Genomic DNA, 279032 nt, shown 5'->3' on the forward strand with positions numbered 1-279032 from the left:
CACGGGATGGTGCCTGGCTGCCTCTGTAGCATTGTCGCTGTCCTTTTGTTCCTTGAGGCCTCAGCTGTTAGGAGAAAGCAGAGCCTGGGAGGGGGCTTAAGGGGTGGCCACATTGTTCAGAGCCCCAAAACGCCTCCTCAAACTTTTCCAACGTCAGATATGTCCAAGCATGGATAGCGTAGATGGTTGGACGGGTTGACATCTTATAAAACTGGCAATCCCACAAGTAAGCCTACTTCAAGTATTGTCAGGCCAGGTTTGCAGAGTTAAGAAAGCTGGCCGAAATGTAACTTCTCTGTCTTCTTTCCTTTCCAGTACAAACCACTTCCTCATCTTTTCTTGAATACTGAGCACAACAACACAGGCTTCTTAGTGGAGGTATGTACCAGTGTCCAGATGTTTCAACACGGCTTCAAATGTGAACAGACCGTTGACACATCTTCACACGTGGTCTGAGACTAAAAGAGGGGAGCGCTTGTTCACTACAGTCGTATTCAGTGCAGTAGCCTCTACACTGCCACAGAAAGAATCTGAGTCATTCGGGGTTTATGATCAGTCCTTTCGTTGATTAATTCGTTGAGTCCTATGCGACAAGTGGTCAGAGATCTGCAACCATTGGTTCGGCCATTTAACAAGACAAATAAGCAACAATCTTTTGATAAAACTGCACATTTTTACTCCATCCACTGGCACTACAATTATTAAGGAGTTGTTTTTAAATTAAATTAGCTAAATTCTAACCGAGAAAAGGACCTTTCTTCCCACCCTTTACTTCCATTAAATCCCCTTGGGCTATGTCCTTATTTTCAGTTTATTAAAAAAAATAAAATATAATTAGTTAATACAGCTTCATGGGACTCAAAACAACTGACTAGCTAATAAGGATTAACCTTCTGCTGAAACGGACTCAAAAACTGAAAGTAGCTATACATAATGATTGTGAAAATTTCTGAAGCGTCGAGTTTCCAGAAAAACGCTGCAGTATTATAATATCTGCTGCAGACGTGATCGGCGCACACATCACAGAAACCACAGTCTGTATCAACTTCGGCAAAAGTCATGGGAAAGCCTCAGGTGTGATCTACCCGACTCGTCTACGCTTGCACTGCATCCCACTGACGGCGCGGCTCGACACAAAGCTTTCACAAGCGAACCCAGGCCCGGGGTGATGATCAGCGGTTGCCGTAGCACCCGAACCTCTACGTTTCAAATTTGACACTTCAAACTCTCGAGGCTCCTCTGTCTAAAAAAAAAAAAAAAGAGATATACCTTTCCAATATTATTCATGACACATCAACTGACCTTGGGGTGAAACCCGATAAAGATCTTTTTTTTTTCTTTTTAAATGTTTCCCACACGAACTCCACTTTAAAAAAAAAAAAAAAGAGACCATAACAGAGGAAAGGAGCTACTTCCGACCTTTTGGCAAAGTGTAACTGGATGCTCAGTGGATTTATTTAACAAATTTCCCTATTCAACAACTTTTAGCACACAACTTAGAGGGCTCTGTTTTCAAAGACACACATGGAAGATTTTTAAAACTGGCTCTGTGTCTGTAATATTGTGTAAAGTCGGAGAGAAGGGTGAAAATAGAGAAGGCAGGGATCCTTTAATTTGGAGCCCATCTGCCACATGTGCTGCCCCTCAGAGTGCCCCAGTAACTCTGATGTTGGAGGGAACTGCTCTGCCTTCTGGGTCTCTGGCCAAGAAAACCCACTCAGAACCATAGAAACATGGCTGTGTTCAACCAATGCTACAGCCGCAGGAGATTAACCAGGCGCTTCCTATATACACTTCAAACAGAAATAATATTTAAAATAAGCCTCCTTGGGGTTTTTTTTATTAGAATATTGTGCAATAGGCAAGCACACACACATTTATAGTGATCATTAAAATGGAAAAAAACAAAACAAACTGCATTTACATTCCACTGTAAACCTAAATTAGAACGACAGCGGTTACCTTGATGGTCTCAGGCGGTACTCCAGGGTCAGGAGCCTTTTCCAGGTAGGTGGTCAGGTCCTGATCTACATGCTCAAAGACCAGAGTGAGTTTGGTTTCTCGGTCAGTCCGAGAGACTGTGCACACATCAAACAACCTAGGATAGGAGAACAGATGGACCAGATCAATACAACTGATTGAACGGGGGTGCACTAGGCTAAGCTCACTGCTGCTACACAAGGTAAGAGTACATCTACACAACATCAAATATTGCCCACAGGCTCTTATTACTATATAGACTATAATTAATCACCTTCTATAACAGACTGTAATTTAAGATTTCAGATTCTTATGCCCCATCAGTGAAGTAGGTAGGGTACTGCATTTGTTTTAGAGTATGAACACAACAATATATTATTAATATTGTAATATAGTATTTTAAATAAGAAGTTTATGATACCAGACAACGGTGTAACTAAAGATATTATCAGCAGTGTTGGGGAGTAACGGAATACATTAACTCCTCTCTCTGTCTCTCGCTAGCAAAGTTGACCCAGACAACAAAGTAAAGCTAGTTTTTGGCTACGAGCCCGACACTGACCCGACGTATTAACTTTACTACGGTTTGGAGCCGCAGACCTGTTTTATATACGCGGGAAACAGTTTTCTATACAAGATGGCTGCAAAAAGTGCAGCTTTACCTAATGTCCACCCTACTGTTAGTCATTTTATATTAAGATTTAAAATCTAGTTGGTATTGGTATGGCAAGTATCCTTCAGTAATGGTAATAAATCACACAGCAATAGTACATTCATGTAGTTGTAAAAAGCATGATAATATATTATGTAATCCAAAGTATTCAGAATACGTTACTCTCATTGAGTAACGTAACGGAATACGTTACAAAATGCTTTCTGGGGCATGTATTCTGTAATCTGTAGTGGAATACATTTTAAAAGTAACCTTCCCAACACCTATTATCAGTAACTGATCAGGGTCATTATGATAGCTAAATGTCAGTGTGTTTCCTGCTATGACAAGTGCTAATGCAAAAGCACAACCACTTTTCTTAAATAGATAAAAAGATAATAATTAAAATGTATTAACAACCTAGCTTTGAATAAAAATGTTCCTCATATTAAAACCAAGAAATGAATCTGTATCTACCACCATCGCCAAGTTTTAAAGAACGGGACTGCTCATGTTTTCCACTGTGTTTCATGACCTTTTCTTTTAACAACACTCAGTTGTTTTACTTTTGAAATTAAAAGGTTTTTTCCATTCTCGCTCGATGCAGAAATTGGCCTGATCAACACTTCCAGGTGTTCTTTGTCATATTTATTTCACTCAATAATGTGCCAGATGTTTTAAGTGGGTGACAGGTCTGGGCTGCATGGAAGCCAGTTTAGCACCTGGTCTCTTTCAGTGAGCCACGCTGTTGTAATATGCGTAGAATGTGGTTTGTCATCATCTTGCTGAAATCAGTAGGGGTGTAACAATACTTCAAAACCACAGGTTGGTTCATACCTTGTCATTTTTGTGCCTTAAGACACAGGATCGTCCTGTTTTTGTCTTTTGAGATGGTTTAAAACACCCCTATGAAAAAAAATCCTCCAATAAAACCATCATAAAAGCTGGGATATGAACTCATAAATCTGGACCCCCGATTTATCCTATGGGACGATAACAACATCTCCAGCTACGGCCACTGCTTTTTTGCAAGCCTTTTAAAACTTTAAGACTATTGAGCCTTAAACACGAGCGCCTTGGTTTCCCAAGGCGACCAACTAAGGCCAAGCATCCAAATTATGTCAGTAGACCTGCCAAGGAAGGCTTTGATGAAAAGCTGGAAAGGAAAAAAAAAAAATCTATCCAGTGTGTCCTCTTCAAAGAGCACGGGACTACAAGCAGCATTCCTCAACCAGCACTATGACAACTCCTGACACGCTATGGGATGTCTAGTGGAGCCTGCCTGCAAAGGCAGCATCTTTCATCGTGACAACATAGAAGACGAAAAGCGCCTTGATGGATCTCCACCGAGCACATGTTGCATTGTCATTAAGGGGGTTAATATATGCAAGAGAGCAAAAACTAAACCATTATTTTCTTTCTCTTCTTCAGTCTACGATATAGTTTTTTTAGCAAAAAAAAAAAGTTTAAATTAACAGGTTAAAGTTACATTTTAAGTGTTGCTCGTTTAAAAGATATTTTGAGTTATCCTAATATTCAGAGTTTATTTTAACTTTGAGTTGTCCTAATGGACAAGTATAAAATTATTACAAGCCCTAATTAAACTCAAAGTTTGGAAGTTTGCATTAGTTATGAAGACGGAAACTAAAAAGTAAACATTTTCCTCAAAAACTAATTTAGTCCTGTGGAGGAAAAAGTTTTGACTTAAGCTGCCAAAAAACTGGAGATAAAAAAATAATGAAATAAGAAAAGCTCACTGGCTTCATTCATGATCGTTGCTGTACTCGTTATATTCATGAGGTACCGTATTAATCCAGTGTGAAAACATCTTACACTTTAATGCAGGCACTCATTTAACTTACCTACAGTTGTAAAAGCACAGAAAAGAAATAACTAAATCTCCCTGGAAACTTGTTTACTCCTCAGAGAGGCATCATTTGTCCTTGCCAACAACCTGGTAATCAATGGGTTTGGTCATGCTGGAGTCAGAGGAGTGAGTGAGAGGCGATTCATTCAAGGTATTAGTACTGTGCATGATGTCAGAGAATAGAAGGCGCCCTCCTTCTGAAGCACTGGGGTTAAACGCCCCTCACAGCTCGATTGTTGGCCTACAATGGAGGCTTTTAGCAGACACTGAACATATGGAATGAATAATGGGCCTCATTACAAACATCCAGGGGTTGCCTGGAGTCACACAGAAGGCCCACAATGCACTTTTCCTGGCCCTGTGCTGCTTGGCTATGCTAGTTGGCTAAACTCAAGGGTAGAGGAGTTTCTCCGATGCTTTAAAGAGCTGCTGGTTTACGTGCTTTAACAAACAAATGTTGCTGCATAATATGGAAAGCGTCTAGTGAAGCAAAGTGTATCCATCCATAAATATAACTGACCAAAGATCGTTTTAATACTTGCTTACATGTCCGTCTTCCAGTAAGGACAAACCCGCACTGTGGACCCATTAAGCGAAAGCCACAACCATTATCCTCCATTATTCATTGATACGTTGGGGAATTATTGTTAGAGTCACAAGGGCACAAGCCATGCCTCTAAAACATCCATTTAGAGCTTCCCCTTCAATCCCAAAGCACTCGATATTCAGACTAAAACAAGCACAAGGTCAGACCTTGGCTTGTGCCAGCATGTGACGCAGTATCAGAGTCCTGCTCTCTCAGTGAAAAGTCATTACAAAAAACAAAAGAAAATGGCATCTGTGTGCAAAACAGTCAGAAGGAAAACTAGAAAAATATAGCTTCTTTTGTTTTTAAATATGCAGTATTGCCAACTGGCATTGATCGTGCCAAGTGTCATACTGGAGGCCATTTGGATAGGATAGAACAGTACTGATGGGCACATGAGTTTAACTACAGAGACAGTTATGGAAACGCCAGCACATGATCTCACTAAATCAACATGGGAACAGCTTTAATGTGCGTTCACATTGATCCTACAAGTCTTAGAAACTGTACTGGGGGGATGGACACCATTCTTCTGAAAGACCTGGTGTTGTGATGATGATTATGAAGACCAGGCAAAAATCTCCAAAAGGTGTTTAGTTGGGCAAAAAGCCCAAACCCTTGGTGATCCCTGGAACCCTGCAGACAAGGGTCATCCTGGAAGGGATCACTGCCATGCTACAGAAATCACACCGAGAGAAAGTTGGTCTTTAAGGTTGATTTGTGGTCAAATTTCACTCCAAGAAGCCATGTCTCACTTATCAAATACAAACCAGTGGCTGTGGATATATCGATTTAACGAAGGATTTATACTCTGCTGTTTAAGTAATCAGTAATAGACCGTTTGTGCTTAGTCACCTAAGGAAGAGTGGCTCATCGTTTTTTCCTGGCATATCACATTGCATGCATAATTCATTAAATGTGCAATGTAGACCACAATTTCCAACCATATTAACTACTGTTCATCTAGATTTAAATGCAGGCTTGCCAACTGAGGAGTCTTTCTGATGTATTTGCAATCAGTAGCCCTACAATGAAATTGTTCAAAGTCGCTTAGATCTTTTTATCTTCTTGATGCAGAATCATAATCAGCATTACCACGCATGCCAGAACATGATTTGATTGTTAACTGTAAAATTCAAAACATTTGCTCTTAAACTTTTTATTTATTTCATGCTTTTATTTTGTTTGTCACATTTCTGTAGGCTCTCTAGATCAAATGTATCTCGCTGGTTGGAAAATCATGTATACCCATTTAAAAAAAACAAAAACTGAGTACATACCACATAGCACAGACCATTTTAAAGACTTCGTCCAATGAAAATCGTTACATGCACACGTGTTAACATGTGATTATGGTGTTGTTGACTACTCCCCTTTCGTCATGAGTGCATAAGCAGTCAACGGCATGGCTGCGCAGGCTTGCCAGTTTCAAACACGTGGATTCAGATTGCCAGGGTTTCACATACCTAACAGAGTCATCTTAAATAGGAAAATTAAGCGTTTCTGTTTAGCTTCTGTTGTAACAGTTAAAGAAAAAAAAAAGGTAACTGCTGGTTAAGCAAAACAATTGACTGAGAAATGTTACAACAATCCTCACCTAGTAGGCAACGTAATGTCACGTGGAAACTTAAAGGTTTCACTGAATGCAATGTCTTGTATCAAGTAATCCTGGGATGAGAAATATTTTGAGTGTTCTTAAGAGTATGGATTTCTAAGCAGGTAATTTCAGTTTTGTTTTGTCTTTTTGAAGATATCAGTATTTTTATAAATATTCCAAAATGTGAAAGGAGGTCCGAATGTTGAACGGCTACATTGTATGTCCGATGGAACCTCACATGTCTTCACCATTCCTAATATCAAAGGGATCTTGACCAAGCACCCCTAAACACATAAGCATGCAGGTCTCGCTTCATTCTGCAAGTCAGCGATAATAGAGGCTAGGGTAGTGGAAAACCACCGCTTCCGAAGGATGCTGCTGCATCTTATCTATAGATGAAGATTTGCACACATGAAATATGCATGAGGTGACAAATGTGACTGGTGCCAACCAATCAAGATAAACCGGGGCGGGCTTTTGAACTAAACAGGAAGTTGAGAATGCACAGGTGTGCGCCTAAAACCTGCTGATAGTGACAGCCTCCAGTGTGTTGTTGTGGAGCCTGTGTTGCCTGCAGGAAACTAAAAGGGCCACCAGCTTCAGACAAGTCTGCAAGCAGGCTTTGCCACCAAAGGTCATATGAGCCATCACAGCTGCCACAAGAGACCATCAAAAAGGAAGTAATGTATACTTAGTCTCATATGCATATTTCTTTCACCTCCACCACCACGATCCCCCCACCCCTCCCCTCCATCCTGTCTCTTAAACATAAAGCAGGTTGGTTCCCCACCTCCGCTCACCCCTCACTTACCTGACAACATTGGGGTGCTCAAAGGCTTCAAGCTGCCTCAGCACCGCCACCTCGCGGATGGTGGAGAGCGGCATGCCTTCTTCCTCCGTCTGGACACGAACTCTTTTTAGGGCAACAAAGCGTCCCCCGTTCTTCAAATCTCTCGCCTTGTACACTTTCCCGTAGGCGCCTTCTCCAATCTCGGCCACAGGCTCATACTGAGTACCAACACTTTCTTTGTCCATTTTTGCAGAATTTCCCCCCCCCCCCCACCCCCTTCTTCTTCTTCTTCTTCTCTTGTTGAAAATATTGCGGGGAATCCCGGGCGAGGATGACGAGCCAGACTCTCTTACAAAGGCATTTTCAGAGAAAAAAGTTGGCACATGCAATGCCTAGATGACAGGGAGACACAGATGGGGGAAGACACCATCTTTGTCAGATTTGGTCAAAGAGTGCTCCAGGTAGGCAATAAAAAGACTGTCATGATGTTTTATTCCGACTATCAAAATGAAAAAAAAAAAGAAAAGAACCGCTGCGTCCCAAGTTCCACTCCTCCTCCTATTACGCACTGCAGCTCATGTCCTCCTACCTCTAACATAAAACTAATGTGAAAAATAATTAAAATTAATCCCAGTTAACCCCTTTCAAGGCTTGCTTTGCATCCAATAATTTGTCTCGTGCAATCAATAATTCACCCCGCATGCGGTGTTGCTCATGTAATCTTCGCACGAGCTGTCTCGGGTTTTTTTTTTAAAATTATTTGTTATCACAACATGCAAAAATGACCATATATTTCACCCGCTTCTTCGTTTTACGCCAGCAACAAGATCAAACTAGCAGCCCTCCCTGTGCTGATTTGTCAAAGTTTCTCTTTGAGGACACCCAAACTTGCGAGCACGTGGCTGCATTGTCTAAACTTCCTACAGCAACAATCCATTTAAAACCCCTTAAATGTCGCTTTCCGAGCCCGAAACGGTTCGAAATGTGTGAAACGACACCGCATCCGAGTTTCAAGTGTGTTTTCATTAGCCTGGGTGGCTTTCCCGAATTTTTTTCCAATTTATTTTGTGCGTGGACGCAAAGTGTGCCAAATAATGGCTTACATTCTAATAAATCGGGGAATTGATCATGTCACCGTTTAAAACCTCATTGGGTTGCAAAGCAAGCATTGTCAGGCTCATAAAGACACTTTGTTTTGCACAAATATCTGCATAAATATGCCCACTTTCAGCGTTTACCTTGTTTTATGTTGTCAATACAACGTCGCAACGTCGGCATGCCCGGTATAACGCTGAGGACGCTTTCGTGTGTCGGATAAAAACTGCTCCGTCAAATGCATCCCTGTCCACTTTCCTCCATGCCGGGGCCACACAGGTAGTTGACGGTGCAGGCTCTAACCCCCCATCCCCTCAGACTACACCAGCCCAGGCAGACACCAAAATCGAGCGGAGGAGGAGGTGGCGGCGGTGGTGGGCCGTACGCAAACTTGCGCGCACACACTCTCACTTCAAGTTTGTGTGTGGAGGGGAGGGGGTGTATGATTGGGAAGGGGGGGGGGGTCATAGGACAAAGGCAAACGCGTGATATAGCCCTCCAGAACCACGCTCTTCTTTGGATTTTCTCCTTTCTTTCTTTCTTCGTTTTTTTTCTTCTTCCATATATCCGCGGATAGGCCTATGCAACTGCAGCCTCGCTCGCCTTGTGTGAGCTCCGTCTCTGCCTGGCTTTCCCACGCCGGCTGAATGTGGCCTGACCCCCTTCAGAGAGGTTTGACACGGAGCGGGGACATTTCCGCATTCCTCCCCGACTACAAAGGCACACCGCCTCCTTTTGCTCTCCCTCGGCCTCCTCGGTGCTTTACCATTCATAGTCCTCTCCGCGGGTTTTGTCTCCTGTGTCAAAACCGGGAGCACGCAGAGATCGGGGAGGGGAGAGAGGAGGTTTGTTAGATGGACGGCCACACTATCTCCCTCAAAACTATTGAGGAGCTCCTGCGGCAACAATGCACCAGCAAGAATGCAATGTGACAAGCTCGCCCTAGATGAGCCGGAGGGGTCAGGTTCAAGGCCCGGTGGCTTGATCTGTGGCAGGGGGAACCCCCCTCTGCTCCGGTGGTCGTTTGCAAGGCATAACTAATGAACCTGTTTGTTTATTTATTTTAGAAGTTGGACATTTCTACAGAGTATCAGCTTCATCTTCACATCAGGATGAACCTCTGATTTATTTCACCTAAAAGGAGACGTTAAGAAAAATCTACAAATCCGTTTTTATGCATTAAAAGAATTATTATTAAGTTTTTTCTGATCTTAAAATTGTACCAGCATCTTCAGAAAGATTTGTAAGTCAATCAGCAAATTGTAGAATTTATCATTAGTTACTGCTTTATTTGAGATTCATGTTAGTCCCCGTTTTTTCTGACATCTGAATATTTTCTTAAAAAAATAAATAAAAATACATTTGTACAGATAAATGTATATATTTATCTTTTATAATTAAATATTAGTAGAGCTAAGTTTATTTTCATCTTCAAAACTTATTTATAGTGAATACATATAAATCAATAATATTAAGAAAATTTAAAGAAACCACTAAAAACAAATTTTAAAAACAAGAAGTAGTTTCAAGCTTTAAAAGCTATAAATTTGACAATTATTATGGTAAATTTCCTCTTTTTTTAACTCTCGTGCTTAAATATTTAAATTAGTTTCAAATTCCAACAATTTCATGTAAATGATCAAATTTTTACTTTTTTGTATGAAAGAGTCAAAAATGTATTGTTTTGCTTTTTTCCTTCTACTTCTGGACAAAGTTTAGATGTGACAGCACTTGATGTCAGATTGTCCCAATGAATAGCCAATTACAGGCTTGTAAGTAAGCCCCCCCATGATCATGCTTTCATTGGAACCCATGTTTTCAGAGAGTCATAGATGATCACAAGAAGGTCATTATCCCGGTGCTATGATTTTCATGCAAACTTGTCTTCCATGCTGTTTGCAGAGTTCCCCGATTCCCTGTGAAAAGGTAAAACTTTGGGGGGGATAATGACATGGAAGTATCTATGTCAATCTCCCTCCGCCCAGCCTTGTACGCAACCCCACATTTAAATAATTTGCATCACAAAAAACGCACAGTGCCGACAGAGTGTCCCAGACCAATTACTGTAAATGGGGACGTTTACATTTTTTCATCATCATTGTTCGTGTGAAATCAGCTCTGAGAGCCATCGCCCAGATTGAATACATTAGCAAACATACTTCTGATCTGGCTGGAAAACAAACCAACTAGATATGTTGAGTGCAGTATAGAGATGAGAGAGTGACACAAACCTCAAACGTTCACACACACAAACACACTTTCTGAAACTGTAACCGTGTAACTCCACGACTTCTACAAATTACTCAATAGCTAATTCATAAAGTTCCCAAGCTTGTTTTGTTTTTGTTTTTTTCTCATGCAGGAACTGTCAATGACAGGATGGTCCAATTAAGAACATCCTCCTTTGGGACTAGCACGATCAGAATTTGATCTGATTTGATGTTTAATGCATGTATGAATACACGTACTTTTTCATAAAAATAAGAAATTGGAAAAAAGATTGGCCAAGGATTTCATTTATGCTAACTTTCGCCACACTCAGTTTAGCTGCTCTTATATAGAGACATCTTTAAACACTCTAATTTTCTGAATTTATTATTAAGACTTTATTATGAAAAAATTAAATTTCCCCTCCTTTTTCAAAATAAAACCAGTGGCAGTGTACAGGATTCTGACACACGCTTGCTAATCTTAATTTACAGAAAACAATGTGGATGATACTCATTTTTAAAAATTTCTCCAATTTCTCATTTTTAATAGTTTTTTTAAATAAAGGCGTTCATGCTGTGTTAATCAGAATAACCACAGTTTCCTTCAGAAAAACTAGAAAACTCAAAAAGGATTATTTTTCATTATAAGTAAATGTTCTGCATTCAAAATTCTACTTTAATTTAAAGTTTAGTAGTTGCGACACTAAATTGCACTCAAATATTTGTAGTTGTGTAGTAAAATGATATTCTGTAACAAAAGAAAAAAAATACCTATAAGGGTCTTATTCTGTGTGAAAATATTAGGCATTTAACAATATTTGGCTGTTGCTATTTTCTATGATGAGCCTACATTCGGCATCATAGGGTTGCAGATTTTTTTGAACTTCCCTATTTTATGAAATATTAGATAATTTAGGGAAGTTAACTAGGAAGTTTTGGGGGATGTTGCTAACACTCACAAGAAAACCAGACAAAAGGCAGCATGCATTTGCTGTAAAGGATTTTTTTTAAGACAAAATGCCTGAAACCACCAGTTTCATCTCTGAGAATGTGTAACTATTAAGAAGCTGAGTTTATGCTGAAGCAAAGCCAAACACCCGAGCTTGCTTTTCATCTCAATTTTCCTGAGAATTTACATTTGGCATTCGTATCGTGGAGGAATGTTTCTTAACAGAGCCACTCCTTTCATGTTCTTGAAAACAAGAACAACAACAAAAAAGTTTGGGGATTTAGCAAGTAAAATTCCTTATTACCGTACCATTGTGCGACCCTATTTATTGACAGGTTCGCACAATTGTTACGAAAGGTTGTCGGGACATTTTCTCAGGTATGAACAGCTGGCAGCTTTGTCTGTCTGTGATAACACAGTGTGAGAGGTTTGGGGCAGGACTGCTGAATCAGGAAAAGGTGAAACCAAATAAGGAATCAAGTATCAGGCAGGCTCTGTTAAACTTTCTAATAACTCCTGGTAAATTATCTATAAAGGTATACGGCTTTTTCCCCTCTTAAACTCATTAAAGGGTTCAACTAAAATGAAAAAGAATAAAAAAGGAAATGTACAGGACATTAAAAAAAGCTTAAAGGATTAAGTCAGCAAAACACTCCAGTGGGTCCCCCTGTAGGTTAATCACTGCAAGCAGTTGCTTTTAGATTACTTTTATAAAAAAGATTAAAAAATATATACGTATTTAAAATCTGTATTAGTTACATTTGGATTAAGAGGAAAAAAAGAGAAAACGTCAAAAGAGAAGACAAATCATTTATTAACTGTCATGAAGAAGAAGAAACCCAGAACACGGCCTTAATTGAAACCAGTTCACACTGCAATTTGAAGTCGATTTGAAGTAGTCATACCAAACTGCTGCTTTAAGCGCCCCAACAAGGCCATTTCTATCTTTCACTCTGACTCTAAAACGTAAAAGAGAATGCAGTATGTTTGTGTGCGTGCGTGTGTGTGTGTGTGTATGTGTGTGTGTGTCCGCACGGCAGCTGCTGATCAGCCTAGCCAAGAGAGAATTACGGCCCTCCCGTGGGGGAAGAGAGAGGGGCCAACAAGGGACAGGTGACTCCTAGTCTCTCCCAGATCTCCTTACACCCACCCACCCATCCACACACACACACACACACACACACACACACACACACACACACACACACACACACACACACACAGAGGGAGAGATTGATTGTGGGCTGGTCTACCACATCCCACTATAACAGAGGGGGATGTCCATATCACAAGGCAGGGGGTACAGTAAAATTAAGCCTTTAGGCAAACAGCTGTCTCACCTGGGGAGAAAGCTGATATGATGTGTGATATCGGATGCCTTTCTAAGCCCTCAGTCCCATTGTTGGGATTTACAAGCATCACTTAGTCTGCAGTTTTGAACCAGCCGTCAGCAGCTTGATATTTAAGTGACATTTTGAGCGTGAAGACAGAGGCTGGCGTGATGCGAGCAGACAATCCGACTCTGTTCTGCGTCTCTGACTTGATTTCCTTTCTCTCGTCCAACCAGTGTTAAGTCCAGAGTGTTTGGTAGAACTAAAGCTCCTTCTCTCTTCTTCCCCTGTCCTCCTCTTCTCCCCGCCACCGGCCCCCAGACACAAGCCTCTTTCTGTTGGGGCATCCCCATGGCAACCAAGCCACTAACTTGAGGAGACGACATAAAAACCTGCTCTTTTAGGGGACACAGGGACACCTGCTACCTCCGCCGTTGGGGAGGGCCTGGGCCTGGACGCAGAGCCACGTGCAGACACAATCACATACAAATTCATGTGGTCACAAACGCGCACACATTTCCGCACAAACATAAACAGAGGGTCAGTGTGACATTCAAATGAGGCCTCAAGCTAGCATCTGCTCCCCTTTGGACGCTAATCTATCTTCCAATAACATTTCAGGTTGTTTTGGTGGCTTTTATATATTATGGTAAAAGGAAAAAAAGAAAGAGTTCAATGGAAACAAAAGGCTGATTGTTAGTTTTAGTCTACAAATTTTTTTAATGTCTCAATCTTTGTAAGCTTCTATCTTTTTAGACAACAGTAGTTTCTCTAGCAAACAAAAAAAAAGGTTCTAAGGGACTGGCATGCACCTGCTCTGCTTACCGTCTAGGTTTTCTATACAATATCCATCAAAATACTGAATTTCTATGTAACAGTTCACCTCATCAACCCCAGCAAACATTTCAGCATTGAATAACTCTCACCCGAAAGTCCAGTCTTGAAAAATACACTTCGTTAGGCACAACTCCCCAACTGCTCATTAATGCAAAAATTTAAACAGCCAAACATATGCCAGCAACCCAAATGTTTAGGCATGTAGTCATGGTCAAGTCGACCTGCTGAAGATCAAAGTGAGGATCACAATAAGGAAGAAAGCTGATTTAAGTGATCTTGAACATACCAGAGAGCGGTAGCTATCTGAGTGAAAATGCTTTGTTAATGCCAGAGGTCAGTAGAGAATGGCCATACTGTTTCAAGCTGATAGGGCAACAGTAACTCGTTACAATCAAAGTATGCAGAAGAACATCTCTGTAGGTGCTGATCCTTGAAGAAGATGGGCTACAGCAGCAGAAGACCACACTCCTGCCAACTCAAAACAAGAAACTGAGGCTACAATTCCCATGGGCTACCCCAAAATTTGATAATTGTGGATTGGAAAAACATTACTTGGTCTGTCCCCAAAGTTTTATTCTGTTTATCTGGATGTAGCGTTTTCAGTGGGAGAAACGTTTCGTCACTCATCCAAGTGACTTCTTCAGTCTCAGCTGACTGCAGGTTTTCCCAATCTTATAAATAGTACATTTGCATAATGAGTGAAACTAGTTTATAAGATTAGGGAAACGTGCAGTCAGCTGAGACTGAAGAAGTCACTTGGATGAGTGACAAAACGTTTCTCCCACTGAAAACGCTACATCCAGATGAACAGAATCAAGCTTTAGGGATTTATTTACCTGGATGATTGAGCATGCATCAAGATATTACTTGGTCTGATGAGTCTCGATATCTGCTGCAGCATTCAGATGGTAGGGTCAGAATTTAATGTAAACAACATGAAAGCATGGCTCTAGTTCACTGCACTCAAACTGTTTCCACAATCATCAGATCTCAGTCCAATAGAGCACCTTTGGGATGTGGTGGAAGAGCAGATTCACATTATGGACATGCAGATGATAAATTTGGAGCAGCTGTACGATGCTATCATACCAATATAGAACAAAATCTCCAAGGAATGTTTTCAGCACCTTGTTGAATTCGTGCCATGAAGAATTAAGGTAGCACTGAAGCCAAAAAGAGATTCAAACTGGCACTAGCAAGTTGGCTGATGAATGTGGCTCCAAAATGAAAGCATCCCAGACTTTCTTCCTTGTCTGCCCAGCAAAAGGAAGTTTATATCAGGCCATATTATATTTTCATCAGTTAGAACAAATTTAAACAAAACTAATCTGTTATTAAATATACACACATGTCATAAACCTGCAAATTTGTACTATTTTGCACTATCTATCTATTGATCTCGTACTTGCAATTATAGTAGTATATTAACGTGAAGGTTGTGTGCCTGACTGATAAACGTTTCAAAACATGTGTATTATGATTATGTGTAATTATGAGCACTAAATGGCACTTAATTGTACAGGATTCAATGTCAGTATCAGTTTTCTGTGATGCACTTTTCCCATTCTGCAACTAGCTTCAGCTGGGGACGTAATGTAAAATTGAAAAAGTTTCTGAGAGTTAGTTACTGGGGATTTATGCTTCATTATGAAATATATGCCGTCATTTATGCTGTAACTGAACAAACCCCTCTGAACCCTACGCCATGATGCAACCTTTGGGAATAGTCTGACATCCACCTCCCTAGAAATGCAACTAGACATTATGTCAACACAGCCTGCAGCTATTATTATTAGAAGTCATAGTATACACTAGTCAGGAGCCTCGCTGAGTAATCTGGGTCCAAACTATAGCTGTGTCTAAAGTCAAACGAACACTGCAGCATCATTGAGAGTTAAAAACTGTCTAAATTAAGTTTAACATCCTGGCATCCATGAAAACTTAAAATTATGATGTACAGCTCTGCTACCACTTCCAACATAAATGAAGACAGAAAACTAAACAGCAGTGACGTTTCTTGGGTTACTGAAGTTGGACTAGCTGGTATATATAATTATGTGCTATGTGATCGCTAGCGACACAGCTATGTTAGCATAACATAAGTGAAGCTGGAGGATGCATGCTAACTTTTTTCGATTCAAGAAAAGTTAACGTAAGGGTTCCCGATGGTTAAGGACAAATGCAATAGCATGGCAGGATGCTGTAAACAGACCAAACTTCAGCCAGGAGAACAACTGAGATAATCCATCCACAATACGAGGTTAGTCATTAATATACTGCAACAACATGGGAATAGAGCAGCTGCGAGAGAATTCAACACTAATCAATCAATGGTACGGAAGTGGAGGAAGCAAGAAGAATGAGTTGAGTAAAATTTGACTTATCTGACTGTTTTGTTTCACATAATGCGCCTTATAATCTGGTCCACCTTATGTATGAAAACAGACCCGTTCATCGACAGTGCGCCTTATATGTGTGCCTTAAGGTACGAAAAATACGGTACATAGACTAAGTTATAGGATCTAGATCGGGCCTATTTAAACTTGTAATTTTCATATCGTTAAAAAAATCTCATTAAATTGCACTTCAATAGATCCAAAATGCTGCTACTAGAAGAAGACATTATATTTTTCCTATGTTAGCTTCTCCCGAAGTCCGGATTTGCCAAGAATTGATTTTGAAATCTGGGACTAGCACAACTTACAGACTTTTGGTGTCCTATTATCCCACCAGAGTTCCAACATCAACAGTATCCCAACTGTTCCTAGATTTTCTAAAAGTACAACGGGACGCAGAACCTTCAGTTATCAGACTCCTCTCTATTAAATGTGCATAAACAGCCTTTTTCTGGAAACCCCCCACCTTTTTAACATGACTTTCTTATCCTTCGGGGCAAATCACAAGTGTCAGTTTCGTGGCAACCAGATGCACTTTGAGAAGAAGACAATATAGGCCTAAATACCACTTTCCAACATTATAATACATCAAATCATTCTGTTGTCATTCTGCTCATGGCCAATGGGTGAAATCTCATCAAACAGACAGCAATTTAAAGCTCCAGCAGACCCATCAAAGGACCCAATTAACAAGTGTCAGTTTGGGGTCACCCTCCAAGCCGAGGCTTCCTGCGTCCTCCTGTTGCCGGTGGAATATTCTGGAGAGACTGCTGAGTGAACCTCTGGTGCCTGGCTGCTGTTATTTAAGAGTATTAATGATTAACTGAGAGTGCTATTGTCCCCTCAGGCCCAGCTGTCCCTCCTCTGCCGTTGATCCACTCCGATGCCTCCGGGCCACTAAACTGGCTCCATTCATGTGCTAAAGTGACAGCTGCTCTTCACATTCCACAAAAAATTAACCGCAGAGACCGGAAAACAAGCCGGGAAAAGATAAATAAAATTTGACAGGTTTCTTTTGTCTTTTAAAAGGACGGCTGGTGATTAAAGGGTGGATCAGAGGGATTATTTCAAGTCTGCGCCTTTTTACAGTTAAGTAAGCGGAAGACAGAAGGACAGATAAATTTAGCTGTGTTGGCCCTTAGTCATTCAGGGGATGTGAAGCAAATGAACTCAGCAATTTTACTGTTAAACTGAAAGACGCCAAACAATGTCCGAACACGTGGCCGATTAGAGGTGAAATCAGTTAAAGAAAATGTATGATTGGGGTTATACGCGATGAGCAAAAGTCTGCTGTGTGTGGGAGTTTATCATCCATATCAAAGCCTTTATTGCCATGCCGTCTCCTTTTATTGTGCTGGGCTGTATTCAAGAAATTTTCGGTTGGCGTGTTTTTACCTGGGAAAGACCTGCGGACTGACTCTTCTGATGAAATAGCTGGAGCCAAGAAAGAAGAGTTTATAACTGCTATTTAATGTGCAATTTAAAGTGGCATTTGGAGAAAATGTACAGGATATGAATCTTGGCTTTACTCCTGTGGGAAAATGAGAGATAATCCTAATTAACCTGCATAAAGAAACAACAGAATAAAGAAAAAAGAAAATAAAATGAAAATTATCTGCACGCAATCGCACCATGCATTCTGTTGAATGTCTAAATCCTTTTCTGCCTTCTTACTCTGGAATCACTCACTGCAAAAGCAAAAGTATAGTAATCACTATCAGTAATTCAAACCTGTATCATCCTTACAGCTATATTGTTTTACAGCATCGGACTTTAAAGAAATCTTTAAGCTTCATCTTACCGCGTACGGCACTTTAACAAGGTCTTTCAAAAGCACCGCTGGTGTTTCATTAGCATTTGCAGCTCTTTCAGTGTATTGTGAAGAACTGTTATTCTGTCACATGGAAACGGTTATCTCGCCTTATCTGTAATCAGCTGAGTGGTCACAGATACTGTTTGTGCCTGCTGTGCGAGCACAGGTTACTGAGGGTCATGTGCCCTTTACTGCTGTGCTTCTTGAACACAGGTGGGATCTAATTACTGGTAACGTGGTGGATTCTTTCCAGATCACCTTCAATTAAAGGGTCTTGCCAAACCCCTTTCTCTCTTTTTTCTTTTTCCACACACATAAACACATATTTTACATCCCAGCTTTTGATTTCTAGTGTGCATCCAAAGATGGATGCAACCGCAGTACCATCTTGCAAAGCAAATTAACAGCCTTGGAGCTCGTACCTGCAGGGTAAGCCTTATAATAATGAGTTTTGGTTAAGCCTGAGAGTGGTTACTTTTGAGACTGTAGTGAACAAAGTAATTCCCCTCATACCATATGTGGGTGATGGTTGAGCATAGTTCCTCTTTGCTTTTGCACTTTTGCAGTGCATCAACACAAATTTTTGAGTTTTTCCTCCAGTAGCATTGCAACCATTCTAGGTTTTTAAAAGCTGACACACCACAAGCGACTTCAGCCGCCCCACTGCCTTGTCAAAAACTCATTGGCTGATGTTCGAATAGGCGTGTACTGGTTACTGGCTCAGTGTATGTGTGGCTCATTTTGAGCCTGCAGTTTTAGTTTTTTGATTTACAATAGTGGTAGTGCAGGGAGTCCTCCTAAAAAAAGATACAAATAAGTAGCAGATGTTCATAACTCTGGAGTTTACTTTGCCAGAATTTGATAACAGGAAAAGGTTAACACAGTGAGAAATACCCCTTTTTGCATTGTGAAATACCTCTTTTTGCTTTCTGTTAGAGTGAGAGATCCTCATACGTGTCCGTTAAAGCTACTGCCAGCAGGTGGTTACGTTAGCACAGACTTGGTAAATTCTGTTCAAAGGTGAACCGAAGCAGAGAAGCCCAGACTTCCCTCCAAGGCACCAAGGTATTCCCAGGCCAGCCAAGAGATATAATCGCTCCAGAGTGTCCTGGGTCTGATCCTGGAGTTCTTCCCAGTGGGACATACCCGGAATACCTCACCGAGGAGGTGCCCAGGAGGCATCCTTGTCAAAGCCCCGAACCACCTCAACTGGCTCTTTTCGATGTGGAGGACTAGCGGCTCTACTCTGAGCCCCTTCTGTATGGCCACTCCTCACCCGATCTCTAAGAGAGAGGCCATTCACTCTTTGGAGAAAGCTTATTTCTGCTGCTTGTATCCACAATAGAAGCTGCTATTATTTCCACATATGGAAAACGACTGGTGCTAATTTCTACTCTTATTGAGTACACAACATGATTTCTAAAAGCCAAACCCAGTCACACACATGTATTCATGCAAGTGCTTTTTTCGATGCCTGTACATACACGGATCCATCAAGAGCAACTCAGTGTCGTGTTCAAGGATACTTCATCATGCATAGTGGAGAAACTGGAAATCAAACCTCCGACCTTCTGACTGGTGGATGACCCAGTCTACCTTCGGTCATGGAGAACATTTTCTGCCTGATACCTCCAGGGAGAAAACCCCGGCTCCTCGGTTTCTCAACAGGAGTGACATAGCAGCTCTGGTGGGCGGCGGCGGATCTGGCCACCAGTGTTGGTCAAGTTACTTGCAAAAAGTAATCAGTAACTAACTACTGATTGCTTCCCCCAAAAAAGTAATCCTGTTACTTTACTGATTACTTATTTTCAAAAGTAATTAGTTACTTAGTTACTTTTTAAAAACAGGATTTACAACCTGAATAGGTAATAAAGCAATAGATCTTTCAGCCCAATTCTACTTTTTATGCATACTCCATCATACAAAATGTAATCAAATGAAAAAGTCTCTTTTTAAAACTTGTTTTATTAGTTTTAATCTTTTAACTTTATGCATCAAGCAAAAATTAAATTATATGCAACATTCTCTGACTGGAAGAAATTTGTTTAATATTTAAACCTATTTTCTGCACATTCCAGCACATAAAATAAAATAGTTTTTTTGTGTTTACACTCAGTCTTTCAAACAAGTGCAAGTGAAACACAGCAGAAAATAAATAAAATCAAAGACTCAGACTGTTGTTCTATTTTCACCTGTATTGCAGGAGTAGGGCAGGCAGAGGTTTGCCCTGGTGAAGGTGTGTCGCAGCAGGCAGTGGAAAAATCCACGAGTTTCTCTGTGAATTTCCCATTTCGAGGCAGCGCACTCGGTGCTTGCTCGGAATTTTAGGGGGTTTTTTTCACTGTAAAAAGAAGTTTTCTTCCCACACACTGCACAACGGACACTAATGTTTTTGTCACTTTTTACGGAATCAAACTCAAAGTAAGGTCAGTACTTCCATGCTTTAAACGCTGCATGCTGATACTCTCTCCCGCACTCGATATATTATCCACTGTTGATCTGCAGACAGCTGTTGCCACAAACGTCGCACTCGCTTACGTCATTGTCATGAGACACTCTCACAAGAAAATCACGGTTTTAGTAACGCAGTAATGCAGCGTGCTTACAGTAATCTAATTACCTTTTTTGCAATAGTAATCCCTTACTTTACTCGTTACTTGAAAAAAGTAATCGGATTACAGTAATGCGTTACTGCCCATCTCTGCTGGTGGCAGCAACTTAGTGGCTCAGGCGGCCGACCATGGGCAGCATTGCAGCTCCAGTGGCCTGCCATGGGTCCGGTGGTGGCGACATAGCGACACTGGAGGGCAGCTGCCGATCCAGCAGTGGCAACAAAGCAGTTCAGGTGGCGTGACCTCCTCACGTCAGGTTTTGTGGCAGGTTTTGATGACGTGCTGACCTCCAGCTTGGGCTGAGCAGGTCCCTCAGGCGACATGGTGACCTCCGGCTTAGGCAGAGGAGGTCTGTCAGGTGACGTGGCAACCTCCAGCTTGGGCTGAACGGGTCCCTCTGCCGCACAGACCTCCGACTTGGGCTGAGCAGGTCCTGGCGGTGGCGTAGTGACTGCTGGCGGTGGAGATGACGATGGTGCAGCAGCTGCAGGCAGGTGAGGTGATGGTGGGGTAGCAGCTGCAGACGGATGAGCAGAAGATGCCACAGGTGTTTGTGATGATGTTGGAGCGGCAGCTTCAGTCGGTTGAACAGATGATGGTGGTGTAGCAGCTGCAGGCAAGTGAGATGATGGTGGGGCTGAATGGGCCCCTCGGACCGTCCAGCAGGAGTAGACGCAGGACCAGAAGGTGCAGAATCCTCTGGCTGAAGCAACGCTAACTGCCACTGCACAGGGCACACAGCCGGCTTGGGATGCTGCAGCTAGGGCTGTGCAGTGCAGATAGTCTGTTCTAGTAATGGCAGTGATATGCAGCCCTCAGTTGTCTGAATGAGCTTCTCAGAACATCCAGCAGAGGATGAGAGTTGCTAATCCGGTGACTGAGCTACTGACTGAGCTACAGGCTCTGCTACTCTGGACTCAGAGGGGCACAAGGAGAACAGTCACCAAACACGGACTCAGAATTAGCTGTCAGTTCATGTTCATTTTCTGGCAACACAGAGGTTTTAAGCTTTTAAGTAAAAAGAGGCTCCAGTGTGGGCCTCTTTTTATTATTAACAGACTGGGCACTGTCCTTGGGTTTAGATGAAGCTGTCTCTCTTTCTTGTATCTCTGCAAAAACATTTTCTCCAACAACAGAGTCTGTTTTACTCACTGTGGCTCCTTGCGCGGTTGGCCCAGAGTCAGCTGATTCTTCAAAAGCCACAATAGTGGGTTGATTGGTGGTGTGACGAAGGCACGGGCGCCATCTCCTCCATGAAGGTGGGACCACATTAGGGGAAAAGGTCAACTCCGGTACTTTGGCATGTAAATCCCTTGTGGAAGGATTAATAAAAATAACAGAGTCCGGTTTACTCACTGCAGTGATGAGGGCCGTGGGTCCGTCACCAGCTGACTGGGCTGAAGCCGCAGGAGTGGGTGGAGGTGTAGTGGGATAATGATGGTGAGGGCGCCGTCTCTCCCGTAAGGGAGGATGGAGCGATTTGGCAGCAAACATTGACTGGAATGCCAGCCGGAGATGCTGGAAAACCCATGCGGCAAGGGCTCCCAGGAGCACGGCAGAATCCTCCTTCCTCGGGCCGCCAACAACTCAAACAGGAGCTTGCCCTCAGATCCATTACAATACGTGTTATTTTTTTAAAACCCATAAAGTTCAGGGGAAAAGATGTGGAGGACAGAAACTCATCAAAGAACACGACCTGTACGTGTCTCTTGGTTGGGTCCGCAGCCCGGATTATGCTCTGTCAGTAATCCCATAGCTGTGAGAGCAGTTCCTCCTCCGTGGCGACTCCTGAGTCCGCTGGGCCCATTGTGGCTGGCTTGTTCTGCCACGTTGAGCTGGCAGACTGTGGGAATGTGGGGAAAATATGACCCAAAACGCAGTGCGATGAATGCATTGGGTTTATTTACGGTGAAGTACATAGTACACAACAATAAATCCCCTGCATTTCCAACTCCAGTGTCGTGTCTTCTTCCCAGTGCTCGTGCTCCGTGTCTCCGCTCCTGTGATACTTGTGCTCATTGCACTCTTGTTCCCGCACTCCTGCTGGAAAATCCACAGAGGTAGCCGTTAACTAGCGACAGACTAACACTCATTGATTTTGCTGAAAACGCTGACGGGTAGTCACGTAACAATCCAGCGTCGAGGAGCGCTCAGCCACACTGCTATGTTGCTCCCAGATGATCCTGATCATCTGCAGGTGTGTGAGTTCCTCCTCCAGCCTCCCAACGGGACACACCAGGAAAACCAGGACACCACACACACGCACACACACAGTACAAAGGGAACCCAGGGACACAAACACAACACATAATCACGGTGCACACCAGCAACATATAAACAAGTCCAAAACTGCTCATGGACCCTGGGTCTGACACCAATTTAGAATCACTAATGAACCCAACCCCACTAACTGCATGTCTTTGGACTGTAGGAGGAACCCAGAGAACCCAGACCGAACCCATGGGGAGAACATGCAAATGCCACAAAGAAAGATGGCGGCTTCAAAACCAGGACTAGCTTGCTGTGAGGCAACAATGCTAACATTGCTAAGGAGTATGTGGCAGAAAAGACAGCTACACATTTACTGCCACCAGCTAGTTTATATTTTTGGCCACTGCTTCCAATGGTAACTCCAAAGTCTAAAACTGTGCCATCAGGAAATGAAAAGCACACTGCAAGATACTGTCGTGGTCTGGGTGGTTTTCCACAGCATCAGCTCCTCCCCACTGGGTGGAGTCTTTGTTGTTCCTCACCTGATGGCAATCGTACCAGCAGTATTTATGACCAGCGCACTCAACTGGTCTTCGCCAGATTATCTGCCAACTTTAGTCAGTTCTCGGCCTCACGTCCGTTCCTTGGTGACTAATCGTGTGTATTAACCGTATCTGTTTTTCTCATCAGCCTCTGAAACCCACCTAGCAAGCTCTCCTGGATACCAGTTTGCTGCCGCCGGTAATCCCTCTCCGTTTTGGAGCTGCCATTCTCTCCTGCCTGCCTCCCTGCATTGCATGCAGCACCCACCTGGACCTCTCCTGCCTCCCCCCTCCACGCAACCCCCACCTGCAAGCTTGTAAGACAGCTCAGTGTACTATCCTTAGATTCACTCGCAACCCTCTGTGGAATTCCCCTGACTGCTCTGTCCTCTGTTTCAGTGCCCTGGCCCGCCACAGTTTCCCCTGCCCAGTACCTGCACCCAGTTATCCCTGCCATCTAGTTATCATCACAGTATTTTTCTCTCGCCTCAGACATCTAGTTTATGTTCATTGATTCTAGTCTGCACTTTCTGTTAGCCTCTGAGCATTGTAAAATAAAATCTCTTTTCGTTACACCTCACCCCTGGCCTCCGGTTTTGAATCTGCACTTGAGTCCATCCCATGTCCACGGGCCACTGCGCCTGACAGATACTACATACCAAACCACCATCACTGGTCATATAGGCTTAATATACACCCTTTTTCTCCTGGATTGTTGTAAGCATTGTGTAGTTTTCTCTTATTCTGCACTAAGCAAAGCAGACAAGCACAGACCTGAGCAAAGGGAGTACTGACTTTCAGTTTGGGATCATGCTCTGTCTTAACAGCCAACAGTTTACTGCTGGAGAGAACATAGAAGTGGCTGTGTTCATTCAACTCTGTATGCATGCACGTGCACCCACCCACCCACACACACACACACATACACTCTAGTTTGGTTTGTGGCACGTGTGATGTAAACACTGATTTTTTTTCTCACAGAGGTGCATGTGTTGAACCAAATGCTGCTGAAGAATTAATTAAGCAGTGAGGAATGACTGCAGTGGAATAACTTGTGCACTTTAATTTCTCTAGCTTAGAAAGCATACACTTTGCACCACGCAGACGTTTTACTTAATCACGTCTGAACACTAATGAAATCTAGTCTGTGTATCTATTTTTCTTTTCCTCCCAGTATGACACATGTCTCAGATGAAAAAAAAAAGAACTTATATTCTAAACAGCAATCTTTGAATTCTAATCTCTCTAAGGGGCTCTAGACCGGAGAACAGGAAACAAGATAATATGTCTGTGTGTGTACAGGTGTCAACTATGTAAACATAACTGTTGAGGAAAGTTTTTATCAGAGCTACACCTGCCTTTGACAGACACTTTGCCGCATGCGCTACAGTGAATGGGCTTTTAAGAAGGGCATATAAAAGAGGTATGTGCTCAATCACATCCACAGCATGTCTTTTGAATTACTCAAGCGAGGGAAAACAACAGCAGCATTATATAGGAAAAAAGAGAACTGCATAAAAATGCCACCCCTTTTCCTATAGATTTACACTGAGCTCTATGCTCTGGGTGTGTTTCAGGCATACAAAGCTGAGTGTTTAACTGGAAGCTGAAGAGGATCTGGGTTGCAGGCAGCAAGATTTGACATCAGCTTATTTCCTGTCATTGACTGTGGTCACATGGTGAGTGCGTGGGTGCTGGATACTGGAATGCGTTAAAGGGGTGAGGCTCTTGCCACAGTGACAGACACACACACACACACACACACACACACACACACACACACACACACACACACACACACACACACACACACAGGAACACTTGGTATACAAGCTGCACCAAAGGAAGACATACAATTGAGTGGCTTGTTGAAGGATATCTGGTCGTCATGCAGATAGAGGTCGGATGTGTGGAAAGCAGAAGAAGCCTGAATGCACACACACAGACACACACACACTGTTGAAAGCTTCTCACACTGTTTTGACTGCTTTAGGGTGGAGGATGATGATGTATTCTTCAGGAGTCGCACTTACTTTATCAGAGCACTCTGGGCCTGATAAAAGTGCCACACTAGATCTAGAGTGATTAAAGGGTTCAGCATGAAAAAAAAAGCCACTCACATGTCAACTTAAAGTGAAACATGCGTCTGAATCCGCCCACACACACACGGGTGTGCACTCACACTCACTCACGCACGTGTGTGTCCAACATTCAGTGTTTTCCCACCGTTATAAATCTATGAGTGAATGAAACTTCGTCATCCAATCGCAACGCTCAATGCTGTGCAGCCGTCCCCCGCCCCCTCCCCCCCGTTTGGTTCCGCTTAACCCCGCGCTTTCTTTCTTGTTTTCTTTCAGCTACAGACTTACATTTCTACATGTGAAACTGACAAGTATTTACATTTTTTTTATCCAAGGTGTGACATGCGCTGATCGACGGACTCAGACTGTGCACGGCTGCTCTATAAACTGCTGGCTCTTCCTGTGACCTCGTCTGTGTTATGAGATAAATAAGGCATATTTGAGACCTCACATCTGTACACTTCCACATCCTTTCTTTTGAAACCAAAGCAGCCTCTGGCATTACATCAGAGCTTTATTTTTTATTTATTTATTTTTATTTCCTACAAGGAAGTGAGAAATCAGTATGGATGGTAGCCTATAGTATATCAAATGGGCCTATGACAACCCAGTGTGGCTTCACTGTAACGACTGCTCCAGACACACACACACACACACACACACACACACACACACACACACATGCATACATGCACATGAGTGCCAGTAGTGCAGCCTTGATGTGGGCTAGTGTGCTGTGTCTGCTCTGAGTGTCTGCAGCTGGAAACCAAGGCTGCTAGGAGAGAGGAGGAATGAAGGAGAAGAGAGGAGAAGTGTAATAAAAAATGGTGAAGGAGGTAGGGAGAACAAAAATATATAGACGTTTGGCTGAATTTTTAAATTAATGAGGAATGAAGAGAACTAAAAAAAAAAAAAAAGAAAGCAATCAGAGTTTGGTGAAGAGTTGGAGGCTGCAGGAGGCAAGGAGCCCAGAGGGGTAGACTCATGTTGAAATGTGGCAGACATGGGCTGGGAGGCTGAAAATGGAAAATGTGACATGTCGTAGCACAACCAAAGGGCCCCCATTTTAGGCTGTGTGGGTGTGTCACTCAGCTGCTGAGTCTTGGTTTTGGTAAGGTGGTCCAAAAAGGCCATATCAGACCCTGATGCACTATATGCAAATTATATACTGGTGCAAGCCTTGTTAGGTCAGAGTGGATCACCTTTTTACCAAATGTCGAAGGCAGTAAAGCAGGAGCACTTCTTATTCTGTCATAAGTGACATTTGCGTATGCTGGCTAGTTTGACATGATCTTGATCCCTTTTAATCCTGTAGCTGTCATGGTCCTGGGCCATGTTGGCCCAGTATTCTTGGTTCCTTGTATTTTCGCTCCTTATTTAGGCCATGTTTTCTGAGGTGTCCTGTTGTGGTGTTCCCTAAGTGTTTTCCCTTTGTGACTCTTACCCCCTTTGTGCCCCTCTGTGTATTTATGAGCTCTCGTCTCTCTTTGTGTTTAGTCCATGTTTCCCCCAGCCTGTTATGTCTGTGTTCTCCCCGTGCTCTCTCTCCTCCTGTCTGAACCTCTGTGTACTTCCTGTTTTACTTTGACAGTCTCTCGTCAGTATGCGTCATGTTGTGTTCACTCCTGCCCTGTCTCGTTATGTTTATCAGTGTCACCTGTGTTCCCCACCTGTGTGTAATCTCCCTGTGTTCTCTGAGTGTATTTAAGTTGTGTCTTCTGTCATGGTAGTTGCTGGTTCGTCTGTGTTGTTTCCCCTCGGTCTCCCTGCGTCTTCCCGTATGTATTTCCCCGGACCTCCCTGCATCCTCGTTTCTGGTTTGTGTTATTAGTTCTACCCAGTTTAGGTTTTCCTGTTTCATGGTACCCACACCATTGCTGTTTGTATTTTCGGTTGTCAAATAAACACTCATCTGCACCAGAGCTGCCGCATTTTGGGTCCTATTTCAACTCCACACGGCTTGCCCCGCAAACCGTGACAGTAGCTCTCCGGTCAAGGAAGGATGGCTCTACTTTTCTATAGCATCACTCACCAGGCCTGTCAAGTCAAAAGGTCAGGGTGTAAACCAAAAACCCATCCTAACCTAGCCATTAGGCAACCTCTGTTTAGTTTCTCAATATCCTTTGGTCTTGTGACAATCTGTTGTTCTGTTTTGAATGCAAATACCCCCCATTTTGCACGTAGTGCTCTTGCTATTAGTCACAGCTGGAATAATCAGGAGCTGTCAAAATATTATGACCTATTAGGAACTTACAATGTAGCTGCAAAATGTCACAGATTTGAACAAACAGTTGTGAGCTTTAATGCTCCCTTTTTCTTGTCGCCTTCTCCTCAACCAGTCAGGGCAGATGGCTGCTACTTCCTGAGCCTGGTTAGCCTGAGATTACTTCCTGTTAGAAGGGAGCTTTTTCTTCCCAAGTGCTTGCTAATAGGTCCCCCCCCAATACTGTAGGGTCTTTAACTTAATTAACTGAATTGAATTAAGGTATTTATTTATCTTTTTTTTTTTTTTTTTTGGTGGGGGAAGGGTGGGGGTGTCAGGTAAGAATCTCAAAATTAAAGAAAATACAAAATTTTAAGTCCTTTAAAAAAACATGAATCAGGGTGGGCCATTTATATGGATACACTTTAATAACATGGGAATGGTTGGTGATATTAAAGTCCTGTTTGTGGCACATTAATATATGTGAGGGGGCAAACTCCTCAAGATGGGTGGTGACCATGGGGGCCATTTAGAAGTCGGCCATCTTGGATACAACTTTTGTTTTTTCAATAGGAAGAGGAGTGGATCGAAATCGTGTTGATATCTGGTGAATGCAGTAACCGGGTCATTGCAGCAGATTTCAATGCAAGACACTCTACGAGACTACCCATCTCCCATGCTACAGTCAGCAAACTGCTTGCTAAGTTTCGTGAAACTTGTTCAGTCTTGGATTTGCCAAAATGTGGACGCAAGAAAACTGTCACTAATGAAGAAACATCAGTGGCTGTCCTAGCTTCATTCAGCAAGAGCCCACAGCGTAGCACTTGCCGCATGTCACTGGAGAGTGGCATTAGTCGAACATCCCTGAGGATGACCCAGATCGGCGCACAGAATTTGCAGAATGGGCAAAACAAAAATTGGAACAGGATCCTCAGTTCACGCAGAAGATTTTGTTCAGTGATGAGGCAAACTTTTATGTGAATGGTGAAGTTAACAAACAAAACCTGACACTAGCTCACATTGGATGGATGGTGTGGTATATGGGGTACAACGATAGTGGGTCCATTCTTCATCAATGGAAACCTCAAGGCCACTGGATATTTGAAATTGCTACATGATGATGTGTTTCCCTCTTTATGCACTGAAGCTGGCACGTTCCCTGAGTTTTTCCAGCAAGATGGTGCACCACCACATTATGGGTGCCAGGTCCGAGCATTCCTAGATGAACAGTTTCCTGGAAAGTGGATTGGTCGTCGTGGGCCAGTTGAATGGCCTCCAAGGTCTCCCGATCTGACCCCCTTAGACTTTTATCTGTGGGGTCATCTGAAGGCAATTGTCTATGGTGTGAAGATACGAGATGTGCAGCACCTGAAACTACAGATACTGGATGCCTGTGCTGGCATTTCTCCTGCACTGTTGCTATCAGTGTGTGAAGAGTGGGAGAAGAGGGTTGCATTGACAATCCAACACAATGGGCAGCACACACATTTTATAAGTGGTCAGAAACTTGTAAATAACTCATGAAAGAATAAAGTTATGTTGAAACCAAGCACACCATTGTTTTTCTTGTGACATTACCAATAAGTTTGATGTGTCACATGGCCCTCTTCCTATTGAAAAAACAAAAGTTGTATCCAAGATGGCCGACTTCTAAATGGCCACCATGGTCACCACCCATCTTGAGGAGTTTGCCCCCTCACATATATTAATGTGCCACAAACAGGACTTTAATATCACCAACCATTCCCATGTTATTAAAGTGTATCCATATAAATGGCCCACCCTGTACATGTGCTATAATAATAATAATAATGGATTGCATTTATATAGCGCTTTACAATACCACTATTCATTCACTCTCACACACTGGTGGAGGCAGCTACAGTTGTAGCCACAGCTGCCCTGGGGCAGACTGACAGAGGCGAGGCTGCCATATCATGCCATCAGTCCCTCTGGCCATCACCAGTAGGCGGTAGGTGAAGTGTCTTGCCCAAGGACACAACGACCAAGACTGTCCGAGCCGGGGCTCGAACCAGCAACCTTCCGATTACAAAACAAACACCCAACTCTTGAGCCATGATCGCTACATATCCTTAAATGCAGTATAAGCTCTCTTGTGGAGCACTTTGTGACATCTGTCTGTGAAATGTGCTATACAAATAAACTTTTACTTACTTACTTTACAAGACAAATTAGAACCTTTATTTTGAAGGGTTGTGCAGCTTATTGTTGCAGACACTGTAAGACTTTGTCCTGTAGACGATGCGCTGACCCCATCTACAGGTGAAATGGAAAACTTGCAGGCTCTCTGTAATAAAGTGCAGTAAAAAGGACAATTGCAGCAATGTTTTGTGTCTTTTAGGTGTTATCAGCACCTTTCAGCAACCACAACTATTTTAAATGAATTATTTTATTAGGATTTCTTCACTGGGACCATTTGAAACTGTCTTTGAGGGGTGCCAGATTTGCTGAAGAATGTGCTCCGATAAACAAAAGCTTAATTGACTTTTTTTCTTTGTTATTATTATTATTATTATTATTATTATTATTATTATTATTAATAAAGCCACTTTTAACCATTAATCATTCTTTTCAGTTTTCTCAGTAAATAGGGATCCCATGATTAAGTGCTTGACAGCAGAAAAAAAAGAGACTTTCTTTAATGGTGCCATCACCAAACTAGGCACTCATTTATGCGGCGTACAATGGCTTAATTCATTCACTGTGCAGTTCATTCCCAATCCAACCCTTTATGAGGGTGGTAATCTACAAAGTAAAACTCTTCTGCACAAGTCACTGTGGGAAAAGCATGTTAGTGTTTAACATGTGACTATTTTTAACCTTTTTTAACATCTTCTCAGACTATGCGGGATCGCTGGACTGACAGGAAAAAAAGGTGCTTTTTAAGAGCTTTATCTCATTATCTCTACAAATGACCTAAATTAAAGTGACACAGTCTCCTCGTAGTAAGAGCAATGTAAAAAAAACTCCCATTTGCCATTAATGCCATAAGATGAAACCTTCAGCTTTTCTCCAAGGAATCGTTTTCCCCCCACAGCGTCCTCAGGGTTCACAGACAATATGAAAATGTGTATCTCTCTCTGATTTTGAGGAGAGTCTTTAGATGTCCTAAAGGCATATACATTCCTCGGTCTTACCCCAGTATCACTCGCTTTGTCTTCTTCTTCTTCTGTTATTTCTAGAATTACAAAATCATTCCACACAGAGTGGCGTTTGCTGACTGTTATGTCAGCCGAAAGCGCATTAAGCCAACAAAACTGCTGTTAGCAGGTAAAGGCTTTATTTCACAGCCCGGGGGTCTGAAGCAGCAGACAGCTGGTCTAATGTAAAGACACAGTTTCCATTCTGCTCTTTCACAGTTTTATGTCTCATCTTCCCTTTGATATAGTGCAAATCCTCAACCTGAGGGCAGCTCAGTGTGTGTGTGTATGTGAGAACACACTGTGTTGTCTCTCAGCCATGTGGACCTCTTCGTACTCTTGGGTTCACATGGGAGGGGCCTAGAGCTGCATGCAGGAAAGCCAGCTCCTCTTATTTCCCTGGCAAATGTCACCACAACCAGTCACATTTCTCTCCTCCTCCACCACCACCACCTCTTCTCTTCCACACCTCTCCTCTTCCTCCATCCCTCAGTCCTTGCACTGCCTGTCAGAATTCCCACATATCCCCAGAGGATAAGATGCCATGGAGGCCACAGGAAGAACTGTGCTGTGTGCCTGCTCTGCCTTCTGCCTTCTGTTCATCCTAACAGGTGAGTGCGGGTTTGTGTTGAGTTGTCACGACAGGACGTTGTGCTCGAGCTGTCAGTGTTGTGTTGGTGTAGTGATGGCTGCTGCTGTGGTTACTGTGTTTGCTTGGTTGGTATGGTAGAAACTGAAGGGCGAGCTGAGGAAGTTTTCATGGTGTACAGTAACAAAAATGTTCACTCACATCGTTGATGTAGTTTGTTTGAGAAACACATTTTCAACATATGTAAACCTTAAAATATGGATCTTTATAGGCACAAGAACTCCATTTAACAACACCCAGAGTGGGGTTTGTGTTTTTCTTTTTAAAAAAAAAAGCAAAACTTGGCATTAATATCTTGTAATAATTTGGGAAACTGGTTGACAAGCTTTTTAAACTGAACAAAATTGAGCTCCTGACGGTGTGTTTAAAATCTCAGAGCTGTAAAGTTTTCCACGTAGTCCGTCCTGGTTCCTTTTGCATGTCCTTTCCATACTCGTTGCTGCATGACTCTACAGAATTAGCTTTTCTGTTCTGTTGTTGGCCGTGAGTAGACATAAAAACAGGGTCATTTGGAAAGAAGAAATGACCTAGGCCACAGCAGTGTGACTATGAGATAACAAACGTGTAATAGTGCGTGTCGTGTGACCTGATAAAGCCAACAGCAAAATCCCCCAAGTTTGGCTTCCCGTCTACTTTGATGTTTGTATCAACAGCCATCCTTGAGAAGCCCCGTTCGTCTTATCTGAAAAAGGACAGAAGATGGTGGCGTTTGGATAAGTGCGGTGAGGTGACTCTATTTAGTATCCAAACAACTTGGATGTGTGTGAGGGTGATAAGAGGCAGGTGCTTTTGGGTCTCCACACGAAAGTGTATGTGTGTACGTGGGGGGTAAGGCCACCAAATGAAGCTTCCCTCTCACCTCAGAGTGTTTGTAATCATTGTGTCTGTAATCACCACCACAATATCCATGTTGTTTGGGGACAACAGTGAGGGAGCGGGCTCGGCACACTCCTCCTCGTTCTGCCTTTTCAACGGATCTCGGCTGGTGTAAACACAGACACACTCCTGCTACTGACACACAGACACACTCACACACACACACACACACACACACACCGAAACTGGCCTGCGGTCTTATAAGAATGGGACGTGTCACCGTGGTGTTTGTGCTGCATGCATTATTTAGGACATAACAGCAGACAGTAGATCTATTGTGATGTTCAACATGAGCAAAACATGACAGCTCAGAGGAACAGCAAGGGACATGAGGGAAAATATGGTTTTACAGGAAAAACAAAAGTTTCTCGAGTTTTCGCCCCATTTTTCCTATCGTGATTGCGCAGTATGATGTGTAACACAAACATAATTAAGTCTTGATGAATTCAAAGTTTACATTTTTTGATCTACAGCCTATAAAAACTGTTATTCACGACCGATCTTCAAGACATTTCTTCTGTGCCGAAAAAAGAGAAGATGCACAAACAGAAGCGAGACAAAGACACTCGAGCACAGAAAGAGGAAGTTGAAAGAGATAACTATGAACAAAAACTGTGAAGTTTTCGTGAGTTTGTTTCACAGCAGCACTGCCTACTCACATGCTGCTGCTTAACTCAGCCTGGCATCCAAATGGACTCAATCATTTCACCTCATGTAAAATGTCAAGTGAACACAGGTCGCAGCACAGATGTAATTCAGTGCATTTTGGAAAGATGTGGTCATTTAAAAATGTAAATTAATGACATCATTCATTCATCAGGCTGAGTAAAACCACTCGACCTTCTGGCTGAAGTGGCAGCATGCGCTGGAAAACACTGATAGCTCTATCGGCTGTTTGTGTTTTTCAAGGTTGTCTGTAACAAACTGCCCCGGCAACCTGCCGCAGCTTTAACAGACCACAAGATGCAATAGATCAGCAGTTGTAGTTACTTCACACAGCTCAAGTGTTTGTTTCGCAACGAGTTGCTATAAAAGAGACAGAGCCTGATCCTTGTCTGGCAACAATGTCACTCCGTAGGGAGTTAGGTCAATATTAACACACAGCAGTTTCAGGACCTGGAAACTTTGAAGACTAGGATGCAGGACTGACTTTATCTTTAAAGTGAAATCTCCTCGATATATTGCATCTATAGCATTACATAATTACAAAAAACAACTTTTTCTTTCAATTTTCTCCAGTTTTTACATTTGAATCCTCCAACAACCCACAAAATGACAATTCTGAAATAAAGCAGTGTCAAATGATAATATCAGATTGTTACCAAGTGCCAGTAATCACTAATGCATGTCATATTTTTCAATTTTGAATGAAAGTATTTTTATCAATGTTAGTGCTCTATCACATGACATGCACAACAGGGTGATAGTGTCAACTTTAAAGTGGGGTACACAGAAAAGCCTATTGTATCATCAGACAGTGCATCTTTTGTAGCATCTCATATATCAGTGTCATATATTGATAACCACAGGCAAAAATATGATTTCTTGTCAAACAAAACAGACGATTGTTGCCCGATTTTGCGGTCTCTCTGAGCTCAGTTTGGTTCAGTTTGATCTTTGTCAGTTCCTAATTCAGCTGACATGTTTCCATGGGGAAAAAAACCCTTTATCAATCCCATCTCCAATTCTTTGACTCCACTACTGTAGCTTTTATTTATTCACAGTTTAAAAACATTTGTTTATTCCATATTTTCCATTTTTTTCTGACTCCTCATGAAGAGAAAGTTTAAACAGGGGGTAGGTGTTGCTGGTTTGCTCACAGCCAGAGATACGTGCCTGATATGTCCATATTAAGGTTATCTACTCTGAGGGACATCATACAGACCAAAAAGGGGGAAAAAATGTCAGAAGCTGATTGTTTCAAGCGGTCTGAGTCCTGAGGTTGTGGCTTCAAAGGGTTTACTCTGCACATGGGTTGACTTCATTATTGGAAACTTTGGCCATGCACCAATGTAAGAGTTTAGTACAGAAAACAAGGAAAAATAAAATCAGTCCAGTTTACAGTGTGAGTGTAGGAAACGCATGGGAAGTCTAAATAAGTTAGCAACTAGCTAGCTATCATAGTGAAGTGTGTAGCAACTAAAACTCCAGAAATAAGCTGTGGAAAAAGTACAAATCTTGCCTCTATAGATGGTGAAATTTATTACTTTGTGAACAGTTTGTTGCTCAACCTCCAAGTACCCCATAAGCCTCCATCCATCCATTCGCTTCCACTTATCCTTTTCAGGGTTGTGGGGGGCACTGGAGCCTATCCCAGCTGTCATAGGGCGAGAGGCGGGGTACACCGCAGGGCTAACCATTCGCACTCACTCCCGCATTCACACTTATGGGCAATTTGGATGAATCAATTAACCTATCCCCACAAACTGCATGTCTTTGGACGGTGGGAGGAAGCCGGAGTACCCGGAGGGAACCCATGCAAACACAAGGGGACATGCAAACTCCACACAGAAAGACCCCGGCCTGATAGTGGAATTGAACTCAGGACCTTCTTGCTGTGCGGCAACAGTGCTAAACACCGTGCCACCGTGCTGCCCACCCCATAAGCCTATTGTAGTTTTAATTGTAGACATTAGCTTGCTGGAGTCATCGTGTATACAAAGAGTTTCTCTGTATGAAACATGATGTGTCACATGGACAATCTAACATGTTACCTTTCACTGGTTGTGCAGTAATTGAGTTTTCCTTCATTCCTTCTCCCACCACCTGCATCAACTCAGAGGTCAGCTCCGAACTGATTCACATTGATCCGTCGGTGAGGCATGTCACTGAAGGGGACTCTGTGTTCCTGTCTGTGAAAACCAACTTTTCACCGGACAAAGCAGAATTTCAGGGAACTTGGTGTCACACCGGGATGAGCAGCACCAAGCCCAGGATTTTGGTGACATTCACCAAAAAAAATACAATCTTAAGCATGAAGCACCGTGACCACCTCGTCTTCAACAACTCCACCTTTTCTTTGGAAATCAAGAACTTAAACAGAAAAGATGAAGGAGATTATCACTTGAGCATCAACATAAAGCATGATAACAAACCAGGAGACATTGAAGAGGAGAAAACCATTCGTGTAACCGTAGATGGTGAGTTGCATGTTTCTCAGACCTTATCTTTCCCATAATTTAATTTTATTAATTAGCCATTGCTCAGATATTAATTGTTTCTTGCCTTCCACCCCTGACTAGTTCCCGTGTCCAAACCAGCCATTGAGAAGAGCCCTTCCTATGCAGTCATTGAGGACAAAGCAAACGTCACCTTGACTTGTTCTGTTGAGAATGGAACAAGAGTTATGTTTAAGTGGTTCAGGGATAATGTTGCATTGGGTCCCAGTGACAGATACCACTACTCCCAAGATAACTCCACACTGTTAATCAGCCCTGTGAGAAAAGAGGACAAGGGAAGTTATCACTGTGTGGCCAGCAACCCGGTCACCCGGGGCCAACACAGCAGGGCTGCGGAACTCAACGTCTACTGTGAGTAGCTGTAGCTTATTCTTCGGTTTCTGAACCCTGTAATGACTGTGTTCACGTCTGAGAGCTGCTTTATAAAGGTTTTTATTTTATAAAAACAATTAAAAATCTAAAATGTCACATATGTGTTCCTGTACTCATCCTAAACCTTGTTGTTTTCTCTTCTCCAGAATAGCTGGAAATGTTGGGTCATGTGTAAATTTTAGTGAGATCAGCCTACTTACTATCAGCTTAAAAAAAAACAAAAAAAAAAACATGTGCCTGTTATGGGATGGTATTTGCATGGGAGCAGACTTATCTTACAGAGCTCCTCTGTTCTACTATAAACGGCGTAGATGCACTGATAGACTTTATTGGATGTGCCAGTATGAGGCTGAACTGAGAACGTACTGCATGCGTAATTTTTCCTGGGTATTCGTTTTAATGCATTTAAATATTTACAAAACAGACGACTTTGTATTGAAGCGTGACAAAAGAAAGGCGTCGTAGGCTTTGTCTACAGCTTCCTGCACATTTTTACCTCCACCTCTTTAGTCTTGTGTGTTGTTCTCATCTTGGCGGTGACATCATTTTTGTTTGCATAGGCAGATCGTGTTTGTGTTTCAACCTGCAGGAAGCACTCTTGGTTTCTTTCAGTTTTACTGTATTGAGTTTCTAGTAAAGCCGGTCTCCTTCTAATGTTTGCTTTCACTGGAAAATGCAATAAAAAACCAGCTGATAGTGAACTGGGCTGTTTGCTACTAATAGCTAATTGCTACTACAGTAATTCTCGTTTAACAGATAATTTTCTTATTTAACAGTTAGGTTTTATCTAAAATGTATATTAATATGTTTGTGAATAATATGCTTGACTGTGTTGGAAAAAGACAATTCTTATTTTAAGTTAGAGTAGTGCGCTTTCTCGACAGCCCACGTTCGGTGCTGTGCTAGTCCACCCCCGCCTCACCTAGGTCTCAGTGTTCTCCACTGGCACTGTCAACACACCCACCCGTATTTATCCCACTACTCCGTGTACAGACCTGTGACCCTGTATTTAGAAACTCACTTTTCTTACCCTGCTTTCCTCTGCTACCCAATCATGCCTTAGAGCTGGATGGTTCATGAAAATTACCCACAAAGCAACATCTCACCAGCAAACTGTCATGTTTTTCTCACTCTCCACCGGCCCACACAGATGGCCCTTACAACCTTGAGGTGAACTCTGTCCAGGGCCTGCGCACAGGGGAGGTGTTCACCATCAACCCTGGGGAGCTGGTCTTCTTTGAATGCCAGGCTGACTCCAACCCACCTAACAACTATGTGTGGATCTCCAAGACCCGCAATGCAACTCAGATTGTCACAGAGGGCCCTCGGCTAGAGGTGCGCTCCTACAGACTGGCCCAGGCTGAAGAGTACCTTTGCCGTGCCTTCAACAACGTGACGCAAAAGCAGGACGAAGCCCAGTTTACTCTGGTGGTGGCCAGCTTGGGAACAGGTGGGTAGAGGGTGGAACATGGCAAAAGGGAGGAGAGCGTGGGTAGGTTTTGGGAATCCTCTAAGATAAACACTCTGCAAACAGTGTGTCACGCCAAACGCAGAAGAGCTGGGTGAGCGTTTCGAGATAATCCTTGCCAATGATAAGCACTGACCACCTTTTGGGAACAGTTAGGGAGAGAAAATACTATAACTGGAGCATTACACTGCGTAAAAGCTGACAAGTCAGACCAGGTTGTGGCTATAATGAAATATACAGTACATTATTATAAAACTAAGGTTATATCTGTGTTGCTAGGCTCCAGTACCTGCAGCATGTATTTAAGTTCAGTGGCTGGGAAAGTAAACACTGGATAACAGCTGTTATGTTTGTTGACAAGGTTTTATAGCATATGGAGTTTCTGTGTGCTGAATGCAACATTAATATGTTGCCTGGGTGATACTGAGAAAAGGACATTTATGATTACTGCTGATACTGGCTCATTTAACACGTTGTTTAAGGAGACAACAGATGCCCTTTTTTTATTGACATCGAAATCTTTTAAATCTTTTCTGATGATTACAGTTTTAAATTCAAGCATTTTACAGACATGTTAGCCACTGTGGAAGGCTATACTATCTACTGTCTGTAAAAGAGGATGATTTATTTATGTATTTATTTTGGCACCTGACCTGATCATATTTAGATAAATTGTGGATAAGAGAGTGTAGTTCCATATTTTCAGCTAATGCTTGCTAGCTTGGTTAGTTAGCATTGTACCTTGGTTTGGTTAGATACCTGCTAATTAATGGTAACACATAAATAAAATTGGTTTCATTTCTCAAGAAAAATAAAAAACAAAACAGACCACAGCTTAAACACATTGCAACAAACAATAGTTTCCAGGAAACTGTTATAAATGTCAAGTTCAGTAACTTCATTTAGCTAAAGTGCTACCTAAAAGACAGCTAGCTAGATACCGTTAGCCTTTATCTTAACTCACTGGCTACTAAAAAAACCATCATACATAAAATTTAACACATTTTAAACTGAAAAGTAAATTTCACTAAAGCCTTTGTTTGCTTGTTTTTGTAGCCGACTTCAATATCCCTGAGATATCTCACTGCAAGACACAAAAGCACGATTTCAATAACACATCTCAGATTTCTATGTGATAAACAGATGCTGCTTCAGTAAATGAAAGAAAATGTTACAAAAAACTTTCTTTTAGCTCATTGGCCAGAATTTCCTGTATTCATAAAATATACATAGTAAATAGTGAAAAAAATAACATGAAAATTGCAATTTAATTGTTTATCTGTTAGTTAATTACTTTGTTGAAGTATAAAGGGCCACTGCACAGGAATCTTAAATTTGGGAAAACTATGAAAATAAAGTTTACGTTTTCCAAAGCTGTCCAGTGGGCCAGGTTGGGGGCTGTTTTTTGCCCCCCGGCACCAAGACCAACTTGTTAACTCTGTCATTCCTACAAAACTGGATTACTTTCAAATGTGTGTTCATGTATCATTCATGTGACTGTTGTTCATTAACAGGGAAAGAGAAGCACACCCAAGAGGGTAACTCTGTATCACCGCTGGCAGTCATTACTGTCTGCTCTTTTTTTGTCATTGGCCTTATGCTGCTGTTCTTCCTCAGGAGAACCTGTCATCCAAAGAGAGGTTAGATACTGTTTTCTTCTGTTGCTTTGGGAAGCACTTTTTTTACAGAACCATATTTGTTTTTAATCCCTGTGAGTTCAATTTTTCTTTCCCCCTGGTTTCCAAGCTCTTGAATGTGGAATTTAATAAACCTTTTCCACAGCAGTCATTTTGACTTGAAATGTAATTAGAAATGGTATTAATTAATGTCATTAGTAACACGTGTGTTTGCCTACTTTTTCATGTGGAAAAAACAAAAACAAACAAAAAAAAGAAAATGTTACTGGGAAAATGTAAATGACTTGCAAATGTTAGATTAAAGGAAACAAGGGCAAAGTAACTTCTTTATTTGAGGAAGTGAAGGTCACATTTGTTATGCTGTCGCTTGCATGCGTGACTTTATATTTTTCTCTCTTTCTCATTCCCGTTCCCCTCTCTTTTATCACCAGTGCTTATGAGCATTTACAACAAGTAAGAACCTTTATTATGAAATTATTTCAAAAATCTACCATTGTGTCTTTTCCCCACATAAGCTTCAATTAACATTTTTATTTTTTCTGAGCAGACCGTTTTCAGAGCAGAAACGACCACATCGTTCAGGTAAACGTCTTTTTTGTTCACAGATTATTCATTTTTCCCTCTTACTGTCAAAAACATTAATTATTAGTGATCCCCGCATAATAACTCTCATATTTATTTATACACATGCATTATATCATATTTAACAAGGAACTGGATTGGAAATAGTAGATGAACAGGGCATTTACTGGACAAATCAGCTTCAAAAAAGCAAGTTTGAAAGCTAAACAACTTAACTGACCTTAACTCAAACAAGATAAGGAGAATTTAACTCAGATTAGAGCAGTTTTATTTTTTTAGATTTATGACATCATATAATTTACCATGCCATTATAAAGTCTGACAGGCTTTAGACATTAACAGCTGTACTGTAGCAAATGTTTTGCTCTGATTTATCAAAATGTGTATCAACAGGTCACGAGGATGCAACCGAGGACTTTGGCATCTACGAGTTCGTCTCCATACCTGGGAAGACGGAATCTACACAGGTATTTTCACAACCAACGAAGCAGCAACACTAATTTTGTCCAAAATCCTTTGTTTTTATAATGCTTTTAATTTGCACGTACGACTAATCCACCAGGCATCGTGCAGATCTTTGGCTCGTCTCGAATCGATTCAAGATATGCATACTACTATCTACGATGTGATCAGACACGTTCCTGAAACTCCGAGTCACAGTTTGCTGAAGTAAAGTCTGGCTGGAGAGCGGAGATGGAACTTTAAATGGTTTAACTTGAAGACTTCATGTTGTAGCTTTATTCTCTTAAGTCTCTGTTATCAAAGCCTGAAGCACTGGTTTTGGTGGCCTGGTTTTTTGCACAAGGGATGAAGGAGACTTGTGGGATTACACAACCTGATAGTGCACTGCTGTTGACGAGAGTTTTGGACGGATGTTAAGTGTATTTTGCTGACATTGGTGTGAAATGAAAATGTATGTTCAGCTCATTTTTATTTTTTCTGTGAAAGCATAACTGAAGTTAAAAACCTTTTGTTTTCTGTTTTAAGGTGAAGATTATATAAAACTAAGCAAATTAGAAGTATTCAGTTTTACCTTATTTTGAAGATTTTCTGATGCATCCAAGGTGCCGAAATTGCCACATTCCTTGATTTATTATTTAAAATGTAGATGAAAAAAAACCCATGAATATTATCATTTTAATTTAGCGTTCCCTGCTGACAGAGTATATTTTGTGAGAAGTGTTATAATTAATGCAGTACGAAATATATATTCAGGTTAACTGTAAATATTGTACATGGATTATCCAGCAGATTCTTTATACATATTATTCTATTCCTATGTTTCACTCTAATCTATTTATTCCTATTAAAACTTTCAGCCCTGCTTCCCCAAATGTAGCATTTTCTCTCTTCTCATAATGGACACAATGAAATGCTCAATGAAAAGACAATGATAAGGAATTCGTAATTCATTATTGTACAGTTTGCATTCACATGTTTGTTTTGTACTTTATTAAAAATATAACTGTTTACTACTCTGGTCAATTGGAGTATGCGCTGTTTGCTGACATCAAACAAGGACAATGTACTCTAATCTGCGAATTCTGCAATTATGTCCGTATTTTTGCTTTAGTTTGCCTTTTTTTTTGTAAAAAGGCAAAAGCAGTAATGGCTTGAAATGAACATTTGTTCTTTCACACTTCCTGGAAAAAAAGAATAGCTGAAGCCAGCAAAGCTGTCAGTTGTTCTGTTGCTTCACAGTCCGTCTTTGTCTGATGTCTTGGCTGTAATCTCTCTCCCCGCAAGAGTTGTGCTTGCAGTCCCAACACTGCTGCAGAGCGCTAGCTTCTTTCAGCCTCGCTGTATTGGTATGCTGTGTACCTGATAGAGATAGGCAGCGACAGACGGATGGTTCAGCATGTGGCGTAGTGCCCTCCACCTGCTCCCGCTGACACCTTGTCACGAGTAGATAGAAACGAGTGTGCGCTTGCTCCTGTTTGTGTGCGCGCGCATACATATATGTGTTGTGGACAGAAGAAGAAATACAGAAATACAAATAAAGGGGCAAGCGTGGAGAGAAAGTCAGAAGTAGAGTGATTCATTTAGAAAGCGGAGGCCAAATTTTTATATGCAGCTCATTAGAAATGCTCCAAGTTTGCCAACCTTGGAGAGTGAATCACGTAAAGGAACTATTATGCAGCTTATTATCACCACACTGTTGTATACTCATTATGTGGTACCATGCTGAGTGCATCTTTTCAGTGTGTGAAATGCTATAGCACAAAATGCTGGCTACTATAGTAAATTATTATCAAACTGTAGTTGTTTCTTTTTTATCCCATGAACATTAAGTCTAGAACTCCTGCTGAATTCTAAGGTGTGACATATCACGACGCTCTCCTGCATAACAACAAGTTGTTTATTAAATCTTGGTCTAATTTTAGCTGTTGAACTGACCAGCCGAGTGTGCTGTGTCTTTGTGGTGGCATCTCCGGGTAGGGGTTGCCATCTGTTCCGTCTCAGTGTATACTTAAAGGGAGGCTCCACACTGTGGATGACTGCCTGACAAACAACAGTGGAGTAAATTCACCTAAGGAGAGCGACCTCACCTTCATTTGACTGGGAAATAGCCTGAGGCATCATTAACCAGGAACTAGAGCTCACAGTGCCTGCTGTGTGCAGCACGCTGCCTCCTTTTAACCAAGCACAGCCCGACATAAAACCTAAGGGGGCAATTACAAAGCAAGCTGAATAGGTCTGTGTGTGCTGTTTTGGGAATGATTTGGAACAGTTTACAATGCAGAGCCTGGCATAACTGCTTGCTTGGCAGAGATGGACCTGCGTGGCACTGAATCTGTGGTGACAGCGGGCAAATTCTTGGTCATGAAAGGAAATTTGCTGCACTAAGGAAAGCCTGCTTTATTGTGTTAACCTGTATGTATATAATGTGTATAATACAGATATACAGACAGTGGCTGTAGAATTAAAAGGAAATTCTACTTTATTCTTAGGAATAAAACAAACCCTGGAGCTGTTCGGAAACCGGCCCATGTGTTGTACTGATAATAACTTCAACATTATCACACACCTTATATTTTATTCATTAATTGTTTTAATTGAATCATTAGCATAGAAACATGTGTATAGGTTAATATGTAAGGCGTGCACATTAGTGTGTAAAAGTCTTGATCCACCCAGTCCTTTTGAGCAATAGTTCTTCAGGCTTTCTGGGGGTCTTTCAAAGGATTTCTTTCGACATTGGCTGCTTTTTCACTCATTTGCCGTGTCGTCCTTCAACCATTTGTTTGCTTGTTAGGCCACTTAACACTGACCTATGATTAATTTATGATTCAGACATATTAAACTCAATAGATGAACCAGTGTTGTGTCTGCACATAGCACACAGCTTAGCTTAGAACAAGTAATTTTATCTTTAGGCACTTTGTTACTAGCAGACTAGGCTAAAAACATCATTTGCTCCCATTTCTTTTATTGAGTCCATTCAAAATGTCAAAGACAACACAGCTGACAGACATAAAGTAGTATTTTTGCACCAACAAGGTGATTCCCAAAGAGCTGTCAGATGAAAATTCGGCACATCTTGATGATCTGCAATGAGAAAACTGAACAAGTGGAGGAAGTGGAAGGCCTAAAAATTGTTTACAGCAGATGAACATTTGAAAATCATGTCAATAAAATAATTAAAAATAAAATCAGCAAAGACCTGACACAGGACCTGACAGTTGCTCTCTGGCTCTCAGAGATGGTCTCAGTGGAAGGGTGATCGTCAAGAAGCCATTCTTGAGGAAGTGCAACAAAGAGAAATGACTGAGGAATGCCAAATTACACAAGACCTGGACTGGAAATCAGTGGCAACAGGTTTTTATGGAGTGATGAATCCAAATCTGATCTTTATTCATATTGTTGTCAATATGTATGCAGGAGGTACCACAGTGAGTGTCCACAGCCATCTGTAACAAAAACAAGCAAGCAGGAGAGGGTCTGTCATGGTTTGAAGCATTATTTAAGGCCGTGGTGCTGTGGATCTTTGTCAAAATTGATGGAATTATGAACACAGAAAAGTACAGCCATTGATCTGCCGTGCAACATGGTGGAATGAAACACATTGGTGAAGATTTCATGTTTCAGCATGGCAAGTACCCCAAACACCCTGCTAGTGCAGTAAAAGCAAACCTGGAGAGAGAAACACACAGTGAAACACTATCAGTCACAAAAAGAGTTTTGAATGTCATTCAGACAGAGGACTATTCCTGATGACTACTTAAAGAAATGACAAGAAAGATTGCTTAAGAGAGTTCACAGTGTGTTGAAGAACAAATGTTTTAATACCAAATATTGACTTTGAGGCTTGTTTGAATTATATAAACCCTATTTTTGTCTTACATACTGGATTTCTATGTATGTTTGCACACGCCTCAATAAACTGCTGCACCTGTTTCCCAGTTTTCCAGCAAAATATAAATAAATGTGGTGTGACTCAAGATTTCTGCAAAGTATTGAATAAATCCATATACAGAGATTCAGCCTAAAGCCATGTAACAGAAAAATAAGCATATGTGTTGCCATGAACATTAATGATGGCTCAGTTTTATTCCAGTGTCCCATGGCAGCCTCATTTCAGTTTTAGGAAAAACAATACAGCCACTGTGGGTTTTTTGTTTTTTTTAATTTGTTATCATTTGCACCCATATTTTCGTTATTTTTGGCACAAGGAGGCTAGATGACTGCTAATATCTCTGTTAGTTTACTACCATCCAGTGGCGTATGGCAGCAGTACATTACTGTAGAGTCAATCTTTGATGCCTTGTTTATATTTGATCATATTTTATTTTTTAATTTCATTTTCTCTGTTTATAACAACACGTACTTCGGATTTCATCCAGATGTTTTCATTTTTTATACATGTGAAAAGCCTGACAACAAGAGCACAAGCTCTGGCTCTTAAAAAATACATTTCCCAGAAGTCTTTGCAACGTTCTGGTTCCTGCCCTGCCAGTCACGTGAGACTCAACTATGGCTTCCTTCTCGTAGTGATGGAGGTGCACTGTTGACAACAAGACACAGTTGGAGCTTTACTCATTTTTTTTAGCCGCTGATACGACTTGGACTTACGATGCAGAAGATCAAGTCTCTTATGGCCCGTCAGGTGAGCACAGCAGGTGTACAGAAACTACGCTGCCGGCTGTTTGTCTCTGACGGGAGCCGGTAGTTAGCACGACAGCCTGCTAAGCTAACTGGCTAATTTGACAGCTCATCGTTTGGTTCATTAAGTGAAACGTTCAGCCAGACTAAGAGCTGTTTCAGTTGTTTCCCTCAGGCAAATAAGGCATGCACATAGCAATTTACCTCACGCCCCGGTAGTTGAGAGTTTAACACAATAAGAATAACAACACAATAATGGGAACTGGGCGGATAGAAGGAAGTTCTCAGTCTGCACATGCAGTGGTGTTTGGCAATTGGTCAAAACTGAACACAACAGAGCATATCGCTTTCAGAAATCTGCCCCTCAGTTCCACTTTTTGCTGTATGCAGTAGTGTGCTGATGAAGTTCTGTGACAAGTTACAGATTAAAAATAAAAACACAAAGAGTTATGTTAAAGCTACCTGTTGTTTGTAGTTTTACTTTGGATTTTATTTTGGCAGGGCCTGAAAAGCCCCCAGGAGAGCATGGCAGACCTCAGTCCTGTGGAGAACCTGAGAATCCCGAGCAAGGTAAACTTCGACGACTTAGACTGCAGCTGTCTGTTTTGATGTGCTGTTTGATGCATGGACAGTGTTCATCATAAAATCAAAGTTTCTCCATCTACCACTTTGTGAGTAGATGTTTATCTTAATAGTTTTGCTGACAGCTTTTTAAAAGCTGCCATATTTTATTGTTTTCGAGTCACAGTGAACGCCATCAGGGAGGGATTGTTTTAGCACTGTTGTTGGACACAGCTGCAAGTTGTAACACAGACCCTGAGTGATGTCTTTGTCATTACCCAGAGTCAGCACTCATGTTAGTAGTAATGGCACCACAAGGCTGTCGGTATTACTAGAGATTTAATTTGTTAATCAATGTGTTGATGATTCATTAGCTATACACTGGATTTCATTTTTTGTGCTTTATCTAAACAGCAGTTGTTATATTATAGTTATGCACTACTGAAGGCTCCTATTTATATCAGTTAAACAGACTTTATGTCAGTGCTCCTCACCTTACTCAATTTGTGATGCAGACACTGTTATAAGAGTATTTGAACATTTCTGGCATGACAGCGTTTCAAATTGCACTCAGTCATGCTTGGTCACAGGAAGCGTTTGTCACTATCCCCTTTGCACAAATTCAATTCGTCAAGTGTCGACGAAGCAAAAGGCAGAGCGGCTCTATTTCACATTTAGTTACTTACATTCATTCTTAGCATCACTGTGGCTTTTCACTGTAGTGATGACCTTCAATAAATGACTCTGAGTACAGTTTTGTTGCTGTATTTGTTCACAGCGCTGGGAGATATGAGCCAGGTCGACTGAGCAAGACGTTTAACCTTTCTGGGTTTTGAACACTTAGCGTTTACATTTTCTTTTTGTATGGTATGCTGTGCTGATGTAGCGTGTGCTTATTTTCTGCTCAGGCTAATGCTGATGTGATAGATGAGACTAAAAAGAGAGTGCATTTTTGTCAGTTCACCAGTGGCGGTTAGGAAAGATTAAGCCGACTGAATTTTAAAATCTGCTTCCAGATTTTAAGTGTCTGATAAGCTCATACTTAGTGTGTGTGTGTGTGTGTGTGTGTAATATATATATGGGCTTATGCGTCTAATTGATTGAAAGCAGACTGTGTCTTCAATAAAGATTTCAGGGTTTGTTTTTTTTTCTATGGGCACCTCTGTCTCCTGGCCTTGGTGTCAGGTGACATGGTCAAACTGGATATGCGGTAATCATATACTGAGTGTATCACAGGCTACATAACTTTCTGCACCGACTCCATTGTTCCAGCTCAGACTGTTCATTGTTACCCAAATAACAAGCCGTGGGTGACTAAGGACATCAAAGCCCTCCTCAACAACAAGAAGAGGGCTTTCAGAGGGGGCAACAAAGAGGAGGTGAGGAAGATCCAGGTGTTACTAAAGGACAAGATCAGAGAGGCTAAGGACAATTACAGGAGGAAGCTGGAGTGGAAACTCCAGCAGAACAGCATGAGAGAGGTGTGGAGGGGCATGAAGACCATCACTGGATTCAGGCCAACCAACAGCAGGGGAGCTGAGGGAGGTGAGAATAGAGCCGACGAGTTGAATCTGTTTTTCAATAGATTCGACACCACAGTGTCTGCTCCCACCCCCACAACCTCACCTGCAGTCAGCCTGGAATCCAGAGCCACACCACTGTGCCAGCCTCTCTCTTCACATGTTGCCTCCTGTGAGATTCCTGACACCCCTCCCCCACCCATCACCTTCACTCAATACCAGGTTGAGATGCAAATGAGGAGACTTCACTCAGGCAAGTCTGCTGGACCAGACGGAGTGAGTCCCCTCGTCCTCAAGGCCTGTGCCCCCCAGCTGTGTGGAGTCTTTCATAAACTGTTTATGCTGAGTCTGAGTCTGCAGAGGGTCCCGGTGATGTGGAAGACATCATGCCTCGTCCCTGTACCAAAGACGCCTCGTCCCAGTGGCCCCCAGGATTACAGGCCCGTGGCACTGACCTCCCACATCATGAAGACCCTGGAAAGGCTCATCCTGGACCAGCTGCGACCCATAGTAAGACCACATCTGGATCCCCTTCAGTTCGCTTATCAGCCTCGTCTCGGAACAGAGGACGCCATCATCTACCTGCTCAATCGTGTCTACACCCATCTGGACCAGCCGGCGAGCACTGTGAGGGTCATGTTTTTTGACTTTTCCAGTGCTTTCAACACCATCAGGCCGACCCTCCTGGGTGATAAGTTAGCAGCGATGCAGGTGGATGCTTCTCTGGTGTCCTGGATTGTTGATTACCTGACAGGAAGACCACAATATGTACGTCTCCCACAGTGTGTGTCTGACAAGGTGATTAGCAACACAGGGGCACCACAGGGGACTGTCCTCTCCCCCTTCCTCTTCACCCTCTACACCACAGACTTCAGCCACTGCACAGAGACCTGCCATCTTCAGAAGTTTTCTGATGACTCTGCGGTGGTTGGATGCATCAGCAGGGATGATGAGACAGAGTACCGGGCTGTGGTCGACTCCTTTGTCACGTGGTGTGAGCAGAATCATCTGCAGCTCAACGTGGCAAAGACCAAGGAACTGATCGTGGACTTCAGGAAGACCAGGAAACACTTGACCCCTGTTTCAATCCAGGGGGTCAGTGTTGACATTGTGGAGGACTATAAATACCTTGGAGTACACATTGACAATAAACTGGACTGGGCTAAAAACACCACAGCACTTTACAGGAAGGGCCAGAGTCGTCTCTATTTTTTGAGGCGACTGAGGTCCTTCAACATCTGCCAGAAAATGCTGAGGATTTTCTATGAGTCTGTTGTGGCCAGTGCGATCCTCTATGCTGTTGCATGCTGGGGGAGCAGGCTGAGGGTCGCAGATGCCAACAGACTTAATAAACTGATCCGTAAGGCCAGCAATGTTGTGGGGATGGAGCTGGACTCCCTCAAGGTGGTGTCGGAGAGGCAGATGCTGTCCAAGATAGAATAGAATAGAATTAGAATAAGAATAGAATTCAACTTTATTGTCATTGCACAGGTACAGGGCAACGAAATGCAGTTTGCATCCATCCAGAAGTGCTTTAGTGATATAGATATATTACAATATATATTAGCAATAATATAGATATGTGAGTATATTACAGAAATGGGTCTATTATGGTGTGTTATAATGTACACGGTATGAAGTATGTTGTGAATATTCTATAACTATAAGTATGTACAGGCTGTAGTGAGTACAAGCTATGTACAGGATATGAACAGGATATAAATATGAAAAACTATACAGAATATGAAATGAAATAAATAACTTTACAGAATCTGGGATATACAGCTATACAGAAATGGGAACTATGCAAGTTGTAAACAGTTGTAGGATTAAAGATTATCGAATGTACAGAATGATTATTTACACAGAGCTATACAGTAGTGCAGTTAAGATAAGTGAGGGTGTAGATAGTTTCTACAGAGGCTATATAAAGTGCTGGTGGTTGTGAGTGGTGGTTCAGTCCATGTTATTATTGTGTTTGAGGGTACAGTTGTCCATTGTGGGTGTGTGTATGTTCAGTCCATGAGTTTAACGTGGGTCAGATGTCAGGAGGCAGAGTTCAGGAGTCTGACAGCTGTGGGGAAGAAGCTGTTCCGGTACCTGGTGGTCTTAGTCCGGAGGCTCCTGTAGCGCCTCCCAGAGGGCAGGAGGGTGAAGAGTCCATGTGATGGGTGACTGGGGTCTTTGATGATTTTCCCAGCCCTTTTCAGACACCGCTTCCTGTAGATGTCTTTTATGGCAGGAAGTGGTGCTCCGGCGATGCGCTGGGCAGTTTTCACGACCCTCTGCAACGCCTTCCGGTCCGAGGCAGAGCAGTTCCCGTACCAGACTGTTATACAGTTGGTCAGGATGCTCTCGATGGTGCAGCGATAGAAGTTCACCAGGATGTCTGAGGACAGGTGGTTCTTCCTCAGAGTCCTCAAGAAGAAGAGGCGCTGGTGAGCCTTCTTGACCAGCTTGGAGCAGTTGGTCGTCCAGGTGAGATCCTCGGAGATGTGGACTCCCAGGAACTTGAAGCTGCTCACACGCTCCACAGCCGTCCCCTTAATGTGGATGGGTGGATGTGGGTCAGCATTCCTCCTGTAGTCCACGATGAGCTCCTTGGTCTTCTCGGTGTTAAGCAGCAGGTTGTTTCTGTCGCACCACTCAGCCAGACGATCCACCTCCTCCCTGTAGGCGGCCTCATCGTTGTCACTGATGAGGCCAATCACCGTGGTGTCATCTGCAAACTTAATGATGGTGTTGGAACCATCAGCAGGTCTGCAGTCGTGGGTGAAGAGGGAGTAGAGGAAAGGGCTCATCACACAGCCTTGTGGTACACCGGTGTTCATTGTGATGGTAGATGAGCAGCGGTTATCCAGCCGGACATGTTGGGGGCGGTTGGTCAGGAAGTCCAGTAACCATTTGCAGATGAGGGAACTGATACCCAGGTCTGTCAGTTTCCTGATGAGTTGTGAGGGGTGGATTGTATTGAATGCTGAACTGAAGTCTATAAACAGCATTCTGGCGTAGGTGTTGTTGTTGTCCAGGTGTGAGAGGACAGAGTGCAGTGCGATGGAGACTGCATCCTCTGTGCTCCTGTTCCGGCGGTATGCGAATTGGTGGGGGTCCAGGGTGGGGGGGAGACAGGATTTGAAGTGTGCTAGGACCAGTCGCTCTAAGCACTTAGTGATGATGGGGGTGAGTGCTACTGGGCGGTAATCATTGAGGCAAGATGGGTTGGAGTTTTTGGGTATCGGGACGATGGAGGTGGATTTGAAGCAGGCCGGTACCACAGCGTGGGCCAAGGACAGATTGAATATGTCTGTGAGCACTCCTGCAAGCTCCCCAGAACACGCTCTGAGAACACGCCCGGGGATGCCATCAGGGCCTGCAGCCTTGTGGACATTGATCCTGCTCAGCACCGCTCCTACATCGGTGGGGGAGAGAGTCATAGGTTGGTGGTCTGGCGTCATGTCTGCTTTGGTTGTGGTTGTGGGGTTCCCTCGCTCAAAACGAGCATAAAAGTTGTTGAGCTCGTTGAGGAAGGAGACATCAGAGGATGCGGGGGAGGGTTTGGTGGTCCTGTAGTCTGTGATGGTCTGGAGTCCTTGCCACATGCGTCGGGGGTTGGAGTTGGAGAAGTGTTCTTCTACCTTCTTTTTGTAATGGTGTTTGGTAAAGATAAAGACAATGTTGGATAACACCTCCCACCCACTCCATGACATGTTGGTCAGTCACAGGAGCTCGTTCAGTGAGAGACTGAGATTACCGAAAAGCACCACTGAACGACACAGGAAATCATTCCTGCCTGTGGCCATCTCCCTGTACAACGCATCCACTTAACACACTGTTTGCTGCTACAACTACACATGTTTCTTTTCCAAATATTTATTTATAAGTGACTTATGTATGTATGTATGTATATATATGTATATATTGTACTATTCTTAGTTAGTGTATTGTCTGTCTTGTCTTAATGTTGGTTTAAAATGGAGCACTGTAACAAAAAATAATTTCCCCCAGGGATCAATAAAGTATTCTGATTCTGATTCTGATCAAACACTTGTTTTGTTTTTTCCTTGCTTGTAACATTCTCGTTTGTCAGTGCTGGACTGAGGATTCTGTGCAAGACCTATCACACCTGCTTTATTTGCCTTGTGTGTTATGAAGCAGTAAGGATAATAAGACCGAAGTAATGGCTTCTGTGCATGTGTTCATGTGGATGTGTGAACTGTAAGCAGACAGTATGCCGCTGTCCATCACCTATTAAGTTGCTCTTGTGTGTGCACTGCAAATACCTGCCTGTTGTGTATTGAACATACACACAGGGCATCATTGTTTGTTGGCTTTATACTTTGGCTTCATTTACTTTGCTTTCATTAATGTGCTGGACCTCTCAGCTTACAGGAAAATAAGATGGGGCCACGACACAAGCCAGGCTTCATGTAAAAGTAGTCCTCCTCCATTACAGGAGAAATAGTCCTCTGCAGGAGTGAGACCGAGGTGCTATTATATGATCATTTTGAGAAATACTGAGATCATGATTATTTAACGCGTCATAACCCAATTAAAATTAAACTTCCTCCATTAACATGATACTGACACCCACTGATTGGAACCATTGCTGTGTTTCATTTTTTATTATTATTGTTAGTATTTTCTGTACCCATGAGTCACATCGTTTATCATCCTTCACATGCTGACAGCAACATCTGGCTAACTGCACGGGGCAGGCCTGATGTGTGCGATGATTAAGTAAATGCTGCTATTCAGTTACTGTTTGGACACAGTTTGAGGGTTTGAAAGCAAGGTCAAGATAAATGTGCAGTAGTCGGTCTGTGGCTGATCTCTCTTTTGTAGTATTTAAATGGAAGGACAGCCATTCAACACATTCATCAATAATGAAAGTGCCTGTTTGTTTCAGTCTGACAGTGGTGGGTTAACACAGTCTGAAACAGGGTCATGACCTCATTAAATGGGCTAAAAAGTATTTAGAGGCAAGTTTGTTTGTTAGATTTTTTAAATTTATCAGTTTGACTTTTCTTTTAGTGATTAATAGAGGTTATTAAACTTTAGATGGATGGCCCTCATGTGAGATGCTTGGGGATCAGTGTTATTTTACAGGGGTAGTGGAAATGGGTGTTTTAAGTTATTTGAATGTTTTGCTATATTGTTGCAATGAAAAATTACAAGATTTGCAAAACCCTTTAAAGATGTCAGAAGCTTTTCTTTTGATTGGTAAGCCATAAAAGGGAAGAAATAAATCAGCTACGTCGGGGGCGGTATTTTCACTTTCTTTTTGTTTTTTTGCAGGGACGCAGGTGTCAGGCTGATTATGTGCACATACGGAGGTCAGACTCTTGGCAATAGCATCAGTTTACCCTCAGGGAAAGCTAGTCTCAAAGAACATCTTATCCCTTGTTCTCCTGGTGCTGTGTACCTAACACCTTCTACAAACATGTAAATCTGGGTCACAGCGAGACATGCGCTTAAAGTTAACAAGTTACAGTCTGTTCGAGATGCCAGTATGATGCCACCTCAGTGTGATGAGTAACAATTGAAAGCTATGACTCAACAGTAGAGCCACAGCATTTGAATAACAGAGATCTTGAGTGATGTCTTTGTTATTGCTCAAGGTCTGTGTTATTTTATCTGCCATGGTAGGAAGATTTTTACCAAAGCCTTTGTAGCAGAGATCGGTAACTTGCTTTTGGCTTCATTGGGCAAACAATAGTAATCATAACCTATTAGCATATTTTAGTTCAAGACGTCCTCATGTTGGTTTTGTTTTCTTCACTGATACGCTAGATGAGATGAAAGAAGTGATCCTTGAAAGGTGTTTGAAAAGCAGGTAGTTTGTTCAGAAGATTCTCGCTGTATTTCTCGGGACAGTTAATTTCTACAGTAGATGGTGTCACCTAAATTACTGAATGATCAGAGCTACCTGTTGTTGCTTACGTGACTTGAAGTTGTGCAAGATGGATTGTTTTGTTTTGATCTTGCTGATCTCATGAGAGTCCAGCTGCCTCGCAAGGTAATGTGTTTTCAGGCTTTATTAGATCTAGCCTTTTAGGAGTGACTTTACAATTACAGATCTTTCCAGACCCCATCAAAAAAACCAGACAGAAAAGATAAAAGATGGCGGTAGCTACTGTGATGTCATCCACTGGTTTTTGAAGTCCTGTTTGCTCATCCACTAGCATCCAGTGGAATATGCTCCTTTTAAAAACATAGTTGACCAAGATTTACACTCCACAGTGTCTTTTTTCCCTCCCTGATCCTGGTTCTGCTGGAGGTTTCTTCCTGTTAAAAGAGATTTTTTCCTTCCCACTGTCGCCAAGGTTTTGCTCATAGGGGGACGGATGTCTGAGGGTTTTACTTATTGTAGGATCTTTATTGTAGAATATAAAGCGCCTTGAGGTGACTGTTGTAAATATGTGCTATATAAATAAATTTCAATTGAATAGAATTAATTTTTTATTCAGTGTGACTTAATATGAGGCACTCAGCCCATAATTACATTAGGAAAGTTTTTACAGAGGTAAAGTGAAAAAGCAGTTTTCCCATAAACTTCTACAGGATCTTTTTGCAACCACAGCTATCGCCCTCTGGTGGCTTTCAGATAGAATGCAGGTTTACTTAGTTTATTTTTCTGGCCCAGAAGCTATATTAGTGTTGTTTTTGGATGCAGTGAATTAAGTCACATGGACTCCTGTGTGAAGCAGGTTTTAGCATACCATGGATACCAGAGCTTGTCTGCTGAATAAAATGGGAAAAAACTGCAGTAGGAGGGCTTTTTAATTTCAGATGCATACTGAACAAGATACTTTTGGCTGCTCCCTTATTCACACACACACACACACACACACACACACACACACACACACACACACACACTCACGAGAATTAAATGGCTCTAAGCCCTCAAGCTATTTTTCTTTAACAACTTTGATGTTTTTTATTCTTTTTTTTTAATCTCAGTGTTCCTAAGCTGCTTTGTGGCTTGTCAGTAAAAACAAGCCAACCTTCCACCCCTGTCCAATCCTTTCTGTTCAAAGCTGTTGTCTCTCTGTGAGTCACTGTTAAGAGGTTTCTTTGAAGGGGCTGTCAGGTTTTTTTTAATCTCTATTAAGTGATTGCAATGATAACAAAGCCTAGAATAAAATTTGGTTTGGTTGTTTGGTTGCATTTATTTATTTCCCTGTTTTTTTCCAGAGAAATGAATAAATGCTGGTTATTAAAAAAGTTTGAAAGTCTCTGAGCCTTAATCACGCTCCTCGAATGTTGCTTTTTTTGTGATTAAGAAAAATCAAAGATTTGCTTGATGTGCGGATTTAGCTGTTTACTTTGTTTGCATCGTGTTGAAATTAATATTAGCAAAAGCTTTTTAACTAATTCACCATTTTCTCACCAATTTATGAATAATTTCCTAATCTCAAAGCACCTGATAATGAAAACAATCCTAATTACTCACAGTGTGTTATAGGTTTGGTCATACTGTGAAACATGTAGGCAGGTAATTTCAGTGTGATTTTGTGATACATTGAAGACAAAATTCAGTTATTTAAACCTATAAAGCTTGAATTATTTTATAATGGCCAGAAATTTTCATTTTTTAAAGCTTTATTGTTTAATGAACATTGTGATAAATGAAAAGAAAATCATATGTTTAATATTTGCAACATCTGATATGTTTGTGTAATTTATTGCTAAAACCTGCAGGTTTTTTCAGGGAAAAAATAAACCGCACCAGTGATGTTAAGGTCTCAAATCCTCATGTATCAAATATTAGACACTCGGTGTTGTAGGATGAGGTTTGCTTTTGAGAGACCAGCAATTTGTTTCCCCAGAAGCCTCGGTCGTGTTCGAGGTAAACAGCATTTCATTCATACAGTAACCATGTCCAACCAGCAGGGGTCACCCTCAACTTACCCACCGCTCATCTTTGCCAGATTTAAAGCTCTCTCCAGGCACACAAAGGAGCACACGTTCTCTCCTAAAATTATGGGATTATTGATTGGATAACTACTTCTATTTGCTAGTATTTATTTCCTGAAGACAAGGCTTTGGGATAAATCTGTGAGGAGGGCGTGTTTGATAATCTCTCATTAGTTCACGCAGGATATCTTGAGGGAGAACAGCTTATTTTTATAGTTTCATTTTATGGCTTCAGGACCCAGTCGGGTTATGTAGATAAGATATTTTGTAATTATTTTTTCAAAAGCCAGGTCATGCACTCATACAGTGAAGACACTGCATGGCATGAAAACAGAGTGCTTCTCGTGCTTTCGGCTGAAAGAGAGTGTTGAATGAAAGGTAGAATAATCACGTACTTCCATGCAGAAATTCAGCTGTCAGCGTTGCCTGGATTGTGCGATCGTGGCTGCGAAAGACAACATTGTTCTTAATGGCAGACGAATACACAGGCGCACAGTTAGTCTTGCGTGCATATACAGCACTGATTACAACGAGGGCGTTTTGATTCGTTCACGTAACGAATGATTCTATGGTGGAGATAATTGGCCCTTCTCTCAGTCTCTACTGTCTTCCATCCCATGTGTCTCTCAGGATTTTCACAAACCTCCTTTTGTTTATTCAATCTTTTTTGTTTTTATCAGCGCTGCTGTGTTTGTTGAGCAGTTATTTCTTTATTTTGTTGCCACAAGCATGATTTTCCACATTCAACCAGCGCTCCAGTCGAACATATCCCCCTTTGATTCTCGGATAAAGCTTGTAAAACGACCCGCACTTAGGATGCAAATAGATTTCTAATTTCCGCAACGAGATGAAGATTTCATTAATTTGTGGAAGTGGCTGGGCTGGGGGCCGGGGTGGGGGTTGAAGGGCTGTTTGTTTGTCTCTCATCCATCAAAGTGAAATTTGATCAAAGCCCCACAGCGGCTCACGGTTCGGGTTTCTCGTGTGGGCCGCGGGGGCGTTTGTTTTGCTTTGTGCCTGCACGGCGGCAGGCGAAGGGAATTATTTAACTCACGGCAGACCTTCAGTGAGTCATTCACTTAAAGATGTTTCAAGTTTTGCGCGTCACTGCAGGTGGGAGACTGAGGCAAAGAGAGGGAAGGAGAAAGACACTGACACAAGGTGAACTGCCTTCGAGTGGCTTCACGGGAGCCACTTCATTGTCTTCTGTTTAGCCCACTCCTCTGCCTTTTTTTTGTCTTCTTTCTGCCAGAACTTCTCCTAACAGTGAGTCATCCTCCTCATCCCTCCTCCCCTTTTCACTTTCTCTCATTTGAGCTGATTTCCCACCCACCTTTTTGATGGCGGAGCGTGATCTCCTAACTCTAGCCCTCCTTTTCAGTCTCACGCACTCACCCACACATCCCCCTTCTCTCCCCCAGGGGTAGGGTGGGGGGCTCCGGCTCGCTCCTTCACCTGATTTAAACACGGCACACTCGCCTCGAAATGGGCGCACTTGAGATTTGCACACTTGCACGGACACACGCATTAAACACATTTCAATGCTCGGTTTGAATCTTCACAGTTGCCTCGTGTGAGTGTATGAAGGGTTTCTCTGTGTGTGTAATTGAATTAGACGCAGCTATATTTTGCTGAAAATTACGCACAGCAGCATCGCCTCATATAAATGTCACTCAGCGAGACACGCTGTCATCCAGAGAAACATATTTAGTTATTTGGGTGGCACACTTCATCGCCTAGCTTCATGCTTCTTGCTGATAGGAGCTGGGAACATATTTGGGGTTAGGCAGGTGTGTAACAAGGTTTTCTTGATCAGTGTCTGCTATCTCGAGAAGGTGTACGTTTAACGAAGTATGCATATAAGGGTGTATATTGAATTTTATATTGCATTTGTCCCATACTTCCGTATCCATCCTCGTTATCCCCGAGCTGCTGGTCTATTTTTAGTGCCATTATGCTTTAATGTATCGATCCCACACAAACAAGAAGTTCGACTTAACATAAATGAAGGGCTTCCTCTCAGAATGTACTCACATTACAGAAGATGTGAGTCCTGTGCAATATCACTTAAATGTCAGATGAACCAAAATTGTATCATCTTACAGTAATTGCATTACACTGAGCAGTATGGTATTTGCTCTTTTCTAAAATGAAAATAAACCGTTTAGATTTACTACGTTAAAGCAGGAACTCTGGGCGATAAAAATAGGTTGACCTTTTATCTGTGAGACTGCTTTGTAGTGTTCCCCACAAACAGATTTTACTTTTATTCATCCATCTGAGAGAACCCCATCCTCAATGCCCTCATTTTAATTTGCGAAGATGACTCACTGCTAACCTGCTAGCCCTGGGCCTCGCTGTCTGACGTTTCCACACCAGCAGGCGAGGGTCAGATGAGCTCCACCGATGGCATCTGGTGATGGTGTAAATGGAGCAGGTGGAAACGTTGCTCAGATTTTGTTTTGCACATTTGCAGAACAAGGGCTGTCTTTGCTAATTGCACTTCAAGGTGATATAATTCAGACTCCATCCAGTCCACATTACTGGAAAGGACGTTGATTATTGCTCATAAAGTATAAATAATATTTACATATCAATTAAAAAATGGTGGAAATGCCTGGCTTCTCAAATAGAGAATTTCAGAAGAAGTTTGAGAGCCACCACCAACAGCCTGCTTCCTACAGGGAGTGCAGAATTATTAGGCAAGTTGTATTTTTGAGGAATAATGTTATTATTGAACAACAACCATGTTCTCAATGAACCCAAAAAACTCATTAATATCAAAGCTGAATGTTTTTGGAAGTAGTTTTTAGTTTGTTTTTAGTTTTAGCTATTTTAGGGGGATATCTGTGTGTGCAGGTGACTATTACTGTGCATAATTATTAGGCAACTTAACAAAAAAACAAATATATACCCATTTCAATTATTTATTTTTACCAGTGAGACCAATATAACATCTCCACATTCACAAATATACATTTCTGACATTCAAAAACAAAACAAAAACAAATCAGCGACCAATATAGCCACCTTTCTTTGCAAGGACACTCAAAAGCCTGCCATCCATGGATTCTGGGAGGCTGTGGATGCGTGCAGCAGCAACCACAGCCTCCCAGACACTGTTCAGAGAGGTGTACCGTTTTCCCTCCTTGTAAATCTCACATTTGATGATGGACCACAGGTTCTCGATGGGGTTCAGATCAGGTGAACAAGGAGGCCATGTCATTAGTTTTTCTTCTTTTATACCCTTTCTTGCCAGCCACGCTGTGGAGTACTTGGACGCGTGTGATGGAGCATTGTCCTGCATGAAAATCATGTTTTTCTTGAAGGATGCAGACTTCTTCCTGTACCACTGCTTGAAGAAGGAGTCTTCCAGAAACTGGCAGTAGGACTGGGAGTTGAGCTTGACTCCATCCTCAACCCGAAAAGGCCCCACAAGCTCATCTTTGATGATACCAGCCCAAATCAGTACTCCACCTCCACCTTGCTGGTGTCTGAGTCAGACTGGAGCTCTCTGCCCTTTACCAATCCAGCCACGGGCCCATCCATCTGGCCCATCAAGACTCACTCTCATTTCATCAGTCCATAAAACCTTAGAAAAACCAGTCTTGAGATATTTCTTGGCCCAGTCTTGACGTTTCAGCTTGTGTGTCTTGTTCAGTGGTGGTCGTCTTTCAGCCTTTCTTACCTTGGCCATGTCTCTGAGTATTGCACACCTTGTGCTTTTGGGCACTCCAGTGATGTTGCAGCTCTGAAATATGGCCAAACTGGTGGCAAGTGGCATCTTGGCAGCTGCACGCTTGACTTTTCTCAGTTCATGGGCAGTTATTTTGCGCCTTAGTTTTTCCACATGCTTCTTGTGACCCTGTTGACTATTTTGAATGAAACGCTTGATTGTTCGATGATCACGCTTCAGAAGCTTTGCAATTTTGAGACTGCTGCATCCCTCTGCAAGATATCTCACTATTTTTGACTTTTCTGAGCCTGTCAAGTCCTTCTTTTGACCCATTTTGCCAAAGGAAAGGACGTTGCCTAATAATTATGCACACCTGATATAGGGTGTTGATGTCATTAGACCACACCCCTTCTCATTACAGAGATGCACATCACCTAATATGCTTAATTGGTAGTAGGCTTTCGAGCCTATACAGCTTGGAGTAAGACAACATGCATGAAGAGGATGATGTGGACAAAATACTCATTTGCCTAATAATTCTGCACTCCCTGTATGTCCACCTTTATTTGAGTTAACAGTCTTTCTCAGGTCGGGGGGGGAAGTAAATAGTTCCTACAAAGATTTTCTGCCATTCCTCTGAGCCAATTTTCTTTGTTTCATTTCCTGGAGGTTTTTGTTATTGTTCTTGCTCAGTTCTATTTAAAGTATCCCAAGGATCAGTTAGCTCTAACTCTGACTTATATTTCTGTGTTAAATCTACACTTATAAGTGCATCGCAAACCCAAACCCTTCTGAAACACAACACCTAACCTGACGTGCACCTCCCCAGAAGTCTTACACATTGCAGACGACACAGGTATAAATGGTGGCAACAGCATTATTCTTGTTCCAGCTTGTTGACCTATGACTGTATCCCCATCTACACCTCAAAGTTCAATAATTAAGTTTGCTGATGACACCTCCATTTAATTTCTAAAGGGTTGATCTGACTGAGTGGTTTAGGGACACATGATCTAGTCTTTAACACCTCCAATGCAACAGAAATGGTCATTGAATTCAGGAGGTCTAAGGTCAAGAAACAACATCTCCCACTCCACATACATTGTTGAAATAGTGGCGATTGCGTAGAAGTAACCGGGAGTCACCCTCTCTGTGCACTAACACCTCCCAGTTGAGATGAGTGGGCACAATAAGGGCTCTTCTTCCTCAGAAACAGGCCAAACTTTCACAGAAACCGTTGATGAACTTACACAGGAGTACAGAGGAACCATCAACACTGCTGCAGAAAGGAAGGATCTGCATCGAGGGGCGAAGGTGTCTGAGCGCTTTGTTTCTATAGAGCTCTGCACTCACACTACGCCACCAGGATGACGAACAAAGCAGACGGTATCATAAGCAAGGATAATAAACATCCCGGGCATTCTTTGTTTGAACCGCTGCCATCCAGCAAACGGTTCACAGCAATAAAAACAAGAACTAACAGACGGTTTTTGGAGCGATGGCTTCCACCTATCTAATTTCTGGAAATAGGCTTCAGTACTAGACACACATGCAAACACACACTATAGCACTGAGGACATTTTCATTGGCTAACAACACTTTAAACGGACTAGACTGTGTTTAAACCTGCTGTTTTTCTCCTCTGTTGCTGAGTTTACCACTAACTTTATTTTTATCTAAACTTCCTTACATATTTTTATTTATGTATTGTTTTTTAAGTTAAGACGAATCCAAAGGGAATTCTGTAAATCATGTGTAGTAATGACAATAAAGATCATCCATTCACTGAAAATCAAGCTTCACCATTCACAGTCCAAATTTATCTTGGACTGTTCTGATAAAAGAATGCGCTCTCACTGTTCGTCAGGCTTCTTTTCATGCAGCACTCATCCTGCAATTTTGTACGGAAGAGCGAGCAAGGTTTTGGACACCGTCCATAGAGGTTGACAAACTCCCTGAGCTGTCACGGAAACTCTGTTGATAAGGCTTGTAACAAGACCGAGGCACTTGTTTGTCTGCATTTGAAAGTAGCTCACTGTCTGTGGCGTTAATTTAGGATGAGCACGTCTCTGTGCTTCTAATTAGTGATATTATTGCTTGCCATATAAGTCATGATTTCCACTGATATCTGGTTGCTCATTTTGGAACTATGTTCCTGCATGCATGCTAATTGTAAATCACAGGTATATTCCATTTTAATTTAATTTAATTTAATATATTAAAAAAAACCTTTCATATATTCTGTGTTTTAAGATGTAAAGTGAAATATTATATAAAAAAACAAAACCTTAATTTGATGATTTTAGCTTCTATCTCATGAAATTCTCAATTCTTATGGTCAGTCAAAATAGAGTCCCACTTCTATATAGTATGCTCATTGTCACTCATATTCGTTGGGGCTCCTTTACCATGAATTACTGTGTGAGTGCAGTGTAGCATGGCGGTGATCAGCTCGCGGCACCGCTGAGGTATCACTAAAGACCAGGTTTCTTTGATAGCGGCCTTCAGCTTGTCTGTATTTATTGGGCTGGGTGTTTCTCATCTTCGTCTTGACGGCGCCCCGTAAATTCTGTGTAGGGTTCAGGCCAGGTGAGATGGCTGATCAATTGAGCACAGAAATTACACGGTGAGCAAATTATTTGGTGGGAGTTTCTGCAGGAACAGGAAATTAGCCTTTATGCTTCATCCAGACTCTTAGATCTTGATTTACAAATAAAATCAATTTGCTGTCATGTTTGGGACAGTTGTAGCCCTTTTCCTGGTGGTGGTTTGATGCACCAGCCACAGTCAACGTTTCAAAGCTCTCCTACTTTCTTGATTCAATGGTTGTTGTTTTATTTGTTTGTTCGTTTGTTTTTTTTATATAACAATTGCTACAAGGCTGCTGACATCTAAGATGCTTGTGCACCTTTTCCTATCACACAGAGAAGGGTGATAGGAGCCAACTTTCCATTAATATGCTTGCAACCAGCCAGCCTTTTCAGCAGTTACCTTCAGCGGGGATTGTCATCTGGACAATTGTCCAGTCAGCAGTGTTTACCATGAGTGTGGTTGTGTTGGGGAACCAGACTGGGAGCAGCGTGGCATTTATACTGGTCGAATAGTCACTTAAAGTCTAAATGAAATATTTTAATACTGGAGTTCTGTTTTTCATGAGCTATAAGCTAAAATCAGAACTTTAGGTGCTGTAAATGTAGAATTGATGAAAATGACTTTTTTAAAATTAAAATTATGGAAGAAATTAATTTAAATATTTTAGATACACTAGTACTTGTCAGATTTATTTCTGATAGCTGATAGCTTTTGAATCATTTGACTTGCATGCCCACTTCTGTTCTGTGGAGTGAAATATGAAGCCAGATCCAGAATAGGCTAATAAAAAAAATAAAAAAAAATGTTTTTCCTGTTTAGTCTGATTAAATGCTGCTTGGACCTTTTTGATCAAAGTCCCTTGAAAGGCTTGCAGTTGGTTCAGATGTTTCCTATGATTACTGCAGTTTTTATCCTAAACACATGCTTTTTTGTGTTAAATAAGCTCAGCGTTTATTATTATTTTCTGCTTATTTTTTGCTTGAAACATAAAAAAGTGTCATCCTCCAAAAAATGGGTATTACACTTATTATTCTCATTATAGACTTCAGTGGAACCCGAATTCGGTTTAATTTAAATGTTTGTGATTTGATATTCTGATGTAACTGCTGGATAGATTGCCTTAAAATTTCATACGGATATTAATGAATACTCAAATGAAACGGTAAACTTTTTTAAATTTGTGGTAACTTTTCATCCCAGCACTTTGGTACTGACATCTGCCTGCATCTCAGCTCATTAAGGCAGTCAATAGTGGGCTTTGAAACCCTTCATCTAAAAGACTCAACGCAGCAATTTGCCTCAGCGGATGCACCGCATGTTAATCAATAAGGCTCTGATGTTTCTCAGAAGGGAATCTCTGCTCTCTTCTTTTAGTCATTTGTGTCTTTTTGTCTTTCCTCTCATCGCTGCCTCCCTCCCATGACAGCCAACCAATGAAACAAGCTGCAATCTTTTCCTAAAGTCTATGATTAACATTTTTCTCTTTTCATCCCCCCCGCCCCTTGTCAACGCCCTTCCTTTACCTCTCCTTGTCCCTTGTTCTCTGCCTCATTTAAGTTTAAGGACAAATCCTTCACCCTTTAGCTTTGTCCTTAAACTCCTCTGGAACTCTTGCTCCTCTAATCCTATCTCTCCCTCTTTTACTGATCTTTCCCCCGGCAGCCTGCTGATATATCCTGTTTGTTCTCTTTTTCCTTTTTTTTCTTCCTGTGACTATATCTTGTTTATTGTTTTGTGGGTTTTAATGTAATAGCGTGTACCTTTTCTTTCTAGTACTTTATACCAAGGACATCTTCTAACTCTGTCTCTCTTTGTTTGTCGCTTTCTCTCCCCGCCTGTCTCGCCGTGTTGCAGGAGGAGCTGCGGGAGCTGAGGGAGCAGCCCATCGACCCCCAGGCGGAGCAGGAAATCATCGACAGCATCGAGGAGGTCTACTTCTCAAATGACTCCTTCGACATGGTGCAGCATGAACTGGAGGTCAGATACTCTGTATGATTTCCAGCTCTTGTGCTATTGACTGAATGAGCTCCACTCACCGGTTAAGCGATAACAAGCGAGACTCGCTTGCAAGTTCCCACGCCCCCTTTCATGAAATCATTTCATTAAATCCACCACGTTTCAGTAAGTTTGATAACAGAAGCATTGCATTTCTAATGTGAAGAAGTATTGTTTATTGTGCTCTGAACCCCGTCTGGCTGGCAAAAATAAAGCTTTTTCACCTGAGCTGCTGTTTCTTACATTTCTGCTGAGCCGCATGCATACAATTGACGTCTGGATTGATGGATTGCATCTGCTCAACAGAAGAAGGGTGTGAAATCTCATTAGATTTATCTTGGTATTTCTACACCATCTGAAATGAGACTCTCAGTCAAGGGGAAAGTAATTACCTATCATCCTTTGGGCCATGGATTTGTAATATCTTCTTTCAGTAGCAGAGTTTGTTTGCTGTTTACCTTCACTAATCAGAGTTATGATCTGGGGAAGTATATTTTAGTAGATTATTTTTGTTTGTTTTTCTTTTCTTTGAATGAAGTAAAAGCTACACCTACCTTCAGCTTAGGCTCTTTGAAATACCTCCTGAGGTAGCTTTAAAAATTAAGATGCTCGACAGTGAGGATTAGCTCTTGCAAGATGAATGAAATCCCCGCTTTGGCCCTTAGCACCTGAAATTTGATAGTGTCATAGTTCTGCTTTGAATATATTTTTCTGTCTGGCACACTGAGCGAGGACTCGTACTGTGTTAAAAGCCAGACGTGGTGGGAAGCAGCATGCGCTGGTATCCAAGTAAGCACAAGCAAAAAGACTGGATGCTATCAGCAGTCTAAAGAGGAGGTTTTGTAAGCAAACACTAAGGTTGCATGTTTGAATTTCTGTGTGTGTGTGATTATAGAAACTCCCGCCCGAGTTGAACCTGCAGGAGTTGGAGGAATACAGAGACAAACTTAAAAGGCAACAGGCAGCAGTAAGTATCTCTTTCCCTCTCTCTGTCTTTCATACAAACTCAAACCCGAAGGCACACAAACACAGTATGGTGTCAGACCATGTCAGTGTACGTTATGATCATTTCTGCCTCGTGCTTGTGAACATTTCTAATCTACAGATTGTTCTCTGTAACTTTTTCAAATCATCTTTTGTTTTTCATTTTATTGTTTTATTTGACATGGAAACCCCTAACTGTTTTTGTAGTTCTGCTGAAGGTGTAGCACGTGATTTTTTAAAAAAGAAAAAAAGTCCTTCCTGGAGCCATTTGTAAGTTAGTTGTCCAACTAATTGTTTTGCGCGCGCGCGCCTGTGTGTGTGTTAGGGCCTGTGTTAGTTGTGTAGTAATCAAAGTGAAAGTTAGAAACAGCAGAAGGTCTCGTGCTTTTATTTCTCACACTGTGCGGCTCTGCTCTCTGTCATTCTCTGGAGCCATAGCTGCTCGCTCATCCAGTGAATATAGCAGGTAGAAAGAGGGCACTGTTTCTGTGCCAGGAGAGCACATTGTGAAGCAGTAGGGTACTGTAGATTGTCTTTATTTTCCAGGCCTTTTTTGAAAAAAGAAAGCAAAAATGGCTAAAGATAAAAAGTAGCTAGGTAACGGCAGTGAAGTGAACTCAAGCACGATGATCACTGTTCAGTTGAGGAATGTCAGACAAACAAATTGCCATGGTGTTTGAGTCTGCGTAAAAAATCGAATTGAATTTATATACAGATATAAAAACTTGAAACTAAATAGTTAACCAATACCCGAATGCCCAAATGGTCATAAATAGATAGTGACTGATTGTAATGAATTTGGGAATCTCCCTTTCAGTCTGTTTTTTAGTTGGGTTTTACCGTCTTTTGTCTTCAGTGCTGCCTTAATTATTAAAGGCACAGATTAAATATGATGCTGGAGACAGTCCTCAGAGATGTCGGTGCATATTAACCTGATAGCATCAGACAGTTGCTGCAGAATTGTTGGCTGCACATCCATGATGTCTTCCACCACATCCCAAAAATGCTCTGTTGGATTGCGATCTAGTGACTGTGGAGATCATTTGAGTACTGTGAACTCACCGTTATGTTCTAGAAACCAGTTTGAAGTGATGTGAGTTTTGTGACATGGTGTGTTATCCTGCTGCAAGCAGCCATCAGAAGATGGGCGCACTGTGGTTGTAAAAGGATGCACATGGCCAGCAACCATACTCAGGCAGGCTGTGGCATTTAAACAACGCTTAGTGCGATTGGTACCGAGGGGCCGAAAGTGTGCCAAGAAATGATCCCTCACACCATTACACCACCAGTAGCCTGAGCTGTTAACACAAGCAGGATGGATCCACGTTTTCATGTTGTTTACACCAAATTCTGACCCTATGATCGAGACTCCTCAAACCAAGCAACATTTTTTTCAGTCTGTGTGAATTTTAGCTTCAGTTTCCGGCTCTTATCTGACAGGAGTGGTACCCGGTGTCGTCCTTTGCTGCTGTAGCCCACCATCTTTAAGCTTGGATGTTGTTGTTACCATGCGCTGACTTAAGTGTTGGAGAAAGTAGTTCACGATGCATTTTCTGCTAGTTTCTTTCTTTAAAAGTGTCAGTATGACACCTACACTACATAAAAAGCATGACAATAAAAGTTTGTTGGATGTCAAAAACCTCAGTTGACCCTGTCTCAAGGTCCAATTTATTAAGTTTTTACTGGAAAATAGAAGCAATAAAATTCGTTAAAGCCGACCTTGCTGGTTCACACTGTCGAAACGCATTTTAAAATAATGATGTACTTGAAAAGAGAGTTTTCATTTATATAAAAGTGTTGAGTTTCTTCATTTGCCCCATTAAGTCATGGCAGGTTTTCCCGCACTGCTGTAATTTGCAGTTTGAGACCCATAGTCAGCACTGTGACGCTGAGAGTTTGTGCAGCTCTAGAGGAACGTAAACAGCCCAGAACACTTTTTACTTTTGTTTTTTGATGAGATGTTTTAAACTGCAAAGAAGGAATGAAACAAAAACACAAAAAAAACCCAACAAATGCTCGATGCTGACGACGCTCAGTAAAAACTGAGTGAAGGTCAATCATTTTGTGCCATGACGTCAGTGCCTGCGTTTTCATCCTCAGCAAACTCATTTCCATAGCGGCTGCTCTGTTGAGGTTATTCAGGTACTCGCAGTTTCAGACGGGAGAGATGGCCTGTCAACAAATTCTATTTATAGCATCATGTGGCAGAGCAAGAAGCACTTTTTCCCTCTGCTTCTTCCATCCCCACAGTCCAGTGCAGATATTACCCTCCTACCTTCCACCCTGACAGGCTTCTGTACTTTTGCCCACTGCTTTGTCTCCATTGCTCCTTCAACTCTACTGCTATCCTTTTTTTTCACATCGATTTCCTCTATGACTCTTATCCCTCTTTTTCATGCATGCTGCGCTTCCCTCTTCTGACAGTAGCCCACAGAGCTGCCTGTTTAGTTAAGAGGATGCTTTAGACTTTCTGCCCCGTGGCATGGTGAGACCTGTACGTTTCTACAGTCTGAGTACACAAAAGCACCCTCACACATCCTCTCTCAGTCTCTCACGCTTTCTGTCTCTCGCACTTTCGCTCTCTCTCCCTGCCTCCCTGGCTCGCTGGCTGTCAGCCTGCAAGCACGTCGTGGGAATGGCCACAGTAATTGGTCCAGTGTACTGTCAGGCAGAAAATCCCCAGCTAAGTTTCTCAGCAAGCTCATCAAATGCAAATGTAAAATCCTGTGCCTACGAAAAGCCTTGACCTGTTTATCTGACTCAGTGGCCTGAGTATATTCAACATATCATTTAACCTTGTTTATTTTTAACTAGTTTAAAATCTCAGTTATGACTTTATTTAAGAGACAAGATAAAAGTATAAGAAAAACAGTTTACAGTTATCAGGATTTGCAAAATGCAATGAATCTATGTGAAAATGAATCGCTCAAAAGCTACTTAGAGTCAGTTTTTCTATTAAGGATATAAGACTGAGACGGTGGGTTATAGAGGTGTACAACATCTACTTTTAACAGAGTCTTAAAGAAAGGTTTTGTGCAGAAAAGTCTTAATTTCTCAGACAGACAAGCACCTCATCCTAAATGTGAGGCATGGGGGAGGAAGCATCGTGGTTTGGAGCTGCTTTGGCTCCTCAGAGGAAATCAAAAATGATTTCATATATTTTCAGAGGAGAATGTCAGGGCAGCAGACCTGAACCTTTAGAGAGGTTACGCTACCTGACAAAACAGAAATATAACAATGATGACAATGAAGTCATATTAATGAATGATGATTTTAACCCAACTGATATCCCCAACATACCAGGGATCTGTAAACTGTTCTGTAGAGAGGATTGACCCTGACATCGCCTCCGTCGTTGTGCCAGTCTCATTAACTTCCGATGGAGGTTGTTGCTCCTAATAGAGGTTCTATAAGTTATTAAATTCAAAAGTTCTGTTTCTAACAAATACCCTATTAATCATTTTGATAGGAAAAAAAGTAAAAGTCATTGTGGATTTAATACCTTTGCAGATATATGTATCCTTTACTATTCCTTTTAAGAATTAAGACAAATTCCTACACGGAAAATAGACAGATGGAAATCTCTTCCTACCTTACATGAATAATGATTATCTGTACTTTTTGGCTTTTTCTTTTTAATGTAATGTTAAAGCCATAAAAAGTGCACCTGTCAGTTCTAGTCTTGCTAAAGTTGTAGGAGGTTATTTGGCATTTTAAAACATGGAGCCAGTGCAATATTCGTCCATCTTGTTGGGTTAAAGAAACGAAACACTTTTTCAGTGTTAAATTAAGGTTGTTGGAGTATCGGGGTGTGTGTGTGATTGATTTCATGTTTTGATCTCGTTCAGTGTGGCGAGTTCAAAGACTTGTTTGGCAGTAAAATCGATGTTACCTTATGCAAATTAGATGCAAGCTTTGAAACATGCTGCCGGAGCACAGCTTAAAGGATTGCGTCATTTTCCACACTTTGGAAGAATTTCTGAGACAATGTACAGCAGAAGTTGCAAAGTTGTTCTGTGAAGTCATGCATATGCATGAACTTTGTGTTGTGGGTCTCTGCAGCCAATTTTGTTAAGACTATTTCTAAAGGTGGGCAGTGTGTGTGTGTGTGTGTGCACTCTCTGACTCTCCTAGTCACACGTGCACACGTCCATGCTCATGCAATCATCAGCATGTGAAATAGGGCATTGCACTTTGAAGGGGCGATAATAGTGCTTTTGAGATGTTCAGCATAAAGCTGTCCTGCGATGGCTGATACCGTGGATAGGCTCCACACCTTATTTATAACACTTGGCTGTAAGCTTAAGTGCGAGCTTGAGTTAGTGCGGAGCAGGGGGTCGAGTACAAGAGCTGAAAGTAACAGTACTGTACGGGTAACTGTGTTTGCCATTGACGCAGGAGATGTGTGAAGAACTGCTGCAGCGACTCTATTTATGTGAATGATCTGCTGCAGGGTGAAGCAAACTTTCTGTGGTTTCATGGGTGAGAACAACTGCCCCGTTCCTCTGCCACAGTGTCCAAGCTTAATTGGCATCTGTGACACGCAGCTGGCCCACAGAGGCTCGTCTCACAGCTAATTGCCTTTTCGTGCTGCGAGACTTCAGCCCATACGCAAAAATGTCAGGGTTCAGATATGTGATCTGCCGATGCTTTTTCTCATCATTTGAATGTAGCACACAAATGCTGAAAGGCCTTAATTAAAGTGGACGCTCATGCTTGCTCATACATCTAAGGCCTTCATCAAATCCTATCAAAAATTTGAAAAGTAATTCCTCCTCCAAATCAAGGCCTTGAAAGTTTGCAGTAACTTGTCAGTGTGTAATAAAGTACAAATATGCATGACCAGTGCTTAAAGAAACGGCTTAAATGTGGTACCATATAATTTTATATTGCTCTTCCCATCTATCTGAAAGTGGCTTGCTTTTTAGGAATGTAGGCAGAGTTGATATTAGCAATGCGAACGAACATTCTCCATTTTTAATGAAACATGAAAGCTTGAAATGAATTCCCCTCCTGCAGCACTTATGAATTCTGTTCCTCAGCTCAGTTTTTAAAATGTTGCCAGTCCCTGCCTTACTGCCTTATTGCTCTCCATGTGTGCATCAGGTTTTAGAGGTGTCCTGCTGTGGGAAAAAGGATGTTTCAGGTAGAGCATTAAAAGGACCGCAGATGGTTATAAAGCAGTTAGTGCTGTTTTTTGTTTTTTTTTTTTTAAAAGAAAAAGACATTTGCCTCCATTTAGTAGCCTGACTGACAGAATACATTATAAAAGGCACTGAATGTGTTTGGAACAAAATCCATCTATAAGCAAGTGTCACTACATGACAACCATTCATTATTTTGGAGTAAGAAGCCCAAGTCCCTATTGAAATCAGTCAAATTGGGAAAAGAGACACAAATTTAAGTTCAGTTGTCATCAGGACCAAAAATAAAAACAAAACACTGTTTATCTGCTCAGTGGCCTGATTATATTCAGCATATAAGAGCTTAACATACTTAGTGTCTTTAACCCACGTTTAAAAGCTTGTTTCCCCTGCAGGTTATGCTCCTGCTGCTCAGAGATGGATCACGTTAAGGCTTCATTATTGGTTGAGTCCATCTAGCCAATGCAATAAACATGTCCAGCTCATTCTACAAAGCACTGAGCAAATGCTATGTATGCAGTTACACCGACTGTATAAAAAAGACGGATGTACCCTAGTGGTTTCTAGACTGAGCCTTTTTGGTAGTTTAATGACAGCATTTGAGATCTTACCGTGTTAGTTTTTTTTTAAGCAAAAAGTGTCGATATTTAGACCGGACGGCGAGGTGCTTGGTTATCTGCTAGTATTTGCCAGTTTGTTTGGGCCTCGTCAGTTATTGGCACTTCCACCTTGCCTTCACTTTTCATACACTAGAGCAGTGGTGTCAAACATAAGCCCTGGGGCCCACAATCGGCCTTCAATCTTCAATCTGGACCATTGGATGGCTTTGAAAAACGTGAAGGGAGAGACCAGTTTTAGACTCTGAACTGTATTTTCACAACTTTTCCTGCCGATAATGAATTCCCCCATGGTCATGCACAATACACCAAAGTAATTAAATGATAAATTTCAGTAATTTTACACATTTAATACTTACAGTTTAAACATCAAGAGTCATGCTGACAAGTTTCTTTCATTTACCAAAGCAGCGTTTCTTTATGTAGAAACACTGAGCTCCAAATGTTAAAATTGCTCTTCTTTGTCTTATATGAAGTCATTTCATTGATTAAATGTCTAGTTACACATCTTTACACTGACAGAGTTTTACCAGAGATCAAAGTGGGCTGTTTGTGGCTGGCGATGGAAAATAAATTTGACATCGCTGCCCTAGAGGTTGCCGCTTTTTAGGAATACAGGCTAAGAGAAACATTTTTGCAGCCATACAGAAGAAACAATTGTAAATCTGTCATGCGTCAGTGCCGTACCATGATTGGCTCCTGGTGTGGCTTTGATTAGCTCTTTAGCATCTTTTTCTCCTGTGAATTTTTTTTCACTGTTGTTTGGTATTTTTTGGGGGCGTATTGCTTGTGTGAGAGAGCAGGCTGCTTTCCACCCCCACCCATCCAAGGTTAAATATGGTTTTATAAGACTGAGAAACCCTCGCAGTTTATTTTACTTTAGCTAGCCTTAATCAGGAAACTGACTCATATGCCTCAACTATACAGCATTTGGTATAATTATCACATGTTTGTATTTATCTGCAATACACCATATTTACTGTATTTTTAGTATACAGCTTTCTTTACAATGATTTGGTGTCTCTGTTAGCTTTTTCTAACAGAGTATGTATATGTGTGAGTTTCTGTGTAAAGTCTCTGAACCTCATATGTTTATACCAGTTGTTGTTGTTATTATTATTCTACCACTATAAATGCCGACCATGTTTATATGAGTTGATTATCATTCATTTTCGACCGCTAGATTTGGATAGTATTTACTCCAAGCACCGTTACTGCTTTGCAGCCCAGTTACTGCACAATTAACCTCCATTAGAGCAAGCTGAGATTTAATGACTCTGGCCTTGTGGCTTAGGTAGGAGGGTTTGGGTACTCATAGCTGTTTTTCATTCAACAAAAAAATAGAAAGAAGTTTAGAATTGAATCAGTGAAATGCCAATAGGTGGCGTTATAGCATTATTTTGGGATAGGTTCGTGAGTGGTTAAGGGGGTTATTCTGGGCTCACATTAATACGTTACCTCACTGTTTTCTGTGTCTCCACCATTTTCTTGCCACATTTGTTGCGCCTCTTCTGAGTACTGAATAATTTTTCCTTGGTGAACAATTTATGCATACATTTAAATCTTAATAGAGGCACACACACACACACACACACACACATGCACACACATGCTTTAACCCTGCTGAAGGAGCCGCTTCAGCTGAGCTGCGTTTCCCATCTGTTCAGGTCTCCGGTTTGCTACCACGCATACTTAACACACTTTGAAATGTCATCCCCACCCATAGCCTCATCTGCCGCGTATCAGCACATACAAAAACCTCCTCGCTACCTCGACTACTCGTGCTTATTCTCTTCTCCTGTAAAACTCCACTTGGTGCGTGCTGGCTTATGTAGTTGCACGGTAAATGGAAGAGAGGTTGCTTACTGTGAGTGGGAGAGAGATTGGTTGGGTGCTGCATAAGCGATTGTCCTTTGCTGTTATAATGAGCAGCAGTATTAAGAGATCATGTATCTGTAGTCAGGTTTTAAAAAAAATCCAAAGTTAAGTTGCTTAGTATTGAAATTACTGCTTTTTTTGTAAACGTGTTCCTGTGACACCTATGACATCTTGAGCTCGGAGAGAGCACGTGCTACAAACTGGGGGCATGGAGTTCAAAACATGTGGTGCTTAACAGCGATAGTCATGCACATACACTCCTTAATGCTTGAAAATATTTAATTGAAGGCATTTTGACAACTAAACAGGATAAATAAACTTGAGTGGACCCCACCTTGTTCATTCAGTGTGACCTTGTTTGTCTGATCCTTCAGTGTGGATGAAGCTATTCATTTTCCATTGGCCTGCTGTGTTCCTCACTTTTTCCCCTTTCTCCACTAAAAGTTGTGATGGGCGTCACACGTAGCAGAGGTGGGTCAGCCTGATCTCATGACCTCCTTTAATGCTGTGTTTTGTACCATATGGGCGCAAGCTTTTTCAGTAATTACAGTTTCACCTTAGCTGTAAATCAAAGGCATACAGAGGGGAACACAAGAAATCACAAAGGGAAATGAGGAAAGGGAGAGTTCTCTCAGAGAAACAAGAGTTACGTTATTGAGAAGGACGCTGAATGAAATGAAACGGAGAATAGGATTCAGCTGCGTAGAGCCAGAGATGCAGACATCCCTGATTGTTATTCTCAGCCCAACCTCAATAGCGAGATTGCGTGGCCTAAACAGTTTCTGTGGGGTGACATTTGGGAAGAACATCAAAAAGTCTTCGTTCATTCTTCTTTTTTTCATTTTTTAAATTCTACTTTTCACGTTTATCGTCTCTTTCTTTGTCTTCAGGTTTCCAAAAAGGTCGCCGATCTCATTCTGGAGAAACAGCCTGCTTATGTGAAGGTAAGCCTCCAGTGTAGGCTCAAAACCACGCTGAATAACGTGCTCTGTATTCCAGCTGCTGACGTTTAATTCCAAAACACATCAGTCACTGTTTAAAGTGACATCTTTTCTCAGCCTATGAGATGCGATAATTGGACGTAGTTATTTTGACGCTGTGGGGTTGTCAGTAGATGTGTTTCTGTGAATGTGTCATCTAAATACGCCAGCAACGATGATGACTGAATTTTGGTAACCATGGCAATAAGAAATCTAAATCCATTCACGGATAAAGAAAACGGAGGGGGGAGCATTCTAGTTTTAATGCAGAACGTAGTTGGGATGTGAATGAAAACTTAAGTCTATAAAACCCCTTCTTTGGTCACCTAGTGATGAAGGTCCTCCTATAAAGACGCAAACCGGAGGCGGCCTGGTTTGCGTGGGGTGGGTTCCATGTGATGGCAATCTTAGGCAATCGATGTGGGGGTTGACGTAGAACAAGACCTCCAAAGCGCACACGCTGGTCAGTCACAATGTCCTGGAGGGGACGTGTGGCAGTTTGACGATGTACTTGACCCCCGGGATCCGTCTTAGCCATCGCTGCTGGGCCACATTGAGTCTTTTGGCGATTCTGGCTGATGCTTTCCACGTCTCACAAACGTAGATCGCGGTAGGTATAACGATGGAGTTGAGCAGTTGAATCTTCGTCGCCAGAACGATCTTTCAAAGTGTGCTTACGGATCAGTGGAAAGAAGACCAAGGTCATGAGGATAGGCTATGTGACAACACAGGACCCCATTATGGTAGGATTGCAACCACTGGAGGAAGTGAATCAGTTCACCTACCTGGGAAGCATCCTGGCAAGTGAAGAAGGCAGAGCTGGCTGTCAACTAATCGAAAGGTCAGCGGTTTGATCCCCAGCTCCTCTAGGCCACACATCAAGATAGCCTTGGGCAAGATACAAAACACCCAATTGATTGTGTATTATAGATAAAAGTAAATATTAATATAAAACTTAAAAGCCAGTTGAAACCATTGTCAATACGTCTGTCTCTTAAATAGCCTCGGTTTCTAGCATGTGTCAAAATCAGTGTTTTCACTGAGGTTATCTTGTTTTCAGATGTTTGGTATGGTCAAGTATATTTATATAGCACATTTAAAACAGAGTTGACAAATGTGCTGTATATTAAAAGTATTTAGCCCAAAGAGAAAAATTGGACTAAAACTCCAGAAAAAATGAACACAGTACTCAAATATGCAGTCGCAGGGAATACCAAGCATTTATCCTGGCCAAACAGCAGATGACTGACAGCTTTACTGTGCTATCTAGTGAAACTGGACTGAGATCACTGGCATTGTGAAGCCATCTGAAGGTCGGCCTATGAATAGTAAATTGATCATTATTTTCGCAACCCTCCCTGTGACTCTGCAAAGTCACGATAACAGCAGAGTTTATTAGCAGACACTGGCAGAGGTTTCAGTGCAGCGTTTCCATTCACCCATCCCAACTCGCATTCAGTCAGCCTACAGCCCTCTGGATTTTTCAGGGAGATTCCATATTCACCACCTGAACATCATAAAGCGAAGGATGATGGGGTTCTAGTCTCAGTCAGAAAGATTCGGAGACTAATATAAGCCATCGTGCTGGTCTCTTGATTTACTCATATCTTAGAGTATCTACACTACAATAGGAACAGAGGTTTCTCTCCTGTGTTCTTGAACGTTTTTCTTAATTTTTTTTCCTCTCGTGTGATATTTCATCAAAAATGTTGCACAGAAACACACAACCTAAGGGTACAATGCCACTACTCCCCAGCGCTTGCTGTGTGCAAGACATCAAAGGGCACACAAATTGCACAGACACGTACGCTCATGCCTCAGTGCTTGAAATGAAGGGCTGATAAGCTCGTGATGTGATTCATAGCTATATAGTGACTAACATCTCTCACTGCTATTGGTGTCCTCCAGCGACACATGGCCTCCGCTTCCACTCGAATGTAATATGGCTTCTTCTTCGTGTTGACGGATACTTGGACAGCCAAGCCAATATCACTAATTCATGCGTTTGTAATTCTTTCATAGTGTTTTTTTTTTTGTTTTTTTTTTGTTAATATGCTCAGATTTTCCTGCAATGTTTTTTTTTCTTCTTTGTGTAGATATAACATTTTCTGTGAGGTCAAGGTGTTTCCAATTAAATTGCTATATTGATAAAACGGGCTGCCGGGTGGTTTGAAATAAGTGCCCGCTCTTATCTCGTCAGCTTTAAACAGTTTTGGATTGAGTGGCCAAACTGCATGACCCTTAGGCTTGTCAGGAAGGGGAGATTACTTTGCTGCAAACCTGGCTGTAATAAATCTGCAGGTAGCCCTGACCAGGTCACTCAGCACTGCTGCAAACAAATGGATTACACTGGTAGTCCGTCATTTTCCTCTGAAACCACTTATTTATCAAAATTACTGTTTTCTCTTCTTTGTTTTTGCCTTTACTTCCAATTCCCTTGAAGATTTGTAATTTACCCAAGTCTGATGGTCTTACTGTGGGCTTCTTCCACTGGCAGGACTAGAATCTGGTAAGAAATATATCTGCCAGCAGGATTAGTGTCTCTAGAAATCTGCAGGTATGGTCACATACCCTTTAGATAATCATGTGTGAATGTGGAGCTGTGTGAGCCTGCACTTATATTTCCTAACTTTGCTTCCCAGTGACCTTAATACTACAAAGTGAACCGGTCCAGGCCAAAAACAGCAGCATCATTAGGATGTATAAGCAGGATAGGTAACGCTGAGCCAGTGCGAAGTCAGTGTGCGTGCTGGTGGTGGGGGTCACAGAATAACCTCTTATGAATATATGAATAGAGAAGCTTTGGAAAAATATCCCTTGTGACTAACTACCTCCTTCTCCTTAACCTTTGCTACCGACACCCACAGAGCTGTGTTTGTGGATGCCGTTGTAGTCAGACCGTATGGTGTGACTGCATTAGAGTCATCTCACTTTTCCTGTTTATGTACAGTACATAGAAATCTACTGTATACATGTTTTTTCCCCCTTCCATTCAAACCAGCTGTGCAACCTTTTTTTATCTATTAAAACCTGCCCGGCCATTTGTCAGAGCCCACCACTGTGCAGTTAGTGCATCTCCTCTTGCACAAGCTAAGCTGATTGAGCCCTCTGTCAGGTTAAGTGTAGCTTACAGATAAGGTAGACAGCTCGGAGCTGTGGTGTAACAACAAATTGGAGCCTCGGGCTACATACTGAGCGCTCATTGTGTGGAGTGTGTGTGTGTGTGTGTGTGTCTGAAAAAGTATGTGTGTTTCTGGTTGAACCTGTATGTGTGAGCATTCAAGCTGTCTTTGTGCTTCCCCGTGTAATCCACAGGTAACAGAATGCATCAGCACCTTTGTACTAGCTCACTGTGGCATTTGTTTAACTGCAATAACTGTTGAGTGCGGTATTACTTTATCTTGATAATGATCACCAATATATGGCATAGAGGATGGTAGATACTGGAACACAGGTGATTAGGGTTCATGGGTTCATCATTGACCTGATTTTCCAACAAGTGCACATATCCTGTTATTATATAGACAGTGTATTTTAACTTGCCATTATCTTTGGGAGTAAAAAGAGAGATTTTAGCTGTGAGAGTGATGTCTGTAACTGAAACTGCACGATCCCCTTCGGTGTGAACATTCGGATGAGTCTGGCTTCAATAAATGTTGCTTACGGTTGTTCGCCTGCGCTGCTCCCAGCGCATGAATCAATTTGTTCCAGTCAGTTTTTCAGTTACACCTGAGGTAAACCTGCCGAGTCATCCAAATCCCAGCTCATTCCTACATCTTAGGGCAAGTTCTGAGGACATATTTTAAAGTATAACCGAATTACACGCAAATGCTACACTGGTACCTGCTATTTTTAACCTGCTGCTTATGAATTTATCATTAAGAAATACTCAGATACTTGGTGACTCATACATGTTTGAGAATAAAGATCAGAGAAATCAGCGTTAGTGTTATAATGAGCTTAAATTTTTTTTGCTTTACTGAAAAAAACTAAATTTTAGTTGAATTTTTTATAATGTTGGGTATTGCAGTACCTGGCACTAATGGTATTATCACAACCAAACACTGATCATGTATGGTTTAATTGGATTGGCTGAGAAACACTAGAATGCAATGGAAAAAGACAAAAAGCTCTTATTAAGACTTTCCTGGCACCTACACACCAAATTTGATACAATACATTGTAACAGCTCTGGCTTGAAGCTTCTACATTTTCAGTTATTGTTGATTTTTGTCAACGAGGTGATAATGTTACTTTATGCTGATTGTTGAGGGCTCTGTGGATGGTGGAAGTGCACTGGACTTTAAAAGTCCACTGTTGGCCTCGGCATGGATTTAATTTTCATAGAAATGTTCAAAATACACTTTTTTAGTATTTATATCCTGACACATGAATGGTGTCTTATATTCATCCAGAAAAACATCCATATCACATGGTGTACGTACCTTAAGAGAAACCTCTGACTATTACATGAGCCCTTGCAAAGTGTTATGAGGACTTGACAAGGTCTTTGTCAACACTCAAGATCATAAGGGCAGATCTGTTTGAATCGGCTTATTGTTCTCGTACCCACAGCTGAAGTGCCTCTTTGGTGTTGTTGGTTTATTTTTAATGACCGTGGAAAATTGAATTTCCCTGGACTATATTCCATTGGTAAAAGGTTGTTTTTTGCCTGACAGTGTTATGAGGATTTTTTCTTTTTGCCAACACTGGACCTTTCTTGTGGAAAAGTAATACAGCATTATAAAAGAGGATCAAACAACAAGCTTCTCCCACCTCAGGCATGACATCTGGCAGATAAAAAAAAAAAAAAAAGATAAAAGCACAAAGAAGACAAGGAAAGTCAAAAATACGACGGTAAGCTGTTTGTCCGTTGGCCCTGTATTGGCTAAGGGTGTGCTTGTTCTCAGCCGAGGTCATTCAAGTGGCATAATAACTGCACTCTTGGAGCAAAGTGCTCATTGATCCTTTTCTAAATGTCAACACCGAAGGGAAGGAAGACATTCTCTGATTTTTCTCTGTTTTGAAAGTTATTCTCCTAAACTGTGGTATACTTTGGCTCTGATAAATTTCTTACAATAAGAACATCATTTGTGTTATCTGTCTGTTTGCAACAGAATGTAGATGGAATTTGCTGTTATGTCTTTATGTGCTGGATGGGGGAAGTGATTGTTGTATAGAAAGTATCATAACTGAGCAAGTGTGGTGATGTCTTTATGTCGGTGAGCTTTCAGAACTTTTGTCCAACAATAAACCATCTTGCAATGGGACTACACCAGCCATGATGTCTCTGAGTTCTTAAAGGCTCATGTTAAGGTTCACATCGACATCTTGTTTGGTTGTAATGCTCTCATCTTGAATGCCTACCTGCTGCAGGTGTTGTCTCCATGTTTTTTCATACTGTTGAACAGACAAACAGAGTGAAAAAGGGTGAAAATAAATACCAGCTACAGTGTCACATCTGGTAATAACCCATTTCATTCTAAAGTCTTTTCTTAAAGCACTTAAAGGCATAGTATGTTGCTCTCTCTCTTCTTACCATCTCATTTCTTATTTACAGGAGCTAGAGAGAGTGACGGCGTTACAGACCAACCTGCAGCTGGCAGCAGTCATTTGCACTAATGCAAGGAGGTAATTGCGTTCTGTTACATATCATCTATTCTGAGAAACCTACTCAAACAGCTCATTCAAAGTGCATCTGCATATTAAATGCTTTCCTCATAACCATAATGGCTTTCATTCAGATATTCTCAGTTTGTTGATGTGGTCACATTTGAGAAATATTTTTGTCTTGTTGTCTTAAAATAAAGTAGCTGTTCAAAACCTGCCACCACACATGATCTGTTCTTTGTTTGTTCGAGCCGCTATGTGGTTTGTGTGGGTGGTATAAGACAAAGCTTTATGCTGCCAATTCCTGAAGGTTTCGATGGACATGTAGCATACAATGCTATGTAACAGTTTCTTTTTATAATAAAGTGTAGATGGACAAGATGTGTTGGGGAAATGGCATCAAAGGTCTTACAGGGCTGGATTGAATCATATGGTTACCCTACCCCTGTCACTCTTTTTAAATTTAAATAATAGACTCTTGTTTCATGGTTATTCCTTTTGAAAGCTCAGATACTCAATTATTTCAGTGATTTGTATAAATAGAAAAAGTCATCTTCAGGTACAAAAGTCTAGGGTCACCTCTTATTTTATTATATTTTACTTCCAGGGTGCCAGAACTTCCTGTTTTTCTTGGCTGCTTGACATTGGCTGCTTTTTCACTCATTTTCAGTCCAGTCCTTTTACCTAACTGTTTTTGGAGTCTCCCTTTTTTGTTTTTGTTTGTTTGTTCATGAAGCTATTTAGCACTGACCTGAATCACTCAAGCATAAAAACGCTTAAGCGATGAACCAGTGCTGTGTCTAGACATAACCAACGACTTAATAAAGAACCAATTATACATTGTATCTTTAAGCAATTTGTTAGTGGCTTATTTCTTGAATTTAGTCAAAAATATTGCCAAAGGTATAAAATAGTATTTTTGCACCAATAATTCCCAAGGAGCTGTTAGCTGAGAACTTGGCATGTGTCAGCACTGTGTGCTGTGCCCCCTTAATAAGTTAGAGGGAATGGGACAAGTGAAGGACAAAAGAAGAGGTGTGAGGAATAAACTTACTATCTACAGAAAATAAACAGTATATGAAAGTCAGGAAAGGCAAAGGCCTGACAATGGGACCTGAGAGATGCATCTCGCCTTTCAGTTAATCCATCTGCTGTTCACTGAAGCCTCATCAGAAATGGTCTCAGTGGAAGGACGGCTGTCAAGAGGCCATTCTTAAGAAAGGGAAACAAGGAAAAAAGGCTGATCTATGTCAAATTACACAAGACCTGGACTCAAAATCAGTGTCAACAGATGTTATGGAGTGATGAATACAAATGAGACAGTTTTGGTTCAAATTGTTGCCATTAAGTATGTAGGAGGTCACGAGAGAGGTACTATCTATAGAGGTGTCATAGTTTTGGCTGCATTTCAGCCAGCAGTGATTTGGGACCTTGTCAGATTTTATGGAATTATGAGTTATAAGCTTAGACCTCAAGATCTTTACTCAGCACTGAAAGCATAACAAAATAATGGTGCATTCATCTATTACTCTTAAAGTCTGTTACTACCTGGGCTATGGTTCTGTGTGTATATATCTTCTCTTGTGCTGCTTACCGTCTTGTTTTTGACCTCTGAATACTTGGTAACATTGACCTGAGACTTCTTCTGCGAAGGCAACTGAGTGTGGCAAAGGAGGGATTCACCGAGGCCAGCCTCGGTCTCCTGGCCAATCAGAGAAGGCGACAACTGCTAACAGGCCTGCTCAAGTCTCTGAGGACCATCAAGACCCTGGTAAAGTTAACTCACATGGTTTACTATGCAGCTTTTTTTTTTTTGAGGGGGGGGGGGGGAGACCAGGGAGCAACCACGGAGCAACCACAAGTTTCTGTGTTTCAGCAGCTGCTAACAAGCACTACATGTTAACAGTGATGTATTGACCAGTGAGCATGGAATAGACTATCAATGAATTTAAGTGACTTCGCTGTTGTAGTTGAATATATCTGTGGTTGGGTAATGAGTTGAGCTCATGTCACCTTTGAAGGGGGCAACGAGGTGCCTTAACAAACATGAAGTTTCAGGTGTATATGTGGAGAGGGTGCTTTGCGCTCGCATATTTAGGTGCTCAAATTGCATCCTACATACAAAAAGTTGAGCTCGACTTCTAATCATTCTTCAACAATTCAACAATTCTCAGTATCACACATCAGTGATCTTTAATTGGTTCTTGAGGTCATCCTGCAAGGATTCATTCTGTTGTTTTGGTTAATTCAACTTTCAACATTGTAAATTCTGACTTTTGTCTTGGTGCTGTCCTTTGAATTACTCTAGTAATGAATACATTTTTCTGTGCACTATTTTCTTTCTACTCTTTTTATTTACTAATGTGTATTGGTTGACCTGCAAAATCATTTAAGTATGATGTAGTCCTCTGATTCTGACTGACCTACATCGCTCTGAAATAACTTCATAAACACAGTGTGATGTTACTGTTAACAAATAAATGCAGTCTTCAGTAATCACTGCAACAGTTTCTCTACACATGATTTAAAATTAAGCTGGGAGTTAATCAGACATGCTCTCTTTTAATCACTTTAATCATTTGCTCACACTGTAATCAGAAAAATATGCTGCCAACATGATCACAGCAGGAAAGCGCAGAGCAAGTTTGAATAGATTATTAGTTCGTATTGTGTCCTCTTAGGTATTTGATGCTGTATTCATGTGTTTTTCTGCTTGTCATTGCTCCCCCTCACAGCAAAGAACAGATGTAAGACTCAGCGAGATGCTTGAGGTATAGTAATCCCTACGCGCGCACACACACACACACACACACACACACACACACACACACACACACACACACACACACACACACGCTCTGTGTTATTAATTGACAGTAAAAGGTCAAACATCAGTGGGGATTCAACATTGAAAGCAAAACCCACACAAACATGAGAGACAAATACAAATCTATATGTGCTGTTAAGGTCAGCAGTACAGTATATGGAATAGATTTCACTGCCACTGTGTGTAATCCTTGGTTATTTGCAGAGTACCTGCTGTTATAAGCATTTTAAGAAAATTGTAGTATTAGACTGGATCAGAATCGTAAATCTATAGTAAACCATCATCCACAGCTTTCACCTGGTGTGATTATGGACTAGTTTTTCCATTAAGCCACACTGAAAATCCTATATTTTTGTGTCATGTAACATGCATTAAACATTATAACTCCTCTGGTTCTTTAGGAGGAAGATTACCCAGGTGCAATCCAGCTGTGTCTGGAATGTCAGAAGGCCGCCAGCACCTTTAAACACTACAGCTGCATCAGGTAGAGTACGAGCAGATTGATAGAGTGATATGTTACCGTATCCAGCGGGAGTAGGCATCGACTTCATTTTTCTGTCTGGAAAATATTTTGTTATGAATATGATTTTCATGAGTTATGCTGTTGTTTTACATCTTCCATTGTCAATTCTTATTTGGGGTAGAAGAAATTTAGAGATTGACCTGATTTTAAAATATTGATTGGTTTCTCTTGAAATGTGTCTTTTTTTTCATGGCTGGAATCGAATTGCTCTGGTGTAAGACGTAGCATTAACAGGGCTTGTTATGTCCCCTTGTTTGCATTAGGTGTGATATCAGAGTAGTTTCTAAAAGTTTTAACCCTCCAAAGACATTATTAGTGCGCTGATATTTCAATCTGAACCAGAACATCTTTACTTCAGCCACAGTTTTCTTTTTAAACATTTGGTTTGGTGTTTTTGGCGAGCTTTAATTCTGAAGTCCTCAGATTGGAAAACACATATTACCAGTTACAGGCAGGAAGCGTGAAGGTTGTGCCACAGAGATAGTTAGACTGGAAAAACTTATCAGAGGTGGTGACAAATGTAAAGCAATGAGTAGCTTCTTTATTTTTACGCTCTCCTTTTATTTAAATGTAAGTGAGAGATTTGAAAAGCTTTAGGGATGATTGATGCAGAGAAAACGGGAAATATAGTGAATACTTGACGGTTTGTAGCTGGGTGTTCAGACCTTTTTATGCATTGACAGATTGATCCGGGATGCCAGAGAGATGAATAATGATCATCTCCACCCATTTCACCTGCCCACGGATCCATCTTTTTGTTTTCCTTTTTAGTCAGTTTCTTGACAGTCACGGCTAATGGCTGTCCCTCCCTGAGCCTGGTTCTGCTGGAGTTTTCTTCCTGCTAAAAGGGAGTTTTTCCTTCCCACTTTGGCTGGTTTTCTTTGTATTATTGTAGGGTATTTAAATTTGGTGCCCTATACATAAAATGGAATTGAACTGAAAAATTGTGTCTGTAAATTGTATTACGGGACACTGTGTTCCTAACAGCCTGTTGCAAAACACATAATTTCTTTAGATTGTCAAAGATAACACAGTTTGATAGATATAAAAGATTATTTTTTTGAACCATGGAGGTTCAACATGTCAGGCCAAAAAAAATCCCCCCAAAATAACTACATACAACAGAGGGACAGTATCTGAAAGACATATCGTTAAGGAACAGAAAAAAATGCAGTGAAAGATTCCCATTGCCTTTGCAAACATGCACATGCAGATTTTATTTTATATCCCACAATGTCTTAACACAGTGGAGCAGAAAACAAAGGCAGCCTCGTTGTGATGCCAGAATGACAACCTGACTGTTGGGAAATGGTGATCAATAAGGCGGCGTTATGCAGAAGGGATTGTTTTGGTGTGGAAAAATCCTCCCACTGTCCCCTCCCGCCTGCAGCTGCCGCCTATACATGTAGCTATCACCCCTGTTTCCACCGTCATTAATTTATCATCATTGCAGTTTCATTTCGAAAGTGATGCTCTTTAAATGTGCTCGACTGTGGGTGCGTGGATTAGACCTTGCACCATTTGCCACCAGTGTCAACACCCACCACAAGAAGCCTATCAGTGCAGTAACTTGTTTGTGATCATCGTAAAACTTGTTCTTGCAGTGGAAGTTTGCTTGCTCTTCACACTCGTGCTGTTTTTTAAATTCTTCCACTGTTTCTTCCTCCTCAGTGGATGCAGTTTATAACATGGGTACACTGATTACACATCTGTCATGCTGCGCAGTAACAAACTGCACTTTCTGTCCATACCCCTTAGGCGGCCCGTTGCCCGTCTGCTACACTTCCATTTAACCTTGTAGCGATGCTTTTCCATTGATTGCTGAAGGTTGTACATTTGTCATGCCCACTCTTCGTTTGACTCCATTTGTTCCTTACCCTTTAAAAGTCAATATCGTCTGCCCATGAAGGTACTTAAACGGCTGTCTTGGTCCATTTTCTTCAGGCAGCTTAAGGACCCCATGTGTCCAGCATTGTATTCACGAAATGTGAACTCCGCTGTGATCTTAGAATTACAAAGGCGGTGTCTAGTCTGAGCTTGTGTGTGTGTTTTCTTCTGTCAAAGTAAAATTATTGGACTATTACACAATTAAGGTATGTCGTGCATATAATTATAAATGCCTGCTGCCATCATGATTCTGCAGAAATAGAAAGATTGTGCTAGATGTGTTTGTTTTATTGTGCAGGAGAAGTACAGCTCAGCATGTGAACAGTTTAGAGCAGCCTGCCCAACATCAGCAAGCAAGCGTCACGAGTAATAGTGTGTCACTTGAATTTGTGTTTTCTTGCTATGCTTTAGAGATCATGATAAAGGGGTACCCCCACCCCCTACCCCCCGAGCATATTCAGAGTCAGCTCAGTTTCTTTGGTCCGATGGATGTTTTTTGGGGTTTTTTTTTGTAGTTTCCCTGCCCATTTCTGTATTTGTGGCTTGTTACTTTTTCTGGTGCTTTATAAGTTTGGAAGGAAGATGATAAAGGCGACCAACCCCGTTCCCTTACTGACAAGACTTGACACCTTAATATGTACCAATAACGATGTCTGGATTTGTCCAAGGGTGTCCATAGTAACCTGTGTAGGCGGAGATCACTCGGACTTCTGACGTACACGTAGTCATTTTGTTCTGGATGCCTGAAATATGACAGAAACCACTCAGTTTCCACTAGGTTACCCCTAGTAGGCATCCAAGGGGGAAAGAAGTAACATTTTCATTGATTTGTAGCTTGCCCTTTCCAATAATAAGCAGAAAGTATCGATCGTGTCTTAATTTCTCCAGCAAACCAGTTTTAGTGAGACATGTTGTCTCTCTTTAATATTTGGATCTAACTGGGTTTTGATGTTAGCTGCTGTACTAAATACTCAGTTTATCAGATTAATCAGAGCGTATGCATCTGTATCCAAGGTTTGCATAAGTTTTAGTCCGGAAAACAAAGTAATAAATTAACAAAAAGCAAAATAAAAAAGGAAAGTGACTCAGAAATCTGATAAAATTTACAAGCGTTACTGAATAATCCATTACATTGTATCAGCTTTTGGTGTTACCTTGGAGCCAGCAAGTCATAATAGTACCCATGCAGAACTCCAATAAAGACATTAGTTGCAAATACCTCAGGAAATATTACATAAAATCTTGTACCTGAAAAAAATAGTAAAACAAGCTAAGCACATTCTAACAGTCTGACAGGATCAATTACCCCCGCTGCTTTTCTTTCTAAACTCTTTTATCTTTAAACTGATTCCTACTTACCCTCTTCTCTTTTAGCTTTCCACAAACCTCAGCTGCTTTCTGTCTGGCATAATTCTAGCAACTGCCATCCCCTCTCCCCCATCTTTCACTCTTCCAAGGTCTTTCCCTGCTTCTTTGTTGCCTTTCTACCTGTGTTGTGCAGTGGCTATTATAACTCCAGCAAAAATGTCACTCTCACAAAATCTGAGGATCCTGCAGATCCTTGAAAGCACAACACACATCATCTGTTTTAGTGAGTCATCAAGTCAGTGTGAAGAAACTAGCCCCAAGGCTCTATGGACACCTTTCGCCAGTTATTAGTGAAAATGGGGTGAAAAAACCCTCCTAAATTCCATCAAACTATGTTTCAATGCTTGTTTTCCCTGCGGGGAACAGATTGCTAATTAGGTTTTTCCTGCTCATCTGTTATTTATGCATTCTGTCTGATCAGCGATGACTGCCAGTATATAGGGAGGAGCTGCATCTGTGCATTAAACCGTATGTACTGGACAGTGACGCATACAGAGGAGAAGGACTGAACAGCAGTAGGTGATTGGCTCTCATTGACTTCTTGTAGATCTCAACAACCAAGAGGTCGAAAATTTTGTGCCAAGTGTGCTTAAGTTAGGCTTAGAAACTCATTTAAGGCTTCAGTAATGTATGATTAAATCAGCCACTTTAGCTCACTGGATATCATGCATTCTGTGTAGATGTATTATTAAAAGTGCAGGTGAGTCCACTGCTGTAAACTAAACCAAAAGACTAAAAAATGACCTAACTGCTGTTCAGGAATTACAGCCATTTCTTTACATGTACTCCCTCATTTTTAGAGTTTTAAACTGAAATGGACAAAATAATTGAATTTTAAATACAAGGATTATTTTTAATACTTGGGTAAAAAATGTAGTCTGTGACTGCTTGAAGTCTTGAACTCATGGACATCACCAAATGCTGTGTTTCCTCACGTGGGATGCTCCGCCAGGCCATAGCTGCTTTTTTATGGGTCTCTCTGCTTTCAGGTTTGTCTTCAGTAACTGAAAAGCTGCTTTATTGGGTTGAGATCAGGTGACTATCACATTCTTTGCTTTGAGAAACTCTTAGGTTGCCTTTGCTGTTTGCTTTGGATATCCACTTGCGCTGTGAAGCACTGAGTTTTGCAGTATTTGGCTGAATATGAGCAGAGAGCATAGCCCTGTCCACTTCACAATTCATTGCTTCTTCTATCAGCAGTCACTTCATCTATAAACACCAGTGACCTGGGTCCACTGGCAGCCATACATGTTTGATAGATGATGTTTTATACTTTGGATCAGGAGCTGTTTCTCTCCTTTTCCATAATTTTCTCTTTCCATCATTCTGGTGGAAGTTCATCATGGTTTCATTTGTTCAGATAATTTTTTCCGGACTGTCCAGACTCTTTTAGATGTTTTCTGGCAAATGTTAATCTAACCTTCCTGTTCTTGTTTAACAACTGCACATTGCTACATTTATATTCATGAAGGCGCCTCTTGGTTGTAGACCTTGATAATGATGCACCTACCTCTTTGACAGTATTCCTTACTCGGATGGATGTTGTGAAAGGAAACGATTTGAGCTTGTCCTCTTTTTAAGAATACACTAGATTGTGGACTTGGCTACTCCTAATGTTTTTGCTGTCTCTCTCAAAGGTTTATTTAGTAAATGGAGGCCTCCTTCACTTGTACTAACATGTCTTTCAACCTTATATCAAGAGTTCCTGTGAACAGCTACAAAATGCAAGTTCAACACTTGGGATCAACTCCAGATCTTTTATCTGCCTAATTTGTCTTAATGTAGTGAGATAACCTGGCCAAGAAACCTGTGTGTCAGTCAGCTTTCTAGCTACTTTAAAGCCTCTGAAAATGGGGAGCTATGTATAAAAATAGCTGTAATTTTTAAACAGTTAATGCACTATCCTTTTAAAACCCTTTGAATCAAAGCTGAAAGTCTGCACTTCAGTCAGATATTGATTATTTGATTTAAATGTGGTGTGCAGAGGCAAAATCTACTAAAATTGTCTTTGTCCAAAAACTTGGACAAACTTGCAGAAGTTTGCAGCTAGCAAGGTAGACAGCCAAGGTACACACTAAAAACAGCTTCTGTGTTTGGTGATATTTGAGGTCTGCCACTAAAGAAAAAAGCAACCGAGGTTGTGCTCGCGTCAGCCTACACTGCTAATGATTCTATTTTTCTTTTATGCTTTCTCAGTACTTTTTAGCTCGCAGTTTAGCTCCTGTTACTCTGCACTGCCACATAATACACTTTAATGTTTCATAACAGGGCTGTAGGAGAGACTGCTAACCTTGAGTTCACCTCTGCACAGAATCAATCAGGGATTGGTTTGGCCTCTTACATTCTTTATTTTGTCTCTCTCACGCACACACACAGACACGTTATAACAAACGCAAACTGTGCTCCACTAGAGGCTACAGTACCTGGCTTACGGATCACACACGAGTCTTAACCGGTCTTTCACACAGGGCTGTGTACGTGTGTGTTTGTGTCCACTGGCATGGACTCTGCATGTGTCAGTCCAGCGCCCAGCGTGCTACCGCATAAAAAGGAAGAAGCAGATTAGCAAACGTGCAGCAGCTGTGCTGCTGAGCTCAACCTGGCACTACTCCCCGAATCACTCTGCCCCACCTCTCCTCCTGCAGCTAAGCAAAAACCACACCCAGCCACCACAGGGGCATTTATCATCCTGGCCTCTGCCCTTCTGGTGGATGTTCTTAGTCTTGCTCTACTTTGGGCCTTTCCTGTGTACATTCAGATTTATTAGCATTGATCAGTTCATCCCTCTGGATGAGCCTGCTTTCCAGCTGCCTTCCAACTAATTTTCTTTATCTTGGCTTTTAATCATAGAGGAATTGGCTGTGACTTCCTTTTTCATATTGTGGCCAAGAGTTTCTGATGTTATCATTGCTGTCACGCATTTGCATCCCCGACTGTATCTCATACCTGTGGTAAACAGCTTAGTCATCACTGAAAGTTAAACTGAGGCTGGCTGCTGCAAATCAGTCCTTCCTAACTTTTATTCTCATCTCTGCCTTTTTTTTTTCAGTCTAAACACCCACATTTCGCTTTGTGCACCTTATAAACGCACACGCATGTCTACACACGTAGATACATTACCGAATTTCAAAGTGTCTGACTCATTTATTCACCTGTTTTGCAAACTGCTACGTGCAGCTTCTGTCCCTTTGCGGACTCCTTCTCTTCTTCCTCACTGCCTATCCCTCACTGTAGCTAGATGCTTAATTAGCAATTTGTTAAGGACACACTCTCCCTTCGGCAACTACACACTCACAAGGCACAACATAAGAGCAGGCTGACCTGAAAAAGACCCCGAGCGAAGCGGTGACAGAGGCAGGAAAACAGTGAAACAGAGGGTGATTATGAATGGATGCAGTGGCGGGGAAGTCACAAGGGAATTGAATCGGAGTCTTGGGATCTGCAAAATAGTCATGTTTCCTGTTGATGCTTCTCAGCTTCAGAGTTGAAAGTGTTCGCCAGGATGAGTCGAAATCTGAACGCGCGCCAAGGATGCGTGGGCATTTTGTATCTCAGATAGCATGATGCTTGCACAGAAACACACACTATCAGCATTCACAGTTTATTTCACTGGCACACATATTTCCAAACTTGGTTTTCATCCATCAGTGATTTTCATGTTTTTTTAAATAAACCAATTAGTTGAACTAATTCATTCATAATTTGATCTTCAGTATTGTTTGTTATTGTTTTTCTTTACAGCTGAAATGAAGTTAAATGGTTAAAAATGGTGTGCATTTGGTTTAGAGTCATTTGTGATGGACATTTTCTAATATTTGTTGTCATTTCAAACAGATCAGAAAATGTAATTGACAGCAATTAAATGTCTTAAATAAAAAAATTATATTTTCTCATCCACCTTCTTATTTCCACAGCGAGTTGAATTCCAAACTACAAGACACTCTGGAGCAGATCGAGGTATGTGCGTCCATGCTTCGTCTCTAATTCCATTAGCAGAGAGCAGTAAAAGGACGTTTAGCAGTGTGTAATATGGAGTTCTAACCTCATCATTTTCCAGAAGCCTTGATCTGAAAGAAGCAATTTATGCTTCATTTTGACATTTTTTCATAGTTTGCCTTTCTTATTCTGGGTCTGCCAAATATTGACACATTCAGAAAAGTCGTTATTATGAGTGTGCAGGCATAGTAAATTATCTGTTTCATCTCTGGCTGTGTCGTGATATGTGTGCGTGCATATGTGTGTGTGTGTGTGTGTGTGTGTGTGTAATAAATGGTATGCAAGGCAATTTTCTCTTTACGCCTGCTGCTGCGCCTGAGTAGATTAATTACTTACAGTTTTGTCCGTAAACAAGAAGGAGACGTGCTCGTGTGCACATCCACCTGCCTGGGTGCTCGTTTGTTTACCTGTCAGCATGAGTTAGTTAAGAAGTGATGCAAAATCCTTTAAAATCATAAAGCTACTACAGTCAGAAGCACTTGGACCATCTATTGTGCATCTAAGACGGTCTTTTAAATGTATGAATATACGCGTCCCCAGCATATGTTGTATACGTAGTCATCTGGCTCTCTTAATTACTTTACTGACTAGTTACTTCCTGTCGTGCAGTTCTAGTTTTTTTGCTTTTTAAGGCATGAGAAAATGATTTGCGATGCAAGGCGATTGATCATTTAGCCTTTATCGGCGCTGTGCTCTTTGAGGTCAGCTCATTGTTACACATTACACACTCTCGTGCTAACTTTCCTTGCCTCCCCTTATCTCTTTGTCAAAGTCTTAGACACACACACACATCCACATCCAATTACCTGCCCTTGGCTGTGTGTGATAGCTTTACAACTGCACGTCCATATCTAAATCCCCGGTCTTAAGAACGATAATCCCTCTCTTTTTATTTTTTCCCCCCCCTTTCCCCTTACTTTGGCCCTTTTTCCCCTCTTTGTCATCTGCCTATTTCTGGCTCCAGGAGCAGCTTGACGTCGCTCTGTCAAAGACTTGTAAGCACTTCGATGTCTCGCACTACACCAAGGTCCAGCTGGCCTACACACTACTGGGGAAAACACAGGTCAGTGGTTTGACTGGCCTGCAAGGGTCAGCGGTAATGGCTAAACATGGATTGACAATAACCTGCTTATTTTCTTTGTTTGCTGCAACTTTTCTTTCGTTTGACTTTGTCTTTTGCTCTTATGGGGATTTTTTTGTGTGGACCTGAAAGATAACTCCATCCTTTCAGTTTCTGTCCTTGATGCTGTTGTTTTCCTTTTTGCACTCCTCTGCTACTTCGGGAGTTTGTCCAATTAGCTGCTAAAGTTGGTCCCTCATGTTTGCAACTTTTTTTTTTTACCTTTTAGATAAAAGGAAAATCCAGAAATAGTTTGGTTAGAGCCAAGAAAAACATAAGAATGGAGTTTTAGTAAAGTTTTTCTTTGTTATTAATGTTATTACACCTTTTTAATTAAATGAGTGTATTTTTAAACCAGCTTGTACATTTTGTGTTTTCTCCTTGAAATAAAGCATATTTTAGTCTCTCTGAATGAGCATGGCCACATCATAATTTTCCAAAATGATCCAATATTCAAAACAAACAGTGTTTGCCTCGGACATGTTTAGCTTATTTGAAGCTGTAAAGTCTTTATGTTAAGAACCAAAACAAAAAAATTACAGCAGTTTCTCAGGGAGACACTATAATAGACTTTAACCTTGAATGACACTGCTAATATCTTTTATTAGTAACTCCTGCCTGTTTTTTCAACTTTTGCTCCCATGTTCCCGCCTGAAATCGAGTTACACTGAGAAGATGAATCTTCTGCAAACACGATATCTTATTGTAAAGCTTTAAAATGTTAGTCAGTCTGCTGGATTTTGGTGCATTAGTGTGAAGAGGTTTCGCAAAATCCCATTATGGCACCTTGTCCACACGCCAGTGTTAGTTTTGCAAAGTTAAAGACGAAATTAGAAAGCAGAGAGCAGTGTAGCTGCTAACGTGCTGAATATCCTCACAACCTGAGAAACTTGCTTTGTTGCTTGCTTTGTTGAGAATGAATGATTCCGTACAGTCATTGTGTTAAGGATGATTTACAGGACACACTAGCAAACTAAGGAGCTGCTGTTGTTGTTGTCGTGTCTGTGTTTATCTCAGTTAGTCATTTTCTTTATCTTCATCTCAAATTTTGTTTTTGCCACATTGCAGACAAATGCGCTCTTTTAAACTGTTCCTTTTTGATACACAAATTAACTGTCTGAAGGTAGTAATCAGCCTCACAAAATGCCTAACAAACTGTAGCAAACTGTGCCAAACCATTTGCATCCCCCCCGTTACAATAGTCTCTTGGCAGTCATTACCTAGCTGTGATGGGCTGGTTTCATTCAAGCTAAATAGTCTGACAGATCGCTTTATTCCATTTATCTGTTTAATTCTTCTGTTTGGGAGAAGAAGCTGCAAAATAATGAGTCTGGACATGCAGTTTATTGATATTTATGCCTACTAAAGGGGACTCATGCTGATTTTTTACATTTTATTTTCCGCCATACATAACGCTACAATCGCCGAGGCTCACGTCAAATTTAGCTGAAGACGAGGTTTATTGTCACGAGGGCGGTTTGCCATAGTTACTTCCCTTTTTTTCCCCTCTTCTACAGTCTAGACATTGTACAGCCAGTATTTTCTTTTTTTTTCCTCATGTGTTTTTGGGTCAGATGAAGTGAAACTCCCCGAGAAAGAAGAGAAGAAATGTTTAAATGACTTTTGTGCAAGCAGGGTTTCACAGCGGATTTCGGGGGGAGCTACATTTTGTGGTCATTTCTTTTAGTAAGAAATGTAATTGCACTGCAACACCCATTACCTAGGGCTTTGCTCAATACTCTTCCCACGTCTCTTGCGACTGTTGTGTCCTCATTTCTCAAGGGTCCCACAGTGAGACGGTGGGTAGGAGCTGCAAGACAGTAAATTGGGGGTAAATGTAAACTGACTTTAGAAAAGAATAAATTATAGCAGACACAAACCGACTGCATAACTATAGTTTTTTGGGGCTTTTTTGAAAGATAAGTGCTTTTTTTGTATTTTTTAGTTATGAGTATCTTTTGGAATTACTCTTACAAGAAAATCTTTAATGAAACTGTCAGTTAAGGTAATAAATCAATGTATTTAATCACTATTTTAGGTTAAATGAGCCTACTTTGTGTGAAAATTCCGCTTTAGGTCATTTTGTTTTAAAGCCCTCGCTTTGCTGTTGTTGTTTTCTTCCCATATTTGTCACTGGGATCTTTTCACTGTGAGCTACCTGCCCACGATCAAACAGCAGGCAGACAATATTGATGTTGAGCATCAATAGAATATTCCCCACGGGAGGGGAGTATTGAATTTACAGTCACCAGGTGGGCACGAATATACCTCCAGATAAATGCTTACACTACCTCATGTTTGCTGGATCTGTATATAGAAGAAATGTCATTACCTGTAGTCGATTTCAAACAAAAGCACAGCGGAGATGGAAGAGGCTCAGTGGGGAGTTCACCGAAAAGTAAATAACAGCAGGTTATTTGTAGGCAGTGTTTAAGTAGCAAGCGAGTGTGTAATTGTGGATTATCCCCCCCCCCCCCCCCTCGAGTCATAATGCTCCTATGATAAATGATTTCAACAAAATGGCTTCAGGTGTGTCACATGAAATTAATAGTGCGACGAGTGAGCGGAGCTGGAGGCTGCTAGCTCTGCCGAAACACAACATGCGTCACCAACATGTCTGTCTGTCAATGTGTTTTTCTGCAATTTCCTTATGACTTCATTAATTACCTTTTACAGCAGCAAACTACACTTTAAAAAAAACAAAAAAACAACAACTTTGACTGGAACACTGCAGTTCCCAGAGTACGCGGCTATCCTCATTTTCCTTTGTGCCATAGTGTGAAACTAGAAATATTAAGTATACAATATGTGTTCCAAGAAGTGTGATTTGCAATTTCCCTGCTGTTTGCCTTTTCACAGAGCCACACTGGCAGACTGACAGTGACATCTTGGTGTAATAGTTTTCATAACAGTGTGTTTGGCTCTCTCTGCAGACTGCTATGGACCAGTTACACATGCACTTCACCCAGGCCATCCACAACACAGTGTTCCAAGTTGTGCTGGGATACGTGGAGCTGTGCGCCGGCAATGCCGATACCAAGTTCCAGAAGATGCAGTATAAGGACCTGTGCACGGTAAGGAGCTGGTGCTATCTGTTTGTTCAGTGTTATGAGCGGCTTCTTTGCTATATAAAGGATTAAGTCCGCTTCAGCTGGTTAGCGCGAAAGCCTTTTTCTTTTAGTCAGTATGATGAGAGCATGAAACCAGTGCGTTGTGCTGGATACACAAATACTTACTCGAATACGTTCTTATTCTCTTGCAGTGGTTTGTCAGATTTTCGTAAAGGTTGAATTAAGGAGGAGAGAAGAGCACGGAGAACATGATTGAAAGTAAAGAAGTTATTACTTCAGTGAGAAGCATAGTGTATTGTAGCCTTTCACTGTGAGATAATTAATCTTGGTCACAATACAGACTCAGTGCACTGCAGCAGCAGCAGTGCTTTTTACTTGGGGGAGGGGGTCTCCATACTGGCCCACATTCCTCAGATCTCGCTCTGTCTGTCTTGTTCTTTCCATTCAGATCGAAATAAATCACATTTCATGCCCAGCAAGCCAACTTGGCCAATTCATCATGAACATGCCGGGAGTGAGTTACACTCTCACCCAAGGGTATCAAGGAATGCTCTTAGTTATTGTAATCAAAATATTTTGGCTAGAAAATGCAAACTTTCTGAATGGAGAGATACCACTAGAAGTGGGGGGCGGGGTGCCACAACTTCATCTCACATAGCACCGTAAAGATGCTGAAATGTAACTGTGATCTGACGGAGCTCATTCATCCACAGAAGGACTACTTTATCAAAAAAAACAAAAACAAAGTTCACTCTATAAACCTGCAGTCTGTGTGCAACAGCTGACCTGTCAGGTGTGTAGAAGAGCACAGGACATTGTTGGTAATGTTTATGCTGCTGTGCCGCCTGTTTAAATGCACATTAAGAAGCTTTTATTGTATTGTTTTACTGCTGCGGTCTGATGTTGCAGGGTTTATCGTTGTTAAAGAAAAGTGCCACTCAGGACATCACACATCTGCTGCTGCTTCAGAAAACCCAGATTTCAATCAAAAACACCTGATTCGTATCATTTCCCACAGTTTTTTATCAATCGTATTCAAAGTTCACAACAATATACGAGGCCTTGGGGGACATGAGCACCTAGGTTGGCTAATTTGACCTTGACCTTCACTATTAGTACCCAAGGTCAAAATTGAAAATTTCGAGAAACCATATCGAGGTATCCATCACATAAAAAGGCATGGAGAGAGCTATGCAACACACTTTTAATGTTTTCAGTACGGTCCCCTACCACATGATAATAACGCCATAAAATCCTTATAAAACATCAAAGCTTCGGTATAGCCATTTACTTTGTGGGGGAGTTATGCTCTCTGAGCGCTCTTTTGTGTTATTATTTATCACCATATTGTTATCACCCTGAGTCACATTAGTGTTTTGACCGGCATTTCAGTATGTAGCAGATACATTAAAGGTGAATGGCGGCTTTGGAGAGCTGCTGAGTAAAGTACTGCAGAAATGTGAAAAAACAAAGAGAAAATAAACACTCCATGCTGCTCGGCTCACTGTAAAAAAGTAACTTTACTGTCTGTAAAGAGCTTTTTTAAAGCTTGTCTGGCACATTAATGTGGCACAACCCCCACTGCCCTCCTACGCTACATGTTAAGGTCACCTCTGTTACATTAAAATGTCATTTGTGAGGACTCTCTTAGCTCATATTGCCAGCTAATTCACCGCGCCTCACTGTCCTGACAACCTTGATATAGCTCGAGCGTCTCTCTCTCTCTTGAGAGAGACACAGAGTTGGTATTTTGTCAGTATTGGAGGTGACGTGACATCCTCAGAAAATATGTCCTCACGCCTGGCCTGCAACATAGAGGGTAAAGCATATGAAGGTATAGATAAAGGTTATCCCAAGCCTTATCTGAGGATACAGTTTCTCCTTATACGTCTGCTGTTGCTGTGGATTCCTCCCTGGTCCTTTGGTGTTTGAATGCACAGCTTTTACCCAGGGTATTTCCTGTATGCTTATATACACCATGGCCTGTCCTTTACCTCTTACCTTTGAGCTACATGCGCTTGCTTTCTGTTTTCATCTCTTCCACCCCTTTTTCCTGTGTGTTTCTCTCTGTTTATGCATGTTCTTCTACCCCTGCTGGTAGATGGCCTGAGAGGAGCTTATTTTCCTGTCTGTAAAGGGGTTCCAGGTCAAAGATTATTTTGGATGAATGTGTTCCTTCAGCCATTTGAAAGGCGACTGCTTGTATGTAGGAATTTTTTTTATACACAGTGAAAAAATCATTCTTCCTTCAAGACATAACTGATTTTATTCTTTTTAGTCTTCTTCCTTGCCTCCTTTTTTTCTAATCCGGACCAAGCAACTATTTATTATACCTCTCAGTCACGATACACATAAAACTGTGCACATCCTACTGTTTACTTCCGTTTGATGGAGTCTCTGTCAGCATATTGTGTCGCCTGAATGGTTCCACTCACAATACGAGCACACTATGGGTGAGTGTAGGTACACTTCAGAGAGTGTACCTACACTCACCCATTGAAGAGTTCTGAGGATGTTGTTACGGTCTTCTGTTCGATATGGCAGCTCATTCAGAAACACTCAAATGGAGAGGCATGTGAGCACCCACGTGCAGTTCCTTTGCTTCAATGACACCATATGAAGATCAAGTGTTTTGTTTTGACTCCTTACATTAGGTTATTTTATTTAGTGCACTTATATCTGCATTTGAAAATGTCAAAAGGACAATTCATTGAAGTACCTATTTGAAATATATGCCTATAGCTTATGTGGTTCATGCACAAGCTGCAGTGAGGTGCTCTTGAAGAGGTACTGAAAATCTAAAGAAAGTTTGTCCTCTCTCTCTCTCTCTCTCTATATATATATATATATATATATATATATATATATATATATATATATATATATATATATATATATATATCTGTCCAGAAGAGCGCAGTCCTGGGAACAGCTAAGATACTGCGCAGGACCCTCAAGCTCCCAGGCCTCTGGTAGAGGACCCGAGCTTGAAGGATAAACCGCCCGCAGGGGCGTGCTGGGTGTTTTTTTTTTTATATATATATATGTATATATATGTATATATATATATAAAATTTTTGCGACACTGATCACTCAGTTCTTGTTTCCAAGGTCTGTCTGACATATATGAAGAATATACTTGTTCTGGCTCAGACTACACTGAAAATGTGTTTTAGGCAAATGAGCAGTGCTCTTTGAATAAATACTTTTGATATGCTCATAAGAAACGTTTGACATGCTCATAAGAAACGAATTAAAATCCCACTTTCTGTGCTTGTCTAGGCCTGTAATAATGGGAAATTTTGTTTTTCTGTGGAAATGCAAACTTTACGGGCTCCTCCCCTGATAAATAAAATTTGAGGAAATGTTACAGCCACATCTCCCCCTGTGAACTCACCGTTTAGTTATGCGCCTTAAAAATTCAAGGCAAATGGGAGCACTCAGAAAGGTCAGTTCTGATTGTGAAAGGGTCTTATTAATTTTACATCAACATCTCATCAGTATTGGATAGCCTCACCTCCCATCAATCCCCTAGTCTATACGAATCTCTTGATTCAAATAGGTTAGTTCAGTCCAGAAGTCATAGACTGTCACACAGGAGAAGTGATGAGGGTGGACTGGGCACTTCATAACAAATATGATACATTTCTTGCTCGTAAACCATAGTGATTATAGTAATGATGTTTATCCAGCCTGTCAGAGTAAAAATAGCATCAAATGAGAATGAGCTCATGCAAATATTTGTTTTATTCTTTCCAGCATGCGCACACTCATTTCTAACATGCTGGGATGCTATTTTAAATCAATAAGTGGCCATGATTTACAAAATGTCATACAATTAGGTCCATCAATTTTTGGTTCTGCACACCACAGTGGATTTAAAATCAGCCAAGACGTGATTAAAGTTGAGACGTTCAGCTTTAATTCAAAGGGTTTGTTATTGGTAACACTGTAACTGTTTAGGAGACCCATGAAAGTTTTTTTTTCTAAAGATGTTCTCAATCCTAGATGGCCTCTGTTACAACACTCCAGTCGTTTAGGCTAATTTAGTAATTAGCCTAAACGACTGGGTATAAGAAGAGGATTCCAGAGATGGTGAGTCGTTTTAAATAGACATGGGGAGTGTACACCACTCAATACAAATACTGAAGTTAAACAATTCAGAAATAAATCTTCTGAGTGTAAAATTGCAAATTCTCATCTATGATCCGCAGTATATTGAAAGATTCAAGAAATTCTTAGAAGTGTCTGAATGTAAGGGCCACGATTCTGTAGTAAAAATTAGAACACGGGGTCAGAAACACTTCTGATTCCCATCGTCAGTGAACTGTTTAACAAATTCAAGTTAAACCAAATAACACACAAAAAAATATGTATTCTTTTCACGAGGAGATGTGATGACGACTCAGATTTGACACCTCAGCATATATTAATAAAGATGGGATTTCACAATGATTACAGTAGTTTCTGGTTTTGTCCAAGGGTAGCTGCATAGGTAGAGAACACTCTCATCCACTTCTGGTGCAAATCCAGTCATTATTTTACATAAGCAGGCCTGAAATATGAGAGAAACCGCTCAGTTCAGAAAAGAGGACCAAAGGTTGCTCATAGTAGGCTTCCGAGGGGTAAAGAGTGAGGCCACATGGAAAAAGTCTGTCACCACTTCATCAGAGATGCACCGAGGTGAAGTGGGAGCTGTCATGAGGAATAAAAATTTATTGTTGTGGATAACCATCATAACATCTGATGTATTGATGGGAACTGTAAAAGTCAGAATGTACAGTGGTATTGTGGGTAGCTTGCACCTCTTTGAAAGCACCATTAATGCTGATTGGAGTACACAGGATTTTTACACGTTGCCATCCAGGTGTTGTCTTTTTTAAAATATTGCTCAAGACAGTGTAAAACCATATTCAGCACACCTCTGTGGAAATATTTGCTTTTTCAAAACTACAGCATGTGACATCTTTTGTGATGCAAAAATAGTTTCCTTTTTTTATGAATGGTAAATGGCCTGTATTTGTATAGCGCTTTTCTAGTCCCTAAGGACCCCAAAGCGCTTTACACAACCAGTCATCCACACATTCACACACTGGTGATGGCAAGCACAGCCACCCTGGGGCGCACTGACAGAGGCGAGACTGCTGGACACTGGCGCCACCGGGCCCTCTGACCACCACCAGTAGGCAACGGGTGAAGTGTCTTGCCCAAGGACACAACGACCGAGACTGTCCAAGCCGGGGCTCGAACCGGCAACCTTCCGATTACAAGGCGAACTCCCAACTCTTGAGCCACAATCTCCCCATGAAGCATGTTGCTAGTATCAAATTCAAAATGAGCACATTGGAAAAAAAACATTTAAACGCCTTAGATTTGTTGTTTGAAATTTTATGTCTGTTGTGTCTGTACACAGACTTTTTACAGTGTCCCAGATTTTTTCTTTAAAACAGAGGTATAGTGTAATATAGCTGCATGTTATGAGCTTTGCAGTCTGTAGAAGCTGATAGTGAGTCTTGAAACTTTCTTTTTAATTATCATTGCGACATCTGTCCCACAATCTTTGAGTTTGCTTTTTTTAAAATACAACCTTTGGGATTTTTGTATTACTGACCATTCTGTTAGGCCTTGGACTGAATTTGTACCCCCAGATGTTACTTATTCTTAGCGAGCAGCGCTGCCACGATCGTGGGAGAGCTTTTTTGTTAACTATTGCTCCAGATTGCCTCATTGCAAAATCAAACTAATCTACTGCAGAACGATGTGCATCTTATTATCCCAGCTCTTAAGGGTGGAAATTGGTCTCATGTAGTTTGTTTTTATTACCCTGTCACAGAAGCTGTTTAGCTGCGTTTTTAAACTTCCCTCAGTTCTCTCAGAGGAATGTTTTTGCTTTATTTTGGATCATCATGCCAGGGTGCCCAATTTATTAGATCTTTCTCTCTTTAGTCTCCTGGATGATTTGTGTATGTATCTGAATATCTGTGGTTTGAAAAGCAACAGGAAAAGTCACCAACTGCGTAGCATGGGCTCTTAATTGTTGCTTTTGGCAAAGTTGTGATGCTGCATTTACATTACAGTTTTGCAAAGTTTTTTTTAAATTAATTCATTCTAAATGCTGGATCCTATTTCGTTAAGCCTCATTCGTGAAATCGCATTGAGGTCAGGATCTGTTTTGAAAATTAAATGTGCACAAGAAGACGGCAATCCAGGAAAAACCATCTGTTTCTAACACATCAAGTACAAAAAAAACTTCACAGAGATTATTAAGAATATAAGCTGTAATTTTAAGCTGTGCTGCAACTTTTAAGTGCAAAGACTGGATGCCAGTTATCTCTGTACTCAACTAATGTAAGATATTGCAGCTTTTACCCAACCAGACTCGTACAATAAGTCTGCAATGTGAAAGTGGGAGCCAGAATTGAAGAAAGTCTTCTCTGTGAGGTGCTTGTTTAATGATGTTTATTGAGTATTTGAGGGAGAGAGCCGGGGATTTGCGACTGTCCCTCGATCGAGGAAAACTGCATTCTCTTGTATTCTCTTGTCTTGTAAAATGTGAGGCATTTGTATTTTTTTCTGCTTGCTCCTGCTTATGCCCACTCGCACAATTAAGGGAGAAATTCACTTAGCAGCACTTTCTTTCCAAACCCTCCCTGATACTTCTTGGCATTTGAAATGTGCATAATGATGGGAAACTGTCTTGAGAAAATCAAATGCCTAAAATAGATCCCGAACAGCTTCCCAGCTCTCATCACTGAACTCGTGGAGAGGGATGTGTCCAGCGAGGTTGATGACTGCTTCCAGTGATGGTGTAGATAATGTTTTTATAACTGCAGGTGTGATGGGCAGATCACTCACACTCAAACTCACACTTTCTGTGAGTGCAGTCGCGCTTACTTCTTCTCATTAAGCCCTGCTAAAGATCTTAACCTTCGCACTCAAACACCCCTCACTCTGGTTGCTTGGCAACATGGTGCTGTGATATGGTGGTGCTGGTGGAGAACATGAAATGCTATAGGTTCATGAGCACGCCTATCTAATTGGCACTGTTAGTCTGTTTGTAGTTAAAGATATATTTATCTGTTTTCTCTTTTTTATTGACACAGGTTGAATTTAGTGGATTGCAAATTGCCAGCTTGCTTTGTGATGCAGTGAGAAGTCCCTCTGTAGCCTGTTTATAAGCTTGGGTACAAGTAATGCTTTTAAAAAGATGCGTTTGTTTTCCTTGTATTATTGTGGAGTCATTACCTTACAGTATTAAGAATCTTCAGGTGACTGTTGTTGTTATTTGAAGCTCTAAAAATCAAATAGAATTGAATAAAAATTGAATTGAATTGGGGAAGCAGCACTGGAGCTGGAGACACCAACAGATTCATTAGGAAGGCTGTTTCTGGGAGTGGCTTTGGTGGAGTTGGGGTCACTGAACACACTGTTATACATTGTGGATTACATGTCCATCTTCTTCACCGCTCACTAGACAGGCAGCATTGACTGACTGAATCTGCTGCACTGTCATACGGACAAAGAGGAAAGGCTGTGACACTCCATAATACAATATATGTCTGAATGAGGTGTATCTGCAGGATAATACCGAATACGTTATCATTTTATCATATATAAACAATTTATTTTAATACTATTAGTACTATTACTACTACTACTACTACTGTCAATATTACAATAATTATTATAATTTCATGATATTCATTTTAGCTCCTGAAACAAAGGAATTTCCAAGACATGGGATTAATAAATGATTTCTTATTGTATTAGAATGATCAGAATATTAACAAAATATTGCGCTTGGGCTAAAAGAATATTAAAGTGGATGTATTCATCTTTATCCAGACTAATTTTCCACCCACATCACATCATGTATATCTGCAGCACTGGGCTTGTTGTACAGATGCACACAAATCAGACAAAATGTATTAGAGCTTGACTGAACTGCTGTTATCACAGCAACTACAAATTGTTGATATCCCTTTGCTTTCCTGCATGCCTGCTAAAAGGATGCTTTGTCACAGACATCATAGACGTACTTCACTGTTGCAGTTAAAGTTTTAAAAGTCGTCTCTGTATTAATGTGGAAGTCAGTGACACGGTTACGTTGAAGTCTAATCGCTCACCTAGTGTGCACATCAAATATTTCCAAATCTGCTCTGTATATTTCTGTGATTACATCTCAGTACCGTCCCTGTTTTAATCACTTCTTATTTTAATTAACACTTACATAACATGAAAGTGTTTCTTGTGACACAGAAAGTGTTTTCCAGCAGTGTCCTTGGATGATTAGCATAAGCAGACTTTAATTAGATGTAATGTAGAAGACGGCCAGGAATCCGTTTTGCCCATCTCAGTAGCCCATATCTTTATTTCACACTTTTAAAAGTAGGTGCAATAGAGCTAAGGAAATACAGCACAAAGTTTTGTAAAGAATTAATCTAAAAAGGCTATTTTGACCTTCTTTTCATTATTGCTCTCTCTCTGCAGCATATTACCCCGGACAGCTACATTCCCTGCCTGACAGATCTGTGTAAGGCATTGTGGGAGGTGATGCTAAGCTACCACCATACTATGCAGTGGCACGAGGAGCATGACAAACAGGAGACCACACCCACTCCAGGTAAGAGTTTTACCTGTTCCGTCATATCAACTCAGTACAATTTCTCAAATTATACTTTACAAATCTTTTATTATTATTATTATTATTATTATTATTATTATTATTATTATTATTATTATTATTATTATTATTCAATTAAATTGAGTTTTATTTATATAGCGCCAAATCACAACAACAGTCGCCTCAAAGCACTTTCTACTGTAAGGTAGAGACCCTACAGTGATACAGAGAAAACAATCAGACCCCAAATGAGCAAGCACTTGGCAACAGTGGGAAGGAAAAACTTCCTTTAAACAGGAAGAAACCTCTGGCAGAACCAGGGACTGAGAGGTGCAGCCATTTGCATGAACAAGTTGGGGGTGAGGGGAAAAGAGACGGCCCATCTCATTCCAGACCATCTCGACTGGGTTTAGGTCAGGTGACTGTGGAGGCCAGGACATCTGACCCGGCACTCCCATCATTCTGCTTCTTGTTCAAATAGACCTTACGCATCCTGGAGGTGTGTTTGGGCTCATTGTCTTATAGAAAAATACACGAGGGTCCAACTAAATGCAAACTGGATGGGATGGCATGTCGCTGCAGGATGCTGTGGTGGCAATGGACTTGGTGAAAATGGGCTCCATTTTTTTTCCCACTGTCAGGGTAGTGCCAGTCTTTCCTTGTTGTTGATTTCCACTTACAATACAGGGAGTGCAGAATTATTAGGCAAATGAGTATTTTGTCCACATCATCCTCTTCATGCATGTTGTCTTACTCCAAGCTGTATAGGCTCGAAAGCCTACTACCAATTAAGCATATTAGGTGATGTGCATCTCTGTAATGAGAAGGGGTGTGGTCTAATGACATCAACACCCTATATCAGGTGTGCATAATTATTAGGCAACGTCCTTTCCTTTGGCAAAACGGGTCAAAAGAAGGACTTGACAGGCTCAGAAAAGTCAAAAATAGTGAGATATCTTGCAGAGGGATGCAGCAGTCTCAAAACTGCAAAGCTTCTGAAGCGTGATCATCGAACAATCAAGCGTTTCATTCAAAATAGTCAACAGGGTCACAAGAAGCATGTGGAAAAACCAAGGCGCAAAATAACTGCCCATGAACTGAGAAAAGTCAAGCGTGCAGCTGCCAAGATGCCACTTGCCACCAGTTTGGCCATATTTCAGAGCTGCAACATCACTGGAGTGCCCAAAAGCACAAGGTGTGCAATACTCAGAGACATGGCCAAGGTAAGAAAGGCTGAAAGACGACCACCACTGAACAAGACACACAAGCTGAAACGTCAAGACTGGGCCAAGAAATATCTCAAGACTGGTTTTTCTAAGGTTTTATGGACTGATGAAATGAGAGTGAGTCTTGATGGGCCAGATGGATGGGCCCGTGGCTGGATTGGTAAAGGGCAGAGAGCTCCAGTCCGACTCAGACGCCAGCAAGGTGGAGGTGGAGTACTGGTTTGGGCTGGTATCATCAAAGATGAGCTTGTGGGGCCTTTTCGGGTTGAGGATGGAGTCAAGCTCAACTCCCAGTCCTACTGCCAGTTTCTGGAAGACACCTTCTTCAAGCAGTGGTACAGGAAGAAGTCTGCATCCTTCAAGAAAAACATGATTTTTATGCAGGACAATGCTCCATCACACGCGTCCAAGTACTCCACAGCGTGGCTGGCAAGAAAGGGTATAAAAGAAGAAAAACTAATGACATGGCCACCTTGTTCACCTGATCTGAACCCCATCGAGAACCTGTGGTCCATCATCAAATGTGAGATTTACAAGGAGGGAAAACAGTACACCTCTCTGAACAGTGTCTGGGAGGCTGTGGTTGCTGCTGCACGCAATGTTGATGGTGAACAGATCAAAACACTGACAGAATCCATGGATGGCAGGCTTTTGAGTGTCCTTGCAAAGAAAGGTGGCTATATTGGTCGCTGATTTGTTTTTGTTTTGTTTTTGAATGTCAGAAATGTATATTTGTGAATGTTGAGATGTTATATTGGTTTTACTGGTAAAAATAAATAATTGAAATGGGTATATATTTGTTTTTTGTTAAGTTGCCTAATAATTATGCACAGTAATAGTCACCTGCACACACAGATATCCCCCTAAAATAGCTAAAACTAAAAACAAACTAAAAACTACTTCCAAAAACATTCAGCTTTGATATTAATGAGTTTTTTGGGTTCATTGAGAACATGGTTGTTGTTCAATAATAAAATTATTCCTCAAAAATACAACTTGCCTAATAATTCTGCACTCCCTGTAGGTTTAGCAGATTTCTTCCTTCGAAAAAGGAATGACTGAACCTTGCCCTGTAAAGAGAATGTGAAATGCATGGCAGTGCTTTAGTGCTTTCTTTTTTCAGCCAGTAGCAGAACAATCACTCCTAATTACTCTGTCTCATTCTCTTCTTTTCAGTGGTGCAATGAAATGTGTCATTATAGCTTTACAATTAACCAGTTTTCCAGTAATGCTCAGCAGTTTGATGTATTTTAGTTATGTTGCATTATGAAACTTAAACTAGAACAGTAGTCTGTCTTAATTACTGGAATATGAATTTTATGTACTCATTATTGGATTTACATTATGCAATTAATGTGATCCGGGTGTAAGGATTAGATTCATGCAGAGTTGGTGGACTATGATGCATATGTGACTTTGGGTTTCTTCTGCTTTGTGCTAATACAAACAGGCCTTTTTAGAAGCTGTACAAGGATTTTTTTTTTTTTTTTGTGGTAAGACATGTAACACTGTATTTATAAATTATTAAATGTAAAAAGGCACCCAACTCAAGGGATGAACAGACAACTTAGCAAGAACCTAATTAAAATTGTATTTTATATACTTTCATAGCAGCCTTTCACTTCCTTTGTTGAATCTATAAAAAATGCTGAAGATAACAGTTTGATAGGTATAAAATAGCATTTTTGCACCGTGTTTTTTTCCCCAGAGAGCTATTAGCCGAATATCCCAGTAAAAAGTAAAAGAGGCAAAAAAAACTATCTACAGCCAGCGTTGGAGTCATTACTCAAGATTTTCCTCACCTGGATGATTCTGCACGCATCAAGACACCTGTTACATTACTTTGTCGTTATTCTGTAAAAAGACCTGAAATGCACTGTCACATAATTACCAGCTAACAATATACAACTATAGGCTGCAGTCCTACACACCAACAAAAATCCTAATGAGGACACTTTTGATGCTTTTATTTTTTCTTTTTTTGTTCTATTGACCAGTCCTCAGATAACTGAAGACCTTTTGTAATGCATGTAACAATATAATTGTAACTATCATTTAATTACTGAGAAAACATGGAGAAAAGGTTAAGGTATCAAATTTCATTAGACCAGGAATGAACATAAATGATATGGAGCGTTAAATCCAAATTCAAATCATTGTCAGTATTTTCGTCGGAGGTCAGCTGAGAGGCAAAATGATGGAATTGTGAAGACAGAAATCTGATCCACTGTGGATTTGATTTTTATCAACCATGTAATACCATCTGTGAGGGATCAACCATACTGCATACCTAAATAGGAAAGCGCCCAAGGGAACTTTATCAGTCATAGATTGGCCACCCCAGATTCCAACTTCAATGCTATTGAAGCAATGTATTGTTGCACACTTGGACAAATGACACTTCCAGGCATAGATGAGTTTAGAATCATTTTTCCCAGGGGTCCAGTATCTATTACAATACATTCATCTGTGTCCATTACATGAGTCCCACAGTAGGATCATCTTGACAAAGAAGGAGAAAAGGCAGCCAGGATCCAAAGAAGAGCTTTGAATGTTGTTCAAGAAGCCCGGAAAACTATTCCTGAAGACTATTTAAAGAAATTACTTAAAAAAGCTTTTCTATGAGAGTTCAGGCTGTGTTGTAGAATAAAGGTGGTCACACAAAGTAATGACTTGAACCTTCTGTTTTTGCCGTACTTTACATGCAGTGTCTCTGTATATTTGAACGTTTCAACAAATTGCTGCTTCTGTTGCTCTTTTATCTAGCAAAATACAAAGAAGCTCTATTCTCAAGGCGATTCGTAATTTGTGGTTTAAAAGTTGAATAAAAGTAATAAAGTACACTGGATTTCCAGTTACTGTTACCTGATTACTGTTAATATAATTATCTGAAGAATTTATCGAAAATAAGATGTAAATGAAGACCAGTCATATTAGCCATGCCTATTTATTTTCATCCCCCATATTGTACAGCATTCATTAGGTGAATGAATGAGGGCACAAAAGGATGTCCTAAATGGTTGATGACATGCTATGTTCGCAGGATCCTTCATTAAATGTGGTCGTCCTCAGTGTGGAAAGGACAGGTACCATTTTCCCTTTCCTGAGGCACATCTGTCATCTCACTATTCGATTGACTGTCACCTCCATGTAAAGGTGTCCTTGACCCTGGCTTTGTCCTGGTGGGGTGCGGGGGCGGGTTGTGGGTGGATCGGGTGGGTTGCGAGTAGTAATTTACTGTATAAGCTTTTATCATTTGTCAAAGAGTATTTTGTGGCGATGGTGACCTTCATCTCCCTACCTAACACAATGGATTTGCCGCTGTAGCACACTCCCCGTCGTGTTTGATCAGTTCCGATGGCCACTGGGAGAAGCCGTGGCTCCTTGTGTGGGAGAGCAATTGAGCATGTTGGAATGTACAGAAGCTGCCTTCACACCACATTAATGTTTAATAGCATCTTGGTATATAAACTGAAGTAGGGAGAGTCAATTTGTGTGAAATGTCCTAAGATTACTTCTTTTGGTGCACATTAGAGAACAGAGTGATGGAGTAATCCACAACAACAATGCTATTATGACACAGCATTGCTGTGATGCCTAATATTGTTGCATTGGTGAAACGTTGCAAGGCAGTGATCTAAAATATAACACCATATCTGTTTAACTGCAGGACAGCTTATAACCTAGAAAATGAAAATCCAGGAATTATATATTTATTCTTTCCATTTGTGTGTTATTTGTTATTAATCGGTTCTTAGCTCTGATTAGCTTTTTTCTGCTTTCAAACATTGGCTGAGTTGTGTTTTTCCACTGCAACTTAGTGAAGTTTGTGGTAAATCTAATTGCCATGGAAATCTTTTTAAGCACCTGCATGTTTCAAATAAAAATAATTTCTGGTGGGAGGTTAGATACTATGAATAGATGCCAAGACATTAAGTTTTATTTGTTAGTAAAAAAAAACAAAAACTTTTTATGTCCAGACTGCACTAAACTCTCACTTAGATCATCTTTAATCCTTTAAGATTCATTTGGATTTATTAACCAGGCATTACAGGCAATTTTTGGCCAGTAATTCATTCTGTTTTTCTCCCTTTCATTTTGTGTTATTTCTCAAATGTATTAAATAAATAAATATATATATTTTTTATCCATGACACACTAATAATCACCCACTGCTTCTTTTAGATTGTGTTTTGCAGGCTACAATGGTAAAACCTTCCGCTTTGGAAAAATGCAAAGGTTGTGCACGTGCTGCTTTTATATGCATCATATTTTTTTAAGAAAACACACAGAGGGGCCGATGCCTCTGCAGGGGTTTGACCTGTGAGTCACTAAGAACTTTGTTACCTGCGCAGACACGAAAGGTCAAACACTGTTTGCCACCTATGGATTCACAAAGGGTTGCTTTCCCTGCTTTCCCTGTTATTTATTTCCTCCTCTTCTGTAGAAGCAATTGTTAAGGTTTTTATTAGTCAGTGTTGGAGGCTTGCCTCCACCCTCACCAGGTTAGCAGCGGGAAACCACACTGACGTGAACTAAGGTGACAACAGCAGCATAATATGAGAAACTCAGAAAACTGGTGGAAAGATGAAAAATTGGGGCAGGATATTATGTCAAACTTAATATAAAGGTTATCAGTTCCAAATTGTTTTGTGAATTATCAGAATAAGTTGCTTTTGCTTTTTAAGCACCGTTGGTGATCGTGGATGTTTTCGCACTTTTCCACGCTGTCAGAATCCACCGGTGGAGTTGGGCATAACTTGCTTTTCGCAAGTTTATCGCCACTCGTCATCCATGCCTCCCGCTGAATGCGTAGCGCTACTTTGAAGTTTGTTTTTCGTGCTACTTCGTACGGCACTACGTTGCCTGGCGGACGGACATGTGACTAACATACCACTCTTGAACCTCGATCCTTCCGCCAGGCAACGTAGTGCCGTACAACAGCGGAACAAACAAAACAAATCGTCTTACGATATGACAAAAATCATGGAAAATCCATAGAAAAGCCGCACCTGACTAAAAGCCGCAGGGTTCAAAGCTTGTGCAAAAAGTAGCGGCTTATAGCCCGACAATTACGGTAGTCACTTACAGTTCCTGCTCTCAATTTTATCAGAGCTCTTAGCTTTCACGACCTCTCTTCTACTTGTCTTCCCCAATTTTTGTCCCCGCCCTCACACTGCCTCACATCCACTGCCGCCCGTGTGCTCATTAAATTGAACCCCGATATGTCAAGTTGCCATGTCGCCATGTCTCCTAGGCCTGCGTTCTTTTGTCCTTCAGTGAATGATGCGATGGTGTTTAACAACAGCATCCCAATTAATGACTGAAATTAAAACCAGAGATGGGTATCTGTTAAAAATCGCCAGACTGGATTGTTTTTTTTAAAGCAGCTATTATTATTATTATTATTATTATTTATTTTATTTTTTTTTAATTATTATTATTATTACAATTGTAATGTTATGCATGTAGAATGAAAGTAAGGGCTGTGACGGTAAAATGAAGGGATGGGCTGATGTTAAGGTAAGTAATGAAAATACTTCCAAGAGGCAAGACACGTAGATGAATAAGGCCACACATTTCATATCAGATCAACCCCCCGGGAATTTCTCAGTGTGAAGATTGCAATCAGTTGGTGGGACAAGAAGATAATCATCCATGATAGGCAGGTGCAAAAATATTCTTGCTGACCGGAATTTAAATTAGATCTACGGTTTGGCATAAAAGTTGCATCTCCTTGTCTATTAAATCATTTTGCAGGTCTGGTGCCCAAAGTGAACATCATCAATCCTTGGTAACAGGAGGGGGAGTTTTCACCCTGATGACTATGGAAATGTTTGACCATGTCTGTGATATAAAGCAGTTACAGTGGGGGAAAACAATTATCTCATCCACTGCTGAATTTGTAAGTTTTCTCACTTCCAAAGCAATAAACAGACTCTAATTTTTACGATAGTTTCATTTTAATCGAAAGGTCACTGCCTTCTTTAGACACTCCTTTGTTACCTTGGCTGTATGTTTTGGGTCACTGTGATGCTGGAAGACGCATCCACAAGCCCATCGTCAGTGTTCTCGTCCAAGACGCGTTGAAGTCATCCTGTACCCTTAGCAGGGAAAAACGGCCCCAAAGCATAATGTTCCCACCTCCGTGCTCGACCGTGCTGATGATGTTCTTCGGGTCATGCTCAGCATTTTTCTTCCTACAAACACAGCGACTTGAGTTATGGGAACGATGCGAGTGCTGAGAGATTTCAATTCTTTCTTGGGTTTCTGATTAACCACACCAACAGTTGTCACCTTCTCACCCAGCTTGATGTTCTTGTAGCTCACTCCAGCCTTGTACAGTCTCGTCCCTGATGTCCTTTGACAGCTCTTTGATCTTGCCAATAGTAGTGGAGAGGTTGATGGAAGACATTGAATCTGTAGACATGGTGCAGCATAGGATGAAATAATTATTTCCTCATGTGTAGTTGGGGTAAGAACAACACGTTTCTTAGTGGTTTGATGCTCTAACATTAATTGCTGGGCATAAAATAAACGTGACAAACCTTTTAGGTCATTAAAGTTGAGGATTTTCATTCTTTAGCTTTACAAGTTTAAAAAAATGTTCATTTTAAACTCAAGATTTAAGCTCTGAATGATCAGGCATCAGTAGTTTTACTAAAATATATTTTTGGACTCATTATTCAGCTAAACCACTTGTTGGAGAATTGTTGTATTTTGGGCATCACTGATCTAAAGATTCTTTACTTTTTGAACTTCTTGTCTCTGTAACAAGAAAAAGTACACTCAAAGGCATCGAAGCGTCAGTTCATTGAGGAGTTCCTGTGTTTGTTTTTATTTTCCTTTATGTCTTGGATCCAATTTTTTTTCTTTTGTTCTGTTTTCTTTTAATGTCTTTTCCTGTTTTTTCACTCAGCAGTGACCTAATTCTCCCCTCACAACATCTTGATGTAACTGTCCCTGCTGGCTCTTTCTTTCCTTTTTTGTCATTATATTTATATAATTAGATTTACACAGCATGTGGGCTGTGTAAATCTAATGCAGATTCATGTGTATGGCTTTTTTCTTCATTTTTCTTTTTAAATGGATGCGCTTTTTGTTCCAGCGTTAATATGAAAACACATTCACCACCACAGATTGTTTTCATACGCAGCTTTGTAACGTCACCACATACTTTTCTTTTCTGAGCACATAACGTACACGTACAGTTTTCTCATTTAAAAAATTGCAGGAGATATTTATAGTCGTGCACAGCAGGGCCACTGCACAGATGCTCTGTTTGACAGCAGACGTTTGAGCCAAGCGGAGTTAAATTATGTGTTTGTGTTTCGGTCTGCGGGTCTTTCAGTCATCTTGCTGCATAATTCATGCCTGTTCCCAAATTGAAATTCCATGTTAATCCAATAGGAAGACGATGAAAGGAAAAGGTAATCTATTTGAAAAGGAACCACTGTGATTTTACTTATTCATGTAAATAACACATATATTTATTCGTTTTAATAGAACATAGTAAACACAGCCACGGTTTCAAATTCAAGGTCGGGGTATATTAAAGTCCGGGTGAGCCCAAAGAGTTTTTCACTCTTGGATCTGTGTGATGTCGAAGAGAGTGGATTTCCCCTATCTGGTCATCTTATGCATGAAGCTCCGGATGAGGGGCAGATAATCAGCAGAAGCTACCTTAAGAGGAAAGAAACTCAAACAGCTTATTTCAGACAGAAGATGAAAAAGAAACCACCCAAATTAAGATAAATATTTGATTTATTTTTTTTTAATAATCTGCAGATCTACTCTTCTCATGTATAAGAACGAAACTATGAAGCTAAGCAAGAGTCTGAAAGTGTTTAAACTACATATTTACTGTATAAAATGTGAATCTTTAAATCAACTATAAAAAGCTGGGTTTTCCCAATCGTTTGGTTTTATTTTACGTTAGAATAGAATTTAATGTGAAACCGAGAACTGCTCGTTTGTTGACTTACAGGCTAACTGCTCGTGGCTTTCCTAAAAATTCCCTTCAAACATGAGAGCGGCTTGAATTTAATGAAAGCAATTTTCAGCTTAGGGGAAGCATCGCTGCCGTTTCGACACGCTACAGTGTCGTTGCCACATGGTGGTCTGATCTATCTGATCGGGGAGACGAAGAAAAATGCACACAGAAAGAGAGGGTACTGACCTGATAATTGAGAAACTAGCATATCTGATGGTGTGACAGTGAACAGGGATCCAGGCCTGTATTAAGCTGTCATCCAGCTTTGTTCTCCTTGCTTCTAGGCTGCTGTCACTCTTCGCTCTCTGTTGGGAGTAACACGATCTACAGTCTTGACAGATGCTGACTGTCAGCCACTACAGAAAGTCTCCCACTCTTTAGCTGACAATGAAGGACTTTTGACACCACCGTGTTCCCTTTCATATTAAAATACACCGGTGGAATTTTAATCTTTCATTTAACATAATTACCTTTTTGTGCTGGGAGTGGATTGCGATCCAGTCTTCATTGTGCAAATGCGCGTTAAAATTGCTAAATGATGCAGAGTCTTTGACTCTGAAATGACAGCCAAGCCAGAAGGTAAAGGAGGTGGATCTGAATAGAGAATTTTAATTGGTCACTGTGTGTGTGTGTGTTTTCGTTTTTAATTCAACTGTATGCCTTTTTGACTACCTGCAGAGGATGCTGCTGCCGCCGAGTCCGATGAGCTGGCCGTGGACCGCAGTTATGTGAAGAAGAAGTTGGAGCATGGACTGACACGAATCTGGCAGGTTTGTTGAAAAGTCTGCACCACCGTTTAAAAAACAAAGTTTTTCTGAAGCATTTCTCTTCCATTAAATTTATATTTCATTTTTTATTTTTTATTTTAATTTCTGAGCCACTTGGAGCTGCCTTATCACAGGTTCTCCTCCCACAAATCACTGTGTCACTATTATTTCTCTCCACAGGATGTCCAGTTGAAAGTGAAGGCCTACATCCTGGGGACAGACATGTCGAACTTCAAATACGACGATTTCATAGTGGTACTGGATGTCATCAGCAGGTACGCCTCAGGTTTAGTGCAGACAGCTCATGCTTGTATCCAATAATTGGCCCTCATTATCTTGCTATTGCTGTCCCTTCCTCTTTGTGTGCCCCCCCCCCCCCCCCCCCCCCCCCCCCCCCACACACACACACACACCTCTCATCCTTTTTTTTTAAGTTTTAGACTCACACTCATTCATTCTTATGCTTCCAATAATGGCAACTGTTTTTTGTTAACTATAAAGGTAATTTCTCCAAACCCGTTTCTCCAACTCCCCCTTTTTCCTAGTGTACTAAGAAGAATCATGGATATTTTTTTGGGCCTTTTTCAGTGGGGTACAGTGAAGAGTTACAGGGAAACAGAGCGTGAGAGGAGAAGACGTGTGGCAAAGGGCCGCGGGTCAGATTTAAACCCAGGTATACGGCATATGGGTGCCTGCTCTTCCCGGTGAGCTAAACCAGCGCTCAAGAATCAGAGATGTGGCTCTACAATGTGTTAATGGTGGTGTTTCCTAAATCTAGCAGTGGTATCGCAGTTACTCATCAAGCGATTGTGACGTTTTTTGCATTACGCAAGTTCTTTGTTTAGCTCCGCAGAAAAAATATATCATTGATTCATCAAGAACGATCCCCTCACATCATAGGAGAGAGACAGAAAATACGAAGCAGACTACAAAGATCATTATAAGTTAGGAAACATAAAACTAAAACTAGATCTGGAAAAACCTTTTTGTGAAACGTTTAAAAAGATTATATTAAATGGATGTGAATATAAAGGAAAGTAATGGAAAAAATAGTGGGTGTTCATATCAAATAGACAGGACATGTGTTTAGCTTTAGTCTTTTTCACTTTGGTCAAATTGGTTAACTCAGTCAGTCTGAGGAGGCTTTTTTGGATTTTCACCCCTCAGTCGTAAAAGGCTGGTGGGCTATAGTCGTCACCCTGCTGGGCGGGCGAACAGCGTGGACACAAAATAACTAATAATGAAAACTACAGAATAACTCTGGGGTCTGCAGTGTTTTGCGGCTTCTTCAGACTTTTTTGCGTGAAAAGTAACAACAGTGACATGAAACCACACACATGGTGCCTACACGTTAACCCTGCCCTAAAACTACCCCAGCACCTCTAAACACAACATCCAAAGAAAAAGCAAAAAGTGAAAGATTCCACCAACCCAGAGCTCAAGTTACTGTGTGCCAGTTCTGCATCAGAAATGCTGTTTCTGCAAGTGTTTACTGTGAGCTGATGGGTTGTTTTAGCGTTCTTATCGCTGTAAAAGCTCTTTGCTATGGCTTTCAGAAACGTTGTTAAAAGAAATATCATGTGCACGTCTTCCTGATTAGGATATGTAGAGTTGCTGTCATTGCATATCAGACACTGTTATCAAGTAAGACTGAAGTACTGTTAAGAATACAGGGAGTGCAGAATTATTAGGCAAATGAGTATTTTGTCCACATCATCCTCTTCATGCATGTTGTCTTACTCCAAGCTGTATAGGCTCGAAAGCCTACTACCAATTAAGCATATTAGGTGATGTGCATCTCTGTAATGAGAAGGGGTGTGGTCTAATGACATCAACACCCTATATCAGGTGTGCATAATTATTAGGCAACGTCCTTTCCTTTGGCAAAATGGGTCAAAAGAAGGACTTGACAGGCTCAGAAAAGTCAAAAATAGTGAGATATCTTGCAGAGGGATGCAGCAGTCTCAAAATTGCAAAGCTTCTGAAGCGTGATCATCGAACAATCAAGCGTTTCATTCAAAATAGTCAACAGGGTCGCAAGAAGCGTGTGGAAAAACCAAGGCACAAAATAACTGCCCATGAACTGAGAAAAGTCAAGCGTGCAACTGCCAAGATGCCACTTGCCACCAGTTTGGCCATATTTCAGAGCTGCAACATCACTGGAGTGCCCAAAAGCACAAGGTGTGCAATACTCAGAGACATGGCCAAGGTAAGAAAGGCTGAAAGACGACCACCACTGAACAAGACACACAAGCTGAAACGTCAAGACTGGGCATAGAAATATCTCAAGACTGATTTTTCTAAGGTTTTATGGACTGATGAAATGAGAGTGAGTCTTGATGGGCCAGATGGATGGGCCCGTGGCTGGATTGGTAAAGGGCAGAGAGCTCCAGTCCGACTCAGACGCCAGCAAGGTGGAGGTGGAGTACTGGTTTGGGCTGGTATCATCAAAGATGAGCTTGTGGGGCCTTTTCGGGTTGAGGATGGAGTCAAGCTCAACTCCCAGTCCTACTGCCAGTTTCTGGAAGACACCTTCTTCAAGCAGTGGTACAGGAAGAAGTCTGCATCCTTCAAGAAAAACATGATTTTCATGCAGGACAATGCTCCATCACACGCGTCCAAGTACTCCACAGCGTGGCTGGCAAGAAAGGGTATAAAAGAAGAAAAACTAATGACATGGCCACCTTGTTCACCTGATCTGAACCCCATTGAGAACCTGTGGTCCATCATCAAATGTGAGATTTACAAGGAGGGAAAACAGTACACCTCTCTGAACAGTGTCTGGGAGGCTGTGGTTGCTGCTGCACGCAATGTTGATGGTGAACAGATCAAAACACTGACAGAATCCATGGATGGCAGGCTTTTGAGTGTCCTTGCAAAGAAAGGTGGCTACATTGGTCGCTGATTTGTTTTTGTTTTGTTTTTGAATGTCAGAAATGTATATTTGTGAATGTGGAGATGTTATATTGGTGTCACTGGTAAAAATAAATAATTGAAATGGGTATATATTTGTTTTTTGTTACATTGCCTAATAATTATGCACAGTAATAGTCACCTGCACACACAGATATCCCCCTAAAATAGCTAAAACTAAAACCAAACTAAAAACTACTTCCAAAAACATTCAGCTTTGATATTAATGAGTTTTTTGGGTTCATTGAGAACATGGTTGTTGTTCAATAATAAAATTATTCCTCAAAAATACAACTTGCCTAATACTTCTGCACTCCCTGTAGATTAACACATTCTTTACTTAAGGGAATAACCGGGTATAGAAATGCATGTGAAACACTGCAGTGAAACGTGTGTGATATTTTTGCTCCAGTATCATTTCTTCAGTATCTCCTCTATAAACACCTTTATTCTTGTAAAAACAACAAAATAAAATAAGGTTAAGAGTTTTTTTTTTTTATCATAGACATAACAGTACCAGTTACAATGAGTATATGCTTGCATACTTGAGATCAAATGTTTTGTAAAGTACAAATGGGGAATATGAACTGGGTGCTTTAACGGAAAATTCTGTGGTTCCACTTCTTTAGCCTCGCGCTCTCTCTTGACTCGTATGTTACAGAGTTACCAGAGCAGACATGTGTACAATGTGTCAGAGCCTCTGCTGGCTCAGCTGTCAGTCACACACACACACACACACACACACACACACACACACACACACACACACACACACACACACACACACACACACACACACACACACAGCAGTAATCCTCCTGTGGCTTTGATACGCTAAAGGCTGTTTTTGATATTGGAAAACCCGAAGCCATGACTCCTGCAGTGAGAGATCCCAGCACCTTAGTGCTCTCTTATCATGTTAGACTTACCTTAGGTTTGTCAGCTGCCTCTAATGTAATGAGTGGCAATTGTTTTTTTGTTTTTTTTTTTAATTAAACAAATTAACCAACAACTGGCTTAATCATGATATTCCTGACCTGCAGTTGTGGCATCTCTCTGCACACCTAGCTATAAGTGAAGTTATTTCAAAGCTCTAACCTCAAAGGTTGGCTTCAGTGGTTCATTAGGCAGCTGGTTTGTCCTCTCATTATAGACTTCATCTGATAAGATACCTACTGTAAATGAGCCATCTCATCCCTGCAGCTATCGATAAAGCTGTTGTGTTCATTGCATCTCTCGAGCCAACACGGGCTGCAGAATGCCAGTTTGTCTTAGTGCAGTCTCTTCAAACAGGAGGTTTGTTTTAACACTTCCACTCTGTCTCTGTCTTTGTCTCTAGCTCTCCTTACTTTATCTTCCTTCCCTCCTGCCACACTTTTGGATTTGTGATCAGTTTTTCCCGCCAACCTTCTCTTTCAGGTTGATGCAGGTGGGTGAGGAGTTTTGTGGCAGTAAGTCTGAGGTCCTGCAGGAGTCTATCAAACGCCAGAGTGTCAACTACTTTAAAAACTACCACAGGTAAGAAACGTCTGGGGCTTCTGTTTGATCATCATCCGAACCATGTGAAAGTTATGGCAAATGTTGGTCAAGTCTTTCAAAGCTAAACATGATGGAAAGTAGATGAAACCATTTCTTAGAAAGCAGGATATCGTTATGTGAGAGAAACCTTTGCACACGGCGATAACCACTTGCTGCCTCCAACATGCTCTATCCCAGGCGTAACCCTCTTCGGAGCTAGATGTGTAATTACATGCCAACACTCACTGAGCTGGAAGCACATTTACATCCTGATTGCATAATCTCCTGCCAAATTCATAAATATGTATAGTTTCACGCAGAAGGCTCCACATCATCTGAGGTGATTTGCATTGATTAGTGTTAAGGTCACCTGTCAAGAATCGTTGATAACGCGCTTAAATATGATTCCTCTTATAAGCGTCAGTCCTGTGACACAAATCGGGTACAGCTTTGGGTTACAGGTGGTGACATGGAGGTGTGAACATGTAACGAAAAAGCAGAAAGAGGTCAAAGAAACCCAGAGACGAAGAAGACTCGACCAAACACACACACACACCTTTACACCGTGCCATTCAGAGTGCTTTATATTTACCCTATAGCAAAGTATGTCTATGTTTCTCCGTCTGGTTCCTGCGGTAACACACCCGGTCATCAGCGGGGGTGTACTGTCAGCCTCTGGATGCAAAGCACAGACTGACATTGTCAGAGTTCAGGCATAATAAATATTTTAGAACTCCAGCATTGTTGATATCCGCATGGGGTTTTCTTTGTTTTGTTTTGTTTTTTTTCGTGCTGAGCGATTGAACTAGTCTCAAGGTTTTAATGTCCTCTGATTCACAGTGGATTGAATTAAAGAAATTCAGTTGTCGAGTGGACGAGTGTACAGTATTACAGTGAATATTCGACACTGTCTTTTGTGTTTTTTTACTTTCATACTTTAAACGCCTTAAAGAAAAGAAACAAGCAGCACTGCTGTGTTTGAAATGAACACCGCACTGACATTTCACACCGAAGGAAGGATACTGACCTAGCGGGTGAGCACCTGGGGTGGCTGCTGTGAGCTGTGATCACAGTTAGCATTGAATCGTGTTGCAAACAGCACACACAGAACTTTTCCTTCACACTTCGCATTAGTGACCTTTGCAGGCTTTATTGATGTCATTGTGTTTAAATTGGGAGCTGCTTGACTATACGGGGTTGAATTAGGTGATTAATGGACAGATGTTAATGCTTTCTGTGTCTTTCACTTTTTCTTCTTCTTGACCTTTTCCTCAGCACTGTGCTCATTCCCTTTTCTCTTTTCGCAACCCCTCAGGGCCCGACTAGAGGAGCTGAGGATGTTTCTGGAAAATGAGACGTGGGAACTGTGTCCAGTCAAGTCTAACTTTAACATAGCCCAGCTCCATGTGAGTAAGAGACACAGCACTGAGGCGAAAAGGTGAAGGGAGGGTGATTTCATTTATTCCACGGTGTCACTCACTGCTGTGAAATTTGCATGAGGATGTGAAACGCTGAATCTGCTCAGTGACGTGTGCGCGCGTGCAACCGGGTGCAAGTGCGTAAAGTTCACTGCTCATTATAAAACACAGATGAAGATCAAACGGCTGCTGTCCCTTATGGGATGTATGTTAGACAGTTTTTCTCACACTCATGAGCCACAGTTAAAAAATACAACCTTTCCTATGGACTGCACATCCATCTCTGAATCTCCTATTCCACCACATCCTATTGGATTAAAATCTGGAGGCCGTCTCTGTACAGTGAACTCAATGTCACATTCAGGAAACCAGTTTGAGATGATTTGAGATGGCAAGTTAACCTGCTGGAAGCAGCCATCAGACGATGGGTACGCTGTTCATAAAGGGATGGAAATGGTCAGCAGGAATACTCAGGTAACACTGTGGCATTTAACAATGCTGAAGAAATTCCAAGATTAAGTAGAAGAAAACATTTTGCGATCTGAGTGTACAGCTCGTTGCACTTCAAAGCAACACTGATGAATGGAAAGGAACGTAAAGAAAATGAGTGCAGTGAACTCGAGTATTTTTTCATCTTTATCTTTTTTCCTTCATCTCTGTTTTGCTTATACGCACAAAACGATAAATAAGCATACCAAAGAACCCTCCTAATAAATGGACTTGCATGGGAATTTTACATGCCTTTATCACTTTACTATGCAGGCAATGTATTACTTGGCCTTCACTACAGTATGATTTAAGCGTGCGTAGTGGAATTCCTCACAGACGTCCTGTACAGATGGTGATTTAGCTTTTGTTGTGATGCAGCCGCTTAAAACCAAGTGGTCAAAGGTACTGTGTACAAGTGACGTGTTAATTGGAGTTCTTGGCTCTGTTTTCTTTTAAATTACCTCTAACTTTATTCATTTTAAAAGTCTCATAGACGTTTTGTAGGATACTCTGATCAGTAACAATTCCCTGTGCGTCCCTGTGTCCCATCTTCTCCGATCCAGGAGTTTAAGTTTATGGGTCAGTGTCGCTCGCCTTCGGTGTCCCCGAGTAGGCAGGCCGCGTCTTTGAGCAGCTCGGCCCAGGAGGAGCTGTCCCTGTTCCAGCAGTACCAGCGAGAGGGAAACCCCTTTGAGATGCACATGGAGCACAAGGAAGAGGAGACGGAGGATGTGCTGGCATCCAATGGGGTAGGTGTTAGGAAACACACTCCATCTTGTAAAAAAAGTTAAGAATAAGTCGTGTCTGTTGAAAGTTGAAATCTGTTATAATACTGCAGTATTTTTAGGAATATGGTCATTTTGGAAAAAGTCACAAGTTAGAATTGAAACACAGAACTAGATTTGATTATAGAGCGTGCGTTTCCACCAGCTAGATAAACCCACTTACATAAGTATGCCTAATTAAGCCTGCCTACAGAGTCAAACTTCAGACGAGTTCATAAGGAGGTGAACTGATTTGAGAAATAATCAGCGTCCCTTAAGCTCTCATCACCAGGGTCATAACAAGCGTTTATTAGGGGTTTGAGGGCAGCCGTGCAAAACGTGCCATTACAGGGCTTTGACACACTGTCTGACAAGTAATGTTAGCCATTCAATAGAAAATAAACTTGTACTTGGCTAATGATTAACCCAAGAAAAGAGTTTCATGTAATGCAGCTGTTTTTTTTTTTTTTCTTTGAGTTTGTTAGTGTCCAGGCCTCCGGTATAGGAATCCTTTTAATTTCTTAATACATTTTCGGGAACTGTGTTTTGTGTTAAATATAAATTAAAAGCACTTTGCTTTTAATTTAAGTAGTGTCCCTTTTAGGAAATAACAACTATTGCCTCATGCTACAGAGGCTACTCATCTGCTCCTCCTATGGAAAACAATATTTCTCTTTCAGATTTCAGAGGTGCCCCCACACCTTTGGCTTTACTTTATGATGACATATCAACATATCTGTATAAGCCTTTGGTGTTTGGCTGTTCATAAGCGTGTAATCCTTTATATATGATGCTTGTGTTCCCTTGGCATGTAGAAAATATTGCCTTATTTCAGTAAGGTATAATCTGAACTCTCTTGTGAGAGGTGAATACATTTTGTGCCCTCCCAGCAGTATGTGAGGTATTTGAAGTGTTTATTTGTTGCTTTGTGGGTAATTTAATCACAGAGCGTTAATGCAGTTTGTTTTTATTAGCCTTCCACCATTTTTATCTTGGGGGAGTGGGTTAATACTTTGTGCTGTTTCAAAATCTCTGTGGACTCTTTGTTGCTGTGTCTTGCGACCAACAGCGCCGGCACCATTTCCCCGTGGAGTTGGACTTTTTTCACACCTGTCTTAACACTTGTCTTCTCTCTGTTTTACCCACTTTATCTGAACTCTATCCACCGCGTTTTTACCCCTGACTTCAATCTCATCTTTCTCTTCACCGTTTCTCAAGTACGAGTCAGACGAGCTGGAGAAAAGCGTGTACCAGGATTACGACAGCGACAGCGATGTCCCAGAGGAGCTCAAGCAGGACTACGTTGATGAGCAGACGGGTGATGCTCCTCTAAAGAGGTCAGTTCCATGTCCGGCTCCGAGTGTATGCCTCAAATTTACAGACAGTCCATGAATCTTCTGTTTAATTCCACTTTCAGCTTGTTTGATAACTGGATTTATGTTTGTGCTGTCCGAAAGAGTTGTTAGATTTCAGTTCTGTTCCAGTTGTTCTGAAGACCAAAATTTAGTTTCTTGCTTGTTTTTTTTTTTTTTGTTGTTTTTTGTTGTTTTTTGTTTTTATATGAAAATTGAGAACATGAATTATAGTTTGTTTATCTTATCAGACACGTTGAAGACAGCTTTGGACAGCTGGTACATGGACCAGTTAACAAACAAAATAAATTTTCACTGCTAGCTGTGAAATATTCAAAAAGTGAGCACACCGATTATGTTAATTACACACACCAAACTATCTGTCTGTACTTGAGTCTTCATTTTGAAGGCATTAACCAAGTCTTCGCACCTCCAGCACCAACAATTTAAGCTAACCTCTGGCTAACCCTGCCAAGTCAGCAGTAAGCTTTTTGTATATCCATGAAAAAGTTACCTTTCCTTTCTACCTCGGCTAATGCAATTGGTGCGTATTGTAAAATTAGTGGCTATTTAATAATGGTGAAGGCAATTATACACTTCTCTGTTCAGTGTGTTAAAGCACTAATTTTCATTTGAAAGAGGGTTTAATTGCAGCTGGAGAAAGTTTTGTATTTTGCCTCCTTTATTATCAGGGATGCTTGAATTGGAAAGAACCCATCATTTATGCAAGCGCTAACTGTTTTAGCATTTCACAGCTTTAACAGTTTAGATGTTCCTCTCGAACTGTGTTAGCCGACCTCGTTTAGAACTGCAGCATTTTCCCTGCAGCATGATGGGGTCTTAAATTTTGCGTCACCGTTCAGCTGGGACGGTCTTTGTCGATAAGCCTGCTGTGCTCATTTTGTGTGTGTGTGATGAACTGAACTGCCAAGAACTTGCAGTAAATTAATGTTTTTAGGCAAATCTGAGAGCTGATCTAAAAAAAAAACGTTAGGATTTGCACTGGAGTCAAAACCTTGATTCATTGCAGTTTCTGTTTCCTGCCTTGTATGATGACATACAGTATTATTTTATGCTTTTTAGTTCCTCGCGTGTACTCAGCTGACATTAGTCCACGATCACTAAAATCCTTATTTCCTGTTCTTATAGGCAGGAATTACTAGTGCTTAATTATGTAATGGCTCATATAGTCGCAGAAATGAGACAGACCATGTAATGATTTCTGCCCATGTAATCATTGCTGGCTAATATGGCTTGGCGAGCTCCATGTCAGGGTCTGGTGCTTCAGGATCACCAGTTCTGAGACTTCACCACTGGGGTCCCATTTCCTGTGTTGTGAAATGGGTTCTGATTGATCAATTACAAGAACTGTGACCCACAGTGAAGGCTTTGCACCTGGCCCTATCATTTCAAGGGATTAATGATGTTGACACGTATTAGCAAGTCTCTTTTTCCTCATGGTTCTGACCTACTTTCTCTGACTCTGCCACCAGCGTACCCCGAGAAACCATGAGAACCAAGAAGAAGTCCGACTACAACCTCAATAAGACCAACGCACCAATTCTCACCAACACCACGCTCAACGTCATCCGGCTTGTTGGTGAGTCCTGGAAACACACACGCACGCACACACTCTCATTGATGACTAACCTCTGCTTGCGAGGTGTCCAGACAGTGTGTCCTCTCTGGCCTTCTGAGAGTTTCATTTATTCATCATTAAAGCCTGCAAAATACTGCAATTGGCACGCTCCACATCTGCATGACTGAACTGCACTAATAGTGGTTAACCTTCGCCCTGAGTTCCTGCCTTCTGTTTCCAAAGAACTGCTTACATGTATAAATATGTGACGTAGCTCTAAAGACATGAGAAAAGAGTCTGATGATGTACCCTCATAATGTGATTTTAGAGAGGAGGAGCTATCTTTGCTGTTTTGGCTTGACTGCGCATACAGTAAAAAAGCAAAAGAACCGTATTTTGTCACACGCTACATAATATTGATTTAGAGCCACGTGGAAAAACTTGCAGCAAGAAAAAAGACCCCCAAAGTTTGATTCCATACAATCACTTCTAATTCAGTCTCTGCTGGACTTTGATGGAGTTAGATTGCTCCCTGAGTTCTTGGTGCAGAATTTAAGGGAAAGGGTGTGAAAAATGAGAGTGTGGGAGAAATAGTGCTGCCTGGGTAGCAAAGCCAGCTAGATTGAGTTTATTTCTTCTTTTTTTTTTATTCTTCCATACATCAGTTCTGAGTCAATGGTAACCTTGTTACACCCCTGTACCTCTGTAGTTATTGCCTTTATTACCTTTCTGCTGAATTAAATCCTTGCAATTTGTATGCAAATGCAATATGCTCATGCTGTTGTCCTTCCCAAAAAGGATATGGTTCAACCACGATTAACTTACAGGAGTTTAACCCGTTTAATCTCCTTCAAAATTTACTCAAGTACAGCGCCATTTCATTCTGTGTGAAGTGATGCTGGGTTTCACGGTGCTAAAGAACAGTATGGATGCCCTCTGTGTCACACACAGCACTCGACACAAAGCTTCCATTGTACTCGGATCTAACTGTTACGTCTTTGTCTCCTCTCCCTAAAGGAAAGTACATGCAGATGATGAATATTTTGAAGCCAATTGCCTTTGACGTCATCCACTGCGTATCACAGCTTTTCGACTACTACCTTTACGCTGTGTACACTTTCTTTGGACGCAACGACATGGTACAGTATTCCTTCATCATCGTGGTGTTTTGTCTATCACATCGAGTGTTTATACTGAAGACTAATGAAAAAACGAACATTTGCTAGCCAATAAAAGACCCTTGAAGCAAAACCTTGTGACTCAGCCCATTTTCGATGTGGCATTTTTGCATTTATTGGCTCTGGAAAGTATTTGTACAGCAAATTTCCCGCTGGTTTAAAAAATAAAATCAGTTTAAAAAAGTTACAGACATCGATTTGATCCTCAGAAAACAACCCTAAATAAATATTTTCAACTTCTAAGAAGCACAAACACAGTGGGGGCAGTGTCTGATGTTTTTCTTATGACCGTGCACAGGAATTTGTTTATTGATGAAATCATGAACTTTGCAGTGAAAAAGCCAAAAGATGATGCAGTGAACAGAAGTGGATATCTCACCAAGTTAGTCTCCTGAAGCATACCGTCCGCCCCGTTCAACTAAATTTTGCCCAGGAAGAAAGATTATGACCTTCCCAGAGCCCTGATCTGAATCACTATCTACAGGATGCCATAAAGGAAAAAAAAAGCCTGATGGTCTAGTGTGGAGGAACTAAAAGTTTTGCAAACCTTTGTGAAAGCTATTACAAAATTGAATTGACCCCCTCCATGCCCAGATGTTGTCAAGCAGTTCTGCAAGCTGAAGGATGTCATACTAAACTCTAATACACAATAAATCTTTAGTGGATTGTTTTGGCATGGTTTTAAACTCCGTGTCTGTAGTTTTATCATTCAATACTCTAAAGAACACCTTCTGTGGAATAAAAGATGAGCATGTGTTGTTGCCCCATCTTTCCTAAAATAAAGGTTTAAAACCAGAGGGTAATACCTGCTTGCTTGGTTAGCAAGTTAGATCTCCAAACTACACAACATGCATGCTAGTTAGTGCTTAGTACTAAATCAATGAAATGCTATAACTGCCCTTGGTCAGGCAGGAATTTCTGTCGCAAGCGATGAAGTTCATTCACAAGTGATGGAGAGAGCGGAGCAGGAGAAAAAGACAAAAAGATTGACTGATGTATTATCTGCAGTGATACAGAAGCGGTATCAGTCTGTTGTACAGAAAACAGAGCTGGGTGTGAAAGCGAAGCTGTCAATTTATTGGTCGATCTCCATTCTGCCCTCACCTATGGTCTAAAAGAATGAGATCACTGATACAAGCAGCAGAGACAAGCTTCCTCTGAAGGTTAGTAGGGCTCTCTCTTAGAGATGGGACGGTGAGCTCGGTAGCTTAGAGTAGAGCTGCTACTCCTTCACATTGAAAGGTGTGTCAGTCATCTGCCATGGGGAAGATGTCCTGTGGGCAAACTCAGGATATGCTGGCAGGGTTATATATCTGGGCTGGCTTGATGCTAGAAAAGACAGCTGGGGGTATCTGCTTACACTGCTGCTCCCGTGACCCAGACTCGGATAAGTGGCAGAAAATTGATGGAAGTCTGTGTTGCTTAACTCACTTTTGGAGACAGACTCAAGAGGCCACTCCAGGAACTGCATTTATTTTTGGCGCTTCCACGGTTGCCTCATTGACTGCTGTTTTCTGATTGTTCCGGATGCATCTGAATGTCTTTCCCAATAATGGCAAATTTAAAAAAAAAAAAAAAAAGCTCCATAAAAGATGAAACAGGGAAAAGCTGGGGGAAAAAAGTATAATCTTGTGAGTTAAGTAAACCTCATAAGTAATCAAGAATTTTTGTTTTTGCTCATTGTAATGCCGACTGCGTCTGCGGTCGCAGTGTAGATGTTCTGTTGTTGTGAAATTACCTTCATACTCATTTCCAAAGCTCCAGAATATAACTTCTTGACACAAATTGCTTAATATTACTTCTGCTGCATCAGTAGTAAGGCGCTTTATGGAGATTGCCTGCATTTATTATTTCTTTTTTTAAAATGTTTATTAGATGATATACAGTGAGATGTGAAATAACCACCGCTTCCATCTTTTCTCATTACTGTCTGTCTCACAGTAAAAATTCGAGCTGAACGATAGGATGCAGTCTGCGAGCCCGGTCCCTCCACTCAATCTAAAGGCTATTATGTCATTTATACTGTGCCTCACAAAGAAAGAAGAAAACAGCATTTGTGTCAGTATCACCCTCAGGGATGCAATAATGATGGCAACAAAATGACTTCTATCCCGTTGAGGTGGAAGAGATAACGGGGATGAAAGCTCCACGGGGGCCCCTCCAACTCGGATTATTGGCGTGCGTGCGTGTGTCAAGGAGAAATGAGGAAAGGTTGAGAGTTGATAAGTTGTCAGTGGGTCACTGTCACCGATGCAGAATATGTCAGCCTCTCAGTATCATTGCCTACCTTGTCTTTAAGCGTATATCATTTTTTTGTTGCTTAAGCCGGCTCCTTCAGCCATTTCTTTCTACCGTCTACATTCCCAAAAGCTTAATCTAATTTTTCTTCTTCATGCTTGTTACTCTCACCATCTTCCCGTGTCATTTTCACTCTCTGTTTGCATCACTCTGTAACTTTTACCACCACTATTTATCCACCGCATCCACTCTAGACCTCAAAGTGTCACTTCATGAACCCAGCCGTTTTCATTAATGGTCTCACTTGAAGAGCCACCGACAGCTAAATGCTAATGTCCCCATGAATCTTTAAAAAGCTCCTGGAAATTGCTAGTCACATACGCTGGCGTTTTGACCTATAGGCTCTGCTCTCCTTACACAGCTGGAATCAAGATGGGCCTGCTTGACTCCCCCACTTGAAGAGTAATGTGTGGCATTAATATTCAAAAGGGTAAATACACTCATTATCTGCGTGTGTTTGCCTTGTTAAGGCAAGCCGCGCTTTTGACGGTGTCACACATGCTAAAGATGTATTATGCGCCCTGCTCGCAGATTCTCCGTCGTCAATAGTAGCCGGGTTTTCTGCTCCAGGGGCTGTGACAGGCAGATTTGCTAACACAGTTTTGAGAAAAGTGATTAATGTTTGAAAATTGTAGAAAGCTGAACCTCAAGGGGGGGGGGGGAGGGAATCTTCGGTTTTAGCTCTGGGAAGACGCCGTGGAGGGCTATAGTACGAAAAGGGCAAAAAGAGGTGTGAATTGAAAGATGGAAGGCAAATGGAGACAATAGAATATTTTCATTTTGAGTAACGATGGCAGAAATGGTCGGGGGTAAAGGCTGCCTACTGAAATGAAAAAGGGGTTCACTCTCAACTCCTAGCTGCCACTCGTACTGGATGTTATTTATCTTGTGCAGCAGTACAGACTCTCACCTGTGGCCTACAATAAAACCAAACAACGCCCGACTGCACCAGAATCTTCAAAACTGAAGCCAAAAAAAAAACCTACATCCCAAAAACTGTCACTTCTACTTCCTCCTACCTAAACAATGGTCACTGAACAGCCTCTGCCAAACAGCATGTATCTCAAACCCACGCTGACATCGACAACTACTAGATGTGTGTTTTTCCTCCTGATGCCCTTCCATGTGTTTAAAAGTTTCTAAAAGCAATATGAACAACCTGAGAGCTTTTTAAAGTCTGTCACTGACTATCAAGGTCAGGGATGCCACACACATACAACCGGCTTTGATTTCAGTTGGGCCAAAAGCAGTGAAACTGCCCTTTCTGTCAATGTAAAGATTTTTAACTAGACATTTCATCCCATTTAATATGTGAAAAAGAAGTTCAGTTTCAACAAAACGTCTCATTGAGTTTTTATACAAGGCGGTCTGTGAACATTTGGTCTGTTGGTATTTGTAGCTTAAACAAAAAGCAAGAAGGACACACACAGCAGTGACACTTAATTCTAAGATGTTACTAAACTGAGAGAGATTAAAGGGGCATCGGGTTTTCACAATGCCACCTCTCTGCATGTTCAGCTGCTACACACTACAAACTGATGAGTCCCGGTTTACTAAGCTCCTGCTGGTCATAAATGGAAAACTTAAAAAGTTTGTGAACAGAAAAATTCCACTTACTACTTCATTTAATCGAATTATGTTTGTTTGCTTTCATATTTCTGTTTTTTTTTTTTTTCTAGTTGTGTTTTCTTCTTCCAGAGTCTTTAATTTGAAGCTTTTGCTTTTTGTTTTTCCTTTCTTGCTATCCGTTCGTCATCCGTAAGCCCGTCCCAAGCCCATCTTTGCAAGCTCACGGCAGCAGAGAGGCGGGCACCGCCAGGGTTGTGGGCCCTGCCTGCTTGGTAAGAGGCACAACCTGAAGTGTTCCGACTACTTCACGGTTGTGCTGCTTAGAGAATCCAGCATGCGTGGTGTGGTTGTTTTCCAGCCCTTAAGATGTGCGCGATTTGCTTTCACAGGCGACATCGAGCACATCTCGGAGTGATTTCAGAAGCATTTGCATTGAGGTTTCTTCGCTTTCACCCTCTCCGCTTCGTTTTTCTCTGAGCTCTGTCTGTCACCTTCTGTTGTCAGCGTGATTGTCTGATTGTTGATGTTGGTTCTTCCCAGCTGCTCCTCCCTCTTTAGGATTAGAGTTGGCTAGAAGCAGAAAGCGAAGTCTCTTTTGTCTCTGACTACGTGAGATGAGAGCAGATGTCCCGGTGTGAGCGTGATTTTTACACTCTGTTGAAGTGTGTGTTCTTATAGAGGGAAGATTTTTGTGCACATTTCAAACACTCATTCTGTGTGTGTGTCTGTGTCTATTCTACAGTATGAGTCATCAGGTCTGGGCCTTATCAGCAGCAGACTGAGAACCACACTGAACCGGATCCAGGAGAGCCTCATTGATATGGTAAGACTGCGTCTCGCTCTTCCTCTTTCACCTTCTCTTCGGTTCACTCTTTTACCAGCGTGCATTATCTCATTGTCTGTCTCATTTTCTGACACAAACACACCATCTCACGGCTCTGTCCTCCCATCCTTATGCACCTCTTTCCTCTTAATGTCGCTCCTCTCACTTTTTGGCCATCCATTCTGTCCGTACTGACCATGCTGTACGTGTGGTCTCATTGTTTAGAGAGCCCACAGCCGGTGTCACAACATGCATTATGGGTCATCATTATCTGGCCGGTGGTCACTCAGACTCGTGTACACCTCCCTCTGTTTAAATGGGCAGGCCAGGGTGGATATGTGTGTTATTCCATTAGGGCTCTCTAGCGCTGCTCCTCACTGTGATATTACATAGTGACAATTAGTGTGGTGCTGTCCACCTTTTGCCTGATAATGTGTCTTTCTGCAGTCTGTCTCTCCTGTTACATGATCATACAACTGTCATCTCTTGCTTCTGCCTTTTATTTGCATGCCTTTCGTGGCCTATTTTGCATTATCATAGCAAGAAACCCTACAATCCCGTGTGAGCGTGCATTTGGTGGTGGTGGAGAGAAGAAACTCCCTTTGCAGTGGACCAAATCTCCAGCAGGATGAGGCTTAGGGAAAGGCAACCATCTGCCTCAACTCATTAGCATTAGAGGAAAACTAAGAGGCAAAGACCGAAGAGAAACAACAAACTAAATAACTATAAACTCCCTTCAGGCTGGTAGGGACAGTAACCACAGATAAGGATCATGTTGCTCCTGAGGCACAGATACTGATGGAAAACACACAGAGAGCAAGGACGGAGAAGGAAAAAGCCCAAACTGCAGGAGAGAGAAAGACTGAACGCTAATGAAGTGCAATAGTCACATATGAATGTATGCAGAGCAAAGTAGAGGAGATGTGTTCAGTACTTCATGATATTTTGTCTAGCAGCCTAAACAGCAAAGCTAAAGGAAGGTTCTAGGTCACTTGAGCAAACCTTTACTGTAGGCCTCATCGTAAAGTTATACACCCAAGGTGTCTGCCAGCTAAACCCAAAGTGGGAACTTCTTCCACGGGAGTGGAGCCTGATCACTGACAGCTCTGCCTCCCACTGTGCTTTTGGAGTTACTCAAGTAACAACGAGTAAGCGTCATGTCAGGTGTGATGTAGCTACAGGCAGCTACTTGTTAGTAGGTGTTAGTAAGTGTGTATTTAGGTAAAGAAATACAGATTTCTTACCTTACCTGGTAATCTGTGTTTGTGAATAAGCTGAGGATACAACTTTCTGTTCTTTACCCTGCTTGGTTCACGTGTGTTGTCCTGACATGCCCATGGCGAAGGGCTTTTTAAACCTTATTGATTCGTTTAATCTGGTGCAATGTGTGACAGGTCCCACACATGAACATGGACACACGCTTGATCTTGTTTTATCTCATGGTTTTTCTGTTTTTAACATAGAGATTTGTGATGCTGTGTTTTCTGACCACAGTCCTGTGATGTTTGAAGTTCCTCTTGCCTGTGCCTCAGTTAAAACTCGCGCTGCTGCTCAGCGCTGTCGTGTTTTTAACTCCTCCACTGCTGAACACTTTTCAACAGTCTTTGACCAGATCTGTAAGATCCCGGATTTTTTATGCAGCCAGACTGAGGAACTGAGCTCATGGTTTTATTCTACCTGTCGGACTGCTTTGGACACTGTGGCTCCATTAAAATCCAGACTGCCTAAAACTAAATCTGAGCCCTGGCTGAACGACTTGACCCGAGCTGTCAGACGCGACTGCCGTCGAGCTGAGCGCAAGTGGAAAAAGGACAAACTACAAGTGTCATTCCAGATGCTGAAGGACTGTTGGCGTCGATATCAAAGAACTGTAAAAGATGCCAAAAGAAAACACTTATCTGACATTATTTGCCACAACCCACGTGTTTTATTTAATACTATTAACTCTGTTCTTAATGCACCATATACTGACTGTATTGAGCCCTCATCAGAAGCCTGTGAAAAATTTTTTACACTTTTTTATCGAGAAGGTCTCCTCCACAAGGGCTCAAATCTCTCCTCATGCTCACGACCTCTCAGTCTCTGTTTCCTGCTCTGCTGTCTTTGACAGGTTTGAGCCTGTGACTCTATCCTTTTTAAAGGAGACTGTTGGTCATCTTAAGCCTGCAGGGTCTCCAAATGATGCTGTCCCTCCTCGACTTTTAAAAGAGGTGTTACCTACAGTTGGTCCTTTGGTGCTTGAGCTGGTAAACCATAGTCTGATATCAGGTGTTGTCCCTAAAGATTTTAAACATGCAGTAGTCAAACCCCTGATTAAAAAACCTGCTCTTGATCCTATGGTTCTTGCAAATTACAGGCCTATCTCCAAACTACCTTTTCTTTCCAAAATTCTTGAAAAGGTAGTTTACAGCCAAATAATGGCCTTCCTGGAAAAGCAAAATGTTTTAGAGGTTTTCCAATCTGGTTTTAAACCCTTTCATAGCACTGAATCAGCCCTTTTAAAAGTTTTTAATGACATATTTTTAGCGACTGATGCTGGGGACTGTGTTGTTCTTGTGCTTTTAGATTTGACAGCTGCGTTTGATACCGTGGATCATGCCATTTTATTCTCTCGTTTGGAGCACTGGGTGGGCATTAGGGGCACAGCACTGGAGTGGTTCAGGTCCTACTTGACGGGGCGAACTTTTTGTGTCAGCCTTGGTGACTATGCATCGTCCTCCGCTCCCCTCTTGTGTGGTGTCCCACAGGGCTCAGTTCTAGGCCCCCTCCTCTTCTCTTTATATCTGCTTCCTCTTGGTTCTGTACTGAGAAAGCACGGCATTGCTTTCCACTTTTATGCTGATGACTGTCAGATCTATGTCCCTCTAAAGAAAAAAGGCAGATACCTTACACAGCCATTACTTCAGTGTCTCGATGACATTAAGGCTTGGATGTCTGTTAACTTTTTAAAATTCAATGATAAAAAGACAGAGGTGATGGTTTTTGGCAGCCCCACTGAGACCCCCAATGTGTATGTAGATTCCCTGGCACAGTATGTTAAGCCAACTGTCACAAACCTGGGGGTCAAAGTGGACTGTGATCTAAAGTTTGATAATCAAATTAAGGCCGTGGTAAAATCTAGCTTCTTTCACCTCAGGCAGCTGGCAAAAATAAAGCCAATTCTTTCACGGCAGCACTTTGAGACAGTGATCCACGCCTTTGTTAGCACTCGGCTGGATTACTGTAATGCACTTTATATAGGGGTCAGTGCATTATATATTAGTCATCTACAGAGGGTGCAAAATGCCGCAGCTCGTCTTTTAACTGGCACTCGAAAGTTTGAGCACATTTCCCCTGTTTTAGCTTCACTTCACTGGCTGCCCATTTCTTTTAGGATTCATTTTAAAATTCTTTTATTTACTTTTAAAGCTCTCCATGGCCTAGCTCCATCTTATCTCTCTGAGCTGCTACAGCCTTATACACCCACCCGCTCTCTCAGGTCAGCTGATCAGCTGCTCCTGAAGATACCCAGGACTGGGCGTAAACTTAGAGGAGATCGTGCTTTTGCTGTAGCAGCTCCCAAACGGTGGAACGAGCTTCCTTTAGAGATTAGACAGGCCACTTCTTTATCTGTTTTTAAGTCACTCTTGAAAACCCACCTCTTTACCTTGGCCTTTGACACCACGTGAGATGTTGGTTTTTTATTTTTATTTTAGTTGTTTTTAGGTGATTCGATGCTGTTTTATCTTGTTTTTGCTTTAACATAGGGCTGTTTTAATTTTATGTCTTATGTGTTTTATTTATTTAATTTGCTGTTTTTTGTTATTCTATTGTTTTAACTTATTTTCTGTACAGCACTTTGTTCCTGTGCTGGGTATTTTAAAGTGCTTTATAAATAAAATTGGATTGGATTGGATTGGATTGGTTTCCGTTTGCAGTCTGCTTCTAGTACAAGTGCTATAAATCATTTGCTTTGGAGAAAGCTTTCGTTGCATGCTGGTAAATGGGGAAAGCAACGGCTGTCGTGTCAGGATTTTGTTTTGAAAAATAACTTTAAATCTTTCCACCTTTGTGAACTGTGGTTGTTGCACCGAAACAGGAAGGTTTGGACTGAATATACATCGAAAGCCCAAGAATATTGGCACTTTTCTCTTTTTCACTTTCCTCTTCTTTTTTTCTCTTCCCTCAACAGTTAGCAGCACATTATTGCTTTGTTTTACAAAACCCCATAATGGCAATTTTCTTGCTACTTGCTTGTAGTCTCTATAGCTTCACAGTTTGGAGGTGGTCTGACGAGAAGAAGAAAACAAAAAGCAATAAACAGAGTTATGAATCATGAAGGCGGAGGAAAGAATAAAGATCTAAACTTTAAATGTTGTATGCTGCTGCATGTTTTCTCCCTTCAGGGGGCCCAATAGTGACTATTTACACCTGAGTACTTTTCTGAGTAAACTGTGAGCTGTTTTCCAATATCAGACAGGCTTGCGGGTGATGTGTTCACTTTTTCAGCTGATCAAATGGACGCAGATAAACAGACAAACTGAAAGCAGAGAGATAAAGAGAACAAAAAGAACTGAGTCGAATTGCACTGAGGCATTTCTGTTTCTGTGAGCCCACGAGTCCTCTCAGAAGACAGAAGCGTGCTAACCCGAAAGCACACGGATGCGCATTCATATTTCAAATAAGCAAAATCATATCACTTTGCCCCCTGATTAAGAGCCATTTCCAACCACCTTGGAGGAGCGATGCAGTCTGGCTTTGTAACTTCCCATCCTTTCTCCAGTGTAGTGGCAAATGCTTTCAGCCCATCTTGTCTCATGCAAAGCTATTTTAGCTCATCTTAATAAATCATCTAATGTTGGGAAAATGCCCTATATTCCAAACTAACACAGCACTCCCTATTTTGTCTCTTTTTTTCGTCCTTGTCTTGCTCTCCTTTTACTCTTCTGTGTTTTACATCATGACCTACTCACATAAATCTCGCAGAAGCTTGTTCTCTTAGATGAGGCGGACTATAAATCCTTCTCTATCTTGTTTTTTAAAGATTGGTAACCTAACCGCACAGTGAACATGCTGATGTATTTCTACAGAGTACAGAAACTATTCTACCTGCATACAGATACATAAACTGACACACTCCAGAGATCGTGACAGGGAAGACCTCATTTGTAAACACATTATAAAGTTAATTGCACACTGCATGTCAATTGAGCTGCTGAATCCTTGCGGTTTTGTTCACCTGATTTGCCATCGCAACTGTCTGATTCCAAAACCAATGTGCTCGTAATGACACAGAGTCCCATATGAGCACCAGCGAGATTCCATCTCATCTGGTCTCAGGTACAGCGTGCCTTCGGTTTAAATTAGGACTCCACTGGGAAAGTAAAAGATCACCTCTTAGTTTATGTTCCATTTCTCTACCTCTCATATTCTTGATTACCTCTCTGAAACCCTGTCGGGTAGCTTGGCTCTGACACTGACACTCACTGTGGACTTTCACTATTTTGTTTAAAGTGTTTGAAAGGTTGGGCGGCTAGGGAGCATGAGTGGGAGGGATGTGTTGCTGTATTACACAAAACAGTTGTTACATAATGTTTAATCACACACACGGTCTATTTCATTGAAATGGAATTGGATGCTGTGTAGAATTATCATCTGTTTAAAATTCTCACTTGCAAAAATTCACCTCCTTTGGTGATACTGCTTGGGGCAGGTTAGACGACTTTGCCACATCAGAATAATGTCATGAACCCCATCAGTAGCCATATTATCGCTGCCAGAAGGTTCAGCTGTGACAGCTGTTGACAGCCGTTGCTGCAGGCAACGTTGTGAGGAGAGCTGACGAAGGCTTGCCTTTTGCAACGAAATGATGGGAAAGCCACCTCCGGGTTGACTAACCTTTTACTTATCTCCCTACGCAAACCAACAGTACTTCATCTTTCAATCAGTCCGCTGGTTTATCGCACTTATTTGTGCAACTGTTTCGCCGTCACGTCTTTCAATTTTTATCATTCCATCTCATCTGTTTGTCCTGTCACCTCCTTCTCTTTAGCAGCTGTGCACCAGAGATTACATGCCTCTCAGCTCTCAGCACAAACAACTGCTTGTTGTCCTGCAGTTTATTGGTGCTTCTGAGTGAGTATACACTGCTCACATCGATCCAGGGATGAAGAAAAGATCATACAGCTCGAAAATTATTTCCCTTTTTTCCCCGTTCGATTTCTACCATCTACCCTCAGTCGTGATACATTGATTAGATATGTCTTTGCGCGCCCATAAGCTTGATCATGGGGTTTTCGTCTTTCGAGTACAGTGGGACGATGGCTTTTTTGGGCTTGGCACTGAAACTACAATGAGAAGTCGGGTCATTTCTGTGTTGGCACCACGAATCTGACATTAGCTTGCTTGTAGAAATGTACCTAAAAAAGCTGCACTGACTAGCACCTGCTTGTTATTTTCAGCCAATATTAGCCAATATTTTCAGATCTCTCCATATCAAACATATATAGCAGCTGATAAATTTAACTTTAAAAAAATAAAAGGAGAGTGAAAAAGACCCTTTAACAAAATTATAAGTGTTGGTGTTGCATAATTTGTCCACCAGAGAGCACTCTGGAGCCTCCCTGTTAGCATGTGGACTACGTCAAACACAACAGTCAGCTGATCCGTACAGAATAAATAACAACAGATAAAACATGTTTGGGAGATCTGTTTATACTTCCTGTGTCTGGAAGAACTAAAAGTATCGGCCTATGTATCGGAATATCGATGTTTTGGGTCACCAAATATCGGTATCAGTATCAGTCTTAAGACACAAAACGAGAAAACATTCAGAACTTCAACAAGCAAATGATCACGTCTACAGATTTATAGTACTACTGTCACAAAGGTGTTTATACAGCACTGAATGCTTTCCACTCACTTCTCAGACTTCATATGTGTCTCCCAGCATCACAGTGATAACCCCTAAGCTCGTGTTGTTTTTGTGGTTTTTTATACTGGCTTGGCACAGTCAACACTTGCAAGTTTTTTCATGAAAAGCACATGCACACACACACACACACACACACACACACACACACACACACACACACACACAAACAAACGACATTTCTTTTTCACCCATACACACACAGAGACTGCACGCTGAACGCACTCATTAGTTGTGCGTCGCTCACGAGGGCATGTCATTGTCCGTGCTGGCCTCTCTGTCGCAGCCTGCTGTCTCGCACTGTTAATGATGCAACAATCCAAGGGGGAGTGCCATGTGACAAAGATTATAGATCACTATTAAGCACCATGGTGTTCCTGTTTATACTGTAGCTGTCAAGATATTGCAAGAATTGATGTTTTCTTGGAGTTTTAGTTGAACATGCGCACACACACAAACACACACACTTTATTGATAGGCCCAGCTGCAGGTCATGCTCCTCCGCTGCAATGAGGAGACAGTATATCCCCCCGGATACAGTAACACAGATTCCTGTCTAAAACGTCTCGTCAGCTTCTGCCAAAGCGTCATCACATCTCCCACTGTGACGCACAACTCGATAAACAAAATTATGCACTTCGGTTGAAATCTTTTGATTTATATGCTGCATTATCTTTACTCCCAACACCAAGCGCCGCGCATTTTATTTTGGTTTCAGTCGAACTATTAGGATTTTCCTTATTTTTTTTTGTCATATGTGTTATTAGGATAGTGGATGCTCATATTAAATATGGCCAAAGTTTCAAATGATGAGATTAGCATATGTACAAGTAATCCCTGTGAGCTCAAGGGTCGGGTTTCAGACTGCTCAGAAACCTCATTTTCAGTCAGGTTTTACTAGCCTTGACTCTTTGTATGATAACAGTGAGCAGATATATGTAATAACGTCAAATTCCTACCCACTGCTTTTCAAACCTTTCATTTGCGAGGGGCAGCCAATCAAAGCAAAGCTGGTTCAAAGAGAGGGTAGGCTCAACAGGAGGAGAACTAATTGTTTCAGTCAATAGATAACTAAGACCCAGTATAGACAAATGAGGCTTATTACAAGTCATAAATCACATAAAGCTACTGTAATAGAGTTGAAGAGTGTGGACCTGGAAATAGGCATAATATTCATGTCTAGTTTTCTAAGCCAAAGCGCGTCAAGCAAAAGCCTTTTCTTCCTGTAAGATGGTTGTTTTGCCATCCCAAAGAAGGTGAAGAGACCAGCAGCTGTGGGAAAAGAAGTTCTCAAAGATGGGCTTGGAGAGGGTGGGCGGTGTCACACAAAATAAATTAAAGCCCTAATTCCATTTGACATTCATCTAATGAGAACCAAATTTCTAGTATTAGAGTGACAAAGAGGTGCAATAGGATCCACTTGACAGTAATTGCCTGGTAGACAGTCCGTTCCACTTGGCCATAAATCTCTATGGAATGGATTGGAGAGGAGTGAGCAGTCAATCACGATAGATTGAGACACTTGAACTGAGAGATCACTTTTCCACTCCCAGCGTGACGCTTCTTCCACGACAAGTGTTATTACATATTTACAAAGTTGTCAGAGTGTGCTGTACCATTCGGTTTATTATTTTTTTCCCCAGGGGAATATTATTTAAAAGTTTAAGTTTGTCTTTTTTACCAGTTAGCTTTGATCAGCTGAACGGCTGGGAAGCTAAACTTGCCAAACCTGCTGTTTGTTTCAAAAACCCAAAGGCAAGACTGTCCAGTCCAGGGTTGTGTGGGGACTGGATACTATCCAAGCTGTCACACGCTCTCGCCAGTCCATGACAGAGTAAACGCAAACAGGCAGACAAGCACACACCCTACAGCCAATTTAGGAAGTTGAACTAACATGCATGTCTTCAGACTCTGGGAGAAAACCGGAGTAACTGGAGTGATCTCCTGCACAGGAAGTCCACGCAAACTCCACACAGAAAAGCCCCAGCTGAGTGGACGATTCCAACCCAGGATTTTCTTGCTGTGAGATGACAGTGTTGACCATTCAAGTGTGAAGATATTGTAGGGACGTGTAACAGGGACGTAAATGTTTGGGGGTTTTATATTTGTTTTTCTTCAGTGAGAAGGTCGTCTTCTCAGACGTCTGCAGCTGTGGACACACAGCGCCTCCAATACCCACCGCAAAATTAGCTCAGACTGCTAACCAAAATTATGCTACTTAATAAATCACCCAATGGACATGCAGGGAAACCTAATAATCAAATAGATTATCCACCAGAGGTGGGCCGTGATCCAGAATACCAGAGAATTTGTTGAGCCATGTGAAATCCTTTGCCTGCAGTGCTGGCTGTGGCTGTTTAGAAGAAACAAGGAAGCCAGCAGCTATTGTTTGTTTCTGTGCTGCACAATTGCAGTAGGGTTGCTTGGAAACTGAAGCACTCGGGTGATTTTGCGTTCAATAGTAAGGGTGCTATGTTAAGTTGGAATTGCAAATATGAGATAAGAGGAGGCTGGCAAAATGTTTCCCCTGGCAGAACGCAGTATTTTTCAGAGAAGAACAGTTCATCCTGATCGATAGAAGGCTTTAGTGGCACTTGACCCTGAAAGACGTTTTAGAAATAGCGTAATATATCCCATGGGGATATCATAAGACAGCAGAATCTCACACTCACAAGCATATGTCGATACAATTGTCTGTCATCATTAAGGCTTGTATTCAGCTGGTTAAATATCTTAGCCCTCTCATCTTTGATCTGTAAGTGGAAAAACACCAGGGATCGACAGCCTTCCAGCTTCTCCCGCATCCCTGATTTTCTGTATTAGTCAAAACTTTGCTTCTTATCTGATTTGAATTCCCTCCCCGGATATTCAGTTTTAGAAGCTGTCTCGTCATTGCTCAGTTTCATTGCACAACGGCGCCTGGCTTTGATGCTTGATGTCTTCATATTTAATGATGCTGTTGGTCCACATGGGGAAACAATTAGGATGTCAATGCCTCGCAGGCAGAAACAAAACTTGTTTTGCCGTTTGTCTCTGCAGAGAATACTCCGGTCCTCGAGGACGGTGGACATTTAGGCAAGCTGCTCTTTCTCAACTACTGGATGTTAGCAAAGTTCACATTATCATCATCATAACTGACATTTACATTGGTTTCAGCAATGGGAGAATTTTCTGTCTTTTTTGTACTTTTGCAAGAAAAACTACGGTAAAAAAACATTTGCAATTACTTGGATTTTAATGTCAGTACAGAATTTAAACTTCATGCATATTTATTTATTATTTACAAAGAACATATTGAATGCTGTGGAGTTTGTTTGTTTTTCTTTTTTTTTGAAAAATTATACTAATTTTGAAGTCTATCTGAAGAAGAGATATATTACACAGTACCAAGGCACAATAATAAATAAAACTGGATTCTGCAGTATTGCACTGTTGATTATTTTCATGTGTTTATACAGCCCAGCACCTGCTCTGCTCTTTTGGTGTGCATGAGAACTCTGGAGACAAACGGCTGCTTATTGTAGGAGTTCAGTTCAAATTGTAAGATGGTCTTGCTTTCAGAACGGAAAGTGGAGCTCTCATTGTTCTTCCAGGGAAAGTAGTAAAAGTCCTGAATTTCTTCCATCTGTGTTGTTGTGAAATGATGAATACTCAGGTCTCCAGTTTTGTGCATCTTAGTCTTCAGTAATAGGAAAGTGAAGATGAAAACAAGCTATTGGAAGGCCTCAATTTTGGGTTTGGGAAATTGTATTGTGCCTGTACCAAATTGATGTTTTAGTTAAAAAAAAAAACTTTAGTTAATAAGAATCATATCAACGTCTCATAAGTCGAAGGTTTGGTTTACTTAGTGCGTTTGCCTGTTACTTTGTTAAGGAATTATCCAGGGCAAACTAACAAAAGAACAAAACTGTCTGTCAGAGGGAAGTTTTTTCTTTTCCTCATCGTTTAGTGTAAGAGGTTTTAAAATGCTTTGTTAACTCAAGGCCACTTCAAAGTGCCAGACAGATAATTAAAACACGGTGAGCTCACAAAGAAAGGAATTGTTCTCTCGCTCCACTTTTGGCCCCATTATGCTGCATGAGATTATACTAAGAATTTAGACACTTACGTAGATATTTCTTTTTTCTTTAATACTGAAGAATTCAAATTCTTGTTCACGTCCCACTGGTGAACTTTAATCATTTTTATCTTTAATCATCACTCAGTAAACTGTATAAAGTGTTGCACTGGGCTAGAGATAATGAAAGGTCTTATAACTTAATTATTGCCGATTATTAATTATACTTTCATAAAGCATTTAATGACATTATTAGAAGTTAAAACTAAAACTAATACAGTAAGTACATTTTGTTTTCACATAAGAATTTAAATGTCAGTTATTAATAAGAGCTGCAACTATTCACGGCCACATTGTTGTCCTCATAAGTTAATAATAGAGAGGTGATATATGAAATTATAGAATGCTGAAAGATGACTGAAAGGTTATTCTTGTTGCATGAGCAGTCTAAGTTACACTCATCTTACTGTAATACACAAAATCTGTCTGTGCGTTTGTTTCTTTGTCTGCCAACTCCTCCTAAACGTTCAGCAGTTGAGCAACCAAACTTGGCACACGGGTACGTCTTCGGTCACTGATGGACTGTATCTACGTCAAATATTATGCCTAGCAACCACAAATCAACAGGCTAAAATGACCTTTTTTCTTTTTACATTTATGCACCTATAACACCTTATAAAAGCACTATGTAATATTTATTTCATGACAATTGCATCTAAAAAAAGTGAAGTTATGCATCATATATTATGGCAGATTTCCTGGAAACCACCTTGCAACAGTATAAAAAGGCCTTTTTTGCCTTTATGCACTTATATTCCCTTATGAAAGCATCCCATAATTTTAATCTCATGACAGTAATGTCTCATTTATATTTACTAAAACTGAATTATACATGTTGCGCAGCAACAGCCTAGCAATAAACTAAAATAACTAGTATTTTCAGACCTACATACCTTTAGAAAAGCATTGCATCATTTTATTTTTATGGCCAATAGCATGACCAGGTCAAATAATACTGTAGCATCCCAGTATGTACTATTTAATTTAAGTTGGCACTTGTACCAAGGATGGACTAGGTTAAATATATATATATATATATATATATATATATATATATATATATATATATATATATATATATTTGCAGATATAATTGTCAAACTCAGATTTTAATTTAGATTTCAAAAATGGCCTTGAGCATTGAGCATATGTCATTCTGCACAGTGATGCTCGTCTGAGTGACAAGATCTCATATTACGGTTACCTGAGACTATTTAGGCAACATTGCAGAGGTGCAGGTAAGACTGTGACATGTTGGCGATTGTATTAGTGAACATCTATCTAACTGATCTCAGAATCTTATTTTTGTTCGATTTATGTCAACTGTTCCTCGTTCTTTCTTTGTTCTTGGTTTAGTTAAAGTTAAACTAGGCCACATTTCCTTCAGGTGCAAGTCCAAGGGAGTTCTTAATTATTTTGTTATCAACAAAGACCTCCTGCTACAGTTGTCCTGATTAAAATAATTTGAATAATTGCTTAGATTGCCCAAACTGTTAGATGAAAATATTCAGGGCTCATTACTCAAACAGCCTGTTCATGTACAGTAGATTAATTTAATTGAGCTGAGGAATGTGCATTGAATATCTCTTTCTAAAAATTAATTAGAGGACAGTTTTGACAAAATTCCAGCTCCCTTTTCGGCTCTTTATGGTAATAAAAAACTCTGCATTTTGCAGTAGCGATCGCTAGTGGGCGTGAGCGGAGTGCTTAATGCCGCTTTCACCAGTGTTAAAAGGTCCTGTATGCTTGTTGGTTTACTTTATTAAGAAATCTGTGCCTATTACACGCTGTGATTTTTGCAAATATGGTTATATAAACATTTTTTCTTTTATTTGGAAAACATTTCACTGTTTCTCACATAAACTCACCAATAAATTATCTGACAGGCGATAGCTGTTTCAAATCTTGCGTTTTAATGTTTGATGGTGGTTTGCATGCTGACGACAGATCGTTCCTTTGGTAAGTCACAATACAGTGCTTGTGAGCAATGCTGTAAGATGAGTCATATAAGCCCGGATCTCTACAGCTGCCTGATATGTAGGCAGCCTAATAGTAGATGTCAGGACTGGCTCTAGCCTGCTGTGTTAGGGTGGGCAGCTAGAAATAATAAGTGAGCAACTTGAGCGAGACAAAAACCCGAAGTTAGAGCAGCTGACAAGTATCCCACGGGTTGGTGGTTTCAGTCCCAGTTCAAATGATGGCGTCTTCTCTCTCTGAGATGTGAAAAATAAGCACAGTACATAAAGTCTTGACTAAACTAATCTTTAAAACACTAATTTGTTCCAAGCAGCATGTAGCAGCTGTAAGATGGTTTTCTCACAGGCTGAAGAACATCAGTCCCTGCATGAATCCAGACATTTATCCTCTGAAAGAGAAGCACAGATTATTTTGGAGTTTGGAAAGAGGCAGACTGCAAAAAGGACACAGTATAACATTTTAACGTCATAACACACATCAGATTGAAACGCTAATGCATGCTCGCGGGTTCTTTCTCAGCGTCCTGCAGCTATTTAGAAAAATTACATATAAGGGAAAATCTCAGACGCATTTAACAAAATGAGCATTTTTAGTGAATGTGAAACACGTTAGCTTAGCCAGAGCATCACGACACGTGTAACCAGCACAAAAGCTGCTACAACGGGTAAACAGGAACTCTAAAATGAAACACAAATACTGATTTGAATACGTTAGAGTTTGATATCTATTAAAAGATGCCATTTATTTATTTTTAGTAGTTTAATGTGTGTGCGCTTTATTTGCTGCCTTGACTTGAGGGACAGCTGTCTGCTTCCTCTGAATGTTATTTATATGTAAATCAGATCACGTTAAGAGGGCAGTGTGAGACTTGAGTATGCAAGCTGTAAGGTGCCCACACAGTCATAAGTTTATATGCCTCTTTTAGCACTGACTGACGAAAACCCATTTTTTTCCTCTAAAGTCTGATTTGGTGGGCAAGACGCCCGTTCTGATGGGCTCAGCCCACCCCTGCCATAGCTATTGTACAGCTGGGCTGTGTAGATGGAGGGCTAACAGTGATCACTGTGACAAAATGGTCTAGACTTGCAGTGGAAATAACTTTCCATGCAGCGTTTGTCTTTCATTGTTTGCCAGCACTTACTGCTCTGATTAATGGTATACTTGCCTGTTGTGTTCCAGTTTCCCAGGTTAAACAGTCAGAGCTCGACGATCATTTACATTAGCACACTCAGATAAATGTCTTCACGCTGAAAAACGAAAACAAGCACATTTTCTTACCGAACTGATGTCAGCTGTATAGAAAGAACGCTGCCTCGGGAAATGCAAAAATGTCCTCTGTAAAGTTGTGTGCTTTGTGAAGATCTTCTTCTCAGTGAACAGTGTGTACTCAGCCTTTGGCTCTGACTTTGAGACTGCTGTGACAACTGCAGTAAATGCAATTTCAGGCTTTCACAGCAGAGCTGTTTCACCATGCTTGGATCCTCACAACACTTTCTTTTTTCTCCACAGAGAGATAAATTCAGATGGTTTTTATAATTAACTTAATGCAACCAGCAAGTACGCGATTCGTTTTTATTTTGATTTGTCCAATCTTTTCTTTTCTTTTCTCATAGAGGAGGAGAAGAACAATAAATTGACTCTGTATTGTTTATTATATTGAAGAAAACCTCATCTTGTAGCTCTTCGTCTTTTTCAATTTAATGTTACTGCAGATAACATGAACAAAAAAATATTTTGGTAATCAGTGGATCTAAATAAATTTTTTTTTATTAGTCATTTAGTAAAATGTACAAAAAAAGAGTGAAAATATTTCAATTACTTCCTCCAAAAGTCCTTTTTAATCTTATTTATTTATATATTTATTATTCTTTTTTACACTGGCATCTATCTAATGCAATCTAATACTCAAAATCATCAGCCATGTTCCAAATATGTTTATTTGTTTTGATTTTAAATTCTTTCTAAAATATTGTTATGATTAATTGGATATTATTCAACATTTTTCTGATCATTTGGGGGATTTGGATGCAGTAGTTACAGGAGTACATGCTCAAATTTTACTTTATAAATGTTGTTCTAGTGCATCCTTAGGTGGTTGCCAGGCAACATCATAGTGTATTTATAATAGTGGATATAAATAAAGCATTACACATGAAATGGAAATGATGGGAAGCTTTTATAAGGTGTTTTTCTTAATTAATTTTTTTCATACCTGCCACTGGGCTAAAATGATCCCTTCTTATGTATATGTATCATAATATGTGATGTAGATAAGAACTTTTAAGGGCCTTGGATGCACCTGTGTGCCACTAGGTCTTGCTGTATTATAGTAAGACTGAGATAAAAATGTAACCTTTTTTCCAAAATTGCATAATTTATCAATTTTTTTTAGCATTTTAAACATTAAAATGCTATTAAAACCCAAAGTCCAGTAAAGTCATTGTGTTTATTTAGACTGTTTACTAACTAGATAGACTACTTATTTGGTTTTCTTATTTTTTCCCCAATGACACATTTTTTAGGTTGTCGTAGTTGCTGATTTTTAATTAAAGTAATATTTCCATTGCAAATACTGGTCTTTATGATTAGTATGCCAGAAAATGCCATTCACCATTATAGTAAATGGTGAAAATAATCAAAACTTATTTCTATATTGATGATAATCAACCAATGATCCACCAGCCAAATCAGGCCCACCATCCCATGTTGGCTTATTTATTAAATCTCTAAAAAGAATTGATTGAAGGGTATCCAGATATAATTTTTGTTAGAACACTTTCAAAGCGTTAGTAATTTAGATGCATAATTAGCTGCTAAATGCAGAAAAATATAATATTTATCAGCCACATGTGCATAGTTGTTTCCTTGTCCCAAGTTAATGTAGTTAATAGGTTGAGGTGAGTAATGGAATTTGTACTACTTATTGATTTTGGGTAAATATTGTTTTTAACGGGCTCCTGGCCTGGCGTCATTTTGCAAAAGTGGCCCCCAGGCAGAGCAGAGTACTCCTGGTCTACATCATCTACACTCTGAACTTCATTATGAAAATGCAGTTTCACTATTTGTCTCAGTGGGACATCAGAGAACTATCTAAACTCCTCCTAAATGCCTTCAGCAGCTGCAGGATATGAATCAAATGAAGTATGACCTCTTCACTATAAGTCACGCTATATGGAAAGATCCAGCTAAGCGCCCTCCATCCTTCAGCCCCTCGTATGACGTTGAAAAATCTATCACTGACTCTTAATTTGTCCAATATGGCATTCTTTCTCTCATACTTGGCAATGCAGCAGGCACATGGTGTTACTTTGCTTTTATCTGTCTGTCTGTCATTTTGAGTGCCATCATAAAAGTGAAGGGATCATTGTTTTTGTGGTTTTTATCTCCGAGCGTATCAAATAAAATGCAAGTTACACAACAGCTGATTACAGTAGGTCCGTAATGATGACTGAAGGGTTGATGTCTTCATATCTTTAAGTTGTATTTTTATCTGTTTTCTGATAAATGCAGCAGCTGCTAACATCCTCACGTATTACTGTGTCTGAGTCGTAGCTCTGTGACAGAGCGGTTCAGTACGACAAGGAGCTTCCTGTTGTCTGGAAACATGGCAGATGCCTTTTGATTATATGCATCTGTTTGTATCCATTACATTGTCACGCTAAATGATTTCCTAAGCATCAGACATAATTTGCATGTTTATCCCTAACAATGGATTGAAATATTCAAGGCTACCAAAGGGCAATAACACTGGGATATCATGTTTCTTGCTCTTACACACAATCAAATGCTGCTGCTATTGTAAACATTAGGGGTGCAACGATACACAAAATTCACGGTTCGGTTCGGTTCGATACTTTGGTGTCACGGTTCGATATTTTTTTCGATACAAAAAAATGTTCATGCCTTTTTAATTTGTCATTTATTAAAATTATAAATATATATTTTAACTCAAAAGTACAGTTTTTAAATTTAACCCTAACCCTTGTGCGTGTTTTTTATTTTGACAGCGAATACGCACCTGCGGACCACTTATATGCAGCCCTGGTTATTTAGCTCGTCATATTGCAGCCACAGAAATTCTTTTGTCCATGAAACCATAAAGCTGCACTTTCTTTTTGCCTTATAGTCTGATTTGTCATAACTTCTCCGTTTTGTGGTAAGCTTTTCTTTGGCTGTCACTTCTTCACCCTGACCTGTCTTATTTGGCTCAGCAGAACTGAAATATAAATCCTGCTGCTTTTACACACGTACTCACATAAGCTCAGCGATTCTCTGCGCGATCAACCTCTCACATGTTTAAGCTGCGGGAGATTTCACTTGTCATGTTTGCATAGTAAGCTAACGATTAATAAGACGATGTCAGAGGAATTGGTGCGCAAATTATCATCACTCACAGATCAGTACTGTCGCTCTCTATACACAGTTCGCGTGATTGCAAAGTGAAAGCAAAAAACAAGCGCAAATTCAAACGCGATTTCAATATGTCACATATTGACAGTGGCTCACCGATGCCAATGACATAATTACCCAGCTACATTTCCGAAAGAATGCAAAAGCATTGACATATATTTTTCCTTCCTACAATAGCCCGACGGGCAGGGCAGAGATAGATTTTGGTACCCCGACTGAAAAAATCGCTAGCCCCGGGACGTCGGGCTAGCGATATTGCGAGCCCTGTATCTGATCGAGGAATCACTCATCTTTGGAAAAGAGAGTTTATTACAGAGAAATGTCTCTTTCCAAAATAAAAGCTATACTATCCGCTTCTTCTGGGCTATATTCTCAGCAGCATAAGGAGAATCACGTGCTAACAGCTGTCTAAATGACTCGGCTAAAGTTAGTAGCATGCTTGCTTTTTTTTTTCTGCTTCCACTTGTCTTTGCACTAGGATGATGTCAGCGTAAATGTGCAGTCATATTCGTCGTGTTCCCACTAGTGCTTTCAGGTTAATCTCGTTGAAATGACCTTAACGCCACAACACGGCAAATCTCCGTTAACGAGCTACCGCCGATCGCCCCGTGCATGGGGCTAGACGGCCAACACGTTAACGAGCTAACTGCGCTAACACACTAGTTCCCACCCATGTAATTGAGCATTGCATGGCACATCCAACATACTGTTTTACTTTAGTCCATGACTCGCTTACCTTCAGGGTCATACGTCACATGAAAACCAAAATAATTCCAAACGCCAGATCTGAATGAGGGTGGGGGAGGTCCATGTTGCAAGGAGAGCTTAACTTCTGTCTCGCTAGCTTGCCCTGCGCTCTTCCTTCTGACTATGCTGTCTGTGTTGAGCGCTCAGTGAATCTGCGTTCGACTACTCCGCCTAGGCTGCACTGTCGACCCTAGGCGGAGCAGTCGAACGCAGATTCACTGAGCGCTCAACACAGACAGCATCGTCAGAAGGAAAGTTGATAAAATAAATTACAAATTTTGTATTGTTCGATACATATGCGTACCGAACCGAAAGCACTGTATCAAACGGTTCAATATCGATACGAATATCGTTGCACCCCTAGTAAACATGTAATAATAATAGCGTAAGCATTTCGCTTAGAAACCAGTAAACATTAGGGGGTCAGGCAAGACTTTTTTTTTTTTTTTGCACATTTTACCCTAAACCCTAGTGAGATTTCCCCAAGTTTGTTCCACGTCTCTGATTATATTTGTGCTGTAGATTCTGAAAACCACACGCATAAATTCCTAAATGTCATCGATGTTGTGTTTGTCCTTTCCCGCCCACCACATTTTTCTTTTCAGCCCAGCTTTTTGCTTTTACCTGGAGGATCCCTGCAGACTCGCATGAATTTGGAAAGGAAACACAACTTCTCTCCCAAATGTCTTTCAGAAGCCTGTTTTTATGCTGAAAAGGCACAACAAACGAAAGGTCAAGCGTCATGTAGCGTCATTAAAAATAGACCAAACCAAACTTTGCTTTAATGTCAAACTAATGCAGCTTGAGATTTATTTTATTCATTCAAAGGACAGTGTACAGTTCTTGTATACAACTGTAATGTAGCACTGTAATGTTCTTATTCATGGTAAACCTGTGGATTTGTTTTTTGCTGACTGGCAAAAGTCCTCATGCTGCTCACTTCTCTCTGTTAGGCTATCTTACATATAAAGAGGTGTTTTTACCCTACTTCTTTGTACCGAAGATCCTTTTAGGCACCATCCCCCCCACCGCAAGCACAGCTTTCCCAACACTGCAGACGCAGATATAAAAGAAGAAACAAGTGAAAGAGGTTGAATTCTAAAGCTCCAACACTCCACAAAGAGAAAGCAGCTGCATTTGTAAAGAGGCGCGTTTTGACCATAGTGTCCAACCAGCTGCTGATATGATAAGATCTGCTGTTACAAAAGAAAATGACAAGAACAACCGCACAAATAGTTTTCATTTGATTTTCTGGGAATATTTATTGCGTTTGCATGTTTGTGTGCAAGTTCCTGTAGGATCTGGCAACGTCACACGTACAAATGGCTGCTGGCCACTGCAGCGAAACATTTATTTATTTATTTTGCTATGATCCCGTTCCAAATGTTAACGTCATTTGCTGTAGTTTGAAGAGGGCAGTAATGGCCTTTCTGGATTAACTCCATAACCATTACACGTTTGTCATGTTTATGTGCAGGGACGTGTTTAAAATGCTGACAGCTGTGCTCATTGTGGCGACTTGAACCCTTTGCAGTGTTCGAGATGCCTTTGTATCTTTTTAAAGCAGATTTAGTAGATCAAAAAATTGTAACTCATGACTAAGCATGTGAAACTGAGTTTTCTCAGCATATAGTGCTTAAAACATTTATTAGACCCCTCCCAGTGTAAGGTTTAGCCTCAATTAGTAGTACTGGTGTTTATCAATGTCCTTTTTTTGTGTTTTATGGTGGTCTTTAATCAAAATGATGAAAGCAGACAAACAACTAAACCTCAAGTTATTTAAAAATTACTTTCAGTGGTTGAATTTTATGCTTGACTACTTTGTGACTTCTCAGACAAGTCCAGTGTGCCGGCTCAAATTTGTGTGTTAAAATGGGAATTCAGTTTATTTTCCCAGTAAATATAAAAGAAACTTATAAATTTGTTAAGCATTTCTGTGCATTGTAAAAAGCCTTGGACAGCCATAATTTAAAAAAAGAGTAATTAATGCGTATCAACCCTTCAAGGAACTAAATTAAATGTGTGATTAAATGACTCAGTAAACGAGGACTGCATCTTTAACTTGGGGCTCAAATTGTTCTTCCGATTCCCCGAGTTTAGAATAACTGCATTCACAGCTGTATTAGGCCAAAGTGTGGCTGTTTTGGTGAACGCTCTGCAGCCTTTTGACAAAGTAAAGAAAGTGTGCATTATTTCTTCTGTTTTTTAAGTGTTTTGGTTGCTTACAGAAGAAAAAGGAAATGTGCCGTTTGTGAATTATACAACAAAAATGTTAATAGTCATATTTTTTTTCGTTTGCAGTCTAATTTCAGCTCAGGTTTAATAATTCAGGGAAAACTTTATGCGATCTTTTAATCTCTAACAAAGACGTAATGAGTAACTTTAGCCTTACCTAGTTACTGAAGGCTTATTTAATTTCACCATCTGCGCTGAGAAGTATTCAATTAAATTCAATCATGTTTATTTCGAGCCGCTCCCGCGATGAGTTGCAGTCTCCGCAGGGAAACCATTAGATCCCCACTGCTGTAAAATAATATAGATCAACTGTTAATCTCCACGAGTCAATTTCAGACCGATGATGATTTTGGCAACACTGCGCGTTTGATTGAATGCGGAGAGATAAGTTGGAGGTTGTGTAAAGGTTGAAGTTATCACTTTGAGGGAGACAGCATAGCTCCTGCTTGTCTGAGTCATAAATTGTCCACAGAGCTGCATTCTGTGCATTTTTGCAGCAGTGCGTACGCCGAGCTGTTATAGCCCGTTTTAGCCGCTGCTGGCATTTTAATACGGAGCACGTCACTCTGTGTAAAACACTTTCATTTCAGAAATGGTTATTTGTCTGCTGTTACTGAATGTTTTTCATCTGTTATCAGTGATAATAAAGTAGTGGCATGAAGGTCTTTTATCAGGCAGGATTTGACATTTCACGAATTCTTGCCATCTTTTTTTGGACCACGTAGGAGTGATGTAACCATTTGCTTTACTTTTACTCAATCTTCATGCTACAACAGTTTGTCTCTACTCTGGGTACTTGGCAGGACCTCGGTTATAAAAGCTTTCCACCGCTCTTCTGGAATAGGAGTGCTCGTACACGATATTAGACCCAGACTGCACTGGCCGGTAGTGCGTAAGTGGACGATACGGTGCAGCATTAATGGCTCCCATTTGTTCATTACCTGCGTGATTGCTATTGATCTGCCAGAAGCTGTTTCAGGGGGCTTTGCAGTCACAGAGTACAAAGCTCTGTGTGCCAACATAATACATTACGCCACCAAGACATTACTTTATTGTTTTTTATGCAGATGCTGATTATTGTGGTTGATTGGAAGAGAGCCGGGTTGAAACCTTTCTATTTCTCTTTCAGTAGTTTTTCGATTGAAAGGATAAAACGAGTGATAAATGGAGTGTTAGAATGTATCAGAACGATTAATGCTGCCGCTTCAGGAGTGTTTGGTCAGCAGAACTTTACTGTGTGTGGGCTTCGGCTGTGACCGGGTCCCTCAAAGTTGATTGCACTTTAGACGATGCATCTGAACTGCTCTTATGTTAGATTAAATGTTAAAGTGATCGCAGGACGACATACACTGAGAGAGAGATTAGCAGGGAAATGATTGCGCTTCCCTCTGCTTCAAGTGATATTACAATGTTTCCTTCGTGTTAGTTTTCTAAAGTCCACCTGTGTTTCTTTCAGGAGGCTGTCGGGGAGAACGCAGGGGTGCATGGCCCAGCAGAGGACAGGAAGGAGAAGGTGCCCAGCCCCCATCTCAGCCAGCTGGTGGTCCTCACTAACAGCGGGACTCTCTACGGGCTGGCACAAAGGGTGGTGGCCACAGAGTCTCTGTAAGCACACACCACTGGAAGCATTTTCACACTACATTAAAGTATTCCTTACATTACATTGACATTAGTGCGTGCTTTATGCCATCGCTTGTGTGTCCTGGCAGCGCGATGTAACGTGACAGTTATGTACATCAAAGCACTCTGTTTGATCAAGTTATAGAGGCCGCTTCTCGCTCACTGCCTCGTGTCAGGATGGCAATAATGTCATTACACAGTTTTCCACACACTGGCTGGCAAAGATTAGCCCTGCCTGCGTTGTGTTCCTGCACACACAGCAACACATTTTAGCGCCCCCAAAATCATTTCCTTTCTCTAATTTGATATGTTTTAAACTCTCTCAATCAGTCACTCAGTAACCAGTTTATTTTTGTACTCCTCTACTCTGTTTTTTCCCTCCCTCTCTGTCTTACTCTGTTACATTCACACTACACACTGGTGCCCCCGTGCATAATTAGGTCAAGCTTATCATCAATGCTGACAGCACTTGGGCCCTCAGAGGTCTGCGCTGTACAACAACAGCTTCATAATGAAAGTCTTGTAAACCAAAGGCTCTGACAGCGCTGTTGCCAGAACGCTGAGTAGGCTTACACTCGCTCACAAAAAGGGTTTCGTGTTTTGGAGGCAGGCAACAAGCTCCGAAGAAGAATGAAAGCAAAACGGCTAAAGTGTTTAGTGTAGGTAAAGTTTAAAGGACCAAAGCAGACTTATTCTGTGCAAAACTGCGAGAAATTGTTGAGGGCGTTGGTGGTCGGGTTTTATTTTTTATGCTTTTGATCTAAAAATAGTGTTTTTAGAAAAGACAGCTCACAGTTTGTGTGTGTTTTTAGCATCCTCAGCCTGTCCCATTTCAAACAAAATCTCTGGGAGAGAAAAGAAAGTGGACACAGCAATCATGTGTGAGAAGAATCAAAGACAAAAGCTCAGCAAACTGACCATCGGTTGTTCATTCTCTATGCTGCTGGTCAGGTGTTGCATCTATACAAGCGTGACTCTGAAGTGCAGTGTGTGCTTTCTTCTTCTTATTCCCTCCACAGCACATGATTATGTTGCTGAGGTAAACACAAGCTGTTCCTGCTCACCTTAATGCGATCTTCATTGCTCTATGAAAACAAACGGACGCAAAAAAATATCTTCTCTCTGGTACTTTTACGCACCCATCCAAAAAAAGTTGGGCCGGTGTTTAAAACGTAAGTAAAAACAGAATGCAGTGATTTGCAAATCTCACCAACCCACAAAGCAGCTACACTTCTTAACAGCGTGGTACTAAAAAGAAAGAGTTGGAGGAACATTTTGCAGCTTATTTGGCAACAGGTCCGTAACATGATGGTATATAGGGAACGTCTCTGAGATGCCAAGAATAAAAATTGGCAGAGGTTCACCAATATTGCAAAAAAGCCTTGTAGAACAGTTTTAGATTCACTTTCCTTGATGTAAAATTATGAAGACTTAAAGATCAGCAGTAGATAATATCAATAAAAGATTCAGAGCATTTGGAGAAATCCTGTTTTCTTTGGGCTAAGATGATTTAAAATAGACTGAGGCAAAGTGGAAAACTGTTCTGGGCTCAGATGAGTTGAAACTTGAAATTCTTTTAGGAAAACATGGATGGTACATCGTAAGGACTAAAGAGAGGAGGGACCATCTGGCTTCTTATCAGTGCTCACTTTAAGCCTGGGCGTCTGATAGTATTGGGGTGTATCTGCACGTATGGAATCGGCATCTTGCACATCTGGAAATGCACCATCAGTGCTGAAAGATATACATACAAGCTTTAAAACAACATATGCTCCCGTCCAGATGAGCTCGGAAATCATGTGTATTTCAGTAATAGCTGCATACTGCAGTTATTCTAACAGCAGGAATTCATAGTAGAAGAGTGGGGAGTGAGGTGGCCTGCCTGCAGTCCAGACCGTTCACAAACTGAAAACATTTGGAGCGTCATATGTCAAAAAATACGGTATAGACCCAGGAGTTTTGAGTATTTTGAATCTTACCAAACAAGACTGGAACAACATTCCTCTCCTAAAAGTCCAGCAGCTGCTCTCATCAGATTCCAGATGTTTTTGATGACGACTATTTTTAAAAGAAGGGATGCTACACGGTGGTAAACGTGGCCTCTATCCCAGCTTTTTTTGAGAAGTGCTGCTCGCATCGAATTCAAGACAAGCTAATTTTTTTTTTTAAATGGTGCATTTTGTCACTTTAAGCATTTGATATATTTTCTGTGTTTTGTTGTTGATAAAATGTGGGTTTATGGGATTTGCAAATCAATGCATTCTGTTTTTATAGTGTCCAAACTAGTGTGAATTTATTAACATTAAATTATGCTTTAAAATAAAGGTTTCTGTTTGGGTTTGGATGTTAATAATATGCAAATTGAATGCAATTTATCTTTTTTTCCTAAGCGCCCTATCTAAAAGAAAATTCAATTTATAGCCGCAAGAGTCTATTAGAAGAATAATGACACAGATGCACTCACTGGCCCCTTTTAAGGTACACCTATTTAACAGCTTTTTAATACAAATATCGAATCTGCTGATTACACAATGCATCATACCATGCAAGTGACTTAGTATGTGACGGACTGGCTGCTCTGAGTATTTCACAAACTGCTGATCTGCTGGGATTTTCCCACACCATCATCTCTGGGGTTTACAGAGACAGTCTGGAAGAAAAATATCCAGTGAGCGGCAGTTCTCTGGGTGAAAATGCCTTGTTGATGTCATAGGTCAGAGGAGGATGGCCAGACTGCTTCAACCTGATAGGAAGGCAACGGTAAATGAAATAATGAGAAGAAGAATAGCATCTCTGAACACACAAATGTTAAACGAGAAGGAGTTTACTGTACTCAAATGGCCACCTGATCTCAATCCAATAGAGCACCTTTGGGATGTAGCGGAATGGAATGTAAATTTAGTGACTGTCACTTCTGTGGCCTCAGACTTTTAGTTCTCTGATCTTTCTCCAAAACCCCAATTTATCAGCTAACGACAGGTTACCTTTAGCTTGCAGTGAGGGGCGTCTGCAGGTTTAAGGACAGCTTTTTTTTTTTCACTTCATTGGTGTGTGCATTCACACCCAAACGGAGGTTCAAGAGGCAGCAAAAGAATGTGGAGGTCCCACCTGGGACTGGTGTCTTAGTCTGATTAAGTCGATTTCTCCTGTTTTATTCTCTCTTTTTTCCTGCTGTATTTAAGAGCTCTGCGGAGACCTGTTGCTCTTTAATTAATGATCCTTGTTAAAGTCAGGACTCAACTCTGAACTTCAGCCCACGTAAACATGTTCACTCACTTTTTATTTCATGCACTGTAACACTTCAGAGCCATCGATCAGCCTGAGTCAAGAGGTCTTTATTTAGTCAGTGCTGGATACAGAGTGGAAGGGGGGGGGGGGGGGGGGGGGGTATTAGTTCTGAACGCATTGATTGTTTTTTTCTTCTTCTTCTTTCTGTCCTGTATTTCTCTCTCTGCTACCTCTTTTGGTCTGAGTGTTTTTTCAAGGATAATTGAAATCCAATCCTTGTCAAAAAACCCAAAAAACAAATAGAAGTGCTGCTTGATTTGTCGGACGTGAAAATACTTTGCTTTGGGAGGTGAGACTTAAAGGTTTGGAAGTCAGACAAGTTTTTACAGCAAAATTACAGCTGACTCCATAATTTACATTATAATAATCAAATTTGATGTTTAGCCTATCCCAGCTGTCATACCCTGCCTCTCGCCCTATGACAGCTGGGATAGGCTCCAGCGCCCCCCGCGACCCTGAAAAGGATAAGCGGAAGCGAATGGATGGATGAATTTGATGTTTATTTCATCAAAACGTGACCAACAAGGGAAGAAATGAGATTGAACAGCAGGAAATGCTGGAAACTCAGGTTTAAGCACATATGACTAAAATCTTGATCCAATTAATGGATCAGAAGAATCAAGGGAGACAAAAAAGTAAAAAAAAACCTTCTTATTCCATTTGAGATGTTTTACTGTTGTTCAAGAGTAACAGAGATTTAAGGTGATGTTCTCTCTAATGGTCAGTTACTCCACTTTGTAATAGTAATACGAGCTTTTGTAAATAGATCTGTCACTCTTTAATAACACCAAAACAACACATCGTAATTGCCTTTTCTTATGTGTCACAAGCAGAATGATTCAGAGCATATGGGCAGAATTTAAAGGCTGTTTCTCTTTGGTTGTGTCAGTGTGTTTCTGGCAGAGCAGTTTGAGTCCTTGCAGTCCCACTTGGACGCGATGATGCCTGCAGCCAAGAAGCCCTTCCTGCAGCAGTTTTATTCCCAGGTATTGTTTGGTTTATACAGTTATGCCTCCTCTGAGGGCACAGGCCTCAATTATTACAGTAACTGATCATGTCATCACTGTCAGCTACAGCTGTCAGGTTATTTCAGACATCGTCTCCAGCTGTAGAAAACCGTTTGTCTTTTATTTTATTTTAACCTCTTGTAAGGCTGAGATTATGTTATTTTTTGTTATTTGTAATTGATTTTCTCCACACATGCACTTAAATATGTGGTTTATAGGATGTGTTTTCCTTTTGGATTTCACTGTTAATATTTAAGGCACAATGTGAAATATGCTGTGTGACTGTTGTGGATGTGCTCCCCCTCCCACCTGCACTCCACTTGCTTAATTGTAATTGTGCCCTTTTGTTTTCTTTAAAAACAAATGAAAACAACTCAAACCCACATGGATAACTTTGCTTCTTTTTCTTTTTTTTGTCTCTTTGACATTTGAAATTCAGATGAAGAGACGGGTCTGTTTGACCCAAAACATCAAGTGAATGTCATGTCCTGATTTCGCTCATTGGAAACTTTAACATTGTTCTTCCTGCAGAATAGCAGGCAGTTGAAAAATACCTTATCCATATGTTGACTATAATGATCCACTAACTCTCATATATGTATCCTTCCTTCCTGCACTCAGACGGTGTCTACAGCCAGCGAACTGCGGAAACCAATTTACTGGATCGTGGCGGCCAAGGCCATCGACTATGAACAAATGTTGCTCATGATGGCCGGAGTTAAATGGGACATTAGGGAGATAATGTCCCAGCACAATGTATATGTGGATGTCTTGTTAAAGGTAACGACGAATAAGAAAAGCGAATGCTGATGTTACTGTAGCCTATTTTTGACCCACTACCGACAAAAACCAGCTAAAGTTATTAAGCATACAAAAACTTCCCACCTGACCATCACTTCAAAATTCCACTGTTTGGAAAACTACTTGAGCTAGGTCCTTTAAAGCTTTTGGTATGATGGCTTTATGAGTGTAGCTCACATTAACATAGACTGATGGATGCTTGAAGTCCCTAAAATATTTGGACAGCAGATTTGAAGCTCCTGTAGAAACCACAGTGTTGCAGGTAGGGGACTGAGATTTTGTTTAGAGCCTCTCATAAACAACCTGCATCATATTCTTTAAAACAGTCTAAATCCAATTAAGGGTTATGCACATATTAACGCTTAAATGTTGAAGCAGCTTTTACTCACATTTCATAAAGATCTCATGCAAATACCTCATTAGGGTTTCTGCATCATTCATATCTTTAAGACCCTTGACTTAGCAAGGTGAATATAAATGATTCTGAGACTACTTGGTGCCCTTTTTAAAACCCTTTATTCCTTTTTTGTGCATTTTATAGCAAAGAAAAGTCCACAAAGATCTCAGTGCTTATTACTTTTCCCAAACAGATACCGTGTCCTCTCAGTGTCACGCAATATCCACGCTACACAAAAATAGAACACAAAGCAGCTGTATTAGATTTACTTTTATCTAGCAGGCATCCCTCCCCCTCCACACATTGTGTCTTTGTTGCACTCATAAAAAAAAAAAAGTGTTATCCTTCTGCCATCAGTACACTAAGCATTAGCTCTTATTCTTTTAAAGTCTGAAACTGTGAAGGTCATTGTTCTCCTCCTTGACTCAAAGTTCATTCAGGGACCTTTAATATCAATTATTTGGGATGGGGGTGAATAATTTATTATATGGGTGAGCTGTTAAGAGCCAAATGCAGATCTCTCCTGAAGTTTTCTGCTTTGTTAAAGACATCTGAGCTCACTGCTCCCAGAAGTATTTTTAGAATGAGAAAGTTTCTTCTAAATGTGTGTCTTTATTCATGCTGGCTACTTATTCTTTTATAAACTTGCATGGCGGGGTAAAGGACACATTTTTCCTGCTTCTGACACTAAGAGAAAGAAAGGTGCGAGGGGCTCGCTGCGGTGCGGAGCCATAAACAGAGCAGCATCAAGCAGAGGCAAAATCATACATAACAGATGGCTGATGGCTGAACTGCTTAGTGACTCGGACAGACGTGGACAGACATCGTATACGCGTGTAGTTTTCCATCAGGTGCTAATAGCCTCCCCCGTCATCGTGTCAAGACGGTCATAATGCATGCGGGGTGTGTTACGTGATTGAAATAAGTGGTGCTGAGTTTTGTTGTAGCGCGCACACAGCAATATTTTATTCATGAATTCAGGTTGATCCCCAGCATTCAACAATGGCGCTCATTTGCATATAAAGTGGCAAAGACATGCCGAAGCCTCAGAATGACTTCATTGACAAAATGCTTGAGTCAGAGTCTATTGTGAGGCTGTGAATGAGTAACATTTCATTTCAGGGTGTAAAATGAATGGGAACATGCATTAAGGTTCACGTTAATTTTTTTTTCTATAATGATGCAATTTAAAAATGTAATTTAATACGTGCATATTTTATGAATTTATTTACAATCTTAATCTGCATGTGTCATATTTACATACTTACCTAGGTACTGCAGTTTGTTTTTGGAAGGCAGTAACAGAAAATGAATCAGAATAACATTTTAGATTTAGATTTAGATTTTAGATGTAGCTTGTATTCACCTTGGGATGCTGTCAGACCGGAGTACAGTATTCACCGGCGCCCAAATGATTTGTTTTTGCGCATGATTTGTGGCTCAACAGCTTCATACATGCAGCCCCCGCGCTCTTCACTACTGTACGTCAGCATGCTTTGCTTCCATCAGTGCAGACGGCAGAATTATTACTTAGCTCTGTTAGAGTTTCAGGAAAGTAACCCACACATCCTGCCGGCTGCTTACACTGGTGGAAAAAAACAATAATTTAGCCGAGATTGATCTGATTTACTTATAATCACTATTTTGGATGTATAATTTAAGCTAAATGGTTTAAAGGAAAACCCAAATGCTGTTTCTTGAGGCAGCGTGTAAGAGAGAATCAAAGGAAATCCTTAAAGTGTTGTTCATGACAACTTTTTGTTTTGTTTACGTCTTCCAGTTAGAATCCAACAAGGTCATTACATCTCAGTTCATCAGGTCATTTTAAGGGATAAAGATAGTGACGCTTTTTTTTCTCGTGTCATTGTGTTGAGGGGCCATTTCAGAAATCTACTATCTGGAAAACTAGTTGAGCGAGGCCCTTCAAAGTTTTTGGTATTATGCTCTCTGGAGTGCATGCAGATCAAGTTAACATAGAAGGACAGATACTTGGAAGTCCCGTAATTATTTGTAAGTCTGATCTCTGACAGCAGATTTGGAGGTTTCTAGAAACCAAAGTTTGCAGGTAGGGGACAAATGTTTAGCTTATTAAAAAACAAGCTGCATCATATCCTTTAACAGTCTAAATCAGGTGAATAGTTTCACACACGTTAAAGCTTAAATATGAAAAAGAAACATACTTTCATCTAACTTCAGTGTGATACCAAATCCAAGTCATCTTTTTTAGAAAGGGCAAGCTTCTGTTTATTTTATATTCAAAATGTATGATGGATTTTTGAAATGCACAAGTAGATGCACAATAGAAGAACAAGAATGCAAGAAAAATGTCTAAAACTTTCATCTCTTCAGTTTTGTTTGTGTTTATTGTAGAAACAGTAGAGACCTAAAATTCTGCATAATCCACGTTATTTTCTTTTTCTGGCTAATCTGTGATGGTTAGGTGGAAGCGTTTGGCTGAATAATGTAGTGTCCATATTGAGATTTTTGTGTTTAGACCTAATTGTAGCTGTAGTAATATAGAAATATAGGAATCTGTTAATTAAAATGCTTTTTTTAATGAGCCGCATGTTGTTTATATGTTGATATGAAAGTTATGGTACTTTTTAGCGAAATATGACCAATTGTATAAAATATTTTCCTGACCACATATACTTTTTTTTTGGTAAAAGACCAGCGATTTGTTTTTCTGCTGCATCGTGTTGTACTCACGGGAATGTGTTCACCTTTTCTTTCTCCCCGCCTCATCAGGAGTTTGAGCAATTTAACAAGCGGCTGGGTGAAGTTTCCAGACATGTGCGCATCCCCCTGCCTGTGTCCAACGTCCTCTGGGAACACTGCATCCGTTTGGCCAACAGGACTCTTGTTGAGGGGTAAGAAAGTGTATGCAGTGAGTTATTGTTAAACCTTAAATATAAAAAACACAAGCTGTTTTTGTACATAATGTTTCCCCCCTCCACCATCTGCATGGAGCACCGACTCAAAGCCGTGCGTCACACACTTGGTGTCTGTCTGTGAGTCATTTGCTGCTTTATGAAAAGGCTGTTGTCTATTATCATACTGCTATGGGCTGCTCACAGAAAAAATAACCTATAACAGTGGCAGCGACAGTTTAGAGAAGTCTGTCACTCAGTTTCTCTACTTTAACATGAGCAAGAGATTCATACGAAGACTCGCTATTCCCTCCAGCAAAAAGCACTACAGGCTGTTTGCCACTGGCAGCAACCATCTCCTCAAATCTACTGAAACAAGTGCACATCCCAGTTTGAGTCGGGCTGCCATCTGCCCGAGAGAAATTGGGCTTTTTTTTGTCTCTCTGCACAAATATCATACCATACCAAACAGATACTGAGTCCACTAAAACTGTGGAAAAACTGTAATTAAGAAATACATCTTAAAATCAGTGAATAAAACACCTACAATAAAACCTCGGTTAAAGGAAAGTCATTTTAATGAAAACAGTTTTAAGTAAGATACATCTTTGTTCATCAAATATTTCGAAATATGAGCAAAGCAGCACAAATTTCCGTGAAATAAGGATCAGGCAGAATCAATACCTGAACTTTAAATGAACCCGTTGTGCTTAGATGTGTATCCACCCACCTCCTACGATCCGCATCATGCCTTTCCTAAAGCCAGGAAAAATCCGGGTATGAAAGACTTCTTTAAGATATACAGGTGAATGCAAAGCAGTCGAAGTAAATGCTGTATGCTACTGAACTACAAGGAGGAAAGAAGTGTAAAGCAAAATGTTCAGATTGCTCAATCTTCGTGTTAGACTTTTGAACTATTTGTATGAGTTGTGTAACCAGGCTAGGTACCACACAGTTCTGCTTTTAAACCACTGCATTTAGAAAAAAACACTGAAGCATTCGTCATCCATCCATGCCCCAATTTTTCTCATTAGTTTTCATTAGTTTGTGCACTACAGGCAACCGTTGACAATAAAACACATATCTTATGCTTCTCTGTCTGACAATCCAATGGACGGGTCTGGGTTTGGTGGTTGCCACGAGAACAGTACTTGTCTGATTGCATTGTGCCAAGCGTCAAGTTTGGTGGAGGGGGGATTATGGTGTGGGGTTGTTTTTCAGGAGTTGGGCTCGGCCCCTTAGTTCCAGTGAAAGGAACTCTTAATGCTTCAGCACAAGAAGATATTTTGGACAATTTTATGCTCCCAACTTTGTGGGAACAGTTTGTTTACGGCCCCTTCCTGCTCCAACACGACTGCGCACCAGTGCACAAAGCGAGATCCATAAAGAGACATGGATGAGGCAGTTTGGTGTAGAAGAACTTGACTGGCCTGCACAGAGTCCTCACCTCAACCTGAGGGAACACTTTTAAGATGAGTTGGATTGGAGCCTGCGAGCCAAGCCATGTCGTCCAACATCAGTGTCTGACCTCACCGATGCGCTTCTGGAAGAGTAGTGAAAAATTCCCATAAATACTCCTAAACCTTCTCAGCAGAGTTTAAGCTGTTATAGCTAACAAATGGTGGGCTGACATTATATTAAGTCCTACGGATTAAAGGATGGGATGTCATTCAAGTTCATGTGTGTGAACCCAGAAGAGTGAATGCCTTTGGCAACGTAGTGTGTGATACACTTGGCATTAAAGGGTTAAAACTGAGGTTCATCAATCTCTGCTGACTTTTTTTACTGTTATTACAACCTTGTCCTTCTGGATGCAAACCAAGTATAAACATCTTTGGGTTTGTTGGAATTTCTTTTGAGATGCCACGCTGAATCTGGAACAGTTTTCCTTTAACCTCGGTGCTTTTTACTGTCTTTTCTGCTTAAAACGGATCTTTTTACTCTCAGGTTACAGTCATTAATAGTGCCACTCAATTTGTGTTATGAGCTGAGCTATTGCCTCAATGATTTGAGGCTCACACTTCTCAAAAGAATGACTCTTTCTTTATTTATTTCTCTCTGTGTTTGCTCCCCAGTTTAAACATCTGCATGTCATAAATTTAAAACGAAAATTCTTCCCAAAGCGTGTTGTGAAAGCAGCGGGAAGAGCAGAGAAATTGACCTGCCGTCCATAAAACTGTGTCTGGTTCCTTCTGAGATATTCCCTGAGAAAAACCACTCGACGACGCTGCCATCGCCTCCTCTATTCATGTTGGCAGTCGCATCTCTGCAGCCTCACCAAATACCCATCAGGGGATTACCTGACACAGGCCACTCACACAAACCGCAGAATGCTCTTGACACATCTCTTGTAATGCGTTTTACCACTTTTGCCCTTGCAAGGGAGCGATATAGGTTGTGATAGGTGACAGATTGTCAGGGTTTTGGGTTTTTTGTTTTTGTTTTTTCTCAGCACCTCCACTGTCGCTTTTCTCAGGCTCATGCGCGGAGCATATGTGTGAAGTATGTTTTTAGATGGATGGTGCGATAAATCCCTCTGATCGGACAGATTGGGTGCACAGCAGCATCGAGTCACGCCGACTGGACGGTGACGAAGCGAGAAATAAGCAGCTGACAATCATCGTGAAGTTCCACACATTTTATCGGAAATATGAAAGGACTGCGACTGACGTCAAAGTTATCCCAGGTTACAAATTCAAAGCAGGTTACGCTGAACCGTGTTGAAGCCAGGGAACGCAGTTCGGGCTGAAAACAAGTCCTTGCTCTAAGTGGCTTTGTTCTTTCCAAGTGTTTTAAATAAGAGGGAGAACATCGACTGCGAGGCATAGGTGGATGCCTCGGCCTCAAACACAAAGAGAAGGGAACATGTTTACTTCCCTACACGTTTGCTGAGCGCTCTTCCTCTTGTTGCGTAAGAGAACTTTTGAACCCTTTCCAATGAGCAAATGGCCCATTACGACTGCAATGCTTGGCAAATTTAAGCTGCTGTTGCTGACCGCCTGCCTGGTTCTCCCAGTACACCCTCCAAACACACATCTCCCAACCCTCTGGCACAACGAGATAGAGCGGTCATATTTATTTGTTTGTACTCCGACCGCCCTAGTCTGTTATTAATTTTCTCTGTCCAGCGCTTGTCCTTGTCTCCTCAGAGACTCGCAAAAACCGCTCCGTTAGCATTCTGAGCCACAGCTCAAACACTCGCCACCAAAAACTCTGGCAGCTTTGACAAGAAAAAGAGAGGGAGAACGACAATGATGATGAGAGAGAGAGAGACGGGGAAGGTGAGGGGAGAAAATGGAAACGAGAGAGAGAAAAGCTGAAGTGTGAGACGGGGAGAGTTTGCAAAGTGCAGATGTGTTGTGTGGAGTGTTAATGTACTGGAGATGTCACAGTCCGACCTGCCAGTGCGCAACAGTGCTCGCTGCTAAACACATGGTACACAAGCAGACACACACAATGAAATGCATGTGTACTCTGGCCCACACACATGTACCAACACCACAGGCCGTGTGGAACAACCCGATTTAGTGTAATACTGAAGGGAAATAAAAAAGAGCCCGAATGCAAACACCCTTAAATACACATACAAGAAAATGCTGTAAAAACACACGTGTGTAACAGCTGGAACTCTAAACAGGTTTCGGTCAAACTTGATTCCAGAATTAAATATATACACTAAATATATTCATCCAAATCCACAAATATAAAGCAAAATATCGAAGTAATCCTACGTAAATAAGTAAATAAGAATTATTACTAATATTAAGTAGTATAGTAAGTATTTTAATAAGACAACAGCACATTCTGCAGTAAAATCACACCAAATAAAACCATTGAATTTAAGATGATGTGACTTGGATTGTCACAAGATCAGACTTACTATATGACACTTTGGTAAGAGAATATCATCTCAGTTAATTAACAGGAATTAAGCACCATTTAAAAGTGAAAGCAACACCCTGTTTGTTTAATTTGGAGTTAATATTTGGTATTTTTCTGAGAGATTTACCGAATTTATGTGAATAAGTACTAATTTTATTTTACTGCAATTTTTTTACATTTGGAGGAAAATAATGAATGGTTGTGATGTCAGCATTGATCAGAATAATCGGGATTGTCATTTTAGCCATAATCGTGCAGCGCTAGCATTGACGTGGTCCCAGCCACGCACACCTGTGCCATAACGTGCCTCCACCATGTTTGACAGATGATGTGATAAGCTTCAGATCTTGAGTTGTTTCTTTCCTCCTTCATATTTTTCTCGTCCCATCATTCTAGTACAAGTTGATTTTTTTTTCATCTGCCAAAAGATTTTTTGCCAGAACCTTTCAGGCTCTTGTACGTGTTTTCTGGTAAAATATGATCTGGACTTCCTGCTCTTTAGTGTCACCAAGACTTTGTACCAGCACCTCTGTGTTTACATTCAGGATGGCATCTCTTGATTGTAGAGTTTATCAGCGATAAACATCGAGATTTCCTTTTTGACTTTGCTACATATTTTGAAGCATTTTTTCTTAACCATGGAAAGAATTCTGTGATCATCCGCTGTAGTTGTCTCATGTGGTCTTCCAGGCCTTCGGATCTCAAATTGAGAGTTGAGAGTGACCAGCTGCCAAATAATTAAACACTTGGAAACATCTCCACATCTTATCTGTCCAGTTTCAGTTTCAGGGATGTGTTCAAATACAGCCCAATTTGTTGTTATTCAGTTCAATTTAGTTTCAGTTATAAGGTGCCAATTCACAACAACTGTTGCCTTAGGGCGTAATAACTTAAACTCCCCTTACTATCAGTGTAAAGAAGTTGAACTACACATTTAAAACCTGATATATCTTAATATAAGGGGGGGGAAAGCACAACTTTAACTGTACGTCTCAGGTTTTCTACTTGATAGAGAAAAGCTGCTATAGTAAATTTAAAAGCATCACTCTTTGGAGTTAAATTCAAAGACATAAATGTGTAAAATTACAGAAAAGGTTTTGATAGCTGATTGCCCAGACTGTCTTTTAATTAGAAAAGAGAAAGTTTTTTAATTCACAACAATTTTCTTTTCTTACTGAATTTCCTCCCTAAAATTTCTAAAGTAGATATTAAAAAGACAGAAACTTTGGTCATCCAATTGTTTTTCTGTTGCTTAATTACTTTGATGTAGTATGAATGTAGCAAAAGCTGTAAAATGCAAGAAAATATAGTCTAAAAATTATGACCTCCTTCCCAAAACCATAGAGTGGGTCCTGATTTGGACTCTTTGCCAGGCCAAATCTGGCCCCCGGGGCCTTATGTTTGACACCCTGGGCTAATTTGTCATAGAATAGAGGGAAGAGGCCTCAGCAGAACTTGAAAACTAACTTTCAAGTTCCTGGAAATTAAGAACTGTATGTATTTTTTTATTTTATTTTTTTAAAAAGGCTGTAATTCCTAAATGGGGGTGCACAGAGGCAAAATTGCAAAACATGTCTCATGTCCAGTACTACACAGAACTACTACAGTAACTGTGTAGTAATGATTTTGTCATTTTGTATTCCGTTTCCCTTTTTTGGCAATTGGACTGCACACTTTAAACACTGGAGTAGAGAGATGGCTTCTCTGAAACCATTACTGTGCAAAAGTTTGCAAAGATATTTACAGTGTTATCATTGTGTCTTTTTATAATTTATTTTCTCGCTTAATATAAATAAAAATCTTTAGTGTTGAAGTATTGTGACACACTCCATCGTGCAACTGTTGTTTTCATAGAGGTTTTGACTTGTAGCAACAAAACCTGCTGACCACAAATCACACTTCCATCATATAAACTGAATGACTCATGCATTTGTACAAGGATGTAATTTATATACTTTTTACAATCCCGTAAATTTTCTCGTTTTATTCCCTTTATTAAACATATTACACTTTTCTTATAAACGGATTAAAAATGTTAAACTTTACCATGTAACTACAGAAGCTTCATTTACTTTTCTGCTGGGGTTTATTTTGACTTTTTGAGTTTTAATACCCTCGAAGAATTTGACTTTTTTTTAAAAAGCTGGAGCACAAATTTCCAAATGAAATATACCCAGGGGTATAAAGAAATATTTTTTTATTACAAATCTGTCTTGCAAGCCTGATGGAATGAATATATATATATATATATATATATATATATATATATATACACACACACATATACACACAGAGTACTGGGCATTTTCACTTTGCTAGGTACATTGTGACTTCATTATGCACTCAGAGCACTTAAGAAAGGCAGATTTTGTCTGACATTTGGTGATCTGTGCTTGGAGATGTCTGAAGAAGTGCAGAATGTCTGAGCATGGTGATATTTGGCTGGAGAATTTAAGTGTGGAAAATATGTGATGTTAAACAGAACCCTTAGGTCACATGCATGCGAGCGACCACTGGGAATGACTTCCAGAATTTACTTGTGTTTCAGTCGTTACTTACCTCTACCTGAGCACTCAGGGCAATGCTAATGTCCTTCTCCGTCTGCTCCTCTGTCCTCCTCTGTAGCTACGCTAATGTAAAGAAATGCAGCAATGAGGGCCGGGCCCTGATGCAGCTGGATTTTCAGCAGTTCCTGATGAAGCTGGAGAAGCTGACTGACCTGCGCCCCATCCCTGATAAGGAGTTTGTTGAAACCTACATTAAGGCCTATTACCTGACTGAAAATGATATGGAGCAGTTCATCAAGAATCACAGGGTGAGACAGTGACACAGGCTGGTGGTTATAGCAAGTTACTCCATTTCTGTTAAAACAGCGAGACCGTGTGTTTGATTTTTCTGACCGACTCGTTGTGTTTCTTTGCAGGAGTACTCCATGAAGCAGCTAGCCAACTTGGTGAACGTTTGTCTCGGCTCACATATAAACAAAAAGGCTCGCCAGAAACTTCTGGCAGCCATCGATGACATTGACAGACCCAAGAGATAGACCAATGCACAGAGAGAAGCCCAAACATACTATCCATCCCACAGAGACGAACCCTCCAAGAGTGTAGCTCAGCGTTGAATGTCTTCATTTTCAAGTCTAAAAGGTGCATTTAGCAAGCTGGAAATAAGTAGCAGAGCTATTGCGCACTAGCTCTAATACTGTACATTATCTGCTAATTGCTAATTATGTGCTAATCTAGTCTTCATATGGTAAAAAATAATTAACTCCTGCTTGCTTGAACGCACCTTTTGATTTGCCGATATACATAAATACTAAACCTCTGTTTACTTCCAAGCATGTTGCAGGCATTCTATGCATATACGGACCAGAATGCATGCCCTCATGTTTTCTTACAACATGACGTTTTTCTGCAACCGCAACAGCTTACGTTTCTTTGAAGATCCCGAGTTTGTTTGTCTGCTGCTCACTGTGTAATGCGGTGTGTCCGTTTAGCACTCGGCTGCTTGTGGCTTTCCACCCTCCGCAAAAAAAGCCAGTGAACATGTGCGAGTGGCTAAATCTGACTCTTAATGTTGTTACGCTTTCCCACGAGAACATTTTAAAACGCCTTTACTGTCTGAATGTGTTAACTGAAGTCAGTGGTTCTGGGTTATTGTTGACCTTAATCGTTCACTGTAACTTATTGCAGGCAATACGCTCGCTGTAGATGATTTCACTTCGGGGTATTTGCTGCGTCAGACTGGATTCTCTGCTTGGTCGTTTAGTTAGTTATGTCCATGAATTAGATGAATCTAAATGAATGATGATTCTGAAAGTAATATAAATTGCTGTAGTTAGCATTTGTTTGATTGGATTATATCTGCACCAGCTGCATTTATTTATCTGCCATCTGTCATATCCTTTTTTTTTTTCTTTTTTTTTTTGGACGAGCAGTAGAATTTGGCTCATTTTTATCTAAATTTGATAGGCTCCGATAGTTTAACCTGAACGGACTTGCAGAGATGTTTGTAACCGTAACTTCCTCTGGAGAAAAACAAACAAACAAAGGTTTTGCTTCACCTTTGTATATATTTTGTGTGCAACTATTCCAAGAAGAATACTGTAAATGTGAATGTTTGAGCAATGTCTGTATTTATTTCTTGCTTCGTGTCTTATTTGGGGTTTTTTTTTTATATGATATAACTGCTGGAAGTGTACTGTAATATATCACCTCTCAGTATGTTGTGACGTATCACCTGAAGCATAAACAAATATTTAAAACTGTCATATTATGTGAAGGGTCAAGTGCACTATAATAAATTTAAAAAAATCAATAAAAATCATTAATCGGTGTTGGAATTTTAGGTTGAACCACAATGATTCTAACGCAATAAACACACTAAAGGTCGATGCCAGTTGTGGTGTTTTTCCTGCTCGTTTCATCCTATTTGGTGTCATGCTCATAATTCCCAACCTTTCCAATCTCTGTACCGCAGCAGTTTTAGTAGATTAACTGTTGCTTTAATCAGAATATATGAGTGCTGCCTTTGAGCAGTGCTGCTGTCCATTCTAATGATGTTTTAGTCAGCCAGGAGCAGGACGCTGTCAGACTAATTAATGTGGTTTCCTGTGTGGTTACAAGCCCACAGCCTTCCTTTTCAGGGGAGACTACTGATTAGGCTGAGCAGATCTACCCATAACAATGATGAGTCATTGCTTCCTATTGTATTAGAGTTCAAACTTTTTGCTTTGCCTGTCATCAGTTCGTGGTGGGTTTTGATATAAAAGACATCAATGTTCTAATAATAATGAAACCTGGAGGCTGAAAGTACAGGCATTTAATTCTTAACAGAGCTAAATGCTGTGGGTGGATGTGCGTGTGTGTGTCCATACAGAAGAGAAGCCCTTAAGCAGCATCCAAGTGAACAAGGTGAACACTTAGCAACTCTTCATCATTTTTTCCCAGAGAATTTCCCAGAGGAACCCACCCGAGGGATTAATAAAGTTCTATCTTATCTTATCTTATCAAGCTGGCGGTCTTCCAGGCATGGCATAGTTCTGAAACTGATTGCGCAGTGATGAAGTTTTCACAGTTTTGGCTCACCCTCGCAATAGGTTTGAAATGAAGAGAGCATGATGTCATTGAAGTGCAGACTTTCAGCTTTAATTCAATGTAGGGAAATGCATTTAATGAGTGTTGTGAAATGAAAATGTGTGAAAGTGATGAAATAATAACAGGATTCCTCTTTTGTGCTGATTTGCTAGCTCTTCGCTGTAGCCAGTGCCGGTCCTTCACGGATATTCCTGCCTTTAGTCTTGAGTAAGTGAAATGTGTCTTGGTTGGATTAAGATCGGCTCAGTGATTCAGCCATTACAGAATTTTTTCCACTTCCTGACCTTCAGCTTTCAGACGCTCCTGTGTTGGTATTGCAATATGTTTTGGGTCATTGTCTTATCTGTGCAATAAAGCATCTTCAAGTAAACGCTGCTGCGTTTGGCTGAAAGTTTACCCGCGTGCACTTCAGGATTCATCGAGCTGTGCTAGCGATACGCTACTTCCACACCAGTGTTTTACAGGTGATGTGTGATTTTCATTTAAAATTGATGCTGGCGGCTCAGAGAAACTATGAAAAGTCTGTCACTGTCCAAACATTTCCAGATCCAACTGTACACTAGATGTCATCTGTATAATCTTGCCATGTCACCCAAACATTCAACAGGGAGAGAGCAAACTATCACTTCTCCTGGTGTAGCCGCGGCTATCAGCAACATGCTGGTTCTCTACAAGCATCAATCCCCCCTGCCTTTACTGATTTAGTGTTCAACCACTGAGCAGTGCAAAACAAAGTAATGACCCAGTAAAAAAAATATCCTCAAAATGATTAAATACGATTAAGCATTTTTAAATAATTAATCCAATTAGTGCAGAATTACTGATATGATTTTAATATTAGTAATTACTCAACGGGTCTCAGCGTGTTAGATGATAGATGAAGTTCGTGAATGCACAATTAGAATAAGGCTGAACAAGTATGGTTTGTCTGGAAGGATTCCCAGGAGGCTGTTTCTTCTCATGCAAGAACAAGGCAGCACAGCTTGGGTTTGCAAAGCTACATCACAACAAACCACAAGACCTCTGTAACAGTGTGCTTTGCGCAGATGTGACAAAAGTGGAGATGTTTGCCCATAATGCACAGCGTCACACTTGGCGAGCTCCAAACACCTCATATCCACCATCAGGCACGGCGGTGGTAGGATGATGATTTGGGCTCGTTTTGCAGCCGCAGGACCCGGGCACCGTGCAGTCCCTGAGTCGGCCATGGACTCCTCTGTATATCAAAGTGTTCTAGAGTCAAATGTGAGGACATTTGTCCAACAGCTAAAGCTCGGCTAAAATTGTGTCATGCAACAGGACAATGATCAGAAGCACAGAAGCAAATCTAAAGCAGAATGGCTGAAAAAGAAAAGAAACAAGATGTTGCAGTGACCCAGTCAAAGCCCACTGGAATCTTCTAGCTGCTGTTAAAGCACAATTGTAAAGAAGAGTAAGACTGAAAGTCTCCACATAGATGTGAGAGACTGATAAAGTCATACACGAGACTATTACTTTAACTTGTTGAAGTAATGGCTAAAGGTTGTTCTGCTATTAAATCACATGGAGGTGTCTACATACCTTTGGACAACTTTATTTATTTTTTAGATTTTCCATTGTGTGAAATCTCTCTGGAACATTAAATGAATTTACCTCGAGGACATCATGTCACACAATTCATGATTTGATTTAATTCATCATCCTCGCATAATATTAAGATAAGATAAGATAGAACTTTATTAATCCCTCGGGTGGGTTCCTCTGGGAAATTCGATTTCCAAAAAAAGCACAGCAACGACCAAAGTTACAGTTACAGAACTGTTATATATATACACACACACACACACACACACACACACACACACACACACACACACACACACACACACACACACACACACACACACATATATAAATACAGAGACAAATATAAATAAAATATACAAAGGGGATAAATAGAATAAATAGGAATAAAAAATAAAAATACAAGTGAATTGCACATTTCAAGTATTGAGTCTTTTGCACTGTTGACTATTTACAAAAAGTATTGCACAAGGTATTGTACAGTGAGGTGCAGAGGCACTACAGCTTAGTTGTTCCCTCCTTTGTCCTCCTGTTTCCCCTCCCTCTCCCCTCCAGAGAGGAGTTAAACAGTCTGATGGCGTGTGGGACAAAGGAGTTTTTAAGTCTGTTAGTTCTTGTCTTGGGGAGAAGCAACCTGTCACTGAACAGACTCTTCTGGTTGTTTATGGCCGTGTGCAGAGGATGCCTGGCATTGTCCATAATGTCCATCAGTTTCTTTAATGTCCTTTTCTCTGCCACTGTCACCAGAGTGTCCAGCTTCATGCCGACCACAGAGCTAGCCCTCCTGATCAGTTTCTCCAGCCTGGATGAGTCCCTCTTTGCTGTGCTGCTCCCCCAGCACACCACAGCATAGAAAAGTACTCCAGCAACCACCGACTGGTAAAACATCCTCAGGAGCTTCCTGCAGATGTTAAAAGACCTCAGCCTCCTGAGGAAGTACAGTCGGCTTTGTGCTTTTTTATACAGGTGCTCTGTGTTGCATGACCAGTCCAGTTTATTGTCCACCCACAGCCCGAGGTACTTGTACTTGTTGACCACCTCCACCTCCTCCCCCTCTATCTGAACTGGCAGTGGACCTTCTCTGGACCTCCCGAAGTCCACAACCAGTTTACTCTTGTAAAAAAAGACTAATAACAAACATCACAAACATGCAGAAATGCAGACTAATTGGTTTTATCAGTTAGCCATGAGGAACATTATAATGAGTTTCAAACGTGAGGAAAGAGGGATGAAGGAGAGAAGGAGTCCGAATCAAGGTGAGGTGGGGGAAAAGGGGAGATGAGGTTGGAAGTGTGCAAGGATAGATGAGAGAAGAGGGGATGAGGAAACTGGGAGATTTGTTTCTGTTGCCAATCTAGATGCAGCTCATGTTCTTGGCTTTCTTCTCCTGCTCTTTTCTGCTGCGTCTTTGCTGCTTTTTCATACCTTTACAGCTGTTTGAGTGCTTTTTCAATCTTTTCCTCTGTCAGTTCAGTGTGTAACCAGTATGTAACAAAATATATAAACAATTGGCAAATCAGAAGATTTCAGGAACGACAGGAGCCCAGAGGATGGGTAACCACAATGAAAACACAACTGCAAATGATGAAGCAATAGTTCAACTGTATTTGAAATTTGTGCACTGTATTGCCTTTACAATAACAACCAAAATTGTGTGTGCGCGCACAGATACCCAAAATAAAAAAGAAAAGAATGTTAGACCCGGGTCTTTTAAAGTGTCAATAGGATCCAGATCAGGCCTGTTTGGTGATCTGGTGAGTTATTGGTGTGAGTTCAGTCCACGATCGATGTATGGTTTGCACTGTTTTGTCCTACCACAGTTCAGGCAACCAGACTTCAAGATTCAATTCCAAATGGGCTGTGGCTCGCCATCCATTGCAATGGAAAATTATTCCTCTTCTGCGGATTTCCACAAAGTCTGTAATCCAATGTTCTCCGAGGAGTCTCGGCTCCTTTCTCCAACTCAAAAAACCTGACCAGTGCAAAGCACTTCGTATTCATAAAACTAGCTTCGGCTATCCAAATCTGGCGGCTAATCAAGCAGACACCAACAGCTTCGCTGTTTCAACAGCTACCACGTTTTCCCCACAGGTACTGCTATGGCGCGTGTGGTCTAAGCAGCCTTAGCAGCGCAACCAAACATGAAAAACAAGGCGGGACAAACAATCCCATTGGTTGGACTGCATTTGTATCCAGGTCAAAAAATAACCTTTGAGAAACAAAATAAATAAATAAATAACACAAATAATGCAATTCCATACAAAATAATTTGGATTTTTTCTTTAGAGTCTCTCTCCAATCATGAGTGCTTTTAACTGAACAAAATAAAACACCTTTAATAATAATTACAATAAACAGTCTCTAATTCCATCTGTTTGCCACTGGGCTACACTCTCCCCTCCTAAATTCATGCAAGTCCCTTTGCATGGGAGATGGCTGTGACCTCACCACTTGAGAGAGTGGCTCCTGGTAAGTTCCAACCTCCTTACTCTCTTGCAAAGCATCAATAAAAGCTAAGCTCAAGCCTTGGAATAAGGATTGCACAATAGATATCAGTGGATTACCCAACTGGGTGTACTGCAGTCTTTCTGGCGGACCTCTATTCCTCACTGAACGTCGAAGAGTGTCCGTTTTATCACCTTCCACGCTCTGTTGTGAATCTTCTTTGTTAAAGGCCTCAGGCTCACTGTCAGAGTCTTCTCTGCTTAGAAGAACATCTCCCTGAAAGGTGGATGTGTCTGCTAAGTCATTTCCACTTCCAGGTACATCAGCAGCTGAGCGTTTTTCACTCACGGCATCCAAGGCAGTATCCTCCAAAATGATTTCTGCATTTCCATGAGACAAGTCTTCTCTGACTACCGTATCATTAACAGCTAAGCAGTCTTCAGTTAAATTTATCTGTGCTGCCTCACCATCATCGGTGTCAGGGGATGATTTTGGAATCTCGTACAATGTGGTGAATCGAATGGTTTCTCTGGGACGCCTCTCACGAAACCAAACGGTATCCTCCTCTGTCTCAGAAGGTTCAGTCTCATCATACTGTTTAGCTGATTGCCGTGTTACAGGCTTGCGTGTGGAGTTTGTCATAACAGGCTTCTCCTTAGTGGGTGTGACAAAACCACAAGGGAGTAGGAGATCTCGATGGACAGTTCGCCAAGGAGCGTCTCTGTTCTCAGGTTTTATTGTGTAAACTGGGAGATCTCCCGCCTGCTTTACCACCACATAAACATCTGACTCCCACTTATCAGCAAGCTTATGTTTCCCTCTTAGGCGTACAGCACGCACTAAAACTCTGTCTCCTTCTTCCAATTTAGAAGCGGTTACACGCAAGTCAAATCTGGTCTTATTCTTGTCAGCAATTTTTGCTGCGTTTTGTGCCGCGATCCTGTAACTCTCTTCCAGACGTGACTTCAAACTTTGCACATATTGCGAATGTGACTTGTAGCCGTCGTCTCTGAGGGGAAGACCAAAAGCCAGGTCAATGGGCAATCTGGGTTTACGGCCATACATTAATTCATAAGGTGAGTACCCTGTAACGTCGTTCTTTGTACAATTGTACGCATGAACCAATGGTTTCACAAAGCTATGCCACTGTGATTTGTCCTTGTTTTCCAATGTGCCAAGCATGCTCAACAGCGTCCTATTAAAACGCTCTACAGGGTTTCCCCTAGGATGGTAGGGCGTAGTACGAATCTTGTGAACACCCAGGATGTTGCATAGTTCTTTGATGATGTGTGACTCAAAGTCAGGCCCTTGGTCACTATGCAAACGTTCAGGAATGCCGTAATGGACAATGAAATTATCCCACAGGCACTTGGCAACTGTTTGAGCTTTCTGATTGTGAGTTGGGACGGCAATGGCATACTTAGTAAAGTGGTCTGTAAGTACGAGGACGTCCTTAATATTGCTCCTATCAGGCTCAATGGACAAAAAGTCCATACAAACAAGCTCAAGAGGTCTGGTGGACTTTATGGTGACCAAAGGAGCAGCTTTTTCAGGAAGGGATTTTCTCAGAACACAGCGATCACAGGTTTTAACCTTTTTCTCAACATCTGCAGCCATCCTTGGCCAGTAAAACCTTGTTCTCACCAGGTCGAGAGTGCGTTCAATCCCTAAGTGGCCCATATCATCATGGAGGCTATGGAGGACTGTGTCTCGAAACTGCTCTGGAAGAACAAGTTGCCAGGTTACACAACCTCCATCTTGTCGTGTTCGGTACAGTATTTGATTGTGTAGCTCAAGGCGACTGAATTCTCTGATTAGTAAGGGAATATCGGGCAGTTGCTTTCTAACGGTGGGTGGAACCTTGTCCCCAGTCTCGAGTTGAGCTATAATTTCCCTCAAACACGGGTCAGCTCGTTGTTCTGCCCTTAGCTGCTCTACTGGCATATGGGGAATAACTGGTAACCCACCACACTGATCTTCATTCACAAACTCATCTGGTATAGCAGATACAGACATGGCCAAAGAGTCTACCAGGGTGAAAGCACAATCCATCTCTTTGTTTTCACTTGGGCTACAGCCAATGAGGTGCCTCTCACAGATAGCTGGGACCACGTCTGGGCCAAGAGTGACTCCTTGACCAGACAGATGTGTTTCAGTGAACCGCTGTATACGTTCCTGCTCTTTTTGTGAAACGGTGTCATTGAGCAGTTCTCCATGTGGTCGTCTTGAAAGACCGTCTGCATCAGAATTTAACTTTCCAGCTCTGTACTGAAGCTGGAAGTTAAACGTGGAGAGTGCTGCTAGCCAACGATAGCTCATTGCATCCAACTTGGCTGTAGACAGAACATATGTTAAGGGATTGCTGTCAGTTACAACCATGAATTGGCTACCATAGAGGTAATCAGAAAATTTTTCTGTAACTGCCCACTTGAGAGCTAAAAACTCTAGTTTGTGGGCAGGGTAGCGAGACTCACTCTTGGACAAACCTCGGCTAGCATATGCTATTACTCTCATCTGCCCCTCCTGCTCCTGATACAAAGCAGCACCCAACCCCATAGTGCTGGCATCCGTATGGAGAGTGTAGGGCAACTTGGGGTCAGCAAAACCCAAGATCGGAGCAGTAGTTAGCTTTTCAATGATCGCTCGGAAAGCTTGTTCACACTCTGGAGTCCATCGCTCACCAAAGGGTTTTTTCGGATCATGATACTGAGGAGTGTTAGCTTTGGGCTTGGTACCTTTGCGAAGGGGTGGGTAACCTGAGGTCAGATTGGTGAGGGGCTTCACTAGGTTAGAATAGCTTTTAATGAAGCGTCTGTAATACCCTGCAAAACCAAGAAAAGACCTCAGTTCTTTCAGATCAGTAGGCACTGGCCAAGTTTGCAGAGCCTTCACTTTTTCAGGGTCAGTCTCCACCCCATTACGAGACACAACATGTCCCAAGTACCTCACTGATGTCTGAAAAAATTTACATTTCTCAGGGGATAATTTCAACCCGTACTCTTTCAGACGGTTGAGAACTTTGATCAGTCGGGTCTCATGTTCTTCCAGCGTTTTAGAGAAAACAATGATGTCATCAAGGAAGACAAGAACCTCCTTCAGGTTCATATCCCCCATGCATTTCTCCATGAGACGCTGAAATGTGCTTGGAGCGTTCGTAATGCCCTGCGGCATACGGTTAAACTCCCAAAATCCAATGGGACAAACGAAAGCTGTCTTCGGTTTGTCAGCCTCTTCAACCTCAATCTGGTAGTAACCAGATTTTAAGTCGAGGACAGAAAACCACTGGGAACCAGTCAGCGTGGAGAAAGTCTCCTCCAAGTTTGGGAGTGCATAAGCATCCTTCACTGTTTGCAGATTGAGCTTCCTGTAATCAACACAGAGACGCACATCCCCATTCTTCTTCCTCACCACCACTATGGGAGAAGAGAAGGGTGATGTGGACTCCCTGATCACACCTGCCTGTTGAAGTTCTAGCAAGTGCTTTCGGACAGCTTCCAGATCATTTGGGTGTATGGGGCGTGCCCTGTGCTTAAATGGAGTCTCATCAGATAGCTTGATTTGGTGTTTTACCTGATTAGTTCTCCCAAAGTCAATGTCATTTTGCGCGAAGACCTCCGGCATATTGGCAAGTTTTTGTGTTACTCTCTCTCTCCACTCAGCACTTATGGGTGAGTCCTCGAAGTTGAAGTTGAGGCCTAGCTTCTGCTTGGTGCTAGAATCTGGTGTCACCACACAATGCTCATGTGAGAGAACACGATGAAATGCACTGATTTCCCCAATCACACACTTCTGGGGAATAACAACATCATGATCCAGCTCATTAGTCATTACGACTGGCACTTTATATGGCGCTTTCTGGGGCAAGTCAATGAGGCAAGGTTTAACTAACACCCCACCTGGCAGTGCTGACAAGGAGGGATGTTCTAAGAGGACAGATTTCTCAGTGGTATGACTGTTTACATCAATGAACCCCTCTAACACTACGGTTTGTCCTGCTGGAACTAGCTGGGGGTCTTTTCCGAGCGAGGTGACCAGACCAAGGCGGTTATCCTTGCACTGCCTGTGTCGCAGCCCCAAAATCTTTAGCACTGCTTTGTAACCATATTGTGATGGTTCATACTCTTCAGGACAGGTATCACGATGGAGTTCGTAAAGTAGATCTAGTGTGTTAGTACCTATCAAAACTAGTGGCTGGGGGACTGTACGAACATCTGGAACCACCAATGCTAGTGTGGGGACTTCAACCTCAGCACCTAAAAACTCTTTGGGGAATACAACATTAATCTCAATGTAGCCTAGATAAGGCACAGATTGGCCATTGGCTCCTTCAACCTCCAAAAGCTCAAAGAGAGGCCGGATCTCATGTTGTGACAGGTTCTGATTGTAAAACGACTGGGGAACAGTGGTGACTTGAGAGCCTGTATCCATTAAGCAGCTAACACAATTGCCCTCTATTTGAACCTGTGCTGTAGTTTTCGCCCCTATTAAACCTTTGGGTAATTTGAAATTACCACGCTCAGCATTCAATGTTAACATGGCACCCTTCTTAGTGGTCACTTTAGGCTTCTTATCAGCGGGACGTGTTTGACCCGTTGCAGTCCCCATCTGTCCCACGACAGGGACTGAATTCAGTTTAACGAAGGTGCGTTTCGGTGTTGGCTTTCCCATAACTGCTGACGGATTCTCAGTTCCTTTCTTTTAGCAGCTACCAGGGCAGGATTTGGATCTGACTCACAGGTGGCCACAATATGACCATCCTCCCCACAACGGAAACAGTACCACGGTTTTGGCTTTACAGTTAAAGCGCTGTGTGGAGGGGGCCCTGGTTCAGTCTTTGCATGGTCAGGTTTTTTAGTTTCATCTTTCTGCATGTGTTCTTTCTTAGAAGCAGTGGGTTTTCTTTGTTTCATGAGTGCTGTCAATTGACTCTTCAAGTCAGCAACTTGCTTCTTTAACTTACTTAGGTCACTTGATTCAGATTCAGCTTGTGTTTCGCTTGTTTCCTGAACACTCTGTCTATGGGAGACAACCTTAGGTTTGGTAGTACCAAGGTGCCGTTTCATTCTACTAGTTTTTGTTTCTTGCCTATTTTCTGCAGTACGCAGCAGCAACAAAAGCTCAGCGAGTGATGGGGGTTGTCGATCCTTAAGTTCTAGCTGCAAGACAGCAAGCAAGTCATGATTCCAACAACCCCTGTAAAATTGTTTCAGGAGGTGTTTGTCGACCTCTTGTGGCTGTACACCTCCCCTGCGTACAGTACGGTTCAATGCCACCTGCAGGCGATGCAGGTAAGCTGAGGGTTTTTCTCCAGGATCTTGCAACGTGTTCATGAACCTCACCAACAATTCCTCCCCATCCTCAACTGTGCCAAAGGCAGATTCCAATAATTGCAGGTAGGTAGATGGTGGCGCTTCAGGTCCAAGATGTCGAACTACATCTGAAGCAGGAATGAGGAGGCTCTCGAGAATTTTATGAGTCTTCTCCAAGTCAGAAACAGAAGTGTCCTCCATCATTAAATCAACATGAGAGCGCCAAGTATCATAATCAGCTTCATTATATGGCCGGGGAATCTTCCCAGAAAAAGCTCTCAGTCTCAAGGTGGAATGGGTACGTGACATCTTATCATCACTCTTTACAATGTGTTCAACCACAATTCTCTGTACGTCTGGTGGGTTAAGCTCACCAGGATTTAGAGTCAGGGATCTCTTGGTTCCAGAGCTTAAAGTCGGTGTGCGATATTCATCATCAGCGTGGCCAAGCTTAGGACAGACTGAAATACCAGCTGATTCAATAAAAGTAGCAGGGGTCTGGCTGGGCCTGTCAGTATGATCAACTTCCTCTATTTCAACCTCAGTACTGAGTGCAACACTTTCTTCGGCGACACCCACAGACTTTTCAATTTTTGTCATCACCTCTCTCAGTACCTCTTCAAAATCTTTCCCACTTAGCTTGGCTATTCCTCGCAGTTCACTCAGGTAAGTATCTGTGACACTCCCCCCAACTCTCTGGGAATAAACATCTGTCAAAGCATGTACAGAAAATACTACATCAGGATTGGCAGCTGAGGGGTGGACATAGGGCAACAAGGGTCCTAATGTTTGCACTGCTACTCCTGAGTTATACTCCACTATCTGATCCTTGTTGAATTCAGATACTTGATCATCAATGGTGAGGACCCTACTAATAGAGCCGTACTGCTTTAAGAACTCAAAAATCTCTTCATCCTTTTCTGATCCTGTTACCCCACGCACTATGACAGCATTTGGGACCTTAATACCTAATTTTTCAACAAAATCCATCTTTTGGTGCGACAGACGGTCTTACCAAAAGCTCAATCACACAAAATATGCTTCACTATCGTCACCCATTAATTCAAGGCTCCTGGCTGGCTCGCCACTTTTACACTGTAACCAGTATGTAACAAAATATATAAACAATGGGCAAATCAGAAGATTTCAGGAACGACAGGAGCCCAGAGGATGGGTAACCACAATGAAAACACAACTGCAAATGATGAAGCAATAGTTCAACTGTATTTGAAATTTGTGCACTGTATTGCCTTTACAATAACAACCAAAATTGTGTGTGCGCGCACAGATACCCAAAATAAAAAAGAAAAGAATGTTAGACCCGGGTCTTTTAAAGTGTCAATAGGATCCAGATCAGGCCTGTTTGGTGATCTGGTGAGTTATTGGTGTGAGTTCAGTCCACGATCGATGTATGGTTTGCACTGTTTTGTCCTACCACAGTTCAGGCAACCAGACTTCAAGATTCAATTCCAAATGGGCTGTGGCTCGCCATCCATTGCAATGGAAAATTATTCCTCTTCTGCGGATTTCCACAAAGTCTGTAATCCAATGTTCTCCGAGGAGTCTCGGCTCCTTTCTCCAACTCAAAAAACCTGACCAGTGCAAAGCACTTCGTATTCATAAAACTAGCTTCGGCTATCCAAATCTGGCGGCTAATCAAGCAGACACCAACAGCTTCGCTGTTTCAACAGCTACCACGTTTTCCCCACAGGTACTGCTATGGCGCGTGTGGTCTAAGCAGCCTTAGCAGCGCAACCAAACATGAAAAACAAGGCGGGACAAACAATCCCATTGGTTGGACTGCATTTGTATCCAGGTCAAAAAATAACCTTTGAGAAACAAAATAAATAAATAAATAACACAAATAATGCAATTCCATACAAAATAATTTGGATTTTTTCTTTAGAGTCTCTCTCCAATCATGAGTGCTTTTAACTGAACAAAATAAAACACCTTTAATAATAATTACAATAAACAGTCTCTAATTCCATCTGTTTGCCACTGGGCTACAAGTGTCTGCCATTTTTGAATTCATTTCCATCCTTTCCACCTTCTTCTCTTCTAATGCTTTCTGGACTTCCAACAATTCCCCTTTATGCATTTTCAGGTCCATTTTTTGTTAGTTATTAAAGAAAACGTGCCCACATTCCCCATGCATGGACAAGTAAAATAATGCTGGTGAGGCTGAGGGCTTGTTGTAGCCTGCTGTTTGGGTGTGCAGCTAGAAAAAAACTGGTGGACTACTGGAGGTTAAAGCAGCCAACTAGTCACCTGCAGTTTACTGGCTTGAATCTCCGAACTCCTCTCTGAGATGTTTGTAAAGAACCCCTGACAAAAATTAAGGATAAGAAACAAGACATTTGTGACCCTGCACAGTTATCTTCCTTTAACCAGGAGGGCAGGGGTCCTCCTTTATTTCTTGCATTCTTTACCCACCAAGTGTACTTTATCAATCTTTGGGTTTAACAGCTTAGCAGTGGGTTCCAAACTTTCTGTACTCTCATATTACAGTTATTTTACCAAGTCTGATTAACATTATTTTAAAATGAGAAAAACAGCAATTACACCAATTTCAGCCTCTCAGACTTCAGAAAACATGTCCTAATATAGGATGTCCACCTTTTTTTCCTTCTGACTTCTCCATCGGTGAAATAAATCATAACAGTGATGTGTGTGTGTGTGTGTGTGTGTGTGTGTGTGTGTGTGTGTGTGTGTGTGTGTGTGTGTGTGTGTGTGTGGCAGAGATAATTACTTTTAGCACAAAATATTCAGCATGGGTGTGAGCCGATCCTTCAGAGGCAACTTTCAGTCTACAGCTATGATTCACACGGACTGCTCAACTTTAGCAGCTAGAGTAATACTACTAATTACAAAATTATAAGAGTAATTACACTAATTAATCTAAATAAATATTCTTGGGCCGCATAAGGAGTTTCTGTTATTATATATCTATATATTGTTTTTGCATCAGTGGTATTTGGCCCTTGGGTTTTCTTGCTCAGGTTCCCTCGCCTTCGCGCCCTCCTCTAACGCTCTGATTCACGACTCTCTTCACGCCACTGTTCCCACCGTCCTTGCGCGACACTTCAGGGTGCCCGATTGGACGGTCCCATGATGCCATGACCCATTTACCCTTTTAGATAAAAGATCACGCTCCCCTTTACTCCTGAGTGTCTGCCACTCTGCCAAATTCCACGAGCCAGCCCTTTTAGAAATCAATATCATTGACCTACATGGCCTCTGTTCCCCCACCATCTGCTGATATGCATTCACACAGACTTCATTCATGTCTATTCATACACGTTTGATTGAGAACAATTGCTGGCGGAGCCCATTAGTATTGCTTACTTTGTGTGCTGATTGATAAAACGAGATGTGACAGCGGAGGAGGGACAGCTAAAAGTAAAGGTTGCACTGAGAGGAGGTTCTCGTTGTTCATAAAAGAGGAAGTTATAACGGCACTGGGACAGTATTTAGATCAAATGTTACACAAAAAAAGTCTACTTTTTATCAACAGTCATCATCTGTGAGAAAAAATGTATTTCCTCAGGCATGGGTAAGTCTTTGATAATCAAAGTGCTTTGAAAGCTTAAGCTTTGGCACGCTGATTAAAAATCTGCTCGAGCAAAACTTTATTATTAATATCCAAAGTTTATTGGGCTGTGTTAAAATCGCTTCAGTGTCTAATATAGAGTGAATTTGTTGCGGTGGGCGAGAGGCTGATGATCTGACATGCTTCAGGAGCTTATTTGAGATAAATCTGGCATTTGTCTCAAAGAAATAAGACAAATGCATTACCTGTAATATAATATTGCAGTCTAGTTGCATCAGCACGTGGCATGTTAGCTCAAAGGCGCTCTATTGTTGCACGTGCGCTGTTCAACCCTTTAACATGTAAATAAATAAGAATTAAAGATAAGGAAGACCCACTGCCCATATGGAAAAGATATTTATAAATCTTATAAAGTTTGTATCTGTCTTGTGTGAAACTTGTATGAAAAGCATATAAGAGTGAAAACAGATATAAGATCCCTTGAAAAATTATATAATGAAACTTGTATGTTTTGGATACTTACTAAAACAATGTATGAAAGTAATGAGAAAGTGGCCACTTTCATGAGTAAATCATGTAAGCCTTATATGATTTACTCATGAAAGTGGAGTAATCACATATAAGTTTTTACTATTTCTTTTCCATATGGGTGGGAGTAAAGAGCGCTGCAACTTGTCCTTCACAGCAGGTCTCCTGTCACCTGTCTGACAGAGAAGACGGGAAAAGAGTGAGAGTTCATCTGGAGTCGGTACGAAACAATTTTGGGGGAGGGGGAGGGGGGGGGGGACTTTTTAATCTCGGCGTCTCACTCTGCAAGAGCAGAAAATCGAAAACTGTAACTAGGGAACTGTGCTGGGTTTAGACAAACCCCTCTGCTTTTTCATAATGACAGCGCTCGTATTGATTCAGCCCTATCACTAAACACAAACCTCAGAGGGAATGGGAATAGTCCGCTTCCCTAAAGAAAAAGGAATTTAGACATGTTTACTGTATCTGTTTCATTTGTCGCAAATTAAAATTTGTTCAGCTTGATATTGAAATTAAGCAAAACCTGAAGCCACTGAAATTAAATCACCCACAGTTTGAGCTGTTTGGGTTTTTTGTATGCAAACAGCATAAAAAAAGATTAATGAATATTTTAGAAATATCGCAAACACACCGGTTGAGGTATTTAATATAATGCCAGTACTTCTCATCATTTTGACTTTCGTTACTGACTAAAGCGGCTAAATGGATGTCAGTCTCTGCTGCGTAAACGTGAACTTTAACGAGGAGCCGCCGAGAAGCTCGCTCCACTAGCTGCTGCTAATTTCCTGCTTGACTAGCCGTGCTTGTGTGGAAACCATATGGTTTTGTGCGGTCGTACACATAAACAAGGAAACCTCTGAAGAACCATCAGGGCTCGTTTTTTTCACGCATCTGTGTTACTTGTTTGGATTTTGTACAGATATATGGAGCGGTAGCTGAATTTTTCTTTTTAATTATAAAGTAAAATTATCTGCCTTCGTGTGGTTAAGACACTGAAAACAAAAGCTGTGCGCCTTTCTCCTCATTTTCTACAAACTGTTCTTGAACTTACTTTGGAAAATTAGATGAAGATCTGTGATTATTCATTCTGAATTATTTTTTTTTTAAAAGCCATCCAAGGCAACATTTTCATGTTTATATTTACATTTAGGTTTGCAAAGGTGAAAATGATTGTCCTAGAAGTTTGATCCTAGAAGTGGAAGTGGTAAAAGTTATGAGACGTTCTGGAGGACGCCATCACCGCTCACATCAGGAAACACAAACCAGTAAATAACACAAAGTCAATATGTGCAACAGTCTTTCTACCACGGGTACAGAATATTCTCATCTAATATTTCTAAGTATTATATGTGGTTTTCTTAAAATGTAAAAAAAGTTAGTTTGCTTGCAGCTGGAATGAGTTTCTGTGCGTATCTGTTTCATAATCTTAGCCCCAGCCAAATGGCCTCTAATGCCGTGCGGTGCCAGTTAATGGCATTTTCTTTGAGAGGACATTGAAAATTAACATATCTTAATGGTCATTGCGTTTAGCGTTGAACAGAACGATTTTTACCAAGATTCATCCTCAGAAATAAATGGGTCAAGTCTACTTCACCCTTTGGTTCATGTCAGATCAATGCTTTTCCTTTAATGCATAGGATCATACTCCTCTCTTCCTAAACTTAGAGCAGACCGAGTCTGTGTGAGAGTGCAGATCATGCTCCCAGTATTGATCTGTCTCCCCGCTAATATCTGACATTGGAATCTTAACAAGCTCCTACATTTGCCAGAGGATTAATTTTAGAGGGATAGTAATGGGAAATCATGGCTCCACGGTGTTTACACAAAGTCGTTTAACCCAAAGTGCAAGCTGAGATGTAGCCTGTATTGACTGTATGTAAAAGATGGAGGATGCTTTGTAATTGCCAATCCTGTGGTAACAAAAAGGATATCTGATTGATCAGTGGGACTCTCCTGATCTTTGATCTCAGCAAACAATCTCCAGACAAGTTTATGGTTTCAATTACTACTTTTAAGTCTTGGGCCTCAGTCACACTAGTGTAAAAATAGGATGGCAATCCTCATCTGACCAGGAAAAACTGGTGGCTGGCGAGTGATTACATTGAATTTTTTCTGACTTCCACAGGTGGAGCGTGCAGCACCATCGAGCTCGGGCTTGGTGTTGGACATGAGAGGTCCTTTCAAACATGTGGGAAATGTATTTTTTTACATTTACAATTTTATATTCAGATGCTGATTTTTGCCTGAACTCATAAAGTGATTGTTTCATTTGTTAATGTGCCAAACATTTACCTTTGCAAGTAGTTCTAGTTTCACAAACAGGACATGTACTACTAGAAATAACAGAAGCAGCATCGCTGCTGTGATTTCCATTTCTAGCTTCTGCTTTTTGTGAATGTTCACAACGTTTTCAGCCTCTGACCACACATGCTAATAAATCCTTTGGATTGCAGTGGAAGTATATGAACTAAGCTCTAAACAATGACACAACACAGCAGAAGATGGGCAGCAGAAGAACGTGAATGAAAGGACCATTGTCTTTGGATTGTGGAGAGAAACCAATGCAGGTACAGAGAGGAGACGCAGCTCCAAACAGGAAGACATCAGCTTTCCAAGAGGTTCAAGCCCAGAACCTTCTCGCTAAGAAGTGCAAGTGCTAACCACTGCATCATCATGCCAAGCATCTAAAATGCTTCAAAAAATCATAATTAGGGGACTGATGTCTGGACCAGAATCCAGGCAGTAATTCTAAAAGTCGTTAAAGTCATTCAAAACCTAAAAATGTGAGTGTCACAGCAGCACTGCAGGACAAGATTAGCAACATTATTACTGTTCATTGAACCAAACTGGGTTGTGTTTATAGAGAGTGTACAGTGATAAACATGCATGTAAGAGATGGGAAATCTTCTGCAACTCACCCTGTTGCATGTGTATTTCTGTGATTTCCTTTATGACATGTAATTGCGTGATAATTAAGCCAACATTTAGTGCAAAAAAGTCCTATTTTCTGTGCTTGATATCGAAATGAACTGACTACAAAACAGTTTAGCTTTTGTAAATCACCCATAAACCCTACCACACCTATGAGCATTATTTGGTTATTGCAGTATTGCAGTCACATGTAATTTTGCCCCATTTAGTGGACCGTGAATGTCTTTACAATCCAAGTTATAGCAGCTGAGAGGTTTCAGTCTTGGACGAAAGGCATGACAGCCTCTGAGTCGTTGCCCTGCTGTAGGTGAAAACCGTCGGACTCGCTGCCTACGGCTGAAACAAACGTCAGTATTACAGAACCTGTTACCTTGTGAGCTCATTAATGGCACAGGTAAATAAGCTGGGATGACCTTCATGACACTCTCCACTTACATAATGCTTTCAGTTGCTTTGCATTTCAGTGACACTGTGTCCTTGTTGTCCCTGCTCCTCGTGTATGTACCTAATGGCCTTCCAGTTCAAGGAACTGCTATATCGGTGCCCCGAGGCTGCTTTGCACAGCACAGAAGAGTCGCTTGATTTTAAAATTGTGGCCCTGATTCATTTCCACCGTGCCTAATGAGTGAGCTATAAATGAAGTCCATGGTGATACAGTAGATGAGCATGAGTCACTTGGACGGGCTAAATATTGAAACTAGTAAACAAATAGTGACAACAGAAGCGATTGCTCATTCATTTCACGGCTCGCGGCCTCTCCTATTGTCATCTTTGAGAATGCTTCAAATTGAAGGACAGCTTTTGTGTTTTTAGGTTTTTGTGTTCATCAGCCACACTGGCTCACAAATCTAATCGTGTTTGTAGTTTATTCACAGACTCACAATATGCAGATATTTTCAATGAGCGTACTCGTGCCATCGACTGAGAGTGCAATAAGAGCGCTGGGATGATTTTGAACTGACTGACTTTATGTGATTGCATTGTAAGTGCTGCACATTTGGATTAAAATTAAATAAAACCAGTGTGGCTTTATGAGTCTGTCTTTACTCCATGATCTGGAAATATACAGACATGGCACGTCATTGCACAGTCTCCTGACTTATTCTAGGTGCACTGCGTTACAGTCAGTGGCCTGTTGTGATCTCAAAACAACAAATACATGAAATCAAAATGAGTAAAAGCTATTGTGGTTACAGTTAGGTACATATAAACAATTACCACAGAGTCACGTGGTCTCTCCACATGGAACGGTGAATTAGTTTTAGCTGCTAATAGCGAGTTTCATGGCTAATCTACACCACTACACAATAAAAATACATAACACGCAAAATAATCACCATATTCTCAATAACCCTGTGGATTTAACCTTACACCAAGGTCAACTTTTAAACATTTTCCACCTGATTCACTGAAAATATACAAACATAGTACATCTTTACACATTTTGTACACAGTCTCTAGACTTTTGCTAGGTGGCCTGGCCTATGTATGCCCACTAGAGATGCTCCTTTGTGGTGCCTCATTAGAAACTGGGGCAATCATTAAGTTGGACCCACTTCACTTTTTGTTTGTCCTTTGCTAGGACTGCACAGTGTTACTAAAGGTCAGTGGTAATGTAACCACCTGCACTGTGTTTCTTTTGCTAATAGCAAGCCCTTTTTTGTGATGCCGATGTATCGTAGGAGAAAATCAAAGCGGGGAAGTCGCCACAAAAATGTTCAGCTTGTTTGATTCTCTCCACTGTTGCCTGTGAAGGTGAAAGGACTTCCAACAGTCCAAACTCAGAAATGATTACAGGATTTTCATTTGCTCTGGATGGCAAAATAATGAAAGCAATACATCATACAGCAGAAAGCAAGCCTGCTTACACTCTGTTTTCTGAAGGAAAATGTATCTCACAGCCACCATTACCATATAGACCAATATTTCACACGCCAATTTGTCCAAAGCTCCTTAACATTAGTTCTAGTAATACAATATGTATACAGTGCCTTCCATTTCAATCACTGGGTTATCATGAGAACCAGCATGCTCCCCTTGGGCTTTCCCTGTTTCTCATTACTCAGAGGAAAGCTGGGGCTTACAGATCAGGGGGTTTAAAGAAGTCAGAGGGAAGGCGACGCTAAATGAAGATTTAACAGGACGTGAGCTAACCTCAAACTGTGACAGCTTTTCTTCTACTGGCAATTACACACAGTCTTTGCCCAGCTGTCTTCATGACAGTGTGTGTGGTTAGAGACATTCAGTGAGAGGGATATTTATAGCACATGTTATAGAAGTAATACACAATTTCTATGATCGTAGTACACAACATATATATGACACACACAGATCAGCACATTATCATATGACCCCCTGCAAGCAAACATTTAGCGACACTGGGAAGGAAATACTGAATTTTAACAGGAAGAAACCTCCGGCAGGACCAGGCTCAGGGAGAGGCTTCCTAACTTTATACTCCCTCATTCAATACATTAATTAGGTTTATTGTAATTGTAATTATATAAAATTAAAAATTTGCATGATTAACTGTTAGAGGATATACTTGTTTCAAAGTAAACCAACTTTACACATGAAAAGGACAAACAAACAAACAAAAACATACCTGTTTGAATTCGGCTATCACTCAGGAGTATCTTCCTGTGTATTGGTGTTTATGATCCATCACTGCTGCTCCGTTCAAGTCCTACCACAAAGCCCCATTTTAATCGTATTCATTGTGTATCTGCAGCACAAGAGGATCTGCATTGGCACTATTAGCCTGTACAAATTTGTTGTAATGGTTAAAAAAACAATAATTACCACGGCCTTGGTATTACTTCTGATGTGCAATGCCGACACCTTAACTAAAAAACTTTTTTTTTTGGTGTCTGAGTCACTATCCAGGGAGATAACATGGTTGTATCAGCTTTTCAAAATCTTCATTCACTCAAAAGAAAAAGGTAATAATTTTGAGTAAAATGTAACTAAAAGATACATAAAATCAAACATTCTAATAATTAATAAGGAGACAGTGTTTGATAAACTGAATGTATACCAATCAAGTTCATTGCATTAACATTAAATGTAATGTTTGACATTGTAGTTATGTAACAACACTACATGGGAGATTTACATGTAATCAAATTAAAGTCAGCATTTTTGGCGTACATTTTTTTGGAGCGTTCTCTCCGTGTTTGAAGTCTGGTCAGAACAGGACCTTAAAAAAATCGAATAAAATCAATCAATCAGAAAAAATAGGAGCACTGCGAGCGATACAGCACTTTTCAAGGAGACGACGAGGGAGGGTCAAGTGGGAAGGGAAGAGCAGTAGTTAATTCAGGTATAGATTTCCACACCGGTCTTCTAAATCCCTCACTGAACCAAAAGGTTGTGTGACCAGCTACAGAAGTTTGCTTTCATTAAAAAAAAAAAAAACTTGACATTGACCTGATTTGACTTTATTTTCTCTTTCAATATATACGTTAAGCTCATCTTTCTGAACACTTGTGGGTTTTTTTTTATTTGTGCTTTCCTTCATACATGGAAATCTGACAGCATCACACTTAACGATAGTCAAAGACCTCTTGAACAGTCTGTTGACATTGCGTTTGGCAAACATCAGCCTCCTGGCCGATTTGGACAGATATGCAGGAATATGTGGCCCACAGGACTTCAATCACCCTCCCTTGTCGCGCTTAATCCTTGAAGCGCTTTGAAGAAGATGACCATAAACCATCTTGATTGCTTTTTAAAAAAAATGTAGCATTCAAGATTTGGCACTTTTGATCTTGCCACTGGTAATCCAGAGGGTTTAGGTGTGTACCTGTGGACCGAGGCTTATAGGCAGGCTGTGGGGAGATCTCAGCTCTGACAGGTTTGTCTTTTTCCAAGATCTCTCCCTGGATATGCATGGATGAGAGAAACTACAGACAGAGCACTCACAGGCCTGCTTCTAATAAAACACCCCTCTCAATCCCACTTGGGCCTGAGCCACTATTATTTACATATTCAAATGATCCCAGGGATTAATTTGAACTCACTGAAGCAAATGCATTATGCATCGGTCACATGCACGGGCTTAGATTTTCCTAAATTAAAATACTAACATTAAGTGGCAACCTACAGTAGCTTTAGAGTTTACAGAAAAGAGGGAAAGAGGGAAATTGCACATGGTAAGCCGTTGAGAAGTTGTTTGTTTTTCAGCAAGCTTTTGGCAGTTTGCCCTAAAACAAGCAACATCCATGGTAATGAAGAAAGGAGCGTGGGCGTGAGAACAAAATGCTGAAGAGAAAGGGGAAAACAAACTCTGCAGGAACTATTTAAGGACTCGTAACCACCTACAGGTTTAGAGACTCTTGTTTTTTTGAGGGGTTTCTCTTTTTAATTTAACTAACAAGAATTTGTTTTAGTTACCATGCTTCGAGTCCTCGCAAAAAATGTGAATATTTTTTTAGAAATTTTCAAGAACAATGGGTGATGTGTGGAACAGCAGTAACTACAGAGGGATAAAGCTGATGAGCCATACTATGAAAGAAGATATGAAGAAATGGGAAAGAGTTGCTGGCGCTCCGTTAAGAAGAGTGAGCAGCAGCGCGGCTTCATGCTGAGAAAGAGCACCGCAGATGTGATGTTTGCTTTGAGAGCGATGATGGAGAAGTACAGAGAAGGTCAGAAGGAGTTGCATTATGTCTCAGTGGGTATACAGAAAGTATGTGATAGGGTGTCACGAGAGGAACTCTGGCACTGAATGAGGAAGTCAGAGGTGGCACAGAGGTATGCAAGGGTGATGCGCTGTGTATATGAGGACAGCAAAGATTTTCAGTAGGAGTGAGCAGCATTGAGAGGACTGGAAATGAGTACATCGCATCAGAGCGACGGCTCAGGTTGAGCGGTTTGGAGACAAAGTTTGAGCGGCAAGGATGCACTGTTATGGAAATGTGCAGAGGAGAGATGGTGGATACATAAAAGGTACAATCAGTGGTTATTTTGAGGTTATTTAACAGAAAAAATGTAGTTTTCATATATTCAATATTACTGTGTGATTATATCTTCCCAAAAAATGGGTTCATTCTCATAAACAATTAATTAATCCATTAAAAATACATAGCAGCGGGTTCTGGTTCGACCTGCCATCTTCAATACAGTGACCGTTCCACCTAATCATGTTTTATGTATATGGATAGGAACCAGCCACGTAGGTGGTACGCTTATGCTGTGGATGCAAATTTTAATTTGTGTCTGCACATCTAGACTCAAGATATGAAGGATCATACTGATGTTTTATTGTCCCTTTCACCAAAGACGGAAAAATGCAAAGCAAAGAGAAAATGCCACCTGACTAAAAATCGCAATAAAAACTCACGCTCTTCCTCCTCAGCCCAAGCTTCATCTTCTCAGCCTAAATTAGAGCTCTAACACACAAAATCGCACATAATTATTCCAGGTATTGCCACAGGTTCTGATTATAAACCTCAATATCGCTGTTGTCAGAGAGACATGAGCTTCACTGACTCATCAATCTGTGTTAGACTCCTCTCACAAGGTTTCACAGCCTCCTCCAGAGTAAACAGATGTGGACGCTCTCACCTGACATTGACAGCTGAGCTATACAGCGTACACGGAATAAAGATAAATGGCGGTCAGACATTTTTAATATCACTCGTGGTTAAAAACCTAAAATACAGCAAAATGTTTGATTGACACATATCCATTTTTTATTTCTGATTTATTGCAGAATTTATTCTTGATATTATTCAAATATACTAAAATATGTTGTGCACAAAAAGTGATCTTATACACAAACAGTCAAAGAATGGCCACCCACAGCCATCATAGGAAAATGCTAAGTGGCTGGACTTAGTGTAGATTTAATGTTTTTGAGCACTCTTCGATGACTGAAACGTGTTTGTCCTACAGCAGCCACCGTAGCTAGCCACGGCTAAGCACTTGAATAAGGAGGGGTAAAAAAACAGAATTCATTTGACTTCAATCTGCAATCTACTGACATCTAGTGGTGAGATTTTAAACACTGTACTTTTAACCAAAGCAAAAGAAGCATTTTATCAAGCCAAGAAATATCTGATCCTGCGTAACTGTGTCTGGAATAATCCTCTGGGATGCTCTGGTCCACCATCTCTCATTTTTCTTGGCTTAGTGTGCCGTAGTGAGCAGTTTTCCACCTCAACACACATCTTAGGACCTTTGGAATGAGACATATTGGTGCTATCTAGGTGTGATTTAAGCCTGATGGGTGATATGGAGTGAATATCGGTTAATTAAGGTGCCACAGGCAGGATTGAATGACAGTAAACAATAGCTTATCATGAGTGGAGAGTGGCTGCCTGCTTCCTCCTCGGTATAAGTGGTATATTACTCTGGAGGGGAGTGGAAGAGACACTTTTCAAGTGTGTGACTTACAACCTGAGTACATGAAGTGCCAGCAAGCTGTTTATGTTTTAGTGATCTATTTGGGTGTAAAGCACACACACAAATCCTGTAAGGTGTATTTATTGGCTTTGAGGAAGAAGAGCACGCTCAAGCTAAACTGGGGTGGCTGGCCTCTTATTTTACCTCGTGAGGGTGTGAGAAAATAAATAAGCATGTTTGGCAGAGAAAATATATATATATATATATATATATATATATATATATATATATATATATATATATATATATATATATATAGTAGTTCCCAGTATCCACACCAGTGAGGGAGACTCATACTGTTTTGATGGATCTTGCAGGACAGCTTGCTAGCATTAGCTGATAAAGTAGTAGTCCACATTCTTCATATATGGTCTTTTCTGGATGTAGCGGTAGACTACTGTTCCCATAAGGCTGTGTGTGGGGGGAGCTTCCGGGGTTACGAGTAAAGTTGGAAAACATCACCCGAACACGCTGCGTCCAGTGTCATCATTTATACGTGGTGTCAGAAGTGCGAACGGCGATCTCCACTGTTTTTTTTTCTTTCTTTTTCGAGTACAGTACGGTGCAGTTAACTGCGAGAGAAGTTTTCGCATCAGTAACTCGAACAAGACCGGCATGCAGGTGAAGCGCGGCCGAGGCTGTGACCGGTAGTGATGGGTCGTTCGCGAACGAAATGGCTCTTAGAGCCGGTGTTGTGCCAAAAAGTGATTGTCTGCCAAAAACTGATTTCCGGTATTTGCCAAAAAGCGATTGCTCATATTTAAAGTGCTATAAGTAACTTGTTGGGCTATAATATGTTAAACATATGTCAAATGCATCCCTTATGGATGACATAAAGTCATCTTGAGCCACAAACAACATTCGTGTAGCAAGATACAAGCCGCAATCAGTTTTTGGCAGCGACTTTTATATAACCTTTATTTATGCAGTAAAAAAAATCTCATTAACATTAAAAATGTATTTTGTAAGAGTAAGTTGCCCAACAGGACAGCAGAAATGGCAGCAAATATTACAATAGTTCTGTAAAAATATTTTAAGTGGGGATAAAGGACCGGATTGGTTATAATGTAAGTACAAGTTGTAAAGATACTTAAAAAACAGATAATTTTTTAATTCTTTATGTAACCCCTTTGTATCCCCTGTTCACCGAAGTCTATTTACGAACATACGTAAAGATATTACACATAAAAAATACACAGAAACACTGGAAATCAGTTTTTGGCAGACAATCACTTTTTGGCACAACACCGGCTCTTTGACGTGAACGACGCGAGCCGGCTCCTTATCGCGAGCCGTCACGTGGGTTTTTTTTTTTTTCTTTCTCTCAGCCTCTCTCTCGCACTTTTTTCCCCGCTTCACTCTGCACGCGGGCCTTGTGCTTTACGCTGGGCAGAGGGGGGAGGGGCGGTAGTTACACTCAGTAGCACAGGAACAGAGCCAGAGAGAGAGAAAGAGAGGCAGGGACAACAACATTAGAAAGGTATAGTAATCATCCACAACTATTTTCGGTTGCAGATGATAAAGGATTGAGAAAGTTTATTCATGCAGGTCCATATGACAGAGAATATGCATGTTCTTTTAGTTTTCATATTATAATTTATATTTAATTGTGTTGTGGTTTGCAGTGTTTTGTGTTCTTTTCACTTTAAATTTGTGAAAGGAAAAAGCTGAAAATTTAAATAGTTAAAACTTGAAATGTGAATAGTTGATTTTTGTATTATATGATTTATTTATTACATTTTATGTGGAGTGAATAAATAAAAGTATATTTACGGTGGCCCCTAGAGACAAAGCACATACAAACTTCAAATCACGTACGAACTCTGAAGCATGTACAAACTCCAAAACACGTAAAAACACGTACAAACTCCAAAACATGTAAAAACACGTACAAACTCCGAAGCACGTAAAAACTCAGAAGCATATAAAAACTCAGAAGCACATAAAAACTCAAAACACGTACAAAAGAGAACAGAAGTGCTCCAGGATGCTGGGCGCAGTGTTGAGCCTTTGTTATCTTGTGGCTACACAAGCCAGCAAGTACCAACGACCGGATTTGGTGTGTGGTAATAACAGGTAAATGAACTTTTTTTTTAAATTATTTGAATATATATATGAGTGCCTGTGTATAAATACACAAACAATACACACATGCTTTCAATTGTGTAATTTAAGTGATCTAGTAGCTCTGCTTTGGAAGTTCAGTTCATGCTAGAAATGTGTTTTGGAGTTTGTACGTGTTTTGTCTCTAGGGGCCACCGCATATATTTATATATAAACATATATAAATAAAACCACTTGTTTTTACGTTAGTAATTCCTTTTGTGCATAATTTTATATTATTGTTAATAATAAATTAATTAAAGCAACAAAACAACCTGAAGAGCCGGTTCGGAGCCGAAAGAGCCGGCTCTTTTTAGTGAGCCGAACCGAAAGAGCCGGATCTCTAAAAAGAGCCGGAAATCCCATCACTACAGCGCAGTTGCTTATGGGGAGACTCCTGCGGACCACGCTGCCACAAGCTGTGGCAAAGCTGGTGCCAAAGTGGCCTGACCTACAGGCTTTTCGCAAAAAAGATGAGGAGGGGAGGCGTGAGCAGGCAAAACACTACAGCCGCAGACATAGAGTCAGACCGCTTCCGGAACTATCGTCAGGACAGAAAGTGTGGATTACCACTGAAGGAACTACCGGAGCAGTAGTTGGACCTGCCAGTGCTCCCAGATCCTATGTGGTAGAAACAGACAGGGGTTTTCTGAGGAGAAATAGGAGCCACCTCAGACCAACAGGAACTATTACCAGATCTGGTCGAGTGGTGAGACCTCCTGAAAGACTGGATGTGTAATTCTCTGAAGTTATCCATTCATGCCCTATTCAAAGCTGGGTTAAGCTGTCAGAGATGTTTACAATAATGTGTTTTGTTTAAATGTAAGTGAACAAATGAGGGATGTGTATAATTTCCACGTTTCATGATGTTCCCCATTTCTGTTCTAGTGAGCTGTTTGAGACGTTATGAAGTATGTCTTTAGCTAAAAGGAGGAGGTGTAGCGGTAGACTACTGTTCTCACAAGGCTGTGTGTGGGGGGAGCTTCCGGGGTTACGAGTAAAGTTGGAAAACATCACCCGAACACGCTGCATCCAGTGTCATCATTTATAGGCTGGATGTAAGAGAACAAGATAACAATGGCCAACATCCGAAACCCGAGTCTTCAAAAACGTGCTCCACAAAGCAGCGGGTGATAACTCAGTGACATTCCCATCTTTTACATACAGTCTTAACACAGCTGGATAGTGCATCAACAGCCACTGGCATTTCCCCAGTTGCCACTTGCAGTATTATAACAAAGCAAAAGCCCTGCAGCCAAAATAAGCTTTTTCCCTTTGGACCATTATTGCAAATGAGGTAACTATAAAACTGTAGGCAGTCGATACTATATAGATATGCATTGCTTCCCCAGAGACAAGAAGCGTCTGGTTTTCAGTTCAGCTCCCAATGTCACTGCATGCCCACTGCATGCTGTCGGCTACGCAGCATTCTGAGAATATGTAGTGGGCTGTGCAGTGCAGAGGAAATCACACAAGTTATAAAGTCATTTTTTGCTCATGCACCAGAGAAGCAATTTTTATTTAAACGAGTGGCTGCCAGTATCCAGGTCTCCTTAATACATCTGTGGTTTCACAGGTTTCATCGTCTAACATGGGAGCTTGTTGTAATATTAACAAAAACATCACTAACAGGAAGAAACAAGCCTGCATCTCACCCTGTGTGACACCGGCCCTCTGCATGTGGTCGTCCTCGTTTCTCCTGCTTGGCAGTGTGTCCACTCTCTCCTCTGCACATGCCCAAACCATCTCACTCTTGCTTCTCAAACTTTGTCACCAGATCGCTTGACCTGAGCTGTCCCTCTGATGTGCACCTTTCTAACTGGTCACTCCCAATGAAAATCTTAACATTTTCAGCTCTGCCACCTCCAGCTCGACCTCCTGTACTTTTGTAAGAGCCAAACCTCCAAACCATACATCACTGCACGTCTCACTAGCATCTAGAGATCTTTCACTCTTGCTACTATCACCCCTAACACTTATCTCCACCTATTCCACCCTGCATAGGCTCCCTTCTTCCTCTCTCTTGTGCACAGCATGTAGCTTTGCATATTGAACCCTGGTATTTAGACTCATCCACTTTCATGTGCACTGTTACACCTGCCTCCATCTCATCTGCACACATGTATTCTGTCTCGCCTCCACCCACTTTCATTCTTTTTCGTAAATTATGAATTTATTATTTCAATTGGATTCACCAGTATTAAACTATCCTTTTTACAAATGTAATGCACCAGAGATCAACAAGAAGCAAGTGATCTCTTACGAGAGTTCAAATGACAACTTTTGGCTCAGAATAAAAGAAACAAGCATTAAAGCTTGTGACTATCAAAACAGCTGGCTATCTTTTTGGGGAGGTATCTTGTTTGGCTATTCCTAGTCTTACATTATCCTGCGAGCCACATGCAACCCAAAAGTGCAACAATTTCCTTTTGCTTTCTGTGACGAGTATGAGTGTTAGCAATATGGTTACGACATTTATGAGCATATCAATCAACTTTTGCGTGCTTTGAAAACACCTCTGTATCTTTTCAAACCTTCTTTAAATTCTCACTGCAGGGATAGCAAAACAGAAATAAGTTAGTGCTGCCCCTGCTGTGCCGAGACCACTCATAAAATGCTGTGAGTACCGTGGAAAATCCGAAGCACAGGCTGTGCATGAACGAGGAACTTTGGCTGCTTACCCTGCATTTAAGGCCCTGCGGTCCCTTAACTTTAAGTACTTTGGATCTTTGGCTGCATAATCATAAGGTTTTTGTGTCAGAGAATTACAACAGTGGTGTACATCCGTTTTCCTGCGCAGTAGATGTTGAAATTTGTGGCTCAGCGGTAGTTGATGTTTGCATGTTAGTCATGTGGGATCGGGCTGACTGAGAAAACAGCCTTGCAAATTTCTTTCTTTCTTTTTTCCATATTTCTCTCTACACACGCAGCCTAATTGTTACACTCTGTTGTATAATGTAGCTTCAGTCAGCCATATAAGGATAGAATTTGGATGACAACCTGGTCTGAGAGGCAAATGACCTTTTTGAAGTGCTCTGCAGGAGGTGTGATTACAGTTAACAATGTCCTTCAGTTTGACTCTACATCAACATGTTCACAATCCTTGAAAAACTCTCCTCATGGGCTGCCCCCGACATGCACGCTGAGGTTTGTACAAGACGGGCATTCCACATCACTGACACCTCCAGCTTTTTAAGACCATTTGAGTGTAGAGACTCTGTGACTCTGAGCAATGTCAGAAAAGAATACATTCAATTGTTCAACTGTAGTCGCTACAAAAGTGCAAGGTTCAAAGAGTTATTCTGCCTCCCTGCGATGGGGGGAACGGTGTTGTTTTTGTCCGGGTCCTTTTTTGAGTCGTTGCATTTTTCTGTCACTTCTTCTAAAGCGGGAATGAACCAGCACGGAGAACAAAAACACAGGAGCGGAAATAAATTGTTGTTTGGTGGAAAACCTCTCCAGCGCCACAGCATGTTCTCTGTCGAGTGCCCTGATAATTAATAACTTGCCTCACAAATCTCATTAGAGCATAATGAGGGAACAAGTGCTATTAGAAAGACATAACGGAGACGGTTATCTTCTAAGACATATTGTAAGCCGTGGGCAGACTGACAGACTCCGCCGCGCTTTTAGGACAAACATGTTGCAAACAGAAATCTTGTTTTTATGTTGTTTGATGCACTCGGGGGATGATATCGACTTCAAACATTTTGGCTTTTGTGACTGAACAGATATTTGTTGGTTCTCATCTGGGTTTATTTTGAGACAGGATGACTCAGTTGTTTAGGAAGGTCAGTGCCTGTATGGTAAAAATGTGCAGCAGCTTTGAGCACATCCAAACAAAACCTCTGCTCCCTGGACGGTTCGAAAAATATACTTTTTGCAAAGGCTGTTACAGCCCTCCTCATTTCTGCAGCTCTACAAACTGCAGCTACTACAACACCTCCAGTTTCTCATACCCTGGCAAATAAGACACTACGAGAGATGTGGCAGTAAACATTGTTACACAAGTGAATCAGGGAAGTGATCTGCTGTAGGGCAGTGCTTTCTTTACTTACGTTCTTAATACCAGAGGATTTAATCAAAACGGCCTAGATACTGTCGTGCAACACGCATTGTCTTCAAATAACACAGAAAGAAATTGAAAAACCAAAGCTCATTTGAGATTATGATTTAAAAGTGTTTCATTGTAATCATGAATGAGGAGTTATTTTATCAGGTAATCTCTTCCTCTGTCTGTTTAGATATCTGCTCACTTGTTGACGAGGCAAACGGCATCAAGTGGATAAATAAAAATCCAATAGCATCTTAATTGTTCTGGGTTTTCTGAGTAAAATTGGCTTGGTCTTTTCCATCTCGTGTTTCTTTTGGGATTGATCACTGATGCTTCATCGCTCATTATCATTCAGGCCTTGGGTCCTGGCTGTTGTGTCGCTGGAGCTGTGGGCGGGTGGGTGCAGGGGGGCTCAGCCCCAGTGCAGGGGACCTCTGGTGCATCGGCCCAACTAGGGGACTCTCTAACTGGTGGGGAGGTTGTTATATCTTTGCAGGTGGTCTCCTTTCTACAGGAGCTCACTCTGCAGGTGGGGGGAGAGATATAGGAGAGGTAGAGAATGAACTCAACCTGGGTGTCTATTGTCTAGTGTAGTTTGGGAGATGATTGGATGATGGGGTGGGTGCAGTTTTCTCTGGGGTGGAGTTGGGTGGGCTGCCCCGGACTCTGTGGGGCTGGGCGATGCTGCAGCTGCGGGCCCTGGTCCGGATGGGCCTGGGCCCCTTTGCCCTGGTGGGTTCCAGAGTGTGGGGGTGCCTACTGGGGTCAGCGGGGGAGCTGGCCCCAGGGAGGGGCCGCTTGCCCCTCTCTTTCTTCCCTCCCCATCCTCAGCTGCCTCCCTATTCCCGCTCTACCACACCCACCCACACACGCAGGGCTTGGGGTGCAGGTATGTCACCAGGGTGCAGGGGAGGCACTCCCCCTCTCTCCCTTTCTGGCCGCCTGTGCCTCAATTTTATTCTGCAACCTAGACACCCACATTACTCACACTCTCACATAACACATACATATAGGGCCTTGGGGGTGGGCACGTTCTACAGCATCCAGAGGATGGTCAGTGTACTCCAACCCACCTCTGGCGCTGGTGCCCTACCCTCAACTTTAAATGCACATAGACACTAAGGGTTTTCAGGAGCAGCCGTGCTGCTCTCTGAGAGGAAGCAGGAACCATGCTCTCCTGTGTTTTAAATGCACTTTAGAACAGCACACAGTAACACTACATATGAGCTGGCGTTGGGAGGTTTGGAGTCTTCACTCACCCCGGTTCTGTTAGCCGTCAGGGCTGGGGGGCTGGGAGGAGGTGCTGGCCGTCAGATTGGGGGCTGGGATGCGGGACCTCCCTGCTACTGCAGATAAGGAGGTGGTCCGCTTGCGTCCACCCCAGAGAGAAGGGTTACATCTCCTGGGTCTAGGTGCGGCTTGCCCCTCTGGGGGCGGGTGTACCTGGACCTTGAATATAGAGTATGTTTGGGGAGTGTGACTGTCTGTGCAGTGTCTATTTGTGTCTGTCTACACGTTGGGTGAGTGCCGAATATTTGGTTGTGCATATGGGGTGGGAATGCACGTCTGTGTCCGCGTGTGCCTGTTCGTCTGTGTCTATATGTCAGGTTGGGTCTTAGACTCAACCTCTCTGGGTACATCTCAGGCCCTCTAAAGTACGGAGGCCTATCTCCCCTCACCACACTCCCTGCTGGTGGCTGATGCCCTCAGACGTTGGTGTGTTGGTGGTCCTTGTCGACTGGGGCTGGGCGCTCATGTATGTACCGGCTCACTCCTGGTGGCCGATTGGCGGGGCCTGGCACCTGTGGCCCGGCTGGGCCCCTTCCGGGGGGTGGGGTGCCCTCAGGCCTCTGGGCCTGAAGCTCTGTCCTCTCTGGCACAGCTGGCTGCCGGCAGAGCCCGCGGGCATGCCACTGCAACCCCCTCTGGCCTCTGCTCCGTAGCTGCTGGGTGACCTCTCGTTTGGGGCTCTACTCAGCTCTTCCCAGGAGGGTGGCACGGTTCCCCCCCTTTTGGTGGTCCTCCTCGGGTCCTCGAATTCTGGGGCCTCTGGACATCTGGGGCCTGGATTTCCTCCATACCTGCTTCATACCCTGGGGGACGGGTCTATGGCTCCCCACACTCCCTAGCAGATCGTTACATGGAGAAACCTTTGGAATACAAGCATGCTGATCCACACAGGTGTGCACACAGGTGTACACACGGGTGTTCACAGATGCGGACTACACCTTTCTTGGCTGCTGCCTCAAAGCACATTGTGCGTTGTCTATCTTGCGTGCTGCACAATATCGTTTAATGTTTAGTATCTACTGTTATCTACTGCTAGCTAGTTTATTGTGATGGTGCTGTTTTTTATTATGTTCCTCTTTTTTTGTTTGCTTTCTCTTCTGTTTTTCTTTTTCTCCATACAGGTGATCCAGGTGTTTTGTTTGTTTTTCTTTCTTTCTTCCCCACTTTCTCACCGTCTCTTCTCCCCTCTGGTTTTCTCTCTCTCCCTCTCTTTCTTTCATTCTTTCTCCCTGTCCTATCCCCCAGTCATGTCTGTCCCGTTTGTAGCAACTGAAAATAAAATAAATACATAATTATAATAAAGGTCAATCAAATGGACCAATATGGCAAGGCCATGATGATCCACTTGGTAAAATAAATCCGCTTGGCATCTTTCTTGGCCTTAAGACAACAATTCTGATGGCTAAAGATCCAAACGGGACACAAAAAAAAACAAAACAAAAACAAAAAAACTTAGTGGGGGCTGTGTGCTTTGGAGCTGGTCCTGAGCCTTTTTTCACACCTTTACTCATGTGACGACTCACATGTCAGTCAACAACATCAGGATCACCTCCAAAGGGGACAACTCCTACTAAGGGTTAAATGTTTGGGACTCTCCACCATTTGTTACTCCTCAGCTGTAACAGGCTGATGGGGTGTTGTCGTCACCCTGCGGGTAGGCAGCATAGATACTGAAGTTTGTGAACATGATAACTTGAACAGTATCTGAAAGTCATGTCTTCAAAAATAAGGGAAAAAATCCAGCAAAGATCTGATACAGGACATGAGAGTCGCATCATCAGAAATGGTCTCTGTGGAAGGATGGCTGTCGCGAAACCATTCTTAATTCTTGCCAAATTACACAACAACTGGACTGAAACTAAGTGCATGTGATTAACCCAGCTTTTAAATTTTTAGTTCAAATGGCCATCAAAATATGCAGAGGTGGTCAGGAGTTTTATTTCAGCCAGTGTTGATGCGGATTTTGTCAAAATTGATGGAATTATGAACCCAGAAAAGTGCCACCGGATTTTCAAGTGCCACACAAGCTCATCTAAAAAGGGTGTGATTAGTAACAGCTTCATTTTTTTCAGCATGTCAAAGATCCCAAACATATTGGCAGTGCAGTAAAAGCACACCTGGAGAGAAGGCACAATGAAACACACACAGAAAATGGAACAAAATCAGCCAACATCCAAAGAAGAGTTTGAATAGCCTTCAAGAAGCCTGGAGAACTATTCCTGAAGTCTACTTAAAGAAATGATAAGAAACCTCGGCTAAGAGAGTTCAGGCTGTGTTGAAGAATAAAACGAGTCATACTAAATATTGACTACCAGGGTAGTTAGACCTGTTCAAACTCTGTTATTGCATTACATATTTTATTTCTATTTATTTGTGCACACTTCAATAAATCAATACAGCTGTGTCCGATTTTTCTAGCAAACAATAAAGAAACAACTGGTCACTCAGTTTAGATAGAACTGTAGGTCTACAAGTTGTAAATAGAGTTTGGGTGGAACGGAACAAATTTGAACTAGAGATCTGATAATACCGACTAATTTGTCACACATACACACACAGAAAGCAAACTCCAGCACAATATAGTAGAAGAGAGTCCAATAAACTACACAGCAAAGCCATATTATTTGTCAGAATTTAAAAAAATGGTCCAAAGCCTTCCAGAGGTCTGGTGCAATAACATAAAATCAGCCTCTAAGCATACCCCTAAAAAGGCATGTTTGAGCATCAATAAATGTAAAGAGGCGACTTAAAAATAAAGATTTACCTCCTTACAGTTGACTGGGAGGTGGAAATCGATTAAACTAAATTTACAGAATGAGATAAAATTCACTCATTTGTGTGCACCAGTTACCTATCATTTATTTTTTTTATCAAAGCTAATGTTTTACTGTGTTCATGACCAACCGGTCAAACACCAGAATCTGTTGGTAAAAGTCTGACCTTCAAGTCCTCCAGGCGAGTTTGGTCATTTAATGTGACATTGAGGTTGGTTGGAGGGTTGGTGTTGCTGCTGGGTTGAGAGCAGCACAGTATGAAACCAGAAACAGGAGTGTGAGCTTTGAGAGGTACAGTGGGGCAAAAAAGTATTTAGTCAGCCGCCGATTGTGCAAGTTCCCCCACCTAAAATGATGACAGAGGTCAGTAATTTGCACCAGAGGTACACTTCAACTGTGAGAGACAGAATGTGAAAAAAAAATCCATGAATTCACATGGTAGGATTTGTAAAGAATTTATTCGTAAATTAGGGTGGAAAATAAGTATTTGGTCACCTCAAACAAGGAAAATCTCTGGCTCTCACAGACCTGTAACGTCTTCTGTAAGAAGCTTTTCTGTCCCCCACTCGTTACCTGTATGAATGGCACCTGTTTGAACTCATCATCTGTATAAAAGACACCTGTCCACAGCCTCAAACAGTCAGACTCCAAACTCCGCCATGGCCAAGACCAAAGAGCTTTCGAAGGACACCAGGAAAAGTATTGTAGACCTGCACCAGACTGGGAAGAGTGAATCTACAATAGGCAAGCAGCTTGGTGTGAAAAAATCAACTGTGGGAGCAATCATCAGAAAATGGAAGACATACAAGACCACTGATAATCTCCCTCGATCTGGGGCTCCACGCAAGATCTCATCCCGTGGGGTCAAAATGATCATGAGAACGGTGAGCAAAGATCCCAGAACCACACGGGGGGACCTGGTGAATGACCTGCAGAGAGCTGGGACCAAAGTAACAAAGGTCACCATCAGTAACACACTACAACGGCAGGGAATCAAATCCCGCAGTGCCAGACGTGTTCCGCTGCTGAAGCCAGTGCATGTCCAGGCCCGTCTGAAGTTTGCCAGAGAGCACATGGATGATACAGCAGAGGATTGGGAGAATGTCATGTGGTCAGATGAAACCAAAGTAGAACTTTTTGGTATAAACTCAACTCGTCGTGTTTGGAGGAAGAAGAATACTGAGTTGCATCCCAAGAACACCATACCTACTGTGAAGCATGGGGGTGGAAACATCATGCTATGGGGCTGTTTTTCTGCCAAGGAGACAGGACGACTGATCCGTGTTAAGGACAGAATGAATGGGGCCATGTATCGAGAGATTTTGAGCCAAAACCTGCTTCCATCAGTGAGAACTTTGAAGATGAAACGAGGCTGGGTCTTCCAACGTGACAATGATCCAAAACACACCGCCCGGGCAACAAAGGAGTGGCTCCGTAAGAAGCATTTGAAAGTCCTGGAGTGGCCTAGCCAGTCTCCAGACCCCAACCCCATAGAAAATCTGTGGCGGGAGTTGAAAGTCCGTGTTGCTCGGCGACAGCCCCAAAACATCACTGCTCTCGAGAAGATCTGCATGGAGGAATGGGCCAAAATACCAGCTACTGTGTGTGCAAACCTGGTAAAGACCTATAGTAAACGTTTGACCTCTGTTATTGCCAACAAAGGTTATGTTACAAAGTATTGAGTTGTATTTTTGTTATTGACCAAATACTTATTTTCCACCCTGATTTACGAATAAATTCTTTACAAATCCTACCATGTGGATTCATGGATTTTTTTTTCACATTCTGTTTCTCACAGTTGAAGTGTACCTCTGGTGCAAATTACTGACCTCTGTCATCATTTTAGGTGGGGGAACTTGCACAATCGGTGGCTGACTAAATACTTTTTTGCCCCACTGTAGATAAATGAAATGGCCCTCTGAGTCTTTGTGTGTAACCCAGCTGAGCTAGAGTAAAAAAAAGGCACCATTTCTTGGATATCCTTGTGCCTTCTGCTCAGTTGCTCAGCTGAATTTCTGGCCATGAAAGCAGAAAATACCCCAAACCCTGGGTGAAAGAGTGGTTCAGCATACTCAGTCAGTACACTTGAGCCGGAATGGGTGGACATTAAGAGGTCCAACGCGCGGGCAGGGAAGAAAAGTAAAAATCCTTGACAACAGTGATCGGAGCAGTTTTAGCTACATGACGGTTTTAGGCGACCTTGAAGCAAACTGGAAGCACTTTTCAAAAAGCACGGCTGGAGATTTAGATGTGGACCAGTGTCATTTCATCTTTTAACACAGCTGAGCAAAACGCTCCACATGATCACTTTTATCTACGATTAATGGGCGCACACCACATATTTTGGGATTGGTCCAGTGTACTGTGAGATTGTTGCTGTCAGGGAATGAATGGCTTGAAATAAGCAGCTGCTGACATTTTTCTGAAAGGCTCCACGTTAACCTTTTCTCCAGACGGAAGCGTCTCGCAGCAGTTTGCTGACATTCTTGCACTGTGCGGGTCTAACGAGGGGTTTTAGAGAATTTAGGAGACTTAAAGCTTATTGTGTCTTCATAATCAGTACAGTATGCATACAGTTTCAGACTTGCATTGACTGTTCAGGTAATTATTTAACGACAGTCTGCAGGTGGGTTGCTTGGCAGAAATTTAATTGCGAGTTTCTTTGTGACAAATATTTGAGCAACAAATCTGGCTGCATGTCCAGTTCATAGCTTGTGCTGCAGATGGACTCCCAGTTTTTATGGTCTTGTTTTATGGTGAAGGTAGTCGCTATTCTGCTCTGCAGCCGCCGTGAACTCAGCATAGCAGCATAGGAACAAGCGCTTCACCTTCAGCAGCTTAGAGCGGCTTCCCAGGTCAGAGAGGATCTTCACAGAGGATCTCCAGAGATGGAGATGAAGGACTGCAGTCCCTCATCAGCTGCAGTCTAAAGCCTTGATTGTACTCTGTTGCTGACATGGACACAGACAACTGGAGACAATACAACACAGCAGTCATTCCTGTAATATTTTGCTGAAGTCTTCTTGAAATCCACCTCCCTTGGGTGTGTGAGCAGTATGTGAATTTTAATGCAAATTCTTCTACGACAAGTCAGAAAAAACAAGCAGGTACGCAGACGTCCACGCAGATTCTCAGCGTCGTTATTGACTAAATGTATGTCTCACTGACCCGAGCGCGCTCTGGCAGACTCAGGTTTTATCAGATGCAGTCTAAAGCCTTATTATACTCCACTGTGGACATGGAAAGAGACAGCTGGAGACTCCACATCCTGTAATACACAAAAAGAATCACCTGATTTCAAAGGAGTATTTTTTTCAGTAATAGACATAGAAGCTTGCGGTAAATTTGAAAAATATGGTTGAATAGTTTTACATACAAAACTTCCAATCTTCATAATTGTTTGAATGAATGTGTTCCCCTCGTGAAGCACAGCTTATGTCTATTTGATAGTCCAGCTCGCTCCATACTTTTGTGAGCATGTCTGGAGTCACTCCAGCCGCTGCTTTTGTTATGCTATCTACCAGCAACAGGGTGAAACTCACAAATCCCCTCTTTCTAACAGTACATGATTTGATAATTACTGGTGAACGGCTGCAGAATTAAAGTGCTTTGAAATAGGATTATCCTTTTTGATACAGCCTGTAGAGGTCTGCTAGCAATCTGGCACCTGGAGCGCATGCGTAGTATCTAACTGTAATGCAAATTCTCCACAGACGAGTCAGCACAGTCGCAGCGTCTGATGGCCAACTTTCCATCACTCAGGCTTAAGTGGACTCTAGTGGATTTTCGGATACAGAAAGAAAAAAGGCCTAAAAGTAAAATTATACTTCTGTGGTTACTGTGGAACTTCGTAACAAAACCCTAAACCATAACCTACGGCGAAACCAGACATGTTGCTGTCTAGAAATGTAACTGCATGTCACCGCTAACGTTAACAAGTATGAATGTGGCCATGGTGTCAGCCACCGGCGTACGCTGTATCGTAGGTTCTACATAGATTCACCACAGAAGTCTTAATGAAGCTCAAGACTGTAGAGTTAAAATTTGACCACAGATTGAGCGACTCAACCAAGAGGAACCTGAATGATAATGAGCGACGAAGCATCAGTGATCAATCCCAAAAGAAACATGAGATGGAAAGGACCAATAGCTAAACTGTCAAACTATGAGTAAGGGGACTGTCTACAAGTACTTTGGATGAATTTTTAAAAAGTAATAATAGTCTAAGATGAGATATACTTTGGGGGGCCATTAATAATCTGGCAAACCTCCCCAATAAAGTCTTTGCGAAGCACTAAAAGTAGTCTGCTAGCTAATGTTAGCCTGAAGGCTAGGATTATTGCTGTGTTGTGAAAAGCCTTTGCTTCATCTTACCTGTACTCTGAAACTATACAGAAGCTGGTTGTTTAGCAGTCAGCCTTTTAAATATCCTCTCATCAACTTCTGGCTTCTTGTAGATTCTCCTTTAATAGACGTTGTAAAAATGTTGAGTCGCTCTTTGAGTTTGCAAGCGCTTTGGGGTTTTTAAAAGTAGTTCTGTAAACCAATTATATTACTGTATATCCTGGGCCAAACACTGATTCTGACCAATGTCCAAGACTGCATTTCTCCTTAAAATGTTGGGTGAACTGTAGATTATTCATCTCAGAAACTGCTTTGGTCAGATCTCTTTTAGTTACACAGATGATTAGATGTCTCCTGGATACAGCATATCAAGTATCACTGAACTGCTGACTTATGAAGCCTTCACCACTGTGAGCAACATATCGTAATTACTTTAATATGTTATGGAGTGTACGCGGACATTCATCTTGTAGCGGATCCATGTCAGTGGATTTTTTCCTGTTACAGACATCAGATGCTTTTATGTAATTCAGGCAGAACCTTTAAAATAAAACAGGGCTGTAAAGCGCTGCCAGCACTGCCTTGAGGAATCACAAGGCAAGACACCACATGGAGCTAGACTTCCCCTGTTTTCCCTGCACACTCATTAAACAAATTCTCTCAACCCTGAAATGTTGACAGGAGAAAGTGTTGGCGAGTAAGCTGCTAAATCAACACAGAATTTCGCAGAATTGCTGGAAAACAAAGTTTGTTTCAGAAAGGTTTTAAACTCGATAATCTTACCGAATTATTTACGAAAATAACAAAACAAAGCACGCTTTTTAATCATTAAGTCATCAGACTCTGAAAATTGTCCACTTTCCGATTGTTAGCTTTCATCTTTTTCTACCTTTTACATTCACGCCACAGCTTTCTGTTTTTGCTGATTGCTCAAGAAATAGAGAGCGACACCAAATGATATGTCTCTGTTGTTGTGCTAAATGGGTGGAAGATTTAAAAAAAAACAACACCAATCGTTGTGGCTTTTACAAAATACATTTTTTATCAGCTCTGAGATGATGCTAGTCCAAGCTGAGAAGGAGAAAGAGACAAACACAAGCCAAAAATAAATGAGAAGGGAGGGGGGTAACAAAAATAATCATCATAGAATTTCACAGTGCAAAAATCTATTATGTACACAGTGTTTGCTTGTATTTACATGGGCATGAACAGACATACAAAATATATAGAATCCAGAATCCACAACACTAATAATATGTCTTACAGTGTGCACAAGATCCAGGAAACATCACCATAATAAAAATGAAGAGGAAGATGTATTTCATACTAAAATAAATAATTTTTCTCTCATACTAAAACATTTGAATCAGTAAAACCTATTCTGCCATCATGATTGTCTCTCTATGGTCCTTCCTAGTTCCTTACAGCCAGCTGGTAACATAAAAGTCACTGAAATATGAAACATATCCCAATGTCTGTTTAATGCAAAGGGGTGGGGGCTGTAAGAGGATTTGACAGGTGAAGCCATGAAAAGGGACTGAATGCATTCAGCTTGTGCAGCGTGCGGTTTATGTACTGTAGAGAAGCTGCGCCATTACAACTAGTAAATAGTGGCATCCCTGATTTGAGTAATTTCATCAAAATGATTTGATTTTCTGAACTGATTCATGAGTGACTCTGTGTGATTCGCTCTCAGTGGTGAGTGCTCAGATGTACTCAGATAAATCTCCTATATAGCTATGAAAATATTTTTTTTAAATAGTCTGCATTCATATGATTTTCCTCTGATTAAAGAAAGCAAATACTTAAAGATTAATGAATATCAACAAGCCAATTCTTACAATCATTACAATGTACAAACTTATTCTGCATGGATACCTGTGGAGCATCTCTTATCCATAGTGACAGTGATCTCACAATGTCTATGAAGATTAGATATATTTAGAGCTTTTTCTTATTCTAATCTCTCACAGGTGGTGCCCGACAGTTGACAATGAAAAGGCAAATAAAAATTGAGCACACATTCAACAAATGCACCACGTACACATAAAATGACAGTAAAAATGTTTTCTCATTATATAAATATGTGTGTAGCCAATTTAGTTTTTAAACACCTTTGAATAGATTTTTGTGATTTCAGAATTATTAATAGTGATTCTTTGTTCACAGTTGAAACTAATCTCTAAAATGATCAAAGGCATCATGTATTGAGGTTGGGATTTTAACTTGTCTGCCACCTTAGGCGTGCGACGAACATGATGACAGTGCAGAGTCAAGTGATAAAGGCTCCAGTCACACAGGCCTACAGCCTGGTCAGTGACTCCATGGCAACAAACTTGTGTTTTGGTTGCCTGTAGTTACATGCAACACACTGACTTGCCCACAAACACTCACAACTCTCTGAGCAGCAGTGAAAGTGCAAAGAGTGCGACACAACCTGGCAGCAAAGACCGTTTTCCTTCACAGTAAAAGCCTTCAGAAACATGTTGGGTGGATCGCTAACATTTACTTTGAAGGTCAACCTTCAACATCAAATTTTGATTTCATTTTAGTCACAGTCTTTTGACTAAAACATAATTTAGTTTTAGTCTAGTCGTAGTTAACTAAATGTTATAAGATTATAGTAGACTAAATCTAAGCTGGACTAAAATAAAAAGTCTAAAAGTTTGTTGAGTTGCTCCACACGGTTTACAAAACGTCTGATCTTCCTTGACATGAAATACAAAAAGTGTCCATAAGTCTACGCTTCTCTTCCTCGTCACTATCTAGTCTCCCTCCCGAAGAAAAGAAATGTAATTAGTTTTGATTGGATCTCGTTTCAGATTTTTTTTTTCTATTCTATTTCTATTCGTTGGCAAAATGTCAACATGTTTCAACATAGTTTTTGCCCTCGTACATTAGTTTTTATTTAGTTATCACCTTGTTTTTGTCAGAAAAATAAAGATAATTGACTGAGCGGAACATTCTCTGCTCTCCATCCACTTTGTCAAGTCTTATTACATTACTACTAGTTGGTGGTTTAAAAGTGAGTGTTTGTAGACAACACAGTCTGCAAATTTACAGGTGACCACAACAGTTTGATCACCACCACAGCAATCATAAGGTGCTCAGGTGCTCTTTGCATTCGATTTCACCAAGTGACAGCCAATCACTTGCTAAGCACTTGGGGAACACACACTTCACAATCGGTGGTTGTATCACGTCCAATATGGCAGACAACTCTTGAGCAAACCTCTGTTTGAGTAATATTTTTTTAAAAAGGTTCGAGGTCTCCCCCTCCTCCAAGTACTCAGCCTTTAGTTTAAAGTACTAGATAAGTAAATGTGTTTACATGTTAAAAGATGTACATCTTTATTTTGGAGAAATCAGCACGAGCGCCAGCGAGAACAACTCACGCTGACGCACTGCTGAATTTCTGCTTACTAAAAGTGCAAAAGATACCGAGTATCACCAGCTTTATTATATAAGATGTTACTTCTACATGCCTTTTACCAAGAATTTAGCTCAACTTGGAACGCTTTTCCATTTTGACAATGTAAGCAAAGAGAAGTTGCTGCTAGGGAGGCAAAAACAAATCACAGTAATGTGAGCAGCCAGAGGATTTAATAGCCATTGGCTACATGCTCTAGAAATATAAATGTTTTGATCTGGTGGAACTGAAATGTCTCTTATTGGACATGCAGTTTAAAAAATGACCAGATTTGAAGGACCTTGCACAGATAAATGCAAGACACAGCATTTACTAAGGTTTCAACAAACCCTTAACCAAGCCTAATAAAGAAAAGGCAGAGGAGTAATAGGAACGTGTTTAGGACCACTGATGGATGAGTTTAAACATCATGTTTGTGCAAGACCGTGACAAAGACGCGAACATGCATTTAAGACATCGGTAGGTTTAGTGTGCGCATACAGTTTGGATTTGATCTTTAGCGAGCCTTTCTCTTTTCCCAGATAAGAGCAGGTGACAGATTAGAGACATCATGAGCTCACAAAGGATGGCTGAGGATAAATTAGAACCATTGGCAGAGCTGACTGAATCATAACTCGGAACACAGTGGATCAACTCCGGTGGCTCTTCGGCCTCAACAGAACGGTTTTATTTTTAGCTTTGAAGTATTTCGTGTGTGTGCATTTTTGCGTCACAGCCCTGTGAGCTTCAGCATCGGCACAAATACAGCAACTGCATAACAACAAAGCAGTCAGGAATGCAGCATCACGGGACATTTACTGAGCACGTACTAGGGAATCGGCAAGGATAAAACATTGATAGAAAGTGTGGGTGGGGGGAAAACAAAAATCTTTTTAAAACATTTAAAACACTTTTTTTTAAAATGAAACATGGTGAACATACATTATGTACACAATTCCAGAGGTTGGAGCGGAGAGGGTCTTCTGAAAGTTGACCTCTTTCATGGCACATTTGATCAGGTCGATGAGGTTTGCTGACGTTTGCGTGTGTGTTTGCGTCCGTGTCTTTTGCTTTATGGCACCTGTGCTTAGCTGGACATAGTACGTCCCCCCGCGGTCGTGACCACCAAACAGTACCCTTTGGTATAGGTGAGGTTAGGAATGATTGGTTCGTCTACTTCTCTTTGATAGTCATCATCAACACCATTGCAGTCATTATTCACCTCTACATCATCGCTGTCACCTTCAGCACCGTCAGGAAAAGAAAGAAAACTTTGCTACCCTCACACAGTCACAGTTATTTCCACACTAGTGCAAGCCTCCATCACTGCGAGCGGGCACACGCAGTTTAGCAGCTTTAGGAAGTTGACACATGTCAAAAGCAGCTCTCCTTACGTCACAAGTTCTCAACATCAAAGTTCTGAAAAAGCAGCTGCAACAGCAATGTAAAGTAAAGTGTCAGCCTTGTAGCTAATCCACGTCAATGAGCTTTTTGTTTTCAGGCCTCTATCATCCTCCTGAGCTGAGCAAACCCCGGAGATTTAATCGCTGAGATATGGCAGGTGAACTGAATTCATTTTCTTCTTTTTGCTGTACGTTTACTTTGTTGCTCGTCCTCGGCTTTTTCCACCGCTACGCATTTTATCCTCGGCGTTACTCAAGCGTACGTGTCTCCCGACTTTAGCGCCACCAGCTCAGAGTCCTCCGTGTGGCGCCCGTTCAAGTGTTCGGTGTTACAGTCGTGATGGTACATGAAGGCGGGTACCTCGGTGATGGAGGTAGCTGTGTAGGACGTGGAGCGCATCGAGCAGTGGTCCTTTCGTCTCTGACCCCACTGGGTTTTATACTGCATCCACTGTCTCTTCACAGCTGCCTGCACCTGGATGTCACACAAGCACATAAAAAAGGTAGTTTAGTGTCTCATATCTACAAATGCAGCCTTAATAATAATATTTTACATCTAATTTAATTATTTGACTTCACTGCTAGCTTTGTTTTTGTGTTTTGAGTCGGAGAAGTTTGTGACAACACTGATCCAACTGACAATGATCTTAACTGATGTGCATGTTATTACTGCAGCATGTGTGGGCCACTCAAATTTCAATCACATTAGCAGATGACAGCTATAAAATGTAAATATCCATTTTTGGGGGGCGGGGGTGGCCAGGTTGTGCATGTGGCCAGATCATCTCACTATAAAAAGAGATAAATACACAAGGTTTATCTTTCTAGTACTGGGCAGGAACCCCATTTGCTTCAGAACTGCCTTAATTTGTCGTGGCATACAGTCAACCTGGGGCTGGGAACATTCCTCTGAGCTTTTTTGATGAGTGAGTGAACTTATTGTCATGTTCAAGATACCAGTTTGTGATTAACTGACATTTGTGACATGGTACATTATCCTTAACAACCATCAGAAGATGGGGTACGCTGCTGACATGGTCAGCAACACTACTCAGAAAGGCGGTGGCATTTAAACAGTGCTCAGCTGGTAGTAAGGGGGCCTAGCAGCCTGAACTATTGATACAAGGCATGATCAATGCATCATTGTTGTTTACACCAAAGTCTGAGCTTACTATCCAAATACTGCAGCAAAAATCGACACTCAGCCAACATGTTTCCAATTTTTTGTCTGTTGTCCAATTTTGGTGATCTTGCACAAATTGTAGCATTGGTTTCTTCTTCCTATCTGACAGGAGCATGGTCTAGCTAAGACATCTTGCATGTTCTACTTTGGTCATTGAAGCACATCTACCTCAAGTATCAGCATTTTGTGCTTTCAGAGATGCTCTTATGCATACCTTGGTTGTAACTCTGACCAGTCTCCTCTAATCTGACATCAACAAGGCATGTGTTCGCCGGGTATTTCCTCATTTCAGGCCCATTCTCTATAAACCTAGAGATGGTTTGTAGGAAACTCCTAGTAGACAAGCAATGATGATGCAGTGACAATGATGCCACATTAAAAGTCACTTAAATTACGTTTTTCCCCATTCTGATGCTCAATTTAAAATTTGGGAGGTTGTCTAGACCGTGTCTAAATACTGATTAGATATATGCAGCAACAAGCAGCTGAACAGGTGTACATAATGAAGTGATCTATAACCATGTTATAAATAAACTTACTTCCACACATTTCACCTACTAAATCTAACAACAGTCAAATGGCATCTTTCCACCGATGCCATTCAAAGGTATGAAAACATGACCATGATTATCCCAAAGGGTACATACAATTTTCTCTTTCTGGCATCCTGACTAAAAAACAAAGTGCACAACTTCTTTCTCTTCAGGCTTTGCACCAATTAAATGATCAGAATATGACTGTAGTGATTATATAAGCAACAAATCTTCCAGCACTTTTTGAATAGGCATGTTGACAACCATTGTTATCTTGCTGCAACCATTTGACGCATTAAACACATTAATTTACTGTGAACCAAATCCATTTGTGTCATCACAAAATCCATTACTACCCTCGTGACTTATAGCACGTAACCCTTCATAATCCTTCTATTTAAGCCTTAATGCGATCATTAGTCACAGCGTTACATGCAGAAACTTCAATCAATCTCGCCCCAGTCCAAAATTCAGCAGTGCTTTTCCCTGTCAGCTTGCTTGAGAATCGTGTGTCTGATATGTCTTAGAAACTATGAGGTCATTGAAATAACAAGGAAATATGGAACTATTTTTTTGTCAATAGAGTCTTCCTGCGTGTTCCTTTACAATAACAATCACAAATAATTCAAACTTTTCAGGCAGCAGCCCTGCAGACTGGCCGCTGGCGCTGCATCTGAACAAACAACAGCAACTCTTTGTCATGGTGCTGGGTCGTTGACCCAGCGTTTTGTGTTTTCTGATTATTTTCCTCTGTTCTAGTTATTCTGTGTCCTCCCCCCTTGTGTCCGGTTCGGGTTCTAGATTTCCTGTTTTGTTCTGAAGGTCTCTGTCTGTTGTCATTGTGTTCAGCTTGTCTCCTCCGGTCATCATGTGTATTGGGTTCAACTGTTCTTCCCTCCTGTGTGTGTGATTACCCGATTACCTTGTGTGTGTATATTTAGTGGGTGTCGGTCTGTGTTCGTTGGCGGCTCGTCTGCATTCTATGGTGTTTCGTTCCTGTCTCTGCGTCTCTCTGCCCCGCACCCCTTTTGTATGCTCTCAGGTTTGTCATTTAGTTCTCCCAGTTTAGGTTTCTTCAGTTGTTTTGTCATGCCTCACTGCCTGTTTTTGCCACTCCACCACTTGTAAATAAACGTCACTCGAATCATCAGTCACTGCCGCATTTTGGGTCCTCCTTTTCCTCCAACACCACACGGCTCACCCCGCCAGCCGTGACACTCTTCGTGGAAACCAATATTAGCGTCACACTACATGAATGCTAAGTTGTCTACAGCATATGGTAGAAATCTTTCTTCTTCCCAAAACACAAACTACTAACGGTGCAAAGGTAATCATTTTATTCAGTCATGTCTTAATACCACTGTAATTACTGTGGGTACATTAACACAGAATGATCTAATGATATAAATTATGGCACTAATTGTCATTCTGAGACAAATGAGCATCTGAGTCTTACAGCTTCATGCTGAACGTCGTGCTTGGTGTCACAAATACAGTTTGAAAGCTGTTTGTCTCACTGACCTAACCTCACAATGGGGCTATTGAACAAACAAGGCAGGTCTTTGTAGTTTGGCCTTGAAATAAAAAAAAAGAAAGAAAGAATTGAACTCAGCCCAGGAAACCCGTGTCCTGATTAAGAGAGCATGAATTGGCCATTATGCCGGTGAAGCAAACAAACCACTGCATTCCCTTGTGACAGTTCGTGTGTTCACCCTTTACACGTATGCCCTATGCATTGATTGTGTTTGACAAATTGTTTGCATCCTTTACGGTGATGAGACTGCTTTCTGTCTGCTCATGTACGAGTTAATAAGTGACATATTTTCCAAGCTGGATGCATAAAACAGAGCTTGACAGTGGGTTGCTAGGTCCTCTTTGCCAAACACCTCATGCTAAGTGCTCTAACACTTAGCGTGGACATTGTGCTGTGGAATGCGTGCGGTTGGCGTAGGGCTGCGTGAGTCACAAAAACACCACGATGAGCTTTTGTTTTAATGCTTCCAGTGTTTTGAGGGGCCACAATTCTGTGAAACTTTAAGATTCTTACCTAGTTTGTGTGATATGTGTGAGTTAGGATGATGTTAGCAGATGTATCAGCAAAATAAAATCTGATGCTGGAGTCATTTCCTTTATGCTAGCTGTCGTCAGTTCTGACACCCAGAAGTGTCGGTACTGGAGGGGGGGAATCAAGCCTGGTCTATTTTTATGTTTGCAGAGGCGCGATCCCTGGCTCTATGCCTGGTGTAGCCAGTTTCACTGATTTTTGTGAAGGCTTATACCGCAGCCACTCTGCAAACACATTATTCCACTTCCTGACCTCCAAAACTTCCATGTTGCTTTCACTGTATGTTTTGGCTCATTGTTCACGTGTGAGGTGCTTCTGTTGAAACACAAACCAATAAATTGGATTTGATTTAACCTGAGCAGAAATTAAAATGTTACACTCCAGAATTCTGCTTCTGTCTTTTCTCAACTCACAAAAAATGAAAACACTAGTGAGTGAACATGTTCACAGCACGTGTTTGCCTTGTCACAGTACAGAAAGCACAGGTGGACTTCAAGATGTCTCATGTCCATTAGGTGCCGCAGTAAGCCTTAAGAATGGAACGGCACAGACAAAAGCAGGGAATTCCCAAAGTGGGATGTATTTTTCCTACTGTGACAAATCAAAACATATGCAATGAAAAAGCATACAAGCTGATGCCATCACATTTCCCCCACATTGTTTTACAGGTGATGGTATACTGTATGCTTTGGATCATTTGCCGATCCAAGCATTTTCCATGCATTTCTTTCTTCCCATCCTCCTGCCAGATTTAAGTGTTATTCTCATCTCTCCAAAGAATGCTTTTTTAAAATTGCTCTGGTTTCTAAAAGTGTTTTGGCAAAGTCTAATCAGGCTGTTCTATTCCTGGAAAGTTGCCTGACTCCTGGAAAATGTTGGGAAATTAATTTTTTTCTTTATCATGGAAAGGATCCTACGATCATCCACCACTGTCTTCCAGAGATTTTTGTTGTTGCTAACAAAACCATCAAGCACTCCTTGCTTGGCCAACAGCAACAACTTCCAAATATAAGAAGTGTACATATAACAGATCCACAGTGGGTTTTTTTTTTGCCTTCTCAGGGTTGTTGCTTGTTATACAAACTCAAGCAACTCTGGAAAAGCACCTTTCTCTGGGACACCAAAGCCTCTTGTAGCTAAAGTCATCATTGTAAAAATCTGATTTTGTTGGAGATGAAAACAATTATTTTAAGAAATATCAAGATCCTAAATTCCCATAGTATTTTCCATTTATCCTTATCAGGGTCGCGGGGGAGTGCTGGAGCCTATCCCAGCTACCATAGGGCGAGAGTCAGGGAATACCCTGAACAGGTTGGCAGTCAACCGTTCGCTCTCACATTCAGACCTATGGGTAAATTATATTCAACAATTAACCTGACCCCACTAATTGGATGTCTGTGTACTGTGGGTGGAGTATTTTTTTCATTGTGAAATGGAGAAGAAGAAGAATTGTACAGTAAAATTCTTAGTGCTTCTGCACACAGACATCATTTGCTTTGCATTCTGAAGGACTGCATGAGGGCAGAGCCTGCACAGCAAATGGTTGCTCTTAATGACATCCCTCACAGTATGGGACCGTACAGTAGGTTCTGGCTAGAAATAGGACCCTGGCCAAAACTATTTTCATGGTGTGAAGTGATAAGCACAGGAGACCAATCCATACAAATTTATTTCACTTGGCTTTAATGTTTTCCATAGTTTGTGCATCTCTGCAGTATTTTCCACTATTGCAACAAAACACCTCATAAAAAAGCATCAATATTTGTTTGGGGAACACAATTTACAGCATAAATATTTCTTAATTAAACGCCTTAATTAAATATTACAGATAATAGCAATTAAATAGTTGTTTAATTGCTTGATGTCTACGCGCCATTTACACACTGGTGTGGACTAGCAAAATGCCTGAAATGTGTCCTCTAATGTTACAACCCTTGTGGAGACTTGAGCTTGAAAGCATCTTTCACACATTGAGTCTGGAGAGCTGTGAGGTCTTCACAGAATTATTAACCTGAGGTCTGCGTTTAATGCAACTCCAGCTCATCGGTTTGGTGAAGCATTTGAATCAAGTTAAGGATGCTGCTGTCAGACAGCTGCAGACAGGCTTAGAAAGGCTGACAGGAGAACGAAGAAAGAAGAGTCAATATTCAGCTGAGCTTGGAAACCACACAGTCATTTATAAAGTGTGTCTTACTCCTCGCCTGACATGACCCTTCTGCTTTTACTATTGTAGCACCAGACTGGTCTCAGAAGAGGAAAAAGCGGAGGAATGTTTTATAACCTGCTACATTTGGAATTTGGAGAGATCTCTGCGAAGCTACAGCTATTTTACCCACGTACTCAAGGCCAAAACCAAAACTATGAGTCTGTGTTTGGTATTCATGGGTCACTTCTCGATACAGATGGAAGAGATCTGACCTGAAAACAAATTTTGAAAATGTTTTACCTGATGCAGTCTGATGTGTCATGCATAATGTCATAAAGGATGAGCGGTTTTATTACACAATCACTGAAAAGCTCCCAGAGTAACATGTGCAGGTTGACCTTTCCAAAAGGCCAATTGCTCAATCAAAACTACGCTATTATGATGTCAAACATGGCACAGGGGTACAATATTTTTTAAAGGAACTCTCAGATATTTGGGGGATTATTCACTTTCTTGCCAGAAGTAAACCGCTATGATTGATACCACGCTTAAATAAAAATATGATACTCATAATCAGGCATGTTAGCTTAGCTACACGTAGCGACTAAAGACTAAGACAAGCTTCGTCCTGGGGCTAATTTCCCTTTGTTTCCGCTAAAGCTAATTTATTAATTACTTACTGATTAAAGTGAACCAATTGTGTCAGACACACAGCGGGTTGCGAGCACAGCAGCCCCACCACCTTTTCAAAACTTGTTTTTGGAAGGGCTAGCATATAAGAAGAAAACTGGCTCAGAGAGAGAGGGAAGAAAGGAGCTAACGCAGCTTGTTTCAGATACTGGGAAACCCAGAGAGCAGTAAAATAGGCGAGTATAAAATAAATAAAAATGATTTTGAACTGTAAATCTTGCAACACTACTCTAGTAGGATCCAAAAATAGAAATATGGAATTGGAAATGAGCATCGTAAGCTCCCCTTACTGCCTTCTTACACCTAGCAACAAATGACACGCGAGCAGCGCTAATGTTAGCTAATGAGCTAACTAAATGACAGCCCTTACCTCCCCATTGAAGAAGCAGAATATGGTTGACACCAGCAAACCCTGAAACAAAGATGGAAAAAGGAGATAATCATTTCTTTTCTAGTAAATTCAGTTTGCTTTTTTACATCTAAAAAAAAATCACAACAGAAGTAGTCTCAGACAGTGCAGCCATCTGCTGAACCATTGGAGGAAGGAATTGCTTAGACACATGATTTATTTATTTATTTATTTTTTACAGGGTGTGACTTTATAGAAGTGAGACGGGAAAGCAACTTTTAAAGAGAGAATACAAAGAAATATTGGGGCAACAACAGAATTATCTAATGGGCCATAAATATTTCATGGATTGTTTAACTCTTTCCCCTGTGAATGCCTACCAGGGTCAACCCTCATTTCTTTTTCCTGAACTGAGCGGCTTCTGTCGTATTTCACGCCCACCTCCTTCAAATGTCGTCTTTATGGGGGAAGGAGTAAATTAAGAATCTTCTAAAACATAAAACAAAGCTATGGTTGAACCCAAATGTTTTTTTAAGGGAGTCACATGAATAGATAATAACAACCACAGGGCAGAGAACGATGTTTTTAAGGGCGTAAAAGTTCAGTCATGCAAAATTAAAAATCAGCATCGTGAGCCTGGGGAGCCCAAGGGTACGGACAAATCTAGGTTGTACACTGTCTCAGTTTTGCACTAAGGTTTCCGTATAAAGTAAAGCTCATGCTAAGCATATTTATTGCAATAATTTAATTGCTTTTTTCCAAGGTCATTATGATTTAAGCCCGAGGTGCAAAACGGCTGAATCCCCAGGGCAGTGAAGCTGCACTAGCCTCCTTTTTCAAGTCGTTGTTAGATTACTCTGAACTGAGCTCCTGTGTGTTTGCTGCAGCTCGTGCCTACCTGGTAATGCATGAGTATGTGCATTATGTACTCGTAGACTTCACCAGCCAGCCGGTTCTCCGGCCTCCAGGGAATGATGACAAACTGTATTCCCAGCAGGGGAACCAGGATCAGGGTGGCTCTCACTGCCTTCATGTACATGTTGGACTCTGCCCGGTGCGTATCTCGCAACTTGGTAACCAAAACTCTGATAATATTTAGCAGGAAAAAGAGATTGACCTACAGAAAAAGAAAAAACAAATCATGAATTAAACTCTAAATGAATACAAAAATATAAAGACTCATCATGTAAAATTAGTTTTTCGTGCTTTTTCTGTGCGGAAACAGTGGATTAGCAGACTTACAAGAAGTGCTGCCACTATAGGGCCGTGGATGGCGTAGAGCAGATGGGTCTCCACACTCATCCAACAGCTACAGAAGGAAAAACATATCAGTCAGTGCTGTCAGCCTCCCAAAATACACATGCGTGCACACACATATGAAAACACGCGCGCCTGCACGCTCTCACTCTACCGCACACAGCCCAGCGCAAATGTAAACATCTTCTGTTTATTTGCCGAGGTTTCTGGAACATTACTCACTTGTCGTCAAAATACTTTTTCCTTGCCACGGCGTGGATGGATACAGGCACTAGAGGAAAACCTTGGAGAGGAAAAGATGGGAGCCATATGAGGTCTTGAGTGAGTTTTGTGAAATTGCATTTGTCATTAACACAACTGTGAAAGCGTGGTTTAGCTTTGTTTGTTGGTCTAATGAAACTTTCCTTGGAAAGCTGGGTCCTCCTTATTTCTGCAAACTCTCCTGCGACAGCTTTATTGTTGCACCGCTAACAACAAAGACAACACTACCACACGGTTAATTTTCTGTTACTTTTCCCTCTAATTTGACATTGTGTAGGTAAACACCCACTAGACACTGGGCACAGATTTTTCATCTTTTCCTCTGGATATAAACACAAAACTCCATGTAGGGTCCATTTTCAATGAGGCCCTGCAGTGTGCTGGCCACAGATGGATCTGACAAGCTGGCCTCCCTCCATCCATCCACACACACACACACACACACACACACACACACACACACACACACACACACACACACACACACACACAGCAAAGACTCTACTCAAGGTTATCCCAACATTTTTAATGATGATCATCCATCCAGTTCCATTGCCTGCTTTTTTTTTTTTTTTTTTTTTTTGACAGACTGTGTTATTCCTGTTTGGAGCAGTGTGGAAAACAAGACAGGAGCAGCACCAAGCGACAGGAGGGCCAATAAAGCTGTCAGCATGTCCACAATGAAATACCTTTATCCAAGACCATGATTTCTTGCTTTCACATTCAGATATTACAATGCAAACTCTGCCCTCTGATCAAACAGACGACTGCTCGCGAGCATATTTGCTCTGCGCTTGCTCAGATCTACGATATACTGCTGCTTGCACAGATTTCCTGTGATCCAGTCTAATCCACCTTCTTGCATGAAAGCTAAAAACACCACAGCACTTTACAGGAAGGGCCAGAGTCGTCTCTATTTTTTGAGGCGACTGAGGTCCTTCAACATCTGCCAGAAAATGCTGAGGATTTTCTATGAGTCTGTTGTGGCCAGTGCGATCCTCTATGCTGTTGCATGCTGGGGGAGCAGGCTGAGGGTCGCAGATGCCAACAGACTTAATAAACTGATCCGTAAGGCCAGCAATGTTGTGGGGATGGAGCTGGACTCCCTCAAGGTGGTGTCGGAGAGGCGGATGCTGTCCAAGATAAAGACAATGTTGGATAACACCTCCCACCCACTCCATGACATGTTGGTCAGTCACAGGAGCTCGTTCAGTGAGAGACTGAGATTACCGAAAAGCACCACTGAACGACACAGGAAATCATTCCTGCCTGTGGCCATCTCCCTGTACAACGCATCCACTTAACACACTGTTTGCTGCTACAACTACACATGTTTCTTTTCCAAATATTTATTTATAAGTGACTTATGTATGTATGTATGTATATATATGTATATATTGTACTATTCTTAGTTAGCGTATTGTCTGTCTTGTCTTAATGTTGGTTTAAAATGGAGCACTGTAACAAAAAATAATTTCCCCCAGGGATCAATAAAGTATTCTGATTCTGATTCTGATTCTGATGAAAGGTGCTTGTTTGTTTATCAAACTTCTGGGTCCCAGTCACTACCTCTGCTCACTTTGTAAATTTAATAAAGTGACAGCCAGCTTAAGGGAAAAATAAATCAGCCAGCCTGCGAGTCAGTTCATTGTTTTATTCATTTGTCACTAGCAGTCTTGCTCATCTAATGAAAAGCTTGATTTAGTACATACAATAAGCCTACTATAGTGTGTTCTTCTAAATCAGCGGTCCCCAGCCTTTTTTGCGCTATGCACCGGTTTAATGTCAGACAATATTTTCACGGATGTGTCGCGGATAAATACAACAAAATAAAATGATACGACCAAGACAAAAACGGTGGTATTTTGTAAATATAATAATAAACGCGAAGTCAGTGTGTAATTGTATAACTTTGTTAACAGCGTCCTCCTGAAATGCGCCAACAACATTGAGAGTAACGTCCTCCTCTCTGCCCCTTAACGTGTAAATATTTATTTCAAAATAAGACAGACAACTACAAACACCAAGTTGACGATAAAAACCATGAAACCATAAATTTCACACCCAAGCCTCAACTCTTGCGGCCCAGAACCAGTCCATGACCCGGCGGTTGGGGACCGCTCTTCTAAAACATATGGTGCATGCATGTATATAAAATCGTGACTGTACAAAAGGAAGGCACAAATTTCTAAGTCAGAAAATATCTGAAAATATCTGTTCCTAAAGGACTCTCACAGAATTAAAGCACATGTACTCATAAATGGGGGAAAGTACAATGTCATTGGTCAACACCATATCTAAGACTTGAAAGGACAGTAGATGTAAGTAGGAAATGTGAGAACAAAGAGCTGGGGAACGGCATACGGCGAACTGTCTCCTTTTTGGAATCCCCACCACCACCACCGCAGGGTTATCAGCTCATACATAAAGATGCATGAGCAGGACTGGAGGTCCAAGAGCAAGTGAACAAAAGAAACTCGGGTGCAAGGATGGAAATGTTTGCAAGCATTTGAGTTCAGAAGACTATTAAACTGAGTGCAGACGTTTAAGGGAGAGCATTGTCTGAACAGGAAACGTACAAATGATGCTCTTAAACTGAATGACCGCACGCTTGATATTAAAATAACCTCAGTCACAAGAAAATTGTTAGATTCTACCCAATCTTGTTGAACTGCTTCTCTGGGATTTTTCAAGCTGCAAGAATACGTTTTTACAGACACACTACAGCAAAGAAACAAAACAACAAAACGGGACGTGGTAAAAATGACTCACCCCAGCCCAGGAGGTAGTACCAGTGCAGGTGCTGCTCCTCTGCAAACACCGCCACCACGATGAGCGTGTGCAGGTAGATGCCTTCACAGAGCATCCAGAAGTAATTACAGCCCAACATGTACATGTGAAAGAACTGCAACACCTTACAGCCAACCTGCAGGGAGAACAAAATCAATCATATCAACCTTTTTTCTGCTTTGCAGTCTTTTTTTTGAATAAGATGATCCAGTTGAAACAGTCGTGACATCATCTCAGCAGGAGACATAAAAAAGATTTAATGGGATGTTTCAGCACTCGTGGCACAAAATCATTAGCCAGTATTATTCTTTTTCATACTGAGAGGATGTTTATTCATTTACCCCCGTCGGTGGTGGGTTAAGTTGGGAATCATGATTTCTCTTTGTATTTGGAGCCCTCTTTGATTGTGTTCGTCTCACAAAGCAGTGGGATCAAAGCCCCGCTCCACATTAGTGTTTTATAAAGAGCTGTGCAATTTTCTATTTATGCATCCACCATAAAGCGACATCATGTCTCGTTATTTTTTCAGTTCCTTTTATTGAGAATTGAGACGTTATGATAAGAGATGATGACTTGATGACACATTCTTGGTATGTCCGTTTAAAAAAAGAAACAAAACAGTTGATTAATGCCATAATTATCAAGAGTATCTGGTGCAGTGCCATCAGTTATAATTCCTCTAATTAATGCCAGACAGGCACCAATAAACCTGCCTGTGTTCAGAATCTACTAAAAAAAGAAAAGAAAAAAATCTCACAAACTTTTCTCCTAAAATAAGTTAACTTCCACAACATTTGTCATTACCGAATCTCAGGAGATTCGTTAAGGAAGCATGTTTTTGGATGGGAATCTCTGCCAGTCACATCAGCTTTCATGGCTTTTCCCCACTCATCCAAACACAGATTGCTTCCACTTCCCTTGCGCCCAAGTTTGGATTATGTGGTTCTAGCAAAAGCCAAAATGGCACCAATTGTGCATTCATCCAGAGGGTAATGGGTAATTTCACAAATTGCAACTACCAATGCAATATATTAGTGCTTCTCTACAACAGTCTAAGATACTATTTATAAAAACTATTGAGCATCTACCTATTTTCTTCCACTTATCCTATTCTGTGCTGTTTGGGGGAGAGAGTGGGGGTCCTTTATGGGTTTATGGGTTCAGTCACTCATTTCATATGGCATAAAAATTTCTTTTTTCTTCACATTCATGCTTCTTAAAGCAGGATTATCAGCGGTATGCTCCCTGACTAACAACTTGTGATTGACAAGTCATTAGCCAATGAGTGAACAGTTTTACGGTCAGACCCACCGCTCCTCGTCACATCTATTTTTTTTTAAACCAAGATGTAAAAATGTATTTATACAGTTTTAACAACAAGAAACTAGTCACAAAGTGCTTTACAGAGACACCAAAAACAAGCTCCAAATGAAGACACAAGAACCAACAAAAACAGATGAGTTTTAAACTGTTTTTTTAAAGGATGCCACAAAGTCAAGGGTGCGAAGAGAGGGTGGTGAGCTGTTCCACAGTTTTGGTGTGGTAACGTTGGGAATGCACAGTCTCCCCACTTGTTTCCAGACAAATACGTGGAATCACAAGAAGACCTCCATCTGCAGGCCTAAGGATCCAGCTTGGAGAATTGGGGTGAAGCACACTGATGATAATTGAGGGCTTCACCTCATAAAGAACCAAGATTTTAAACTGATACCTAAACCTAACTGGAAAGGAAAATAGCATTTTCTCACAAAGCCCCTTGAACATGGAATAATTAACAGACTGACCCAAGTTTAAACAGGCCTCTATCTGTCGGTGAATTTAAAAACATGATAATGAATGCAGTGAAGGAGACCTGTGGATGTGTCTTATAAAAATCCAGTTAAAGTTTTAATTTTAATGTGTATTGTTTGTGTCTTTTGTAAAAGAGACTGTGATCTCAGTGAGACGTTATGGTATAATAAAGGTAATAATAATAAGAATAATAAGTAATGAGAGTGAGTTAAAAACTTTTTGTCTTTTTTACATCTTGGAGCGGATTAATATTTCCTTTAGACAACAAGAAAATAGAGAATTACAATAGTAATAAAGCTGACAAAAGCAAAAACACTAATCTCGAGGCTTAAAGCAGGAAACCACCGTATCTATTAGGGGTGCAACGATACTCGTATCGATATTGAACCGTTCGATACAGTGCTTTCGGTTCGGTACGCATATGTATCGAACAATACAACATTTTTAATTTATTTTATCAACTTTTCTTCTGACTATGCTGTCTGTGTTGAACGCTCAGTGGATCTGCGCTCGACAGTGCAGCCTAGTCGGAGTAGTCGAACGCAGATTCACTGAGCGCAGGGCAAGCTAGCGAGACAGAAGTTAAGCTCTTGTTGCAAAATGGTAAATTGAACCTCCCCCACCCTCATTCAGATCTGGCGTTTGGAACTATTTTGGTTTTCATGTGACGTATGACCCTGAAGGTAAGTGCGTCATGGACAAAAGTAAAACAGTATGTCGGATGTGCCACGCAATGCTCAATTACATTGGTAGGAACTAGTGTGTTAGCGCAGTTAGCTCGTTAACGTGTTGGCCGTCCAGCCCCACACACGGGGCGATCCGCGGTAGCTCGTTAACGGAGATTTGCCGTGTTATGGCGTTAACATAATTTCAATGAGATTAACGCCGACAGCACTAGTGGGAACACAACGAATATGACTGCACATTTACTCTGACATCATTCTAGTGCAAAGACAAGTGGAAGCAGACAAAAACAACAAGCACGCATGCTACAAACTTTACCCGAGTCATTTAGACAGCCGTTAGCACATGATTCTCCTTATGGGGACCTGATATGTTTAATATGCTGCTGAGAATATAGCCCAGAAGAAGCGTATAGTATAGCTTTTATTTTGGAAAGAGACATTTCTCTGTAATAAACTCTCTTTTCCAAAGATGAGTGATTCCTCAATCAGATTCATTTTTTTATTACTTTGTTGTTTCAGCAACATTAAATTTAAAAACTGTACTTTTGAATTAAAATATATATTTATAATTTTAATAAATGACAAATTAAAAAGACATGAACATTTTTTTGTATCGAAAAAGTATCGAACCGATACCGAACCGTGAATTTTGTGTATCGTTGCACCCCTAGTATCTATGTCCACCTCTTATGCTGTCCATGACTTGAATATGTATGTGCGATCTCTAACTGCAAACAAACAGGGATGAAGACAGATGTTTAATAAAAAGTTGTTTTTCACTGTGTAATAATTACAGTTGCAGATTGTTTCAAATTAATCAGCCAGACGATTGCTCTGCTCTTCAGGCCACTTGCTGAAGCGTTTCTTGAGCTGTTGCTCATTACCGCTATCACACTCACCTCTGTAAATTATATAAAAAGGTTGGTTGGTTATCACTGGCATCAGCAAAGCTGTGTTTTCATTATGCTCTCATATCCTGAAATCCCTGAAAGATTTGTATGGAAAAACCTAGACAGATGAATTCCTTCCTAGGAATATATATTTATTTTAATATTCACATTGGGGTTTCTGGTTTGTAGTCCTGTGGTGAAAGAGCATGTGTGCAGCCGCAGTATAATTCAGAGATGCTGGCATTGCTATTAACTGCTCTCTGAGGTCCTCTTAGCTCAAAACACACAACAGTTGTTCACTTTGAAACTCTTCGCCATATTTTTTCTCCCTTCCTTTCATACGTTTCCCTTTCCACTTCACTATAACAGACAGCCGCTGCTGTCAGTATCTGCGAGTTAAGGGCGCATAGTTTTCACTAATTCAGGTCTGCAGTTAACCAAGGTTTGTCTTAAGTTACTAACAATGTTCTGGTTAACAAATCAAGCTGCTATAGATCATGTACGTGTTTGTCATGTTTTCAGCCTCCTCCTTGGTTTGACATAAGCTTTGGGGATTCACTCCCACATAATGCTGGCAGGCCAAACCAGACTCTATTACTACTCCAGAGAGACAACAAAGAGCTTGTTTTCTCCTAGAGTGCAAATCTCTACTGCAATCCACCATTCCTAAATCACCAGCACTGAAAACATGCTCATAAGTTTCACTCTGGCATCAGTAAATTTCAGAAATGTTTCCTCACAGACGCGCACGGGTCCCAACCAGAGGCGCTTGTGCGCTCTCTGTCTGCTCCCGCCTCGAGAACCAAGGCCACGGTAACTAATTTTATTTTGACATGCTGCAGCAAGTTAGCACAACTTGACCGTACTACATCAGAAAGTAACAGATTCAACACAAACCTTTTGACAAATGATGACAAGGGGGAGATTTGAAAGGGGGCCACCGCACAAATACACGTTTCCTCACGTTGATTATGACGGCTGTCATTTCTGTCTGCATCTTGGATACGTTCAGCTCAGCCTGAGCCAGACAGATTCATTGAACGGGGGGAAAGCAGGACTTAGAAACAAACTAAAACCCAGCTGAAGCCTCTGCTGCGTCCTTGATGTTTCCAGTGCTTTGTCAGGCAAGCGATACTCCAGCTGAAAGCAGGATATGGCTGATGCGATTGTGCGCAATGCGAGCCAAACTCTACAGTCCTATCTGCTGGGTTTTTTGCTGTATGGCACTTTGATCATCTAAAGTTCTTTTTAAAAATTATTTAGGACCGTTTTAAAAATATTACAGATTGCAAGGAGGGTGTTTATTTTTACAATCTTTTGTACGTTTTTTAAACAACATGTTGTCAGTATTTATTGACTTGGAGGGACTGAATGCGTTTAATTTTATGTGGCAGTAAAATAAAAATATGATCCTTTTCTGGAGTTACTGAATCTCTGCAATAACAGCTTTTAAGAAGCAGCAAGCAGCAGCTTAACAAGCGTTTGTTATTTTGATTTCCACAAGTAACATACAAATTTATGCTCAGTCTTGATATCAAGGCATTCCCACAAGACAGATTTATTACCTCTACCTAAGCTGACCTCAGAATTTCAAACAATTCAAAAAAGGCAAAAAGTTAAATGGAATAAAAAGAGAATCTAAGGCACTTGGAAAGAAAAGCAACTAGATTTCTTCTTGAAGACATTTCAGCTCTCATCTGAGAAGCTTCTGAAGAAGTGAAACGTCTTCAAGAAACTTAAAGAAGTCCAGTCACTTTTTTCCCAAGCTATTTTGGATTCCCACGACCTGGATCACTGAGAACCTACACAGGGATAAAAATAGAGAAACAAAAACTGTACGTTGATTGTGTAGCAATTCCAGGATGTTGCAGAGCAGGATCTGTTTTAGAAAAACTCAATATCAAGAAAGAGACCAGATCTCACTTTGTGTGTCCTGCACATCAACTACAATTAAAATAAAAAAAATGCTACCACAGTGTTCACATTTTTATTTGGCTTTGCATAAATTGAATGAAACTATAGATTATTATAAATGAATGAATTATAATTATATACATTATTATAATTGTAAACTAATTACTTAATAATTATATAATTTATAACATATGAATATGCTATAAATTAAATACAAATACATACATTTGCATGTTTTGTAACCAACTTGTCCCTCCTGCATGGTGTTTTTTTTTTCCTTTTCCTAACAAGCACTAGTGTCTTATAGTTCAGGTTTGTCAGTGGGTCAGTCAGCCATGTGATCTTGGTTATATGGACAATGAAATACATGGAAAACAAAAATCTAATAATGCTATATAAAGTATTCAAAAGTATTTTTCGATTATAGCTAAAGACTTATTATTATTATCTTAACACGCTAAACTAAAGACAAGGCAGTCAATGTTAAATCTAGCAGGAGGGGCCTAGCACTGGAACTGAGGATTTGAGTGTGCTACCGTTAGCATTTAGCAAATGTCACGTAGCTGCTTCTAGGACCTCCAGATGTCCTAATTCACAAGAATCAGTTTATTTAAAAGTACTTAGCACTTACTGAACTGAAGCGTGTCCAAAAAATATTGAATGAGCTGCTGGTTACAGGAACTGAAATTGTTTTCCTTGAGTTAGAGCCACTCACTATGACTCAGGGTTGATGTTCACTGTGCAGTGCATTCATACTGTACATAAATGATTTTCCATCATGGTCCTTACGTCATAGATTCGTTAATAGAATTATATCTTTAAGCATGTTGGCATTATGTAGTTTTGAAATTGGGGTGGATCTGAGTCTGCACTGGTAGAGCACACAGTAGCAGCCTGTAAACCAAGGTAGGCTTAACCTGCTTTATCATTCTTTTTTACTCTAATGGGAGCACGATTTACAGAGGGAACACCATGCTGATTTAAATAAGTATTGAGAATAGTGATCATGACCATAAACTCATCAGGGAAACTTTGTATTGCAGTCATAAGTCAAGTGAGCAACAGGGGCGTTTCCAATAAACTTCTGCACAGTCTGCAACCAGAGGAGTCCCTGCATTAAGACATAAGACAGGCTTTTCCTTCCCTTTTCAGACTGAAAGAGTAAATGATTCACTTTACAGGTAGAGTTCAGGTAATAAATGTGTCACTGTTACAGGATGTTGGTCATCAAAGTTGAAGCCTGGGAAATCATGACCCTCTCATGCAAACCACTCTAATAGTCACTCTTTTATGATTTTGTGTGTTGGGGAAATCTTCTGAAATAAATGTTGAAGGTGTTCAGGTGACTTTGTGCTGTAAGTATAGCTATCTGAGGAATAAGGTCCTGTCGTACAGGTTTAAAGACCAGTTGGCAACCTGGGGCAACCTCCGGTCATTAGGGAAAAGGTGAATTATAAAACCAGTTGGTTACTGGCCATTGCCTGATGAACTCAGTCACAAAGAAGGTGCTGCACCAAAAACCTTGTCATTGCTTTGGTCACTAGCAGGTGACAGCTACCAGTAGTTTACATGGAAGTCGCGGTAAATACGTAAGAGAGGATCTACTCACCGGATTTCTGGCCACCACTTCAGGATTGTTGACAACGGCAATGAGGTGGATGAGGGTAAGGGCAGAATTGAGCACGAAGGAGCAGAAGAGGTTCTTGTGGAGGGTGATCCTTTGGCAGCTCAGACTCCTGCGTGCAAGGATTAATTAAAATGCTGATAATACTGTTCACAAATGTGGAATAAAACCTTTTCAGTCACACACAACATCAAAGAACACAAAAACTTGGTGCAACCGATGACACGCACAGGAAAGAGAAGTGACTAGCAGGCTGATAGTTTAATGAGATGTGAAGTGTCACATAATTGTTATCTTTCATCTCAAACGGATTTTTTTTGCAGCTGTTAAAGAAAAAAAAGTGTGGATCAATGAGCTGGATTGTCTCTAAATGGCCTGAACAAGCTAGAAGTGCTGTTAAATAATGCATAATGGATCCCAAGGGTGCATTCGCATTAGCTTGACTGGCCACTCAGGATTAATAGCGTAATAAAATGCATTACGGGCAAAGTGAAAACAACTATTAGAATCAAAGTCACTCATATCAGTATTATTATTATTGCTTTTGATGGGTTTTTTTTCTTGACAGCAATCAAACAGACTGCATTTCAGAGCTGAATGGAGTCCTGTAGCAAATTGCTTTTTTACAGAACATACCCTCCATTAAATACCCATTTTACAGTTAAATAAGTTGTATCCATATACCTCTCATGGCCAATTTTATCTTTGATTATTCATAAATCCCCCTGAGACCAATGAAAGCACTAAATGTCCTGAAAAATAGCATAGGGCAGCACATTTTCACAGCGGCCATGTACAAATATTCAGGCATTTTTCTTTCTCCAGTTCCTGACAAAAAAGGAAATGTAGGAATTGTTCATTATTTATGTAAGTTTTATTTATACAGTACAGCCCATTTCATTACACGTAAACCCAATTTTCTTCCCATAAAATTTTTTTTTAAAACTATGTAGTTTATATAGGGAGGACTTATCAAAAATGGGGCCATGGCAGCATCGTTCAACTGTCACAGGTCCCAATGTATCTGTCAGAATTTCCACCAGCCCCCATTTTTCCACAGAAAACTGGAGTATTTTTATCTGGGAATCCTGACAGCGTTGATGTAGAGTTGTAAATAACAGAGTAGCGACTATACAGCATCACATACCACTGTGAGCTTCACATCTGGATCTTATAATACAAAATCCAGTAATTTAAATGTTTTGGCAGTGAATATATTAAGTAATGGCTGCAAAGAGAGGGAAAAAAAAGATAAGACGGTTTCAGCCAAACACCTTGTTATTTTATTGAAATCTTAATTTGTTAGGACTTTAATCTCGATGAACCTTGACTGGCCACTGAATTGCTCTGCAGCTGAAGAGTTTGACTCTCGGTGGGTCAGCGGGTTTTGTGATTATGCACCTGCCCCAAACTCGGCCTCTAGATTTATGAGTGCGTATAAAACTTTGCTGCACAATAACGGTCTCTTACAAGAACTGTTCTGGATAACAGCTGTGTTTAGGAGGTCAGCAGACTTCAGCACATCAAAATTTATAACTGCAACAATCGCCAACCACAGGGCCAACAAGCCAGTGTTTCTAAATATTGTTTCAGAATGTAAAAAGTGTCTTTTTTTATTTGTCGCTGCTTCAGTTAAATGGAAAGCCTCAGTTCTTTTGAAATAACACTGATAAATTCCTCACTTCCCAGAGAAACGTAAAGTTTCACAACTATTTTGTGGCACAATCATTAAAATATTATAGATTATTCACTGAATATTCAATTTCTTTCCCGCTAATCTGGTTTGTTATTCTTAACTCTTATCTAATTGAATTTCAGCTGAAGCACACTGCTTAACTTTGTATTCTCTTCCGCTGGGATTAAGCATCCGTATGGATGAACATCTATAATGAGCAATAAACTCAGGTGCAAAGCACTAACACATTCTGCTCAGAATTTTAACTATGCACAAAAATCTGAAGATGTGTGAGAAAGTAAAGAAATTATTTACATATTCTAGAAGTAACCTTAATGACTCAGACAAACTAAGAAATAGGACAACTTAGTAGACTAGTATTACTTTACCTTACAATATAAATCCACATGAGGCTATAAAAATAAAACTGAATTGAATTGAAATATTGGTTTTCTGGTGATTGCACAGACTTTTTTTTAGGCCAGAAACAAGCTGCAAATAGTTGCACTGACCAACTAGTTGTCTAGAGGCTGAGACTCTCAACCCCTGGGCAACCACCTTGGATCACAATGGGATTGCCAGAGTCATCAGGGTTGCCAGGTCTCCTGGTGGGAGTCTGACTCAGACCAAGTGCAACACTCTCAGATTGGTGAGTTGCTGCAAAAAAAATGCTGATTTAAAAACACAGACAGATTGCCAACATGTCGTAATGAGTCTGAGTCAGTCTGTGCTGAGGAGTGCAACTCATCTGTGACATCTGTGTGTCTTTGCTATCCAGCTGCCAGTTGTTTTTATTCGGGTTATGTTCCTATGTAGATCCTGAGTGACGGCATCATTTTGCTGTTAAATCACCATCCTGTAGCAACTATGTCCCTAATCTGTTTCAGATTTATGAGGTTCTGGGTGGACCCTTAAGTAGCTAATGTAAATTTACAATTTCTGCCAGTTTATCACGGTGAATCACCATATTATCCCAAACAAATTGCATTTAATTGCCAATTTGACGCTACTCAATCACAAACTGATAGCATACTGACTCTGTTTTAATGCCACTTTTTCACCATTTTGATGCAGCAAAGTCCCTTTGAAGATGGCAACTGACTGTGAGTGGTCCTCAAAGACAACAAGTTCATTATAGATAGTTCTAATAATTGTGGTTATGACACATCTCCAGCCACTGTTTTTCCTAGTATGACTATAGTGTAAGAGAAACTGCAGTGTCAGATTGATACTTTGCATTAATTTATGACAGGGAATAATATTTTTATTACAGTCTGTCTCATATTTTGCTGACTCCAAATAAGGCAAAGACAAGAATCGTGCTAATAATGAGTAAGGACAACATCACTGTGCCTGTCAGATCATGTCAGGTAAAGATGATGAGTCATTAAGGATGACAACACCACCTATTAATCATCATTGCGTCATCAAACTACAGTTGCATTCTCACAGTGCTGCAGTCTCACATGTAGGAAAGATTCATCACATTGAATCTTTTACCTGAAGTAGAAGAAGATGGCCAGAGAAATAAGCAGGGAGGCTATGGATAAAGCATGGCCCACGATGGCCATGTAAAACAGGATGTAGGCGGACTGTAAAGCAAAACAAAAAAACACAAAGATAGAGATACTGTGTATTACTAGACAAAAAGAACATGTTTTATTATCGACAAGCTAACTTTCAGGTCTACCACAAAATTCAGCTGAATTAATTTGATGGTTTTTACTTTTAGGACAAAACGCTCAACAAGAAATGTTGTTGCACTTTCACAATCCTGAACCCGATTTCCAATACTGATATTTTCAATGATAACTTTAGTTAGTTTGAGTAAAAAGGCAAACAGGAGAAGGAAAACCATTCTCATTATTTTCCAAACTAATGCTGTTAGCTTTGAAGTTTATTCATGTTTATTCATTATAACTTTCTCACACAGGCTTAGAGATGGGTTAGCAACTGCCTGCCAATCACTTGCCTATAAGTGAATATTCCCCAAATAGCTGGCAATCGGTTTTCGGTGGTTGTTTTCTGTTGCTAAGTGAAAGTAGTCTCAAAGGGATCCCTTGTAATTGCAACAGCTGCCTGTCGTTTGTAGGTAAGACTCTGGGGCAGCAAACTCTTTGCAAGCGATTTCACACCGCAGCCTCCAGTAACCACCTTCCAACTAGTCGGGGAACGCCTAGTGACCAAATTTGAGAGGGCGCAATCTACTTCTCCGAGAAGTCAGAAGTTAATCAAGCATAACGTTCAATATGTTTGTGTTCAGGAATGCAAGTAAATGAAATTTGGCACCTTAATTTAAAAATAATAATGTGCTTTACTATTTAGTCTGCTTTTTTGTAAAACAATAATTATAATTTAGCATTTGCAGCATAATTCCAATTAAGGAGCTTACGTATACTGGTGGATTAGCAATTACCAAAAGCATAAAAATGACTTTCTAATTACTAGTACTCTTAATTTAGGGCAGCTAATACATAGACCTTACATTGGGTCTGATACATTTGTTAAGCGCCGTGTGGGAAGAGGTAACTTTACACCATTCGATTCCATGTGTTCCCAGTGAGGATTATAATTTGTCAAACAATAAAACATAATGGAGCACAGCTGTGCAGCCCAATCGAACAACAATAAATTTGAACATTTTAACCCCCCTGTGATCAAACACACATGTAACAGAGATAAACAAAACCTGACTTTTCTACTTTTCCCACAAATATGAATGATTAGTGCTGCAAACATTTTCTATCTCTGGCACAATTTAATCCCCAGGTCTAACTCTAACACCTTCTGTTCACTGTATAGCCAAAATATCCATTAGTAAACAAAACAAATTGCAATGACAACAAAATTGAAACGGCTTTTGGGAGATTATGAATGGTCAAGGTCAACAAATCCAGAAAGATTCCAGATCCAAATTTAAAGCCAGCTGCTGAACATTTTTGCACAAACACAAATGGTTTGGCATAAGAGTTGATAATAACATGCTTGCCCATAAAAGAGGCACAGTCACTACTAATTAAAACATTTCCAAAATGTTTTACTAAAGTTCAAACAGTCCATCTGGGTGTTTGTATTCCCAGTGAGAGTTCTGTGATGCTCTGGTCTGGTTTTCATGTGGAAAATGTTGTTAAAGGCTTCATTTTGTAGCCGTGGGCTGTTGGTGATGAGAAGGTTGTTAATATGTGAAGATGTCGTCGTAACACTATTACTAAGGAGACTTCCTATGACTGTATAGCCTGTGGCACAAGCTATTGGGAAGCATTTATTGGAAGCAAGCTTCCAATAAATGCAAACTCTATTTGTTCAGTCAAACAAAACCTACTTTGTCTGGACTTGGCCCCATGAGATAAGACCATTACATGTACAAATTCTAACTGTAAGCAGGTAATAATGTAATTTTAAGCCTTCCTGCCTGTCATGTAAACAAATGCATCAAACTCATGCGTGGTCTGAAATGTCAGCTATGCTATTTTAGATCAGTATCACACCAGTATGGGAGAGTTATGAATCTTGGTAGTGCAGAGCCCCTGGCACAAAGGAAACTATTATGCTGACCCATCACACTGTGGCCACAATGCAGCAGATTAATGATAGCAGAATAGTTTTAAATTTGAAATAAATTACCTTCAGCTTGGCATTGGTGTTTTCATTGCAGAGTGTGTAGTTAGACCAAGTTCTGTTGGTGTCCGGGTGACGAAACCACTGCCCGTCCTCTCCACAATACTTTGTTGCTTTTTCTGAACATATCGGTCATGAACTAAGTTAATCGCTTCAAATCAAAAGAACTTGAAAGGAGCTCAATGCTTCAGTCTCGCTGCTTACCCGTAGGGTCGAAGTCATGAAAATAATTAGGGCAGTTTTGGAAAGTGTAAGTTCCCGCTGGAGTGTCGTCCCAGCACAGCCAGCCATCCCAGTTCCGACTGCAGTACAAACCTATAACATCGACGCAGTGTGATGACACTTAAACATTAAGAGGGGAGTAGAGAACCCCAGATTTTCATTTCATTTGATATTCTTGTTACCTGATTTGTTATAAGGCGGATCTCGATTCATTTTCTCGAAGCATTTGTACTGGTTGTCGAGGATTTTTTTCCTCACTATTTCCTGCTGCTCCCGATTAGCCGTGGGACTGACCGTGGCCTCGTCGGCACCGTTGACCTCAGTGTCCCTGGAAAACTGGGCGGCTGCCTTGATTTTAGTGAAGTTTAATATCACACATACACACACAGAGTCATGCTCAGTTAAACTAAACAATGACCAAGGAGAAAAACGGTATGGAATAATTGCACTTTATTGTTACATTACCTTTAACTTGTCTTTAGTGTTGATGGCACAGAGTGTATAGTTGGTCCATGTCTTGTTGCTCTCTGGGTGGCGAAACCACTGCCCATCCTCTCTGCAGTACCTGGATGCCCTTTCTAAAAAGAATGCTTATGTATAAATATATCGCTGTACACAATTTAACACTCATTGAGTTCTTTCTTTAAAAATATAATTCATAGAAGACGAAAAAAGGTTAGCAGGAAAGCAGCAAATCTTTAAACAAGCAACCGTGTTGAATTTTACCACCTACCAGTGGGGTCAAGGTCAGAAAAATAATCAGGGCAGCTCTGAGAGACAGTGGTTCCTGCCGGAGTGTCGTCCCAGCACAACCAGCCATCCCAGTCACGGTTGCAGTACGGTCCTGTAGGACCCACAAAACATGATAGCAAATGTGTATAGGTCTCAAATTCACATGGATAAACGTGAAACTTATAATTACAGGGAAATCTCACTGGCTAAAAACAAGACACAGTAATATTTACTTGGACTATCTTTAGGTTTGATGCAGTCACTTTGGCATTGTTTTGTGCAACGTCACATTTATTTCCATCTTGAGTTGCATTGTGTTTTAGACAAGATCTTGTACTGACAAAGGGAGCGTTAGCCTGCTGGGTACAGTCTTCTCCACTGCATCCCAAAGATTCTCAGTGGTTTTAATGTCTTGTGGTCCATGAACCACTGTTTCACAGTTTGAGCCTGTTGAATGATGACGTTGCCATCTGGTGAATATTCAGGTGGTCATTTGAGCTCTGTACAACTGAAGCAACCGGAGATCACAACACCTCCCCCACTGGGTTCTACGGTAGGCATTAGGCACGAGCACCTCATCCACCTTTCTTTTTTTACCTTTCTTGTCCATCAGTTTTGAACAGGGTTAATCTGGACTCATCAGACCACAAGACTTTTCTGTTGCTCCAAAGTCCGATCTTTATGCTACCTGGGAAAATGAGGCTTTTTTGCGATTCGCTTCACTGATAAGTATTTTTTCTTAAAGCTGCACAACTGTTCTCTTTTGTTGGGAATGCTCTTACTTTCACCAGTAAACATAGCTGTGAGTTGTGCTGGTGGATTATTTAAAAATTTTTTTAATGATTTGATGTCACCAAACATTTACATAACCTCTGATCACTTCACCATATTCAGAATTTTTTCCCCGATTACATTTCTTCCTCGTAGCAGTCCTCCCAGGTTTAAATAATGCATCGGGAAATTCCTAATCCAGCTTTAGTAATTTCCGCAATATCCTCATTGGGTTTTTTTTGCTTAATGCAGGTGGATAATTCGACTTCTGAAACAGAGTAACATCTTATTCACAACCATGGGATGCATCACCAGACATGGCTGTTTACGAACTTGGAAGCTACTCACTGCATCCCTTGAGGTTAAATAACTTTCTGTAAACCAAAACATTAACCATCATCATCAGAAATTATCCAATGGAAGGTTCTTATCCAATTATTTTGTGAAGTCCAGGCACTGAATTTCTTTGGCCAGGTAGTGTAAAAGCTCAGCACTGTGTAGAAGAAAGAATCAGTTTACCTGTTTTTGTAGACGGTGGCTCTTGTTTTATTTTGAGGAGACATCTATATTCACTCTCAAGCAACTTCAGTTTCTATGCGGAAAGAATGAAAATTTCAGCTTTAAACAGTACTGAACAGACAAACTGAGGACCATGTGCAGGGACCTGTCAAATAAACACACATCATACAGTTTATTACATTCAGCACATGTTACCCTCTGCCTTTTCTCATGGGTGGTTGCACAGAGCGTATAGTTGGTCCAAGTCCTGTTGCTGTCTGGATGTTGAAACCACTTCCCATCTGCTCCACAGTACTTAGTTGCCTTTTCTGTAAAGAATAATTCCATCACTAAATACAGGCGCTTTTTACTATCCATCCATTCATTCATTTTCTTCTGCTCATGGATTCAAACCGAGGACCTTACTGTGTGGAAACAGTGTAACGCTTCCTCTTCTTACTTAGATGTTTAGATATTGTAACAGTTTATCAGATGAGCAAATCCTCTTGAATGTCTTTGCTCACCTGTGGGGTCGAAGTCACCGAAATAATCAGGGCAGTTTCGGGAGGCGTACGTGTCCGCTGGAGTGTCATCCCAACACAACCACCCATCCCAGGTACGACTACAATACCGCCCTACACCAGGAAAAAAAAGCAAAGAAATGTTTACAGGCCTATTATTCATAAATTTGCAAGCCTGTAATGCAGATGCTGATGAATGTGATATATTGACCTGGTTTTCTATAAGGTGGATCATTCTTCATTTTCTCTTGGCATTTCTTTTCATTGTCAAGGATAATTTTCTCTGTGCTAACCCCTGGAGCCTCCGTGGTTGGCTCTGCTGCTGCATCCCTTTGAAAATCAGGGATTTCCTTCTGGGAAAGAAAAATATTAGTCTGCTGCATATAAACTGATGCAAGCTTTGTCTTGTTCAATCACTTTCAGAGAAAAAACAAAACAATGATCAATTACCTCTAATTTGTCCTTTAAAGTTTGTTGACAGGTAGAGCCAGTCTGGATCCAGTTACCTGATTCATCACAATATTTGGTCATTTTTTCTGTGGAAAAAAAGGGAAAAAGCCTCACTGGTAGTGCTACAACAACATTATCCATCAATAATTTTCCTAAAAGCCTCATATACTATATTAAACGGCTTACAGGCACAGTCTACTGCTCCTGTTTGTTTAGCAGAGAGTTCAGTAGAGATTCTTTGTATGCTTTGGCTGCGTCTTTCAGTGTTTTTCAACAGTAAAACATTGGCATAGCCCAAACACATAAATCTAAACCCGAACCTTGGCATTATGAAACAAATGCATTTAACTTAGCTCGAAAAATATCATCAGAAGTTAGTCACATAGAAATGTCCACATTTGGAATAATTGTACGGTCATTTCATATACGTCAGGTTTTAAACCACATGTAGTGGAGATCCATGGCTGGACCTATCAGTGAGATCACTTTGTTCTTGACATCAACAACTGCAGTCCGACTGCCTAGTCCTCTCTGGCAGCTCATTAACTGTTCAGCAACCACTTCCAACTGTACGTCTTCCCAAAGACCTCGTATCAGCAGTGTCAGCTTTCAAGGAGTCATGTGGGTACCCAGGCATTTTGGGAAGATCCTTCATGAGCCGTCTCTTACAAAAATGGCTTCTCTGTTCCCACATTCATGTTCTCGCTCCCTATCCATCTGTCAGGAATCGAGCGTCCCTATATATTTTTATAATTCCTCCCTTTCTTTTCTTTTCTTTTGCTTGTCTTTTTTTACCCTTACATATTCCTCATTCATCTCTCTGTCCTCTCCTTCACCTCTGCTCTCTTCGTCATATTGCATCTCCTAAATCAGACATGACTTGAGTCTGGAGTTCTTCAACTAGACATTATTGAACCTTGTACTACTCACAATGTAAAAACTGCACATTCTTTGGAAACGCTTAATGCTGCAATCCCAACATAAATTGTACTTGTATAATCACAGTCAAATTCAATATGAATAAATCTGTTTTTCTATCCTGCCTGACTCAAAGAGTACAGTAGGATCGTGTTTTACCTTGTTTACAGTGTATTAATCTTTTCTCTAGCATGTCATACAGAAGCAAATATGATTGGGCTTTTTCATGAATCTGCAACCAAGTAGTTATGCAAGGTTATGCTTAATCTCTACAGACTATTATCTTTATATAAGTGCACATAATCTGTAGGCAAGCAACAACATTTTTGCTATTGGAATCTTTCTGGTTTTAAATTTGTAGTGTCCAGAAGATTGGCCAATCAAATTTGAGCATTCAAGCAAATAGTTAGTACTAAGTTAAAATGTATCAACATTAATAAACAATGAATGGGATTGAATTATTGGCTTGGATATCTGCAGGTTACACCGAAACCAGTTGCACAGTTGTGCTTGAATGAAGATGGTTACCGTCTTAAGATCGTATTACTAAGCTGAGGCTGTGTGATAAACAAAAGCATTAACCTTTGACCTGACGAGGGGATTTACGTAATACATAATAGATAATCTGCCTCAGCTAAGTTTCACATCAATCACTCTATTGCTTTATGAATAAAACTGATGATACTTAATGGCTGATGCGTGGTTTCCATGCATCAGCCATTAAGTTTAAGACATATGTCTAAAAATAATTCTGTTATGCATAAAATTCATAAAACCATACACTAAAACTAAGCAGAACTCCGCAGCTGTGAAATTTTAAGTCCTTACAGAACAAAGTTAAGCAAGCTATCTGGCCTCTGTGAGACACGATTAGCCATTTTCCCGATGTTACCCAGCAGGTCTCACTTCAGACTGCCTGTTGCTGTAAATCTAGTGAGAGATGCGAAAAACGTTCTTACCAGTCGGGTAGAGTTGAGGATGATGCGGACAATTTTGTGTTACTGATGTCCCGGCTGGTGTCTCATCCCAGCACAACAAACCATCCCACATGTAATCACAGCGCACCCCTCGAAGAAGGAAAAAAAGAAAAAAAAAAAGGGGGGGGGGGTGTAATTACTATCATAAACACTTATTTTTCTTACATAAGTATACTATTAAAGAAAAAACTTAAAAAGGGAAAATGTCCTTGTCTTTTCTACATTACGTTACAATTTAAAAAATTTTTTGTATTATTCATTTATTTAGTCAGAGTAATATAATGTAAAATAATGTCTCTACAGATGTGATTACGTCTTGCGGCCTAAACTTTAAAAGCCCTATTGGGCCAGTTAGCTTGCAGCAGTACCACTATCATCTTTAACAAGAACACAAACATTGTTCTGGTCCCATTCAATAGTTTTACATCACTCCACCTGCAAAGCCCTCCCAGAGTTAATGGATTTGGTCTCAAGAAGCCTGAAATTAATTTGGGACCTCTCACCAGTTCTGCTTTCTTGGCGGCCTTTGCGGGACAGCTCGAGACATTTGTATTGACCCTGGCTCAGCGCCTGCACACTTTGTCCCTCTACAATGCTCTGCTGAGGACTGAGCGATGGGTCTGAGATTGAGTCAGTGCCTTCCGCTGTCCTGCACTGTGGAGACAACATGAATTAGAGTTGAGAGGAGGACATGCCCTACACTAAGTGCAATACGTGCCGTGGCCAGGGAAGCATCATTGTGTTGTTTGCGGTTTCTGCTCTGATCTACATTTCTTTGATCGTCCAAAAAAAAGGTAAATATCATCTTGAATGGTGATGTAGGTTTCAATTATAATATCTCAGAGTTTTATTATGCTTGGATAAAGATGTGCATTTGGATAAAGGATAGAAAAAAATGAAAAAAGTCAGCATGGAAAGTTTTTGAAGCATCTTCAAAGCTTTTCTGATGAGGATTTCACTCTGCTTTGAAATTCTACTCACGCTCCATTTGTGTAACTCATTAAAATGTTTGCAAGCTCACAAAGGACGTTAAGCAGCTGACTTTCTCCCAATGAATCTTTTCTCTGCTCTATTGTTTGTGTTTGGAGGTAACATTAAAATGGAGAGCCCGCTGTGTGAAATGCTGATTCTGATAATGCTGTTCACTGAAGGATAAAGAGCCCATCTTGCTGTGACTTATCTTCCTTCTTTTTTTGGCTGAAAATTAAGCCTCTCGAAGGCTCGTGCACTTGCATTTTCCAAATTCTTTGTGGAAATTTAGTACTTTGCTTGGGAGATTGTGTCTACATATCACAAATGAGATGCAAACCCACAATCCCCTGGTTGTCTGTGGAGGAAATACAAATTGTGACTAGATCAAAGTGTCGTCCTTACCTGTACGATAAAAAGTTTGTAAAAAAAAAGAAAAATACAAAGCAGGTTTTTAAAAAGTGGCTTTTGTTTGAGAGCTGATGTCCCATGTAGCAGTTTAGCAGCCGTACATATGATGTCACTCCAAGCATTGAAGTAAATGACGTCATACATACGACCACCAGGCCACCACCAGTATCAACAGCTGAGCTGAATGAGAAAAAATAAAACAACTTCGCATGTCATGGTCTAACAGCTTCATCACCTACACAAGTCTTTTGTATTCAACATGACAAAACCACACAACACAGAAACACGTGGCAGACCTGCACAGGTACATCAGGCATACATATTTAGCTGGAAGACCTCGTCCTCAACTCAAGCAGAAATGCAGGCTAGGAAAGTAAACTTCCATCTCCCTGCGACATTGAAGAATACCAAATGATTTTCCATGAAGCCCGTTGACTCAAAAAAATCTGTAAAAAGTTCAAAATTTTTCACCCAGTTGGTGTTGAAGATCATTTTATTAAGACCTTAATTATTCAACTAACCATAATTTGTACAAGCTCCACTTCAAAGTTTGACTTTTGATTGTAATACCTTAATAGGGCACATCATTACATGATAGAACACCATGCCAAAACATGTCATCCCTATATGACATACGGTTTGTGTTACGCTCTGTGACCGATGATTACAACAGCCCCATTAAGCTAATTGATGACATTCCTCAAAAGCTGGGGCTGGGGAAATGTCATAGCTCTCCAAGGTGCATTAAATATCTGATCCTGGTGTTCAGAAGAGCCCAAGATCAAGATTTGAGGTCAAGATCTCCATTAAGAGCTTTCTGCTGTAGGCTGTTGTTTATATGGCACTGCTATTGGACATTCATATAATGTCCAGAGATTGGTTATTAATACGAGATTATTGCATTAGGTTTTATTTCCTTTATTGCCTCTATTAACCTCTAACAGGAAGTTTACCTCCTGGTGTTTTATGCATAGTGAATCTTTAATCCATTTTTCTTTGATAAAGATCACAATTTCTACTCTCCACTGCCTTTCATTATTTTTTGCTATACGTGTATAGCCTTTATTTTGAGGCCATGTACATAGCGGCACAAAAGTGGTACAAAAATAAAACCAAAACTAAAAAAGTGACTTCTTTCTGTGGCTGATGAAAGGACGTGCTGTTATCAAAATGACAAATAACTTTATTAACATAGCACTTTTCAAAATTGCCATTACAAAGTGTGTTACAAGAGCAACAGAATAAATCCAGAGTAACAAACGTAAGAAATAAAAAGACAATTTAAAGCTAATTAAAGCTCAAATAAAATCGGGCAGAGCCTCGTCATTAAAAGTAACCTTGTGACTGACTTCCCCAATCCTGTTCCAGAATGCAATCGTGCGGTTAAGTGCTTTAGACAATGAGACCGTTTTTGTTATTTTGACTCTGAGCACCAACACAATGGATTTTAAATCAAACAAACAAGATGTGATTGAAGTGCAGACTTTTAAATCAAGGTTTTACAAAAGTATTGTATTAACTGTTTAAAAATCACAGACATGTCTATACATCGCCCCCAGGCTTCAGAGGCTCAGAGTAATTGGACAGTTGACTGGCAAGCAGTTCCATCTTCCCTCATTATTTTTTTTATCACAAATTAAGGAGATAAAACATCTGGAATTAATTCAAAGCGTTGAACTTTAATTTGGTAGCTGTTCACTTTAGCTCTCCAAAGAGGAAAAAAGAGATGTCGATATAAAGACAAAGATCATCATTAGGATTGAAAAACCAAAATAAACTTCACAGAGAGAGAAAAAAAACTTTAGAAGTGACCAAATCAGCAATCTGGTGATTCTTAAACAGAAGGAGCGCAGAGGCCAGCTCAGCAACACCAAGCGGCCTGAAAGACCACAATGATGTGGATGATCACAAAATAATTTCCATGGTTAACAACAGCATCCAATACAACAAGGTGAAAAACACTGGTTAACGCTCAAGAAAAAGAAGTCCCAACTCTGCTAGAAAATACCTTAAAGACCCCATTGAGCAGATGGACGGATGAAAACAAAGATATTGAGGAGAAAAACAGCTTGAGTGTATTGCATCATCTGTCAAACACAGTGGAGGAAATGTTATTGCATGGGCATGAATGGCTGCCAGTGGAGCTGGGTCACTGGTGTTTACTGATGGCGTGACTGCTGATGGAAGCAGCAGGATGAATTGTGAAGTGGACAGGGCTATATTCTCTACTCAGATTTAACCAAATGCTGCAAAACCGATCCAACAGTGCATCACAGTGGACGTGGATAATGACCCAAAGCTTACTGCAAAAGCAACCCAAGAATTTCTCAAGGCAAAGAAAAGGAGTATTCTTCAATGGCCAAATCATTCACCTGAATCTCTGCCTCCACTTATGAAAACTGAAAACAGAAAGACCCACAGTATGTCATGGTCCCCCTGTCCTCTCAGGTTCTAAGTTTCTTTCATTCTTTTAATAATTATAACAGCTTAGATTTGTACAGCACCTTTCAAGAAACCCAAGGACGCTTTACAAAAGAGTATAAACAAACGATCTTCTCCATTTGCTCCATCTCTCTTCTCTCTATCGTGTGTGTGGGCTTGAGTATTAACTTTGTTTACTCCTCCCACAAGTAGATCCTCATCTGCTACCAGCAGCAGTATATAACCCTTGTTCTCCTCTCTGTTTCTTGTAGGAATGACTAATTTAGACCTCTTACCTTATTTGCTTGTTAACTTGGTGACCAGTGCGCCATACTTACCTGACCTGTCCTCCTTTTTTTGCAGATTGTGTCCTGGTGTGCCTGCCTGACTTACTCTTTTTCTCACAAAAAATACTTACCTGTGGGTTTGGAGGGAACTTACCTGCACTAGCGTGTGTGGAGAATATGTCGCAGTAAACACAGCTGTGGAAAACAGAATTTTACCTGCAGTTCTACTCGTGAAAGCAACCAAAACCAAGCTCTGCCTGCAAGCTGAGAGAACAGTGAACATTTGGTAACTGGATTTGAACCTACAAAAAGAGAAAGATTTGAAACCCAGTGTTTCAATATCAACTTTAGTAGTGTTGCGAAACGCTGTAAATACTTACCTGCTGTGAATTCAAGAGTGTTAATCAAAGTCTTTGAACTTTTTCCAGCCTGTTGCACCAACCATGAAAAAGCAAGTGACGGCTACTGCAGTAAAGGCCTGGCAGAGCATCTCAAGGGAGGAATCCTAATTTGTCCAATTATTTTTGAGCCTCTGAAAATGGTGTGCTATGTATGAAGATTTAATGTAACACAAATAATAAATTAAACCTCTTGCACTAAAGCTGAAAGTCACGCTTAAATCACACCTTTTTGATCTTTTGATTGGAAATCCACTAAAATATTCATAAGTTTAAGAAATGACTTGTCCAATGTGTCTTTTTGCATCTGAAGATGTCATTTTACATTAAAACTGTTGTGATCTTCTGCATAAAGGGCAAGGATCAGCTATATTTTGAATAGAATAGAAAATGCACATCTATACATATATATACTTGGCTCATTTATATTGGGGGATATTTAAACTGGGGTAGTTCTACAGTTAATTTTACAGGGTGAGTGAATTTGCTGGTTAAAGAAAACCACTAGACCACAACATATTATACATCCCTTTAATGAGAATTGAATCTTGTTCAGGAAACATGTACAGCATACAAAATTGGCAAAGTGAGAGATAGGGCCTTCAGAAATATATGCCATTGTACATCCTTGTGTAAAAAGTGAGCTTACCACCAGGAGAAACCAAAGGATCCAAATGGAGCCCATTAACCTCATATCTTCCTCTCACAGGGAGATCTCTAGAGAGAGGGAGGAGAACAACATGTTAAACCTATCAGAAAAATAAATTGTCTACCGTGAAGGTGACTGACTAAACAAACAGTGTGCTGTTTCAAATCAGGATTACAGCTTCTCAGGAGAAAACAGTCACAGCAATCAGTCATCTGAAATGCAAAACACTGCAGCAGCGCTGCAGTTTGTGACATTCCACACTCCTCGCCTTTGTGCACGTGCCTGGGAGATGGTGAGACGGCGTGTCTGTCAGGATGCGAAACAATGGCATAAAAGGAGTAACTTTACATTGGGAGAGCAAAAAGAATGATGAAAAGCAGAAACACATTCGGACCGAAATAGTTGATGCTCATTAATCATTTTGCGCTGAGCATCTAGCTCCGCAGGACGACAGGAGCTGGGCGGACGGTTCAGTAACCGAGTGCATGTGAGATTAAAATTCTCTTCAGGTCTCTTTTCTCAGGCTAACAGAGTCCCTGTTGAAAACCCATCATTCTGCAGTTTGAACAGTTACAATGACCCACTGGTTGTTCTCCACACCCCACACTGGCCCAGGGGGTACGATACGCATGCATGAGCCAGTCCAATAAATCACCATGAAAGGACAATTTATAGTATTTGTTTGGCTTCAGACGCACACGGATGGTAGGCTACTTAGCTTTAGGATGACAAATATACCTGGATCTGCCAAGAGTGTAAGTCTAGCGATGCTGATGTCTGAACAGGAATCCCTTGAATCTTTTCCAGTTCTTATGTTTCGACGTTTCACTGGTTTCCTTTGATGTGACCTGTTAGTGTTAGACTTCATTTGAACATTTTATTGCTGGCTTTTAAAGCCCTTCATGGTCTGACTCCTGTCTATACCTATGAGATGTTAACTTCATATGATCCGGGCCGCTGCTTGACATCTTCTGACCGGGCCTTTGTTAACGGTTCCAAAGGCTTTCATTAAGACAATGGGAAACCAAACTTTTTCTTTCTGTAAATCTCTTTTTGAATCACATGGTTTATCATTCAGTTTTCTATAGCTGCTCATGGCTTTATCAAATCTTTTTCACTTTTAAGACCCAAAGACTGTATCCTTCTTTTTCTTTTGATTTTTAAGTTATGTTGAATTGTTTTTAACTCTAACTCTAAATAAAAGTATTTTGCAAAATTTTACAGCTTACAGTTTGTGATTGAGAAAACAGGAAATGTTTTCTACCAGTCCCTTTGTGGAAATACATGCTGACATTTACTGACTAGTTATATGTATATATATATATGTATATATATAAAGTAAGTTTTATGCTCATGGTCACAGATTTTTTGATAATGCAAATCGAGTGTAAACCAAAGCTCAGTAAACACAAATGACACAACACAATAAGACTGTCACAGATACACTGATCCATTTGAAATTTGGGGTTTTAAAAATTTAAAAATCTAGAGCCCACAGAGGTGATCTTAAATGTACAACTTGGGCTGAAAAACTGCTAAAATCCCACGAATTAGGTTTAACCCTTTAAAGCCGGTTGGAGGTTTTGCGTAACTATTTTTAAATCCCAGTAGCACTGCAACCACGTAAGTTAGCGCAATAATTTTTTTTGCATATGAAACTGGAGGAGTTGTACTTACATCTTATGCCATCAGCTTGTCCTCGGTCACAGTTTCGTTCCACATACAGCTTTGCAAAAATTGCATAGAAGCACTTGCAGCAACAAAAACATAATATTCCAGAAACACGGTTTTACCATCAGGGCCTTATGAGCCTATACTGGTGTTTTTAAAAGTTATGTTTGACTTTATGACATTCTGTGTCATTTCTGGGATGCTTAGGACTCATATTGCACTGCTGTTATATATAGTTTAGCTTATTTTGATGCATATGCTGTTTTTTTTGGCAAATTTGCAATATAATATTTATTTTCGTTTTTCCTGCAGTATATGAAAATTGGTGTATTTCAAAAATAAAACTATGAAGACACTCAGAATAAATTTCCTGTGGTTGTAAACTATTTTGTGCAACTTTTTTGTATTTACAGTTTTGAGAGATAAGCCTCTTAAATTTCTCTAACTAGAAATATATGTTAAAAAAAACAAAAGATTTTCAATTTTTTTGTAGTTTATTGCACTTTTTTGCAATTTATGTAATTACTATGCACTTAATGCATACATATTATTAAAATATGGGCTATAATGGTTGTATTGATGTATATCAGCTTGAAATGCTCCCAAAAATGGCACTACAGCATGTAAAAATATAATATAAGCTCTGGCGGATTTGGGTTCTATGGTAGGTCTTAAAGGGTTAAATAACAATTATAAATAATAATAATAATGAGTTAGAGAATGACTGTAATTAGCCCACTCCTAATCACCAAACATTTTCAGTCCAAGCCTAAATACTGCTCTATATTTTCCCAAAAATAGACCAGAATTTACTGGACTATTTTTCTGGGTCCACCTCAGTGTCTAAAAGCTGAAGATCATAACGACAAAGCAGTTTTCACCGCTGCTTTGAAAAGAAGCGGGGAAGGAAAACAAAGAAGCGCACAAATATAGCGATCATTAGGAAAGAGATGAGACATGACAGGCGAGGGAGAAGTATGGATCCCAAAATTGCCTCTAGGAGCAGAAGATCCATGAACACTACTATTACTGCAGCACAGAGGTTCCACATCAGTCAATTATCCTGCTAATCACCACTGGGTGATCACGCGCATGTGAATTTATCTAAAAGCGGATTAATTGCATATTCTGTGAGGCAGAGACTTTCCACAACGAGTCAAATAACAGTTAAACGCTGTTAGGACAAATGACATTACTCACTTCATGCCAAGTAGAAAAGGCATCACTGAGAACGACTGAAACTGTCAGGCAGGAAATAATGGTACTGAATTATTTCAATTATTTCATATATTTTATGTATGTAAAATAGGAAAGCACTTTAAATTTTAAATGCCACTTTTAATGGCTCTGTGAATATCAATATTACTCTGATAGATAGAGCTACAGAAGGTTTTTAGGCTAGCATAAACACTGGAAACATTGGGTATAGTCCAAAGTAAAAAAACAAACCAAAAAAAGTTAATTTTTATTTTTTTTAGATGGTAACAAGAATTCAAACAAAATCAGAAAATACACCTATGGACAGGTTTTTAAGGCACCTATTGCATAATTGAAGTAGTAGGAGAGCTGCTATGTAGGCATTGTTATAAAGATTATGGGAACTGGGTGTGTACTCGGTGCCGGGTAGGTAGTTGGGACTGTTTGAGACATCAATAACCCCTGGAGCATTTCAACATTATAACACACTCTCTGCCCATCAATAATAAATTTGCACGTTTCAAATCTTAACAGCTCTGCTTCACACGTGACAGGACTCAAACTCAAATCTCCAGGCTATATTCGACTTTCATCAGGGAAGAGGTTAGGCTATCCTTTCCCATTAGCTCCATGTACGTGTCTAAAAATAGACCCCAGAGCATTTTGTAGGCGGATGGGTCCAATGTGATAAGAACAGTGAGGCATGAAGCTCCGCACACTCCCCGTAGAGAAGATGAGAGCGAGCGCTCAAACAGGATGAGGGGGCACAGAGGAGAACGTAAACAGTATAACAGCGCTGTTTAGGACTGGAAGCTGATGCAGAGTGAGCGTAGCTGCAGCAGGTTAGGTGCAACATTAGTTATACTCTAAATAAAATACAATAAAATACAATGAAAACCATTTATTTTCACTTTAAGGGTAAGCTAGAGACTAAATGACTGTTAAAAGCATTATGTCTTTAGCTTTTATATATTAAATGAATTCAAAATGATGACATCAGCTGCTTCTATTATGTCTTTTGTCTTTGATTGGTGATTCCAACAGCAGATTTCTTTTAAGCTTAGAATCTAGATTTGTGCCTTTTTTATTTAAACAAACTGCAAACGTGTAAAGGGCGCAATGTCAACTTTGTGTGTGCTGCTTCTTATTGGAAATTTATGTGTTTTCCCTCCGTTTTTCCTTCTCCTCCTCTCCCCTTTTCTGCCTCTCTTTATGTCGTCCCTATATCAAACTGACAGCAGCAGACAGAGCCACCCATCTCTTCTCTTTCCTCATGCAGCGAGCGGTCACAGGCACTGTGACAACACAGATTTGTGCTGACATCACATCGGTGATGGAGGATGCGGCGGCCCGATGCAGCGTCTCCTGACTCACCGTTTCAGACCCCATCGCTCAGGCTGAAGGGAGCAGGCACACAGACGTGCTCTGGCATGCCGTTGCCAGGTAGCGATAAATGAGCCGGATCATGATGCGAGCTCAGGTGGATTAGTCTGATAAACTGACAGATTGTGAATGTTACCCGCAAGGCCGTTGTATAATTCTTGCTTAAAGAGCAAAATATTTGAACTGATTTATAAACTGCATGATCTACAAGCTGAGGAATTTCCTTACTGCTACTCAAGTTTACAACACATCCATAACTGCACTTCCCAGGAAGTTTTATGTATACTATGTGACGGCCTCCTGTGCTGTCAAAGAGAGTGATAAAGATTAGAAATAGCGTGTGGATGATACATCGTACATATACGCATTAAATAAGAGACAATGTTCACTCATTAAGAGTTAACAATAGAATCAGTGTATATCCAGTATTTTGGTATTGGTGGAAAAATACAGTGGCCCTGAGAGGCCAAACGGACTGCAACTTAAGAAAACAACAGCAATAAGAAAAACGCCACAAAAGCACACAAATCACAACGGAAACAGGAAAAACGGAAATAGGAAAAAAAGAAAACAGAAATAGGAAAAAACTGATTTCCAAAAGCACAAGGGAAGTGTTTCTGGGGAGACAATAACTCGACGGACCAGTTGCAGGAACCAAAACATGCTAGGTAAGTGTGTTTGTTTCTCATGATTCATATAATACTGATGATGGATTTTTAGGCTAATAATTAAGCTAACACACTTACCTCTCATCTTTTCTTCCCTCACAAAACCGATAGATCCTCCACTTCTTTTAAGTGTCTCCCAGCTCAATTCTTAGCATATTTTGGTTCCTGCAACTGGTCTGTAGGGTTATTGTCTCCCCAGAAACACTTCCCTTATGCTTTTGGAAATCAGTTTTTTTCTATTTCTGTTTTCTTTTTTTCTTATTTCTGTTGTGTTTTGCTGCTTTTGCAGCGTTTTTTTTTTTTTTATTGCTGGTGTTTTCTTAAGTTGCAGTCCGTTTGGCCTCTTAGGGCTACCGTAGAAAAACTAAACACACGTGCAACAATACATAAATATTCATATATAATCCTTAAAGCGCCTCATAAAATAAAGCACACTGGGATAAAATAACCCATTTTCTTAAAGGTAATCTATGAAGCTGATGAAGTAATGTTACTGTGTTATATAGCACAATGAGGTCTGTCTCTTAAACCACAATATATCAATATATTCCTACATTTATGTGAAATCTCTTTTTTTCCTGCAACAGTAAGCAAACTTTGTGGATTCAACGCAGCTTAAATCCGTCACTATAAAAGCCTGTTTATATCATTCAAAGCACAGAATTCAATTTCACAGATTGAATGTTTACCAGCAGAGTTTTCACAACCATTTCCTCCAATAAATTGCATCGCCCTGGGCGAAAATAAATAAATTAAAAAAATGCCTTGTGATGAATAAGTACATATATCGCCAGCTATTTAAAGTCTCTGCAAGTTTACTTTCAAACTATAATAAACTTTAACAAGACAAAGCATGCCAACAAATAAGAACAAGTAGAGAAAAATCCAGTGAAGATAAAAACCTTTGCGCTGCTTTGCCCGTGTGGACTGATCAGTCACTTCCAACACTTTGCTATGAGTCACGTTTTAAAGTTGGAAAAATGTGAAAAGACTTGTTCGTGTTTTTTAGGTTTATCCTCTGTCTAAAAATATACCAAATGTTTCTCCAATTAAAGTAAAAAGAACAGCTAGAGTTGTTTCCTCTCCATGCATTTACCTCCTCCACCGCCTCCATATCCCACTTTTCTCAGCGTTCTGATTTCCTCTCTGGCCTTTATTTTCGTTTCCATATATCTCCAGCTCCTTTAATCTTTTCCCCCTATCACCTCCTTTCTCTATCGCTCTCTTGTCCGCCTCCCCCTGTCTTCACTCCGGCTCCCCCTTCTCCTTGCCCTCCTTCCTTTCTCTTACAATCTCCTGCTTTAAAAAAGGTCTGCCTTTCCAGCTTCTTTTTCAAAGCTTTTTTCTCTCACTCCCAAGGCAAGCCTAAAATATATGTCAGCTAAAAAAGTGGTTAAAACATTAAACAGCTTCCTGTTATAGAATTTTTTTTTTCATCTCACTTGGTTGCATTTTAGAACAGTGCTATTGCTAATTGTTGTTCCGCAGCATATTTCACAGAGAGATCAGAGAGCACACACATCAGCTAAAATATATACTCCGGTGAAGCAGCGCACTACTGTTTATACTGGATTAATATTATAGTCGTTTCTCAGGAGTGGGCATGATGCTTAAAAAGTGCATGTATGAACACGTGTGTTTTAGTGTACAGATGGAGCCTGTTGTGTAAAGTCCTCTGAGTGCTCAGAGTATAAAAACGCTACATAAATAGAAGTCCACTGTAAGGTGACCATGAGGGTCTGAAAGGTGCCTATAAATAAAAAAAAATGTATTATTTACCATAGTTTCTGTAGCTTAGACAAATGAGACTGTTTTTCAGTGTATGGGGGATAAAATGCAGTTAGAGCACAAGTGGAAGTTAATGGCTCCGGCTTGGGGTGTAGAGATTTTAATACGGTACTAAAATAAATACCAGCGTTCGGTTAACTAGATTGATATTACAGGCAAAATGATGTCTAAAGCAGGCAATTATTCCACATGTGTGTTATCTCAGTATAAATACTTTAAGCTCTTTTCCAGTATACAGACCGGATTATGCTGCTGAATATCACACAGTGGAAAGGTTAAATATTTTAGAGACATGAGAAATTACAGTTGTGTGACCATGCACCTGCCAGTAATGATGCATAATGACAGACATTCATTAGTGTCACTAATTTCACTTTACCTGTCACCATAGAATGGCTATTAACTAACAGGCAGGAGCAATTAACTTTTCCCAAGGGACCACATGAGAAACTGGGACTGTTGTGGAGGGCCACACCACAACACTATTAGTGTTGCACCATTTTCTTCTCTTGCAATGAAAAACCTTAAAAAACATATATATGTATTTGGGCATACAAATTTTTCTTATTTAAACTCAAGAAATATTACAGAGCAAAACTTGATCCGTTGTGAAGACTTTGAATTTGCAAACATTACAGACTGCAAAAAAGCAACACAAAATTCAGATATAAGCTTGTTCTGTAACGTATAGACACACTCTACACATTGTGTTTTTGCGGAAACTGCTTCAGCATTTAGAAGAAAATGAAGTCGACATCAGGCAGTGCTTTAGTCCTGATGTTTCTAAACAAGAAAAGGAAGAAACTGAGATTCCTGGTTCATCCAATTCACAGGAGAAGGCAGCAGCAGAGGAAATTTCATGGTTTTTCATGGTTCAAATGAGCTTGATGTGTGCATGTTTTGAGCTAGAAGTGCACTTGTTGCCATGTGCAGTGGTCTGATTGGTCACATCTGTTTATTCAGGACGGGGAAAAAAAATCAAGCTCAGTTCAATAAAATAAATTTTACAAATTCATCCAGTGAAATTACACGGGCAGACTCACGTAAATATTAACGCACAAAATATTTGCACAGATTTTACATGTCTGGTGTGTAAAGTCTGCAGAGTTTTGAGGGCAGCTTATTGTGGCGGCCCTCCACAACAGTCCCGGTTTTTCATGAAGGCAACACTCTGCTGAGCCCAGAGAAAATGAATTGTACATATTAAGATTATTCAGGGGCTGAAAGATGGGAGCTGATTTTACATGAAAACGCACTTGAACTTATCTAAATTGCTGTCAGACAAACAAACAAAAATAAGTCGAGAATCGCTGTTTCATAGGATCATCATGTGCCACTGAGTCTACACCACCCACACAGACCATCCAGCGGGACTGTCTCCTCGAGCAAAACCAAGGCCGCTGCTGATTCTGTGGTGTGAACTGTGGATGACCAATGGAAGACCAAAAACGTTTTGACAGGGGGACTCATCTCCATGATGAGCAAACAAATCAAGCTGCAACTGAATACACAAAGCAAAAGTGATTGTACAGTTAGCTCCTCCAGCACAATGTGTCTCATCTTCAGGATTTCCTGCATGTCTCATGCATTTTAGGCATTCTACAGTAGTTCTCTGATTACCTTTCAGTGAGTGCACAAAAGAGAGCTTCATTTAAAATCCCTCTCTTCACCCCACCTCCCCCCACCCCCTTCTATTAAAAGCCCTGTTGTCTGCACTCAAGTGCCTTTCTGAAACCAGGCCTGTTATTTAGCAGCGAAGTGGCAAGAATATGGTAAGAGGGGGATGAAGCAAGGAAGCATTGTTTGGTCTGTGTTCCAGCTGGTCGGGACAAGTCTTCTGTAATAGAAAGACTCTCCCTGGCTCTGTGTAAACAGTTGATTTATACCTGATCTTTAACTCCATGACGTCCCACACACTTCCTCTCCTAGACTAGAAAGAAATTAAATAGGGAGACAGTAGAGAGAGACGAAGAATTATAAAGGCAGGTAAAGAAGGGAGACATGGATACAAGGAACAGGCCTCTTTTGGGAACAGTCTATCATACTCTAGACTTCCAGATACAGTTACTTAAACCGCTGCCCATGATTCCACTGTTTCAGTTTCTTCTAACTAAAATGGTCTCTTTTAAAGCACCAGAAGCATACATCACATGTTTATTGGAGTTAACTGGTGTTTGCCAGGCAGATGGGGAGCCATCTCAGCATTTCCCGCACAGGGTTTAACTGTGACTACATGGAACAGGTTGGAGGCTCCCAAGCCACTCTTCAGCTCCAACAGCTAATAACTCAACTGTAATGAGCAGGCAAAGGTGTGCCTGTGCATCTTAAGGACAACTTTTCTTTTTCCCTCCATCCCAAAGTGAAAATGCTTTTTTTCCCCTCCATTTTTGTCACATGCCTAAACTAGCCTAAATTGGGCTTTACAGTGGGGTCCAGCAGTCTGCCCAGACCATGCGTTGGAAGGCTTTTTCACTTACTGTATGTCCGCCACTATAAATAAAATGCAGTGTGGATCTTTGCTTCTGAGCTCTGTGTCTCTGCAAAAACAACAAATTATTTACACCTGCAACCTGTTCTTGGAAATCTCAGATCAAAGAAAATGTAGGTCAGAGCAGAGTATCACAAGAGCCGTGGAAGGCAGTGCAAATGCTTGGCCCGATAAAATCAACCCTTCTGGCTGAAGAATGCTAAGTATCTGCAACTCGTTTAACCAGAGACGTCTCTAGTTGGATTTTTCCAGCATCAAACACAACACTGACAATATACAAATGTTATAACTTTAGCAACCTAATCAGTATCTATTCATACATTCAGCAGTTGTGCATCCATAAATGCAGTTTCTTTACAGCTGAATGTCTGGCTTGTTTTCCTGGCGAGCACATGCAATCTCCTTAAATTTCCTTTTTTGCTCTGTTTTGTTCTCCACCACCTCTGAGGAAATGATTTGCCTCCTAAGCTCCTAAACTAAGAAGCTTCTCTACTGACTCTAAAGTTGCAGCTGTGACACTTCCACAGCACTGAGAATTAACCAGAAGAAATTAAACGCTCTGCAGAGCAGATAGGAACAGATGGGTGATAATTCTTGCACATGCTAATCGGGGATTGTTTATGAATACAAAACTACTTGTTTTCCTCTTGGAATAAATTCGGAAGGAAGTGCAACTGAGCTTGAAAAGCAAACTTCTCCCACGTATTGAGTTACATGTCCTGTATGTATCCTGGCAGCCATTTAGCTTTGATTTTTGCAAACTTCGCCCACAACTTCCTTCTACTTCTCGCTCTTCAGCTCTTTTTTTCCACCGTCTCTGTTTGTCTATCAAGGTCATGGTTGTCTTTGCATTAATGTGTGGAGGGACCACCAGGACTCAAAATTCCCCACGCGTCTCTGTCTGTTTTGCAGCTGAACCAACCGGCCGGTTGGAAAGCCGGCGCTCTTTGTTCTTTCTGCCCACAATGTCATGAAGTAATGGCTCTTTCCTTACAAAAATATATGATTCTACATGCCTCAAATAATATAAGTATCATCCTTGTATGGATACGTATGCCACATATCTAATAATGAAAGTTTTACCTGATGAATTGCCTTTAGTGACATTTAGTATTGCACTTCTGCGATGCATCATGCACAAACTTATTTATTTATTTGTACATTTTATGTTTCCTAAAATTTCAAAACTTCTCAAATAAAAAAGAACAAAAATTGATTTTCTTTTTTTTATCGCTTTGTATTTTCTATGAATTTTCAACTTGAGGTTTGTCAAGCTGTGTCTTTTCTTTCCAAGTATGCAAATAGATAAATATTCCCTTCACGTTCACAAGTGATTATTTTCTGATGGAAACTCTACTACTGTGGGTTTACAAAAAATGGACCATCACTCAGCATTATGCTTATAGGCTAAACATGGAAAAGTCGCCAGCATTGATAAGGTGGCAAATTTTGCCGGCTGACTGGTCAGATCGCACCTGTGGATGTGCGATTGGGGTGCGATGCTGTCTCGCAGTTTCCTTCAGCTTAAAAAAAAGGCTGATATGTAAACTTCACAAATAAGCATCAATTTCCTATTACTTTTATTAAGTCATCTTTTTGAAGTTAAAAATAAAATCCATTTTATTGGGTTCATTTCACTTTCATTTTTTTTGTTCTTTTTTTCAGAAAGCCTGGATTAGAAACTGGAGTTTAAAGGTTTAATATATAAGCTGGCATTTAGGAAGCATGCAGTATTAAGATGTCACTGGGTCTGTCTGACCAACCAGTTTCTGCAGGATTTTTATTTATTTTTTTGTCTTTGTTGTGTTTTTGCTGCAACAAAGATATCTAATTATTTTTAGATAATAAATATCCAGTTCTCTTCAGATGCTTTGGAAAAGCATCCTTCTGATCTATTTTTCTTTTTTTTTTGGCAGAACACAGTCACCTTCTTTGATGCTGAAGCAGCAAATCAGTCAATCAAGAGAACAAAATCATTACAGATGTTAAACACTGCTAGTCATGCAAACAGCCCAGTCAACAAAAGATGAACACTGGTGTGATTAGTGCTTTCAAAGCTTTCACTCATTTGCATACGGGTGATTAATTCCTACCAATGTCATCGGATCCCGAGGGCCGCTGCTGAAATGGTGTTTAGTTAAAGACCTACTTTCATGGCGATATGATCTCTCAGTTCCTCGAACAGAATTGTGCTACGCTACAAACTCTTGCAAACTTGCAGAGACACTGGCTTATAGCAACTGAAATCATCGTGTTGTATGACCATTAAACAAAAAGTAACAAATTTACAAGACACCTTGTGTAATGGGTCCCCCATTTGCAACCGGTATTAACCAGTACCACCGTAAAACTGCACATACAAGACGCTGCACTCATGTCAATAAACATGTCAGGATTTCCAGCAAGTCCAGAGACCACTCAGCTGTGTTTACTGAATATTCACCCAGTTATATAATCCACCCGAATTAAATTTTCTCCTCCTAATACCAGTTAACAAAGAAGTTTGTTTATGAAGGCAAGCTTTGTTCTGTCAGATGAGCAGCGCCCTCCCTGACACTGACACCTCCCCATTAAGGTTTTGTTTATTTCCTGCAATGATTAAGTGTCACCTTATACTTTCAGCTTCTCTGAGGTTCAGGTGTTTACAGACATCTGCCACTGAACGGAGGGTATTTCCAGGGGATGAAAGTCCTTTTATCTGTCAACCTTTCCTTTCCCCCAGCCCCTTCATTTCCTCTTGACTTTCCACTGAGCACATATCTCATCTGTCAAACAAGTCAATGACATTTGTTTGTCTCATTTCCCAAAAGCAGAGCGTAGAGGACAGATGGCAAATGCAGTACAGTCGATTCCAAGTTTGGGTTCAGTGTTACAGAACTTCACTTCAAAAGTTCACTGAAATATTTGCCAGATAGTTTGACATCATGGGGAATACATTTATTTTTATTTTTGCCCTTAGTAAAATAATAAAAAAATAAAAAAAACATTCTCGTGTCTATGTGTTAAATATTACGCTAGCTGGAAAGCTGGAAATTGTGAAGCTACTGCACCAAACGGCACTGTTACTGACATTTTCTGCCTGCAGAGAAGAAAGAAAGATTGCCAAAGACATACAAATGACTATTTTTACACTTAAAACATAATCTGTAATAAATTGTCCATTTCAGATGTGCTGGCAGGCAGATATATTTGGACACAGCATGGCTAGTCTTTTCAGCTATGCTAAGATGCTATAAATTAACCATCTGGCTTTAGCCACAGACGTGTGAATGGCATCACTACTTCTCAAAATGTCAAAGACAGCTGAAATGTCTATCTAAGTGAATAACTGGATAACCTCTGCGTGTTACCCATCTGCAGATTCTTGGGCTATTTTTTCCCCCACGTTTTCCTGTCGGTGTCAGAAGCCCGAGCTTGGTTTCTGCAAGCTGAGTCTTTACTTACACGATCAAAGACTGTATCTTTACTCTAAAGTGCCACATTGAAGGCATTACTAAATAAAAGAGAACAAAATGAAGCTGTGCACCAATATTGTGCCTTTTGTGCAGAGCAGAGAAGAGTTGCTACAAATCAAAGATGAAAGATAAGCCCCCTCTGGACCAGGGATCACAATCAGACCTAAAATGGATCCCAGAGGGCAAGATCAGAAGACCCAGGGGCAGACATCTAACTTAATCCTGCTACTCAATCTTGAACTCAAACAAGACAGTTTAAAAAGCAGCAGAAAGAGAGGGCTTATTCGGATGGAAAACGATAGGCGCCTGTTGGAACAGCTAATAGCTCTGGGATGTACACTGAGTAAATGGAACAAACATTCTCAATGATAAATCAGGCTAGGTGGGAGGAAATAAAAAAAAATAGGTTGACAGAAATATCCCTGCTACATCGTATAATCCAATAAGTCTTCAAATTGAAGATAGCACGACACGCAGCGGCATTCGCACGCACACACTGAAAAACGCTCACTTTTAATGGATGCAAAATACTATAGTTATGTCTGTAGCCCTTTTACAGCCATCAGAGCAAAATCTTTAACAGATATGGAAACACATTTCCAAGAAACCAATCATTTCCCTCAGGCAATACACAGTCCGCATAAATCCCGTACTCTACTATATCACTGTTATTGACGCGTTTCGCCTGGAGAGAAGAAATCCACAATGCCAAGGACGACCGTTTAAAATGGCCTGTCAGATGAGCAACTGCGCAAAAATTGTATGTGCAACATAAATACGGGAAGGAAAAGAGAAAAAAAAAGCCAATCGCAGTGCTCGTGCCTGCAGGGCACTGCGGCACAATAGCCTTTTTTGCTAAGCCCTATTAAGGAGTAAACTATATGCAAATGATATCAGATGATACAAAAGCTGCAGAAAAATGGGAGAGGAGGATAAACTGTTATCAAAGATTTCTTCTCCGGGCTGTACGAGTGAGTGTGAATGAGAGGGATTACAGTATTGCACACTTTCCGTGTCTGCTCACGCGCGTGTGAGGAAACAGCGTGAGTGGATCTATAATTACCTTCTACTAAATTTATGGCGAGGTGCAACTGTGTGATTGCATTCCAAAGTGTTACAACCTACTTAACACTCGTGTAAACACACCACTGCTGCACGTATGCGGATCCCAGAGTGTGGTTGGAGTGCGTGAGTGTGTGTGGTCCAGGTACGACTCACATAAAAGTGTTTATGGAGGGTGTTTTTTTTTCCTTAAGGGGACAAAAAGCAAGTATGTTTTAGGTTGATGGCATGTTTTAAGGTCGAGATTCGAGTGAGATTGCTCAGGACATCAAAGTAAGTCACTGTAGTGTCCTCTGAGGACAGACAGTGCTACACTGCAATACATTTAACTGTGCTGTTACATGTCTGTGTGTTCTACAGAGGATTATTTACTATAAAGGCAACTAGGCAATAAATATATGAGCAACAGCTAAAATATTTCACCTATAATGACTACAGCAACTAACTAAACAATCTCCAGATGTCTTAGTTAAGTCAACTAAATGCTGGCTCTCCAATTAATAAATCTATGCACTGTAAAAAATAAAAAACAGACAAAAGAATCTCTCTTTTGATCTCTGTGTTCTTCCCAGTAAATGCTTTCCTGCTTTTACTGTCACTGTCACCAAGTAACAACATAACTTATCACTGCTGCACTGACAACACACAGCTGTAACGGTGATGCACATTATCCCATTTAACCTCTCTGGAGAATTGCAAATCGCTACAAATAGCTAAAGTGAAACTTCTTCATCCTTTTTGGAGATCTGGACACAGCCCGCATGCTTTTCTCTTTATATGAGACTGACAATCAGCCATCCGTGTTTCTCCTTGCAGGAAAATGCAGCCCGAGTTTCCTCGCTGGACCAAGAGGAGACACGCTATCTCGTTCCAGATAAAATATTAATACATTTCTCTGTAAAGCACTTTATTTAGCCTTGTTCTTAACGTGTTTTCTGCAGCATAGCAAACTACCACTTGCCACAAAGAGGGCATATTTTTTTATGGCAGTATGATCTTGATCTCTGATCCTGCCCCTGCAGGATATCAAGAGAAAATTCAGTTTTTCAGCCCAGATCTCTGATTATTGTTTTGTTCTGGGTTAATTGCATAAGTACACAGAGTCCATCAACGCATTCAATCTGTTCATTTTAATGCAGAGGGGGGGAAATGGCATTATGAAATGTCAAGTCCTGTTAGCGAACACAAAGACCAAAGACAAATGTCACAGTGACAGAAAAAAAAAATGGTTTTATTTATACTGGCATATAAAGTGTACTTCTGTTTAAGTTATCTTTATCTGAAACTAATAGCATGCTGAAGACCAGAAAGGTTCTCCAAACTCCTTTCCCATTGTTCATCAGTGCAGCCTCAACCTGAGCCGCACACTCATGCACACAAACATCCACTTCCACTAGCTTTAGCCATCTGCTCCGCTCGCTATGAATATGAATGTCTCCCGCAATTACATCAATTTCACTAACATATGCCGAACGAGGAAAGCTACTTCACAAAGTTCAAAGAAAATGTTGAAAGTTTTGAGAGATGGTAAAAAAATCAACCTTGATTGGAGGCAGCAGATAATGAAAGACCCGAGTGCTGCTGCCTGAGCAGAAATGTCTGGAATGAAACCAAGCCCACAGAAGGTTCCCAAATCATGCGCATACATGGGCGAGAGGATTTTTATTGTGCCTGAATAACAGATCTAATTACGTTACAGAGAATGGAAAGGAGGCGGCCTCGCTACACACGCATCTTTCGCGATATTTTAAATCATATACTCTCAAGATTTGCTTCCCTTAAGCATATTTCCACATCCTGCAGGTGGCTTCGTACGTCAGCATGACACCTTTTAAATCTTCTGTGTGACCCAAGTTTGAGCGGCAGGTAGGTCACGCACCGCATGCAGAATCTCTTGTTGTAAAGTTCACTGACTCTGCAAGAGTGATTAAAGGAAATCGTTGGACTGCACCTTTACTTCCAATGCGGTGCCATGTTTCCTACTGCATTTGCAGACCAAATGCACAAAGGCTTGCTGCTAACTGTAATGTGAAATGGGGGAGTAATCTAGTGGCACTCTATGATTGGTCATGCCCTGACTGCAGGACCACATTAGGCTCACTTTAGCTGATTGTTTTTTATTAAATTTTTTGTATGTAACTGCAGCTCAGAGAATCACTCATCACTAAACTCTTCTATTGCATGTGCAAATAGCCAGGTCCGCTTCTCTTCCTCACCCTCTGGGAATATTTTTACTTGCAGAAATTATCAAAAAACAGAGAGCCGAGGGAAAAACTGACACTTCTGTGTCCTTCTTCAGAAGCAGGAAAACTGACTTCAAAATAATCCACTAATAGTTATAATAATCTCAATATTTAAAAAAAAAAATACAACCTTAGATCAGAGCGCCTCTTAAAACTGTGTTGTGTTTAACTTCGTGTTCCTAGATAAGCACAGTTATCTATTCAGAATCTGTGTTTTCAGCTGCCTGAAAAGCTTTGATTTTTCCAGATTTCTATGATAGTGGAAAAGAGAAGACGTGCGTGGGGGGGACTTGGTGCAAATATATCAATCATGTTGCTTTGAGGACATCTTGTGCACAGTATCAAAGAGTGAAAAAATGCCTCGAGATCAGAGTACAGTTTCTTCAAAGTGATGGATGCGAGCACTGTCTCGACAAACAGAAGCATAAATACATCATGGAAACCTGTTGTCGTGCAAAAGAGGTTGCCGCAAAATGTGCACATTAAAAACTAGGCTAATTCCAAGTCACTGCTCTAAAAATAACTAATGCGATGTAATTATTTAAAGCTGTCTTTCATTTTTCTTCTAAGGATCTTTTAAAGCTTCTGTGGAAAAGCTCTGACTTTTCTTTTTGTCTGGTCTGCATGTGCATTCAAATGGCGAATGGTCGGAGTGTTTTATCACAGCGTAAGTTCTTTGTCTGCAGCGGCTGAAGGTATTCTTCTGCACATGTCCTCCTGGCTTCATGCATTAACTCACTCACTCATCCATAGACACACACACACACACAAAACCCCCAAAAAACCTTGCATACGTTTGCAGAGGTGAAGAGAGTCACCCGGTCTCCCATTTCCTCTCTCTGATACCATTATCATTATCTGTGCCATGCTCGTGGCAACCATTTAGAGCCCAGGAAGAGTACGGCCAGCAAAGAACACTGCAAATTGGCCTGCTATTAACTAATCCGTGGATGAATGTACATTGAGATGCCCGGTGTTGTGCTCTGTTACTATTACAGTCAGTATCATAATAGTCCATTAGCACCATCCAAATGAAGTTTCATTATGTAGATGCGCTTGTGCAAAGTGCTTCCACCGCGCTACTCAATCTGCAGAATCTTCACCTTAATTGAAATCAAATTGATGGACATTTTATAATTACTTGAGTAATTTCTCTTCAGTGAAAGGTTTCCCAGTTGGTTAATTTCATCTTAGCTGACATATAAATGTTTAACAAGTTGCACATTATTCCTTAAATTTAATTTTACCCTTTTAGCTAGAGTCTTGTTCTTGTTAAGCTGCATATATTAAAACGTTGTTTGTTTGTTTTAACATTTATGCATTCATGGAAAATATAATACACTGTATAAATACAAGGGTAAAAAGATTTTACATAAATGTTACAAACAAACAAAAGAGTTGTTACTTAAAATGCAAAATAACCTTATTATACTGCTCTGGTTAGTAATCGAGCTAAATCATTCCAGTAAAATCAAAATATATTTTTTATAATACTATCATGAAATATTAGGTCAAAAGTAGGACTGGGAAAGATAGCATAGAAATATTTCAATCACATGAATAGCTTGTCGTGAAGCATACACACATACAACTGTACATTTTAAATGTGCAACAAAAAATGTATATGTGGCTGACATTTAGATCCAAGCCCCTCTCGCATTTGTGGATGTTCTCCCCAAACCCCTGCAGTGATTTCAACAGCAAAATCATGTCTATTTCTGTAGCAGTGCCACCTACACACGACGGCGATTCAATGCTTTTGGTTACATTTTTGGTGCTTTTATGAATGTTTTACATTTAAATAATGTACAGCAGATGACAAACTCCCCTACATTTTTATATGGAGACACACTTGGTTTTTATACTTGTTGAATTATTATCCCATGCAGTCTTCTAAAGATTAGTGAACGCATTCCATCTTTACGCCATAAAAACTAGGCCTCGCTGGGATGCAGGAATTTTCCCCTCCAACTCTTGTTATTAATGAGCAGCTGGATTTGTCTCGCATTAACTGGCTGAGTTAATGCCAGTTAATGCGACAACAAAATGCAGCTGATTGAACTGAAAACCTCGACTTTGTGGGGGTCAAAGTTTGCAGAACTACGAACGCTGCTGGAATCCACAGCTGTGCGTGTTCATGGCGCTTGCATTTTCACCTGCTGGACATCACTACCTGACAAGTTTAACTGTCTTCAGAACATTGACATGTTTAAAGCCCACTCATTAATGGAGAGAAGGCTCAAGAAGGAGCTTTATTGTCCAAGTATGTGTAGACTTATAAGGAATTAAGCTCACTGTATGTAACAGAATAGACAACAGACACTGACTGACATGACACACACAATTGCAACATAACAACAATATAACATATTTATATTTATGGTGCAATCGTGCATAGTGCAAAGCTTTAGGGATGAATAAGTAGTTACTTTAAGTGTTATTTGTACAGTATATGCAGTATACATATAAAACAACAACTATAAAAAAAAACCTCCAGTCATTGTAAACAACAAGATAATAAATGATAAAAAAAAAATAATTTCAAGGCCCAAAGAAATATCTAGACTGAAAGCAAAGCCAAATGGGGTTGGCAGCTATTAATGTAGCTTGTTTTTTCCTTCCTTGGGCTGCTCTATGTGTGCTGTGAGACACTGGTAATTCTGACTTATTACAATATCCCTAGACTACCAGACCATTCAGTAATTTCCTTTGCTATTCAACTCTTTTTCTTTCTCATTTTGGCTCACGCGCTCTATGACTCTCAGGACTGGCTATAATGCTAGGTGTAATCACCCTCTATTAAGGCTTCTGTGATTGATTGGTGGCACCAAGAGACAGCAGTTATGCACACTTTGGAGGCTGTAGCCAACGATTTTCTCTTTTCCCCTAACGCATTTCTTCTTTTGGTCTGTGCGGCAATTTTCTGTGGAAATCTTGGTGGTGCTGCAGTTTTAAGTTGAATTCAAGTTTGGTGTTGTTCAGAAGCAGAACGATGTTTCTTAAGTTGCACGTACTATTCCCTGCCTCTGTTTTCAGCTTCAGAAGTGATGTTCTCTCCGTTATCGCACACTGCTGTCCTCTCTGCCTCCTTGACCTCCATGTGTGACATTCACAAACTCCACTGATAGGCTAGAAGCCGCACACTATGATTATATTGCCATGAAGAACTCTTGGTGCTCGTACAGTAATAGCAAGGTGGAGAAGTAGTCCTGGCTGACTCTTTTGGGGCCTGAGAGGGCTTCAGGATGAGGCTTTAGGGACTTGTTGTGTAAAGAGGAAGCGATTTGCAGCGCAATCGCTCTGATCTTCAAAACCTCTCTGATCACACTCGCTGCTTCATACTTTGTCTTCTTTGTCATTGGGCTCTTTCATTTAGTCTCTCATTGCTCCTAACGTTAATTGAATTTGTACTGTAATGGTTGCTCATTTACTCTACTCATCTCTCTCCCATTACTCCTTTTATTACCTCCTCTTTTCATTTCTTTTACATTTTTACCCTCAGGTCAAAATATTGAAGGACCGTTGGAGAGCCGCCGCTTCTATTTTAAAAATCCTGCTGACTAAATTGTGCACTCACAATAACAGCACCCATCCCTCTCACATTGTCTCTCTCTGTCTGCTTACGGTTTGTAGCACCCAGATACAGCCCACTCTCTGACCCAACAGACCGTAATAGGAACACTCTGCCCAGAAGGGAATTGTTGTTAATGCCTTTCAGCTGAAGTCCAGCAGCAAAATACTTCTTTAATTGCTTTCCCATAGCCCTCAGCTGCTGTGTGTTTCCTCACTGTGCACACTGGTACAAGTGGCAACGTAGAACAAAAGGCATAGTTATCCTACGGAGATCTGTACTGAATGTGGTTATGAGGCTTTCAAAGTTTGCGATATTCAGTTATTGACTACTTATAGATCTGAGTCTATGCTGATTTAAATATTTAAGTAAAGGATAGTGAATAAGGAAAAAAAGGGACCGCTTTAGCAAAAATATTGAATTTAACATCATCTCCAGATTTTAATCAAAGATTTGAGCAGAATTGTGTGAAAGAATGTAACATTAAAAATAACTAGTAGGTGAGAAGTAGTAAAAAGTGAGTAACCATTAAAGTTTGATCCCGACACAGTTGATAAAAATGTAAAACAATAAAAAACTCTTTTAAAAACACATTTATGGAAAGCAAGGGTCGAGAGGGAGACACCTCCTGTGAACGGTCCTCACTTCATGAGCGTGCTGTGGAGGAATGCACACATGATTTTTATTTATTTTGCTGGAATGAAAACACAAAGTTATCTTTAAAGATGTGAATTATGAGCTGCAGATGGAGGGAGGGAATACAGAGCACTGTAAGTCACCTAGATGACAGAGCGATCCTGGGCTCAGCCCATCTGTCACCATCTTTCTTCACTCTGAACTGACTGTAAAGCGCCGAAGGGGGATGTTTTTCTGTTTGTGTAATTTTACTTCAAACTGCATTTTAAAGTGAACACACAAAAAATAAAAACAGAGTACGAGATCACACCTTAGACTTTAGGCTTTTCAAAAATGAAGTTATTTAAAGCTTTCTGGTTCGATCTGTCTTGAGTCTGCGGATGTATCCATGATTCCCGCGGTGCTGATGCTGCGCTGAGTGGACAGCTGCTGAAGCATTTGAAGTGTCGGAATGTGGAAATTTCAACATCGCTTGAAAAAACTGCCAGCTGGCAACGTCCCTCTCACCGGTAGGCTAAGTTATTTTTAGTCAATTACAAGTTGAATCTGGTAGTTGGGGTTGTTAGCTAAGATACCATCATTAAGAAGCGGCACAACTAATGTGTCTATGCGAGCTAATTTGCGATGTGCACCGCTGGCCTGGCCATTTAGTTTTTAATGCACCTTCTCAGATTAATTCACTGCTTGTCATGCGACTCGTGCCATCAGTTAACCCTTCGCTTGCCAGCTGTGGCACGCGTGCCCAGGGTTGCCAACCCCTGCCGTAGGGCAAACAACTCTGGCCACCGTCCATCCGTAGCGAGCGTAGGCTATCAGGGTGCAGTTTACCTCAGATGTCAGTATGTGTCCACATCTATTTACTGGGGAGGAGGCTATAAAACTTTATAAAAGGAGTCCAATGTGAGTCCTCTTGTCATTGAAACCTTACCTCTTGTTTGTTTTCACTGCTGTTAGCTGTTAGCCTCTGGTAGCTGCTGTTAGGCTCCGATAGCCGCTGTTAGCCTCTTAGTTGCTTTTAGCAGGCAGTAGTGAAGCAATGTGGAAATGTAATTTTTATAAGAGACAAAGTGTTTTTTGAAGGATACTCAAGTTTAACATTAACTAGCATAACATTAACTTACAGCCAGCTGTTGCTGTTTAGCTGGCTTGTTGTCAGTTATCTGGAGTTGTGAAGTTCACATGTCTAATCTGCTGACACTAACACGTCAATTATACTTCTGCGTCAGATCTACGTCATAGCTTGCGTCATAGCTGGAACCTTATTTTAACCCTAAGCTACAACCATTTATGTAAGTTTTTGAGCTAAGCATAGCCAAAAAGACAAGAAACAGGGGGAAATAGCTAACTTGGGTTTGTCCAAAGGTGGAAAACTGCCTTATTAGGACCTCTAAAGCTAATGAATATGTTATATCCTGTACTAAATGTTGAACCTAACAAATGCTTGAGTAAAAAAGAAATCTGTGTTTCTGGGTTGATTGTTATCGCTTTTACATCTTGACACAGGCCCATGCTAGCTGTTTCATCCAAGTTCAAGGTCTCCTTGTTCTAGCTGCATATTGATTTTTCAAACTCGAGCGTGGTATAAATCTCCGCCTTAGAAGAGATTACTAATATGCATATTTTCTAAAATGTCAAGCTTGTTTTCTTAATGACCTTATCATGTTTTCTCAAGGCTTTTTATGTAGGGCAAATTCTCATTAATAAAAAGCTTGCTGTCTATGGCACTTTCTTGACAGATTGCAGCCACATATGCAGGCAGAAGCAGCACTGCTACATGAGAGCACCCAAAAATATTCAACTGCGTCACTTTAAATGTCAGTGTTTGTGAAAAATGAACGCATGAGCATATCTGGAGTGATAATCTGGATACCCATTTCCCTTGTAAACAGACAGAAAGATCTCCAGTGAAGGAAAACAAAACAAAAATCGCATCATGAAGAGTTCTGTTCGACTTGAAAGATTGCAAAAAGTAAGTGTGTCTTATGTCTCAGAGACAAACCAACTGTGTTGAGTGTGTCAGTAATGGCTACTTGTTTGCACTTGGTGGCTTTACTTCTCCTCAACTATATCAGAGGCTGATAGTAAGGCGATGAAAATTCTCAGGATGCATTTTCCAAGCAAACACAGAAGTGAGAAGGTAAAAGGGTAGAGAGAAAAGGTTTTGGACGTTGGAGTGCAGAGATGGGAAAAAGACAAGGGAGACTTGAGAATGCAATTCATTTTGAAGGACAAAGAGTTAAAGGACAGAGCAGCAACAGAGGACAGAGATGAAGAACGGACAAGAAAGAAATCAAATAAGTCGGGGCAGGCTGGCGTGTCAGCGTAGCCTCTGATAAAGATGGGAAAAGGCAAAAGAGAAGAATGAAATGAAACAGGAGGAGGTTTGAGGCAAAGATGATAAAATGAGCTCGAAGTACGCACGAACAAAAATGACAGCACATAAGTGGAGGAGAGAAAAGATGACGTTACAAGCATAATGATGGCATTTTAGCAAGTGAACAGCAGATACCAGTTTGATAAGAGGATAGAGGACAGTGTGTCATTTTTTTTCTGAAGACAGTAGAAAACAAAAGATTATGGATATTAGCATACTAATTATATATGAAAAGTCATATTTGATCCATTTATTGTCAAACTGATCCAGAAACACAGAGAAGGGTCAAGCTCATTTTCATGTAAAATACTTAATCACATCATACACTGTTTATACACTGTACTGTCTGACCTTATGGTTTCCCTCAGAATAAAAGCTTTGTGTTCAGTTATTAATAACAAAGTTCAGATCAAATGAGTTCCCTAGAAGCTTTCAGCATTGTTAATTGTTGTTTGGAGGTATTTACTGGTCACAGGCAGCATGGAGGAAACTTGGACGCCTTTTTGAGCACTGAATTTGCATCTGCAAGCCCAAATTAATAGCTGTAAGGCGCTTTAACCAGTCATTAGCACCAGCTAACAGCTATTTGATAATGAGCTACCGTACCATTTAAGAGCTGTCTGCAAGTTAAATGGCCTCTTATATATATGTGTGTGTGTGTGTGTGTGTGTGTGTGTGTGTGTGTGTGTGTGTGTGTGTGTGTGTGTGTGTGTGTGTGTGTGTGTGTGTGTGTGTGTGAACTGCAAACCCTTTGGCTTTGCTAAACATACTTTTATGATTTCAGTTAAGGGACAGTCCATCGGTTTAGGTAATAATGGAGCACATTTGACACCAGCCATCCAGCTGTAGTCTTGTAGTCTTGAGTGGCAGTGCTGCAAATTGAATTCAGGTGTTATAGGAGCAGAACACATCACTGGCCAGAGAAGACACAAAAGCCTCCATAAGTGGATATAACCATGTATCTGTCTTTGTCACAAATACACACGCACACACTACACTTGCCATGTACAAACCTCTGTTTACTAAGTCATCAGCTATTTGCTCTATTCTAGCACCACCTATTGATTCTACTTCAGCTGTTCAGCACATGAAGTGTTGTAGAAGCGACACTATTGCATGGTTCATATTTCGTCAAAAACCGAGCTGAAGCATAAACCTTTTCCTCTCTCATGCCCATCACTTTTCTTGGAATTTCACTGAGTTCATTCTCAAATCACATGCATGCAAATGCTCTGAGCTTTTGTTATGCTAAAACTACTGATCCAGCCACCTGGACTTATAAACAGCTTAATGGGGTGGAGATAACTGAAACAGATGACTGCAAAATTAAATTTTACAACAGCAGATCAACAACATTTGCCTGAATAAAGTTCATATCAGACTCATACAGAGAGCTGAGTGTGGAGCAACATGAAAAATGGGAAGAGCTGCAGCTGTGCAGCACATATTGTGACACTTAACTTTAATCACATCACACAACCCGTCCAGCTTTGCCAATGGTTCACCTAAGTCAACTTTAGTACCTCAAATGCCTTAATCATTTTGCACAGAGCCAGCCATGTGCTGAAAAATGAAACCCCAGCAGCATTACACACAAGTTACACTTGTGTCATTAAAAGGTTAAACCACACCCTTGGATCGACTTTGATGGGAAGTCTAAATTGTAATGGGTGACACTTCATCCCAATTATGCAGTTTCTCTGAGCATCACCTGATTAAGTAGTTAATTGCATGACAGCAAAATTGTCCACAACTTCCAACTGGTTGAAGCACGGGGTCACAGGGGCGGCAGCGGAGGAGGGAGATTCATCCTAACAGCTCTGGACTGGACTAGAATAATTGTAACTCACTCTGAGCCCTAACTGAGTGTTTGGCTGTTCACAATCAAGTCTATTGATGCTCAGATGGGGAGACAAGGTGACTGAATTGCATTTGGTTAGCATTAGGTTGATTAACATTAATAAGTACCAACAGGTGAGAGAGAAAGCACAGCTACTCGTTGTTTTCCCCTCAAAAGCAGAAAAACTGAAAAATGTGCACAGTCTCCGTGCATCCATCCGTTTACGTTTAGGTGTAAATCTTTACAAACCTGTAGCCAAAAAAAAAAGTTTAAGATCACTAAAATAAAGCACTGAATCCACAGTCCTTCCAAAGGCCATCCTTGCGTTTTCATCCTTTCATGCACAGCACCTCGCTCTTGCTTCCAGACCTTTTACTTCAGTCCCTTCAAACGGGGGCGCACAAACAAGCAAATTTGGCGCTTGCTTGCCTGCCTGTCTGTCTCCAACCACACAGACAGGACAGATAGACGGGACAGACAGGCAGCGTGCGGAATGATGAATAAAGAACTTATCTCAGTTGCTCACAAAGAAGCCAGACACATTTCCAACCCAGCCTAATTCACTGCAGGGCACCACATATCTCAGCCTGCCTGTCTGCACGTATCTCTTCACTGCTGTCTCTCTCATTCGGGCCGTCTCTCTCTCTCTCTCTTTGACAGCCTGACACTGTGTTTGTTGCTATTCTTGTCTTCCTCTGTACTGCGCAGTGTGCGTGTGTGTGCGTGTGTGTGTCACAGTTGTATATGCTGAGAAACTCACACATCAACCCATTGAAGCCACTCAGCATCGCCTCTAATAAAAACCCACGCTTTTTCTTCAATCACGGTTACGAAAACAGAAAGGAATCCCCAGAAGAAGACTCTCAATATAACTGCAGACATCCTCACACAGCCACTTGAGTTTCTGCGCTTTTGCTGCCACTGTTGGAAGCGTTCAGTAGCGACTTCGACTTCATTTTTGAACGGGACTTGTGGCCTGTTGGGTCCGTGAAGGAATGCCTATTTTGCCCCCTTCATGAATGTGCTAATATAATCAATATGAAGGGAAATGTTTTTGGGGTTTTTTAGTAGCGTGTAACATTTTCACAGGAGGACAGATGAGAAGAAGGAAGCCTTGGGTGGAATTGCTTCATGAAAATATAACTCACAGTCAGCAGTCCTGTCTGAAAGTAAAAATATAGACACTGTGGTCTCTTGGTGCGGTTAATGCACCAAGTGTTTCTTATTTCCTCTTCGGATAAGTGTTACTTTTTAATGCTCGTTACAGTGTATATTCACAAGTGGGTTCATTGTGCTGCTGTGGGGAACGTACCAGATGCCTCACCATTTTGGCTCAGTTAATTTCTCTGAAGAGAAGCGGGATCCTGTATGGATACACGGCGGTGTCGCGCGAGTGTGGATGTATAAAAGTGCGTGTCTGACGTAAAAAGATCCGTCTGCAAAACACTTCGTCACATATATCTGGCTGCAAATAGGAAGACACGTCGGGAGGAGCTGCCTTATGTACGCAGTTTGTAGTTAAGCAATGAAAATCCATTTACATATTTCCAATGAGTCACCAGAGAGCGTACAATCTGAAGAAGTTTGTTGTGGTATTTTTATGGCATATTAATTTAGGATTTAAGCTGGGGAAGCCCAGGCTTTTCTTCATGGGAAATGCATGAAATCCTTACAAGAGGCTATCATAGCTGATAAAGACTCTTTTCTCTCTTTTATTGAATTTTTCAACCGTTTAATAGAGAAAGGAGCAAGTGCGCAAAACATTTTGCAATATTTTTATTTATTCACTCATTAAAATTATTCTCATCTAATCTTTTTATTTATTTATTTATTTATTTATTTATTTATTATTATTATTATTATTATTATTATTATTATTATTATTAAGATGTAAACATTTCCCCCACAGCCAATATGCTAAAAATGCATTTATAACATTAACCTTAGGAGCACGCAATGCAAATCCAGTTCATATGACATAAACCGCCAAGCAAAGATTCCTCATCAGTACAATTAAAATGGGGCTTAAATTAGTCCCCAAACCCCGCGGGTAAACTGAGTGACTAAACCCAAGCACCATCCTCTATTATCCTCACCAACCTTTGCGCTTTTTTTGGAGAACAAGTTGAGAAAAACAAAAAAAGTTATAGAAGAAAAAAATCTGTCCGTGACTTACCTCACTTCAACTGACTTGAGGCTGCAGCCCGAGTGACACAATAAGATGCTGAGGAGAATTACAAACGTCTTTCTCAGAGAAGTCCTTCCACCGAGAATGACTCCCAGCTTTTTGCGCTCCTATTTAACGCAGCGCCAATAAAAACTTTTTTTTTTCAGATCCACGGATATAAATGCCATTATAAAATCAATCAAATGCTTCTACAGCTTTCCCCACATGTCTACCTTTTAATTATGAGAAGAATTAATGATCTGCGGTGCGCGCGGGAGAGGAGTGTGGAGCAGGACGCCGGTCTGATGCGGTGACAGTTGACTGCCCGGTAATCCAAGTGCGTCTAACAGCCTCCCGCTTACGCGAACGAGCGTGTGGTGGGAGCTCCTCCTCGCCTGCTTACCTCCGTCTCTGCGTTAAAGACACAGGAGAAGCCTCTGCACAGCGTGTGTGCGCCGGGCTCGGACACTCCTCTGGACACTCAAATCGAAAGAAACAGACACTATAAAGAAAAATGATGGCGATATGCCAGAACGCGTCCAGTCTGTGGCAGTTGCAGTTGAAACGCCTTGTTGGAGTTATAGTATTTTCTCTGCTCCCCCTTTTAACTCTGTAATCTAACCTCATAAAGACAGTATTGAGCTGTCAATATACTTTTTTCTGTCACAAATCTCTTATAATAGGTACTCGTGGCATGATATGTGACCAACCATCATGCCATTTGTGACAGATCGTGTAATATACAGTGAAGGGGGATACATCGTTTCATATATCTACTTAGGAGCCCTTCCAGACACGTCATCGGGAATAAATTCATGCTTTAAATTTCGATTTTGTCTCATTTACATCCTTTTTTAGACTAAAATGTGTAATTCTTTTTTTATACATGCTATTCATTATGTTAAGCTTTGCTGCTGATTTGGAAAATCAATTCAAAGGGTACATTAGGGGCACTGGACCATAGAGGTATCTTTTTACAGACAGATATGAATAAAAAAACAAGACAACCCAAAACTTTTTTTATGTTTCCAATGTGCAGTAAGTCACACAATCAAAAAAGTAGCATTTGTCACTGATGCGAACAGGTGGGGAAAGGTTATTTACGTCAACACAACCAATTCAGTTCAATTCAGTTCACTTTAATTGGATTTATATAGCGCCAAATCCAGGCAACAGTCAACTCAGGGCGCTTTGTATTGTAAGGTAAAGATCCTACAATAGGGACAAAAGGATAAATCGTGCCTGTGTGCCTGCCGAGGTAGCGTGGATGATAAGAAAAGTCGATCTAGAGATGGATATTGAAAGTAGTGCAGAATACCAAGAAGCATTATAGCATCATTTATTTATTACCTGGTTCCTGAAACATAATAAGTTTCACTTTAAATAGATGCCAAGGGCAAAACTGGTGCATATAGATTCACCAGAAAGCAGGAAACTAAGTGTTTGGTGATTCCTGTAGGACTACCAGACCTCCCCCAATGTTCAAACAAAACCCAAGCCCACGCTCTGCACGCATCTCTTTACTACACGCACAATAGTGCAGCAGTAATGAGACTACTACACTAGAGCAAGAGAGAGAGTAAAGACTAGTAAAGTATTAAAGAGACTGAATAGGTGACCTCTAAAAAAGGATCTTTGTTGTTCAGACTTGGAATCTGTGGTGAACCCTTGAAAATAATGTCATCACAATCCAGGCAGGATGGAAACGCCACCACACAACTTACTGTTAACAGTGTGATCATCTTTAATGACAGAGAAGGCTTCCCTTCTGCAGTCACCGAGATCACGGTAATAACAATCAGCATGGGAATTAGAATACACTCTTCACGTCAAGCTGATTTTCCCCAGGACGGCTGATGAGTTATTGGTGGATTGAGTCCATTATCCGACTGCCATGTATGTATTCTATTTATCCCGTCTGTTATTCATCAGGTTTTTTTTTGTTTTGTTGTATTTTTAAAGGAATATATCTGAGGCAAATTAAAAAAAGAAAATGCAAATCACTTTGAGCATAAAGTACTCACCTAGCAAATGATTTCCCTATTTAAGACACAGTGTTTGGTGTTTGGTAGCCTGGCTTGGCTTTTAAATCACCACCGGTGTATAAAGCAGAGAAACACCTGTGGAACCAGCGTAACGAAAGTGCTTGAAAAAACCAGTGTCTTCTCATTTTCGTTTTGTTGAACCACAACTTTCTCCTTGCACTTAATTACAAGCACAAACAGATGTTTGCGTGCAATTGCTGTCATCGCAGATTTGACATTCATCTCTCTTCATCTCGCCAACATGCACACAGACAACCGCAAACAGTAAGCGGTGATGAACATGCAGCTGCATATTTATAACACATTACGACAGTGTCAGACATGATCAGCCTGTCATCGCTAAAGCCATGCAATCTGCAAGTGAGCGGCGCTGCCTTCAAACCAGCAGTAATGGCAGAACATCCACTCGGGAGAAAGAGAGGAGTGGACAAACACAATCTACTTGGGAATGTTTGTAATCCTCCAACGCTGGAAAAAAAACACGTTGCATTGTCAGCTACATTTTTACATGCACATATGCACACCTGCATACATCAGATTAACTTTAAATCATCCTACATGGGGAAAAAAACACAAAGGAAAATCTCTAAATAGAAAAAGAAAGAAGGCTATTGTTTTTTTTCTTCATCTCTCTATTTCAAATGACTGTCTCCTCTGGCCACCCCTAGATAAATGTCATTCCATATGTACAACGCCATAGTTATACAAGAAATCCCTCCTGGCAGAATACCCTCGTTCCCTGGTAGCATTTGAAGTCGTGCTGGCTGATGGTGCTGCGGCTAGAGGACACTTCCATGAAAAAGCAAGCCCTCTTCAGAGAATCCCTCATTATGGTCAGCTGTGGTGATGATGGACGCTGGAGGACGGATGATGAAAACGAAGCTGGAGTGAAGCCCGTTTCATGGAATCCACTGTGTTGTAAACCTAGAGGATAATGGTGCCACACCAAAGAACATACAAGTTTGGACGCCAGTGTTGGCGACATCTGTGTGCTGCATTTAACGTGACGCCACCGCATCCCATCCCACCATGAACAAATGCAATAATTTTTTGTCTTCAACGCATTGGAAACTGAATGTTCATCAGCGTTGCAAGTTAAAGACTGCAAGGAATAATTACACACAATAGAAGAAAAGTAGATGCGTGTGTTAGAGTCCCTTTCTTTCATATACAGTTAAGTGTAAAGGACAGTACACGCCACGATTCAATCGTTTTTAGAACCTACTTTAGCAGCAATAACATAAAGTGATTCTTTTCTGTAGGATTTCATCAGTCTCACATCATTGTGGAGGAAATCTGTCCCGCTTGTCTTTGCAGTGTTGCTTGATTTATGCACAGCTATCTTAAGGTCTTGCCTCAGCATTTCAGTTGGGTTGAGGTCTAGACTTTGATTGGGCCATTTTTTTTTCAGTTGTTTTGCTGCTGTGCTTGGGATCATTGTCCTGTTGCATGACCCAGTTTCAAACAAACTTTAGTTGTCACGCAGATGGCCTCACACTGAATTTAGTGGGATCTTGACTCCCGGGAAGACTGTAGTGCTTGTGCTTTTACAGAGGGGCTCACTTATTGATGATCATGTAATCAACTGGATTGATTAGTGGCACCTGGCAAGGGTAAGGGTGTACTTAGTTTTTCACTGGAATTAATAAAGAAATAAAGGCAACTTTCAGGTACTGCAGGTAGCATTGCATATTCCTGATATGGCTGATTTGTATACCAGATGCCCTTTGTGACCGCCCTATGTACAGGACTACACTATGGAGACACTTTATTAAATCTATAAATATGTTGGTTTTAATCCAGCTTCCAGCTAGCTGTGAATCACAAAATAAAATATCAATAAAATTATACACTACCAAAGCCTCTTCAAGGGTTGTTTCTTGATCACATAATGACTTTTGTGTCTATCTGTGCTTAAACCTAAGATGACCCTGAATAAATACAGTCATTATTTGTTTTTACATCAGAATCAGAATCAGAAAGGGGTTTATTGCCAAATGTTGAGCAGGTTTACAACATTAGGAAATTGCTGCAGTGCTTCAGTGCAAACATAGTGTCATAAATAGCACTTAAATAGACATGAAAAAAAATAAAAGTAGGGATAAGAATTAAAAGTGCTACGTAGAAAGATATGTGCATGAGATATACATGGGATATACATAAGGTTTTAATCAAATCAATATTCCTATGTGACAGTCCAGGTTCACACTAAAGAAGCTTGTCTGCTGTGAGAGCAGGATACTGTTTTCTGCACACTAAATTCCCAGCACCAAACAGTAAGCAGCACTCTTGTGAGCATACTTGGGCACTAAGCAACTAAAAGCAAAATATATCACTCATCCACCTGACATTGCTGGCAAAAAGCTAAAACATTAAGACAACGGATATCAGACTTCCATTCATGATGTGTTCTCTTTTTTAAAGCTTCATTTAATTTAATGTATTCATTTGATCTACCAAATTCACATAGTGGTTTCGGATGTTTAGAGGTTGAGCATTTTTTCCTGCATCTGAATGGTTTTATGCAGGCGTTACTTGGTGCACGTACAGTGACAAATATCTCAGCATTCACATCAATGTGTGAGTACTGCATTAAGTAGAAAATCCTGCACCTATCCCTCAGTACCACCTTTGCCACAGGTTCAGCATCAAGGACAGACTTTCATTCGCTGTGCTCTCGCCATAGGCTGCGCAATGATGTCTTTTCCCTGAGTGCTAACTATACTTTCAGAATGTAATCATTAAAAAACATTGTATTTAAATCACAAAACTAGCTGGTGAGACCCGGGGCAACCTTTTTTTTTTTTTTTTTACAGTTTACTTCATAAGACTACTCGAGTTACACTACTCATCTTTTGAGAAAAGCACCATTTTTTGTGCACTAATACTACAACTAATATATTTTCACTACCAAGGACAAGGCTTTAATATTCATCTTAATGCAAGAAGTCAGAGTTTTAGAGTTACCTTTATGGCAATAAGATAGAGAAATAAGATGCCTGCAATCTGGTCTTTAAGCCTGACATCATTAGCCATTTCTGGGTCCAAACTCTGCTTCAGGTCTCAAAGTCAAGCGAACACTGCGGCATCACTGAGAGTTAAAAACTCTCTAAATTCTTTCATCTTTAATAAAATGATCAGTGTGACTGTTCTACCAGGTGTAACAATTAAGTTTGACATCCAGGCATCCATGATGGTTTACCGGAGTTAGAAGTTAGCAGGGAGTTAGCTCGCTAGTTTCCACCTAAACATAACATACCATTTACAAAACCATTTCTGAAAGAAAAAATGTACAGCTCTGCTATCACTGCTATTTATCACATAAATGAAGACAGAAAACTAAACAACAGTGACTTTTGTAGGGTTACTGAAGTCGCACTAGCTGGTATATAATGATTTGCTATGTGCTCACTAGCGACACAGCTATGTTAGCATAATATAAATGTAGTGAAGCTGGAGGATGAACGCTGATTTTTTTCCACTCGATAAAAGTTAATGCAAGGGTTCCCAATGTTTAGGGACAAATGCAATCGCATGGCAGGTAAACTAAATGGTAAACTTACCAGCATGGGCTGGGCTGTTGTTAAAAACTGAGCTTTTGGTAATAAAAACCAAGGGAGGCAACATTGATGACTGACTTTTTTTAGGGGCTTGTTCAGGTTAAATAGAACAAGATACAAAGCATTAACAGATACACAACAACCTTAATAAACGCAGAGTTTGGACCCGGAAGCAGGGTTCATATGTCATCACTTAAAGACCAGATTCTAACTGTTACTATTTGCAGGGAAATGCCCCATGTTACAATCTTGTATTCTAGCTAGCAGGACCTATATTAGCATGGGTTGTTTATGTATAGTTTTAACAGATAGTCTAGGGGGTAAAGCTGATATAACTTCAAAATTCACAGTCATCTAAACTTTAGATTGCAGAAGAAAATAGTCAACATCCAAAAAGTGACTTCTTTATGTCGAAATCAGTTTTGTCCTCGTTACTCTGCACTTCTTCCACAGTCACAGAGTGAATCCTAATGAGAGTGTGCAGAATAATTGTTATCACTTTAGCTTGTTTTTGTTATGAGGAACCGAATGTGTTGCTATTATCGCCGGTCTCCCCCTACTCACTGTATATAGGAGTCCACTCACTTGTTCTCTTCATCAGCTCATCCAGTCCATTTCAGCTGCTGCTTCCCAACCTTGCCATCTGCCTTATTTGTTATGTGTTTGCCATCTACAGCTAGCTTCTATTTAGCTTTTCACATGTATACCAGTTTGCTTCTTCTTATTGCCACGGTCTTACTGAACCTCTACTTACCTCAGCATCCTTCTTTTCGGCGCACACCTGAGTTACCAGATCTCTCACAAATGTCTGACAGATAACAGATTGTGTGTGTGTGTGTGTGTGTGTGTGTTTGTGTGTGTGTATGTGCTTTTAATATTTCAAATTTCACGGTTTTACCAAGGTACACGAGCAGAACAGAAGCATCATTAATGCTTTTAGTAATGCTTTTGCTTTTCCTGTTGTGAAAAGTCAAAATGTGTGCTGTGAAAAATTCACAACACTAACACGCTGCATTTAGTGATGAACTAGTGGGAGATAATAACATAAATCTGTACTGCAATTTTATAAGTTAGTTTATTTTGATACCATCCAAATAGTTTTACTTCCCAGTGTTCATAATTATTGATTGATGACTATGCTCTTTAGCCTGCACTTTTTCTATGAATATGTCATAATTGCATCCATTTTTTCAGATCTTCACTTCACAGCTTATTTGTAGGTTTTGCAGCTGTTCAGCCCTCAAAGTGGTGAGCATAAGCAATACACACATATATATATATATATAAAGCAAAAAATATCATTATCAGGGAGCAAATTCAGCTGTGCCGATGTGTTGAGTCGGCTTGTCTTCAGAGAACTGCTGAACACTGGCTTAATATAAAGTCTTTGACCTCAGGGAAGCTGATAATTGAAACACAAAAGGAAAAGGGGAAAAAGAAAGGCTCCTTCACAGGTTGAAATCGTAATTTTTATTTATTCGATTTTAATACTTCATCCTCTCTATTTGTTCGTTATGCTCAAATCATTTTTAATCTTTCTTAATAAAAAAGGAGTGTAGCACATTTGCAGGTAGGTGGAAGAAAATGATTTATTCACAGCTGTGAGTCATCTGCTGCAAAAGAGATGCAATTCTCAAACAACAAGAGGAAGATGTTACTGCAAGGACCTGTGGATGGTGGGCATGCTTAAAGTCTATTAAACAATGATTAACTCTTACAGTTACTACTAAAACTAAAATCTGTCATGGAAACTGTAGAAGTTAATATTCACCTCAAAAACTAATTACCGCACCACTACCCAAGCCACAGCACGATGAACAGGAGTAGTGAGGTGTGCAGATCACTGCACACACAGCTCTTTTCCGTCTATTTCTGTTGGCATTATCTCTGGGAATTGATTCAGAATTTGTACCTCAAAATCTTCCAAAACATGTCAGAAGCACAAGGAGTTGCCTGACTTGTTTAATTGTACAACAGATACATGTGTTTGGAAGCCAGATGGACCTTGAAGAACAGTCCAGATTCTCCTCAACAGACACATCAATCTTCAGTATGTGAGGGGAGAGGGACAGAGACGTCTCACTTTATGCAGCAGACGGTGGTGATGAATGCCGGGGAAACTCTGATGACATGTCGGGAGACAGAGGGCAGCTGGCATGTTTGGTCTACGCTTGAAACAGACCAACTCTGTGATGTGACAGCAAAAGAAATGGCGACTCTTAAAATAGAAAACGCGTGTGACGTACATTACTCCTGTAGTCACGGTTCTAAACATAATAACACACTTGCGCTACTGGAAGTTAGGGCTCCTCAACAAAGGCTTTGAGGATATTTCCAAGAGGTCATGAGGTAAGTCAGAAAAGGACAACGCAAAACTAATACAAATTTAGACTTGTTGCAACTCTTTGCAGCAATCTTATCAAGGTGACTTCAACTTTAAATGGTTGTGACAGATGACTTCCTGTTAAAAGGAGTTTTTCCTTCCCACTGTCACCAAGGGCATGCTAATAAGGCTGTCGTTGAACTTTTGGGGTTTTCTTTGTATCATTGGAGGGTTTTTTCCTAACAATATAAAGCACCTTGAGGTGAATGTTGGTGTGATTTGCTCGTAAATAAATAAATGTGAACAGATTTAAGTTGATATATGCTAATTGTGATGTGATACTGTTTCCCTATTGAAGGCCCACATCACAAAGGCTAACTACTTAAGTTACGGAAAAAGGAAAAATAACATCCACTGATGCCTTTTTCTATTCAGTATCAAGAGCTGTGCTCACATCCTGTTATGTTAGCTCGGGAGTTCGCATGAGCAACAACAAAGTTAGCGATCAATCCACAGAGAAGGCTGTTTTGTTTGTTGATAATATCACAAATAGCTATAATGGATTACCTCTTCGGGGTTTGGGAACACTTGGACGGTGGACAAGATTAATCAGCTTAGGACAGTGTTCCCATTTTGAGAGGCCGTGCTTGTCAAATTACATTGCTTCACCATCCACCAGTGTCAGACTTCCTAGAACACAAAATGATTTGGTTTGGTGCCCAAAAAGAAATTTATAAAACATTTATAAACCATAAAGCTTCCCCTCACCCCGAGAAACTTGATGCACTTACAGAAACAGGCTCTAAAAGAATAAATGCTGCTGAGTCAACACTCTAAGATGCTTGGCACGGGTTCCTCCAATATACGGATAGCTACTGTTGTACCTAAAGTTTAAAGCTTAGATTAAAGCACCAAGATATACCCAGTGGCTTTCACATTGTTCATTAAATATTGATTTGCTCATTTAGTAGAAGTAAATAGAGTAATATAGTAGTATTAAGTATATTTATACTAAGTGTTTGGTTCTTCTTAGATTTGTGAATCAGCCACCAGGTGGCGTCTGAGAAGCTTCTCCCCTTGGCGTTCACCTACACCTCCAGTACACTCAGGCATCTTGGCACAGAGCAACATTGCTGTTTGACACATGGTGAAAAGAAGCCTTCTATATTGAATTGATGCACTTTTAAATGATGATCATGTTTCAATGTAAGTATTCATTAATCACTATTGAGAATGAGGAGCAAAATTACTTACATTATCTAATGTACTGCAGCTAATGAAATAACCGAGCATGATCAATTCATCTCAGTTCACCTGAACTGCACAAAATCAGCAATCAGTGTGATACTGACACTTGCTAATAGTCGTAGACTGAGCTTTGTTGTGATTTAAAGTTCATAACTGAGTCCATTTTTCTTCTTGTTTTGCCGTTTCAAAGATTTGTCACATCATTTGTTGATTTAAAGGCACCACAGAAGAATATGCTGCTGCAAGGTGCAATTATGATTTAACAGTCAGAAGGTAAACATGTTTCCATATATATATATATAGGCCTCATACAAATGCCTTTAATATATGTATATAGCCCCTTAGGATCAAATTTTCTGTCATTCCTGAAATTTTGTATCCATAAATTTTTATCCTAAAGAGCAGGAAGTTGAAATATTATCAACAGCAATTCCCCCACCGGTTTCATAATGATCAGCAGTGATGATTCAGTGTGGCTTTTTAACGGCTGCATACTGTTAGGATGACTGCTCCCTTGCATACTTTCAATAGATGATTTAGCTTTGGTACTCAAAGCAATATCCCGAGCCAAATGCATTCCCTTTTATT

General features: G+C 40.8%; 5 protein-coding genes across 9 annotated transcripts in view; 2 read left to right on the top strand and 3 right to left on the bottom strand.

Moving 5' to 3' along the window:
- cdk6 (cyclin dependent kinase 6) overlaps positions 1–7724 on the bottom strand; it is a 39609-nt gene extending 31885 nt beyond the window's left edge. The window contains exons 1-2 of the mRNA XM_085261773.1: positions 7494–7724; positions 1963–2098 (exon numbers count right to left, since the gene is read on the bottom strand). Coding sequence (XP_085117899.1) covers positions 1963–2098; positions 7494–7717 — 360 coding nt within the window. The 5' untranslated portion in view covers positions 7718–7724. The remainder of the gene's footprint in view (positions 1–1962; positions 2099–7493) is intronic.
- A 23600-nt stretch (positions 7725–31324) lies between these two features.
- On the top strand, positions 31325–41146 carry hepacam2 (HEPACAM family member 2). The gene is made up of 9 exons (XM_085263435.1): positions 31325–31524; positions 35219–35578; positions 35681–35968; positions 37140–37439; positions 38972–39097; positions 39526–39547; positions 39642–39676; positions 40070–40143; positions 40239–41146. Exons 1-9 carry the CDS (start codon positions 31458–31460, stop codon positions 40347–40349), a joined length of 1383 nt encoding a protein of 460 aa, XP_085119561.1. The 5' UTR covers positions 31325–31457; the 3' UTR covers positions 40350–41146.
- Positions 41147–44642: 3496 nt separating this feature from the next.
- Positions 44643–166217, top strand: vps50 (VPS50 EARP/GARPII complex subunit). 2 transcript variants are annotated; one of them, XM_085263433.1, is made up of 29 exons: positions 44643–44783; positions 45281–45349; positions 62903–63025; positions 63939–64010; positions 72557–72610; positions 78207–78277; positions 79910–80027; positions 80992–81027; positions 81485–81567; positions 88776–88818; positions 89822–89920; positions 92911–93051; positions 101539–101671; positions 111569–111660; positions 111838–111932; positions 115990–116088; positions 117404–117494; positions 118559–118744; positions 119978–120096; positions 121605–121711; positions 122708–122829; positions 126930–127007; positions 127478–127558; positions 149411–149559; positions 153752–153848; positions 154491–154649; positions 157816–157937; positions 164445–164634; positions 164743–166217. In XM_085263433.1, the coding sequence occupies exons 1-29, from the start codon at positions 44751–44753 to the stop codon at positions 164860–164862; spliced, it is 2982 nt and encodes a 993-aa protein (XP_085119559.1). In that variant the 5' UTR covers positions 44643–44750; the 3' UTR covers positions 164863–166217. The 2 variants fall into 2 exon arrangements, with proteins under 2 accessions (XP_085119559.1, XP_085119560.1); XM_085263434.1 differs by lacking the exon at positions 126930–127007.
- On the bottom strand, positions 108139–158813 carry LOC146549469 (uncharacterized). 3 transcript variants are annotated; one of them, XR_014890560.1, is made up of 4 exons: positions 158668–158813; positions 157777–157926; positions 109203–109317; positions 108139–109097 (listed from the first exon to the last, which is right to left on the bottom strand). XR_014890560.1 is itself a non-coding variant. In XM_085263436.1 (4 exons), exons 2-4 carry the CDS (start codon positions 157858–157860, stop codon positions 108923–108925), a joined length of 360 nt encoding a protein of 119 aa, XP_085119562.1. In that variant the 5' UTR covers positions 157861–157926; positions 158668–158813; the 3' UTR covers positions 108139–108922. The 3 variants fall into 3 exon arrangements, 1 of the variants encoding a protein (XP_085119562.1); XM_085263436.1 differs by having other exon boundaries at positions 157791–157926; XR_014890561.1 differs by lacking the exons at positions 108139–109097; positions 109203–109317 and adding an exon at positions 152095–152317.
- A 39016-nt stretch (positions 166218–205233) lies between the features above and the next one.
- calcr (calcitonin receptor) lies at positions 205234–269607 on the bottom strand. Of its 2 annotated transcripts, XM_085261736.1 has the most exons (23): positions 269502–269607; positions 269278–269396; positions 242726–242793; positions 238094–238244; positions 237573–237680; positions 235696–235781; positions 235457–235598; positions 235249–235359; positions 234941–235053; positions 234746–234818; positions 233457–233567; positions 233189–233301; positions 232906–233071; positions 232706–232816; positions 232508–232620; positions 230384–230475; positions 227194–227320; positions 220286–220439; positions 217475–217535; positions 217238–217304; positions 216894–217112; positions 216017–216058; positions 205234–209504 (listed from the first exon to the last, which is right to left on the bottom strand). In XM_085261736.1, exons 3-23 carry the CDS (start codon positions 242768–242770, stop codon positions 209283–209285), a joined length of 2427 nt encoding a protein of 808 aa, XP_085117862.1. In that variant the 5' UTR covers positions 242771–242793; positions 269278–269396; positions 269502–269607; the 3' UTR covers positions 205234–209282. The 2 variants fall into 2 exon arrangements, with proteins under 2 accessions (XP_085117862.1, XP_085117861.1); XM_085261735.1 differs by having other exon boundaries at positions 269278–269607.
- Positions 269608–279032: the final 9425 nt, after the last annotated feature.

The sequence above is a fragment of the Mchenga conophoros genome, linkage group LG22, assembly GCF_057382185.1.
Source record: "Mchenga conophoros isolate Kocher_MC1m ecotype Shallow Benthic linkage group LG22, M_conophoros_male_GT1.1, whole genome shotgun sequence".
NCBI lineage: Eukaryota > Metazoa > Chordata > Actinopteri > Cichliformes > Cichlidae > Mchenga > Mchenga conophoros.

Excerpts from the sequence above, each read along its gene's own strand:
- hepacam2 (XM_085263435.1), top strand. The coding sequence starts at position 31,458 with ATGGAGGCCACAGGAAGAACTGTGCTGTGTGCCTGCTCTGCCTTCTGC. Across the intron at positions 31,525-35,218 it reads CCTTCTGTTCATCCTAACAG|AGGTCAGCTCCGAACTGATT; the intron begins GTGAGTGCGGGT and ends GCATCAACTCAG. Across the intron at positions 37,440-38,971 it reads GGTGGCCAGCTTGGGAACAG|GGAAAGAGAAGCACACCCAA; the intron begins GTGGGTAGAGGG and ends GTTCATTAACAG.
- vps50 (XM_085263433.1), top strand. The coding sequence starts at position 44,751 with ATGCAGAAGATCAAGTCTCTTATGGCCCGTCAG. Across the intron at positions 78,278-79,909 it reads ATTTGCACTAATGCAAGGAG|GCAACTGAGTGTGGCAAAGG; the intron begins GTAATTGCGTTC and ends TCTTCTGCGAAG. Across the intron at positions 127,559-149,410 it reads AGGAGAGCCTCATTGATATG|GAGGCTGTCGGGGAGAACGC; the intron begins GTAAGACTGCGT and ends TGTTTCTTTCAG.
- LOC146549469 (XM_085263436.1), bottom strand. The coding sequence starts at position 157,860 with ATGTCTGGAAACTTCACCCAGCCGCTTGTTAAATTGCTCAAACTCCTG. Across the intron at positions 109,318-157,790 it reads GAGGCGGGGAGAAAGAAAAG|ATTCAATGTCTTCCATCAAC; the intron begins GTGAACACATTC and ends CCATGTCTACAG. Across the intron at positions 109,098-109,202 it reads CTACAAGAACATCAAGCTGG|GAAGAAAAATGCTGAGCATG; the intron begins GTGAGAAGGTGA and ends CTGTGTTTGTAG.
- calcr (XM_085261736.1), bottom strand. The coding sequence starts at position 242,770 with ATGAGGTTAATGGGCTCCATTTGGATCCTTTGGTTTCTCCTGGTG. Across the intron at positions 233,568-234,745 it reads GCCACCGTCTACAAAAACAG|GACCGTACTGCAACCGTGAC; the intron begins GTAAACTGATTC and ends TGGGTCCTACAG. Across the intron at positions 217,305-217,474 it reads AAAAAGTATTTTGACGACAA|CTGTTGGATGAGTGTGGAGA; the intron begins GTGAGTAATGTT and ends TTCCTTCTGTAG.